This window comes from Lagenorhynchus albirostris, chromosome 10 (assembly GCF_949774975.1).
Source record: "Lagenorhynchus albirostris chromosome 10, mLagAlb1.1, whole genome shotgun sequence".
NCBI lineage: Eukaryota > Metazoa > Chordata > Mammalia > Artiodactyla > Delphinidae > Lagenorhynchus > Lagenorhynchus albirostris.
Genome location: NC_083104.1, coordinates 17,839,135 through 18,055,589, shown reverse-complemented (window position 1 = coordinate 18,055,589; position 216,455 = coordinate 17,839,135). Strand labels below are relative to the sequence as shown.

The 216,455-nt window shown below is 41.7% G+C and overlaps 1 protein-coding gene and 1 non-coding gene across 6 annotated transcripts; one reads left to right on the top strand and one right to left on the bottom strand.

Moving 5' to 3' along the window:
• Positions 1 to 21,016: 21,016 nt before the first annotated feature.
• On the top strand, positions 21,017 to 175,755 carry LOC132526842 (glucoside xylosyltransferase 2). 5 transcript variants are annotated; one of them, XM_060161345.1, is made up of 13 exons: positions 21,212 to 21,291; positions 42,112 to 42,304; positions 49,662 to 49,793; positions 95,409 to 95,581; positions 107,547 to 107,635; positions 122,602 to 122,683; positions 157,826 to 157,996; positions 167,058 to 167,151; positions 168,947 to 168,984; positions 169,834 to 169,908; positions 170,165 to 170,308; positions 171,327 to 171,613; positions 171,874 to 173,625. In XM_060161345.1, exons 2-13 carry the CDS (start codon positions 42,215 to 42,217, stop codon positions 172,176 to 172,178), a joined length of 1,680 nt encoding a protein of 559 aa, XP_060017328.1. In that variant the 5' UTR covers positions 21,212 to 21,291; positions 42,112 to 42,214; the 3' UTR covers positions 172,179 to 173,625. The 5 variants fall into 5 exon arrangements, 4 of the variants coding, with proteins under 4 accessions (XP_060017325.1, XP_060017328.1, XP_060017326.1 ...); XR_009542718.1 differs by lacking the exons at positions 21,212 to 21,291; positions 42,112 to 42,304; positions 49,662 to 49,793; positions 95,409 to 95,581; positions 107,547 to 107,635 and adding exons at positions 121,381 to 121,586; positions 173,677 to 175,755 and having other exon boundaries at positions 171,874 to 172,341; XM_060161343.1 differs by lacking the exons at positions 21,212 to 21,291; positions 42,112 to 42,304; positions 49,662 to 49,793; positions 95,409 to 95,581; positions 107,547 to 107,635 and adding an exon at positions 121,381 to 121,586.
• Positions 154,121 to 154,228, bottom strand: LOC132528347 (U6 spliceosomal RNA). Its single transcript, XR_009543218.1, has one exon. It is a non-coding gene; the product is annotated as a U6 spliceosomal RNA (small nuclear RNA).
• Positions 175,756 to 216,455: the final 40,700 nt, after the last annotated feature.

The window sequence follows — 216,455 nt, the reverse complement described above, 5'->3', positions numbered from 1 at the left end:
GCCCATGAGCCATGGCCGCTGAGCCTGCACGTCCGGAGCCTGTGCTCTGCAACAGGAGAGGCCACAACAGTGAGAGGCCCGTGTACCGCCAAAAAAAAAAAAAAAAAAAAAAGAGTTCTTCCTATGTTTTCCTCTAAAAGTTTTATAGTGTCCGGTCTTACATTTAGGTGTCTAATCCATTTTGAGTTTATTTTTGTGTATGGTGTTAGGGAGTGTACTAATTTCATTCTTTTACATGTAGCTGTCCAGTTTTCCCAGCACCACTTATTGAAGAGACTGTCTTTTCTCCATTGTATATCTCTGCCTCCTTTGTCATAGATTAGTGGACCATAGGTGCATGGGTTTATCTCTGGGCTTTCTATCCTGTTCCATTGATCTATATTTCTGTTTTTGTGCCAGTGCCATATTGTCTTGATTACTGTAGCTTTGTAGTATAGTCTGAAGTCAGGGAGTCTGATTCCTCCAGCTCTGTTTTTTTCCCTCAAGACTGCTTTGGCTATTCAGGGTCTTTTGTGTCTCCATACAAATTTTAACATGATTTGTTCTAGTTCCCTAAAAAATGCCATTGGTAATTTGATAGGGATTGCATTGAATCTGTAGATTGCTTTGGGTAGTATAGTCATTTTCACAATATTGATTCTTCCAATCCAAGAACATGGTATATCTCTCCATCTGTTGGTATCATCTTTAATTTCTTTCATCAGTGTCTTATAGTTTTCTGCATACAGGTCTTTTGTCTCCCTAGGTAGGTTTATTCCTAGGTATTTTATTCTTGTTGTTGCAGTGGTAAATGGGAGTGTTTCCATAACTTCTGTTTCAGATTTTTCATCATTAGTGTATAGGAATGCAAGAGATTTCTGTGTATTAATTTTGTATCCTGCAATTTTACCAAATTCATTGATTAGCTCTAGTAGTTTTCTGGTGGCATTTTTAGTTGTATACATTCTATGTATAGTAACATGTCATCTGCAAACAGTGACAGTTTTACTTCTTCTTTTCCAATTTGTATTCCTTTTATTTCTTTTTCTTCTCTGATTGTCGTGGCTAGGACTTCCAAAACTATGCTGAATAATAGTGGTGAGAGTGGACATCCTTGTCTCATTCCTGATCTTAGAGGAAATGCTTTCAGTTTTTCACCATTGAGAATGATGTTTGCTGTGGGTTTGTCGTATATGGCCTTTATTATGTTGAGGTAGGTTCCCTCTATGCCCACTTTCTGGAGAGTTTTTATCATAAATGGGTGTTGAATTTTGTCAAAAGCTTTTTCTGCATCTATTGAGATGATCTTATGGTTTTTATTCTTCAATTTGTTAATATGGTGTATCACATTGATTGATTTGTGTATATTGAAGAATCCTTGCATCCCTGGGATAAATCCCACTTGATCATGGTGTATGATCCTTTTAATGTGTTGTTGGATTCTGTTTGCTAGTATTTTGTTGAGGATTTTTGCATCTATATTCATCAGTGATATTAGTCTGTAATTTTCTTTTTTTTTTGTAGTATTTTTGTCTGGTTTTGGTATCAGGGTGATGGTGGCCTCATAGAATGAGTTTGGGAGTGTTCCTTCCTCTGCAATTTTTTGGAAGAGTTTGAGAAGGATAGGTGTTAGGTCTTCTCTAAATGTTTGATAAAATTCACCTGTGAAGCCATCTGGTCCTGGACTTTTGTTTGTTGGAAGATTTTTAATCACAGTTTCAATTTCACTACTTGTGATTGGTCTGTTCATATTTTCTGTTTCTTCCTGGTTCAGTCTTGGAAGGTTATACCTTTCTAAGAATTTGTCCATTTCTTCCAGGTTGTCCATTTTATTGGCATAGAGTTGCTTGTAGTAGTCTCTTAGGATGCTTTGTACTTCTGCGGTGTCTGTTGTACCTTCTCCTTTTTCATTTCTAATTCTATTGACTTGAGTCCTCTCCCTCTTTTCCTTGATGAGTCTGGCTAAAGGTTTATCAATTTTGTTTATCTTCTCAAAGAACCAGGTTTTAGTTTTATTGATCTTTGCTATTGTTTTCTTTGTTTCTCTTTCATTTATTTCTGCTCTGATTTTTATGATTTCTCTCCTTCTGCTAACTTTGGGTTTTGTTTGTTCTTCTTTCTCTAGTTCCTTTAGGTGTAAGGTTAGATGGTTTACTTGAGATTTTTCTTGTTTCTTGAGGTAGGCTTTTATAGCTATAAACGTCCTCTTAACACTACTTTTGCTGCATCCCATAGGTTTTGGATCATCGTGTTTTCATTGTCATTTATCTCTAGGAATTTTTTGATTTCCTCTTTGATTTCTTCAGGGATCTCTTGGTTATTTAGTGATGTATTGTTTAGCCTCCATGTGTTTGTGTTTTTTATGTTTTTTTCTGTGTAATTCATTTCTAATCTCATAGTGTTGTGGTCAGAAAAGATGCTTGATATGATTTCAGTTTTCTTAAATTTACTGAGGCTTGATTTGTGACCCAATATGTGATCTCTCCTGGAGAATGTTCTGTGCACACTTGAGAAGAAAGTGTAATCTGCTGTTTTTGGATGGAATGTCCTATAAATGTCAATTAAATCTATCTGGTCTATTGTGTCATTTAAAGCTTCGGTTTCCTTATTAATTTTCTGTCTGGATGATCTGTCCATTGGTGTAAGTGAGGTGTTAAAGTCCCCCACTATTACTGTGTTACTGTCAATTTCCTCTTTTATACCTCTTAGCAGTTGCCTTATGTATTGAGGTGCTCCTATGTTGGGGGCATATATATTTATAATTGTTTTATCTTCTTCTTGGATTGATCCCTTGATCATTATGCAGTGTCCTTCCTTGTCTCTTGTAACATTCTTTATTTTAAAGTCTATTTTATCTGGTATGAGTATAGCTACTCCAGCTTTCTTTTGATTTCCATTTGCATGGAATATCTTTTTTCATCCCCTCACTCTCAGTCTGTCACTAGGTCTGAAGTGGGTCTCTTGTAGACAGCATATATACGGGTCTTGTTTTTGTATCCATTCAGCAAGCCTGTGTCTTTTGGCTGGAGCATTTCATCCATTCACGTTTAAGGTAGTTATTGATATGTATGTTCCTATGACCATTTTCTTAATTGTTTTGGGTTTGTTTCTGTAGCTCCTTTTCTTCTCTTGTGTTTCTCACTTAGAGAAGTTCCTTTAGCAGTTGTTGTAGAGCTGGTTTGGTGGTGCTGAATTCTCTTAGCTTTTGCTTGTCTGTAAAGCTTTTGATTTCTCTATTGGATCTCAGTGAGATCCTTGCTGTGTAGAGTAATCTTGGTTGTAGGTTCTTCCCTTTCATCACTTTAAATATGTCATGCCACTCCCTTCTGGCTTGTAGAGTTTCTGCTGAGAAATCAGCTGTTAACTTTATGGGAGTTCCCTTGTATGTTATTTGTTGTTTTTCCCTTGCTGCTTTCAATAATTTTTCTTTGTCTTTAATTTTTGCCAAGTTGCTTACTATGTGTCTCGGCATGTTTCTCCTTGGGTTTATCCTGTATGGGACTCTCTGAGCTTCCTGGACTTGGGTGCCTCTTTCCTTTCCCATGTTAGGGAAGTTTTCAACTATAATCTCTTCAAATATTTCCTCTGGTCCTTTCTCTCTCTCTTCTCCTTCTGGGACCCCTATAATGCAGATGTTGTTGAGTTTAATGTTGTCCCAGAGGTCTCTTAGGCTGTCTTCATTTCTTTTTATTCTTTTTTCTTTATTCTGTTCTGCAGCAGTGAATTCCACCATTCTGACTTCCAGGTCACTTATCCGTTCTTCTGCCTCAGTTATTCTGCTATTGATTTCTTCTAGTGTAGTTTTCATTTCAGTTATCATATTGTTCATCTCTGTTTGTTTGTTCTTTAATTCTTCTAGGTCTTTGTTAAACAATTCTTGCATCTTCTTGATCTTTGCCTCCATTCTTTTTCCGAGGTCCTGGATCATCTTCACTATCATTATTCTGCAGTCTTTTTCTGGAAGGTTGGCTGTCTCCACTTCACTTAGTTGTTTTTCTGGGTTTCCTTCATCTGGTACATAGCCCTCTGCCTTTTCATCTTGTCTGTCTTTCTGTGAATGTGGTTTTTGTTCCCCAGGCTGCAGGATTGTAGTTATTCTTGCTTCTGCTGTCTGCCCTCTGGTGGATGAGGCTATCTAAGAGGCTTGATGGGAGGGACTGGTGGTGGGTAGAGCTGACTGTTGCTCTGGTGGGCAGAGCTCACCAGAGCTCTGATCTGCCTGACTGTTGATGGGTAGGGCTGGGTTCCCTCCCTGTTGGTTGTTTGGTCTGAGGCAACCCAACACTGGTGCCTACCTGGGCTCTTTGGTGGGGCTAATGACAGACTCTGGGAGGGCTTACACCAAGGAGTACTTCTCAGAACTTCTGCTGCCAGTGTCCTTTTCCCCATGGTGAAACAGAGCCAACCCCCGCCTCTGCAGGAGACCCTCCAACACTAGCAGGTAGGTCTGGTTCAGTCTCCCCTGGGGTCACTGCTCCTTCCCCTGGGTCCCGATTCGCACGCTACTTTGTGTGTGCCCTCCAAGAGTGGAGTCTCTGTTTCCCCCAGTCCTGTCAATCAATTCCCACTAGGCTTCAAAGTCTGATTCTCTAGGAATTCCTCCTCCTGTTGCCAGACCCTCAGGTTGGGAAGCCTGACGTGGGGCTCAGAACCTTCACTCCAGTGGGTGGACTTCTGTGATATAAGTGTTCGCCAGTCTGTGAGTCACCCACTCACCAGTTATGGGATTTGATTTTACTGTGATTGCACCCCCTCCTACCATCTCATTGTGGCTTCTCCTTTGTCTTTGGATGTGGGGTGTCCTTTTTGCTGAGTTCCAGTGTCTTCCTGTTGATGATTGTCCAGCAGCTTGTTGTGATTCTGGTGTTCTCACAAGAGGGAGCGAGAGCACGTCCTTCTACTCCGCCATCTTGTTTTCCTCCTCCTGTTATTATTTTAGAATACATCTTTTCAGACTCAGTCTATTCCTAAAATTCATAAAATTCATAAAATGTATCTTCTATTCATAAAAAGTACAGAATAATTTTAAACAAAAATGGTATCATACTCTTATTTTCACTTTTTCCACCTAACTTAGCATTATAATATTTCAATTTGACTACTTTTTTGTCAAGAATATTATAGCATAATTATACCCTTCTTATTTATCAATGTTAATATTGTTAATTCTTAAGAAGTTAACAAGGTGATGATTCATTTTGAGAGAGGAAAAAAATGAAACCAGTAGTAAAATCATAAGCATAGATCACAAAACTAGAATAAAAATACAAAAGTTGGAATACAAACTAGATAACACATTTTGAAGTTTGAAAAACAATTATCCTTTTATATACAATGGGACTAGATATCCTAAGTTTTGCAATTCTGAGTTATAAACTGATTCTAAGAGGGCTTGGATGAATTCATAGATAACTTACAGATAAATACTGGATTGTAAAAGAGGATTAAGGGATGGTCCCAACAGGATACAGACCATGAATCCAACACTGGTGATGTCTCCAAAGTTTTTTAAACCCCTTTATAAGCACAACTATTTTTGATCCTTGCACCAATCCGTCAGCCCATTCAAATTACAGTTGTTAAAAGAGCACAGTGTTGGCAATAATATAGCACAGTCATGGGTATTTCTGGTAGGATTTAGCCTGATTCCAATTGTATACATACAAGCTCAGTAAAGTTCTGAAGAAAATCTAAAACAGTTACAGCTGTTCCCAGGGTATTTTTGTTTTGTTTTGTTTCGGACATTTTTGTGCAGTGTGTAGCTAAGGGCTTAGCAACATATATTTCAAGATGCTAGTCCCATCCCATTAGATGAAATGCAGATCACAGGGGAATGCTAACCAAACTGCATTTTGAACTTCCTTCATTGTTTTTTTTTGGCCGCCCTGTGCAGCGTTGTGGGATTTTTCTTCCCCCACCAGTGATCGAACCCGCACCATCTGAAGTGGGAGCCTGGAGTCCCAACCACTGGACCTCCCGGGAAGTCCCATGAACTTCCTTCGTTGTTTAATGTTGTATATCTAAAAGACATCTACAGAAGGTACCATTTTGATGCCCTGCCCAGATGTTCTTTATGGAACTGGGAAGCCCGTCTGTCACTGGCTCAAACATTGGGGATGACCTCTTCTCCAAAGACTTTCTCTAGTCCAGCGTTTCTCCACCTCAGGTATCTGGAGCCAGATAATTCTTTGCTGTGGGGGGCCCACCTGTGCATTGTGAAATGTTCAGCATTATCCCTGGCCTCTTAGTTCTCAAAGCCAATAGCAGCTCTGCTATGGTGAGAACCACAAATACCTCCAGACTTTGCCAAACGTCTCTTAGGAGGCAAAATTGTCCACAATTGAGAATGACTGCCCTAGATTGATGGAAGGCTCCCGGAAGTAATTACCACCACAACCGTGAGGACTGGTACGGGGTACAGAAGACTGCCTCAAAGGGCAGATGAGTCCGGTGTGGCTTACGCTCCAGAGTTCCTTACAGGATCGGGCCAAGGGTAGATTTTCCCTGCCCGTATCTTTGCTCAGCACTTCCCCTTTCCCTGTCCTTCACTTCCTCCCTTACAGGTTTCCTCTGGGTAACACCCCACAATAAATCCCATGCATCCGAATCTTTGTCTCAGGTTCTGCTTCTAGGGAATAGGTTGAAGGTACCTGACCTATGTGCACATCTTGAGGAACACCTTAACATTCCTTACAGTCCCTCAAAACTACTGGAGAAAAGTATCTACAATATCTATAGAGAATACATGACACAAATTTTTATGTTACTTTTTTAAAAGCTCTTATAATCCTGTTATCCTCAGCATAACTAATCTTTTCCTTAATTCATAGTGAACATGATTTTAGTCCATCACGCACAAATGATTTCTACCCAGCTCTTTTGGCACCAAAGATTGTGGTGGGGCCTTCCCTGGTGGTGCGGTGGTTGAGAGTCCGCCTGCCGATGAAGGAGACACGGGTTTGTGCCCCGGTCTGGGAAGATCCCACATGCCGCGGAGCGCCTGGGCCCGTGAGCCATGGCCGCTGAGCCTGTGCATCCGGAGCCTGTGCTCCGCAGCGGGAGAGGCCACAACAGTGAGAGGCCTGCGTACCACCAAAAAAAAAAAAAAAAGAAAGAAAAGATGGTGGTGGGATTGTAAATCGGTACAACCACCTTAAAAAATTATTTGCCAGTATCTACTAAAGCTAAACGTATGTATGCCCTAGCATCCTACAATTCCTCTTTTTGATACATAACAGAAATGAGTGGTAATCGTGCATTAAGAGATATGTATAGGAATGCTCATAGATGCATTATTCATAACAGCCCAAACTGTATACAATTCAAATGCCCATCAAGAGTAGAATAGACAAATTGTGGTATATTCACTCAATATTGCTAAACGGAAGTAAGAAAGAATGGACTAAAGCTATATACAACATGCATGAATCGCATAGGCAAGTTAAGTCAAAAAGACCAGATCCAAAAGACAATGCGGTATATATACAATGGAATATGACTCAGCCATAAAAAAGAATGAAATAATGCCATTTGTAGAACATGAATGGACCTAGAGATTATCATACTAAGTGAAGCAAGTCAGACAAAGACACATACAAGACATCACTTATACATGGAATGTAAAAAACTGATACAAATGAACTTATTGACAAAACAGAAATAGACTCATATAGAAAACAAACTTAGGGTTACCAAAGAGGAAAGTGGGGGGGGGGATAAATTAGGAGTTTGGAATTAACAGATACACACTATTATGTATAAAATAGATAAAAAACAAGGACCTACTGTATAGCACAGGGAACTATATTCAGTATCTTGCAATAACCTATAATAGAAAAGAATCTGAAAAAAAGCATATATATATAAATATATCTATATGTTCAAATATATTATATATTTGAATCACTTTGCTATACACCTGAAACTAACACAACATTGTAAATCAACAATACTTCAATTTTTTAAAAATAGTGAAAAAAAATTTTAAATCCAAAAAACAGATACCCTCTGCCTTTCTAAGTAATAAAATCTCTCAGATAAGAGAGTTATTAAAGAACGTTTATATGTCAGGAAAAAAAAGACCAGATTCAAAAGAGTTCATACTAGACGTTTCCATTTACACAAAGTTCAGAAACAGGCAAAACAAGCTATGATTGTAGATGTGAGAATAATGATTACTTTTGTGGGGATGGTTATTGACCGGGAGAAGACATGAGGAAGCCTGCTGGGTGCGAAATATTTACTCTATATCTTGATTTGGGTGGGAATTATGTGGATATATACTATGTAAAATTCATAGAGCCACACACATATTTAAGATTGGGCACCTTACTGTATGTAATTAATCAATATATAATAAAAGAAATTCTGTGCATGACTACAAAACAATAAGAGCTGACTCACCCCTGGATGCTGGGAATATAGGCTGCTGATGGCTCACAGCCGTGTCCCTCACAGGGCATTGCCCTTGACTGCAGAAAACTGCCTTGTCCAAAGTTACCCACCTCCAAAAGGCTAATGCAGGATTCAAAGGTCTGGCTCGCTGCCTCAGACGGGACAACTCTGAAAGCCATCCCGGCTCCAAAGCTCCCTGCAGGATTGGCAGAGGCCTTGGTTGCAATGGCACTGTGGGCCTCTGTCCAGTGTCACTTTCTTTTTACAGGTATATCTCCCAAGGCATCCCTCCTAAAACCACCTTCACTCAATGGTCCTCCTCAGAGTCTGTTTCCAGGAGCTCCGATCTAAGATGCCATCTGTGCTACAGGTCTACTCTTCCAAATAGAGTGGAATGCCCACCTTGCTTTCAATATCGAAATTCCTAAAATTAACTCAACAGCCTACTTCTTGGTCTTTCTGCAGTGTCATTTCCTGGCATTTCTTCACCAAGGGGTCTTGAAGCCATGATTTTGCCTATATTTAAAAAAAACTGTTGCCAGGACTCTCTTTCTTCCTGAATGCCTTTTGATTATTGCAGCCACGCAGAAGAAAACCAGTATTTTGGAGAAAATACTAAGCAAAACTATGAGCTCTAAGGAGGAGAAAAATAGGTCCCCCTGCAATTTGAAACAATTTCTGTTGGTTATGTGTATTGTAAACTCACTGTAAGTACTTCTCTGTAAAAGTGAAACAGCGTAACTGGATGATTTTACGTTATTTTCCCAGAAGAGTTCACATTAGTCACTTTTTTCCTAAATAAGAATAAATTCTTTCAACTAGAGGCCATAGTATTTGAAATGCAGGTAGTAATTGTGTCATTGTCAATAGTACATAATGAAGACCTAGCCTTGAATCCTCTCCCAATCTTCTCCCTTGGCTTTGCTCCATTCTGCACTCTGGTTTTTGCATAGTTTCTAAGTGTTCATTCATCCGTCAATTTATTTACACTTCTTCTCCTACCTTGACATTTCCTTCATTTCAAATCAATATTTTTTCCTTATGGGTTTTGTTTATTTACACTTGTTTTTCTTGGTCATTTCAGCATTTAACAATCTTTTTATTGTGATTTTTTAGGTCATAATTTGTAGCCAATTAGATGTCTTCTTTCTTTATATGAGACATGAAGAAATAAGAAAATTTAAACTTACGTCTTCACGGCATCAGACGTCTCCAGCCAATGGGACAGAGCCTGCTGCCTTCATTATCATAGTTTATGGAATTTTTTTTCACCCTGGAAAATAATACTTGGGTTCTTTCCTTTTCCTCTGGGCAATACTGCCCCCAAGTTATCATAAATTTATGGTATAAATTTAATCAACAATAATAGCTGGTATTTATTGGTCACTTATTACATAGGAGCCATTTTTCCAAGTGATTTGCAAACAATGTCATTATTTCAGCTCTAGGAGGAAACAGCCGTTATATCACCAGCACCCTCATTTTATAGATGAGGAAACTTGGACTTAACAAGGTTGAATGACTGCCCAGGTCTCATGGCTTATAAGTAGCACAGCCAGGATTGGGACCCCTGAGCTTATCCCACCTCTAGTCCACCATCTATAAAACTCATGTTTCTGTTCTTGATGATCTGGGAAGAGGAGAGAGAGGAGATAATACAAGATGAAAGAAATCATCGCTAACTTCAAATAATTTAGACTTTAGCTATGAAAATAAAACACAGAAGGATTAGCAGTTGTGGTAGCCAATTTCCAAAACTGTGTCTTCCCACAATGAGCCACTCCTCCCGGTAATCATACCCTTGTGTGGTCCCTTTGCACAGTGAATCTGGGTTGGCCCTGTGGAGCCAACAGAATGCAGCAGAGGTGACACTGCATGACTTCTGAGAGCCAGGTCATAAAAAAACCTTGCCACTTCCAATTGCAGTATTGAAATGCATACTCTGAAGGAAGCCAGCCACAGTGCAAGAAATCCAGCTACTCCTGAGACCACCAGGCTGTGGGGAAGCCCAACCTGCCACGTGGAGAGGTTGTGTGGCTGGCCCTAGCTGCCTCCGCCATCCCAGCCCAGGCACCATTCCCAAGAGTGAAGAAGTCACCTTGGCCATTCAAGCCTCAGCAGATGTCACATGAAGAAGAACAGAGGAATCTCACTGTCAGCCAGAAACACAGCTTTAGGCTTATGGCTCCATCCCACCCACGTCTAGGATCTGAGTCACTCCAGCTGAGGCCCCAGTTACATCAGAAGAGAGACAAGCCATCCCCGCTGTGCTTGCCCTACTTTCTAACTCGCAAAATTGTCAGCCTAAGAAAATGATTGTTGTTTCACATTGGTAGGTCTGGGGGAGGTTTGCAATGCAGCAATGGTTACATGGAATAGCAATGAAAGACAATACAGTGTAGAAATTCAGTCAGAGAGATCCAGATATAGAGAAATGCATGGGGGTTGGAACAATTAGAAAACTCTCATTTCTGATAAGTGTGGGGCCTGAGCAAAGGCTCCCGGGAGAAAAATCACAGATAAATGGGGTGGAACCAGGTCACCTTATCTGATGTGGAGGATACAAAAACTGAAGCAACAAGCATTAGGATTGTAAAAGAGGTTGGGGCAAATTGGTAAGGGTGGTGAACGCCAAGGAAGGTAAGTCTGCAGCTGAACAGGACTATAAAAACCATCTAGGGCTTCCCTGGTGGCGCAGTGGTTGAGAGTCTGCCTGCTGCTGCAGGGGACACGGGTTCGTGCCCTGGTCTGGGAAGATCCCACATGCCGTGGAGCGGCTGGGCCCGTGAGCGATGGCCGCTAAGCCTGCGCGTCCGGAGCCTGTGCTCCGCAGTGGGAGAGGCCACAACAGTGAGAGGCCCGTGTACCAAAAAAAAAAAAAAAAAAAACCCATCTAGTACAATCCACTTTTTTTTTTAAGATAAAGAAATTGAAACTCAGAGAAATGAAGTGATTGCGGGAAGGTCACATAGCAAGTTGGTAGCAAAAGTTAATACTCAAGGCTAAGACTTAGTTTCTTTTCTCCAGGACCCCACAGTTGGCTTAGGAAATAGAATCATAATTCTGTGCCTAATCTAGATAAGCTTTCTCTCCTGGCATCAAAAAATACCACAGTGGATTTCCATGGTGGTGCAGTGGTTAAGAATCCACCTGCCAGTGCAGGGGATATGGGTTCGAGCCCTGGTCTGGGAAGATCCCACATGCCGCGGAGCAACTAAGCCCGTGTGCCACAACTACTGAAGCCCACGCGCCTAGAGCCCGTGCACCACAACAAAGAGTAGCCCGCGCTCACCGTGACTAGAGAAAGCCCGCACACAGCAACTAAGACCCAACGCAGACATAAATAAATAAATAAATAAATAAATAAATAAAACCACCATGGTATATCCATCCTAAATATCTGGTGAATATCTGGACAGATCCTGTAGTGTTTAATGCCAGATTCTTTCCTTTGTAGTTGTAAAGTCTCTAATCATTCTTTCCTCATCCTCTCTTTCCATGTTAAAACCAAACCAAAACAAAACCTCTAAACCTTTTAGGCTCTGAATTTTCACCAAATTCTCCATTAAGTTTTTAAAAAAACTTTATTGAGGCATAAATTACATTTCATAAAATTCACTCTCTTTTAAGTGTACTTGGTCAGCGATTTTTTCTACTGAGCTGTGCAATCATCACCTTAATCTAGTTCCAGAATATTCCCATCCCCCCCAACAAAATCTCTCTGCATTTACAATTAATCTTTCTTCCTGCCTTGAGTTGCAGGTCACAAATAACTGACATTTTTTCTCTATAGATTTGCCTTTCTGGACATTTCAGGTAAATTGAACCATACAATAAGTGGTCCTTTGTGCCTGGCTTCCTTCATATAGCATAATGTTTTTGAGGTTCATCCACGCTGTAACATGAATCAGTAGTTAATTCCCTTTTGTTGCTGAATAGTATTCCGTTGTGTGGATATGCCGTATCTGTTTATCCATTAACCCGTTAGTGGACGTTTGTCTTGTTCCACTTTTTGGCTATCATGAATAAAGCTGCTTCCACTAATTTTTAAAAGTAGTAAGGATTGCTTAGTATAGAGAAGTGTCACAGAAGTTTTGGGAGTTTTGTGGAGATTGTTTATTTAAATTAAAAAATACAGAAAAACATAAAGAAGAATACAAATTAACCATTCGGAGACAACCAGACAATGTTCTACACTTTTTTGCTAAATATATAGACTTTTCTTATAATAAGACTAAACTGTACTTACTTTTTTGATAGCTTATTTTTTTTAAGATTTTTTTTGATGTGGACCATTTTTAAAGTCTTTTATTGAATTTGTTACAACATTGCTTTATGTTTTGGTTTTTTGGGCTCAAGGCATGTGGGATCTTACCTCCCCAACCAGGGATCGAACCTGCATTAGAAGGTGAAGTCCTAACCACTGGACAGCCAGGGAAGTCCCTTGATAGCTTATTTTTAAATTAATGTTGTCATGAATAACCTTTCTATGTGAATTACATTGTATTGAATTGAGGTACCACAATTTATCTGATCTCAATGATTAGGTAATTCAGTTACATCCAATTTGCTGGCCGTTATAAACAACAATGACTTTGGCTATGTTCACTAAAGCTGTCTCCAAACTAAATTCATAAAACTATTTACTTCTGTGTTCTTTCAGCTCTTTTATGGTTTATTGTTTATATTCAACTTTTTATTTCTTCCTGATGGTATTTTGGCATTTGTTTACCCCGAAGTCATCCTTCCACGCTGACTTAAAAAGCATTCTTTAATGCACAGCACAGATGGATATTATCCAGAATCATTTCTTAGGTTTCTACTCTATTTCATCAAGTGACTTAAGTGCCAATAACATCCTGCTGTAATCAGAGCTGACTAGAGCATGATAATACATGGCAGCATTAGTCTTCCTTCAATGTTATCTGGTTTCCTTTTGTGCAGTTCCCCAACAAAAAATCCTCAGAAGTCTAATTTTAGCTAATATGTGTATCCTGGAAATTTAGATAAAATTCACACATTTTAATAGCAAAATTGTTTTCTGAGTTCACCAAGAGAACTCCTGGTTGAAGAGACCTTGGGGTGACTTATTTGGAATCCATATATCAATAGTCCCCTCTTGTCCGTCTTTGTCTATCATCTTCTACTCCCCCACATGACCACCACGTTCTCTTCAGATGGGAGTTCTGCACTCCTTCTCCTGTCCCTGTGATGAGATGGCCATGAACTGTGAGTCAGGTTGTTCTCAAAAGTAGATGGATCTTAAAACCCTAGTGTACCTACATAGCACCAATACAATCCGTGTTAGGTATGAACTTTCAACTCAGGTACCAAAAAATATAACTTTGATTTTTCCATATCTGAATTTAATTTCTCTCTCTAGCAGCAGTTTGCCTGTCAATTTATGGTAAACTCAGTCACTTCAGAGCTTTTCTTTAATCTCTCTGAGGTAAACTCAAGGGGTTAAGTTTTTCTCTTCCTCCCTAATTCACCCCAAGGTGTCATTTTATGTCTAGGAAGTTTTCCAAAAATCATGGAACTGAGTAGAGTGGGGTGGGTCTGAGAGGGCATCTGATGCTTGGAGTCATTTCTGTTACACAGACACGTGCAGGAATGTCCAGTCCTGTGTGATCCTCAGTCATGGTCGTCTCTCCATTCTACCATCTACGGAGACATCCGAAGTCCTATGTCATAGCTGTACAGTCCGTTCCATTTTCTGCTGAGAAATCGCCTCATCAGCGCAAGGACCTTTATTGTCCTCAAACCACAGGTAGAGTGGTTCCTGCTGGGCCCCGTGTTTCATTGACACCCACTCTGGCCCTTGTCAGGCAGTGCCCATCCAGAGCCCTGGACCCTCCTCCTTCTAGAACACACTCTGGATAGCCAAGACTCTGTGATTCCTTATCTAAATGCTCCTGAGCCCATCTCCAGGGTTGGTGCGGGCCTTTTTCCTGAGTGGTCCTTCTGACGGCAAACTGCCCCTAGTGTACACACCCTTGGACCTGAGCGTGGCCAGAGGGCAGCTGTTTGCAGGGGCGTGGACAAAGCTTAGACATACGGACAGGGGTGCCCACGCATGGGCCAGGGTGGAGGGAGGAGAGGGGGAGCTCAATGCTGGGGCTGAGTACTTGCTCTCTATCACCCCCAGGCATACATGTAGAAATCAGAAAGTTCCTCCTGGACTTCAAGGCTGTTATCAAAACATATTTGCCATGCAGGAGCATAGAACATATGTCATTTGACAGTGGTTAGTTTGACTTATAACTTGTAAATAGTTAAGCATATGGTAGGTGGGTCTCCATTTTTTTAAATTTTTATTTTATATTGGAGTATAGTCCATTAACAATGTTGTGTTAGCTTCAGCTGTACAGCAAAGTGATTCAGTTATACATATACATGTATCTATTCTTTTTCAAATTCTTTTCCCATTTAGGTTATTACAGAATATTGACCAGAGTTCTCTGTGCTATAATGGTGGGTCTCCATTTTTACTCTTGCCCCAGACTCTGAGAATTCTAGGGATGGGCCTGATAAGGTGCCATTGCTCAGCTGAGTGATGCTTTATACAGTCTGTGACTGTTATAGTCAGAGTGCCACTCTTTGGGGGACCCAGTTTATTCAGGTGTTCCCACTCCAACCTCATACCTTGCTTGGTTGGGCTCTAGGTTTTATTTCCTGTCCAAAGAAAAATTTGACTACAGGGCTGAACAATCTCTCAGGTTTCTTACTTTCTTGTGGTTTCTTGGCCTCAGAGATTTTCCTCACTTTCCCACCCACTCAGTTATGCTTCTCAAAAGTTTATGCATCCTCGAAGGATACCAAATAAGATTTGAACCAATAAGGGACGCTAAATCACTCTCGATTGGAAAAACAAGATTGTGCAGATGTTAATTTGTTGTAAGTTAATTTAAAAATTTGTCTTAATGCCAATAAAGTTGTGTTTTTAATTTTAAAATGAGACAAACTAGTTCTGAGTTCATATGGAAAAACAAATAAAAATAGCCTGGGAAGCTCTAAAACAATAGGAGTCATCCTGATTGACATATGAGCATGTTTTAATGCTAAGTACGTAAAATTGCACTCTCACACGGGAGACAGACAAGCAGAATGGAATAGAAAACCCAGAAATATCTCAAAATACACCTGGGACTGCAGCACATGACCAAGGCGACATCTCAGATTGATGGGGGAAAGATGGACTGTGCAGTATTGGTGTTGAGAAAACCATCTGAAAAAAAAAAAAAGGTTGGGCCCATACTCACCCAGGATAAATGCCAAGTTAATCAAAGACTTACATTTAAAAATGAAACTATATTTATTGATAAGGGTTCTTTATGCAGATTCTGGAGAATCCTACAAATCAATCAAATGCAACTCACCAGAAAAATGAGCAAAAGACTGGAGCAGATATTTCATAAAGGACATAAAATAAGAGTCTAGTTGGCCAATACATACATGAAAAGATGCTTAACTTCATTAGTCCTCAGGGAAATACAAATTAAAACCACAATACCACTACACACCCACCAGAGTGGCTAAAATGAAACAAACAAACAAAATGTTGGCAAAGATGTTTAGCAACCATGACTCTCATGCATTACTGGTAGGTGGGTCAGTTGATAAAATCATGTGGGAAAACTGTTGGGTAGCATCCACTAAAGGTAAGCTTATGCCTACTTTGTAGCACAGCAATTTCCATCCTAGTATATATCCAACACACACGCATTCTTATGCTCACCGAAAGACAAATACACAAATGTTCACAGTAGGTCTCCAAGTGGAAACATTTCCTTCCACCCCTGTCCTCCATCTCTTCTGGATTTCTTACTATGTAAGATGAATATATCAAGTCCTTGCTACTTAAAATATTGGATCACCACTAGCAGCGGGAGCAATGGTTTTGTTTGTATTTTTTTTTGCGGTACGCGGGCCTCTCACTGCTGTGGCCTCTCCCGTTGCGGAGCACAGGCTCCGGACGCACAGGCTCAGCCGCTCCACGGCATATGGGATCCTCCCGGGCCGGGGCACGAACCCGTGTCCCCTACATCGGCAGGCGGACTCTCAACCACTGCGCCACCAGGGAAGCCTCAGGGAGCGATGTTTAAGAGCTTATTAGAAATGCAGAACCTCAGGCCATGGCTCAGATATACCACCTTGATATCTACATTTTAATGAGGCCTCCAGACCATTTGTCCACCCATTAAAGTTGGAAAAGCCATAGATTAAGCCACAGTTAGTCAGCTATTCTCTTCCATTGCTTCTAACTGATACAGACATAACCCCAAACCTCCTGTCCTGCCCACTGGGGTATTTATTGGCTACCATCTTGTAGAGGTCATTTCACAGCCTTCTCTTTGCTCAAGCAACATATATACATTATACTCTGGGGGGCATGGTTAACAACACGGACAGTAGAGTCAGAGTACTTGAGTGAAAAATCCCATACCTGCTTTTTTAAAAGAATAGATTTTTCTTTAAGAGCAATTTTTTAGGTTCACTGCAAAATTTAAGGGAAACTACAGAGAATTCCAATACACATACTGTCTCCTCTTATACACAGCCTCCTCCACCATCAACACCTCAGCACCAGAGGGGTACCTTCGTTCAACTGAAGAATATGCATTGACACATGATTATCACCCAAAGTCCACATCCAACCGTGTGGACGCACTACAGTTTATTGATCCATCACCTGCTGAGGGACACCTTGGTTGCCTCCAAGTTTTCACAATTACTATTAAAGCTGCTATTACGAATTACTAATAACGAATTAGTAATAACCTGCACCGAAGTGCAGGCTATTGTATAGATATAAGTTTTCAGCTACTTTGAATAAATACCAAGGAGTGTGACTGCTGGTTGTATGGTTAAGGGTGTGTTTCATTGTGTAGGAAACCACCAAAGTGTCTGTACCATTTTGCATTCCCACCAGCAATGCACGAGAATCCCTGTTGGTCCCCGTCCTCGTCAGCATTTGGTGGTGTCAGGGTACCAGATTTTGGCCATTCTGATAGGTGTGTAGTGGTATCTCACTGTTTGTTTTTTGTTTTTTTGTATATTTATTTGGCTGTGCCAGGTCTTAGTTGTGCCACATGGGATCTTCACTGAGGCCTGCAGGGTCTTTAGCTGTGGCATGCAAGATCTTTTTTTAGTTGCAGCATGCAAACTCTTAGTTGTGGGATGTGGGATCTAGTTCCCTGACCAGGGATCGAACCCGGGGAGCGCAGAGCGTTAGCCACTGGACCACCCTGGTGACAGCACGTGGAGCATCTTTTCATTCACTTACTGGCCATCTGTATATCACCTGTGGTGAAGCATCTATTAAGGTCTTTGGACCATTTTTAAATCAGGTTGTTTGTTTTCTTATTGTTAAGTTTTAAGAGTTCTTTGCATGTTTTGCATAACAGTCTTTTGTCAGATGTGTCTTTTGCAAATATTTTCTTCCAGTCTGTAGCTTGTCTTCTGAATCTCTTGACTTTTGTCTTTCACAGAACAGAAGTTTTAAATTATAATAAAATCCAGCTTATCAATCATTTCTTTCATGGATTGTGCCTTGGGTATTAGATCTAAAAATTTGTTACCATCCCTGAAGAGTAGTAAGCAAAGGAGAAATAGTTTATGTTTTTAAAAGATTATTCTGGTTTAAGGATTGGAAGAAGCCATGGGAAAAAGCAAGGAGATCAATTAGAAGGTTTCTAGGCCATAGAAGAGCCACTTCATATAATTCAGAGTCGTGGGGGATGGAGTGGGAATAACTTATGTGAAATACTATGGGAACAAGGCCATTAGGAATTGGGCAAGGTTTGATCTTGTCAAGCAAACACTATTGACAATTCAGGAGAGAAGTGGAGAGATGCCGATTATGTCTTGGAGGCAGAGTCCACAGAACTTGCTGACTCTTTGGGTATGGGCGGTGAGGGAAGCAGCCTTCTAAAACAGCTCCCAGTAATCCTGGTATTCAGGCCCTTGTGTAATCCTCTCCACCTGAGTGCAGAATGAATTTAATGCCTTGCTTCCAACAAGGAGAAGATGGCATAGTGATGGGATGTCACTTCCAAAAATAGATAATAAAAAACTGTTACCTCTGTCTTGATGGCATTCTCTCTCTGGCTCTTCTGATGTACTTATTCTGATAGAGAGAGCCACCTGGCAAGGTACTGAGGGCAGCCTCTGACCAAGAGCCAGCAAGGACCAGAAACCCTCAGTCCAATGAACTGAAACCCTTCCGACGACCATGTGAGTGAGCTTGGGAGCAGCTCCTTCTCCAGCTGAACCTTCAGATGAGACCACCACCCCCAGGCCAACACTTTGATTACAGCCTTTTGAGAGCCTGTGAAGCAGAGGAACCAGCCAAACCGTGCTGGATTCTTGACCCACAGAAAGTATGAGGTTGTATGTGTATTATCTTAAGCCACCACACTTGGGGTAGTTTGTTATGCAACAACAGAGAACTAATACAGGAGGTGAGAGGAAACAGAGAAACCAAGGTTGGTTCCCACCTAATTTCTGGCTTGAGCAACTGAGTATCTAGACAAGGGGAGAAACAGATTTCTGGGGTAGGGGGACAAATACACAAGCATTTGGTATATTTGACATCCAAGTGACAAATGGGATGAGTCATAGATATGGTATCTGGAATCTTTTTTCCATGATGCTAGATATCAGAATGGTAACCCAAACATGAATTTGGATGCAGGGGAAGGAGATAAATCAGGCCTTTCCTTTGTTTCAGCAAGGTAAAAGAAAACAGAGTCCTCTGTTTGGTCAAACCCAGTTGTTCCAAGTTCTACTTTGGTGTTTGAGGCCAAAACCTTAGCTGTTAGCCAAGTGTTACTTTGCCTTATTTTATTCTTATTGCATGTGTCTCCTTGAGGAAGAGAGGAAGTGGCAAGACAGAGTTTGGGAATTCTTGCTTCACTGGGCCACATACTAACATAATAGTGGCCATTTCTAAACTTGGAAGGCCTGAACACCAGGCTTTAGCCTATCCCAGTGTTTCTCCACAGTGCCCCCCCCCCCGTGTTGGCAGTTGGCCCAGGACAATTCTTTGTGCTGCTGGAGTGTCCTGAGCATTGTGGGAGGTCCAGTATGTGCCAGTAGAACTTGCCAGTTATTGTGACAACCCAAAACATCCTTCCCCCAATTCCAAATGCATCCTAGCGGGACGATACCTCACCCTCAGTGGAAATCGATGGATTTTTTGGTGCTCATTCACCTGCAACATCTGCTGTGCACACCTTGAGCCTGCATCCTGCCATCTCTTAGGTGTCTACTTGGCCAGAGGTTCCAGGTGTTTAAATATTCTCATTCCTAGAACTTTAAATACAATGGGATCTCAAAGAATTAAAATGTAACGCTAATATGAGAACCATTCGGAATATAACTGAATTTTAGACGATTTATAAGGCAACATGGAATCTTGTAGAATCCCAGAGACGTCGTCATAACTGCTGTTCCTTGTCACGTGGCCAAGCAGAAAAGAGAGTTAATAGAAGGCTGGCTGTCAGTTCATGGTGAATAATAAGAGGAGGTGTCCTCATGCTTCACATAGATGCTTGGGGATGCCCTGGAAGAAGAGCTGGGAAACTCTGGAAACTTCATCGGGTGACTGCGGCTGTTGAAGTCTCAGAAACATTCATTTCTACACTGGCTTGTGAATATTACTCTATATCAAATCTACGTCAGAAAGAAAAAAAAGTGCATTTATGTATATATGACGAGCTCTGTTTTATTGTACTAATTATCACAGAGCTTTTATTGGGCACCAATTGTGAGCCAGGCACTGTGCGAGTTTCTTCGAATGCTTTGTTTAATGTAATGTCCACACAACGGCTCTGCGGAGAGCAGCAATACAATTCCAGTTTGCATGTAAGGAAATTAAGGCTCAAGAAAGTTGTGCCACTTGCTCATGATCACCTAGCCTAGATCACGAGCGGCAGAGTCAGATTTCAAACCCAGACTCTAGAATTCACTCTGTAACTTGTTTAGACAACGTGGATCTGGAGTGGTTATCCTACAGGTACCCACCAAGTGCCAGGCCCTGCATTGGGAAAACTGGACAGAGATGTCCCTGCCTGATTGGATGTATGGGTAGGTGCACGAGTGCGTGGATAGATGGGTAAAAATAAATGATGGGGCAAATGCATGGAATGAGAGAGAATCCGATGAAGAGAAGATGGAATGGGAGAGTAAGTGAATGAGTGACGGAACTGAGGAAGTAAACGAGGGAATGGAACGGAATGGGAGACAATGAATGAATGAACGAATGAATGAATGAGTGGATGAATGAGGAGGTGAGAGGTTTTTAGGCTGCCCTACCTGAAGACGGAGCGCCTGGCGGCTGGCGGGTGGGCGGACGAACGGGCGGCTACTCCACACAGTACGGTAGGCGCGGGCTGCCCCTCCTCGGGCCGGCTCACGCCTCCACCTCCCTCCCCTTCTTCCTCCTCCGTCGCGCGCCCGCTCGCCCGTCGGCCGCCCGGACCCCAGTCCCCGGCTGGCGGGCTGAGGAGGCGGCCGTCGCGCGCCGCTGCCCTCGCCCCGCCGCCGCTGCCGCCGCCGCCGCCGCCGCCCGGCGCGCCGCGATGCGCAGAGGGGCCGCGCCGCCCAGGGGCCGCCGCCGCCGCCGCCGCCGCGCCGCACCATGAAGCTCCGCAACAAGGCGGCGGCGCTGCTCCTGCTCGCGCTGGCCGCGCTCCTGCTCGCGGGGCTGTCCCTGCGCGCCCGCCGCGCCGCGCCCCCCGCGCCGCTCGCTCGCCCCGCGTCCGCCCCGCCGCGCCGCCCCGCGCCGGCCCCCGCGCGCCTCCCGGGCCCGGGTACCCTCCCGGGGGCGGTCCAGAGCGCTCGCCGGCGCCGGCCTCCGCGTCCGCGCCCCCGAGCCAGCCGTCGGGGCGCCGAGAGCCTGAAGAAGTTGGCGAGGTGAGTCGTGGCAGCCCCAGAATCCCATCCGCGGACCCGTGTCTCCCTCCTTCCACCCGTGTCCGGTCCATGGGAGGCTGTGGGCTGGGGGGACAAACTCCAAGTTCACCCACGGGCTGCCCACTTTTCTTTCTTTCCCCGCTAGAAATGAAAAACCGTCTTCGTGGAGTCCTGTGAACAGCGCAGTGCTGGTCATCACGTACCTTTTGAAAAGAGAAGTGTCAGGGAAAGTGGTCTGCATGGTACATTTTTAACTGTCAGGGCAAAGGCTTTTTTTTTTTTTTTTTTTTTTTGCGATCTTGCAAACATGCGCCCTTTGTCGAATTTCTCAATAGCCATCACGATTTAAGAATGCTTTATCTAACTCTCATGTTTCACTGGAGAATATCTACCAAAAACTTAGATCTGACTGAGTTGGAAAAGTTAGATGTTTACCAAGTACTGGCTGCCTCTCATTGAACCGCGAATCTCCCCCTGTGCTTAGAACAGAAGAGGCTCTCGATCAGAGTGTACTAAGAAGTGTTCTCCTTGGAAGCGTGGGGCTTTCCCTGTTCCTCCTTCTTTTTCAGAATCATGTGTGGTCAGAGCCCTGCAAGGAAAACATCTTAGCCTTCGACATTCTGTTTGATATCCTCTTTATCTGCACAGAGCTTAACCCGCCACCGCTTTTCATCTTTGGCCTTAGGGTTGCTGGAACACCCGCAGGTTAGGGATTTGCGTTCATTTCCTTTGTTGTGGAGAGCTTTTAAAAAATCCCCTTGTCTTGTAGCCCTCTGTTTCCTCTACCATTTGGAGACTGTTGATGGTTCTAACTGCCAGTTGCAACGTCCACATTTGCTGGGCTCCTTAATTACTTGAAACGAGTGGAAGACTTCCTTTTCACCGTAATGACTAAATTTGGTTTGGCGTTTTTACTGTAAGTGAGAGAAAACTCAGGAAACCTAGTAAGTAGCTGTGTCAGCTTTTGTTTCTCTTCTGCCTGGTAAGAAATGTACAGATGGGTATGGACAAGTTTTAGGGGAAGAAACCCCAGTGATGTATAGAATTGCTTTTAAGTCTATTTAGAACCATTTACAATCTCTTATGAATGTATTCACTCTTTAAAATAAGGATATTTCTGTTAGGAAGTTAATAGGGTTTTCCCTCTTATGTACTGAGGTTTCTTGTAATGGATTCTATTACGGTTTAACTACAAAGTTGCTATGATTTGTAAGTTGATGGGACAACTTGGAAGATAATTAGAATGGACACCATTTATCACAGCTAACTTTTTACAAGGCATAGTGTTCACCACAGTACATTAAAATAGTCATTATTAACACTTAGGTTACGTTCATTAACTACGCCATCAGCACCGTAACCCTAGATAGTGGTTCTCTTGGAGTTCTCTTTGAACCAGCAGCACCAGAGTTACCTGGGGCTTTGTTGGAAATGCTGAGTCTCACCCCTCCCCTCCTCCACCCAGGCTCACAAAATCAAAAATCAAGAGGTTGGGCTTCCCTGGTGGCGCAGTGGTTGAGAGTCCGCCTGCCGATGCAGGGGACATGGGTTCGTGCCCCGGTCCGGGAAGATCCCACATGCCACGGAGCGGCTGGGCCCGTGAGCCATGGCCGCTGAGCCTGCGTGTCCGGAGCCTGTGCTCCACACGGGAGAGGCCACAACAGTGAGAGGCCCGTGTACCACAAAAAAAAAAAAAAAAAAAAAAAAATCAAGAGGTTGAGTTCAGTAGTATGTGTTTTAACAAGCACTCCTCTTGTTTCTGATGCACACCAAACTTTGAGAGACAGCTCTGTGAAGTAAGCACTGATTAAGCACTAATATTATCTCCATTTTACAGATAAGGAAAATATTACACAAGGTTTAGCAATTTGTCCAAGGTTCCATGATGAGGATACTGATCCCAGCAGTCTTGGTACAGGTTGAACCCTTTCGTACTAATGCAGGTGTCATACAGTAGGCTTGCCTGCATTCATAATTTTCCTGAAATTTTTCTGAAGAAACATCATAGATTTTTGGAACTGTCTTCATCCTTCAAGGTGTTGGGAACATTGGGGCAGCATTTTCTTGTCTCTGTCTGAAAAAATTGGCTCTGACTCGGAAGAGATCATGAACAGAATTCAAATGGTTGTTTTCGGGAAGGACTATTTCCATGAGCAACAGTGTCTCCTGAAGCCATTTTTCTTCTAAACGTATCTCTTAGATTATCATGGAAATCATGGGCAACACCATAAGAATAAAGAACAAAATTTTCAAACTCAGGAAAGAGGAAAAAACAAAAAAAAGCCACAGGAAGTCTCAGGCTCGAATGCATAAACATGAAAGTCTAGCGTCCTCTGGCGATGTTGACATTTTCAGGGACTTATTAACGTTTCTTTTGCTACCTGGGCAGAAACAGCGACAGAGCACTAAGGGAGCAGGAGGAAAGATCTCTGCATGGACGCCTTTGTTGCTTTCCTAATCCTGCCTGGGTTAAATTTTTGTGGTTTAGGAGGAATTTCATTTTAGGGAGGGAAAAGAAAGCCTCATGTTTTCAGAAAATGAGCGCTTTAATCTCTTTACATGGCTAGAATCCAGAAGAGACGAAGGCTACGGTGATCTTGTATCTCGAGCCTGGGGAGTAGTCGGCAGCAAGCGTGGAGCTGGGTGGGACCCAGTCCACCACCTGCTGACCATCCTTAGGCCAGGCTGCACTGCTCCCCCCCCCGGGTCCTGGTGTAAGTGAAGTCCTGCCACGTCAGCACAGCAAGCATGGCACTCTCCTTCCACATCTTGTTTTCATTTCGGAGAAGTTTCCAGGGACTTGCCTAGTTAGCAGGCAGACCCTACAATTTTATAACTAGTCATTTGTATGCAGTCTGTCGTGTGGTGGGCTCTCCTTTCTATAAATATAAAGCCGGGAGGTAATGTCTGAGTTTTAGGTCAAGGGTGGGATCTGAAAACGTACACCACACTATAAGTAGCCGTTCCAGTGCGCAAGAGAAATGAAATCTTCCTTCTATTTTGTTTTTTTTGGTGATTTAGACCTGGCTGACTTCCAAAACAAATTTGAGACGTCTAACAGTAACACAGACATATACAATAAGGCCATTGAAATACTTATGAAACATGAAAAGTCATCAAGAGGAGTGGGAAAGAAGTACTTTTTGACAAAAACTAAGGCCACTGTTTTTGTTTTTAATTACTAATTTTTCCAAATCTGAATTCTATTTATCTTTAATTTTTGCTGCGTTGGGTCTTCGTTGCTGCACGCGGGCTTTCTCTACTTGCGGTGAGCAGGGGCTGCTCTTTGTTGAAGTGTGCGGGCTTCTTATTGCGGTGGCTTCTCTAGTTGCGGAGCACGGGCTCTAGGCACGCAGGCTTCAGTAGTTGTGGCTCGCGGGCTCTAGATCGCAGGCTCAGTAGTTGTGGCGCACGGGCTTAGTTGCTCTGGGGCGTGTGGGACCTTCCCGGCCCAGGGCTCGAACCCGTGTCCCCTGCATTGGCAGGCATATTCTTAACCACTGAGGCCACTGTTGTTATGAGGACTAAGTGTTCAATTTAGCTATAACGGGGCTTCCCTGGTGGCGCAGTGGTTAAGAATCCGCCTGCCAATGCAGGGGACACGGGTTCGAGCCCTGGGCCGGGAAGATCCCACACGCCGCGGAGCAACTAAGCCCGTCTGCCACAACTACTGAGCCTGCGCTCTAGAGCTCGCGAGCCACAACTACTGAAGCCCGCGTGCCTAGAGCCCGTGCTCTGCAACAAGAGAAGCCACCGCAATGAGAAGCCTGCGCCCCGCAACAAAGAGTAGCCCCCGCTCACCACAACTAGAGAGAGCCCACGTGCAGCAGCGAAGACCCAATGCAGCCAAAAATTAAATAAATAAATAAATTTATTAGAAAAAGAAAAATTTAGCTCTAACCTTCCTGGCAGCCGTGTCAAAAAGGGAACCATGATGGGCTGCCTTATTTTCTTTGAATGATAAGGGGAAAAGTTTATCAAGAGGGATCATTTATTCTTCATGGAACTGAATTCTAAAATGAGAATTTTATATTAGTATAGACTTCGGATTTCAGAAGACTATCTCTCCAGCTTGCTCTGAAAACTCCTCTTTGAGCCTACATACAGAAGAGGAAGTTCAATATAACTGCCCATCTGTGTGATAGGAAAAAGAATTTGGCATCTGGAGTCCAGAGGATTGGGTTCTAGTCCTGAGCCATTTCACCCTAATTTGCTTATCTGTAAACCTGTGGGTCGATCTACAAGTTTTCTAAGATCTCTTCCAGCTCTGACATTTGATGGTCCTGTGATGAGATCAACAAGTTCAGCTGCAAAGTCCCATCAATGACTGTTGCTTAGCCCTTTGTGCCATCTCTTGCAAAATCCCTGTTTCTCATTTACTGGCTGTAGCCTAGAGCTCCAACGGATTCGTCAGCCTCAACCCCCTCCTGAACTTTATTCTTTGTCTCTGTGTTAGCCTGGCTATTGCTGTTTTCCCTTAAAATATGACTTCTAAGGGAGACTTAGGCTACCTCTGTCATTTTATTCCACAGTCATTCAGCGAATGTTTATTGCACGTGTATCCTGGGGCAGGTACTCAGTGTGCAATGGTGAATGGAGTTGCTTCCCTCCCAGAATTTGGGGGAGGGGGGAGGGGAGACAATACAGAAACACATTACACACTTGGCAGCCTCTGGAGCTGCCCCGAGAGGAAGCCTGCGTATTTGCTCATCAAGAGACAGCACTTCCTGCAGTTCTCTTTGGTCTCTGAGATAAGTCTTCTTAGAGGGTTCAAGCCTGAATAAATGTCTCACTAAAGAGGGATGATGTTATAGAGCAGAATGCCAAGTCTGTGGCCATCCTATAATTAGCTGGTCGCCCCAGAACACATTACAGATCTCTAGATCTTGGGGACCATCTGTGATATTTTGTCACTGTGAGTCCTGATTCTTGTCCAATTCATTTTTGTTGATCGGTCCGTGAGACCCCTCTTTCACCCTCTCTGTGTATTCAGTTAATAAGCCCTCTTGGTTTTATCCCCCAATATAACCCCAATCCCACTATATCTACCACTTCCATGCTACCACTGAGCTAAACACAGTAGTTTGACACAGGGACTACAGTAGCTTCTCTCTGGCTTGGGGTTTCCACTCTAGCGCCCTCTACAGTCCATTTTCCATACAGCTGCTGGAATAATCTTAAATACGTAACTGGGTCACTTTGCCGGTTCCAGTGCCTAACTTCCCATCATACCGAGTAAAATTCAGTTTCTTAGTGTGGCCTTTGAACCGTTGTTTGATTTCAGCCCATTTAGCTCTCTGATCTCATGGCCTGCCCTTCTCCACTTCGCTCACTCTGCTTCAGCCACACTGGCCTCCAAACGCACTCATTCCTGCCCCAGCACTGTTTACTTTTTCCTGTGGTGGAATGTTCTTCGCTCACATCCTTGTGTGGCTAGCTCCCTCATTTCTTTCAGCTCTGCTTTCAGATTCTGTCCTCAGCGGGATCTTCCCAGCTGCCCTAGAAAAAAGGACCCTGCCCATCATCTTCGACCTCCTGACTCTTATTTCGTATTTTTTTTAAATAGCACTCATCATTGCATGAAAATCCTACTTCGTTTGCTCCTCCCCTCTTCATGCACACTTCATGTCGTATTAACCAATGTACCACTGGCAGCTAGAACAGAGATGATTTCACAGTAGGTACTCAATACATATTTGTCAAATGAACTAATGAATGAGTACGTGCAGCGAGCCCCCTTGTGCCAGCACTATCTTGATACTGAGACTTTACTTATATTATTAAGTTACATGTTACCTAATAGCTATTCAAAACAATCTTACACCCTTTAGGAAAATAGTAAGGATCTCTAATAGTAACATCCTTCCAAGAGAGGGAATGTTTTTCTTTTTAAGAGGTTTTCTTTTTTAGAACAAATTTGTGGAAAAATTGGGGAGTATGTAGTACAGAGCGTTACCATATAGCCTGTATCCAATTTCCTCTCTGATTAAAATCTTACACTGGTACAATACATTTGTTATCATTTATCAAGTAATAGTGATACATTATTACTAATGTTTAATGTATTTAGATTTCTTTAGTTTTTACTTAGTGCTCTTTTTCTGTTCCAGGATTCTATCCGTGACACCACAGTACATTTAGTTGTCATGTCTCTTTAAGCTCCCCTTGACTGTGACAGTTTCTCAGACTTCCCTTGTTTTTTTTTTTTTTTTTTGCGGTACGCGGGCCTCTCACTGTTGTGGCCTCTCCCGTTGCGGAGCACAGGCTCCGGACGCGCAGGCTCAGCGGCCACGGCTCACGGGCCCAGCCGCTCCGCGGCATGTGGGATCTTCCCGGACCGGGGCACGAACCCGTGGCCCCCGCATCGGCAGGCGGACTCTCAACCACTGCGCCACCAGGGAAGCCCTCCTTGTTTTTGATGACCTTGCGAGTTTTGGAGAGCACTGGTCAGATATTTTATAAGATACTCCGCTGTTGGAATGTGTCTGGTGTTTTACTCATGGTGATAACTGGGGTTATGGGTTATCTGGAGGAAGACCGTAGAGGTAAAGTGCCGTTTTCATCACGTCCTATCAAGTGCGTATACTATCGACATGATTTAACGTTGACCTTGGCCACTGGCTGAGCTAGTGTTTGTCAGCTTTCTCCACTCTAGACTTACTCTTTCCCCCCTCACTATACTCTACTCTGTAGAAGGAAGTCACTGTGCACAACTCGCACCTAAGGAGTGCGGAGTTGTGTTCCCCCTCCTTGAGGGCAGAGTATCTCTATATAAATAATTTGAAATTCTTTTGTGCGGGAGATGGTGTGTTTGTTCTCCCCCCTGTATTATTCAGTCATAAATCAGGATGGACTTGTAGATATTGATTTTGGGCTTTGAGTTACAGTCCAGTATGACTTTATTTTGTTGCTGAAATTGTTTCCGTCTGGTGATGAGTAGCTCTTTCACTTGGCTGCTCTGCTCCTCTGGTAGACCCCCATCACTGTGTTTCGGCTTTCTGTTTTCAGTTTTGCCTTTCTGAGCACTTTCTTACTCTCGGGCGCTACAAGATGCTCCAGGCTCATCTTGCTTCTCTGGATGAGGGAGTGTTTTTATTTCCTAGAAGCACCAGCGAAAGTTTTCTCCCATCTCATTGGCTTTGGTTGGTTTAAATGCCTACAGTGTGGATGAGGAAATGGGAAGGAGTAGAGGGGTGGGATGGGATTAGCTAATTGAAGTAAACCAAGCAAGGGCCACCCATAGAGTTAGGCATGAAGCCAAGACCACCTAAACCACTGGGGGGAGGGTGATGTAATAGACTTGTCTTTGGCTCCTGACCTCTATTCTCCCACCCCACCCCCAATTTGACAGTGAACTGTACCTCCAGGCAACGGTCTAAGCCTGCCATGACAGTCCCATCCCTGTCGTAGTGTAACCTTTATATATCCGGGGCTAAGACATAATTTCATTTCTCTGGCAATAGTTACTGGTGTACAGGTGTTACATGACCCAAGCTGGCCCAATCAGCTCCTGCTTAAGAAGGGAACGGGGGCTTCCCTGGTGGCGCAGTGGTTGAGAGTCCACCTGCCGATGCAGGGGATACAGGTTCGTGCCCCGGTCTGGGAAGATCCCACATGCCGCGGAGCGGCTGGGCCCGTGAGCCATGGCCGCTGAGCCTGCGCGTCCGGAGCCTGTGCTCCGCAACGGGAGAGGCCACAACAGTGAGAGGCCCGCGTACAGCAAAAAAAAAAAAAAAAGGGAACGGAATAAGAAGAGAAGGACTTATTTTACATTATTGGACAAAAGACTTTATCTTCTAGATATGAACAAGGAAATAAATAGTCCCAGTTGTCACCACGATCCTTAGAAAACCAGCTTTGGCTGAAGTCATCACTCTGGGCAGTAGAGTAGAGAAAGGAGACTATGGGTCCCTGAGGACAGTACTGAGCCCTGGGATCCACAGATCCAGAGGCCTGGCCTATCTAGGGCCCTTCTCTTCCACGCTGGAGTTGAGGTTTCCGTTATTTGCATCCAGAATCCTCTTAACAGAACCAGATGGTTCTTTAAATCAAAACCTCAGTGCTGTTGATGGAGAGAGAGGGGAATGGCTGTAGGGGGCACACAGGAAATGAAGGTCCGGCACACTCTGGAGTGGCCATTCTGTGCACCTGACCTTGTCCCAGGTGGCAGGTGATTCCGGGATAGGTTCCTAAGCCAAATTAGAGCCTTCTTTTTAGGGATTTAAAAAATTGGGGTCAGAGACAGCATAAGGGAAAAGTGTTTCTAGTGGCTGCAAGCTGTGTCTCTGCCAGGCGGAGGAAGCTGGTCTGCATGGAGGGTTCATGGACCCAAGGTGACCTGGAGGGGTGAGAAGCAACATCCAGCAGCCGGGGTGGGGGCGGGTTCTGACGTTGTTCCCAAGGCCAGCTTCTGCCCTTTGCCACTGTCCCGTCCCCGTCCTGGCTTCCATGCATTGAGTTTCTGTCACTCACCACCATAACGTCCTGACGGATGTGGATGTGTAGCACCTGCTTTTAGCACCTTTAGAAAATTCCGTCAATAGTGGCCCTATTGACACATCTCCCTAGAAACTCCATAGGTGAGAGTCCTTGGAAGAAAATTTGAGAACAGATTTGTTTCCTTTGGAAATACTTCTCCTCATGTTATAATTTACTGTAAGAAAACAAGAGGTAGAGTTTTATGTTATATCTATCTTGCCACCATTTAAAATATTTAAAAAAAAAAAAAAGAAAAGAAGAGGCTTCAGTTGAAGACGGAATTCATTGTATGTTCCCCTCCAGATCTTCCCCAGCGCTTGATTTATCTCCTACGATGAAATTTCGAAAACTGCCCCCTGGAAAGAGGAGTTTCTTGACTTGATGCCTTTATTGGGAGTCCGTGATTTTTTTGGCAGCCAAGAGCGGCTGTGGTGTATTTGAGGGTGATGTTTGGATGCCCCTCCCCCCGACCTCTTTTAGCAACACGGAAGACTGTCATCTTCTGGTAAAAATTCATCATGGTACAATTTAGAGTCCAAGCTTTCCATAAATAGGAGGCAATAGAGAACACATAATCTGAAGCGTGATTTCCTTTTATACAAGAGGAAACTGAGGTCCAAAGAGCTGAAATTGTAATAATGCACATAAAACACCAAGCACAGGGCCAGCTCATGGCGATCACTCAGCAAGTGACGTGCTGCTCTGAGTACCGTTAGTGTCCATGGTTGCTTTATTATTTAGAAACTGAATCCTAACTAGATCCAGCTGACTGGCTGTGTGGCTTTGAATGAGTCAGTGCTCCTCGGCCAATCTAGGCTTTCTTCTAAGTTCAACGAGGAAATGAAACGATGTGAGTCAAAGGCTGGCACGGTACCTGCAACACGAGAAGGTCTCAGCAAATGTTAGCCAGAGCTAAGGATTTAGGCAGGCTTTTCCCTGGGTTGTGTCTTGAGAAAATGAAGACAGCTTCCACATATAACGAATGCTACCCTAACCCCAGTGTCCCGGTCCTTAGTGAAAGCTCGGGGACTAGATGGGACAGGACCCTTTTCGCTGCCTCTGGTTGGGTTGGGCGATTGTTCTGGAGACTTTGAGACCTGGAAGTCAGGCTGTCTGTAGCTTTGATTTCCACTCAAGGGCAGAGAACTATTGTTTCCGAGCTTAGAAAAGCAGAGGGTAAGTGAAGAGTTTTCAGGAATTAGGAGGTGTCCTCAGAAACCAAAACGCAGAATTTTGTTCACAGACAGTGCTCTGCGGGGGCCTGTGTCTCTGCTTGGGCTTGAACCCTTGCTCTGCTCTTTCCTCATCCCAGTTTTGTGGGAATTAAAAGGAGCCGGGTTGTCTGACCACTGGTTCCAAAGTAACAAGCCTTAGTGTTCAAGTATCAAATTTCATCCCTCAGGAGGAATGGGTTAATGGATGTCGGTGTTAATGTCTGAGAACGTTTAAAAATGTACAAACACTTCAAATCTCGTTTGCAATAATTTAGGGTATTGACACTTAAAATAAATTTTTTGCTGCTCTGCCTCGCCCATTTTGGGCATGGACATAAAATATTTGGAGAAAAATGAAGGCTTCTGATGCATCTAAGTTAATATTTAATAATGATGATGATAACAAGTAATATTTAATGATGACTTAAAACATGTCAGGTACCGTATGAAGCACTTCACCACGTTATTTCATTTAATCTTCGTAACAACCTAAGGGGTGGGTACTATTACTGGATAGGTCAAATTCTTTTTCATTTGGAGTGATGGAATCCCAGCTCATCAGCTCATATCACTTAATCATAAAAGGGGATTTACTAGCTCATAAAACTGTGATGTGCAAAGGAGATAAAGCTTCAGTCATGGGTGTGTCCAGGATGTGTGACCATCTTGCCTCCATCTTTTAACTCTGTTTCCTTCTGTGTGGGCCACAGTCTCAGGCCAGATTTTTCCGTGTGATAGTTCCAACGGGTCTGGCTTAAGTCCTCCTCCTTTAGTAACCTTGAAGGGAAAGACTTCATCCAGCAAGAGTCCCAGGGCTGCCTCTAACCGCCCTGGCTTGGATCACATGCACACCAACCCCTGATGTCTGCATCTGGGGGAGGACGCTTCAGTGCGTCCAAACCTCATGAACTGAGAACAGTGGTTTCCCCCGAAGAAAACTGAGGTACTCTTACCAGAAACACCTGGAAATGGATGCTAGTAAGAAACACCAAAACCAAAAGCAAAGAGCCACTAGAATCAACAAGCCCTTTTTACAGATGGGGAAACTGAGGGTGAGAAGTAGTTAAAGTGTGTGCCCAAGATGGGACAGCCAAGTGGCAGACCTAGAGTTTGAAGCCAGCTCTGTGTGCATCTAGATCCGTATTGCTTACAACCATACTGTACTTGGGAACAGATCTTGAAATGTGAAGTATTTGATGGCTTTCCAGAATCCCTTTGAAGAAGATCCCTTTGATAAAATCTCTTTTCTTTTTTTAAATTTGAAAATTGTTCGTATTTGTAAGGGAAAAAAACAGATTATAAAAATTATCCCATTCTTTAAAGGTTTTTACATATTTATATACACACACCTACATATAGTGGTTATAACTCTGGAAGATGGTATACCAAAACGTTAACAGAGGTTATGAAGTTGGTTTGGTTACCCCTCGCCCGCCTTCGCTTGTCTGTATTTTACACTTTTTTCTGTGATAAGTATATGCATTACTTATATATTTATGAAACAATTTAAAGTATATTAATTATCATAAAAATTTAAAATCCCTATTGGCCTGAGGCATAAGAGTATGGAAATTAGCTGGGGAGACCACTTTTCCTTTGCTTAAATTGGTAAGTCCCGGGGCTTCCCTGGTGGCGCAGTGGTTGAGAGTCCGCCTGCCGATGCAGGGGATGCGGGTTCGTGCCCTGGTCCGGGAGGATCCCACATGCCGTGGAGCGGCTGGGCCCGTGAGCCATGGCCGCTGAGCCTGCGCGTCCGGAGCCTGTGCTCCGGCAATGGGAGAGGCCGCAACAGTGAGAGGTCCGCGTACCGAAAAAAAAAAAATTGGTAAGTCCCTTATGCTCTTTTTCAGGAAATGAGATAGAGGTGCCCATTCTCAGAATATGTAATCCTCATGCTTCTCCCTCGTATGTCACCAGACATTTATTTCAAACCAGCGCTGCTGGTTCATATTTTTTAAATCTCAATAACATCTTAATTTGAAAAGAAGAGGGAGATGGAGAAATAGAATCCCCTGTGTGTCAGGAACAATCACTGGGGGAAGAATGAAATGAGAATCAGTCCAGGCAGCATCCTAGAGTTTTGGAAGGAGAAGAATTATAAACCCAATTGTGCGTGACCTCAGCTAAGAGCGAGAGGATGGATTATGGAGGTAGAGATGGTGCAGGTGTGCTGTGCGAGTCACACCTGGCGGGACTGTGGGTGAGGACTGAAATCCAGTCCACCTTCGGATCATTGAGTCAGGAGCTCTGAGTAGAGATAAAGGCTTCATCTGCCTGGAGGGGCTCCTTTTCTGACTCGCTTGTGTGTGACCCCAAATACAGCATCATAACTAAAAGCAGGGCTTCTTAAGTCCAGCTGCCTGAGTTTGAATCGTTGCTCTGCTACTTCCTAATCATAAAGCATGTATATGTGTACAGTGATGGCTAAAAGCAGACACACACACCTAGAGACGCACAAAGCCACCAGCTTTGGACATTGAACACCTACTGTGCGTTAGACCTAGACTTTGTTTAGGAGCACAGCCATGTTTCAAATATCATGATCCAGACTAAATACAAGCTATTAGTAATTGGATGCCCTTATCGAACGGTTTTATCAAGCCTCCCCCTCATGGCAGATATTTTTGGCACTGTGTCAACACTGTTCATGTAATGCTGGGACTTCAGGCTTTTCTGTCTGTCTTGGAAGATTAAAGATAGTTGATTTAACTCCAAACCATGGGTCGTTAAAAGTGATTTAACTGTTAGCACAGTCCTGAGCGTCACGTCTGGGTTGCTAAGTGAAGGCTCTACTTACAGCTTCGGTGCGGAAATTTGTTGTCAAGGGTCTCCCGTGTTCCCAGACCTGTGGTTTGTGAGGAGCTTCACTAGTGCCTCTGGCTGCCAGCACTTAAGGCAGATATAACCACCCATCACCAGACGCTCCTACTAGGGGCTGAATCAAGATATTTCCACGTCTTCAACTGCCACTCTGACCCCATTTGCAAACTTCTACATTCAGATAGCCATGGCTTCGTCTTGTAAGAGATTCCACTAGGGGAGAGGGGAGTGGCATTCTGCTAGTCAAGTCTTCCCCTAGGGTGAGCATATTCAACCTCTTAAAATGTGTCTGCTTCCTTCCCCACCCTCATATTTCTGTGTTTCCTTCCCTGTTAAAACTAGCCACCAAATGTTTCAGGCTGTGTTTGAAAGAACTGTGATTTTTTTTCCATCCAGCTCACACTGCCGGCCCGTACCATAGCATCAGCTTTACCTGAGTTAATTTAGCCTGTCAGTTAAGGAGAAGCCCTGGAAACAGAGGTAGCGGCAGATGGCAGAAAAGAGGGTCTGAGTAGAAGCAATTACTCGCTTTAATAATTCAGTGTGTTTTGCGGTAATAGGCTCCAACGTAAATAGCAGACACACAAATGCCGTATTTCATTATTTATACACTCCAGAAATTGAAGTTTAATTAAGTCACACGCTTGAGACTTTTTAAGCAATTAAGGAGGCGCTTCGTCTTGGGCAGCGCGGAGGTGGTGAGGCTGCTTCTGCTCTGAGCCTTCTGTGTTATTATGAGCATCATTTCTCATTGGATCACAGGGCTGGCTTAAGCCAGGACAATGGGGGCGGCGTTTTACAAGCCTCAGTTGTCCCCACGTCAGTATCATGATTCTTTTAACATGACTACCCTACCATATGCTAACTTTAAAAGGAAAAAGTTTAAATCTATCCTTGTTATAAATGTGTGCCTTTATGTATTTAATAAACAGCTTTATTGCAATATAATCCAAATACCCTTAAAAGGTGTACACTGTGGAGGTTTTTAGTTTACTCACAGAGTTGTGCAGCCATCCCTGCTATCCAATTTCAGAACAGTTTCATCACCCAAAAAAGAAACCCTATACCCATAAAAACAGTCACTCCCCATTTGCCCCTTCTGTGAGTCCCTGGTAACCACTAACCTGCCTTATGTCTCTATGGATTTTTCTATCCTGGACTTTTCATACATATGGAGTCATAAAACATGCGGTCTTTTATATTTTCACGAGGTTCACAGTTCACAGTTTTAAAGGTTCATACATGTTGTCACAGGCATCAGTACTTCATTCCTTTTTATTGCCAAATAATATTCCATTGTATGGATATACCACATTTTGTTTATCCATTCATCAGTTGATGGACATTTGGGTTGGAATTTTTGGCTATTGTGAGTAATGCTCCTATGAACATTTATAAATGTACACGTTTTTGTGAGGACATATGCTTTCATTTCTCTTGGGTAGATACCGAGAAATAGGATTGCTGGGTCATATGGTAGTTCTATATTTAAAATTTTGAGGAACTGTAGAACTGCTTTCTGAAGTGGCGGCACCATTTTGCAATCCCACCAGCAATGTTTGAGGGTGCTAATTTCTCCACATTCTAAGTATATTTGTTTTTAAAGGAAATTTTATAACATCACCATGAATTGTCAGCAAAAACATAAACAGAAGGTAATTGTCAAATCAAACACTAAGAAAACCAAACAATGTTGTTCATTTCTAACTTGATACTCCTGCTGAAGGTTCTGTATCTAAAGTCTGCTGTCTTTTCAGTTGAAAGGGAGGATTAGGCAACATTAGAAAGGTGTTCAGGGGACTTCCCTGGTGGTCCAGTGGTTAAGACTCCATGCTCCCAATGCAGGGGGCCTGGGTTTGATCCCTGGTTGGGGAACTAGATACCACATGAATGCTGCAACTAGGAAGTCTGCATGCTACAACTAAGAAGTCCACATGCCACAGCTAAGAGGCTGCACACCACAACTAAAGATCCCGCGTGCTGCAACTAAGAGCCAGCACAGCCCAAAATAAATAAATATTAAAAAAGAGAAAAAGAAAGGTGTTCAAGACATATTAGCACCAACTGAGACTTTCTTATTGCCATTGTTGAAAAAGAACTGAAAATGGAATAAGTTCTCACTATGTGACTCAATGTTATTTGATGCAGTGTCTAAATGATAACTGCAACCTAAGCATCACCGCTTCAGAACACAAGGAATTTGGAGGCACTGATGCCATACGCAAGTGTGTTTCATCTTGTTTCAGCAGTCAGCTACACGGTTACCTCATACAAGGAGTTCAGAGGTGGCTGGGCTAATGTTTATTACATTTTTTTTGTTTTTGCTTCTTACGGTCTGGTGTTTTCCAAGAACTCGTGGGTAAATTCGAGAAACTGTCAAAATTACTACATTCTTGCTAGGATAATAGCTATTAAACCCAGTAAATCCATTCCAGGGAATGTAGTGAAAGGAAATAATGCAAAGAAAGAAAGAAATCTATTGGCCCACCCGTGCTTAGTGCAAGATTTTTTAATATATATAACTGAGAACAATTGGAAACAACAACACAAAGGAAATGATGATAAGCCATATGGTGTTTTAGCTGGATAGAATAAAATGATGGTCGTGAAGACTTAAAAAGTAGCAAGAAAAATAAAAGAAGCAGATGAAAAAAGTAGGATATAAAATTGTATGTACAGCATTACTGCAGCTGTAAAAATATGTATTCAGTAGAGTAAAGACCAGAATGTAACATGCAAAAAACACCCATTTTTTATGGGGCAAGAAGTTTTTTCATGTACCAACTTTACTATTTCAACATGTTTTACATTTTTTAAATTGAAAATGTGCATTGTGTTTTATTCCAGTCTTTTTTCTAAAGATATTTTTAATTTATTGATACACTGTCTTATATTGACTGTAAATAATATTGTGTACTTCCTATAAATTACAATGAAAGAATATATAATCACCAGCTGAGGTTCATTTTCGGAATGAAATAAACAAAGACCATGATGGAAAATAAAAGGGACGGTGCTCCTTCATTGAGGTGTCAGGGGAGGCCATCCTACTGTCCAAAAGAGAAGGAGGCAGCTTTGCAAAGAGCTAGGGAAGAACATTCCAGGTGGAACAGTTTGTGTGAAGGTCCAGGATATGAGCCCAGCACTAGGTGCTTCAGGTAGTAAGAAGGAAAATGTGCAGGGCGTTCAGCTCACAAAACTGAAGGATCGGGAACCATCTTCTAAAGAGCAGATGAAGCCCCGAAGAATATTGAGGAACGGGGGTGAGGAGAAACACTGTGGGCAAGAAGCTCAACTCAGCGAATGAAGAGAAGTAAACCGGCAGCTGAGAGATGACGGCAACACGGAAGGTGGAAATAGCCGCATCCACGGACTTCGCCATGGAGACATGGTCCGCGTCTGGGCTCGGCAGGGAGAAGCAAGGAGAAAAACAGCCCCTCCTCCTGCCCTGAGGCCCCTAGGGCAGGGCAGGAGGAACAGCTTCCACTCGAGGGGTCTGCCGGGGAGGTGGCGTCCTCACAAGGCAGCATGTTTTCATTAAGGCAAGAGGTGAAGAGGAGACCGTGAGAAAAGGCAGAGGATAGAATGGGCGTTCCTGAGGGCTCGGGGAAGAGTTTGGGAGACAGAGGAGAGGTGAGAGGTCAGCTCAGATGATGAGTTCCTGGCTGGAGATGAACTGCAAGTGGTTGTAGTTCAAGTGTGTTTATGTGCGAACTCTGGGGCCTCACCCCAGACCCACGGAATCAGAATCTCTGTGAGATGGGGTTTCAATACTAACAAACACCTCCCGTGATGATGATGTGCAGCCGGGTCGGGAATCCGCTGTGCGACATGGTATCTGGTGTCTCCTCCACCTATGAAACTGGTAGAGTGATGGAGATTTGATCGAGGTCCTAGTAGTGAGCTACAGAGAGGGAGTGGATTCATGGAGCATTTCAAGGATGACTCCCGGTGAGAATATGAGAGAGGCGGAATGAGTCCAAGGTGATTGGAAACCTATTTTTAAGACCTACGTTAAGACACCTTTTTTTTTTTTTTTTTTTTGCGCTACGCGGGCCTCTCACTGTTGTGGCCTCTCCTGTTGCGGAGCACAGGCTCCGGACGTGCAGGCTCAGCAGCCATGGCTCACGGGCCCAGCCGCTCCGCGGCATGTGGGATCTTCCCGGACCGGGGCACGAACCCGTGTCCCCTGCATCGGCAGGCGGACTCTCATCCACTGCGCCACCAGGGAAGCCCTTAAGACACTTTTGATTGCTAAGTTGTAAGTTTGTTTCAAACTGACTTAAGCAGAGAAGAATTTATTGGCTTGATCAATGAACTTGCAGGGTTAGGGTCAGTGCACCTGCATTCAGGTGCTCAAGTAATGTCACCCGAGATCTGACCCACCATCTTGTAGCTCTGCATTCTACTCTGCTGACTGCCTTCCAGGCTCTACCAGTGTGGTGGCCAAGGTGCCTGCCATCCGCTCCAGCCTCAGCAACAGGTCTTTAAAAATCCTGGACAGCAAATGTCCACTCCAGTCTTCTTTTATAGAGTGTAAATAAGAACATAGTTAACCACCAGTCAGAGCAGGGGAAGTACAGTTCCCCATCTCCCATTTGCCACCGACACCTGGTGACTTAAGGGGTTAAGAAGTCCTAGGTTCACAGACTGGACTTCCCTGGATCCTTGCAGAGCCTTCAGGTGACATTTGAGAGGGGCTGAGTGTGCTGTTGGTAAGATCTCGTGAAAGGCACACCATTTCAGCACCCTTAAACTTGATTATTCCGTGTGACCACACAGCACAGACGCTTATTACCTGAAGCCCAGGATTTTTAATGTAACGTGAGAGGTAACACAGTAGGGGCAGCAAAGGTCTCGTTAAACCCCAGCCGCTGATACTTGAACTGCCACCAGGAGAGGCTTTTATTTGTCTTTTTTAGTACCTGTCACCAGACACCAAAAAAGATTGCAGGCCCCAGCCCCTGCTCTGTGTACCGTGCAGTCCCGTATCACTGAAGCCTGCAAAGAAAAGAAGTGGCCTGCTGTGTTGCAGGGAGGTGCAAGCTTTTTTAATCAAAAAGAAAAACAAAGTATATGTCAACTAGTTTGGGCGTACGAATAAAACAGACAATTACATCATGAATTTCTGTGAACCCTGCACTCATCTTAAGAAATAAAAACTTAAGTCCCTGGAAATAACCACTGCCTTGCCTTTGATGTTTGTCATCCTCATGCATGATGACTTTTGCTCCATATGTCTGTGAACAGCACGCAGTGCTGTTTTGTTGGTTTTCAAGCTTCATCGAAACGGTCTCATTCTGTCACTATCCTGCTACAAATTGCTCTTTCTCCTCTTGATCCTTATGTTGACACGTGACTTTCTGAGTTGTTCGTTTTCTCTGCTGTGTAGTATTCCGCTTAAACTTGTCAAATATATTCATGATTCTCCGTGCGTAGACAGAAGAGTTTTTTCCAGCTTTTCACTATTATACACAGGGCTGCTGTGAGCATTCTTGTGTGGGTCCTGTGCAAACGTGCAAGAGTTTCTTCAGGTCACATATGTAAGGGTAGAACCAGAAGAGTGAGGGCGTGTATATATATATATATATCTTCACTCCTGATAGATGTTGCCAAAAGGCTTTCCAAAGTGTTTGGGTCAACTTACACTGCCGCTAGCGGCCTCTGAGCTGTCCCCCACCTCCATATCCACTCTGAGACGTGTATGGTCCAACTTTTATTTTTTATGTTTTGCCAGTGCGAAAATAACGTGGAATCTCTTTATTGTTTGAATTAGTATTTCCCTGATTACTGAGGTTAAAACTTTTAATTTATGTAAAAGCCCAAGGTGTAAAGCTAAACTAGGCCGAGTGGTTCTATTTGGGGGTGGGGTAATGGTTCGTATTTAAGACATCTAAGCTATTGTATTTATCATTTTAGTACCTTTGGATACCTGTGTTTTTAAATATTGAACATAACTTTAAGCAAGTGAGTTTGCATTTAATCTCTTTTGTAGCATACTTTGGCTGGTATTTTGACTGTCTTTTTTGTTAATTGACTGTGATTTTAGCATTATCTGTGACGCATCCTTCCCATCCCTTTACATACATTGGTTGGGAGTTGGCTTTAATAGCAGGTATGAAAACCCATCCATGAAGCTGAGGGAGAGAAGACGTCTGAATCCTGAAGGCAAGGGTTCTTGAGTTCACCCGGCATGCTCCTGATTTAGTGTCTTTGCTCTGACTGTCCCCTCTGCCTGGAATCTTCCTCACCCAGAAAAGCACGTGACTCCCTCCTGCCTTCCCCACCGTCAGGCAGTCGTCGGATCTCACTTGCTCAGTGAGGACGCCCCTAACTTTGCACTGTATAATATATTCCAGCCCATCAGCCACTCCTGTATCCCTCCTGGCTCTGTTATCTATTTCCTCCTAGCACTTACCACTGGATAACTTTCTATATAAGTTACTTAGTTATTGTTTGCTTTGACCATTATTCTTTCTTTGTCTTTTTCCTACCACCTGTAGAATGTAACTGCTGCAAGCGCAGGCATCTTGGTCTGGTTTGTTCGCTACTGTCTTCCTGGCACCTAGAACGGTGTCTGACACATAGTAGGCACTCAGTATAGATTTGTGGACTAATAAATGGGCTGCAGTTAGCAAGGTAGAGAGAGCAGAGCATTTCTGAGAGACAGTGTATGTGCCAAGGCCCGAAGGCAACCCAGCATGGTCTCATGACTAGGAGTGAGCTGGAGAGCTGCAATGTAAGTGTGACCGTGATTTTGCATGGCTGCCCATGCAGGCGGAGGGTGCTAGAGGCAGTTACAAGAGATATAAGTAGGAGCCGCAGTCAGCAGTTTGGACTTGACCTTGAAGGCAGTCGGGAGCCTTACATGATTTTTATCAAGGGAGTAACACGATCCTTTGTGCATTTTTAGAAGAACGTCACTCCGGCACCCACAAGAAGAAATCATAGGATAGGGGTTAAGGATCAGACTGGAGACAGGTGGACCATCTAGGGGGCTGTCACAGCGATCAGGTGAGGGAAGTTGGTGATCTCCTCAGGTAGCAGCAGGGGCATGGAGAGACGTGGACAATTTCAGGAGATACGTAGGACAGCTCTACTTGTCTTTTCCTCCGATCCCCGAAATAACTAGAATCTCAGTGACTCCCCGAATCTGAGCTTAACTAAGCCAGCAGGCTGTGCTTCTATTCAGCGTGCTCTTAAGTAATCAAACTGGAAAGCTATCAAAAGTCCTCCACCCACATCTTCAACTTTCCTCTTGGTGAAAGAAATCTGGAGCAAGGCTGCCTTTATTCGACCAAGCAGTGAATAATGGAGCAGCACGCTGATTGAACTCGAAGTTTTTGGAAGGAAGGTAGCATTCCACGTCCAAGTTCCCCTGGTCTCCAGATCTTTTGTGCAAGTAAATTAGTTTCATTTGTCTCAGGGCACCTTTTCCAGGCCAGCTTCTTCCAGCTTGCCTGCAAATGTTTCTCAGTGGTGTGTTTGAGGCTTGGCTGTGTCTCCTTGTCTGGAACAAATGTTTTATTACGAGGAAATAGCTGGATGATGATTCTGGACTTCTTGGACCCTATTCCCCTCTCAGCTGTTGACTGGATATTTGATACCTTGGTAATTTTCAGCTTAACCTGCCCCCTCTCCTGTCTGCTTCTCGTTAATATGCATTTCACACTGGAAGCTGAATTTCGTACCTACCAGCTCCGCAGTCTTGAGCGAGACATTTAGGATTAACACCTGTTTCTTTAAGACTCTCCCAAGATGGAGTGGAGGCCCATGCGTTGTTTTCTTTGCTCACTTCCCGGGTGTGCATGATTTTCCTATGGTCCGGTGGTCATGCATTCCACTGCAAGCTAAAACCATCCAGATCATGGGAGTATCATGTTGCTCGTTTCACATGGGAAAGCCACCGCCCACCTTCCTCTTGTCCAAGTTGCGTTCAAATCTAATTTCCATGGCCCATGTGAGTGGGAGCTCCACAGCCCTGTGTCAGCTGTCAGAGTTTAGCAATACCATTTCCAAACATGGGCCAGTAGGCAGCCAGCAGGCACTAGACAGCTGAATGCTGGCGGAAAAAGCCTCAGACACCTATAGCAGTCCAAACAGTGACTCATCCTGCTATTGCCAGGATAAATATGGGAATAAACGGTATTTTTCCCTAAGCAGGAAGAATTGTCAAAATGCTTATCATTTTATAAAATATAACAGATTGTGCCTGTTCATGTTTTGAAACGTTCCAACCCTTCACTAGCTGTTTTGTTTTTCTTTTATGAGTTTAATAACAGCGTTCACCTGTTTTTCTTCTTTCTAGGAGGCCTGGAGAACTCCGGAGTTTCCAAGCTGTGCTGCCCCCCGAGCTCTGGATCCACCTGGCCGTGGTGGCCTGTGGCAATCGGCTGGAGGAGACGCTGGTCATGCTCAAATCGGCCGTGCTCTTCAGCCACAGGAAGATGCGATTTCACATCTTCACCGAAGAATCTTTGAAGTCCGAGTTTGACAAGCAGGTGAATGTGCAGGAATTGTGGCACGCTGTTTACTGAGTGCAGACAGACTGCATTGCGGGAAAGGCATATCCTGTTTCCTAAATATTCTGCTGCATACTCAGCTGTGCGCCCATGAACCCTTGACTCCGAGCCTTACTGTTCTCATCTATAATATAGGGATAATTACACCCCCTGTAGAGAGACATGGTGAGGATTAAATGAGATGATGCACTTAAAGCACTTGACCCAGGGCTCCATCCCTCTTGGTGTTATTGACATTGTTCTTAGTGGGAGTCACGTAGCTAATTTTTATCTATGTATGTGTGTTTTTTGAATGACAAATAATATACGCTCATCAAAATAAATTCCAACAGTATAGATGTTATAAATTAAAAAGGCAGAAGTCCTTGCTACGGTTCTTTCCCACACAAGAAACTGTCAGAGTCAACACTTGTGAGTGATTCTCCCATATTTTTTTTCATATGCAGGTGTGTGTGTGTTTACACATCTGTGTGATTGTGTATGTTTGTGTGTATACACGTATATTTGTATAAGTATAAACACATATATGTATAACACATGCACATGCACGTATTCTTTTATTTTATATATATAAATATATAATATACTTATTTATTATATTTATTTATCAAAACATATTTCTTTTACAAAATCCAAATCACTCTCTGTGTATTATTCTGGAACTTGCGTTTCCTCACTTAAAGCCATAGCATCAACATCGTTCCAGGTGAGGACTCATAGATTCTCACCTCATCCCTTTTTGCTGACGACACAGTCTTTTATTATGTGGCTGGGTCATCATTGATTTGACTCTTCCTGTACTGAGGAATAAGTAACAGTTTCCTCCCGGTCCAGGAGAGCTTTGGAAATGCCTCTTCTCCCCGGGCTCGGTACGTGTGCGTCAGCACACTGAGCTTTGTTTTCCTGGAGAGGCTTCTCTTGCGGTGAGTTCTTGTGCGCTGGCAGAGAGAGAAGCTCTTTTGTTTTGTATCTACCGACTTGTGTCACCAGGCTGCATCCTGCTACTGGGGTAGCCATGCTGATGAGAAAGGCCAAAGCAGCCTGTTGGGCAGAGAAAGACTAATAACAGAAAGCTAGAAAACGTGTTATGTTTTCTCCAGAAAAAAAATCACCTCGACATCCTCACCAAGAGAAGTCAGGGCAGAACAGTCTTGGGGCTTTGAAATTGATTGGAAAATGGCTTGAGGAAGGTCTGAGTCAGTGAAAGGGGCAAAGAAAAACATTGAAACACACATAGGTAGCTTCTCTGTGGTGTAAGGGGAATTATAATTAATAATAATAACAATAATAGTAGTAATAATAATTTTAAAAATAAAATAGCCTTTATCAAGGGCTTATGACTTACGATTTACTTTTACTTAATCCTCACAAGAATCCTTTGAAGATGGTAATAACCATGTCCCTATTTTACTAGCTGACAGCATTGAGACTCAGAGAGTCTTAGTGAGTAGCTCATCAGGTGTCAGTTCAAGGTTACTGACTCAGACCTCCACGAACTTAACCACTATATCCTACTACCTCCCAAACTAGTAGATGGAAGTCTTGAATTCAAAATTTAGCTCCACTCTCGCTGTGTGATCTCCGGCAAGTCTTGTGGGCTTTTTGGACTTCGGTTTCCCCCTTTGTAGCTCGGGACCAGCAGAAGTGATACAAGAGATGCTTATCGATAGTCTTGATAGGCTACCTCAGGCTGCAGTGACAGCTTCCAGAAAGCTCAGAGACTTTCCACATGCCTGCTGCATGTCTCATGCAGGCACAGCGGGGTCCCTGTCCGCACGGCCCCCTCCGCCTGGGACCACAGTTGACAGAGACCATTCATGCACGTTGCTGCACCTGCTGGAACATTTGGCCTCTGCAGTTCTTGAGATGCCACTAAAGGAAAGATTGGGACTATCGGATCCCCACTGTGCTTCTCACTCCCTCAACTTGACAGTGACATTTCTGCTCCTGTTTAGCTGTCCAGAAGCAGTTGGTCACAAGGCCCACCCAACTCCAAGGGGGCTGAGAGGTAGCCTACATGAAGGAACGGAGGAAAAGTGGCTATGGGTCAACACTAGTCAGGTCATGTACAATATCCATTGGACAAGTATTTATTGAGTACCTACTGCATGCTAGAAGCTGGGGCATGAGGACAGAGCAGAACAGAATACAGGCTTGGACTTAAAAAAGACAAGAGAAGGAAGATGTGTATGTGTAACTCTAGATGTGTAACAGATTGTGTTTTCCAAAGGGCCTCCTGTTATTCACACCTTTGTATATTTCCCTCCTGCACTGTCCCAGGCCTGGCCTGTGTGACCAGTAGCATAGGGAAGAAGTGATGCTATGTCACTTTTGAGATTAGGTTTAATAAGGCACTGCACCTTCCATCTTGGTTGCACTCTTCTTCTCTTGGAGGTCAGCTTTTATGTCAGAGCAGCCCTTGCAGAGGCCCGTGTGTTAAGGAATGAAGGCCTCTTGCCGACACTTGTGTGCTTGAGCTTGGAGACAGGACCTCTAGCCCCATCCAGCCTTCACATGACTCACCCTCATGAGAGGTCCTGAGCTGGAACAACCCAATTCACAGATCCCTGACCCTAAAAAATGATATGAGTTAAAAAAAAAAAATGATATGAGTTAATGAACATTTGTGGTTTTAAGCTACTAGCTTTGGGGGTAATTTGTTATAAGGCAAGGGCTAACACAGATACGTCTACATACATAATACGTATGTGTATATAAAATAGAGTATGCCAAATGTCCTGAAGCTAGATCATTGAAAGCATACAGCTTGTGCCTGGCTCTGTCTGGGGATGCCTGGCCCTGGAACCTGGCCACCATGCAGTGAGGAAGTCCAAACTCGCCCACACAGAGAGGAGCTGAGGTCCCCAGTCGGTAATTGACCTCCACCACCGGACATGTGAGAACGAGCCTTCAGACGATTCAAGCCCCCAGCCTCCAAGCCTTCTAGCTGAGGCCCCAGACATTGTGGAGCGGACTCAAGCCGTCCCTTCTGTGCCTTGTCTGAATTCCTGATCCTTGGATATCTGAGCATAATAAATGGTCATTTTATACTACTAAGTTTTGGGGTAATTTGTTATGAGCCATAGTACCTGGGACATTATAAATTAGGAGCTAAAGTATGGGGAAATATTGCAGATACTTGTGGAGTGGAGCCACGTTTTACGTTGCCCTGCTGACTTTATCCCTCTGATGGCTTATTTCCTCGGTTCTTTGTTAGACCAGTGACGCTCCATTGGCAAAGGAGATTATAAGAGGGTGTTCACATCACCGCAGGGCATATGGAGTCACCCCTTTCTTTTCCATGCTGGGATCATGGTGCAAGTTTAGATGTTAAATATTGGCTCTTCCGTAAGTCACAGAACGTTTCTCAGTCTCAATTTCTTCATCTGTATCAAGCAAAAATCTATAACAGACATACAAAAGGGACCAACGATACTTGCTCTTCTTATTGCAGAGTGTAATTGTGAGGCTGAATCAGATAACCTATTTATTCTCTCATTCCACAAAGATGCCTTGGAACATCTCCCTGGGTTGGGCACTGTGTTAGCCCTGAAGCTATAGATCAGCAGCAGTTGGTTTCTGCTCAGCCACATGAGATGCTGGTGTGGAGGCGCAGGTTATACCATCCTTCTGAAGGTTGTCAGTTTCAACACTGAGGCATTGTGGGAATATCCAGAGTGTCTTGGGATAACTTCCAGAGATGCTCGGGGCCACATACCTCAGGGTCAAAACAAAACAAAACAAAATGCTAATTGCCATCATTATCCCTCTGGAAACGGCATTGTGGACGAGTTCTGTTATACTTAAGTAGAAATTTTTTTAAAGCTGCTTAAGTACACTGTCTGGTGGTATTTACTGTCTACGTTGTTGGTATTTAATATTTGAAAGTTTCATTTATTTTTGTCATCTCCCAGTATAAAAGCTGAAAATGCCAGCTGGTTGATTTCGTAGCTTCTCCAGACAGTTCAGGATCAAATATATGATTTAAGTTTGGTTAATTTGTGCTCCTGCCCCAGACTCAGAATCAGGAAATAGTGCGACACAGAAGCAGGGATGGCCACCAATCCGTTCTGGTGATAGGTGGGGCCCCATGGGGCATTGACATCGTGTGTGTGTGTGTGTGTGTGTGTGTGTGTGTGTGTAGCTCTGACATAGGAAGAGGTGTCAACAGGAATTTCTAGTGGCTGGAGTCAGTATACTATTCAAATATAGACATAGGAACAAATATAAATGGACTGAATATTCCACTTAAAAGACATGGATCGGCAAAGGGGGATAAACCCTTCTAGAAGATAGGATGCTAAAGATCAAAGAGTCAAGGAAATCAGTAGACTATGGGACCTTCCCGTTCTCCTTCCAGGGATGATTTTGGGCTGCTGTGCAGTGGCACAGTTGTCCTGAGTATTTGTGCCCAGTGTCTGTTCTGATCGGTTGGTACTGTTGCACTGAATGTTCATGCCCAGTGTCAGTTCTGATGTGTTCGTGCACTTGTGTTGGGTATTTATGCCTGAAGATTTCTCTCCCAAATATCCATCTCAAAATTGCAAATTTAAAGTGTTCCCAATGGTGTGGTTTTTCAAAAAATTTTATGCGACTATATAAGCAATACATGTACACTGTAAAAAAAAAAGTTATATTAGTGGACAGAGAGTAAAAATGTAAACTATCAAAAAAAGTTATAAAATCAGAAATGAAAAAAATCAACCATCATATTAATGCTGAGGAGAACAATTTTTGTGTATTTATTTACATTTCTTATCATATCAACATCAGAAATGGAATTATATTCTATATTTTCTATCACTGTTACTTATATTACTGAATTTCTTCTAAAATAGGGGTTGACCAACTTTTTCTGTGAAAGACCAGGTAGTAACTATTTTAGGTTTTCCAGGCTGTCTGGTCTCACAGCTACTCACCTCTATTCCTTCTTATAAAAGCAGCCATAGATATACCTAAACAAATGGGTATGGCTGTGTTCCAACAAAACTTGTATTTATGGACAGTGAAATTCAAATTTCATGTGATTTTCACATGTCACAAAGTGTTACTCTTGTTTTTATTTTTATTTTTTTTGCGGTACGCGGGCCTCTCACTGTCGCGGCCTCTCCCGTTGCGGAGCACAGGCTCCGGACACGTAGGCCCAGCGGCCATGGCTCATGGGCCCAGCCGCTCCGCGGCATGTGGGATCCTCCTGGACCGGGGCACAAACCCGTGTCCCTTGCATCGGCAGGCTGACTCTCAACCACTGCGCCACCAGGGAAGCCCTCTTGTTTTTATTTTTTTTCAACTATTTTAAAATGTTTAACCCATTCTTGGCTTGTGTGCTATTCGTAGCAGGCTGGGTTTGGCTCTTCCACTACCATGTTTTGTTGACCTTTTTCTGCAACATTGTCACTAGTAGCTGCATAGTATTCTGTTGTGTAAGCCTATCCCAGAGCTTATTTCACCAATTTCTTATTTACCTTGTTTCCTATTTTTCACGGTTACAAACAATGCTACAGTAAACAACCTCGTAATAAGTGTGTATGTACTTTTGGAATTTTTCCATAGGATAAATTCTCAGAAGTGGAGTTACTGTGGCACTGGGAAGGCATTAACTAAAAAGAATTAAGAAGATACACAGATACATATGCAAATAAGCATATGAAAAGGATGCTCAAGATCACATGTCATTAAGGAATTGCAAATTAAAATGATGAGATACAGCTACATACCATTAGAATTGCTAAAATCCGTAACACTGATAACACCAGATGCTGAAGCGGATGTGGAACGACAGGAGCTCTCACTCATTGCTGGTGGGAATGCAAAATGGTACAGCCACTTGGGAAGATGGTTTGGCAGCTCCTTAGAAAGTTAAATGTAGGCTGACCATACAATCTGGTAATCGCACTCCTTGGTATTTACCCAAATGAACTGATAAATTGTCCACACAGAAACCTGCACATGAATGTTTAGAGCAGCTTTATTCCTAGTCACCCCAAACTGGAAGGAGCCAAGATGTCCTTCAATAGATGAATAGGCAAGCAAACTGTGATATGTTTATACCATGGAATATTGGTCAGTGATAAAAAAAAATAAGCTGTGAGGCTACAGAAAGACATGGAGGAACTTTAAATGCATATTGCCAAGGAGAAAAGCCAATCTGAAAAGACTGTATGCTGTGTGATTCCAACCATATCACATTCTGGAAAAGACAAAACTGAGAGACAGTAAAAAGATCAGTGGTTGCCAGTAGTTCAGAGATGAAAAGGAGGGAGGAGGGATGAGTAGATGGAACAGAGGGGATTTTTAGGCAGTGGAACTATGCTGTATGATACTATAATGGTAGACACAGAACATCATGCATTTGTCAAAACCTGTAAAATTACACAACACAAAGAATGAACCCTAATGTAAACTATGTATTGATATTGGTTCTTAACAATGTATTGATATTGGTTCATCGGTTGTAACAAACGTACCACATTAATGCAAGATGTCAATGATGGGGAAACTGGGGGGTGGAAGGGGAAGGAGGGAGGGTATATGGGAACTGTCTCTGTACTTCCTGCTCAATTCTGTAACCATAAAACTGCTCTGAAAAATAAAGTCTATAAATTAAAATAATTTTATTATAAAATTAATTTATGCAAAGTAATATACACTGTCCATAAAAGTCTTAAAGAACACAGAAATATAAACTTAGAAAATGACACCACCACCACCTCCTCCACAGGTACCCACGTTTAACAATTAGGCGCATATCTGTTCAGATTTTTCTCTACGTGTAAGCGTATGCATATATTTTTCCCTGTAAGAGAGAACCATATTATACATTTCGTATTGTACTTTGCTTTTACTAAAACCTAACTATATATTGTAACCATTTTCTCATGACAGCACATATAGATCTACTTTAACTGTACATTAGTCCACCGCGTAGTTCCATCGTAATGCGTCTTCCCGATTCCTTATCGTTGAGCATTGAGTACTGAACAAGGTTTTTTTGCTTGTTTGTTTGTTTTTATTACCAACTATGTTTCGGTGAAAGTCCTTGTGCGTCTGTCTTGGGATTTGCTGTTACTAGTCTCTAAATTGCCCTCCTGGAAGTGTGTTTAAATTTACCCTTGCAGTTTAGGTGCCAGTTTCCCATCATCCTTGCCAACTCTGGGTGTTATTTTTTAAAATCTTAGCAATGGTCTTTTTATTCAGTGAGCATAAATTGTGGTGATAAAATTAGACTTTCTTCCTATGCTACCTGAATAATTTCCACCTGGCCATGCAGAAGACTTAGGTGTTTTTCATATTTCTGGGGTCTCATCACCCTCCCCTGACCTTCCATGTTTTTCAGCTACGACAGTGGCCAGACTCATATACAAAGAAGTTTGAGTACAGAATCTACCCCATCACATTTTCGGTTGGAAACCCTCAGGAATGGAAGAAATTATTCAAACCGTGTGCTGCCCAGAGACTCTTTCTTCCGGTAGGAACACCTGCTTTTAATAAGATGCTGCTTGGGAGAGAATTGCTCTTGGAAACATCATGGAATTAACTAGGGTGTGTTTAGAGACATTTTAATTACAGTGGAAAATATGTTCCTCTTGGTTTCTGTAGTTGATGCTCTGAGTCTTCCGGGTGTAGAGAGAGGGTCCCTGTGGTTGAGAAATTGTCTTTCCCAAAGATTGAGGGACTGAGAGCATCCCAAGCATGTCTTGGATTATGGGTCTTTGTGACTATGGAGGCACCAGTTACTAACTGTGTGGACCTCACTAAACCTCTTAACTTCTCTAAGCCTCACTTCCCTCCATAAGCTTGGCACCTAGTTGGTGCTCAATAAGTGTTATTCTAGATTATTATTATTTCTCTTATAATAATAACTATTTCTAGATGTAGCTATGCTAGGGGATAATTCAGAGAAGGTCCAGAGTTCTGGTTCACCTTTTCCATTTTGAATTTTCACATTGAATGTTTTTGTTTCCTCCTTTAAAATTCTAAATAGAAAAATCACCGAAGATATTCCAAAACTGAGAATATCACTGAACAAAGATGGCAGCTTTGAATTGTGAACTGTAACCTTGACATTTGTGAAGGTCATGCCTTCAGTAAACACTTATTGAGCGCCCATTAGGTGCGAAGCCCTGGCTTAGTGATGGCGATATGGTGGCGAGCAAGACAGTTGTGGTCTTTTTTTTTTTTATTGGAGTAGAGTTGATTTACAATGTTGTGTTACTTTCCGCTGTACAGCAAAGTGAGTCAGTTATACATATACATATATCCACTTTTTTTTTAGTTTCTTTTCCCATGTAGGTCATTATAGAATATTGAGTAGAGTTCCCTGTGGTACACAATAGGTCCTTATTAGTTATCTATTGGTCTTGCCTCCTTGGAGTTTGAGTCTAGCAAGGCATTGAACAGGTAATTAGAAATGTGATCCATGCTGAGGTGGAGAACAGAGTCTCATGGATGTATGTAACATGGGGTTCCACTCTGGTCTGGGGGATGTCTAGAAGGTTCTCTCGAGGAATGGCTTTTATGCTGAGACGGGAAAGAAGGAGTAGTAGGGGGTCACTGAGAGACTAGGGTGGGTAATGAGAGAAAAGAGTTCCAGGCAAATGGAATAGTAGGTACAAAGGGGCCCTACTGCAAAAGTGGACAGGAACACGTTTGAGAAGATAGAAGGTCCAGTAACCAGAAGATAGAGCACGGTACGATAGAAGAGGTCGGCAGGGGCTGGAGCTTACAGGCTCTGTAAGCCATGTTGGAGTGTCTGGTCTTTGCGTTAAGGGCAGTGAGACGCCATTGAACAATTCTTAGCACGAAAGTGAGATGATCTGACTTGGGTAATACAGAGGACTCACCGGTTCGTTGCAGTGTGGACAGCGGAATTGCTGAGGCCAATTAATACTGACTTCGGCTATGGCAGTTGCCTTAGAGATGGATGCAGACCGTGCCTGAGGAATAGAATTACCAGTCCCCATGACTGGCTGGCTGTGGGAGTTGAAGGGGAGAGGAGGTGATAAAGGTCTCACCCAGGTTTCTGACCTGAACAGCTATGAAGGTTGATCTGTTTGAAATTGCCAGTATCCAGCTACTTATGACCTTCAAAACAGGCAATTTCTTATAGTTCAGCCTACAGAATGGATGGCAGTGCTATTTAGAGATGGAAAAGGCTAAAGAAAGACCATTATTTGTAAGGCAGAAGATGAGTTTAATTTGGGTCATATTTTGATTTCGAGGTGCCTGGGAAACACCCACACAGGGAGGTCTTACCATCTGTTGGTCTGAAATCCCAAATGGCAAATGGCAGTTTTAGCATTTCCTGTGCAGAACCTGTGAAAAAAACAAGGCCTGGCTGTACTCTTGGTGCTGATTTGCTGCACAAGCCCACTCACTACTAAATGGCTTATTTTTCACATGCCACAGCCTTTTATACAGGTTATGAGGTGGGATTCATTGCATAAGAATGGGAGTAAGAAAAGGCTTCCCCATATCAGAACCAACATCTCCGGATTGGTGAAATGAAAACTAACTGCTATTTGAGAAGACGAGAGAAAATATCAGGCTTCTGCTTCTTATCTCTGTTTTAGGGGAAAAAATATTAGAAATTCCAAGTTATTTTTGGAAAATTGTCTCCCCAACGTATGCAAAAAAAATAGTAGCAACCCAGTAGAACACATTTGAATCTTCCCTGACCTTGAATTGTGACTTGATTGCCACTACTAAAAAAACAGACCCACCACATGATGGTTTTCATTCATTCCCAGCTAAACAAGTCTATTCCATTCTGAATGACAAATGAGTGCTGGCATTCCTTATCTGCTTTTGATAATGGAAATTAGCCCTCCTTAAAAATAATAAAGACAGATTGCAGTTGACAGGACATTTACCTTCCCTGAGTTGTATATCATAACAGAAGATTATAAACATAGAGTTTCTGGACATCAGTGAGATCTATTGATCCTCAGGGTAATTTGAAATAAAGTCTAGGTGATGTTTTCCTTGAAATTCGTCTCTGTAAAACCAGACCCGTGTGCTGCTGAGGCACTGCAGAGGAGATGGAGATTCTAAAATGCAGGGACTTCCCTGGGGGCACAGTGGTGAAGACTCCGTGCTCCCAACACAGGGGGCCCAGATTTGATCCCTGGTCAGGGAACTAGATCCCACATGCATGCCGCAACTAAGAGTTCACATGCCACAACTAAGGAGTCCGCGAGCTGCAACTAAGACCCGGTGCAACCAAATAAATAAAATAAAATAAAATGCAAACATTCTAGCCCTGGTCAGTCGGTTGACTGAGAATCACAGTCTTACCTCTTTTCTTTCTTTTTTAAAATTTTTTTTATTTTTAATTTTTATTTATTTTTGTTTTTGGCTGCGTTGAGTCTGCTGCTGCGCGGGCTTTCTCTAGCTGCAGGGAGCAGGGGCTACTCTTCGTTGCAGTATGCAGGCTTCTCATTGTGGTGGCTTTTCTTGCTGCGGAGCAGGGGCCCTAGGTGCATGGGCTTCAGTAGTTGTGGCTCGCGGGCTTTAGAGCGCAGGCTCAGTAGTTGTGGCGCACGGGCTTAGTTGCTCCACGGCATGTGGGATCTTCCCGGACTAGGGCTCGAACCCGCGTCCCCTGCATCGGCAGGCGGATTCTTAACCACTGCAGCACCAGGGAAACCCTTACCTCTTTTCTGAGGGAGTGTCATCTACCACAAACCTGTAGATGAAACCCTTTCTCAGGTAAGATTTTACTGATCAGAGCATGTGTCTTTGCAACTCAAGACTGTTAGATTCTCAAGTACAATTAGTGGAATTCAGATCCCACCAATTCAAGATTTATGAAGTCCTAAATCAGTGGATGCTTACTTTTCTATTTCTGTGAATGGTGGATCTAAGGACCATTATTAGTGCAAAGTAAACAGCAGATGACTTGATTAAGCTCCCTAGACTGCATTCTGCTTTCAGGTAATTCAGAAGCTCAAAGTATTTAAAACAATATGCCAATCACAAATAAATCAAACCTGTCAATTAAAACTGACCTTGGAGGACTTTTCCCTTTTTCCTTAGTGAAGGCCAGAAGACTTTATTCTATAAGAATAACTGAGTTTTGTGAATTCACATCACCTTTTCCTCATTTAATAGGAATTGGTGAGATTGCATAATGGATCTCTACATTTTGTTACACACTGTGCCTGTTTGATTATAAAGACCTGTCTTCTCAATAATGTGCTCTTCTGGAGATCCTAGAGATATTTAAAATATGACAAGAGATCACTGGATTGCAGAATCTACAGAGACTTTATTGGCAAGCGGTACCAAACATGGTAATATGAGGTAGGTTAAGGCACTTTCCAGTCATCCTCCAGAGGAAGACTTTTTTAACCAAGTTTAGTAAGTTCCAGGATTATAATAATGTCTGATGCCTTTGCTCATAAAACTTGTCATAAGTATCCACATTCAAGGAAGGAGTTAGGGAAGAATATTATCAAGAGAGATTGGATAAAATTGCTCACAGTCTTGAACTATAAATACATCCTGAGAATTTCTAACTCTTATGTTTCCAACAAACTTGTCCCATGCTTTAAAATGTCAAAGTAGTAATATCCCAAATCAGCAAAAATCTTAATTACCTAGATTTTCTATATCACATCAAGGGCAACAACATAAATCTTCCCTCTTTCGACTTCTAATTTGTTAAAGAGGTCTTTATCTGGTTCAAATATTTGGAAAACTGTATGCTTACCAGAAATGTTCTAATAAGTTTGCCATAGACCGATGGAAAAGAGAGGTTTACCTGACATATTAGACCTTTTTATAATTAAAGTTAGGCTTCTGTGTTATTATTAATATTATACCTCAGAATTAGCAATTAACATTGAGACTTCCTTGGAAACAACCCTTTGGGTAGCAACAAATATTGACAGGCGAATCGGAACGTATTAAAAATGCTTATTAAGAGGAACATCAGTTAGAATCATCATAAATGATGTCTATCTATTTCTTCAAGCACTCAGAGGCCATAAATTATCAGGATGAGATTAACTACCTAAATATCACATGAAAATGACCCTAGATACTAATTTTGTTGAACAAGCTTTCCACAGTACTTATCGTTTACTCACACATTATTAAAAGTTTGACATTCAGGGTATTAGTTACAACTCTTGGTTACATGTGAGAGGAACTCCATTGCAACTAGCTAAGCAAAGAAGGCAATTTATTCACTTATCTGACCGTGGAGTCCAGATCAGAGGGCTCATCTCAAGCACAGCTAGATCCCAAGGCTCCTATAATGTCACCAGGGCTGTGTCTGTCTCTCTCCCCGTCCCTTGCAGGGCTCACTCTGTGAGAATGATGACTGCTTGAAGCAGCCTGAGAGACAAATTCTAAAGCTTAGCTACTGCAGCAGAACAAGAGCCTGGCAGGGTGGTGACATCTGAAATGGTGGCATGAGAGCTCTGGAAACTGTTCCCCAGTGAAACAAGCATAACTGTGAACATTGTTTTTAAAACAACTATCTAGAGTCTTTGGAAATTGTCCTAAGGACCTAAGCACATTAAGAAACAGATTTCTTACTCAAGAAAATCTACTAAAACTTAATAAGGAAGAGCAAGAGTCTGTGACACTTGAATCATGACCCACTCCCTCCCTCTCCCCTTCTAGCTCTGCGTGGTGGAAACCCAACTCTAGACAATTCAGTCAAGAACACAGGGATCCTCCCAGCTCCCAGTTGAGGGCTATGGTATTTCCTTGGGAGGGGCAGGTCATCAGCATTTCTCCTCTCTACCAGCTATATCTTACAGAGCTTAAATTTCAGGTAAGTATGTCCAGGGGTTCAGAGGCTCTGTTCATTAAGAGAAAGCTTCATGAGAGCAACAAGCTAAACGATGGGCTAGCTAGTTTACAAGGGAGAACCAGGGAAAGAGACAAATAAAAAGTGCCCTCCTGGTGTCAGAACAAAGTTTAAATACCAACTTCAAAAACTATCCCTGCAAATGGGCCAGAATTTAATGGATCATACTGCAGGATCAACTTGTGCTCAGGCCGTTGTCAAAAACCGTAGAGGAGGGCTTCCCTCCCTGGTGGCGCAGCGGGTGAGAGTCCGCCTGCCGATGCAGGGGACGCGGGTTCGTGCCCTGGTCCGGGAAGATCCCACATGCCGCGGAGTGGCTGGGCCCGTGAGCCATGGCCGCTGAGCCTGTGCATCTGGAGCCTGTGCTCCGCAACGGGAGAGGCCACGGCAGTGAGAGGCCCGCGTACCGCAAAAAAAAAAACAAACAAAAAACAAAACTATCCCTGCAAATGGGCCAGAATTTAATGGATCATACTGCAGGATCAACTTGTGCTCAGGCCGTTGTCAAAAACAGTAGAGCAATCAGCTGGCAGTCAGTGAAGGCTAATAGCTGGGTGTAATACCAACACAGAGATGCACAGCCTAAGAGGATGATTAGAAGAAGAGTCCATCAGAGAGAGCCCTGATAAAACCACTGTCATCCTGGGTGACTGTGGACATGCAAAAGGCTGCACCCACTGAGGAAAAACATCATAGGTTTCACACAGTGGATAAAGTGGACTTCACTGAAATAGCCCAGTCAAGATACTAGACAAATAAACAAGCAAACAACATGAACAAGCCCTGTATGTTGAGTTGGGGCGTGAGGTGGGCAGGGGAGAGTTATCCAGAATTGCTAAAACATCCTAAAATGCATTATCATGCTAAAATATATTAACATGCTAAAAATATGCTCTAACTTTTTTTCAACAAAAAAATATGAGGCAGGCAAATAAACAGGAAAGTGTGATTCATTCACAGGGAAAAATGCAGGCAGCAGAAGCTGCCTGGTGAGAGGACCCAGCTGTCAGATTTAGTAGGAAAAGACTTCAAAACAGCCATTGTAAATATATTCAGGCACCAAAAGGAACCTGTGCTTAAAGAAGTAAAGTAAGATGTGATGACAATGTTTCATAAAATTGAGACTATCAATAAAGAAATTTAAATGATTTTTTTTTTAAAAAGAGCCACATGGAAGTTGTGGAGTTGAAAGGTGAAATAACTGAAGTGAAAAAAATCATTAGAGGGGCTCACTATTGATTTGAACTTAAAGGAGAAAGAATCAGTAAACTTGAAGATAACCAATAAAGATTATACAATCTGAAGAACAGAGGAAAATAACAAATAAAATTGAACAGAGACTCAGAGATGTGAAACACCATCAGATCCACCAGGACATGTATGAGCACCAGAAGGAGAGGAGAGAGAGAAAGGAATAGAGAAAAAAAATTTTTTTGAAGAAATAATGGTTGAAAACTTGCAAATTTGATGAAAAGCAATCTACACATCAGAAATCAACTAACTCCAAGTAAGTTAAACTCAAAGAGATCCACACACAGATAAATCATAGTAAAAGTCCTGAAAGGCAAAGACAAAATCTTATAAGCGGCAAGAGAAAGGTAACTTGTCACATGTAAGGGAACTCCAATGAGATTATTTGCTGACTTCTCATTAGAAACTATGGATGCCATAAGGCTATGAGATAACATTATCTGAAGTGCCAAAAAGTAGGGGGAACTGTCAACCAAAAACCTTATATCCAGCAAAATGATTTTTAAAATGAAGGTGAAATAAAGTCTCTCCCAGATAAACAAAATCTGAGATAATTCATTTACAGCAGAACCACAAGAATAAAGGAAGTTCTTCAGGCTGAAAGCAAGTGACTCCAGGCAGTGATTCAAAACTCACAATAAAAAAAAAAAAAAGAGCACCAATAAAGGCATTAATGCAAAAGACAATATAAGTGAGTATTTTTTACCCTTTATTCTCTGGATTGATTTTAAAAACAATTGTATAAAACATTATGTATATAATAATCATGTGTTGAGCCTGTACCATAGAAATGTAATATAAATATGAATATAAATAAATATATATATATATATATAATAGCACAAAGGAGGTTGGAATGGAGGAAAAATTGTATGGAATAAGAAAATGACACCAGATAGTAACTTGAATCCACAGGAACAAATGAAGAAAATTAAAAATGGCATATGAGAAAGTTAATATAACAAACTCCATAAATATATACTTGCTCTTCTTCCTCTCTCAGCTTCTTTAAACACATAAAATTGTAAGAAGTAGCAATTATACTGCTGAGTTTGTAACAGTATAGACGTAATATGTACAACAATGTCATAAAATGGAGAAGAGGGAATAGAATTATATATGACTAACATTTATTTGTATATCTCAGTGGAATGAAGTTAGTATAAATCTGAAGTGTATTCTGATAAGATATATATGTTAATCTCTAGGGCAACCGCCAAGGGAATATCTCAAAAAGTATGGTGAAAAAATGTATTAAAATGCTATGTTAGAAAATACTCAGTGCAGAAGAAAGCAGTTAAAAGAAGACTACAGGAATAAAAAAGACATGCGATATTGAAAACAAAAATTAAAATAGCAGACATAAGCTCAACTGTATCTATAATAACATTAAATAAGAATGGGTAAAATTCCAATCAAAAGAAAGAAATTGCCAGAGATAGATGGTAAAGAATACAATCCAACTGTGTGCTGTTTACAGGAGACACACCTTAGATTCAAAATACAAATAGGTTGGAAGCAAAAGGATGGAAAAAGATATGTCAATCAAACAGCAACCACAAGAAAGCTGTAGTGGCTATACTAGTATCAGATAAAATCGAATATAATATGTAACATTATTAGAGAAAAACAGAAACATTTTATAATGATGAATGTGTTAGTCCACAAAGAAAATATAACAGTTGTAAACATTCATGCACCTAACAACAGAGCCCCCAAAATACTTGAAGCAAAAGCTGACAGAATTAGAGGGAGAAATAGATAATCCACCAGTAAGAGTAGGAGATTTCAGTGCCTCACGTTCAATAATGGATTAAGCAGTAGTCAGGACATCGACAAGAGAATAGAAGACTTGAACAGCATTATAAACCAGCTGGACCAACAGACATCTGTAGAACAGTCCACCCAATACCAGCAGAACACACATCCATCTGAGTGCATATGGAGCGTTCTCCAGGATAGACCATATGTTAGGCCATATAAAAGCCTGAGTAAACTTGCAGAAACTGACAAGCTAATCCTAAAATTTATATGGAAATTCAAGGATCTTTGAAGTCAATAAGCCTCTAGCGAAGTTACAAATAAAAGAAATGACACAAATTACTCATATCAGAAATGAAAAAGGGGCATTACTACAGATTCTTTCTAATGGACATTAAAAGTACAATTAAAAAAATACTATGAACAACTCTTATGACCACAAATTTAATAACCTAAATGAAATGGACCAATTCCTTGAAAGACGCAATCTGTCAAAACTCACCCAAGAGGAAACAGATGTTCTTAATAGGCCTATATCTATTAAAGAAATTGAATCAATAATTAATAACCTTCCGAATAGAAAGCACCATGCCCAAATGGGTTTGCTGGTGAATTCTACCAAACATTTAAGAAAGATGTTATACCAGTTCATAGAAATAGAACCTTAAATAGATCAATGGAACAGGATAGAGAGTCCAGAAATAGACCCCCATAAATACAGTCAATTGATCTTTGACAAAGGCGCAAAGGCAATACAATAGAGCAAAGATAGTCCTTCAACAAATGGTGCTGGAACAACTGGACGACCACATACAAAATAATGAATGTAGACACACACCTTACACACTACAAAAATTAACTCAAAATGGATCATGTAAATGTAAAATGCAAAACTATAAAACTCTTACAAGATAGCATAGGAGAAAACCTAAATGACCTTGGGTATGGTGATGTCTTTTTGACAACAGTAAGGACACAATCCATGAAGGAAATAATTGATAAACTAGACTTCATTATAATTCAAAACTTCTGCTCTGTGAAAGACAATATCAAGAGAATGAGAAGACAAGCTACAGACTGGGTCAAAATATTTGCAAAAGACACACCTTATAAAGGACTGTTACCTAAAGTACACAAAGAAGTCTTAAAACTCAACAACAAGAGTATAAATAACCTGATTTTAAAATGGGTGAAAGACCTTAACAGACGCCTCATCAAAGAAGATATACAGGTGGCAAATAAGTATATGAAAATGTGCTCTGCATCATATGTCATCAGAGAAATACAAAGTAAAACAACAGTGAGATACCACTGCATACTTATCAGAATGACCCAAATCTGGAATACTGACAACACCAAATGCTATCAAGGATGTGGACCAACAGGCATTGTCATACATTGCTGGTGGGAATGCAAAATGGTACAGCCTTTTTGGAAGACAGTGTGGCAGTTTCTAACAAAACTAAATCTATGCTTACCATATGACCCAGCAGTAGTGCTCACTGGTATTTACCCAAAGGAGCTGAAAACTTATGTCTACCTGCACTTGGATCTTTATAGCAGCTTTATTTATAATTGTAAAAACTTGGAAGCAACCAAGATATCCCTCATGAGGTAAATGGATAAATAAACTGTGGTGCATGCAGACAGTGGAATATTATTCAGTGCTAAAATGAAATGAGCCAGCAAACCATAAAAAGTCATGGAGGAATCTTAAATGCATGTTACTAAGTGAAAGAAGCCAATTTGAAAAGGCCAAATACTATATGATTCCAACTATATGACATTGTGGAAAAGGCAAACCTATGGAGACAGTAAAAAGTGTTTGCCTGGGGTTTGGAGAGGGGGAATGGTTGAATATGTGGTGCTCAGAGGATTTTTAAGGCAGTGATAATATGCTGTATGATATTATAATGATGAATATATGTCATTATACCTTTGTCCAAACCCATAAAATGTATAACACCAAGAGTGAACCTTAATGTAAACTATGGACTTTGGGTGATTACGATGAGTCACTATAGGTTCATCCCTAGTAACAAATATACCACTCTGGTGAGTGACGTTGATAATAGGGGAGCCTATGCTTGTGTGGAGGCAGGGCATGTATGGGAAATCTCTGTACCTTCCTCTCAATTTTGTTGTGAACCTAAAACTGCTAAATATATATATATATAAAGTTTTTTTTTAAATTCAAGTTACCCAAAATATCCAAAACAATCTTGAAAAAGAAGAACAACCTTGGAAGACTCTCACTTCCTGATTTCAAAATTTACAACAAAAGTACAGTAACTATGCCAGTGTAGTACTGGCATAAAGGTAGAGGCATAGATCAGTGGAAGAGATTTGAGAGTCCAGAAATAAACCCTCATATTCACAGTCCATTTATTTTAGATGAAGGTTCCCAGGCAATTCAGTTGGGGAAAGAGTAATCTTTTCAACAGGTGGTGTTGGAAGAACTGGATATCCACATTCAAAAGAATGAAGTTATATTCTGTACCTTATACTATACGTAAAATTTAATTCAAATGGATCAAAGACCTAATATAAGAGCTGAAAATATAAAAGTCTTAGAAGAAAATATAGGAGTAAATCTTCAAGACCTTGGATTAGACAGTGGTTTCTTAGATGTGATACCAAAAGCACAAGCAACAAAAGAAAAACTAGATAACTTGGACTACATCAAAATTGAAAACTTTTGTGCTTCAGAGAGCACCATCAAGAAAGCAAAAAGATATCTACAAAATAGGAGAAAATATTCACATATCATATATCTGATAAAGTACTTTTCTCTAGACTATACAAAGAACTCTTACAACTCAGTAATCAAAGACAAATGACCCAACTAAAAATGGGCAAAGGATCTGAATAGACAGGTCTCCAAAGAAGATTCAAAAATGGGCAATACACGTGTGAAAAGATGCTCAATATCATTAGTCATCAGGGAAATGCAATCAAAACCACATTGAGGGGCTTCCCTGGTGGCGCAGTGGTTGAGAGTCCGCCTGCCAATGCAGGGGACACGGGTTCAAGCCCTGGTCCGGGAAGACCCCACATGCCACGGAGCAACTAAGCCCGCGAGCCACAACTACTGAGCCTGCTCTCTAAAGCCCATGAGCCAAAACTACTGAGCCCGCGTGCCACAACTACTGAAGCCCACACGCCTAGAACCCGTGCTCCGCAACAAGAGAAGCCACCGCAGTGAGAAGTCCGCGCACCGCAACAAAGAGTAGCCCTGCTCGCCGCAACTAGAGAAAACCCGTGCGCAGCAAAGAAGACCCAACGCAGCCAAAAATAAATAAAAAAATAAGTTAATTAATTTTTAAAAAATGCATTGAGATGCCACTTCACACTACTAGGATGGCTTTAAACAAAAAGACATAGTAACAAGTGTTAGCAAGGATGTGGAAAAATTGGAACCCTCATGCACTACTCGTAGGAATGTAAAATGGTGTGGCTGCTTTGGAAAACAGTCTGCCACTTCCCCAAAAGATTAAACATAGAGTTACCATATGACCCAGCAAGTCTACTCCTAGATAATGGAGAGAAATGAAAACACATGTACACAAATATTCATAGCAACATGATTCATAAGAGCCAAAAGATAAAAGATGGAAGCAACCCAAACATCCACCAACTGTTGACTGGATGAATAAAATGTAGTATATTCATACAATGGAGTAATATGTTGCTGTAAATAGGAATGAAGTACTGATACAAGCTACAACACTGGGTGTGCTTTGAAAACACTATGCAAAGTGAAAGGAGCCATTCAAAAAAGGACATATATTCTATGATCTTATTTATATGAAATCTCCTAAGTAGGCAAATCTATTTATAGAGATAGAAAGTAGATTAACAATGGAGAAAAGACAGCCTCTTCAATCAGTGGTGCTGGGAAAACTGGACAGCTACATGTAAAAGAATGAAATTAGAACACTCCCTAATACCATACACAAAAATAAACTCAAAATGGATTAATGACCTAAATGTAAGGCCAGACACTATCAAACTCTTAGAGGAAAACATAGGCAGAACACTATATGACATACATCACAGCAAGATCCTTTTTGACCCACCTCCTAGAGAAATGGAAATAAAAACAGAAATAAACAAATGGGACCTAATGAAACTTAAAAGCTTTTGCGTAGCAAAGGAAACCATAAACAAGACGAAAAGACAGCCCTCAGAATGGGAGAAAATATTTGCAAAAAAAGCAACTGACAAAGGATTAATCTCCAAAATTTACTAGCAGCTCATGCAGCTCAGTATCAAAAAAAACAAACAACTCAATCCAAAAATGGGTGGAAGACCTAAACAGACATTTCTCCAAAGAAGATGTACAGATAGCCAACAAACACAAGAAAGGATGCTCAACATCACTAATCATTAGAGAAATGCAAATCAAATATACAATGAGGTATCACCTCACACCGGTCAGAATGGCTATCATCAAAAAATCTACAAACAATAAATGCTGAAGAGGGTGTAGAGAAAAGGGAACTCTCTTGCACTGTTGGTGGGAATGTAAATTGGTACAGCCACTATGGAGAACAGTATGGAGGTTCCTTAAAAAACTAAAAAAAAAAAACTATCATACGGCCCAGCAATCCCACTACTGGGCGTATACCCTGAGAAAACCATAACTCAAAAAGAGTCATGTACCACAATGTTCATTGCAGTTCTATTTACAATAGCCAGGACATGGAAGCAACCTAAGTGTCCATCGACAGATGAATGGATAAAGAAGATGTGGCACATATATACAGTGGAATATTACCCAGCCATAAAAAGAAACGAAATTGAGTTATTTGTAGCGAGGTGGATGGACCTAGAGACTGTCATACAGAGTGAAGTAAGTCAGAAAGAGGAAAAATAAATATCGTATGCTAACACATATATATGGAATCTAAAAAAAAAACGTTCTGAAGAACCTAGGAGCAGGACAGGAATAAAGACGCAGATGTAGAGAATGGACCTGAGGACACAGGGAGGGGGAAGCGTAAGCTGGGACGAAGTGAGAGAGTGGCATGGACATATATACACTACCAAATGTAAAATAGATAGCTAGTGGGAAACAGCTGCATAGCACAGGGAGATCAGCTTCGTGCTTTGTGACCACCTAGAGGGGTGGGATAGGGAGGGTGGGAGGGAGACACAAGAGGGAGGAGATACGGGGATATATGAATACTATAGCTGATTCACTTTGTTATAAAGCAGAAACTAACACACCATTGTAAAGCAATTATACTCCAATAAAGATGTTAAAAAAAAGAAAAGAAAGTAGATTAGTACTTGCCTAGGGCTACAGGTTGGGCGAAATGGGGAGTGACTGCTAGTGGGTACAGAATTTCTGTTTGAGGTGCTGAAGATGCTCTAAATTTAGATTCTGATGGTGGTTGCACACCTCTGTGAATATACTAAAACCCACTGAATTGTTTACTGTGAATGGGTGAATTCTCTGATGTGTAAATTATGTTTCAATAAAGCTATTAAGAGAGGATAAAAGCATGGTCTCTAATAACTCTATCATAAAAATCGTGGTGTATATTTTGACTGGCCCCTCATGGTTCATGTTCTTGTCCCTGAACAATTACTGTGGCCAGGAAAATAGGATACTCTGATTAGCCCAACTTAAGTCACATTCTCTCCTTTGGACGACAGGGACCAATTGCATAGGAACCATATGGATTCAGTTTTTCCACAGGAGAGAGGGTAGATATAATGTTTATATATATATATATATATAGAGAGAGAGAGAGAGAGAGAGAGAAGTAACTTTTCTTTGCCTCAATTTACTTATCTGTAAAATGGGAATAAGAATATTACTAACTCATAGTGTGGTGAACACTTAAATTAGTTAATAAATGTAACACCCTTAGGAATAATGCACAGTACATAATAAGTGTTATCTGTAATTCTTATTATTATTGCTGTTATTATGAGTACTGATAAGTAGCATCAAACTACTGAGATCATTAACTGTTTTCCCCAAAGGAACTTATCTTGCTTAACAGCAGCAAAAGGTTTTTCCGTCTAGTTGGCCAAGTCATAACCAGCACAGAACAATTACAACATGCCCCAGCAGAGGATGCTCCTATTTTGATATCAGACACATCGTAGTCTTTTTGACCAACGTGATTACCATCTTAGTAATTCTGGAATTACCATGTTTGTTATGAAGCATAGTACAAGAATCGTGACTAATATTTGTTGATTACTTACTGTTACATAATTCTTTGATTGCAAGCAATTATAAATTGACTTAGGCTGAGTTAATCAGAAGAGGACTTGATTGGAAGGATGTTAGGGACTCTCAGAATGGAAAAGAAGTTTAGCACACTAGGCTTGTGTCTGATTAGAGACTGCAAGCAAAACATCTGATTTCTATTCATTCTTTCCCCAAACTATACTAAAATGGATAATTAATTTTTTAAGTAGCATAAACCTTCTATTCTAGGATAAAAAGCACAGAAGAGGAGGCAATTAAAGCTTGAAGTAGATTTTACCACTAAGTTGGTGGTAACCAACTTAGTCTGCTTGAGACATCTGTATCATTAACCAGCAATGGAGAAAGCCCAGGAGCAAATGACTCAAAATCCCAAAAGACCAGTGAACTGGTGGCATCAGCTGGACTTGGCAGTGAAAATATGCCTAAAATCAGTGGCTTCATTGCAAGATTCTTTGAGAAACACTTAGACCCCCAGATTGCCAATTTTATATCATGTAACTGGGATTCCGCCTCTCTCTTTCCCTTGGCAAAAGATTGGCGGTTCCGTTTCTAGAGAAGATAAAATAGATTATTTCTGGACTATAGGAATCCAGGCACAGTGGTGGGCATCATGTTGAAACATGAGGTTCAGTCTAAAATTTAAATATGAATGCTGAGACCACAGACCTTTCCTCCCATATAACTCTCAGAACCTTGCAAGGAAAATTATGTCTTCCAAACAGGGATTTGAAAGAAATATCTTTGGGGATTTAAGGACACTGACATCAGGAGTTTCCCCATTAAGGTGGCCCAGCCAGAGCTTCCTACACTGAAGCATACAGCTGACAAGTTCCCTCCACATACTTCCAAACTCCTCTTAAATCTCAATGGAAATCCAGAAATCACTAGATATTTGGAGAAACTCTCTACTAGGAAAGACAGAAGTCAAGACAAATAAAGAGAAAAACATCAATATAGAGAACATCATCTAAGAAGGATGAATGAAACTTCTAAAAAAATTATCATCAGTATTCTCAGAGAAATAAAAGAAGGTATTACATGAAGAAGCATAGGATTCTATTTTTAAAATGAAACATTTAGGGACTTCCCTGGTGGCGCAGTGGTTAAGAATCCGCCTGCCAATGCAGGGGGCACAGGTTCGAGCCCTGGTCCAGGAGGATCCCACATGCCGCGGAGCAGCTGAGCCCGTGTGCCACAACTGCTGAGCCTGTGCTCTAGAGCCCGCGAGCCACAAGTAGAGAAAGCCTGCACACAGCAACAAAGACCCAACACAGCCAAATATAAATAAAATAAATAAATTTATTAAAAAAAAACATATAGAGGATTTTAAAAACCTCATAAATTCAAACTGTGGTAGTAGAAATGAACAAATCAATAGAAGAATTGGGAGAAAAAGGTTCTTATTCAGAAAGTAGAATTAAAAAACCAATAAAAACCAATGATATGGAGGATAGCAATACAATGTTTAGAAAATTAGAGGATAGATCAAACATCTAAAGAACAGGAGCCCTGGAAAGAGAACATAGAACACAAAGGATAGGAAATCAACAGTGAAACTAATTCAAGAAAATTTCGGGACTTCCCTGGTGGTCCAGTGGGTAAGATGCCACGCTTCCAGTGCAGGACACCTGGGTTCGATCCCTAGTCAGGGAACTAGATCCTGCATGCATGCCACAACTAAGAAGCCTGCAGGCCGCAATGAAGATCCCGAGTACTGCAGCTAAATTCTCTTTCAGGGCAAGAAGTCAGTAGATGAGGCATATGTGACATAATGAGAAATATACATTTGGTCTCTGGTCCCAGTTCCTGACACAGAGTTCCTAAAACCCTTGTAATTTCTTGAATAATGGGTGTGATAGAGGCATCTTACATAGAGCTTCTTAGTCCCTTGGGATTTCCTGGTTAATAGGCATGTCTTTTTTTTCTAATGAGGTGACTCTTGGTGGGCTTCTGGATGGGGGCCGGTCACTAGAAAGACCAAGCCATGATTGGAACTTTCAGCCCTACTCCCCATCCTCTAGGAGGGGAGAGGGAGATTGGAGATTGAGTTAATGATTGATCATGCCTACGTGATGAAGCCTCCATTCAAATCTGTAAACGATGAGGTCCAGAGAGATTTTGGATTGGTGAACACATCCATGTGCTGGGAGGGTGGTGCAAACGTTATGGAGACAGAAGCTCCTGGGCTCAGGACCCTTCTGGACCTCACCCTACGTAGTCAGTGTCATAACTGAATTGTAGGACAGCCAGTTGGTGTCTGGAGTGTTGGCGAATTGGTTGGTGTGGGGGAAAACTCCACACATTTGGTGTCAGAAGTTGTGAGTTCAGAGAATTGTTTTTCTTTTAGCGTGTTATTTAGAGATGTGGAGGTACCTACCCAAAGAATCAGTTTTAAAGGATTGGAATTGGTTGTTTTTGGTGAGAGAGGGAAATGTGGTGGGAGATGTTGAGGACATTTTTTATGTATTTGTTCATATGTCTGTTTGTCTGTCTATCTACATTAAATTATTTACCAAGCCTTTGTTAACAGTTCGACCCTTGTGTTTCTCAAATACTAGAATATTACTGGTAACTCTTGAAATCAGTTTAGTGACTAATGATCAGCTCTTTAAAAAATTAAATAACTGAAGTAGTATCGAATAAGGGATATGCGTTACTATAGTAAGGACAAATATATTTTTGAAAATGTTTCTGTTTTATATATTTATGTGTGCACGTACTACTAGTATCATGATATAAATGCATGTCTTACTGTGGGGTGCAGTTGAAAACAGCGTGAGAAATGAGGCTTTAAGACAGGTCTTCAGGACATACAACTGAAAGGAGAGATCTGAATGGTTGGTGGTCAATGACCAGGCAGTGATTCTCACACTAGTACATTCTGGGATCCTCAGGTTCATGATTTCATCAACTCTTCACTTTTTGAGGAATGTACTGATTGGTATCATTTTTTTCTAACAAGGAAACTGAAGTTGAGGGAAGTTAATCATTTTCCTGGAGTAAATCTTAGAGCCTGGATTGGAGCCCAAGTTTCTCCCATAGTATAGTCTTTCTGCCCTGCTTCTTGTAGTTTCTAAATGCCGGAATTTTCTCCTGTATTTGTAGAAAAGATTCCCAAAATTTTCCAAAATACCTCCTTTGGAAGATTCCCTGGAACCTCCCATCCTTATCTGTTAAATGGGTATAAAAATAGTACACATGTCTTTGTTCACACTCACTTGTTCAGTGAAGCTATTGTATTTAAAATTGCTCCCCTCCCTCACTTTATTTTTTCCTCTATGCTACTATCTTTAAAGTTAGAATACTACATACTTTACTTATTCGTTTTATGTTTGGGTTTCTTTCACTAACATGTAAGCCCTATCATGGGAAAGGTTTTTGGTCTCCAACAAGTAGAGTAGTGCACTGCACATATTAGCGGAAGGCACTCAGTAAACTATTGGGATGTTTGGATGAGAAGGAAGGAAGGCAAGGAAGGATGGAAGGGTGGGAAAGAGGGAGGGAGGACGGACGTCGGATACATGAATGAATGGACTTACAATAAGGGCTTTACCAAGTTCATCAAAGGGTCGTAGAGAGGATTTGAAGATTTAACACTTATAAGTTGCTAGACTTGAACCCAGTATATATTCAGTACACGTTAGTTGGATTTGATTTCAAATACAAGGAAAATGAAAACATTTGTTGAAAACCAGTCCAATTCGAGGGAAGAGCTACAGTTCCTTGTGACCCGGTGATCCTGTTTCCAGCAACTCCCTAGCAGACAGCATATTCTCTGGGACGGCATCATCTGACTAAGAAACTGGTCTCTGCTTTAAATGACAGTTGCCAGGGCTAACAGGATGTCTACAGCCTGCAGGAGAAGATAGTGTGTACTTGCTGGCCGGGATTGCAACACCTGATAAGAGGAGGAAGCAAGCCAAAGGGATGGAAGCAGATGGAAGATCTGAGAGAGCCATTATCTCAGAGCATGCCAGAGAAACCAGACACCTTCAGTAACGCAAGGCCTGTGGAAAACGTCCTGCATGCAGTTAAAACAGCTGACCCAACAGCTGAGATGATGAAATCAAAGACCAAACACAAGCTTGACGAGCCAGACTTTTAGGAGAAGCGTCCTGAACAAAGCCATCATTGATTTGCTCAACTCAGAGGCAATCTGAATCTTGTTTGCATGGAGATCAGAGATTAAACTGATCAGAAGAGTCTACTGCGTTGATGGGAACATGTGTGAATGTAGTAGCCAGGACATGGGTACAATCTGCTCTTTGTTAAAACTTCACAAAAATGAGTATGTAAGTTATATATCATTCCACAAGAGGGCACAATAGAGGCAAAAATAAAAATGGATGTAATTTTTCTCCTGGGCCACTGCATTTTTTTAAAAATTATTTATTTAATTAATTTATTTTTGGCCGTGTTGGGTCTTCATTGCTGCGCACGGGCTTTCTCTAGCTGCGGTGAGCGGGGGGCTGCTCTTCGTTGCAGTGTGTGGGCTTCTCATTGCGGTGGCTTCCCTTGTTGCAGAGCACAGGCTCTAGGCGCGTGGGCTTCAGTAGTTGTGGCATGCGGGCTCAGTAGTTGTGGCGCACGGGCTTAGTTGCTCCGCGGCATGTGGGATCTTCCCGGACCAGGGATCGAACCCATGTCCCCTGCATTGGCAGGCGGATTCTCAACCACTGCACCACCAGGGAAGCCCCCACTGCATTTTAAGCTAGCCATTTAGTGACCCTGAAAAATCTCAAAACAGTTTAAGTGGTGCGTCACTATTTAATCAAGAGTGGATATTTATTTTTGTACAAGTTCCCAATGGAACAGGGAAGAAAACACTATATGGGAATGATACATTTCAAGTGTTCATAATTCTCTCCCCTGCCTTAAACTATTTTCACATTATAAAGGATGTTTGAGAATATGTAGAATCAAACAGAAAGTTCTTTGTTCTCTGCACATCCAAAACAAAAGGGAAATATCTCAAAAGAGAAAATTAGAAAGTATGTATAGAGTGAATCCATTGGTATTTTTAAAAATCCAAAAGTACGTGTTGGTGGGAACATAAATTGGTGCAGCCACTATGGAAAACAGTAGGGAGGTTCCTTAAAAACTAAAAATAGAGTTACCATATGATCCAGGAATCCCAGTCCTGGGCATATACTGGAGAAAAGTCTAATTCAAAAAGATACATGCACCCCAATGTTCATAGCAGCACTATTTATAATAGCCAAGACGTGGAAGCAACCTCAGTGTCCATTGCCAGATGAATGAATAAAGAAAATGTGATACATATATACAATGGAATATTACTCAGCCATAAAAAAAGAATGAAATAATGCCATTTGCAGCAACATGGATAGACCTAGAGATTATCATACTAAATGAAGTAAGTCAGAGAAAGACAAATATATGATAGCACTTATATGTGGAATCTAAAAAATGATACAGATGAACTTATTTACAAAACAGAGACAGACTCACAGACATAGAAAACAAACTTACGGTTACCAAAGGAGAAAAGGGTGGGGAGGGATAAATTAGGAGTTTGGGATTAGCAGATACAAACTACTATATGTAAAATAGGTAAACAACAACATCCTACTATATATAGCACTGGAAACTATATTCAATATTTTGTAATAAACTATAATGGAAAAGAATATGAAAAAGAATATATATATGTATATATTTGAATCACTGTGCTGTACACCAATAAAACACAACATTGTAAATCAACTGTACCTCAATTTAAAAAAATCCAAAAGTATGTGCATTTGTGTGTGTGTATATATACACACAAACATTCATATACACAAACATTCATTCAGTAATACTTATTCAGCCCCAACTATGTGACTGGCCCTAGAAATATGACTGTGAGCAAGTTATCCAAATGTCCTGCTTTCACGGAGCTTACATCCTAGTCAGGGAAGAATGACAAAAACAATTGAAGTTCATTTCAGGTAGTAATAAGAATAATGGGGGAAAATTAAAGTGTTTAGAGAGTGATGGGGAGTGGGGCTCTCTGAGGAGGTAACAGTTGAGTTGAGATCTGAATTCCTGGCCTTGCAAAGGTCACATATATAGATAAATGTGTAGAAACTGTCTGGGGTGATATGCACTGAACCGTTATGGTTAGTTAATGCAAGAAAGAGGAGAGAGTGTTGCAGGGGCATGGAGTGATGGTGTGGTGGGGATAGGCAGAAAAAGAAAAATTTGAATTTCTTATTCTGTGGATTGCTAAATTGTCCATACTTTTATAACACACAAGCATGAATTTGTATATTGTATAATTTAGACAATTTTTTAAAATGGCAAACCAGTCAGAAAAAAAAAAGAGCATCAAAGCTTTTCATAATGTATAGAAACTTTTTGTTCACATTTGCAAATACATACAGGCATGCCAGAATTACAGAAGGTGCTGGCCTCTTTCTGGCCAGGTGTTCTGGTTCTGGGTATATTTACATTAATACAAACAGTAAATGTGGCAATGATAACAGAGAAAATGATGATGGTACTGATCTATTTGTCTCCCTGCCATCTGAGTCCCTTCCCTCCTGCATGCCACTCCTGGATTTTTGGTTTCTGAATGATATTCTCATGTGGATTCTCAGCCCAGAGCCTTCCCAGAGTCTCTGTAGGATCAATTCGCACCCCCTCAGCCTGGTGTTCAGGGCCCTTTGAATTCTGACCGAGTGCACCTATTAACTTTTCAGCATTATTCCAAATCATGAATTCCCATTCCAGCCAGGCTGCTCTGCCATTGTCTTTCCGAGACGCTGTGTGTATTACCCCCCTCCATACTGTTGCTTGGGGACCACGCCTCTCCACTCTTCCACCTCCAGCCTCACTTATTAAAATCATGCCCAGTAATTCAAAACTCAGCCCAATACCCTGATAATCTAAGCTCAAAATTTTCTGTTTCTTTAACAGATTATTTTTCAAAGGCACATACAGGCTCGTGAGATCAGGTATCAATGTGAATTCATGTTTTTTTTAAATAGATAGATAGGTAGTTAACTAGATAGATAGAGATATGTATGTATACCTTGGGTAGTATACATACATGTACTTCCTAGAGATCCACTAAGAGAGGCTAGAAGCAGTGACACCCCAGTAGCAATGAGCACACCTTGCACCCAAATCTTGGTTTCTAAATTCCATCCTCCAATAATAGGAACCAGGGCTCCTTGTAGAACTTGTTGATTCTAGAACAGAGGGCAGGGAAAGTGCAAGACGAGCCTGGAGTGTCTTGTGGTGCTAGAAGGTAAGGATGTGGAAAAAAAGGAAGGGCATGCATATTGAAAGCGCACAGGAGCCAATCTGAAAGAGCTCCAAATGACCAAAGTTGAAACAGCTTGAGCAACAAAATAAATAATTATTTATTTAAGAATATATATCTGGGCTTCTCTAGTGGCGCAGTGGTTGAGAGTCCGCCTGCCGATGCATGGGACACGGATTCGTGCCCCGGTCCGGGAGGATCCCACATGCCGCGGAGTGGCTGGGCCCGTGAGCCAAGATCCGACTCCGCAACGGGAGAGGCCACAACAGTGAGAGGCCCGCGTACCGCAAAAAAAAAAAAAAAAAAAAAGAATATATATCAAATTTTAACCCCCAAATAAAATAATTTTCATAAGTCCATACTAATACAAATAAATAACTGAACAAATAACTGGATGGGGAGAAATGACAACTCTTTCTTACAGAAGAATTCAATTAATGTAGAAAGAAATGAGGGAAATAGAAAATCACCATTAGAATACTACAGTACTAATTACTGCAGGTAAGATCTGCCAGTGAATACTAAAATTAGGGGGTGTAAGTTTAACCAGAAACAGGATATTTTCATGGTTTCAAAGTGTCTCCTTTACAATATTTAGTAATTACCAAGGAGAAATAGTAAGTTTACTGTGAAGAATACTGTTAGACAGAACCTTAGCCAGCCAAGGGATCAAGGCTCACGTCACCAGTAACATATTGATATATCAACATCATGTACACCCAGAGACGGGCACACACAGAAAGGACACTTCACATCTGTAGTATTTTTCCTGACAGTGCATACTCTCAGTCTAATCCTGAGAAAACACCCTAATTGAGAGACTTTGTACAAAATAGCTGAGCAGTATTCTTCAAAGCTGTCAAGCTCATGAATAGACAAGGAAAGACTGAAGAACTGTCACAGAGTGGAGAAGAGAAAGTACTCCTAACAGCTCAAGGCACTGTGAGATACCAATTGGATTTTGGAACAGAAAGAAGACATTAGTGGAAAAACTGGTAAAATCAGAGTAACTCTGTGGTTAATAGAATTGTACCAAGGTTAATTTCTTAGTCTTAACAAATGTTGGGCGCTTATGTGAGATATTAACACAGGAGAAGCTCAGTGAAGAGTACATGGGAGCTCTCTGGAGTTTTTGCAACTCTTCTGTAAGTCTGAAATGATCTCAAAATTTAAAAAACACACACATACATACATACAGGCACATTCTAGGGGTCCAGATCAGACCTAATAATTCAGAATCTGGAGGTAGGGCCTAGGAATCTGCATTTCAACCCAGCTTCTTAAATGAATCTCATGTACGCTGAGGTTTAAGAACAATTGCTCTAGCACTAGTCACATCCATCATTCCCGTTGTGAACAAGCACAATTACTGCTTTGTGGTGGATGAAAAACAACATGGTAGAGCACAAGGAGTGAGAGCTTTGGTGTCAGAGAGCCCTGGTTTCATCCAGGTGCTGCCATTTACTAGTGCTAACCTTAGGTAAGTTAGTTAAGCTCATCTATTAAATGAGAGTAATAATACCACACTGGCAGGGTTGTTGAGGCACTGGGAACAATGTACTATGTATAGGAAATGGCTGGAATGATGCTTAGCACATAACACGTGCTAAAAAAAACAGAGGGATTATTATTCCTTTATGTTTGTAAGTTACTTTATTGACAAAAATATCTACCGATTGAATATTTTCTATAGCTGTGTGACCTTGGGAAAGGAACTTAACCTCTCTCTGTCTCAGTCTCCTCATCTATAAAATGGGGGTCATAATAGTACTACCCCATTAGGTTGTCGTGAGGATGAAATGAGGATGAAATTACCATGATTTTTGCGTCTTTCAGATTTCCACTCTGTTTACTAGAGGATCTCTGAGAGGTTACCCAGCCATCAGTGGACATGTCTGTTATTACCTGACTTTCTCCCTTTCGTCAATAATTATTTTCTCTGTAATAGCTTCAAGATAGGTCCAGTGTGCGTTTTTCGAAAAGGAATGTGACATGATGGTAGAGGAAAAGGGAATTTATTTTGATCAGTTTGCAAATATGTATTGAAACGTAGAATTTCCTTTTTGTTCTGATTTTGATTTGGAGACTTGGGAATTTTGGTCCCAGAGGAGAAAGTCCAAGAAGCTTGAGAAATTCTATCCCATTCAATTTATCTTTCTGTAGAATGAGAAGGGGCACGGGACCCAAAAAATTTTCCCCGGAATCTACCCCCTTAGGGGAAAGTTCTCTGTTAGAGAGAGGAGGCAGGTGGCAGGGGACGTTGCCCAGGCTCCTTCATTGGCAAAGGTGGGCTCTCGGTCAGCTTTGAAGGACATCTCACCTGGAGAGGTGTGTGCTCTAGGAACGAATTACTCTTCAAAACAGGAAAAGAAGAAAATATAAAGGACAGGAACCTGATAGAATTGTGGAAATTAAAGATCATCTTAGAATAACTTCTGGAGGGCTTCCCTGGTGGCGCAGTGGTTGAGAGTCCACCTGCCGATGCAGGGGATACGGGTTCGTGCCCCGGTCCGGGAAGATCCCACATGCCGCGGAGCGGCTGGGCCCGTGAGCCATGGCCACTGAGCCTGTGCGTCCGGAGCCTGTGCTCCGCAACGGGAGAGGCCGCAACAGTGAGAGGCCCACGTACCGTAAAAAAAAAAAAAAGAAAAAAAGAATAACTCCTAAAAAGAATAACTCCTAGAATACATTTTGTTTAGGGAAATTAGAATTCACAAAGGTAGAAATAGGTGAGTAAACACCATTGAGTACATTGTTTAAAGCCAACTTTATTTGAATTGAAAAAAGGTTAAGAGTGGTATCTGTATTTCGTTTTTTCCCATTTTTATTGTGGTAAGATATGCATAACATAAAATGTTTTAATTAATCATTTTTAAGTGTACAGGTCAGTGGCATTCAGTACATTGTTGGGCAAACCACTACCGCCATCCATCTCCAGAGCTTCTTCGTCTTCCCAGACTGAAACAGTGGCTGCATTTCTTGGGCCTTTCCGTGGAGACCTTCGTTTCTTTAGTCATGACCTGACTTAGTGTATATGGAGACTGTGGCTTTCAGACCGTACGGATAAATTGTTGCTATTTTAGTTATATTCAACTCTCTATTTTTCATAAATGTAGGAGATGTTTCCCCTTGGTAAGAAAACAAACAAAAAAATACGTGTTTCTTTGTTACTTCCTCTTGAAACTTGTCCTTTCCTCCTCTCTGTTTCCACTTCCTGCTTTAACCCTCTTTGAATATTTTTTCCTTCTCCTAATTATCACTAACATCATTTAACAAAGATTCCCTCCTCTGGAACTCAGTCCTACTTGAATCTAAATGGCGTTTTTGTCTTTGCTTCTGTTCTGTCCTTTGCCTCCTGCAGCTCCCTTTCCATTCCTTTAGCTTTTAGGGTCTTTTAAAAATGCTAGTGAGGAACCTAAGTGTTCATCGGCAGATGAAGGGATAAAGAAGATGTGGCACATATACACAATGGAATATTACTCAACCATAAAAAGAAACGTTATTGAGTTATTTGTAGTGAGGTGGATGGACCTAGAGACTGTCATACAGAGTGAAGTAAGAAAGAGAAAAACAAATACCGTATGCTAACACATATATATGGAATCTAAGAAAAAAAAAAAGGTCATGAAGAATCTAGGGGTAAGATGGGAATAAAGACACAGACCTACTAAAGCATGGACTTGAGGATACAGGGAGGGGGAAGGGTAAAGCCGTGACAAAGTGAGAGAGTGGCGTGAACATATATACACTACCAAACGTAAAAGAGATGGCTAGTGGGAAGCAGCCGCATAGCACAGGGAGATCAGCTCGGTGGTTTGTGACCACCTAAAGGGGTGGAATGAGACGCAAGAGGGAAGAGATATGGGAACATAGGTATAACTGATTCACTTTGTTATAAAGCAGAAATTAACACACCATTGTAAAGGAATTATACTCCAATAAAGATGTTAAAAAAAAATGCTAGCGAGGTAAGGAAATGGGATGATATACATACGAAGTGACTTAGCTGTACCATCAACAGGGGCCTGAAGGGTGACGCACTGGACCACACCTGCAAAAGAATGATATTCAGCATGGTAGGTGTTATGTTAGTTTTCTCTTCAGGAACTTAGGTCTTCTATTCTTCAACTCTTCACAGACCTTCTTATTTCTCAGGACCTGTCCTTTCTTCTGCAATCAGCCTTGAAACATACTTAAAGTTACAATGTTTCTGAGACAGTTCAGCAGTTGAATTCCTTACTTTGTGTAAATATTTATTGGATGCCTAATATAGCTATTAGGCATTGCGTTAGGCACATAAACTTTTAGGAGTTAACTAGACCCAGAAGGTCCCTGTCTTCATGGAACTTCTATTGTTATTGGAGGAGGCAAGCAACAGACGAGAAAATAATTTAACAAAAGGCCACTGGTTGCAGACAGAGGTACGTAGAGTGGTGTGATGGGGAGCCTGGAGGCAGAGAGGAAGGAGGCTCTTGGGTAAGCCTTTCTGAGGAGGTCACACCTGAGCTCAGACCTACAGCGTGAGTTAGAGCTGGCCATTCGAGAATGGTAACTGGAAAGCTCTGCCTCACATCCGGGAGGCAGAGGCTGGGGAAGATGCTTATCCTAAATCACAGGAGCTCCCTAGAGCTTAATCTCAGACCCAAGGAAAGGGGGAGAAATGTGAAGTTACTGCTAATTGATTTACATCAACAGATACAATTTGGGGACATCATTAATTTTCACCCTAATCACAGTTTTGATACTTTAGGCAATTATCTAAAAGGAGAACACACAAACAATGAAACTGAATAAAGCATCAGGGCTGCACAAGTATTTCATAATTGATAGTGTTTTTCAGCAAATTTGAGTACAGTATCTTCTTTACCTTGGGTGCATTGAATTTCCGGAATGAAGTGAGAAGGAACATTCCAAAAGATGATTCCATTGTTAAATGAGATAGTTTCTACTTTATGTTTTCTTTCCGAAAGGGGGAAACTAACTGTGTTACTTTCTATCTAAAGAAAGACTTAAGAGCATCTCCCACAGAGGAAACCCTGGCTGTAGGCAAGAAGAGAAGTAGGAGCTCGTTAACTTCCCATTAAGTCCATTTTCCTCCTCACCCTCTGTTGATTTTGACAGTAACTGAGCCAAATTGAAAAGTTGTGCTAGGAGGTGAAAGATCACCACTGATAGGAACTCGGTCCCCTGTAGGGACAGAGTGTGTCCATCCTGCAGAGCCTTTTAGGGACCATGGTTCATGTGTAATGAAAGCACAGTGAAAAGTCTTGAAGGGGTTTAAAGATGAAAGTGACATCCTCTAATGTAAGGTTTTTTAAGAAGCCCTCTGGATCTTTCATAACAATCAGGCTCAGTCCATCAGGAAGGTGTATCTACCCTAAATGAGTATGCACCTAACAACAGAGCTTCCAAATCTACAAAGCAAAACCTTGCTTAGAGAAATAGACAAATCCACAATCAGAGCGAGAGACTTCAACACTCCTCTTTTGATAATTGTCTGTTAGTGTGAAAATAAATGATGGCTCGCAAATCATATCTGTTTTTTGTGTGTTTGTTTGTTTTTGCCCGTGCCACGTGGCTTGTGGGATCTCAGTTCCCCACCCAGGGATTGAACCCAGGCCATGGCAGTGAAAGTCCGGAATCCTAAACACTAGGCCACCAGGGAACTCTCCCAAATCATATCTGTTGATGTTAATGAATTTGCAGTAACTTCCTATTTCTCCCCTCTTTCTTTGTGTCTGAAGATAAAACTCCATAGAGCTCCTGTGGTTATAATAAGCAAACAGAAAATCAGTTAGCACCTAGAAATGCTTGACAACACTATCAACCAACTGACCTAATTGGCAGCTACAGAATTTACAGAATGCTCCACCCAACAACTGCAGAATAATAAACCTTCAGCATTCACCAGGATACACCATATGTGGGCCATAAAACAAGTCTCAGTGAATTTGAGAGGATTGAAATCATGCAGAGTGTGCTCCCTGACTACAAGGAAATTAGATTAGAAATGAATAATAAAAAGATATCTGGAAAATCCCAAATATTTGGAAATTAAACAACCACCCTTGTAAATAACCCATGGGTCAAAGAAGAAATGACACTGGAGATTAAAAATCCCTCTGGCCGCTCTGTGAGGAAGAGATTGAAGGGGAAAGTGTGTACACAGGGAGGCCAGTGAATGGACCCTTCCGGAATTCTAGGGGAGCTGTAATGTTGCCTTGAACTCAGGGTAAGGCAGTGGAAAGGGAGAGAAATGGGCAGATTCAGATGTATTTTGGAGGAAGAGCATATGGGACTTGCTGAGGATTGGATGTGGGCAATGGGGATAGGAGAGGAAACATCAGACCTCAAGGTTTCTGGTTCATGTCATTTCACATCTCCCCATGGCTCTTAGGATCACGTCCAAATTTGTCAGCATAGCTCCTGATTGGGCCCCTGCCCACTTAGACAGCCTAATCTCTCCCCACTCCTGGCTCCTGGCTCTCCCACTGTAAGCTCCAGCCCCGCCAACCAATTTGCTATCCTCCCTGGTGTGTTGCTCCCTCCTGGTCTCTGGGCCTTTTCACATGCTGTTCTATTTATCTTCAGTACTGTGTTTTGGTTTTTTTTTTTAGCGGTACGCGGGCCTCTCACTGTTGTGGCCTCTCCCGTTGCGGAGCACAGGCTCCGGACGCGCAGGCTCAGCGGCCATGGCTCACGGGCCCAGCCGCTCCGCGGCATGTGGGATCTTCCCGGACTGGGGCACGAACCTGCGTCCCCCGCATCGGCAGGCGGACTCTCAACCACTGTGCCACCAGGGAAGCCCTATCTTCAGTACTCTTTGCCCTGCTCTTCACTTGCCTATCTCTCAGCTTAGTTGTCACTTCTGTCCTTTTTTTCAATCCAGAATGGTTTAGTAGCCCTGCCAAGTGCTTCTGTGCTACTCCTACCATTAGCCACATCTTATTTTGCTTTGCCTCTTATCTGTCTCCCCCACTAAAGCTCTTTGAGAACAGAGCACATGCCTCATTCTTCTACTACCACCACTACTGCAGCCAGTTACTGGGCTATGGATGAAGGAACTAGCCGTCCTGAGAGTGAGCCCATAAGAATGTCACATAGCATTTACTGAGTCCTTACTGTGTGTATGTCAGGGGCTTCACATGCATTACCTCTTTTAATCATCCCGGAAGCACTCTGAAGTGAGTGACCAATCCCATCTACAAGATGAGGAAACAGGGAGTTCCCTGGTGGTCCAGTGGTTAAGACGCCGTGCTTCCACTGCAGGTGGCACGCGTTCGATCCCTGGTCGGGGAACTAAGATTCTGCATGCCGCACAGCACGGCCAAAAAAAAGATAAGGAAACTAAGGCTTAGAAGGCTTAAAGCAGCTTGCCCAAGACCGCAGTTTGTAGTAGAAACAGAATCCAAACACAAATGCTTAGATTTCAAACCCCGAACTTTCAACCACAAAGTTGTACTGTCAAAGTCAGAACAAGGTTGCAGCAAAATGAACTTGAAGGAGAGCCAGGGGCCCCTGATAATCTCGTTGCTGGTGGCCAGAGGCGGCTGCCCAGGTTGGGGTGGTAAATGGAGCCAGAGCAGCATTGTATACAAATAGCTATTGTCTGTCCTCTAGTTGCTCTTCTCTAAGAAAACAGAGGCCTCATTTCTAGTGCTAATTTCCATAAGGGAATTAGAATGGCTAATTTTATATCCTTTCGGTAAATATTCCTCTGCCCATTATAAAGTGGCCACAGTGATCCTCTTCAAATTAATACCACCAATAATTGCTGCAGAATTAGCCTCCAGAGACGCAATGTTATAAGAAGAGTGGAGTTTTTCTCCTGGTCTTTTATTTTTTCAGATAAAGAGTAAAAAGCCCTGGTGCTCTTGTTTTCAGTCGAGGTAATATGTGGATTATGATATTAGAGATGTTCGAAAACTTCAACTTTTCTCAGCTTAACTTTGTTTATATAAAAGACACTTTGTGGTCGACACATGCTTTGAAGTGCTGTGAGCATTGATGTGCATGGTAACTAATTACACGTGAGATTTAAAAGAAAAAAACACGGAGACTTCTTATAGTAGCAACACCGCTATTTACTGAGTACTTACTACGTACCAGCCACTGTACCGAGTTCCCTGTGTGTGTTTTATTTCACTGGATGTTAGTGACAACCCAAAGACAGGGGACGTGGTGGAGGTCTTGCTTTCCACTTTTTATGCATGGGGAACTGAGGAACTTGTCCAGAGTCACAGGGCACATGATGCCAGGATTTGAACTCAGGAATGCCAGACTCAGTATTCCTAAGGACTATCTTCCATTCCGTCTCTGAGATGTACCATTAGGGCTACTTTTGTGTGTCAGTTTTGAAATATGATCTACCTACCACAAAGAGCCCACCAAAACACTTTATGCTTAATTTACCACACTCACACCTCTGTAACCACGACTGTGGTCAAGAACTAGAGAAACGACCATCACCCCAGAAATCCGCCATCAATGCATCCCTTCCTAGGACCACTACGATTTTCTTTATATTTCAGGAAGGGCAGATGCAGAGGAGGAGGGAGGGAGCGAGGCTTTAGCATCTGCCAACTCCAGTACATATGTGCCAGGGCCAGGCAGGTACTTCGGGAGTGACACACATCAGGTGCAATCTCAGTTAAAGGCGATTCCATCATACCTGTTGCTCAGGTTAAAATCCATGGAGTTGCCCTTGACTTTTCTCTTAGTCTCACATTCCACATCCAATCTGTTGCAGAAATCCTGTTGGCTCCATTTCAAACTGTGTTATGGATTCAGCCACTTCTCACTCCCTGGGTTGTTACCACCTGAGCCAAGCCGCCATCGCATCTCACTTGAATTATTAAAATAGCATCCTAACTGGTCTCCCCGCTTCCCCTGTGTGCCCTAATTGTCTTTTCTCCGTGTAGCATCCAAAGTGATCCTTAATCTAAGTCAGACCATGGCACTCCTCTGGTAAAAGCCCTTCAATGGCTTCCATCTCACTGACAGTGAAAGAACAAGTTCTTTCAAAGGCAAACAAAGCCCTAAGTGAAGTGACCGGCCCCCGCTCAGCCCCCGCTCTGCTCCATCCTCATCCCTGGCTCTTCGTTGCCCACTGTGGTCCAGCCGCGCTGGCTCTCTGCTGTTCTAAGAGTGGTCCAGCCTCCGCTATTTGTACTTGCCCTCTTTCTTCTCAGTGAGTCCTTCCCAATGTCCCTAATTAAAATTGCAAGCCCCTTCCTACGTGGGACCCCCGCCCCTCTCCCTGCTTTATTTTTAACCAGCTTCTAGACTGTATAATCAATATATTTATCTTGCTTATTATTTCACGATGGAATACCTCCATCCTGAAGGGTTTTTTAGTTTTCCTTTTCCAAACCTTTTTTCAAGTCTTTTTGTTTTCTTTTTTGTTTTGATGAAAGATGGTAACACTTTTATTTTATTGAAGAAAGTGATGATAACTTTAACAATAGTATTGATTTAAGACTGAGAAAAAAATGAATCAAGTCAGTGAGCTTGAATTTAGGGACTAGATGTCTGCATAACCCTTAATTGATTAAAACATTAATATTAATACAGTTTTATTTAGGCCTTATTAGATAATCAGCCATAAAGAGAAATCTGTTCTCTTTCACATGGGTTGAAATAGCTTTCTCGTCCTCTGATTCTCTAATTCTAAATTAGCTTTTTAGTGAAACACTGTGCAGTCTCTCATTTCCTTAAACACATTCTAGAAATTGACCTTACTGTGTTGCAACTTTATTAGCTCCAAATCCAGCAATTGTTAGCATTATTTGACACATTAACTTGGACAGAACACTTTTCTGTGCATTAGTTTTCCTTCCCAGTAAAATAGGATTGGCAGGATGTTGAGTTCTTTGGGTGGTCTTGAACATCAAAATTGTATTTACATGTGATAAGTAACTTGTATCATGATTGTATAATTTATTATTACTTTTGTAGAGAGTTTGCCCTTCTTCCACAGTACTCTGGAGTTGTGATTTAAAAAAAAAAACAACTCAGCAGGCTAGTGCTAATCTGTGGCAAAGTTTTTACCTGTCCATGGTTAAATAAGAAAAAATAAGTATAGTGTGGTAGATGTTTGTTTAAGTTTGTGTATTCATTTTAAAGAATTCATCCTAATTCTGGAATTAGGATCTTTAAACTGTTAAGACGGATGTCTTCTTTTATGACATGGTAGATGATCATTATTTTTTTTATTTCATTTTATTGATTTGTCAATTCTATTCCTCTAGTAGATGAGGAAGGAAAGATAAATCCTGCAGTTAATCATGTAAGTTTTGAAATTATTCAAGACTGAAATCTCCATGATGCCTGTACCATGCAGTGCCCGTGTTCATCAGTTTCAAATATTAGGATCTCAATGGAGTGGTGTCTTAACTTGCCATAACGAAATACCGTAACTGGATGGCTTAAACCACAGAAATTTATTTTCTTATAGTTCTGGAGGCTAGAAGTCTGAGATTGGTGCTGACATGGTTGGGTTCTGGTGAGGACACTCTCCCTGGCATGCAGACTGCTGCCTTCTCACTATGTTCTAATGTAGCAGAGAGAGAGAGAGAGAGAAAGAGAGCAAGCTGTCTGGTGTCTCTTTTAATGAGGACATGAATCCCATCTTGAGGGTTCCACCGTCAGGACCTCATCTAACCCTAATTACTTTCCAAAGACCCCATCTCCAAATACCCTCACATTGGGGAGTTAGGGCTTCAACATATGCATTTTGTAAAGACATATTCAGTCCATAACAAGTGTTGTTGTAGTTTTAGGAGGATGATCCTTCTTTGGTTAAGCTACCTCTAAATTGGGGGAACAATGGCAAAACAAGGCAAAGAACTCTATTACTAACTATGACTTTAAAGTCTCAAACCCCAGGGCAAAATTCTGGTAGACTAAGCATCTAGCATAGCAAAACTTATTTACTTAAGGTGGCTGACTTGAACGATCTACAACAGAGGTTGACAGACCACAGCCTTTGAGTCAAGAATGGCTTTTACATTTCAGATGGTTGAAAAAAAATCAAAAGAAGGCGGCTTTGTGACATCTGAAGATTAAACGAAGTTCCAGTTTTATTGTCTCTAAATAGTTCTATTGGAAACACCCATGCTCATTTGTTTATATATTGTCCTTGGCTGCTTTTATGCTAACAGCAGTTTAGTAGCTACAACAGAGCCTAAAATATTTACTCTCTGGCCCTTTAGAAAAAGACGTTCGCCAATCCTTGCAGACAAAGCTGGCCAATGACTTGTTTTGCCTGTTTCCAAGTCTAAATCTTAGCTGAAAATACTATTTCAAAAAGATGCAGAGCCATGTCCATCAACACTAAAAGAAATGGATCCAGAAACAGAGTATTTACCCTAAAGCTTGGCATGAGCCAATCTACGGATTGTCCACTTCAAGTAGTCTAATGCTAGCCCTAGCTTTTCCAAGAAAAAACTGAGAAAGACAGATGGCCTTATTGGAGGATGGAGGAGAAGAAAGCCACAGTCATTTGCTAATGTTTTCATTCCTTGCGACGTTCAGCCCTTACCAGATGTAATCCAGGATCCTGGAATTGGACCAATCTGGATCAAGATGGATCTTCCTTTGAGTCTCTACCCTTTGACTGACCCTTATCCCTGAAGTCTAAGGAGAAGGGAGGAATGGAAGCTAAGAGTGGGACCCTTTCTAGCATTAACATTAATCAACAAAATCATTGGCAGTGTTGACTTATCAGGCCGCTTCCTTTGTTTCTTGTTTTCTCCCTCCTCACCCAATACACACAAAGGTGATTTTAAAGGATGTGGACTCCCTTCTCTACGTGGACACCGATGTTCTCTTTCTGAGACCTGTTGATGACATCTGGAAGCTTCTGAGGCAATTTAATTCCACGCAGCTTGCGGCCATGGCCCCCGAGCATGAAATCCCCAAGATCGGCTGGTACAGCCGCTTTGCTCGGCACCCTTTCTATGGCTCTGCGGGGGTTAACTCAGGAGTCATGCTGATGAACTTAACTCGAATAAGAAGTGCTCAGTTCAAGGTAAGGAAGTATGTTATATTTCCTTGTTTAAATGTCGGGATTTTGTCTCCTCAACGGTGACGTTCCAGGAGTGTCAGTGTATTGATTTTGGAAGTAGCTGGCTTGCAGGTGAGAATGGAAGAAGCCAGGGAAGAGAAAAGTATTTGGAGAGTTATGGAATATTTGTTGGTTTAGGAGAATTCCAGGTGATTATGGAATTTAAACTGTTCAGCAGAGTTACTATTGGGGAATATTATGTTGCATTTCTGAATTCCATGTTTAAACACTCTGTGTATCCCAGGCTTCAAAAACCCTGGAAAACTTTTTGGAGTTACCCTAGGGATATATTTATGTAAATGTACAGAGATAAACTTACAAGGCTGTTCATGGCCTTGTCTTTTATCCTAGCAAAAAACTGGAAGAACCTAAGTGAACATCAGTAGAGAACAAGTCAAAAAAATTATCCTCCTATTGAAAAGAATTAGATCAAATCTATAAGTGAGATAAGAGCTGTAAAAAATATTAAGTGAAAAAATTAAAATGCAACAGAGCATGATGCCATAGAGGTGATCCCTTTTATGCCTTAGAAACTTCCAGAAGAATATCTAAGAGATGGTTCATTAATTGTGGATACATCTAGGGAAAGTGGGAATGGGAATTGCAGGAGGCAGGAGGAAAAATATTTTTACTTTTTACATCTTTGTGTGCTGGTTGAATATTTAGTCTGAATATGTTGCTTTTGTCTTAAAAGTAAATAATTTTTAAAAAAAAATTTTTTGGAGTGTAGCTGATTTACTATGTTGTGTTAGTTTCAGATGTACAGCAAAGTGAATCAGTTATACATATATGTATATCCACTCTTTTTCAGATTCTTTTCCCATACAGGCCATTAACAGAATACTGAGTAGAGTTCCCTGTGGTCTGCAGTAGGTCTTTGTGGGTTATCTATCTTATATACACTAGTGTGTGTATGTTCATCCCAAGCTCCTGATTTATGCCTCCGCCACATGGGGCGTGATTTTCTGAGCAGAAGCCATAGGCCCAACTGCCCGTTTCTGGTCCATCTACCATCCATGTGTACACCTGTAATCGTCAGCCCTAGTTCTGCTTTGTCCTATGCCTTGAGGCCAACAGGTCCCCTCCTCTGCTGATTTCATTTTCATTCTGGGGAGCGGGGCGGTGAAGGGGAGAACCCGTCCCTGTACATTGATTCTCAGCGGGTGAGATGTATTTGCCGTGCTTTAGCCACTCTGATGGTTTTCTCTTTTCCAGAACAGCATGATTCCAACAGGCTTGGCTTGGGAGGACATGCTATACCCTCTGTACCAGAAGTACAAGAATGCCATCACGTGGGGAGACCAGGACTTATTAAATATTATTTTTTATTTCAACCCAGGTAGGTTCTCTTTCAAGAATGCAGTTCTCGGAGGATTCCGCCCACCTCGCCCCACAGAGCACATTCCAGCCTGGGCTGTATTGGCGAAGCCTGAATTGTGCCTGTGTCCCCTGCAAAGGGTGCCTTTTCATCGCCCACCCCACCCCCTCCCCGGGGTCTCACGCGGGCGGTCCTTGCGCTGCTGACACAAAAGGCCAAATGTTGAAACCCCCAACACTGGGCTCCGTTCTTCAAGAATATCTTTTAGGTTTTGCCACGCCATTCTTCCAAGAAGTACAGGCAAAATCAGTGGGTGGCACAGAACTAAATGAAAACATTATAATCTAGGCACAAGGCCTGCCGTAGCCTGAACAATTGCTAGATTGAAGGGAATTGATTCTTGGGATCCTTACAATAAAGTGACTTGTTCAGGGTTAAAAGGGTCTGGAAGAAGGACTTGGATTCCCACATCCCTCTTTCTTTTCACCTAGGGCTAAAGAAATTCCTCTTATATTGTTAAGTCAGTGTTTGGGTAGTTGGGGAAGGAAAGGAGATGTAAATTTCTGGTCTGTGTTTTTGTATTGACACCTAAAGCTAAAAATTTTCCTCCTTTTCTTTCATCTTTGCAAATTTTCCTTCTTTTCCTTCCTTCTTTTCTTTCATCTTTGCTACAACCTTATTTAATGGTATTAAAACCAAAAGCATGTTTTCTCTTTGAGAAAGATCTCTAGGGAAAAAAAGCACTCTTCACCCCAACCTCCTCAGGCCTCTCCTGTGTCTTTAAAAATCCTGCACTAGAGAATCCTGTTTATACAGACTTCTGTGTATGTACCTTTTTTTTGTTTTTTAACAAAATTCTGAAATGGAACCTAACCTCACATGCCCTTGGATCAAAAAGTAGCAAATCCTGGAAAAGAAAGCGAGCAGATTGATATGGAACGGGGTGCATTTCTGGCAAAGGGTCCCAATACGAATTCATTTGATGAAGGGGATGTGTTGGCTGTTCGTTTGTGGCATGTTTTAATCCATTTCACTTTGATAGCAACAGGGATCAACGGGGATTTGAAAGTCTGCCCCTCCTTTTTCTTCTAAAGCGGATTTCATCTTTTTTTCTAGGTGTAGTTATACTGAGTAGGACTCTTGGCTACAAATAAAAGGTCCCTGGAGCTAGTCTAAGCACAAAGGGTACTTTTTTTTTAATAAGCAAACTGGTGTCCTGTAGAAACCTAGGGCAGAAAGGCCAGCAGGCTGGGCCCAGGACCTAAAGCAGGAGAGGCAAAAGGAAGAGGGACCCAGGTTGGACTTTCCTTCTCCTGGTGAGACTGTGTATTCCTCTCTTTGAAGGTTCTCATTCTGTGCTCAAAGCAAAGTACCAAGGTTTCATGCTCCACGTCCAGCCATATGGAAAGACTAACTTCATCCCAGTTCCAAATTCCTGGGGGAGAAATCACATGTTGGCAGTGTGGGTCCCCTAGGCCAGGAGCGTGGAGCTAAGGAATCATGGCTGACATTGATTATTTACTGAGTGTCAGGTGCTCTTCTGAGCATTTTCTTATTTAATCCTCGCAACAACCCTGAGAATAGAATCCCCGTATTATAGACAAAGGTACCAAGGGAAAGAGAGTTAAATAATTTGTGGTATAGCCAATGAGTGCCAGAGCAGGGGCGCAAACCCAGGCCACTCCAACTCTGGCCCCAGGTATTTGGGGGTGAGGGGAAGGTCCCAGAGGAGGGGGGATTCTAGAGAGCTGGGCACGTTTCCCCAAATGCGTCTCTCTCTCCTGCATTATTTCTGCCCTTTAAATATTGCATTTTTTCCTCTGTGTTGTGTGGCTTAAACTCTCTTCCATGAGCCTATCTGTCCATATTCCCAAACTGAGGAGTTCAAAACATTTGCATAGTTGCCTCCGCAGAAATCCTCTTAGCCTGTTGCAGATTATTTGAGGACGTGATCAGTGAGTAAATAACACTCAAAGACGGTCGCAAGCAGCTCTGCCCTTAGATGCGAGCCCCTTGTCTTTAATCAGGGCTGAAAACCAGCTGAGTTTAATGGCGTCACACTGCCCGTCTCAGGTCCACTGAGTACAAGGATATTATAAAATAATTAGGAAGTTGTTCTGAATCTTGGGTCTGAGCAGTAGCAAGTAAATAACGGAGCTTCCTAACTTTGGATCAGTGAGTATTAGGGAATTCCTGGATTGTTCTTTGTATGGTCTGCCCTTGATCTTGCATACTTTATCCAGGTACTTTATCAAACATGAGCTCTTTGACCTGAAATCCAGTGATATCCATCACATTGAAAGGTTTTTCTTTGTTTATATTCATTGGGATCATTTTCTATAAACCAGAACTAACTATATTTGAAAAAAAAAAAAAGTGTGTCACTTTTATCCCTGGAAAGGAGAGAGAGAGAATTGGCCATGACTCAGGAGATAAACATGCTTATTGTTATGATTCTTTGGGTTGCCATTGGCGAAGCAATACACACAGAACCCAAGCCCGTATCTAGAATGTTTTTACTATTAGAGCCTCTCGTAGCCAATCCCATCGATTTTAAAATGTGTTTAAAAGCCATTAGCTTAAAAATGTTTTAAAACTCATGCTATATAATTAGATAGTAAATGCCTGTGGGTGTGTAATTGCCGTGCTGGGTACTAGACTGACTCACAAGAAGACAGCTGAAGCCCATGGGGGACATGCAGGTAGCTCATCCCACAGGACATTTCCTGGCAGGTGAGCCAAGGCAGCTTCTTCAAGGGGTGAAAGACTGAACTCACATATTTACAGGTGAATTTGAGTCAAGAGCAGACTTCTGTAGAAAGGGTAGATTTGACAAGGGCTAAAAGAGAAGCCTATGTAGAAAGATATGCTTGGATTCATGCGCTTAGGTTGCAGGGAATACAACTTAACTCAGACCAGCTAAGTAAAGGGCCAGGTGCCAGTCCCATGAACACATGGGTCAGATCATGCCAGGCCTCATGAGAACCATCTCTGGGCGGCTGCTCAGGATCAAAGCTCATTTCTTCATCCCTCAGAGTCCTCACGGTGTATGTTGTGTTGCTTGTCTTCATGCCCATCTGATTCCATTCCATCTGTCCGGCAATAATGTCTGCTTGTACATGGCCCAACCCCAAGTCAGCACAACCTTACAAGCCCATGCCAGTGATGATGGGTTGTCTAGGTTTCTTAATTCGGATTCTTGAAGGTAAGAGAGAGAGGGGGGTGGGGGGTTGGCCTGTCCCAGCCTATTAACTGATTCCCAGCCCAGCTATGAACTGGTTCTCTTTCGATGGGGAGACCACCCTTGATCCGGTCATCAGGGGCCAGGAGAGCAAGAGCACATGGCATTTTCCTCTCTCAAACATGAACACCGAGGTCTGTCCCTTCTTTCAGAGCAATTTCTAGAAAAGTGGGGGTGGCCAGGGGAAGAAATGAAACCAGCCAAGTTTAGATGACAAGGCAGGGCATCCAGCCAGATGAGAAGCGCTAGGGCTCTGTCCACGAAGAGAGAGAAGAGCTGAAAGGCGCATGGAATGTACATAGATCGTCCATGAGTTGAATGTGATACTAGGGAGTCGGGAGGGTTTGCTAGGGCCACAGAGAGCAGGACACACAGTCCCATGGAACAGGCCTCTTCAGAGGCCCTGTCAGGCCTTGCTCTCATCCTGCCTGGGTGTGCAACCACACTATATACTCACCTCACCAAAAGCTTCCAGCAGCTGGTAGTTGTGAATGTGTTTTGGGGTGGACAGGCCCAATTATCTGGTTTTAGGACTGTCCTGGAAAACTGGAAACAGATCATTGTTTTGGGAGTCTGAGAAGTTCATGAGCTCTGATGCGAAGCTCAAGAATGAAGATCGTAGGGTCCTTGTGAGAAGGAGTTACGTCTACTTTGTCTTCATTGAGTGATTCCAGTGGGAGGGTTAGTGCCTTAACTGGAGTTGATCTTCAGAGGTGTTGGCTGGTTGGAGGAATGGGATTAAGAGACTGGAATGGAAGAAGGAAGGAAATGGAAGAGAAAGAGCACAGCCAGGAAAGTGAGAGGAAGGGATGTTGGGGAGAGAAAGGAGAGGGAGAAAGCAGAGAAAGGGGAAAGATACAGAGGGTAGAGGAACGTATACGCTTTGATTCTCCCATTCATTCAGTGGATATCTTTTGAGCACCTACCTGCTAGGTGCCAGCCACAGGGCTAGGCAGAGGGGATGCGGCGGCATGCAGAGGAGACAGAGTCTCTACTTTTACAAAACCTACCTTGTTTTGGGAGAGGTCAGCTTCCAAAGAGTAACAATGAGTCATTCAAAATCACAAATTGTGATCAGTGCTATGAAGGAAACAAACAAGAGGTTGAGAGAGCCACTGTCAAGGCTGGGGAGAGAGGGTTCCATCTTTAAATTGTGTGATCAGAGACATCTTCTTGGAGGAATGAATTGCCCTTTTCTGGAACAAGGTACATTCTGGAAGAAGGAAGAAGAGGAGTCTGGGAAAGCTCAGTTGCAGAATGAGACATTAAAAAACAAAGCAGAACAAACAAAACGCTCTGAGTCGTGCAAACAGCCTCCGTTCTGTTGATACAGTGTAGTAAGTAAGTAGCAAGCCTATTCCACCAGGAAGTTAAAATGATCAGACATAAACTATTCCATAATCTTAGAGACCCCAAGAGTAGGAAATGATCAGAAATGTAAGGAGCAATCAATTCACACAGTACTTTGCAAGTAGTTAGGAGGCTCTGGAAATAAACGTAGACTCTGGAAAAGGATCGCTAAGGGATTTCAGACTCATAAATAATCAATTACTGAGCTCCTTTATCTACATAAAATGGAGAGGAAAAATAGCAAAGACCCAGGGTTTGAAGAGAGGTTGGCTTGAAAAAAATGTTTTTAATAAATTGCAGTGTTTTGAGGCTTTGGAATTTAAAAACCGTTCACTGTATTATTTCCTCAGCAGCAGAAAAAAATAACCTGCACATTTCACCATGCTGTCATTTTTAAACATTAGATTTTGACAGCCATGATAATCTTGCTTAAACTCGATTCGTTTCGGTATAGTTATTCATCGTGTGCCAAATAACCATCATTAATCCACGCTCCGTGTTCATCAGCTGCTGTACAGAGGTTTTCCATCTTCAGCCCAGCCCAGGGTGCTGGTGTAGCCCCTCTCCTCCTCCTTGCCCCCATGGAGAAGGAGATTTTGCAGTGTAACCCACGCCAAATGTATCTGTGAATAAAAAGGCACATCTGTTATTTTTACCTATGCACTCTTTTTTTTTTTAATTGGAGTATAATTGCTTTACAATGTCGTGTTAGTTTCTGCTGTACAGTGAAGTGAATCAGCTATATGTATACAGACATCCCCCAGCCTTGGGCCTCCCTGCCCCGCCCATCCCACCCATCTAGGTCATTACAGAGCACGGAGCTGAGCTCCCTGTGCTACACAGCAGGTTCCCACTAGCTATCTGTTTTACACATGGTAGTGTATTTATGTCAAACTTTATCTCCCACTTCATCCCACCCTAACCCTTCCCCTCTGTGTCTACACGTCCATTGTCTACTTCTGCGGCTCTATTCCTGCCCTGCAAATAGGTTCATCTAAATGTCCACCTGTGCACTCTTGATTGCCCTTTCTTTTAGTAACAGCACGCAGTTCTCTCAGGGGAATTACTCTTCCCCCATTGCATGCAGTCTTAGAGCCCTGCCCGCCCCTGACTCGCAGACCATCACTAGTCAGACCATCTCCTGGGAACCTGAGTCTGGGAATCCAAGAGCAGAAAGTGGGCAAGGCTGGTCCATCCTGGCAGCAATGCCGAGAAGCTGACATTAATTAGTCCCCACACCCAGATCCCAGGAGCCACCCCACTTCCTGCCCCAATTCAGCTTTCCCTCTGATTTTTTGAGCTACCTCCTCTCTTTCCAAAGGAAAAAAAATATTTTTTGCCTCACATGCTAGAATCAAAGTTGATTACTTGCAACCTAATAAAGATTTATATATCTTGAATATTTTAGGACAAAGCAGTCTATTTATATAACAACTTTCCTACCATTATCTTACCTCTTTGAAGAAATCGAGTTTGCCCCCCCCCCAAAAAAATGAAATGCTTTATCTTTTCTAAAACACACTCTGATTTCCAAACTCTTCGCCATGATCAGGCCATTTTCTCCTCCTCAAATGCTCTTCCAGGCTTCTATTTCTAACTGTCAGAATCCTATCCTTACTATATAAGTCTAAGTTTAAGTAAAGCTTTACCAAAATGCCTTCCTTTTATAAACTCTGATAAAAAATGTTCATTTCTAAAAAAAAAAAAAGTTCATTTCTGTACTATCTCCCTTAGAAGAGTGTAAATTCCCGAAGGGCAGGGGCAGTGCCATATCACCCAGTGACACCAATGCCTTGCATTGTGGTGAACAAATACTTGTTTCAGTTCTATTCTCACGGAATTTCACGTTTCTTCCTCTGGAAAATTGTGAAGGGAAGGTAAACACGTGAATTGAATTCTGTCTGGGACCGAATTTCACATGTGATATTCAGTAGCTGTGGTTCCTAGCTGATCTTCGGGAAATCTACAAACCCCTAAATTTGTAAGCAGATATTCTTCATATATTTTTCCAAAGACAGAGTCTAAAGCTTTCATTAGATTCTCAGAGAGATCTGTGACTCATAAAAGGTTAAGAAAGTCTGGCCACCTGCATGTCTAGAGGCAATTGGTGTAAAACATTTACCACCAATGTGCTATGTGTCTAGAAGGATGCCAGGCTCATTCCATTTAAGTTACCTTGTTTTATCCTTCTAGTAGCCTAATGCAATAGTTCTTGTTATGGCAATAGCAATGATAATAGTAATGATCACAGCTTACATTTACGGGGTGTACCTTCTGTGTGCAGTGAGCACTGTTCCAAGTACTTCTATATATGAACTCATTTAATACTTCCCCAAATCCTACGAGTGATATTTACAATTCTTCCCCTTTTACAGATAATGAAACTGAGGCCCAGAAAAATCATGCCATTTGCTTGAGTTCATGCAACTAATGGCAGAGTTTTGTACTGAAACCCAACAGCTTGACTCTAAAGCTTGCTTCTTAGCCACTCTGCTGTTAGGTCACAGCTAACACGTGGTAGAGCTGGGATTCAAATCTGCATCATTTAACTTCTCTTCAGTGCTTCTAAACTGAGGCCAAGGGTTTCAGCAACTCACCCAAGTTTTTAGAACTAGGAGGTGGTAGAAGCCAACTTTGAACCTACCTGTCTTATTACAAAGCCTTTCGGAAGAATGTCAGTAAAGTAGGTGTTAACTCTTCACTAAATGTTTGACAGAATTCGCCCATGAAGGCATCTGGTCCTGGACTTCTGTTTGTTGGAAGATTTTTTAATCACAGTTTCAATTTCAGTACTTGTGATTGGTCTGTTCATAGTTTCTGTTTCTTCCTGGTTCAGTCTTGGAAGAATTTGTCCTTTCTAAGAATTTGTCCATTTCTTCCAGGTTATCCATTAATTGGCATGTAGTTGCTTGCAGTAGTCTCTTATGATCCTTTGTATTTCTGTGGTGTCCGTTGTACCTTCTCCTTTTTCATTTCTAATTTTATTGATTTGAGTCCTCTCCCTTTTTTTCTTGATGAGTCTGGCTCAGGGTTTATCGATTTTGTTTATTTTCTCAAAGAACCAGCTTTTAGTTTCAGTGATCTTTGCTCTTGTTTTCTTCATCTCTATTTCATTTATTTCTGCTCTGATCTTTATGACTTCTTTCCTTCTACTACCTTTGGGTTTTGTTTGTTCTTCTTTCTCTAGTTCCTTTAGGTGTAAGGTTAGGTCGTTTATTTGAGATTTTTCTTGTTTCTTGAGGTAAAATTGTATTGCTATAAACTTCCCTCTTAGAACTGCTTTTGCTGCATCCCATAGGTTTTGGATTGTCATATTTTCGTTGTTATTTGTCTCTAGGTATTTTTTGATTTCCTATTTGATTTCTTCAGTGATCCATCAGTTATTTAGTAACATATTGTTTAGACTCTATGTCTTTGTGTTTTGCCTTTGAGTGATGCCCTCATTGGGCTCGGTCCTCTAAGGAGGCTGCAAAGAGAGGAAAAGTTTTCTTTTTGTAATAGAGTCCTTAAACTACTTAGGAAGAGGCAAAAAACCTTCATCACCAATCTTAAACTCCATGAAGGCAGGACCTGTACACATAGCAGGCATTTGATAAATATTTGTTCATTCCATCAATCCATGCGTTTATAAAAACAGAGGTAGTGTCTAGGGCAATTCATTCAGGAGAGAATACTGGCAGGTGCTTAAGCGGGGACTGCAAATCCCAATGGCCGGGCAGGTATCAGAAAGGAGTGAGGTGACTCATGGGATTAAAAACAAGGCAGCTATTGGGCTGGGGTCAGGTCATAGTTCAGAAGCACAAAAGCATGTTTAGATATTTTCACTCCCACTATCCTCACATCCACCCTCTTCACGGAAGTGCAGCAAAGTCACACAACTAATAGAGGAGTTGGGATTCAGCTTGATAGTATAACTTCATGATGAGCACCGCTCTCTCCCAGCTGTGGATTATGTATGCGCAAGCGTGGAGGTGAATGCAGGTAAGGGAAACATCCTGGTGGAATGGAGTTCTCCCAAGAAAAGGAAAATCTCATAGTGTGTTGTGAACAGTTAGGAATTAGAGGGTGCTTGGATGTCACAGCAGTCTGTGAGTTTTATATTTTGTTTTGTTTTGTGGCCGCGCCACACGGCTTGCGGGATCTTAGTTCCACAACCAGGGATTGAACCTGCGCCCTCGGCAGTGAAAGCTCCAAGTCCTAACCCCTGGACTGCCGGGGAATTCCCCAGTGGCATGTGATTTCTGAATGGTAGAAATATTACACACCATCTGCCAGAGGGGATGTGTGATGACGTCTTCATTCTTTGCTTTCCATCTCGAAGGTTTCTGTAAATAACCTCTAAGCAGGGGTCCTTTCCATGAGAAGGGAATGACATCAACCCAACCAACAAGCACATCTTTATGACGCTCTTCTGACACTGGTAATTGATTTGCTCTAAGCCTTCTGTGCTGTCACTCGGGGCCTTTCTTATGGTCAGTGGCACACGTTTGCAGAGAACTTTGATCCATCCTCCTCTAGCCCCGGCCCTTAAAGGCACCAGGAAGGAGGAGCCAGGAAGCTCAGGGGTTATGAGCTTACTGCTGATTTTATAATCCCTCGTCACCAAGAAGAAATTTACTGAGTGCATCAGGATTAGAGCAGAGTTTCTCGACCTTGGCACGACTGCAGTGGTGGGGCTTGCTGTTCACTGAGGGTATTTATAGCATCCTGGCCTCTACCCACCAGATGCCAGTAGCAGCCTCGTCATGTATGACGAACAATGTCTCCCTCCAAACACTGCCAGGTGGTCCCGGGAGACTGCAGGGTAGCATCACCCCTGGCTAAGAACCACAGGCTTAGAGATGCAAACACGCACAAGGACACACGTGCACATGCTCACCCACAGTGTATATAGTCACCTGGACAGGGGGACTTCTTTTTGTGTTGCTTTTTGTTGTTGTTTTCCTATTGTATTTTGTTTGTTGTTTTTTTCCTTCACTTTGTTTCTGTTGGTTGGTTGCTTTTTTTTTTTTGCGGTACGTGGGCCTCTCACCATTGTGCCCTCTCCCGTTGCAGAGCACAGGCTCCGGATGCACAGGCCCAGCGGCCACAGCTCACGGGCCCAGCAGCTCTGCGGCATGTGGGATCCTCCCGGACCGGGGCACGAACCCGTGTCCCCTGCATCAGCAGGCAGACTCCCAACCACTGCGCCACCAGGGAAGCCCTGGTTGGTTGCTTTTGAATCTGAAGAAGAACATTTGCTTCAATCTTGACTCTAATTTTTCAAGTTGGTCCATTTCACAAAACCTTTTCAAAGAGTTGATTGTAACTGCTAATGCTATGGACCACTGCCGTGTGCTTGTCAGTCTGCTATGCATTTTACATGAGCTTTTTAAAAATTGAATCATCAGAATAACAGGGCAATCCTGTTACATCCATCTTGCGGATGAGGAAATTGAAACACAGGCCGGTTAAGTCACTGGACCCAGGTTGCACTGATTTTGAGTGACAGAGTTGGGATTCTGATCCAGGCTGTCTGCTGCCCTCATTTGCCTTCTTGTCTAAGATGCTATATTGCCCTCCTCTTTGGGGTGAAACCTCCAACATCACTAATGTGTGCTCCTTCAGTTCCTGATCTCAGAATATTGACAAACGTGGTAAACTCTGAGCTACAAGTCACAATCACAGTCACGCGCTTTGAAATCCCGTGTGGTGTGCAGTTTATGGAAACGTTGGTTTCGTCGCTGACACTGATTGTACACACATATCTTTCTCTTGTCACCACCAGAGTGTCTGTACGTGTTCCCCTGCCAGTGGAACTACCGTCCTGATCACTGCATGTACGGAAGCAATTGCAGAGCGGCCGAGCGGGAAGGCGTGTCTGTCCTGCATGGGAACCGAGGCGTCTACCATGATGAGAAGCAGCCAACTTTCAAAGCGCTCTATGAAGCAATCCGAGATGTAAGTGTGTTCTCACCCCCCATTCAGCAGACATGTACTTATCAGCATGAAGCAGTGCAGGTGCTGTGGTCACCCGTCCCTTTGAAGGCCAAATAATTCCCAGAAGCATTGAGTTCTACCGCTTTTCCCCAACCTCACTCACGCTACGTCACTCCATCCACTTGCCACCTGGTACTATACTTTGTCCACTCTTGACTTAATATTTCCAAGAAAGTCACTCATTTCTTTTTCTCTGAAATAAATTCGCTGAAGGAGGAAGTGTCCTATCAGACAGAGAAACCCTTGGTAACTGACTATACTGCTGAACTGAACGAATAAGCATTTTCAGAACTCTAATGGAAAACTCATGAATTCATAAAAGTGCTAACAAAAGATCAAGATGAAAACAAAAATTAATTACATGGGACTGAGTGAACTGATGAGGATGATTATAATTTTTGTGACTTTCTGTTTGAATTAAAAAAAAAATCCCCCCCCCCAAAAAGAAGAGAACAGTAAGCAAAAAAAAAAGAAAGAGAAACTCTGTGCTATTTGCCGTAATAAAGGGTCAGAGGTTAGGATATAGGTAATACAATAAAAATAAAATATTATTCAGCTCAAGCTAAGTGTGTTGCCTGGTTGCCAGCTCCACCCTATTGAACTAGCAGGTGTCGAGGTGGTCATTTAGGACAGCGGTCCCCAACCTTTTTGGCACCAGGGACGCATTACAAGGAAGACGATTTTTCCACGGATTGGGTGGGAGAGTGGGAGGGCGTGGGGGATGGTTCAGGCGGTAATGCCAGCGACGGGGAGCGGCACACGAAGCTTCGCTTGCTTGTCCACCGCTCACCTCCTGCTGTGCAGCCCGGCTCCTAACAGGCCGCGGACCGGTACCAGTCCAAGGACCAGGAGTTGGGGACTCCTGAGTTAGGACCAGGAGCCAAACCAAAGTGACAATCAAGTCTTTATTTATGGACTGCCACAGTGCAAGCAAGAGGCAAGAAGAGGCACCAGCTCTTGGTGGTCCATTTTTATCCACCAAAGGATGCTGGCTGAGGGTCAAGTGGCTGCAGGACCGAGGCAGGAATATCTCCTGAATAAAAGGCTTTTGCATCTTTACGGGCCCAGGAATCTTGGGGAAGAGGAGAGGGAAGGAAGAGGGGAGGAGGAGAAAGGTACCCCCCCCACACCTCCCAAAGGAGGCCTCCACATGGAGGTGCTTGGGGCAGGGATGCAAACGTGCGTATAAGCCAGGGTGGCTCATACACACAAAGAAAACTGCAGCTCGCTGCCATGCACCAAGTCTGGGAGGGCAGCTTTCCCCCGAGACATGCCAGACAGCCTTGTAATTGCCTCTGGCCGAGTGTGAAGATCACACCAACTATTCTGGCCTGGAGCTGAGGCCCCCTCTTACTCCCTTGAAGAGGTTGATTTTAGCAGGAGCAGTTAAGACCTATGTGAACTATCTTCTTGCAGTAACTGGGAAGGTCGAAAGGACCTTGCTTTGTGGTTCACCACCTAATATCACGTCAAGTACTGCCTGCTGGTACCTGCATCCCTCGCTTTGGGAAACACTGCTTTCCACATTGCCTTTCACCTTGAAGTTGGTGGGGCAGAACCAGCAACAACTGCTTTCAGAGATTTCCCTTTTGAAACTTTCATTCCAAAACGTAGAGTGTAGGGGTCGGCCAACTTGGGCCAAATAGTGGGCCAAATCTGGCCCGTTTTTGTAAGACATGTGGGGTAAGAATGGTTTCTTAAACAGTTGGGGAAAAAATGAACAGAAGAGTATTTCGTAACACAGGAAAGTTTTATGAAATTCAGATTTCTCTGTTCGTATAGTCTTATCGGGACACAGCAACAACTGTTCATGTTACGTATTGTCTGTGGTCACCGATATGCTACAAAGGCAAAGATGAGTAGCTGTGACAGACTGTACGGCCCACAGAGTCTGAAATATTTACTATCTAGCCCTTTACCGAAAAAATTTGCCAACCCCTGACAGAAGGCATGTAGATTTTATTAGAGGGTTTTTTCCTTGGGGATCTGGGAACCCTCATGATTCATGAAAAGGATTGGGCAGGAGTGAGGTGAGGGTGAATCCTGCAACACAGTAATGCATTTTTGCACGTATGAAAGTATGCCTTTTGCTAAGGAGAATCCCAGAGAATTCTAGTTCTGGAATCCCCAGAATTGTCTTCTGTGCAGGGAAAGAATTTCACGTGCCAATAAACTAACACCTCTTTTTTCTCCTGGGATTCCTGCTGTTGTTTCTCCAAAGCCAGGTGATTTAATTACACAGAAAATTTGTTCTGTACTTAGTGATATCACATTTAGATATTCAAACACTGACTACAGGTGCAAATCCATTCAGGAGTACAAATGGAAGGCAAATAAGAATGCAGCAGACGTGGACATCAGAGCCATGCCCCAGGTTGTTCTGTACTCTGTCAGCCCTGGCCTGCGATTGAGCAACTATGGTTCTAGAGTTACAATCGGTCTTGTTTGTTTTCTGGGTGGATCAGAAAGAGGGCCAAATAACTGTTTCATAAATGATTCTGCATAATACACTCACTGATTTTCCTCAGTTGGGACTAAAAAGACAATTTTCGTTCACGCATTTCAATCAGGACAGTCACTAACCCCATCCTGAAATTCAAGTAAATATAGACAGGCTTCATCATAAAAGACCTATTTCTCCACTTGCCACTGTGCACCCCAGTGCAGTGGAGTCAGGGCTTGGCTTTAGGCATCAACAGACCTGGCTTCAGGTCCCAATTTTGTCCCTTTCTGGTGATTAGTCATTAACTCTGTGCTCTTGACTTACTGAGCCTCAGTTTCCTCATCTGTGAAATGGGGATAATAATATTATCTACCTCATAAAACGTGTTGTGAGAATTCAACAAAATGATTGTTTTTACACTTTTAGTACAGCACCCAACATAGAGTTGTTCTCAATAATTAGAAGTTTCACACTCTTTTCTTTTCTTATCTTCTCCACATTTTCTCACTTGCTCTCTCCCTTCCCCTCTATAAATACTTTTCCTTTCTCTCTCTTTCGCTGTATGTCTCTTTCTTCCTTCATCTCTCTCTGAAAATATTCCTCCTGTCCCTCCCTCTTCCTTCTCTTCCCTCCCCTTCTCTCTCTCTCTCTCCCTCTCACATACACACACAAGCACACATACTCACATACCCTAACTCTGTGTGTATGTTTGTGTGAAGGGTAAGTGTGATCTCCCCCCATCATGACCCAAGGAAAATTATATACGAGGCAGACGTTCTGCCAGTAATTCTTTCAACAATCATCTCTGAAGAGCCTATTTTATGCAGGAACAATTCTAGGTTCTGGGAACTCAGAAGTCAACAAGACTGACAAAGCCCACTCCTCATGAAACGTATATTTTGGGTGAGGAAGCCAGACAGTACTCACATAAACGAAGAAATCAATAAAACTCTTACCAGATAGTGGAAGGTTAAGGCAGGGTGCTGGGCATCCAGGATGGGCAGCCAGGATGGAGAGGAAGGTTCACAAGCTCGGGTCCTCAGGGAGGCTTCTGCCAGCCTGAGCCTTGATCCCTGGGACAATCTGGGGAGAGATCCTGCCAAGTAGAAGAAATAACCTGGGAAAAGTCCCTGAGTCAGGAGTAAGTTTGTGTGCCCACCGACAGGGAAGAGGCCACAGTAACCAGAATGAACAGAAAAGGGAAGCGAGGAGGAGATGAGCAGGGAGAGTTCCGGGTCACATTGAACCTTTGGGGACAGGAGAGGGGTTGGAATCTTACTCTAATTGCAGCGGGAAGCCCCTGCAGGAAAACGACGTGCTCTGATTTATGCTTTAAAAATATCTCCGTGGTAACTTGGTGCAGGGGGTGCAAGAGTGAAAACAAAAAGGCTATCTATGAGACTTACTGCAGCCTTCCAGGTGAGAGATGGGGCTGGCGTGCACTTGGGTGGTGTCGGGAAGATGAGAGGCCGGACTCGGGATGTGCTGTAGAGGTAGAGTTTACGGTACTTGCTGTTGCACCAGGTGAAGGATGTGGGGGAAAGAGAGGAATCAAGCAGGGCTCCACAGTTTTGACCTATTCTGTTCCTGTCACTGGGGATACAGTGATGAAAAGGAGTTTATCAATGGTCTAAATTGTGCTGTGAAAGAAAAAGTGTTCCAAGCATGGTCTCGGACAGAACCCTCTTTTTTTGCATTACATAATGTGTAATCTCCTTCTGGGAAGAAATTCACATTTCTGATAAACATGCTTAAGCAATATTTCTGATGAACTTTAAGGGATTAAGACTTGTTCTAGGAAACTAGACACCCACCCACTCTGCTGTCAGGCAATAGTATCTGACTTTTCATCATTCTTATTTCCCTTTTGCTTTTTTCTCTAGTCTTTTTGTTTAGAATGTCCTTGCCAACAATGAATCTTTGACTTGACCTACTAGAGGCCTTTTCCCTTTCGACAAGACTGTAATAAAACTTCGACTCTTGTTCATAATTAGGTGGTCTGAAAGATTTATTTTGGGAAATACAGACACATTCCATAGGAAAACAAGATAATTTCTTTTTAAAGTCCAATATTAAGTGGAAAAAAACCGACAACCAATGTTTGGTACCTGAATTACTAAAATAAAGTTCACTGATGATACATTTCACTAGTAGTTGTTAAACTCTGAACTTCGTGAGATTACCATAGTTCCTTCGTTAAGATTGCTGCAAAGGCAAGATATATGAACAATTCAGTGTTGGTTTTTTTTTTTCTTTTTTGCGGTACGCGGCCCTCTCACCGCTGTGGCCTCTCCCGTTGTGGAGCACAGGCTCCGGACGCGCAGGCTCAGCGGCCATGGCTCACGGTCCCAGCCGCTCCGCGGCGTGTGGGATCTTCCCGGACCGGGGCACGAACCCGTGTCCCCTGCATCGGCAGGTGGACTCTCAACCACTGCGCCACCAGGGAAGCCCCAATTCAGTGTTTTATTGTAGTAGATTTCAAGTATCTACTTGAGTCTTTTTAAAAAATTTTATTGAAGTATATTGTTGATTTATAATGTTGTGTTAATTTCTTCTGTACACCAAAGTAACTCAGTTATACATATATGTATTCTTTTTCATATTCTTTTCCATTATGGGGTTTGTCACAGGATATTGAACATAGTTTCCCGCGCTATACAGTAGGACCTTTTTGTTTATACTTGAGTCTTGCTTCTACTCAGCAAGAGCATGCTATAGAATATCCTGTCCTGGGAAATATACTTCACTCAGATTTTAAGAGCTTTTAAAACCCAAATAAATCATCTTTTTTTTTTTAAGAGGTAAAGAAACAGGCCCCAAAAGGGTAAGTGATTGCCTGGGGTTGCACAGGACTGAATCAGGATTTGAACCTCGGTCCTCGGAGGTCCCTTCCTCTGTATCTAAAAACGTACCAAGCTGTGCCTGCATGTTTATATCAGTTCCCTGTGTCATTTCTCAGTAAGTTATTTGCGTTTTAAATGGCATTTCAGTAACTAAAATACACTTTTCTTTTTTTTTATTTTTAACTCATCTTTCAGTTTCCCTTTCAAGACAATCTCTTTCAATCCATGTATTACCCTCTTCAGCTGAAGTTTTTGGAGACTGTGCACACTTTATGTGGACGAATCCCACAAGTTTTTCTGAAGCAAATTGAGAAAACCATGAAAAGGGCTTATGAGAAACATGTCATCATCCATGTTGGCCCGAACCAGAGGCGCTGAGTATTTCCCATTGTCTCGAGTCAATTAGGCATCTCATGAACGAGGAAATACTCATCTGCAAGCTGCCTGGATCTCTTTTATGTGAATATTTCATGGTGCTCTATGACAACTAAGTTTAAAAAGACTTGTTAAATGTTGCTAAATCAGTTGCCCCTAAATGGAAATATGCTTTAATTTTTTTCTAAAGTGCTATTTATCTCTCTGTTTTTTTAAAAAAATGATATTTTTGCTCACTTAACACTGTTGAAGTAGGTCGAGCTAGCTGTGAAAAGGAACTCTTGTGAGCCTTCTGATTCCCAAGTGTCTGAGGCAATGTCAGTGGCATCTGATGTGGCACATTTTATCCACTTCTCTTGAGACTCTCTCTATGCAATGGGTTCGCCCCACCCCTTGTTATAAAAGTAATACATGCTTGTTGTAAAACAAATTTTTAAAACTTATAGAGAATATATAGGTCATTGGACCAAAATCAAGATGAGATTAGCCATAATCCTATTAACCAGGGAAAAAGATTTTTATTTTAGTGTAGTCCCTTCTAGCCTTTTTTTCCCTAGTTTTATATTTACTTGCGGTTGTCTTTTCCATCGTATAAACATGTATCTAAAACAGGTAGTCTAAGTGAAAGTGGGACCCTATGCTGAGATTTTTATGTAGGAAACTAAAAATTTAGACAAAAGGATGATGCCTGCAACCCTTTATTTAAAACACGTCTGGGACAGAGATCAGGGTTAGGAGACCGACCACCTGAGATGAGATTAAGGGAGCACAAGCCCTGCTCACACCCTAATCTTGTCAGAGGTCCCACCTCACCATTGTTATAAAACCCCTCATCAAATCCTCTGGGGTGGGGACACATAGTTTTTCAAGGCAGGAGTCTGCTGTATCCCCCCTTTGCCTGGCAAAGCAATAAAGCTATCCTTTTCTACTTCAAAAAAATACATCGGGGAGAAGCATTCGGATTTTAGCTAATTGGGCAGTGATAAAGGATGAAGCATATCTGGGGCTGTTTTTTAAGAAAAATTGTTCAGATTTTTCCAAATCGTAAGACATGTCTATGCAGCCACAGCTTCTGAAAGGAAATTCAGTAATTGTGTTAAACCTAAACGGTCTATTTAGCAGAGATGTGGTTTTGTGCTGACCCAGAGACAAAAGCATTTTATCTCTTACTTTGGTGGGTGTGGCCTTCTCTCTTTAAACTCTTGGGCAATAGGTGGAAATTAAAGGCCGACTTGGAATGTAATGTGTACAAATAAATAGTTCAGTGGATTCCACTGACCAGAAAATTCATCTTCCCACCAGCCTTAGAAAGGTCTCTCAAATTTTTTTTTTCTTCTCGAGGGTATTCTGGCTGTTAGCCAAGGTGTGTCTTATCACCTAGCTACAGTAGAGGAAGTTCGGTATTCTTTCCCCAAAGGAATCAAAGTTAATCCCTAGTTGCTCCTGTAGCTGCTATTAGCGTAAGGGCATTTTGCATAATGCTTTATTTATCTCAAAAAACGTGTGCTTAAATGATCTCCTTGATGTTTGCAACAACTTAGTGAACTTAGTAGGGGCCTGTATCATCTCCACTGGGCAAATAAGGAAATTGTAATACAAAGAAACAAATATATTCCATATAATTACTGTTCTGTAAGGCACACAGATGTGTATAGGATACATCCCGTTTCACAGAGAAATTTTTGAAAACAAAAATATTAAATATTTTTCATCACATATAGACAATGATCTGAAAGTATAAAATGAAAATTTTTGTTTTGGTAATGCAAATATGGTATCCGATAGATTGGAATCCAGTAGGATATCATAGGTTCTGTAACAGCAGAAAAGGTCTTACCCTGAAAAAAATATATGCAAGTCTCAGCACTACCGAAGAATATATAGGTATCAGTCAATATTAGTATGCAGCACCATTATGGTAGTAACAAATTTAAATCTAAAATGGTTGAGTAATAACCCATACTTTCCTTTTGATAAGTTGGGTGACCTGTGGTTTGTTATTTTTGTTAAGGGAAATTACCATTATGATGTGAAACTCTTATCTGTGCTGTTGTATTTTATGCTTCCTCATTTTACCACTGAAGGTGACATCATTCATTGTTTGATTTCTAAAGCATGTGGGGGGAATTTCGGGATTGTGTTTTGGACGGGGAAAATGCATTCTGTATCCCACAAATAGGATTTTGGTGAAAGAGCCAGGATGTGGAGATGATTCCCTGACTTCCATTCCAGTTTTCTTTCTCCTTGTTCAGCACAGCCAGCAAACCCCACAGATGTCACTCAGATTTGCTGGTGGCTCACAGACCTAAAGAAGTTCCTTTCCTCCTTTGGCAAGTCCCACAAAAAATCTGCAGATAAAGACATGGCATACAGCAATTCCTTTTCTTTTATGAGAGTCAGGTTTACCCACAACTCTCAATTGTGGGTTCTAGTCTGAAGATGCACAATAGGATTTCCAGCAAAGGTCAGTGATAGAACTCTAGAACATTCTAGAATGATGCATTATGAGACTGTGAAGCCTTAGAATTTGGTGTGGTTTTCTGCCTGGGAATTCCTTTGCTGTATCCTGAAATGTTAGGTGAGTTCGGTGGAGAATTTAGAAAAACTCTGATCTTCTAATCCCCATGCCAAAAAGTGCTAATTATTTCTTATAGTTAGGACGTTGCCATGAGGCAGTATTTTCTCTGCCTGTGATAATTTCCAGAAGGCTACGACATTAGCGCCTTTGAAATATGATAACCACAATTTGAATTCAGTGGACTCCTGAAACATGCAGTCTGTGGTCTGAAGTTTGCCAAAGGTTACATTGGCCCCTTTGGCACATCGAATCTGTGGGATGACCATGAGACGGGGCCTCTTCTGTCCTCCTATCTTCTCCTGTCCTCTCCTTGTTTCCTTTAAAATTCTGTTTAAGGCATGACTACAGAGTTCCACTGGAGAATGAAAGAACACTTTCTAATAGCAAAGTGTAGTTTTTTGGGTTTTTTTTTTTTTTTTTTTTGCGGTACGCGAGCCTCTCACTGTTGTGGCCTCTCCCGCTGCGGAGCACAGGCTCCGGAAGCGCAGGCTCAGCGGCCATGGCTCACGGGCCCAGCCACTCCACGGCATGTGGGATCTTCCCGGACCGGGGCACGAACCCGTGTCCCCTGCATCGGCAGGCGGACTCCCAACCACTGCGCCACCAGGGAAGCCCAAAGTGTAGTATTTTTGTGTGCATGGATATTAGAACTTTCAATAGCAGGGTCACTAGAAATGCTGACCATGTTTTTCTTGCTGAGTTTTTCTTTTCCCAATATAAATCTCTGAAATTGTGACTTACATCAGAAATTCCAGTATTTGAAATATTAACTGGCTAGAAAATCTAAGTTTTCTTTCAACTTCCAAGACAATTTAGCATTTAGGATATATTGCTCCAAGCTTAACTATTTATTTGAAACGTTTATTCCATATTCAGTGTTTCCACTGCAAATTGTTGTGACTTTTACTGAATTTATTATTGAAATGGATATTTATACAGACTTATAGAAGTTTGTGAGTATTTATTTCATTGCAGTTATGGTGTTTATAAAACAAGCAAACTGTACAAAACCTTACTCACAGTCACAAAATAGTGATCCAATAATGGAATAATCACTCCAACCCACCCTGAAGATGCCGCAACATACGTACAGATTTAGGGTTATGTATAAATATTGCCTGATACTTATACAAAAAAGATAAATCGCATGTATTGGATAAACCAAAATGAATATGATTTCATGACTGAATTCAGAAATATGTTGAATTCAGAAATATGTTGAATGCCATGAGAGTACAAATCATTATATCCTCATTTATTAGTATGGTAAGCAAGCTTTTTTATGTCTTTCTGTTTCTCTCCTACTTTTTCGTCTTCCTCTTTTTCATTTTTTCCTTTCCCTTCCTGTCTTTGATGTTAGCTTCTCAGTGGTACCAAGATGCTTGGCATTAGTGGCAGAGCCAGAGCACTTGGGGATCCCTGTGCAGGCAGAACTAACTTCTAATCCTGAAATCAGATCTTTATGATGAGAATTTTCCAAAAATTAAAAAAAAATGTACACAATACGTACAGACAGACAGACACACACACACACACACACACACACACACCCTCAAATGTTTTTAAAGAAAGACCCAGCATCTATTGTGCTCTGTGAACTGAAGAATCATAGATGGTGACACCTTAGGTGATATCATTTCACAATTGCCATGTTGGCGTTTAAAAAGCTGATGAGATTTCTCTGGCAAACAGAGAACTTTTCACAGGTCAGAACTGGAAATATTCTCTTGTGTCTTCAAGATAAAGCACTTTGTTTGTTTCACCATATGCATGAACATATAAGAATCAGGTGCAATTTCTGCTTCATCAGTTTTACATGTTTGTGTTGTAACTGAAAAGTGCACCAATTGTTTATAGCTCCCAAGGAGAACCTGAATGCATTTTTTATGTTGGAAAACTTATTTTTTAGTGATTTTTCTTTGGGACGAAATGAGCGTATGAAAGAACACTCCAAAGAAAAGGAATTATTACAGCAAATTAAAAGGAACATAAGTATTATGATTTAATTACTATCTTGTCTTTATAAATGCCATCTCCTGTTTTACTTTTTTTTAATTAAAAGCTTTTTAAAAAGTCTTGTCTTTTGGTGTTATTTTGGAAGTGTGTTACTTTTCTTTTGGAAGATTTCAAGTTTAACATTTTATAATATGAAATAGTAATATTTAAGGCCTTCCAGCTATTAAAAGAGATATTTGGTTTAGCAAGTAGTTTAGCCTGTTTTAAAAAAATCATTAAAAATCTTCTTTGTTTATAAAATACCACACTATAAATTATGTTATTTGGTTGTAAAGGTGTCTGGTGTTTGAGATACAGTGAAGAAAATTTGGAAAATGTGAAATTAGTTCTTGCGTTCTTATATTTTATTTAGCAAAATTGAACCTGACTTGTTAGCTACTAACATAATCAAAAATAACATACCAAGGGTTTTGAGTCTACGTAAAGGTTTTCTCCCCCCAATACCTAGACTCTTAAAAATCACCACAAGGTATTCTGTTCATCTACTGAGTTTCCTCCTCATATTTTAAAACTTTTTAAAATGCTAAGGTATTTGGATATGGTTTTCTGGAATAACTGGGAGCCCACATCAAATTATTTTGTGAGATATGAGTCAGGTACTATATTTAGACAACATTAACTTTAAATCCTAGTTCCACCATTTTCTGCCTACATGTGACCTAGGCAACTGTTTTGACCATCTTTGTGCTTCAGACTTCCCACTTACTAGAACAGGACAAGGATTCCTCATAGATTGTTGTGAGGAATAAACACAAAAACATGGAATTCCAAGATTCTAAAAATTCCTTGTTTGTGGCCCCCTTACCTCCAGTAAATAAATGCCTGATGGATTTCTTAAAGAGTATCATATTGAAAAATTGCCATTTTTATTTATTAGTCTGCCATGGGGTCAGATGTTTACTTACCAGAGGGTCCACATGCTGAAGTTCTGCCTTCCTTGTCTTTTTAGAGGAACATAGGTGGAAAAGTTTGAAAATCTCTGGCTTCAGTAGTTTTACGATTCCCAAAGCTATCCTGTTTCTGTTTGGTTCCTATCACACCCTTTAGCTCTTCATAGCTTATAAGTAGCCCTCCTGTCCTTGATCATGATCTCATAATGTTCCCCCTTCATCCCTAAGTCAGTCAGTGTCACCAGTCCACCCCCTGCCTTATCCTAGAAACCTGCTCATTACTTGTTTCGCCCTCTGTCACATTTCACATCACCCTCATCACTAAATCATCACATCCCCATTGACGCACCCCACTCCTGATACCGATTTCAGTACATCTCTTCAAATTGCAAGTGACAGCACAAACAACTCAAACTAGTACCAAAAAAAAAAAGAAAAAAGTGTATTGCTTCTACCTCCAGAATATTCACTGAGTCAGTCAGAAATTCCTCTATTTTCATTGTTGTCTCCACTCAAACCATTACTCCCTGGATTCCTCTCCTCTCTGACCTGGATTGTTGTTCTAATGCCTTTCTTATTTCTCTGCATTCAGTCTGGTCCCCTCCAAACCCTAACCCATCCCCACCCTGTGTAAAGCTCCTCAGTGTTTCCCCTTTGCTCCTAGAATAGCGTCCAAAGTTCTCAGGAAGTCCCTCCTACCCATCTCCCTGGCTTCATTTGAGTTCTTCTTCCTCACTCCGCTAATGTTCACTTATGCTAGTTTGTTTTTCTGTTCCTTTAGGAAGCCGAGCTCTTTCCCATCAGGGGCTTTGCACATGCTTGGAATCAGTTACCCTAGAAATTCACCTGGCAAATTCTACTATCCTTCAGGTATCGATTTAAATATCCTTTCCTTGTGGAAGGCTCCTTGGATCCCCTACATAAAGGCAGTTCTGCCTCTTATATTCCCTCATATAATCCTGGACTTTTTCTTTGCGGTATGTATTATCACAGCAACAATACTTATTTGCGTGAAACTCTGAGTTAATTGACTGCCTTTCCCCCTAGATACAAAGTTCTTTGAGGGTACAGTTCCTGTTCTTTTCCCCTGCTCAATGTGCATCACCTAACTCAATGGCTAATACATTTCTGGTGCTCCAAAAGTATTTACTGAAAAGAAGTAAAGTGATTCTGCTGCACCATGAACCGGGACCAGTTCCTGTCAGTGAAGCTTCGTAACACGCTATACTTACTTTGCGTGTTGTTTCCAAAACCTATTTCTCCTACAAATGTTCAGGGTGCTGGGTTATGATAACCCATTCTCTAAAGTATCATTAACTAAAAGTGTATTGATTTATTTAATTTCTTGGAGATTTATTTACTTGCCCATAAAATGACGGTTGGATCAGACGGTGCTCAAGTTCCTTTCTACCTGAATGCTCTGTGTTCACGTAATCTGTCTTTTATGTCTCTGTTGTGGACATTTGTGGGATTTTGGCTGCCTGGAAACAACCCCACACCTGGTGCCAATTTCTGTATTAGTTAAAAATTTTTTAAATTGCAAGTGACAGCAAATACAACTCAAATTGATATAGAGGGAGAGAGGGAGAGAGAATGTATTGGCTCATGTAAGTGAAAAATTCAGAAATAGCTCTGGATTCAGAAGCTTAATTGATGTCAAGGGAAATGTGTTACTCTAAGAATGCTTTTTTTCATTAATATTTTACTGAAAACCACACATCCTTCTAGGATTCCAGCCATAAAATTTTCATGTCATTTCAATAGAATCATTCCATCTTTGGAAAAAGACATTGTCTCTGAGTGCAGCCAAAAAATGGCATCGTCAACTTGGGTCAAAACATCAAGGGGACTTTCCTGGTGGTCCAGTGGGTAAGACTCCAGTCCCAGTGCAGAGCCCCAGGTTATACACCTGGTCGGGAACTAAATCCCGCATGTGTGCTTCAACTAAGAGTTTGCATGTTGCAGCTAAGAAGTCTGCATATCACCAGCATGCCACATCTAAAAAGATCCCACATGCTGCAACGAAGATCTTGAGTGCTGCAACTAAGACCCGGTGCAGCCAAAATAAATAAAATAAATACATAAATAAATATTTTTAAAAATCAAGTTTAAAACTTGATAGCTATTTATCATGGTTCCCCTGATATTCTGCTGTTCTTTGCATGTGCATGGTGATTTAGGAGAAAGTCAACATAAAATTAAGAGGTTGTGTTCAGTTGAGATGAAATTTAGATAAAGTGAAGAACTAATTAGGAAAATAGTTGGTGTATTACATGTTGAAATGTAAGCTTCTTAAGGTTGCTGTGTATTTAAATACCACTGTCTATTTAAATGTGGCGTGTAATGGTTGACCAGCACAGCATGCCCTGCCTTATTTCCTTAACACGCATTATTTCCATGCATGCCAGCTTAGAATCTCATTTCCAGCCCCTGTGACTCTCTGCCTGAAGACTCCCCTTTTCCACTGCAGCCTGCTCTACTTGCCTATGGGCAGGCTGGAAGTGTTGGAAAATTAACACATCTGGAAGTAGCTCTCAACCATTGACTGGTGGGAATTGGTGGATAAATACCCCAGCTCCTTTGCCTCTCAACTCTTAGCTGTCTGTTCTGGAGTTCCATCCCAGAATTCTACACTGGGAGCAAGCTCAGACTGCCTGCACTAGTAACTTCCTTGATAATATATTCTTTACTGGCTTCCTTCTCTTCTCTGTCTCACTTCCCCACTCTTCTACCAGCCTTTCCTTGGATTTGGGCCCCACTGTACTGAAATCTGTGTTTCATCATCTGCAACTGATAATTATTTTATATGAGTAAAGTAACTGAATTTCAATACTTATGATCTTATTTTACTTATTATGAGAATTCTTCTTCTTCCTTGTCCTCCTCCCTCTCCCCCAGCTTAGATCCCCAAATGCTTTGAATTCTATTATCCATTATTTTCCTTTTTAAGCTATGCATTTTAAATGCATCGTATTTTAGACTAGAATTTTTGTTTTGTTTTTGCATTTATGACTTGTGTTTAGCTAGTCATTAATATTTTTGTACAACTTTGTTAGGGTATAATTGAAATGCAATAAACTACTTATATTTAAAAGGTACAACTTGATTGATTGTAACTTATGTATGCTCCCTTGAAACCATCTTCACAATCAAGATAACAAATAGTTCCATCACCCCTAATAGTCTTTTCATACCCCTTTCAATCCATCCGTTCCTCCACCCCTGTTCCCAGCTAACTGTTGATCTAATTCTTGTTACTATACGTGAGTTTGCATGTTCTAGGATTTTACATAAAAGGAATCATACATCATGTACTCTTTTTGCTTGGCTTTTTTCACTCAACATCATTGAGATTCATCCATATTATTGCACGTATCCATAGTTCATTCCTTTTTATTTCATCCTCCTATTGATGGATTTGCTTGTCTCCAGTTTTTGGCTATTACAAGTAAAGCTGTTATGGACATTCTTGAACATGTCTTTCGACATATTTTTCCATTTCTGTTCGGTAAAATATAGGCTTGAAATGTCTGAGCTCTATGGTAAATGTATGTTTAACTTTTCAAGAAACTGCTAAACTCTTTTCCAAGTTAGTTGTACCACTTACATTTTCACTAGCCGTTCCTGTTTCTCCACGTGCTTGCCAAGATTATGTGGACAATCTTTTTAATTTTCACCAGTCTAGTGAGTATGAAGTGGTATCTCGTTGTGGTTTTCAGTTTCATTTTCCTAGTGACTAATGATGTTTAGCATCCTTTCATGTGTTTATTTGACATTCATATGTTTTCACTGGTAAAAAGTCTGTTCAAACCTTTTGTCCATTTTACATTTTTATTATTTATTTATTTATGTATGGCTGCGTTGGGTCTTTGTTGCTGTGCGTGGGCTTTCTCCAGTTGCCTTGAGCAGGGGCTACTCTTTGTTGCGGTGCGCGGGCTTCTCATTGCAGTGGCTTCTCTTGTTGTGGAGCACGGGCTCTAGGCACGTGGGCTTCAGTAGTTGTGGCACACGGGCTTAGTTGCTCTGTGGCATGTGGGATCTTCCCGGACCAAGGATCGAACCCGTGTCCCCTGCATTGGCAGGCGGATTCTTAACCACTGAGCCAGGGAAGCCCCCAAAGCTGTGTGTTTCATACCACAATCAATTTAAAAAGTTACAGCCAGCTTAAAAAAAAAGTAGAATAGCAGCGTGCATGTTAAGGTAAGTATTATTTTATAAAATCGTATGTTAATTTTATGTAATATATCAGTATATGTTTATTAGGTTGCAATATAAAATGAATTTTTTCTACTGGTTTTGGTCAAAAAAGTTTTCATGCTCTTATGTTAGAGATATGTGCAAACTGTCAGGCAATCCAATGAAAGGAGCAACAAATGTCTAGCAGAGAGATGAGGAACACTCCACACAGAAGGGATAACATTTGAGCAGGGTCTAAAGGGAATGCTTGGGGGAAGGGCATTACAAGGAGAAGGAACAGCATGTGCAAAGGCCAGCAAGTGCACAGTCATGACGAGTTCTAGCAATGGTGAGAACTTTCCTGTGCCAAGAGCAAAGAATGCTAGGGGTTGGCCTAGTGCAGAGAGTGGGTGGGCCAAGATGAGGCCAGAGAGTCTGGGAGATATTAGGAAGAACACTTATGGAATACTAGCAAGATTAGCTTTAGTCCCTGGGCCTGTGTTTCTCAAAGTGTGGTCCCAGGGATCACCTTTATTAGACTCACCCTGGACCGTGGTTCTTAAAACATAGTCCCTGGACCAGTAGCATCAATATTACTTGGGAACTTGTTAGAAATGAAGATTCTGGGGGGGGCTTCCTTGGTGCGCAGTGGTTAAGAATTCACCTGCCAATGCAGGGGACATGGGTTTGATCCCTGGTCCAGGAAGAGCCCGCGTGCCACGGTGCAACGAAGCCCACGTGCCACAACTACTGAGCCTGCGCTCTAGGGCCCACATGCTGCAACTACTGAAGCCTGCGTGCCTAGAGCCCATGCTCTGCAACAAGAGAAGCCACCGCAATGAGAAGCCCGCGCACCGCAATGAAGAGTAGCCCGCGCTCGCCGCAGCTAGAGAAAGCCCACACGCAGCACCGAAGACCAATGCAGACAAAAATAAAACTTAAACAAACAGGGCTTCCCTGGTGGTGCAGTGGTTGAGAATCTGCCTGCCAGTGCAGGGGAGACGGGTTCGAGCCCTGGTCTGAGAAGATCCCACATGCCGCGGAGCAACTGGGCCCGTGAGCCACAGCTACTGAGCCTGCGTGTCTGGAGCCTGTGCTCCGCAATGGGAGAGGCCCGTGCACCGCGATGAAGAGTGGTCCCTGCTTGCCGCAACTAGAGAAAGCCCTCGCACAGAAACGAAGACCCCACACAGCCAAAAATAAATAAATAAATTTATATTAAAAAAAATTAAACAAACAAAGAAGAGTCAAAGATTCTGGGGCTCCACCCCAGGTCTACTGAATCAGAAACTTTAGAAGTGGGGCCCAGTAATCTGTGTTTTCATAAGCCCTCCAGGTAGTTTTGATGCAGACTGATTTGAGAACCACTGACCTAGGAGTTTGATGAAATGGATATTTCTGGCTCCTACCTCCAGCCTACTAAGTCAGGATCTCTGGGGTAAAGGCCTAGAATGCCCATTTTTATCAAGCTCCCCGAGTAATGCTAACTCACTCCAAACCATGAGAATGACAGTCTAGGTGGTGTGTCATCAGTAATAGATTTTAGGATGCTAGAGGAAATGACAGGAACTGGAAATCCCTGAAAGAAGAGAAGGCACTAGGCACTCCTAGAAAGGAAGATGAGACAAGAAACTATGGTGATTTTGACAAACACACATTGGAGCATGCCATTTCCTTGCTTAAAACATCCTACTTTTTATCACACTAAAGATGAGAACCAGTCTCGTTAACATGGCTCAGAAGGAATCACAGTTTCCAGCTTCCGGCTTCCTTATCCTTGCTCTGCTCTCCCTCACCCACCATCCTCCAACCCTCCTCCAGTTTCCCTGAACACATCTTTCCCCCTGCTGTCTGAAAGTCTCTGCATCTTTAATTTCCTCAGCTCTTTCCCAACATGGCTCATTTTCAAGTCTCAACCCAAACATCACCTTTTCAGAGAGATCTCCCCTGACCACCCCACCCGAAGCGGCTTCCCCCACATGGCTTTCATACCATATTATCCTGTATATTTCCTTCTTTTTTTTTTTTTTTTTTGCGGTACGTGGGCCTCTCACTGTTGCAGCCTATCCCGTTGCAGAGCACAGGCTCCAGACGTGCAGGCTCAGTGGCCATGGCTCACGGGCCCAGCCGCTCCGCAGCATGCGGGATCCTCCCGGACCGGGGCACGAACCCGTGTCCCCTGCATCGGCAGGCGGACTCCCAACAACTGCGCCACCAGGGAAGCCCTATTTCCTTCTTAGAACTTACTACAATCTATAAATCCTGGGCCTTTACTTAGTTGTCTACTTCCTTTACGTTTCTCTGTCCCACTAGACTGTAAGATCCAGGAGACTGTGCCTTGCTCACCACAGTCTCCACAGACCAGTGTCTGGCATAAAATACACACTCTCAGAATTTCCTGGGCCCTGGGCTCAGCTTTATGTTCTAAGTCTGCGACTTTGCTGATCGAGGCTGACTCCTTCCCCGCTTTCCTACTCCACACTTCTGGGTGGTGACACTAACAAAATCTACATATAGTTAGGCTATTGCAGAAGTGGCATAGCTTGTGACAACCCAGAAGATAGATCCCATCAATGTGATTTGTGGTTGTCTGGAAAGTCTTTAGGGACTGAGTTGGAATAAAAGATGAAATTACACTCTTGGCAGAAAAAAAAAAAAAAAGGAAAAAATATTCCAACTAACAGGTACATCTTGGAAACAAAAAACAACACAGAGGTATTATTTTTCGTACTCATCAGATTGACAAAAATTACTGAGTCCACAAGTGGGTGTACAGTGACATACTTTCGGAAGGTGACAGCTCTGTTTGAGGAAGGTCATAGGCACTGCTGATTAAAAACGTGCCTCTCCAAAAAAAAAAAAACGTGCCTCTCCAACAATTAGTGTCCTGGAGAAATGGTCATGAGGAGGCTTGCAGTAGCACAGGTAATAATAACAGCATAAAAATGCAATAAAAGATTTGCCAAGTCCTGTGCTTCCCTGGTGGTGCAGTGGTGAAGAATCCGCCTGCCAATGCGGGGGACACAGGTTCGAGCCCTGGTCCGGGAAGATCCCACCTGCCGCGGAGCAACTAAGCTCGTGTGCCACAACTACAGAGGCTGCGCTCTAGAGCCCGTGAGCCAGAACTACTGAGCCTGCATGCCACAACTACTGAAGCCCACGTGCCTAGAGCCCGTGCTCCGCAACAAGAGAAGCCACTGCCACGAGAAGCTTGTGCACCACAACAGAGTAGCCCCCGCTCGCTGGAACTAGAGAAAAACTGGCGCGCAGCAATGAAGACCCAACGCAGTCAAAAAAAAAAAAAAATTTGCCAAGTCCTACCCCAGGATCTCTTTTAATCCTCAGTCTTTTATGAGGTGAATACTGTCTATTTTATAAAGGAGGACACTGAGATTTGAATTATACAAGGCCTGGTTTTTAATAGAGAAAAACTGGAGTAGTTGTATGTGTGATTCATAGACGACTGGTTGAATAACAATACTCCATCTATACTTCAAAGTACTACACAAAATAAGATTTTAATTAGTATATCTAAAATAAAACAGAAAGATCCCAAGACATATTGTTAAGTAAAAAACCAAAACTCAAACTGCAGAAGAATGCGTTACCTTTTGAGATAAATTTAAGCCAAGAAGAACTACTTCAATAAATGTTTATGCACCAAATATTTATTTATTTATTTATTTTTTATTTTATTTTTTTTTGTGGTACGGGGGCCTCTCACTGTTGTGGCCTCTCCTGTTGCGGAGCACAGGCTCCGGACACACAGGCTCAGCGGCCATGGCTCACGGGCCCAGCCACTCCGCGGCATGTGGGATCTTCCCGGACCGGGGCACGAACCCGTGTCCCCTGCATTGGCAGGCGGACTCTCAACCACTGCGCCACCAGGGAAGCTCTGCACCAAATATTTACTGAGCCCCTGTGGTGTTACAGACACTGCACAAAGCTTCGAGACACTTGGGACAAACCAGGGAACAAAAGAGTTTTCTGTCCTCAGGGTGTTTATGTTCTAGTGATGCAGAGACATGCAATAAACAAAATTTTAAAAGGAAATTACATAATATGAGATGAGAAGGGCTAGGAGCAAAAGAAATAGGGGCTGGGGAGAGAGGAGCTGGTTGAAGGGTGCAGGGGAAGATGGAGGGCGCCATGGCACTTAGTGTGGCCTGAGTAGGCCTCTGTTGAGAAGGTGGTACTCAAGGGGATGAGAGGGTCACGTGGATATCCCAGGGACGAGGGATCCAGGCAGAAGGAAGAGCTAGGGCACCATCCTAAGTGGGGAGTGTACTCGCAGGTGAAAAGTACATCATGGAGGTCACAGAGGCCCGAGTGCTTGAAGAAGGGCTGGGGGCAGGAGACAAGGTTGGGGGAGGGAGGGGCAGACTGTGCATAGAGGCCCCAGGGCAAGGACTGTGGCTTTTCCTCTGAGTGGAATGAGGGGATTGGCACATGATCGGATCCTCTTATTAAGAACCCTGGCTGCTGTGTTGAAACTAAATTGTAGGAAGGCGAGGACAGAAGGCAGGAGAACATTTGGAGGCTGTTGTAATACTACAGGTGAGACATGTAAACACCTAAGAAACATCTGGAAAGATTTACCGCAAACTCATAAAGCTGCATCTAGCTGTGGTGGGTATTGGGTGAGGGAGAGCATCTTAAGGGATGTTTGCTTGCCCTGTAGTCTTTGAATTGCTTTATAAAACATTCTTTATCAGTTATTTGAAAAGTTTAAAATGACTATTATTATCATTATAAATACTAATAATATTTACCCTTCCTCCTGGAATAATTCAGTCTCAAACCAGTTAAGTGTGGCCAAGAAAAGTAGGAATTTGCAAGGGGGTGGGGGGAAGTAGCCTGGTGCAGGGTGTCAGAGCCCAAGACAGGTGAGAAAGGCCACTGTTAAAGGGACTGGTGATAGGTCACTTGCATAACAGGGAGATTGATAGAATAAAAGAATAAATTGAGGAGAATGGCAACACACACAAGGTTCAATGTTGGAGAGTTATGTATATGGAAAGGGAGAAAACTAGAATGAATCCTCCTGTGTTGGATTGGAATTGGAAGCTGAGAACTCATAGTTTTCACTATCTATCTGTGTATAGATAGACAGACAGATAGATAGATAGATGGATATAGCTAGATATAGAAATAAATATATATGTGGAGGGCCTAGAAGCAATGACATCCCAATGGTCATGGACACCCTAGCAGCCTCATCTAGGTTTCTAAATAGCATTCTCCACGAAAAGGAATTGGGGCTTCTTGGAGAAATGGCTAATTCCAGGGCCGGGGAAGGAAGATGCAAGATGAGCCTGGAATACCTTTTTGTACCCGACAATAAAGAAGTGTTCCAAGACTGATGGGGACTTGTCAAAAGGATGCAGAAGCCAGCTTGAAGAAGGTCCCACTGGCCAAGTATAGGACAATTTAGGTATCAAAATAAATAATGATAGCAATGAATCATAACCCATTGAATAAAATAGGAATCAGTGAGTCTAAATTATTATAAATAAAACATGAAACAATGACAGGAGATGACACTTTCCTTTTGGTAGGATGCCAACTAATAAATGTAAAAGGAACGATGGAATTAGAAAACCACCATTTGGCAACCATCATAGTCATAATTAATTCAGCCAAGAAACGTCAAGGGAGGCGAGAACCCAGGAGTGAAAATTTGATGAGAAATGGGACATTTACAAAGTTTCAAAGGACCTTCCCACAAAAATCGTTTAATCACTATAGTGGGCTGAATGGTAGCCCCAAAATGATTATGTCTGCATCCTAATCTCTGGAACCTGTGACTGTTATCTTCCTGGGAAAAAGAGTGTTTGTACATGTAATTTAAGAATCTTGAGCTGAGGAGATCAGCCTGGATAACCAGACGGGCTCTTAATCCAATAACTAGTGTCCTTTTAAGAGTAAGGTCAAGGGAGAAGTGATAGACAGAAGAGGCAATGTGATCACAGGGGCAGAGATGGGAGGGATGCATGCAGCCACACGTCAAGGAATGCCGACAGTCAGCAGGACCTGGGAGAGGGAAAGAACAGACTCTTCCCTAGACCCTCCAGAGGGAATGTGGGCTGCCTTACATCCTGATCTCAGACTCCTGGCCTCCAGAACGGAGAGTCCCTGATCCTATGGCGCGCCCTTCCCTCCTCATAAATTCCCATTTCGTTCACACAGTTTGAAGTGCACCCCCATTACTGCAGTGAGACTTCACGCAGGCATCCACCCAGGCAGTACTAACTACTGTCTGCCAGCCTCCTCTCTTAACACTGGTCTTCAGCCCAGAGTGGCTGCCAGTGGCCACCACACTGTCATGGTACCACAGAACACAACGCTGGGTCTTTCGGAGCACACCCTTTGTTGCCCTTATTTCCAATAAAGAAACAGTTAGCTTTTGAAAGTCTCTGGAAAAAAGTGAACCTTGTGGATAGGTGAAGCTATTCTCTTATTTGTTTAGAAACCTGGATTCACTCTAATTTGTCCACCTTCCAACCTCAGCTTCATCCTGGCACTCGTTGCGATATACAAATAAGGACTAGAAAGCACGGATAAAAGGCCATGAGAATCAAAGAGCCTCCAAGTCTTTCTATTCGTATTTTAACACAGCCTGTTCTGTGCCCTTCAGCCCTTGTAGACGGTGTGTGGATTTTTCTAGACCTTTCCTCAATCTCCCATTCTTGTCCCTCCCCACAGGCTCATCTCAGAGGGATGGCCCAACTCCAGTCTTTCTCCCTGGGGTTATTTGAAGATCCTTGCACATTTTTTTCGGACACAGTCCCAGCTCTTTTCTCTTTCCCGTTCTCCTGTCTCTACCTTCTACCTTCTCCTCTGTGTCATCAGGCTTTTCCCCTCTTGTGTACCCTCAGAGGAACGGGCCAGTCTTCTTGCATGTTTGCATTTAAGGGACATCTCTTCTATTACACCCTGACTCTGTGGGGGAACAGATTTCAAGCACGCGTTCTCTGCGGTACCTAGGAGGCCCTCACGGACAGCTTGCCTGGTTAATACCGTTCCCTCTGCCTTGGAAGCCTCTTCTCTTTTGGTGCAAATCCTTTCCAGTCTTTAAGTGAGGCCCTTCCAAATAGTAAAACTTCTATCTCTGCCTGAAAGAGATGTCGCAGGCCTCTGACCACCTGATTTGCATACTTGCCTTCTACTTTGCATCAGAGTCTATAATTATGTTTTTTTCTTTCCTGGTCATTTGCAAACTTCTTGAGGACCAGAAAGAGTCTGGGCCTCTGAAACCAGTCTGGCTTTGAATCATGGGTCAGTCCCTTGCCTGTGTAGTTGTGTGACCTTGGACACGTTAGTTCACTTCTTTATACCTTAGTTTGCTCTTATGTTAAGTGGCGATAATAATATCACTTATAGGGGGACTTCCCTGGTGGCGCAGTGGTTAAGAATCCGCCTGCCAATGCAGGGGACATGGGTTTGAGCCCTGGTGCCACAACTACTGAAGCCCACACGCCTAGAGCCCGTGCTCCGCAAGAAGAGAAGCCACCGCCCTGAGAAGCCCGTGCTCCACAACGAAGAGTAGCCCCCGCTCTCGCCACAACTAGAGAAAGGAGAAATCCTGCGTGCAGCAAGGAAGATCCAATGTAGCCAAAAATAAATAAATATTTTAAAAAATATATCACTTATAGGATTTTTGCAAGAATTAAATTAAATACTTTTATACAGTGCTTAGAAGAATGCTAGACACATAGAGAATACTTAATATTAGCTGTTACTATTAATATTCTCCTTTGTGCATTGTTTATCTAGTGCTGTGTAACAAATTACCTCAGAATTTAGAAGCTGAGAACAATTATAAACATTTGTCATCTTTCATAGTTTCTGTGGGTCAGGACTTGAGGTGCAGCTTAAATGGGTGGTTCTGACTTGGGATCCCTTATAAGGTTGCGGTCCAGATGCCAGCTGGGGCTGCAGTCATCGGAAGGATTTCCTGGGGCTGGAGGACTCACGTTAAAGCCATCAATCCTTTCCATTTGGGCGTTTCCACAGGGCTGCTCTGATGTTCTTGTGACATGGCAGCTGGCTTCCTCTAGAAAGAGCAATCCAAGTGCCCAGAGCAGAAGCCTCAGCACCTTTTATGACCTAGCCTCAGAAGTCAAGTACCACCCCTTCCGCCACGCTATTGTTCACACGAACCCGCTCTCCCTGATTCACCTGGGAGAAGACTACACTGGGGCATGAACCCCAGGAGGCTAGGATCTTCAGGGTCATTCGTGGAGGCTGGACGTCACATTTTATTCTGTTTTGCTCTAAGGGAGTTAGTACCAATAGGAGGCTCTAGCAATCGCAGACATTGGGAAGCATGCTGGCTAGAGAAGAATTCCAAGGAAGAAGGAAGAAATGAACCAAAGAAAATATTTCTTCAGCGTCATCCCTTGCTTCTTCTGCCCTTGCACTCTCAGCTTAAGCCAGACTGAACCTACCTGGCTCTTCTGTCTCATTTCAGCGCCCGTGCACCTAGTTTTTCTCTTTGAAAGCGTCTCCTCTCCACTTCCCTTGGCTTCCTTCCTCTCAGAATTCAGCTCTCAAGCTTAAACGCTTCTACTTCCTCTAGGGAAACTTTCCCTGATTCCCTTCGGCTGACACTGCTGTGTGTGCTTTGTCTCCTTCCATGGACCTTATCCAGTTTTTGGAAGTTGAGGCATCTCCAAGTGAGGAGAACAGCTGATGAAAAGGGACAGAGCAAGGTGGGAGAAATTAGCATGGTACGGTCTCTAACAGAAAGTTCCAGAAGAACTTTTGGCGATCATGGAATCTTCTCTCAGTGCAAAAGTCACTAGCCACACGGGCCTATTGAACACATGTAATGCGGCTAGTGTGACTGAGGAACTGAATTTCATTGACAAACTCAGGAACTGAATTTTAAATTTTATTTAATTTTAATTAATTTAAATTTAAACACCCATACGTGGCTAGTGGCAACTGTATTGTCCTGCACAGGCCATACAGGAAGACACCTGCTTAAACAGAGTACTGGGTGGCAGAGAGAGTGGCGGCTAAGCTTTGCTGTGTAGAGGGTAGGCTCCTTCAGACTGGAAGGGACCATAATAAACTAAATCCAGGGCATTGAAAGTGTTGGCCCACTGTGATGATGCCACCCCAATACATCCCCTGCAAGGCTATTTGTATCTGAGCTGGATGCTTAGAACAGTGAAAGGGTCTCAAGATACTAGGGACTGGTTCTCTGATGGCAAAATCCAGAAAAGTATTTTTTTGCGGGGGGGGGGTTTGCCTACATCTGCCACCCAGGTTCAGGGTCAGAGCCACTATCTTTTAAGAGGGTCAACACTTGTGATGGCTGTGTCCAAATTTGCACCTTCTAACACCAGTCAAGAAATAGCTTTCTGTCCTCCCTTCCTCCCTCTCTCCCTTCCTTCCTTTCACAGATTTGTGTTAGGCTTTGAGAAGAGAAGGTGGAACAGTGCAGTATCTTTTTCTTGAAAAGCTCACAGACATGAGAGGATAATAAAAATGTCCACACACTAGCTAGTTGCCAGATGTTCTGGGTTCTGCTGCCAGACTAGCTCTCCGTGCCTCAGCTATCCCATTTGTAAAATGTCAGGGCGGGAGAGTACTTCTGAGGTCTCTGCCCTCTGTAACTTCCTGGGTGCTTATGTAATGTAATCAAAATCATAATGATAATAAAAACAGCAGCCACATTAAGTGCTTAAGTTCCAGGCACCCTGTGCGCTCAGTGCTTCATCATCGCCGTTTCACTCAAGTCTTAGGGCTGTTTTACAAACTTCCATTTTGCGGATGAGGTAACTGAGGCTACCGGAGTTTAAGTACGTCGGACAGGGAGTAAACAGTTGAGTTGGGCTTTAAATCCAGCTGGTTCCATTGCCTAAGCTTTTCATCCCTTTGCTGTGTGCCTTGCTTCTCTTCAAGGGTGGGTCATCGACGAGCTTTGGATTGAGGCAAGGAGGTATTTTTGCTACGATTACTAGTAACACTGAGTGCTTTTAAAATGCGTACTCTGACCACTAAGTGTACACACTCTCACCTGATTTTCGCAGCCACCTTATAGGGTGGTCCATACTAGTGCTTTCACCGTACAGATGGGGAAAGTGAGGCTCAGAGAGGCTCAGTAAATTGCTCAAGGTCACACAGCTAGCAAATGGCAGGGACTCACATCCAGGGGGTCTGCGTCCCACCCCCCTGCCTAGACCACTCCGTCTTCAGGTCGGCGCAGGTAGCTAGGGCCATCCCGGGGGAGAGGCGGGGCTCCCGCCCCTGCCGGGTCTGCGGGGGACTGCCAGGGGCCACACGCCTCACCGCGCACGCGCTCTCGGGTTCCGGGTCTGGGCGCGCCGCGGGCGCGAGGACGGCGGCGGGGAGCGTGCGCGCGATGACGTGCCGGGCGCCATGTTGGAGGGCTGGTGGTAGCGGCTCGGGGAGGTGCTCGCTCTCTCGGTCTCGCTCTCTCGCTCGCTTCCCCCGGCTCCCTTCGGTGCCCCCCCCGGTCGCCTGCGTGCCGGAGTGTGTGCAAGGGAGGGGGAGGGCGTCGGGGGGGTGGGGGGAGGCCTTCCAGTCCCCGGGAGATCCGCGGAAGGAGGCGGAGGCTGCGAGGGGCTCCGTGAAGCCATGGACGTCGAGAGGCTGCAGGAGGCGCTGAAAGGTGGGGTAGCTGCCCCCTCTCCCTTCCTTCTCACCCTCCGTGGTCCTATCTCCCTTCGGGGCAAGTGGTTCCGCGGGGCCGGGCCGGGCTAGGGGGGGAGGGCGCGCTTCCCCGGCTCCCATCCCCCTCCCGCTTCCCCGGGGGCGGGGAGCCCCGTGGGCAGCTCCCTCCCGCCCTGCTCTGGGCTTTGTGTCGGCCGCCGGCGTCTGGGCTGGGGGAGGGGAGCCGGGAAGCTCTCGCGGGGGCCCCGGCCCCTCTCCCACTCCCGGGGCACGGGTCTTGGGCCCGCAGCGCCTTCCCAGGCTGGCTTCGTTCTCCATCAGGCCCCCGCACGCCGGGCCACGGCGGGGAGAAGAAAAGTGAAAGGTTTGGAGGTGGGGGAGAGGGGGCGGCAAAGCAACTTTCAAGTGTCTCGAGGAGCCTTTTTCAGGGCTTCTGAAGTCATCTTTCCACGCGCCCTCATTCTCAGGTGGTCGCCTTCCCGGCTCTGAATTGCTCGCCTTCCAAGCAACAGGCTTGAGAACAGTGGTTCTCAAACTTGGGAGAGCATGATTTCAGCGTTCTGAGAATTAGGCTTTGATACCCAGGATCATTGGGGGACGGCTACGAGAGGGAGCTGGTGTTTTCTTAAAACGCAGATTTATGAACTTCACGTAAATAAACAGTCTGTGGGGTCGGGATCTGGGGTTTTTGTATTTTAGCCGGTCTCTGAGATGAATGTGGTCCTGGTGTTCCCCCGGACCACAGTTTGAGAAGCACTGCGTTAGGGCTGGTTTGTGGCGAAGTTGAGTGCCCCCTTTAGGAGGGCTCTCGTTACCTGTGAAGAGTGACATTTGAAATTGGAGAGTAAAAGGTGGATATTTCGTTGAGAGGCTTTTTTAAATTAAAAAAAAATTTTTTTAATTGCTGCTTAATATGAGGAAGGAGTGAGAGGAAAGTTTGTTGTTAGAAGGCATTGGAAATGGTTGGTGGACTTTTAGAAATACTAATAACTTTTCTTTCTTCCCTTATCTAGATTTTGAGAAGAGGGGGAAAAAGGAAGTTTGTCCGGTCCTGGATCAGTTTCTTTGTCATGTAGCCAAGACTGGAGAAACAATGTGAGTTGAAAACATGTAATCGTTGTTATAGATCTGTGTATCCTTCAGAATTGCTCAGGAAAGGGACAGAAGTGTATTTCAGAAGCAGTGAATACTCCATCTGTCTAAACTGCACAAGCTCCAGTAATTTAAAGCATTTACTAAGTGTATATGCTTTATTTACTTCATATGTGCTCTGTAACGAATTTTAGAGCTTTGTTAAGATTTTCTTTATGCTTTTGCGCATTTAGAATGTGTTAGTCTAGAAGAACCAGAGAAAAAGAAGAATGCATATTCCATTATGGCTGTTTTTGGCCATAACAAACAGGCTTATTTCCCAAATTCTGTGGCTTTGATTCTGTTTCAGATTCTTTTATTGGTGGTATTTTCTCCTATTGTCCTGTAGCCAACCTTTTGTTGTCATATTTATATATGTGGGTGCTTGAAGTGTCACTTATATTTATTCTCTTGAGCACTCTGGGTGATTATCTGACAAATTCCAGATGCTAATCTTGACTGTCCTGTAAACTTTCTAGGATAGCTAACTTGTTAACATACGCTCAGCATTTTATTAGGCTTGTTTGCAAATACTGTGAATCTGAAACTTATACTATGAAGTTAGCACTGTTTTCAGAGGAACATTTCAGTTCATTGTTGTGTGTGTAGTTGTTTAGGAGTTGTTTTCACACTCAGGCTAACTTTATTTGTAGAGAGCAGTGCAGATTTGGTGCCTTGTAGCCTTTGTGTAGGAGGCAGTGAACAGGAAGGGGAGAGGTTTTTTTGGGGGGTAGTTTTAAAAAGTGGGCTTTCTTTTGGCTCCTCTACTTCATGTCTAGTTTTAAAATTCTTTTTGAGGCCTAATAAAAGAGTGTAAGCTTCAGCAAATGATGTATACTTTCTTTGGCTTTATTAGCAAATGTTCATTTCTCACAAGATTTGCTTATGGTTGCAGCGTAGCCTTCTAATAACTGGCCTGATTTTAGAAAGGGGAAAAAAAAACCCTCTTTAATGGTCTTGCAGACGAGCTGAAACTCCCTGGTGCTTATTAAAATTACCAGTCACCTTAGGAATGTGACTGTGATGTGTTCAATCTTAAATTTCTATTTAGTGCTTTTAAAAAATAGAACCCTTCAGGAAAGAAAGGTAATTTTTGCCTTTGAATTATAGTCTCCTAGAACATTCTTGATTTTAAAAACTTGATGCAGAATAATTTGTATTTATATTGATTGGTAGTTGGTCCGAACTAATACCTCTCTACAGTATCAAGAGGAAAAGCATTTTACTTCATAGTTTTGATAAACAAGATTATTTGGAGTTAAATACTTAACGCCTCTTACCAGGTGTGTACAGACTGCCGTCCCTTTTTTTTGGTGTGTGCGGTACGCGGGCCTCTCACTGCTGTGGCCTCTCCCATCGCGGAGCACAGGCTCCGGACGCGCAGGCTCAGTGGCCATGGCTCACGGGCCCAGCCGCTCCGCGGCATGTGGGATCTTCCCGGACCGGGGCACAAACCCGCGTCCCCTGCATCGGCAGGCGGACTCTCAACCACTGCGCCACCAGGGAAGCCCCTGCCGTCCCGTTTTGATAAAATACTTTGGCTGTAAATGTATAAACAGTTGAAAGTTTCTACAAGAAAGCTCTTTAATATCCTGTTTGACTGGATCACTAAGTGGCTAGGGAAATTCAACCTGATTTTTCTGGACAATTATTTGTCCTGAGAGAGGACTTAAAAAGGTCATCAGTTGTCCCATCCCTGTCCACCCCTCCAACCCCCCCAAATCTTTATGTCTTTGTACATTTACTGAGAGTATTTTGTATTAAAGTGATTGGTGGTGTTAGATTCTTTATGGAGTTTGGAAAATATTTTTTAATTTATGATTCAAACAGCTGGTGTTTTTACATTTAGCTTTATTTAGTCTTTTTTGTTTTTTTAAATCAATATGGGCATTCCGTAACTTTTTTTTTTTTTTTTGCGGTACGCGGGCCTCTCACGGTTGTGGCCTCCCCTTGCGGAGCACAGGCTCCGGACGCGCAGGCTCAGCGGCCATGGCTCACGGGCCCAGCTGCTCCGCGGCATGAACCCGTGTCCCCTGCATTGGCAGGCAGACTCTCAACCACTGCGCCACCAGGGAAGCCCATGCCTTAACTTTTGATACTGAAATTTGCAGTTTCTGTCATCATTTATGGCTAAACTGAGCTTTGTCTAACTTCTAAGACTGTAAATACGAGAATGAAAATCTAAAAGGTAGCAGTTCAGATCTCTTTGATGTTTTAGGATGGATGAGTTTCTTAAGGTAAGAATTCCTGGATTTTTTTCCTCATTTCTGTTTTTAGAAAATAGCTTTACTTAATAATGCTTATTTTAAAAAACTTCAATTATTGAAAACAGTTTAGTTTACTAAAAATATATAGTTTGGTAAATTTTGACATCTACACTCATGAAACTAACACCACACCCCAGATGGAGAATATATCCATTACTCACAGAAGTTTCCTCGTTCCCTTTGTAATCTCCCCTCCCTGTGTGTGCTCTCCTCCCCTCAGGCAACTAAAGATCTGCTTTTTGTCACTGTAGATTAGTTAGCATGTTCTGGAATTTTATGTAAATGGAATCATACAGTATATTCTTTGTCTGCCTTTTTTTACTCCGCATAATTTGAGATTGATCCACGTTGTTCAGAAATCAACAATTCATTCCTTTTTATTTCTGAGTTGTATTCATTACATGGATATCCTACAGTTCTTGCTTCGTTCACTGGTTGATGGGCATTTGGGTTATTTCCAGTTTTTTTAAAAATATTTATTTATTTACTTTTGGCTGCATTGGGTCTTCATTGCTGCGCACAGGCATTCTCTAGTTGCGGCGAGTGGGGGTGACTTCATTGAGGTGCACAGACTTCTCATCACAGCGGCTTCTCTTGTTGCGGGGCATGGTCTCTAGGCGTGGGCTTCAGTAGTTGTGGCTCGTGGGCTCTAGAGCGCAGGCTCAGTAGTTGTGGCGCATGGGCTTAGTTGCTCCACAGCATGTGGCATCTTCCTGGACCAGGGCTCCAACCTGTGTCCCGTGCATTGGCAGGTGGATTCTTAACCACTGTGCCATCCTGGAAGCCCCAGTTTTTTCTTTATTAAATAAAGCTACCGTGAACGTTTGTGTATGTGTCTTTGTATGCATTCTTTTTTTCTTGGGTAAAAATACATCCAGGAGTGGAATGGTTGGATCATATGGTACATGTATGTTTAACTTTAGAAACTACTGAACAGTTTTCTTGAGTGATTGTGCCAATTTGCTTTTCCACCAGTATCATGGGAGTTGAGATCAGTTTCTCCATATCCTTTCCAACACAGTACGGTCGATCTTTCTCACATTAGATATTCTAATAGGTGCCTATTGTATAGTGGTTTTAATTCATATTTGCCTAATGACTAATGATGTTGAGCATCTTTTCATCTATTTATTTGCTGTTTGTATATCTCCTTTAGTAAATTGATTCTTCGCATTTTTGCCCATGTTAAAATGGGGTTTGTTTGATTTGTTATTGGGTTTTGAGAGTTCCTTATATGTTATGGATACAAATTTTTTATTAATGTGGTTTACAAATACTTGCTACCACTGTGTGGCTTGTCGTTTTATTCTCTTAACGGTGTCTTTTAAAGTGAAATTTTAAATTTAATTCCATTTTGATTTTTCAAAATTTCCTCTTTTGAAGGATTCTTACTGCATTGTGTGTTGTGATCATTTGTTCTTGTGTGCTTTTTAGTTTAGTCTTTATTTCCTGAAGTAATTCTTTTCTCATTCTTTGCTGTATTCTATTGCTTCATTTTCTGAGTTTCTCTAATTCTGACTTGTATCATTTTTCTCAATATGTTTAGCTCATTTTGAAAATAGTATAAGGTTGTGATCTGTTTCTGAGCAAGTCTTTCTAGCTTCCCTTTGCTGTCTTGAGGGATGTTATTTTGCTCCTTATTCTCCTTTTTTCTTACAACAATTTCATATTAGATTTGACCTTGATATTTTTCTGTTTTGCATTTTTATGTGAAAATAGTTTTTCTGCACTTTGAGGAGGAGGCATGGTTCAGAGTAGCTGTCCTTAACTTCACAGAGTTTGCTCATTATTTTTGTGAAGTATTAGAATATGGAGTGTTCTTTCTGAAATTTCTAGGCTCTGTTCTATCAATACTTTTATTTGGACCTTGTCTTTCCTTCATCTCTCTTGTCTCTTTCTCTTGTCTTTGGGGTCTCCTCTGGATGGGAGGTCTGGTGGGTCACTTTCAAGAGCTCATGAAGCAAGACTTTGTCCCTTTCAGCCCTTACTGGGTCCTTTCTCTTCACTTATTACTGTGAGTGGGCAAAACCTATCTCAGTTTCAGCTACTGTTCTCACATTGACCTGCCATGATTTCTTGTGAACACCTGTTGGCAATTTTGTGGTTCTCCTGTTTGTAGGCCCTTCCGGTTCACTACGACTTCTGTTTTCTCTTGTACAGATTCTGATAATGATACTGGTCATGTGACCATAAGTTTTTCCTCATTAACTTACATTTTGGGGTTTGTGAGGTAACCTTGTCAGGGAGTTTTGTTGTAAATGTTTTTGCTTATTGGTTTTGGGTTTGCTGTTAGTTACGTTTGACATAAGAGGTTTTGGAGAGATGAAAAATTGTAGCACCTCTGCCATCCTCTCAGAGTTACACTATTTAGGAGAACTTTTTCTTTTTTTTTTTTTAATTTATTTTTGGCTGCATTGGGTCTTCATTGCTGCATGCAGGCTTTCTCTAGTTGTGGCGAGCAGGGCTACTCTTTGTTGTGGTGCGCAGGCTTCTCATTGCAGTGGCTTCTCTTGCTGTGGAGCACAGGCTCTAGGCGCGCGGGCTTCAGTAGTTGTGGCGCACGGGCTTAGTTGCTCTGTGACATGTGGGATCTTCCCGGACCAGGGCTCGAATCCGTGTCCCGTGCATTGGCAGGCAGACTGTTAACCACTGCGCCACCAGGGAAGTCCCTAAGAGAACTTTTTAAGTCAGTCCCTGTTAAGTTAGTTTCCTCATCTATAAAAGGGAATAGTAATAGTACCTCATAGCATGAGTACATAATACACGGAAATACACTGCTTCATAAACAGTGTTAACATTATTTATTTACTCAATAAATAGTAGTTGTTATCGTGTTGATAATGCTTATATTGAGTCTACTTTTTTTCCCTCCCTGCAGTTTCAAACTCTTTGTGTTCAGCAATTTTGAAATACTACTAAGAAAATAAAAGTTACTTAAAAAGTAGTAGTAATCAACAACTGAGATCTGCATTATTATAAATAAAATCTCCTTAAGTCCATGTGACTGTTAGATCCTTCTTCTGTGGCTTTCTTTAGGGAGGGAATTTTGTTTTGTCTAACATAGTATCAAACGCTTGAACATTATTTCTAAAATGTCAGTTTCACATACTACCTTTGGGATTTTTTGCCACATCCTTGTAGCATCTGTACAATTATTTACTTAATGTTCTTTTTGAGGTCAGCTTACTTTTCTTCAGATTTTTTTAAGATGGAAGAATACTACAGATAGAGATTAAGCCCTCATTTGACCCCTCCCCAGAAGTATAATCAACATGTTAATTTCTTCCTCTTAGTCTTGTGAGAAGTAAGGAGGTCTGAAACCAGTGGTTTGTTGCATTAGTTATGTTTTTCTGTCATTTTAAAATCTGTAAATACTAAAATATTAATTAATATGAATTACCCATGTGCCACCTAAATTCCTATCATGTACCATTATCACAGTGGTACACAGAGGAAGCACAGTAGATTTTCAGTAGGTATTAGTTAAATGTTGCCCTTTTGCATCTAAATATTTTAGTAACTGCCGTGATTAAATAGGAACATGAAGAAAATTGTAGTTTTCATTTGTTTCATCACATCAAACCTGTAAATCTGATGTGTCATATACGCGGTACAAAATCTACTGCGTGATGCACTGGAAGCTAGATGTGTCAACACAGTTTTCTGACTGGAATTAACTTCAAATCGTCAGTCTTTTTGGTGTGCAGGTGAGTTCATATTTTCCATGTTCAGTCCAGTTTTTACTAGTAGTTGGCTAGTCCTCTAATTTCATGAGAATTAGCGTGTGGTAACGTCATTCTGGGAAGGAGCATGGCTTGATTCTGAAATTAGCTTGTCAGAATTAGCTGTGTGAATTAGGGCAAATAATTTGTGAGCTTGTTTCCTCACTTCAGAGATGGGGTTTATACCATGAGGTTGCCTCAGCTTGTGTGAGGACTTGAATAAATGAAAATATGTAGCTATAGATACTAAAATTTGGGAGAGGGTAAAAGTTAGAATTGTCTGTGCGTTGGGCATAAATAGAGTGCATTTGGCTCATGAAACAAGTGTGAGGTACTTAATCTTGTGGAAAGAGCTCTGGTTGGAGAGTCACGAGAGCACAAGACAGACCTGGGTTTGAATTCCCAGCTCTACCACTTAGTTACTCTGTCACCAAGGCCAACTTCTCTGTGCCTTAATTTCCTTATCGTAAGATATGGGAAATAAAGTAAATCCATCTCAAGGGATGTTATGGGAATTCACTGAGTTCTTACTTTATGAGTGCTTGATGCTGTGACTCGTGCATAGTGACAACTCCCTCCTCCCCATAGCTACTATTTTAGTCTCCAGTAAGTCACTTAAATTACTGTGGGCCACACTTCCCTCAGGTACTGAATGAGGAGCTTATAAAAGATGATTTCCAAGTTTCCTTCCATTTCAGAAGCCTGTGGGAGTCTGTGTTGTGGCAGTAGTTACCAGGGGTGGTATTGCAGTAACAGTGGTAAAGGGTGGGGCACAGGCACAGTGGTTGTCATTAAATGTCTGCTGAAGGTGGAGATGTTATCTCTTGGGAGTATGTTACATAGGTTAGTGGTTTGGAGACAGTAAAAAAATTGAGAATCACTTGGATGAGAGAGACCAGTCAGTGTTACCACTAACTCATGAGAGCCACAGAGCGGTTCCCAGAGTGTCTGTTTTAGTGTTACCTACATGTGTGCCTTTTTATCTATATCCAGAGATCCTCTTTGTGCCTGCCAATAAATTGGAGTTCATAATGCTTATGGACTATTACTGGAAGCCTGTCACCAACTTCATGTGGCTTCAGAACATCTTATTAGTAAGAAGATGAGGAATTTATGGTCCAGATTTACAGTCGTTTCCCTCTGTTCTGTGGACTGTAGGTCTTTTACCTTTCTGATATGGGAGTTTATTATTGGGGGGCTGGGGGGTGAGTGAGTGTGTGTGTATGTTTGTGTCTGTCTACCTAAATCAGTATGATAGCAAAAAAACTTAAATCACTTACTAAAACAGAGTATAGACAGTTGAAGGGGAGAACGTTGACTGTTATTTCATTTAATACATATGCCTGTGAAAGCATTGTACTTTAAAATACCTGATGAATGTGAGAAATGTGTTTTAGATCTTCATTTTTGCTAGGCCTTCATATGTGTTCAGTTGCTCATCTTTGTTCTCTCTGGTTTCACCCACAGCGATCCTTTTCGTGTATCAGGCTGCCTGGGTTTGGCACTCCTTGTAACCACCCTCCAAACTCCATTCCTACCAAAATAGATTGAATATTATTGAGAACGTACACCATTGACTGTAAAGTGTATAAGAGCTAATTTAAGTCTCAATAAAAATGTAAAATAATAGTAATAGTGACCCATTGCTTTTAAAAAATGTGCCATATATGTGGTAGTTCAAGTAGAGCTTTTTTGTTACCACTTACCAGTTTGACTTTGTTGGGGGGGGGCGAGGGAGATAGCTTTATTGTAGTGAAGACACACTTGGAGCTGTGTATGTCAAGGTATCTCTTGTCTCTCTGCTTATAATCTGCTTGACTCTAGGTTAGCAGGCTGTCCTGGTTAAAATTCTTGTTTCATTGTAACCTACTTGAATGACCATGATGGAACAAGTTAGTCACCTACGCCCTCTTTTCCTCTGTTCCCCAGCTGAAAATATGAATAACAACACTTAGGTTGCAGAGTTTTTGTGAAATAGCAGGCATTCAACAAATCTTAGATGCCTTGTTTATATACTGTGATATAAAACATAAAAATTCATAGTAAAAATAACACGTATTTGATACCAGTGTTGATACTTAAAAGTTTTTGCAGCTTACTGAAATGAAATCCTAAGAATGAAAACATACTGACGAGTAACAGTGATCTGTTTTCAGGTCCAAGACTTCCCTAATCTCATCAAGTTTCTTTATACTTGTGACTGAGCTAGCTGTTCATTTTACTTGCCAAAACTTTACTTCAGCTATTATCGTTTCCTTCTTTCCTGTAGCCAGGTCTGACTTAGATGTGCATACCTGTACTTGTACTATCTCCCTATGATTTGTCTGGGCTCCCTTCAGGGGGTGGAGCCTCTTGAGTATTTTGACTCTTTAAATCTTGTTCTCCTAATGTTATTTTTTGTAGTATGTGGTGCTTGTGAGTACTCCTACCTAGTTAGAGTCTTTGATTGATTTTAAAGTGGTGAATCAGAAATCTTTAAGGGACTAGGATTTTCACATAAGAACTTCTGTTTTGGGTTATCAGGTTTTTTTCTTCCTAAAAGGCAAACTTTTAATGAACATTTCTTTTGTGCCAGAAACTATCAGATGTTTCATATGCCTACCCTAATTTAATCTTCACTAGTACTCTTTGAAGTAGGTGTCTCCTTTTTAAAAATAAGGATACTGAGGCTTGCAGAACTTAAATAATTTTGATTGTGCAGCTGGTGAGTGACAGAATTGGGATTTAAACTCAGCCATTCTGACTTCAGATTCTCCCGTAACCAGTACTTTATACCACTTCTCACTTGTTCATTTGTCTTCTCACATCTTTCCTGTTTACTGTAGCTATCTTAGAATCCTTACGAAACTACTTAGAATTTGAAGCTATGCATTTGGTAGGAATCTACTACCACTGTTATTTTTGTAAATTCTAAGACTTTCATGCTGCTTACCTAAGCCAGATCCCACATACCTGGCCACCCCTCCTTTCCTTGTGCTACGGTATAATGTGACCTTCTAGGCACTGACACCACAGGTGGTTTCCTGGGGGAGGGATTGTGGCAAGTATGGGGAGGTGGGGTGTGGTGGTTTGTGGTTTAAGAAAAACTATGTTAGGGGATATTTATTGAAAGGGTCAGTAGGGTAGGTGAGTTGATGTACCCTAACATTTGTGATTTTGATCATTTTCTGGTGACCCCCAATGCTGAAACCTTTCAATAATTGTAATTTTGCAGTATACATATGAAGCATATAGGTGATGAACTGATGTATGTATTTTAGGTAGAATGTGTAAGCCTCTTTAATACATGCATCTTGGATTTGTTATTCTGTCACCCCCAAATCTTACCTTTGCAGTATTGGGAGATAGGTTGATAATATTTACAGGTGATGAAACAAGAAACTACATATTATAGAAGGATTTGAAATTTGAGATACGTAAGAGGTCTTACAGGTGTATTGGTAATTTTTGCACTGTTGTGTACTGCTGGGAAGGCGGGTGAGGTAGCTTTTTTATTAACAACAAAATATTTCTATTCAGAATTGTTTGTGCTAAAGTGAATTTAGTATTTCTGGAGATAGTTTTATTCTGGTCTTATTTTAGGGATATTATTCATGAGGACTCCAGGGTAACTTTTGAGATTGTGGGTATTTTTTTTCTCAAAGTGGTTCTTTAAGTGGAGACTAGTCTGCCTTTTCTAGGGCCTTTGCACATTAAGAGTATTTCTGCAAGGAGTAATCTTAAATGTGGATAGAATGTGGCCTGGTTTTCTTTTTTCCCCAGTGAAGACTGTTGGTGAACCATGGGTTTTCCTGTTAATCTGTTGTAAGACAAGTTGTCTTTCTCTTGCTCCTGTATAGCTATTAATACCTCTCTAATCTTGTCCTAACTGTTCATACTAGAGGGTTCATGGGGATAATACCTTGTTACCTTGTCATCCACTTTTCTTGTAAATATTGTCTGTGGCATTTGATTTTGCTATCTTAGTTGCTGTAGCATATGGCAGAAGTGAATGCCACAGCTAGGATTTGGCCACTTTAAAAAATTCCAAAATATTGATATTAGGTGAGTATATGGACAGGTGGTAAATATAAATGCAGAACTTTCAGTGTTTCTGAAAGTATCTTAAATATGGAGAATATCATATATATGCTTTTAAAATTCACATCTCCATATTGGTTAACAAGAAGTTTGGTGAGAATAATTGCATTTTGAGTTTAATGGATCACATAAATTAAATAATTATTATTGTGCCCATAATATGAAAAAACTCATGTACAAAGATTATGGAAATTAATACTCCTTTAGATAAGCCTGTCTAGTTTTAAAAGTTTTTTATTACAAAGTACTCACAGGAAAAAAGAAAAATCAAACTAGACTGTTGTTAACCTGTTTCGTGTGTATTCTTAATAGAATTTTTCTATGCATATATGTGTATATATGTTAATTCTTTAAAAAAATATTATATCATACTTCTGCAATTTGTGTATGTCTTATTGAAGCACATCATTTTTTGGGTTGCATAGTATTCCATCATTTTGTCTGTATTATAATTCATTTAACCTGTCCACTTTGATGGTCTTAAAGATTGTTTACAGTTAAAACAATGCTTAAGTGAGCATAATTATGTTGGCACAGATGCACGAATGGGATTTATCGGTTGGACTTTATTGCATTATTATCTGGCCTTCAGAAATCTTTTTGTTTCAACATATGCCTATAGAAACAGTGTATCAAAGTTACCTGTCCAGTATCAGTACTGAACATTATTAGGCTTTTAAGTCTGAAAATCAGATAGATGAAAAATGGTATCTCATTTTAATTTGCTTTTTTAAATTTTATGCCAGCATCTTTCCATTTGTTTATTGCTATTTGTAGTTTTCTGTCTCCCTCATTTATTAAGCTATGATTTGTTTCTTAATTTTTTTGGCTAGATTTTTATTGATAAAATGATAGAGTACCTTGATAAAGTTAACTTCTAAATAAGTTATACTTTTGTTGTGTTAGGAATAATTTGAGTTTAAGACAGTCTCAAGGACTTCACTGGTGGCACAGTGGTTAAGAATTCACCTGCCAGTGCAGGGAACACGGGTTCGATCCCTGGTCCGGGAAGATCCCACATACTGCGGAGCAAGTAAGCCCACAAGCCGAAACTACTGAGCCCGCGTGCCTAGAGCCCGTGCTCCGCAACAAGAGAAGCCACCACAATGAGAAGCCTGCGCACCGCAAGGAAGAGTAGCCCCCGCTCGCCGCTACTAGAGGAAGCCCGCGCACAGCAACAAAGACCCAACACAGCCAAAAATAAAATTAAATTAAAAAAAAATTCTCATTCTAAAAAGAAAAAGACAGTCTCAAGCAGCAAGTTGTTTAAAAAGGATGGTCTGGACATTATAGCAAAGGATAGTCTTTGTTATCATGGGTGGGTTGAATTGTTATTTCTGGCATGTATCTGTCTTTTTATTCACATTCCAAAGACAGGTAGGCATATTTATCAGTAAAGGAAACTTCAAATACAAAGTATGAGCAATGTCTTTCATTTTTATGACTGTATTTGAAATTTTGTCCTGGTAAATCCCCCCCCACACACACTTGTGGTCCTGGTCTATTTATTTGTAAATAGGCCAAAACAACCAGTTAGTTTGAGAGAAAAAAAAACAAAACAAAACTACATTCTGTCCTTAGGTTGGCTGAATACTGAGAACACGCTGAGATCTCAAAAGTGTCATAAAGTCCTAGTCAAGCAGAAGAAATGAAAATACTACCCCAAAAAAGGGACGTATCTTAAGATTGTTTCCTACTATCTTAAAATTAGTTTTGAATAAATACACACTTTTATTTAAATGTACGTAAAATACTAATGGTGTCTAAGTAAAAGTAATTGAAGATGTGTGAGATTTTTGAGATGTGGGATTTTTCTTCAAATTTGCATTTAATTCTGTAATATTTATTTCACTTTCTGTTTCAATAATTCTTAACAGTGGTTCTCAACCAGGGGTGACAACGTCTGGAGACGTTTTTGGTTGTTACAAGTGGGGGACGCAACTGGCATATAGTGTGAAGCCAAGAATGCTACATTGCACAGGGTAACACCCAACAACAAAGTGTTATCAGACCCAGAATCTCAGTGCTGAGGTTGAAAGATTCTGCTTCATAGGAAAAAGCATACGTTGATCTTTAAAAAGTGTCTAATAGTTTTGTTCTGTGACCTGTGAAATAAAAATAGTGATGGGTATTATAAGACCATCAAGGTCTTTAACCAAGGCTTCTAGTTTTATTGATACCTTTCAGGCTTCTATTTGACAAACTTAGAAAAGTCTGATTTTGGGAAATAAATACTACTTATTGAAGATTTGATAGTTTAATTAAAGTGTTGTCTTTCCTGACTTTCAGTTAAGATGAAAGTCCCAAATGTTTTGCCTTTTATCTGATCAGATATTGTCTAGAACTCTTTCTGCTTGCTGGTCATACTGACAACGCTTTTGACGTTAGATATGTGGCAATTCTGTGATACCACCTGAGTCTCCGACAATTCAGTAGTGCCATTTTCTACTTGGAGTTAGCATCAGATCTCACATGTTAAGGGCTTAGTCCCACAATACTGCCACCTACCTATCCCCTTCAGACACCAGTCAGAAGTCCAGGCTGTTATACCTGTGTTTCTGACCAGCAGGCTAAAAATTAGAGGGTTCTATGACCCCTTCCTCAGGTTCTGTTAATTTGCTAGAGTGGCTCGCAAAACTCAGGAAGTTTACTATCTAGATTATTCGTTTATTAATATTGCACAGGATGTTAAAGGTTATGAAGGAGTAGCCAGATGAAGAGATACATAGGGGGAGGTCCAGAAGGGTCCTGAGCACAGATGCCTGTGGAGTTTGCGTGCACCACCCTCCCGGCAGGTGGATACATTCTTGCTCACCAACCCAGAACCTCTCTGATCCCCATAGTTGATAGATGTCTATGGAGGCTTCATCAGGTGGGCATAATCGATGATTAATTCCACTTTTAGCCCCTCTCCAAAGAATGACAGTGGGAAGTGCGGTTGAAAGTACCAAGCTTCTAATCATGACTCCATCTTTCTGGTGACCAGCCCCCATCTAGGAGCCTACCAAGAGTCAGAGTTGCCTCGTTAGAATAAAAGACATTTCTATCACCCAGGAAATTCCAAGGGATTTAGTAGCTCTGTGCCAGGAACTGGGGCCAGAGACTAAATTTTACAACAGAAGATTCTCTTAGCACCTTTATTTTCAAGGGTTTTAGGAACTCTGTTAGGATCTGGGAGCAGACAGCAGTATGCATAGTTCCTTTTTTTTTTAAACATCTTTATTGGAGTATAATTGCTTTTCAATGGTGTGTTAGTTTCTGCTGTATAACAAAGTGAATCAGTTATACATATGTTCCCATATCTCTTCCCTCTTGTGTCTCCCTCCCTCCCACCCTCCCTATCCCACCCCTCTAGGTGGTCACAGAGCACCAAGCTGATCTCCCTGTGCTATGCGGCTGCTTCCCACTAGCTAGCTCTTTTACGTTTGGTAGTGTATATATGTCCACGCCACTCTCTCTCTTTGTCACAGCTTACCCTTCCCCCTCCCCATATCCTCAAGTCCATTCTCTAGTAGGTCTGTGTCTTTATTCCCATCTTGCCCCTAGGTTCTTCATGACTTTTTTTTCTCTTAGATTCCATATATATGTGTTAGCATACAGTATTTGTTTTTCTCTTTCTGACTTACTTCACTCTGTATGACAGACTCTAGGTCCATCCACCTCACTACAAATATAGCTCAATAACGTTTCTTTTTATGGCTGAGTAATATTCCATTGTATATATGTGCCACATCTTCTTATCCATTCATCTGTCGATGGACAATTAGGTTGCTTCCATGTCCTGGCTATTGTAAACAGTGCTGCATTGAACATTTTGGTACATGACTCTTTTTGAATTATGGTTTCCTCAGGGTATATGCCCAGTAGTGGGATTGCTGGGTCACGTGGTAGTTCTATTTTTAGTTTTTTTAAGGAACCTCCATACTGTTCTCCATAGTGGCTGTATCAATTTACATTCCCACCAACAGTGCAAGAGTGTTCCCTTTTCTCCACACCCTCTCCAGCATTTATTGTTTCTAGATTTTTTGATGATGGCCACTCTGACCGGTGTGAGATGATGTCTCATTGTAGTTTTGATTTGCACATAGTTCTTATTACTGCACAAATATGTCCATTAGCTTCATTGGACCATTCTTATATGTGTAGGGGAGAGAGAGAACCTTGAATTTCTCACCTCGTTGGTGGATTGCTAGCTTTGTGTCTTAATTAACTGCTCTGCATATACCTAATCTGTAATTACCCATGAACTCTGCTGACTGATAGCCTGGCAGCTATGTGTATCTCACAAAGTCACAGATTACTACACACCTGGTCAGTACACCAATGGGACATTAGTGGCAGCAGTGTTGACCACTTCTCCCAGCTGCAAAGGAGTTAGCAGCCATAGCCACCCGCTGCATACTGTCTTTGAAAGGGAAGGGTTAAGTTGAGCCTGGAACAGGTGAGAAAGATTTCTGTCATTTTTCAGATTTAACTGTGTTAAAGTGAGGAGACTCTTCATTACTCATGCATTTCAAAAACAGTCTGACAAGGTGAGAGAAATTGGAGGTACAAAGTAGAGAGGTCTACCAAACCTGCATATTTTAATGTAATTATTATTATTTTAAAATTTATTTATTTATTTTGGCTGGATTGGGTCTTCATTGCTGCACACGGGCCCTCTCTAGTTGCGGGGAGCGGGGGCCACTCTTAGCTGTGTTGTGGGGGCCTCTCATTGCAGTGGCCTCTCTTGCTGTGGAGCACGGGTTCTAGGCACGTGGGCTCAGTAGTTGTGGCACACTGGCTTAGGTGCTCCGCGGCATGTGGGATCTTCCCAGAAGAGGGCTCGAACCCGTGTCCCCTGCATCGGCAGGCAGATTCTTAGCCACTGCGCCACCAGGCAAGTCCCTAGTGTAATTATTAATAATACTTCATTAAATATGATACACATGGTAAACTGGGCAGAACACCAGGTGTAGACTAGGACTGTTCTAACTAGGATGTATTGTCTCTCTGTTTCCTTTGAATTCTCCCTTATATAGCATTACTAGTTTGTATCATTCATTCTTATACTTTTATCCTATTAGTTAGGCAAATACTGTTTTATTCTTTATACTGGTTTCTTGATCTGGGCTTTTTTTACCTCTCCAATTTGTCTCTTGCCACTGTATGTAACTTTGCCAAGTGACTTGCAGTTCACTGAGTATGCAGTGCTCTGTTTTGCTAGTATTAAATTCTAATAGCATCTGTTTTTTAAAAATATTTATTTATTTATTTTTGGCTGCGTTGGGTCCTCGTTGCTGCACGCGGGCCCTTTCTAGCTGCGGCAAGGAGGGGCCACCCCTCGCTGCGGTGCGCGGACCTCTCACCGCAGTGGCCTGTCCCTGTTGTGGAGCAGGGGCTCTAGGCTCCCGGACTTCAGTAGTTGTGGCGAAAGGGCTCAGCTGCTCCCCGGCACGTGGGATCCTCCCGGACCAGGGCCCTAACCCATGTCCCCTGCATTAGCAGGCGGACTCCCAACCACTGCGCCACCAGGGAAGTCCCTCTAATAGCATCTTTCTGTTTGTTGCCTCTGACGTTCTTCCTCATGGGATAACTTCAACTTGTCTTTTAAGACTGTTCAGACAGCTCCATTCAAATACATACAGATTGCCTGAGAAGCTCTCTTGGATTTCCTTTTCTCCATAGAAACTACCATATTTATGACATGCATTGATCATATTTTCTGTTAGTCTGTTTCCACTTGTGGTTCTGTAGGCTTTGAGCGCGCTGAAATTGCCTCGCTTAAAACGTGTCGCAGAGTTAGGAGCTGGATTAAATATCTAAATGGGAGAAAAATAAGAATCTTGTCTTCATCTATTAAAGAAATATTCTTTTCTTTAGAAAAAAATAGAAAATATTATTGGTATCAGAATTTTGAGCTTTGTGTATGTGTGAAAATTCTGAGTTTGCTTGCTTTCTCTCTTCCCTTTTTTTCCTGTGTGCAGATTCTATTTATCCTTTGTCAGTTTTGCTTGTTTTTACGCCTCCCTAGATTTTAAAACAAGATAGTAATCTTGCCTTTCTAAAGTCTGCATTTTACCATTTTCTACTCTGTATGGGGACTTTTTTTTTAATGGTTTCATCAATTGGCTTTTTTTAAAGTAAATTTATTTATTTATTTTTGGCCACGTTGGGTCTTCGTTGCTGTGCGTGGGCTTTAGTTGCGGCAAGTGGGGGTACTCTTCGTTGCGGTGCGTGGGCTTCTTGTTGTGGTGGCTTCTCTTGTTGTGGAGCACGGGCTCTAGGCACATGGGCTTCAGTAGTTGCAGCATGCGGGCTCCATAGTTGTGGGTCGCTAGCTCTAGAGCGCAGACTCAGTAGTTGTGGCGCACGGGATTAGTTGCTCTGTGCATGTGGGATCTGCCCGGACCGGGGATTAAACTCGTGTCCCCTGCATTGGCAGGCGGATTTTTTTTTTTTTTGTGGTACGCGGGCCTCTCACTGCTGGGGCCCCTCCCGCCGCGGAGCACAGGCTCCGGATGCCCAGGCTCAGCGGCCATGGCTCACGGGCCCAGCCGCTCCGTGGCATGTGGGATCTTCCCGGACCGAGGCACAAACTCGTGTCCCCTGCATCGACAGGCGGACTCTCAACCACTGCGCCACCAGGGAAGCCCCCGCTGGCGGATTCTTAACCGCTGCGCCACCAGGGAAGTCCCTGTATGGGTACTTTAATATAAGTATTATTTCTTCTACCAAGCTAGGCCCTTAGAGGCCATAATTTGTTTTTTGATCATTATATGCTTCTGTATCATATGTCACTGTTCCTTCAAAGTAGTAGACTTGCTCTCTTAGCTTGGGCTACTGTAGGAAAATACCGTAGACTGGGTGGCTCAAACAACAGAAATTATCTTCTTACAGTTATGGAGGCTGGAAGTCTGAGCTCACAGTGCTGGCATGGTTGGGTTCTGGTGAGAACTCTTCCTGGCTTGCCCAAGGTCACCTTCTTTTTGTGGCCACACATGGAGGGGATGGGGCCTGGGGGACTGCTCTCCTGCCTGCCCTCCACACCCCCCATTTTTTCTACTAAAAGTAGTAGTCCCGTCAGGAGGGTGTTACTCTCAGGACCTCACTCATACCTAATTGTCTCCCAAAGGCCTTATCCTCAAATGCTATCACACTGGGCTAGGGCCTTCAACAAAAGAAATTTGGGTGGATACAAACACAGTCTGTAACATTCGTCAATGATTTGTATGTCTTTTTATTTTTACTGATTACATTCAGATATGGATTGTTTTATGCAGATGTATTCTTAAAGGTTTTGATGTTAATTGAGTTTTATGAAGTAAACATTTTAGGTGTACGCTGTTAAAAAGAAAGTGGAAGGAAAAGGGGCTGGGATTTATTGAATGCATAGTGTGTGATAGTAAATGCATATTATGTGACATTTTATGTAAAAAATGCTGGTGTGAAGTTTTCTGGCTTTGTTATATACTGTTCTTCAAGTTAGTTTTTGTGTAATTTCTGTGTATCAAGTTTGCTTAAATTCCTTCAAATCTTTATTGAGATGTCAACAAATGATTATTGAGCATATATTCTATCTGGGTACTGTGCTAGGTACCTTGGGATGCACTGGTGAGCACACAAACCACAGTCCGTTATAGTGTTTATTATTTTAAAAGTGTTATATTTCATTTAATATTTTGCTCAACTGCTTTTATCAGTATTTGCCAGTATCAACTATGTGTTAAGTTTATCTTTAAAATTAGGACTTGGGAAACTTAAATGTGTAGTTCCTTAAGAGTAATTTTTTTCAGTTGCTCCTTAAGTCAGCATATGCTGTAAGAGTAATCTGATTCAGTAATTATAATTTTTGATATACATTTCTATTTTTAAGTTTTGGGTGGGGAGGTGAAAGCTTTAGTGTCAATACTAGCTTAATAATGTGTGAAGTACAGTAGAGCTTGGTCAGATTAGATGGGAATAAAATTGAAATTGCTTTAAGATTTTGCTTTTTGAATTTTTTTATGCTATGTATATAAATTCCAGATATACCTCAAAATTTTGACATAATTACAAATTTTATTAAATTAACAGTTTAATCCTAGAATCTCTTTGCTACCCAGAAAGACGTTTTAAAATTAATTTTTTGTAAATATTCCTCATCAGCGTGTGTTTTTTCCACATTTTTATATCTTTGAAACTGAATGTCTTTCAAACGTCAATAGTGTCCCAGTTTTCTTAAAATAATGGAGAGTCTTACAGTTTCTCCTGATTTAGATTTGATTAATACAGTGTTGTTAGCTCTTTGAAGGTTTAGGAAAAGTACATATTTAAGTGTTTTGGATGGGTAGTACAGACAGTTTGGAAGAATTATTTTAAAAGAAAGGCTTCTGAGTTTACAGTGTAAGTAGATTGATTTAAGTGTTGGTATGTTTCAAATAAGAAAAGGTTTTAAACATTTTAAAAGTATATTCCTTTTATATTTAGTTGGTAGTCTTTAAAAGTTGTTGGTATGAGGATTTGTGGATAAAATCATATTCTTGTTTGTGATTGTTTGAAGGTTTTGCTTTTTGAAACATTTGTAGTTGAACTGTACAAAAACTTCAAATTATAGAATCGCATTAATGGAATGAAGTTTTCTAAATGTGGTAATTTTTAAAATTATTGAATTTGGTGTTGGTGTGAGGCGTAGTGTTGAGAAATGTGGCCGAGTATTTAAAATGTTTTTTTTTTTTTAATTATAAGATCAGGATAGGGTACCTTATTTAAAACAATTTGAACAGTGCAGTATTTCATAAAAGAAGTGAAAGTCACTCCCATTTCTGTGCCCCCAAATATGCTTAATATTTATATACTTCAGTAAAATAAAAAAGAAGGAGAATTTAATAGTAGCTTTAAAAAAAGTCATCAGAAAAAACTATAGCATACTTGAGCAAACCTTTGTGTTCTGAGGAATTAAATTCAGGCATATGTGAAAAAGAAATGCCAGTAGCCCTTTACAAATGTAATTGGATCAACTTTGCTTTTTAGTTTCCAGTTTGAATGGTTTTATTAGAAAGTTTCTTTTTTTTTTTTTTTTTTTTTGCTGTATGCAAGCCTCTCACTGTTGTGGCCTCTCCCGTTGCGGAGCACAGGCTCCGGATGCGCAGGCTCAGCGGCCATGGCTCACGGGCCCAGCCGCTCCGCGGCATGTGGAATCTTCCCGGACCGGGGCACGAACCCGTGTCCCCTGCATCGGCAGGCAGACTCTCAACCACTGCGCCACCAGGGAAGCCCGAAGAGGTAGTTGTACTTTTAAATAAGGTGGTCAGAGTAAGCCTCATTTTGAAGGTGACAGTTGAGCGAGACAAGAAGTTGGCCATGCATATATTTAGTAGAAGAGCATTCCAGGCAGAGGACTTCCAGTGCAAAGGCCCTTAAGAAGGAGTGTGTCTCACTTTTTTGCAGACTAACAAAGGTGGCCACTGTGGCTGGAGTAGACTGACCAAGCAGAGGAAATCAGAGAGGTTAAAGGAGATTGGGGTCAAATCATGTAGGCAATGTGGACCATGGTAAGGACTTTTTAGACTTTACTCTGAGTGAAATCAGCAGCCAGTGTGGGGTTTTGCGTTGAGAAGTGACATCGTCAGACTTAAGTGTTAAGAGAGTTGTATGAACGGCCGTGCTGATAATAGACTTTAGGTAAAGTAAACTAGAAGCAGCAGTTATTGAAAATAATAGTGTTTTTGAAGAGGTGGATTAAGTGGTAGGAGGTGGTGAGAACTAGTCAACATTTTTAATACATTTTGAAGGTGCAGCTGGCAGGATTTCCTGAAGATAGGGTGTGGTGTGTGAGAGAAAAAATGGAGTCAGGAATGACTCCGGTTTGCCATAGCAGCTAGAAGGATGGAATTTCTTCACACCTGAAATGGGAAAAGGTGTGTGAGGAGCAATTTGTGGGAAAGACCAGCAGTTCACTGTTGGACATGCTGAATGCTATTTTGATGTGGAGCAGGTGGTTGAATGGGTGAATGTGGAGATCAGGAGATTTCATGGGCAAATAGTATTTAAAACTTCCAGACTTGACAGTATCACCAGGTGTAGACAGAGAATTGATTGGTTGAGCTTTGGATTACTCCAGCATGGAGCATTTTGTGAAACCAGAAAAGGACAATGAGTAGGAAAGATCAGCAAGTTAAAAGACAGTATCAGAAAGTAATTGAGGAAAAAGGATCAACTAACTGTGTGAAGTACTCTTTATATGCTGTTAAGATGAGGTGTGAGAAATGATCATTGTATTTAGCAATATGGAGGTAATTGATGACCTTGATAAGAGCAGATTAATTTTAGTGGTGGGAGTGAAAACTTGTTTGGAGTGGGTTTGAGGGATAATGGGAGGGAGACAACTATTTCAAGGAGTTTTCCTTCAAAGGAGAGCAAATAAATGATGGGGGAGCTAGGAGGGTAAGTGGAGGGAAGAACAAAATTTTGAGATGGGAGAAATATAGATGTATTTGTAAGGTAGTGGAAATGATCCATTAGAGATTTAAAAAGTTGATATGGTTGATAGAAGAAAGGGGAGAATTACACAAGTGATGCTCTTGAGCAGGTGTGCAAATGGAGAATCTGGCATGTAAGTAGATGAGAACATGGGTAGTTTATAACAGGTGGGAATTCGGTGTGTGCATGAGCCTACTAGTAGGTGGATAAATGTGGTGGGACTCTGGAAATTCAAGGTCATTAATTGTGAGAGTGAGGGAGAACTCAGTAGGGGTTTGAGGAGAAAGAAGATATGAAATAGTTACCTAGAATAGTCTGGAAGTGGATAAACTAGGGAAATAAAATATTAATCTGGTAGTGTACTTGAAACAAGCCAGCATGGTGATTCATTTTTCTTTAATTTTGTGTTTGTGCCCATGTGTGCTGCTGTATAGGCACAGATTTGGTGGGGATTGCATTTTAACCTACTAGTAAAGTTGACTTTGTGAGTACAGTGAAGCCGGAGAGGGCAGCTGTATGCAAGGGGATGACTAATGGTTAATGATTAATTATAATTTAATTTTGATAATGAAGGTGGTGAGGGACAGTAAAAAGGTGGTAGGATCAATGGATTGGAGGTACTGGTAGAGTCAAAGAACTTTTGCAGTAAGTGCAATATATTTAAATATCTTCTAGTTTAGAACTATTAAAAATATGACTAGCTAAGGTTTGACAAAGCTGGGTGAAGTGTAGGTTTTTTTCCCTGTTCTAAATTCTTACATTAGCTAAAGTATTATGTTTACTTTATAAAAGGAAATAATTTTGTGAATGGGTGAAGAAGGAATATTGGGTAAATTTTCTCCTTTCTCTAATAGAAGGGAATAATTAAAGAGGCTCTAGAAGTGCTCTTAGGCTGGAGAGATGGCCTCAATTTGTTATATATCTGTTATGTGAGAGTATATAAGATAAGCTCAACCATCTTATGCCCTAAAAGAGGTCTTTCTCACTGTTCCAATCCATTTTTACACCTGGAAAGCCGTCTGGAAAACTCTGCATATTTCTGCAGTATTACTCAGATGTTCTCCACATCCTGAGTTTCTTGAGGACAAACAGCCATTGATTGAGTACTTACTAGGTGTCAGCCACTTTGCTAAGCAGTCTGCTTACACTAATGTAATCCTCACAGCAGTTCTGTGAAGTAGATACTGTTACCTCCATTTTAGAGAAGGGAAACAAAGGGAGTCTGGAGTTATCTCTCTTAGGTCATACAAATGAAAAAGTGGCTGAACTAAAATTTGAACCCAACCAAACTTTCAGACTCTAGCACCAATGCTTTTTAATTTTTTTTTTTTTACCATGTGATTTTTACTTTCATCCAAGTTTTACATGCACAGGATTTAGTGAGTTTATTAATATGACAAAGGGAACAGAAAAAAGTCTTCTGTGTTCTTTCCTTTTTTTCCCCTATTCCCTAGAGATAACCACTTTAAAATCATTGTTTTCTTGGGGGAATGGGTGTTAATCTGCCTATTTCTAAGTTACAGTCTTAGAAAATCCCTTTTTTCTTTAAATGTTTAGAATTAATTATTGATTTCATAATAATCACAGTGAGGATTTAGTTTTTTTTACTTCCTCTCCTTCACTCCATACATACATACTTCTCACTTCCATTGCCCAATGTCTTCAGTATAATTATATTGAAAATTTGGTCAGTTCAGCATGTGTTACACACATTGTCTTAGTGAATGCTATGTTTTCCATTTAATTTTCTGTATACTTATGGCTAATTCCACCCCAAACTTTAGTTGTTTAGATCTCATTGCAAAATATGACATATTAGGTCTTCTACCAATTTTATATTTTTTTAAAAATCTCTTGTGGAGCCTTCTTAACTGCTCCATTCTGGAGTGGTTGCTCTTAGACCTGCCCTATTCCTCCGCTCTTGGAATCTGCCTTTATCATTATTCTGAAATTCACTTTCTCCTCTTGGGTCTTTAGTTTCCTTGATAGCATGTCACATTCTCTTTCTTGGTTTACTTCATTGTTTTGGTGGACTGAGAGAAAGCATGATAGGAAATACATCTTTTTTTGTACTTTCAACGAAAATGTTTTTTTTTTTCCTACCCATTTACTTAAATGGATAGTTGGAGTACAAAATTCTAGGTTGAAAAGAGTTTTTTTTTTGAATTTTGAAGGCATTTTCCTGTTGCTTTCTTCCTGCCCTGTTGTTAAGTCTGAAGCCCTGTATGTAATCTGTTTTGTATCGCTGGAGTTTTGCAGAGTCTTTTTTTTGTTTCCAGAATTATGCAATTTTACTATGATGTCTGACCCCCTAATCTATTTGTCAGCCTTTATGAGGCTCTCTCAGTTTGAAAAGTAGTATCTTTTAAATATGGCAATTTAAATTTATATTCTGTTTTACTACGGTGAAACATACATAATATAAAATTTACCTGGCTTCCCTGGTGGCGCAGTGGTTGAGAGTCCGCCTGCCGATGCAGGGGACATGGGTTCGTGCCCCGGTCCGGGAAGATCCCACATGCCGCAGAGCGGCTGGGCCCGTGAGCCATGGCTGCTGAGCCTGCGTGTCCGGAGCCTGTGCTCCGCAACGGGAGAGGCCGCAAGAGTGAGAGGCCCGCGTACCGCAAAAAAAGAAAAAAGAAAAATTACCATTTTAATCATTTTCCACTAGCTTTATTGAGATATAATTGACATATAGTCATTTTTAAGTGTACAGTTCAGCATTAGTGATGTTGAGCACTTTTTCCTGTACCTCTTGGCCATTTGAATGTCTTGTTTGCAGAAATCTCTGTTCATATCCTCTGCCCATTTAAAAATAAGGTTTTTGGTTTTTTTTTTTTTGCTATTGAGTTGTATGAATTCCTTGTATATCTTGGATGTTAACCTTATCAGCTATCTGCTTTGCAAATATTTTCTGCCATTTCATAGGTTGCCTTTTAATTTTATTGATGGTTTCCTCCACTGTGCAGAAGCTTTTTAGTTTGATGTGGTCCCATTTCTTTATTTTTGCATTTTTCGCCTTTGCTTTTAGAGTCAGGTCCAAAAAATCATGTTTAAGAGTTTTACGGTTTTGGGTCTTACGATTAAGTCTTTAATCCATTTTGAGTTGATTTTTGTGTAGGTGTAAGATAGGGATCCAGTTTCATTCTTCTGCATGTGGCTATTCAGTTTTCCCAGCACCACTAATTGAAGAGACTATCCGTTCCCCGTTGTATAGTCTTTGTTCCTTTTCCAAAAATTAATTGACTGTATTTATACATGCATGGGTTTATTTTTGGACCCTCTGTTCTGTTCCACTGATCTGTTTGTTTTTACGCCACTACCATACTGTTTTGATTACTATAGCTTTGTTATATAGTTGAAATCAGATTGTGTGAGGCCTCCACCTTTATTCTTGTTTCTCAAGATTGCTTTGGCAGTCCAGAGTCTTTTGTGGTTCCATACGAATTTAGGATTTTTTTTTTCCTGTTTCTCTGAAAGATGCCATTGGCATTTTGGTAGGGATTGCATTGAATCTGTAGATTGCTTTGGGTAGTATTTGGCCATTTTAACAATATTATTCCATTCCATGAGCATGGAATATCTTTGCATTTGAAAGTGTCTTCACTTTCTTTCATCAGTGTCTTAAAATCTTCAGTGTACTGATCTTTCACCTCCTTGCTTAAATTCATTCCTAAGTATATCATTGTTTTTGATGCTGTTGTAAATGGGATAGTTCTGTTTCCAATAGTGAATTATTAGTGTGTAGAAACACACTTGAGTTTTCTATCTTGAGTTTGTATTCTGCAACTTTACTGAATTCATTTGTTTTAACAGTCTTTTGGTTGTGTCTTTGGACTTTTCTATACATAATATAATGTTACCTGCAAATAGAGATAGTTTTACTCTTCCTTTTGGACTTGGTTGCCTTTTATTTATTTTTCTTGCCTAATTGCTGTGGCTAGGACTACCAGTACTATGTTGAGTAAAACTGGTGAGAGTGCACATTCTTGTCTTGTTCTTGATCTTAGAGGAGAAGCTTTCAGCTAATTACCACTGAGCATGATGTTAGCTTTGGGCTTGTCAGTTACTTGTTTTAAAAACATTTCCCTGAAAAAAAAATTTCCAGTTAATCTTCTTAGTTTCGTCTTACGTAGATGGAGATTCTCAGGAAGGGTTATCCATTTCAGTGTTGTTGTGTTCATTTTTCACATGTTCAGACAGTTCTTAGACTAGAGTACAAATTGTTTTCTCAGTAGATACTATGCTTTTAGTGGTTATTATTTTTTCTTTGTTTTGAGAGTATGTAGATAGAGAAAAATGCTTTCTAAATAATTATATTTTATTAGTAATTGTAAGGTAGCATAACTCTGGGTCATACTTCAAAACACTAATAAAAATAATCTGTAAATGGAATAGCACAAAATAGATACATACCACACTATAAAAAGCCAATATTGCAAACACTATAAAGACACTTTGAGCTTCACCTTCAGACTCTAAAAGGATTCTTCAGGATGAAACCGGTGTACTAAAGTGTACAGTAATCTGCCACCACTGCTGTGTTAACTCATTTTATATTTCGTTAACAAATTATAAAACCATTTATGTATGTTCATTCAATCTCCTTTAAAAACTTGAGTATTTAAAACTTCCTTTGCTTTGCACCACATGAATTGATATCTGGGTCCAGGTGGAAGGACTTTTTGCTGTTGTTTGTTGTGTTTTTTCCTTCACCTTTCTCAATGAACAGAAGACTACACCCTAGGAAAAATAAATTCTAGATCATATCTCCACAGCTCATTGTCCTGTACGACTAGAAGTGATTCATGAGATAGATTTTAATGCTAATGAGCATTTTTTGAATGACTCATGTACATTTTAGAATTTCTCCTCTGTCTCTTAAAATATATATATTCGTGCTGTTTTATTCTTCAGATTTTTTGAGAGTTTGGTGTTGCACCTCTGATTTTGCCAGCCTTACTGTTTTTCAGGAACCAGTGTAATTCTCAACAAAAGAGATTGTGTATTGCAGTGCTTTTCAACTGGGAGCAAGCCTCCCTTCCCCCCAACCCCAGGGTTCATTTGTCAGGTTCTAGAGACAGTTTTGATTGTCACCATTTGTGATGGGGATTACTGGCATCACAGTGTAGGGGTCGCAGATGTTGCTGAACATCCTACAATGCACAGGACAGCCTACCACAATACAGAGCTCTGCAGCCTAACTGTCAATAGTGCTGAGTTTGAAAAAGTCATTTGTCCATATTAAACTCCTTCTATGTTTAAGTCCTATACTTTCCCACTTCCTTTTTCATACTCTACTCATGCTTTTCAGGTTCACCTTTTAAAGTCCCACTTTGTCCTGAGGCTTTTCTTGATGGCTCTAAACCTACATTTCATCTCCGTTTTCTTTGTTCTATTATACCATCACTGAAATCTTTGCATCTGATAGTCTATGCTGTTTTATTTCTATTTGTTTATTGTTTATGTATCTTGTTTTTCAAACTAATTTTGTGAAGGATCAATGTCTTACATTGTTTCTGGGCTTTCTAACTGCTGTTGACACTGACATTACATTGTGAGTTTGTAGAATGAAAAAAGGGCCCATGGCCTACCTAGGCTCTGGCAGATGTGGTGGTAAAAGAATGGACTCATCTCTGTTGATGGCAGTTTGGCATTAGTATCAAATGGATTATGGAAGAAGTGATAGCATCGGTGGTGAATGGAATGAAAAGAGTGACTCTCCAGTAGCAGGGAGGAGGGTAGATCCACTGCAGCCATTAAACTAGTGCTATTTAAAAAAAACTAGTACCCTCTGAATTCTAAATTGACTGTCTTCAGCCTGAGTCATACTGTTAGAGGAGATCTATCTTTGGTTCATACTTGTTTGGTTCAGCTGTCTGTGTGGAAGGGAAGGATCCGTGTTGATCTGTTAATAAATTTGAGAAAGATTTTCAAAAAAGGGTCAAAGGTTAGCTAAGAGTTAAGCATAAATCAAGCTAACCAGAACACACTGTTTCTTGAACTTTTTGTTTTAATTGGTAGAGAGAGATGGGTGAGTAGAGGAGTGTAACTTGAATCTTTAGACATGTTAGAGTCCTTATCATGAATATACAAGTTGCCAAAGAAGAAACCCAAGTTTGCACTAAGGTATTACCTGAACGTTAGCGTTACCTGCTGAAGCTTTCTTTTCCATCTGATTAGATCCTTTTTGTGTACAATTATCATTAGATATTTTAGCACTCTTAATTTGAAAACTTCACTTCTAGTGCCAAATACTTTCCCTTCAGAATTTGTGTCATAATTCTATTGCTTTGGAGCAGGTACCATTCCATCTTCAGGTGTGAGTTTCTGAGCAAAGAAATGTATGGCATTTCAAAGATAATTTCAACATAGGAACAATTAGATAAATATTTTAGTGTCACTTCAACATTTATATGAAAACAACAATTTTTATTTTTGCAGCAGTTGGTACAAAATGAGAACGCAAAAGTTTTGTTCATACTTGTGTTACATAGTAATTTTACTTTTTCTGTAATAACATGAGAGTAAGAAAAAGACAATTTTAAAGGGGTGGAGTAGGCAGTAGGCACTTTTTGTCTCCCAGGAAACACTTGGCAATATTTATAGACATTTATTATTGTCAAAATTTGGGGGGCAGTTGAAGGTTGGGTGCTAATGACTTCTAGTGGGTAGAGATCAAGGATTGCTGCTCACCATTCTACAGTTCACAGGACATCCCCCTTTGACAAAGAATTATCAGGCTTACAGTGTCAGTGGTGCCAAAATTGAGGGACTGCAGGATGAGGAATTGCAAAGGACCTACTCAGACCCAAAAGAAATGTTTTGTGGGTAGTAAACATAGGTAAAAATACTCAGTTTCACTTGCAGTGAATGAAAGGCAAATTAAAGTGTTTTTCTACTATTAAATATACAGAGTTTTGAAAGCGTGTAATACTGGAATAAAATAGGTGTTTCTATACTGATGGCACTATAAAGTGGTACAGCATTTCTGAGGGGCTTTTGAATATATGTATCAAAAGTTCTTGCATTTCATACTTTTGACTCAGTAATTCCACTTACAGGAATTTATCCTAAGGTAATAAACAGATGCCTACAAAGTTTATTCTTGGGATATTAAATGCAGTTATTTTTAATTGTAATGAGCTGGAAGCAAACCTAAATTCTTTGTTTAAAATGGTGGTTATTAAATAATGGTACTACCATATGTGATATATATTAAAAATCTTACTTTTCAGACTACTGGTCCCGTGACAATACCCACAGTGAATGAGGTAGGGAAACAAAGGGATATTAATCAAGGATACCCAATTTAAATAAATAAATATTAGTGAAAAAATACACTAAACATGTACTTTAGTAATAATTACGGGGCACATTACGGACAATTTTCATTGCTTCTATGTTTTGTAATTTTTTCCAATGACTGTCCTATTTATATAATCAGAAAGAGGGGGAAACATATCTTTTAAATTTTTAAACTCTAGTAAAATTTTGTAGTAGCTCTGTCATTTCTCAGACTATTTGCTGAAAAATCTGTCCTTTCCCATATACTGAGTTTCCATTTATGTATGGGTCTGTTTCTGATCTCTCTGTTCCACTGATATTTTAATGCTTGCTCAATTAATTGATAAAGTATAATATATTTTAAAGGTATAATTATGCAAAAGAAATTATGCAAGGAATGTTCTCTTGGTTTGGACCCCACTTGTAGGTTTTCTGAGCTTGTGATTTGTATTTTAAAGGAAGTTCTTAAAAACGTTGTCAAGATTTTGTGTGAGCAGTTGTGTTCTGATTTTTGCCCATCTTTATCACTCATGTAATTCAGTATTCAGATTAAATTTACTTGTCTTTGTTTGCTCCAGTCAGATAGTTACGACTAAATTCTGTGGCACTTTTAAGTCTCCTGATTCAAAGCCTGTCACCTTGTGTCAGTGATCAGCCCTATTAATTTTCTTTTTGTTTTCATTCATTCATTTTTTTCCATATTCCCCTTTGTTTACAAATGGTACAGTATCTGCTCTCCCTTGGAGATAGTGTAGGGCTCTCCTGTGCTCTCTTCTCTTAGCTTCCCACACAGATTTTGTGTGGAAAGCAATTAGTCTGAGTAGGAAGTAATCTTAATAGAATTTGGAACTGTAAGGGGCAACAAATTAAGATGTTGCTGCTGGCCACTAAAATGTTCTAGAACTAGCTGGGAAATAAGAGATGGATTTTCGGCTCTTGAGTCTCTGAAAGATACCTTTAACCTGAGAATTGTGAGGGAAACACGTTTGTTTTAGTACTTGAGAGTTCCTGTGGAAGAAAAAGGTCAGTGTGGTGTTTGGAAGGAGGCTGCATTTAGTGATATGAGTTGTTTTGCCTTCGTAGAGGAGAAACTGCATAAAGGGGAAAATGGAAGGGAAAGAGAAGAAAAGGAAGTGAAGGGAGGTGAAGTTACTTTAAAAAATTAATGAGTAATGAAATTCAGTAAATTCTCGAGTTAATTTTAGCAAAGTAGATTTAAATTCTGAGTATGTATTTTATTTTTGGAGGAAATTTTTATGTGGAGGAGTTGATTTTAAAGTTGAAAGCATGTTTATGTTTCATGAGCATCTGTTTAGAATAATTTTATTTTCATGTGAAAAATAAGGTGTTTTTTTGTTTGTTTTGTAGTTTCTTGTCCTGTGAGTACATTCCTAAGAAAATTATTTCTGTTGCCAAATTTTTAGTTGATTTATTCTTGGCCTATTTTTGTGCTCAAATTACATAATTTTCAGGGAAGCATTTTTTGCTTTTGTTTTTATCAGTTGTGTTACATCAAAAAGCGTTATCTTTCACATTTTTTAGAAGCATTTTTTCAATTATATATGGCATAGGAATTTGACTTGCATCTATTGGATCTGATTTAGAGTAACTGTGCTTGATACATTTGGAACTTAAAACACAAATTGTACATAATTCATTTCAGTTTATGGGATTTAATTACCGTCTGACCTAGAATTGGTGACCTAGAGTCTTTGAAGCTCCTCATAGTTTGCTTTACTTGGTCTCTATCACTCCTTGTCTCCCTATTGCCATTAATGTGTTGCTGCTGTTGTTTGGATGTCATGGGTGGATTCTCAAGCAGTTCGTGGAAAGGTAGGTTAAAAAACCCATGTGATATGGAAATTCTAATTCATGAAACACGTTATGACTTAGTGGGTGATTATTAAAACTACAAAAAGATTCTTAATTTAAGAAATGAAAAGTGTAAGACTCCTATTTCAGTACCCTCCCCTGGTGTGTTTAAGTATTAGTTAAATGACTGTAGGGAGTCTAGTGAAATTTAAAGATAAATTTTAGTAACCATTGACAATTGTATACTACTCAGAAATTAATATTAGGCATGTTAGAGATTATAATATGCTGCCTCTGCTTGTTAAACCTCTAATTCCCCTTCCCAAAGAAGACTAGGGAAAGGAGGGAAAACGTAGTCATGCAGATAGCTTTAGATAATCACCCTCACCATATTTTAAAAATAATAGTAGTAAAATTTACCTACCGTATAATTCATTTAACAGAGTAAGTTGTCAGGTCACACATCAACTCTCTTTTTTGAGGAACTGCCAAGCCAAACTGTTTTCCAAAAAGGCTACACCATTTTGCATTCCCATTAACAATTGCCCTGCATCCATCAACAATGTGTAGGTTGCATTCCCATCAACACCATTTTGCGTTTCCCGTCAACAGTTGCCCTGCATCCTTCCCAACACTTGTTTGTTTTTTAATTTATTATTTATTTACTTATTTTTGGCTGCGTTGGGTCTTCATTGCTGTGCGTGGGCTTTCTCCAGTTTTGGCGAGCGGGGGCTACTATTTGTTGCGGTGCGCGGGCTTCTCATTGCGGTGGCTTCGCTTGTTGCGGAGCTTGGGCTCTAGGCATGTGGGCTTCGGTAGTTGTAGTGCTTGGGCTCAGTAGTTGTGGCTCACGTGCTCTAGAGCGCAGACTCAGTAGTTGTGGTTCACGTGCTCTAGAGCGCAGACTCAGTAGTTGTGGTTCACGGGCTTAGTTGCTCCGCGGCATGTGGGATCTTCCCGGACCAGGGATCGAACCCGTGTCCCCTGCATTGGCAGGCGGATTCTTAACCACTGCGCCACCAGGGAAGTCCCCCAACACTTGTTTATTGTCCATCATTTTCTTTTTAGAAGTATTTGCATATACCTTTATTGGTAATATAAATTGGTATGCACAAGAACGTTTACCAGAATATAGGTTTTAGTTCATTAATTGTGAAAGATAAACGAAATACACGCCCACACACATATATATATGTCAGTAAGAGATTGTCATACATCTATTCAGTGGACTGAGCCATTAGAATAACGAAAGTTAGTATATTTCGAAAATGGAAATGTGAACGACACATTGTTGAGTGGAAAAAAGTACATAATTCAAACTTCATTTACATAAAATGAAAGAAGTAGTGCATATGAAAATTCATAAATACTCTCTGGAGGATCTTAATAATATTATTGATGGTCATGTTGAGGTGAGATTGCAGATGATTTTATATTTTTCCTGTTTTGCTTGACGTATCTACAATGAGCTTTATTACTTTTATAATCAGAAAAAAACGCTGTAGTTTTGTATTTCATTTTTTAATACACCAGGTTCTTATTAGTTATCTATTTTGTGCATGTTGGTGTATATATGTCAATCCCAATCTCCCAGTTCATCCCCCCCCCCGCCCCACTTCCCCCCCTTGGTGTCAATACATTTGTTCTCTACATCTGTGTCTCTGTTTCTGCTTTGCAAACTGGTTTATCTGTACCATTTTTCTAGATTCCACATACATGCGTTAATATACGATATTTGTTTTTCTCTTTCTGACTTACTTCACTCTGTATGGCAGTCTCTAGGTCCATCCACGAAAAATATGGAACGCTTCACGAATTTGCATGTCATCCTTGCACAGGGGCCATGCTAATCCTGTTCTGTATCGCTCCAGTTTTAGTATATGTGCTGCTGAAGCGAGCACTGTCTGTCATTTTTATTATAACAACTTTAGTGGGTGTGAAATGGTGTCGTGTGGTTTTGATGTGCATTTCCTTAATGACTAATAATGTCAAGCATCTTTTCATGTGCTTATTGGCCATTTATTGATCTTCTGTAATTATGTACCCCTTTAAACAGTAACATCCCTTCTTCAAGACCCTGGCATATGCCTTTCTGCTGTCTCTTTGAATTTGACTATTCTGGATACCTTTGAAAAGTAGAATCAGAATACTTGTTCTTTTGTGTCTGGCTTATCTCACTTAGCATAATGTGTTCAAGATTAATCATTGTTTTAGTATGTGTCAGAATTTTCTTCTTCTTTAAGGCTATATCCTATTGTATATACCACATTTTGGTTATCTCTTCATTTGTTGAGGGACACTTGGGTAGTTTCTGCCATTGTGTATAAGTGAGTTTCATTTGATTGAGTTTCTGTTTTCACCTCTTTTGGATGTCCAGAAATGGAATTGTTGGATAATATGGTAATTCTTTGATTTTTTTGAGGAACCGGCATGCTATTTTCCGCAAGCAATGCACATGGGTTCCCACAAGCAATGCACATGGGTTTCAGTTTCTCTACATACTTGCCAGGCAGTCGTTGTTATTTTTTTTGTGTGGGGTTGGTTGGTTTGTTTTTTTGGATAACGATCAATCTGATGGATGTGGAGTTCTGTCTTACTGTGATTTTTGATATTCATTTCCCTGAATAGTTACGTTGAGCATCTTTCTATTTGCTTTTTGGCCATTTCTGTATCTTTAAAGAAATGCTTATTCATGCACATTTACTTTTTATTTATTTATTTTTGGTTGCGTTGGTTCTTCGTTGCAGCGCGCGGGCTTTCTCTAGTTGCGGCGACCGGGGGCTACTCTTCATTGCGGTGCGTGGGCTTCTCATTGCGGTCGCTTCTCTTGTTGCAGAGCACAGGCTCTAGGTGTGCAGATGTGTCAGTTGTGGCAAATGGGTTCAGTAGTTGCGGCGCACGGCTTTAGTTGCTCCGTGGCATGTGGGATCTTACCAGACCAGGGCTCGAACCAGTGTCCCCTGCATTGGCAGACGGATCCTTAACCACTGTGCCACCAGGCAAGCCCTGCCCGTTTTTTTTTGTTTGCTTGTTTTTGTTTTTTTGTGTTTTTTTTTTGCGGTACGAGGGCCTCGCACTGGTGTGGCCTCTCCCGTTACGGAGCAACAGGCTCCGGACGCGCAGGCTCAGCGGCCATGGCTCACGGGCACAGCCGCTCCGCGGCATGTGGGATCTTCCTGGACCGGGGCCACGAACCCGTGTCCCCTGCATCGGCAGGCGGACTCTCAACCACTGTGCCACCAGGGAAGCCCCCTGCCCGTTTTTAAAATAGAGTTGTCTGTTTATTTGGTGCTGAGTTGTGGGAGTTCTTTATATGTCCTGGATATTAAAACCTTATCAGATAGATGATTTGCAAATAGTTGCTCCCATTCTGTGGGTTGCCTTTTCACTCTTTGCTGATAGTGTCCTTTGATACACAGCTTTTTTTTTTTTAACATCTTTATTGGAGTATAATTGCTTTACAATGGTATGTTAGTTTCAGCTTCACAACAAAATGAATCAGTTATATATATACATATATTCCCATATCTCTTCCCGCTTGCGTCTCCCTCCCTCCCACCCTCCCTATTCCCACCCCTCCAGGCGGTCACAAAGCACCGAGCTGATCTCCCTGTGCTTTGCGGCTGCTTCCCACTAGCTATCTACTTTACGTTTGGTAGTGTATATATGTCCATGCCTCTTCATCGCTTTGTCACCGTTTACCCTTCCCCCTCCCCATAGCCTCAAGTCCATTCTCTAGTAAGTCTGTGTCTTTATTCCTGTTTCACCCCTAGGTTTTTCATAACATTTTTTTTTAAATTCCATATATATGATACGCAGCTTTTTGACTTTGATACAGCTCAATTTATTTCTCTTGTTGCTTGTACTTTGGGGCGGGGCGTGTCACAATATTTTTTATATCAACAGTGGTAGGTTTTGAAATGTCTTGGGAATGTATCAGGAACCTTTGAAGCTCACAGTGAAGAAGAAACATTTTCTAGATTTTACATTTTTTATTTTGAAGTTGAAATTTTATCAGTGGCCACCAGTATTGCAGTTGATTTTCTTCAAGTGATAGACTCACATGTTCATTTTTGAGGTGATGTCTAGCAATTTCTCTTGGTCTGAATAAGCATTGTTTGTTTGACATTCCTTTCAAGTAAAGATGGCTTTCATTCAACCGGCAGCAGTATTTAACTTTTTGTGACTTGAGATGTCCATAATGTTTTGTTATGCAACAGAAGTGCTTTATGTATACTTCTTATCTTGTTACATGGGATATTAAAAAGGTGTGTGTGTTTTCAAAGGTTCAGATTTAATTAAGTTAGTAAATTTGTTTTATTAAACTTTCCAGTGAAACAGGTTTTTTTGTTTTGTTTTAAACTGTGAGTCTGGTGATAAAGAAGGTAACGACTACTTCTAGTATGGTTGGGTACTGCTGCCTTGATTTGTGCTGAAGTGTTGTCCATTTTACCCACTGCTGCTTTTGCACCTACTGTCATTGAAAATGTCAACTCAGTGAAAAAGTCAACTCTATTCTTATGAAAATAGCTTTGACCTCTTGGGCCTCGCTTTGAGAACTGCTGCCTTAATTTGTAGGGTTGCTGGATGGGATGGAAGAGTGGTTGCAGACTAGCAGTCTTGTCTCGCTTAAGTCATCTCCTGTGTAAGAGATCTATCTGCTGCCAGTAATGGTTATAGTGTTTGGAGGAATGGTTGGCATTCCTGACTCTTGCATCTCCTAGACTTTAGGCTATTTAGGCAGGTATCACAAAATACCCTTATATTAGTGGTAAAATGTGAGGGAGCAGGGGTAAAAGGATGTTTATATTAAAAGTTCATGAACAGATGTGAAGATTACACAAGGATATTATGTATTTTTTTATATTGCAGGCTACATCTTGGATAGAACCTATGATATATACCTTTTAAATGACAAAATACTAAAAAGTTTTGTTGAAAGCAAAAGAAAAAGGAGAAATTGAAGTTTATTTTGCTATTTAAGAGATAAAAAACAAGAAACATTTACTAGTCTATATAAGCATTATACCTTGGATGTTAAGAGCTTAGGGTATGGAGTCATTTGTCCACTTAAATTTATAAATGTAAGGTTGGGCCAATTTCCAATAGCCGCTTTTAAATGGGGGCAGTAACACCTCCTGGGTTAGGTTTGTTATGAGGGATAGATAGAGTCAGAACAAGATAATGTTTTAAAAATGTGGAGAGGGGGACTTAGACAATAAGCTTTCAGCCAGAAGTAGTTAATTTTAAAGATTTTAATCTGATTTAGGTTTTGTTTGGGTCAGGAGTTTGGGAGAATTGGATGGAACCCAGTTGGACCTTGTGAGTCAGATTGATCAGGCTTGGTGCAGACTACTGAACGAAGACATTTTCACGACTACTTTTCCAGATCTTAATTTTGTTAGCATTAGTGTCATGGTAAATTTTGTATTTGTGCTTTTTTTCAAGAATTGTGACCCTACATGGTATTATATATTTTTTTAATTTTTTGCTTATAGGATTCAGTGGTCCCAGTTTAAAGGCTATTTTATTTTCAAACTGGAGAAAGTGATGGATGATTTCAGAACTTCAGCTCCTGAACCAAGAGGTCCTCCCAACCCTAATGTCGAATATATTCCCTTTGATGAAATGAAGGAAAGGATACTGAAAATTGTCACTGGATTTAATGGGTATGCATTTAATTCTACTTAATTTAGGTTTAATTTTTAGGAGAACATCAGATTTTTTCTCTTAAGTTTTGATGTGTCTGGTTGATAACTGATTATCCATTAGAACAAGTTCTGTGTCTTGTGATCTATATAGTAGTTATTGATTTCCAGCTTACAAGTATTTAAAATATTGACAGCTTTTTTTTAAAAAAACTTGAACCACGTTTATATGGGTCAGTGGCGTTTAGACTTTAAATGTGTAAGACAGTGGAAACATTAATCAAATATTTTAAAATTTTTTCTTTCTGTTTTATATTTGATATTATAAATCCTTATACTTTGTCTAGAACCTATCACTGAAATAAGTAACATTTCTTTTAAAATGAAAAGCAACGGTTTATGAAAAGATTCTACTTAGTGATTTTTGATTTTAAAACATTTTTTTAGAGTCCCTCTTTTCCCTCCAGTAAGTAACCATTTTCAGCCCTTTGTAAAACATTGTACTGAAAAGTTACTCTCCACTAAAATGAAGTTGACTTTTAAATTGTGTGTCATACTCTGTGTTATTTTAAATACTTCCTTTTCAGGACTTTGTATTTTTAGGGTTCCCTTTATTGAAGGGAAGAAGTATTTGTTAAGTTGAATTGTTCAGTATTTAATTAATTTATTTTTATTTTTGGCTGCGTTGGATCCCTGCTGCTGTGCTTCCCCCCCCCCCACCAGCTGCAGCGAGCAGGGGCCACTCACCTGCCGTGGAGCGTAGGGGGGCGCCCCGTGGTGGCCTCTCCCGCCGCGGAGCACAGGCTCCAGGCACGCAGGCCCGGCAGCTGTGGCTTGCAGGCTCAGTTGTAGCGCACAGGCTCAGCTGTTCCGTGGCATGCGGGATCCTCCCCGACCAGGGATCCAACCCGTGTTCCCCCCCCCCCCCCCCCCCCCCGCACTGGCAGGTGGATTCTTAGCCACCGCACCACCAGGGAAGCACGAATTGTTCCGTATTTAAATTGGCATTAACAATTTGGAGTGTGGAATGACAATACCTAATTTAATGAATTGTGGGTATGTTAACCATGAATTCATATTTAGGGGCAGTTTTTATTTGATCACATTTCATTTGTGAGTAGTTTTAGGTAGCATAAATGGTCTCATTTTTTTCTTCAGTTACTTAATCACATGGGATTTGCAACAAGATAGTGTAATCACCTAACCCTTTATTATATGCTATGTTCTCCTGCTTAGCAGTTTGGCTTAAAATATCAAATTCTTAAGCTTTGGTTTTAAGTATGTTGCCAAAATACTTCTCTTTTGGGAGAAATTAAAGCTTTATCATTGAGCTGCTCTTGGGGGTTTGGGATTGGAGGGAGACTTTATTTTCACTGTGTACCCTATTGTACTGTTGACAATTATTTTAACTGTATGTATATATTTACTTACCAATACTGATTTTTTTTTAAAGCACATGCCAAGATGAAGACATGCAATGTATTAGAAGTATACGTAAGATTTACTGTTGAATTGAATGTGGTTAAGAATACTTCTTGGGGGTGTTTATAAATAGTGCAGAGGTAGTTAGATAGTACTTAGACATTATGGTAACTCATCTTTTACTTCAATAAGTTATGGCTCTCATTTAAAATTACGAGTTATGGTCAAACAGGTTAAGTTATACCACTGCTTTGTGAATGTGAAGCTACTTGTGATTCTGAATTTAGTAATACCATTTTCAATTCTTTCAAATTAAATTGGATGAAATACATATATGTAGGTATTAAATTAATCTAAATATTTGTAATGTCTTAATTTGCTAAATAGGTAGTCGACCTACCTCAGAAAATGACTTGAACAGTCATTAAATGCCTAAGCATACATAAATATAATTACTTTTAAAATATTTTTCATCTTTGAACCATAAACACTTTGAATTTATGTTTTTTTCTCTGATTTTTCAGAAAGGTGGTTTACGAATTATTTTTCTTAATCAGGCAGAATCCAAGTCTTTTTTTTTCTTTAATTTTATTTTTTGGCCACACCATGTGGCATGTGGAACTTCCCTGACTAGGGATTGAACCTGTGCCCCCTGCAGTGAAAGTATTGAGTCTTAACCACTGGACCACCAGGGAAGTTCAGAGTTCAAGTGTTAATCAGTGATACATGAATATTTTTCATTTCAGCCATTTTTGTCTGTATCATACTATATTGGTACATGGTACATAAAAACATGTCTGTAATATTTTTCAATTTTACTTTTGTGTTTGAATAGACATAGACAAGCTGTTGCTTTTAAAAAATTTTTTGCTAAGAGTGGTGGGTAGAAGTAGCATTTTGTTGTTTTTTAGCTAGTTTGAGAGTATGTCCTTGCCGGTATGCCTCTCCTGCTATTTGTAATAGATCATCTTTTAAATTATAAAAGTGACATAAGTATGTTCATAGTTATAAAAAGATCCCCAGTCGCCCTAGGAATATATAAAGAAAATAGGAACATGTTATATGCCAGTTTTATTTTACTTTTAGAAGAGCTTTGAAATCTTCTTTATATCAGTACATTTACAGCTGTGTCTTCTATTTGTCTGTTTATTTGAAATAGCAGCATTGTTTTCTGTTACATGAACAGATTATATAGTTCATTTTCTCTGTTCCCACTGGTGATGGGCATTTATTTTTTTGGCTGTTACAAGTAGTGCTTGTAGTGAGCCTCCTTGTAAATACGTTTTTGTGTTGATGAATGTCATATGTTGAATATATGTATAGATTTATTGTTGCTTTTTTTTTAATTTGTAGAAAAGGAGTTGCTAGGTCATGGTGTATGCACACTTAAAATTTTTATTAATATTGCCAAATTCACCTCACAAAATGTTTTCATCTATGCTTCTATGTTTATATAAATGCAGATAGTTTATTTCTTCAGTATTTTTGTGGGTATGTACGTGAATTTGTGTCTCTGACTGCAAGTGAAATTGAACATCCATGTCCTTAATGACTCTTATGAATTGTGGTTTCATATGTCTTTTTTTGGTTTTTTTAATCTTTTGGTGATTTTCTTATTGGTAACTTCATTTTGTTGTTTTTGTTTTTTGCTTTTAATTAGTTAAAGCTCTGTGTTAAATGCTTCAATATATTTTGGCATGGGGACTTCCCTCGCGGTCCAGTGGTTAAGACTCCATGCTCCCACTGCAGGGTGCACAGGTTCAATCCCTGGTCAGGGAACTAAGATCCCATGTGCCGCAGGGTGCGTATATCTTAAAATATATATATTGGCATGAAAAGATTAACTGTTTTCTAAAATTAGTATTGTCAGTATATAAATTTTCCCTCTTTGAAGCGGAAATTGTCCATTCACTTGTTTGCTTGACTTCCTGAACTGTAAGATTCTGGACACCAGGGAGGACTATCTTTTCCATATAAGGCCTAGCACAGTGAATGCCTGAACATAGTAGGTTTTCAAACAAACAGGTATGGAATGAGTGAGTGAAAGGAATAAAAGCATGTTTCTGTATCTGTATTTTGTTTAATGGGGCAGGGTAGATAGAATTACATAGTTGAATGCTTAAAGTTCTTTAAAAAATTTTTTTAGTCATATTTTCTTGTCCTTTTAAAATTACTTTTGAACTTTAAAATTTTATAGGGGAAGATGGATTATAGCTACTCTCCAGAACTGAAGTTACAGTTTCTTAGGTGAGAAACACCAAAAATTAAAAATTAACGAAATTAGAAACTTCAATGAATGGTCGGTTAAAAGACAGTTGCCTTTTTTTTTTTTTTTTTTTTTCCCCCTGTGGTACGCGGGCCTCTCACTGTTGTGGCCTCTCCCGTTGCGGAGCACAGGCTCCTGACGCGCAGGCTCAGTGGCCATGGCTCACGGGCCCAGCCGCTCCGCGGCATGTGGGATCCTCCTGGACTGCGGCACGAACACGTGTCCCCTGCATCGGGAGGGGGACTCTCAACCACTGCGCCACCAGGGAAGCCCGACAGTTGCCATTTTATGCCCTCTATGTGGGTTTATAATCAACAAAAGTATATGTAGGCTTACTCAAACTGAGGCCATTTATGAAAATTCTCTTCCTATCTTAGATGCCATGAATATAATTTAGAAATTGCTTGTAGCTAGTAGTTCATTCCTATAATGGTACCCAGAGAGATTTCGAGAGGTAGAGAATAACTTACATTCCTAGTAGTTTTTAAAAGATTATTTTAAATCCTAATTATTGAAATGGAAGAATAATGAATGTAAATTAATTACTTAAGTCTTCCTCCACCTTTGACAGTCTGTTAGAGCTAAGACCCTCTCTAAAATAAGCAGTAAATTTCACTTACTATGGGTAGTTGACTAAAACAGCATGGCTATGTATTTATGAGGGGTTCTAGGCACACTGCACAACTGCTTGATACCTAAAAATCTTTGTTACATCATCTCTAAGGCGTCCAATGCATATCTTTTGGCATGATTATAGTCTGACTATAGAATTTCTTCTCTAAAGTTATTTTATTAAAAAATTTTTTTAACATCTTTATTGAAGTACAGTTGCTTTACAATGGTGCGTTAGTTTCTGCTTTATAGCAAAGTAAATCAGCTATACATATACATATATCCCCATATCTCCTCCCTCTTGTGTCTCCCTCCCACCCTCCCTATCCCACCCCTCTAGGTGGTCACAAAGCACTGAGCTGATCTCCCTGTGCTATGTGGCTGCTTCCCACGAGCTGTTTTACATTTGGTAGTGTATATGTGTCCATGCCACTCTCTCATTTAGTCCCAGCTTATCCTTCCCCCTCCCCGTGTCCTCAAGTCCATTCTCTACGTGTGGGTCTTCTAAAGTTATTTTAATGTACATAATTAACTAGATTTTGCTTAGTCCTGAAAACTTTCACGTGATTGTTTTATATGCTTGTGCACACAAACGGAGATATCTTGTAAGTTTCTGCACCTGAGAGTTTGCCTGTTCATACTTTTTTTTCTTAAAGGTTCATATACAAGGTTTTTAATACTTCAAAATCTAGATTGTAGATATAAAACATTTACTCCTTTTTTGATTTTGTATTGTTTGCTTTACAGTTAGCTCAGATTATTCAGGGATGAAAGAATGGGTTCCAGCCTTTTGTTACTTTGTTCTTTTACTCCTTTTACCTATTTTATTGCTTGCTGGAATTTCTGCTCCTCTGTTGAGAAAAATAGAATTATTGCATTTTTTATTAGTTATTTGTGCCAGTATTTGTTGAGCATATTGAATCCTTTAGCTGAAATTTGTTTATTTCTTTTTCTTTACTCCCTTTCTTAGCATAACTAGTTGAGAATCAGAATTATTTAGTAACCTTCCCTCCTTATTCTCCTTCCTGCCTTACCTTGTCTGGTGGTAATAGGGTTTGATATGATGCTCTCTCTAATAAAATTTTATAATTGAAAGGAAATAAACCTGCTGTATTAAAAAAGAGAGAGGAAATAGCAGAAACCTAATTAATTTTTCTTAACATTTTTATTTGAGGCAAGTAAAGTAATTCAGGCACTGTAGAAGATGGTAAACTTGATTAAAAGTGTTGACAATTGCTATAGATTTGTTTTTTAATGGGGAATGGTATAGATACTAGTTTATGGTTATTTACCATTATTGTAAGAGGCTAATTCTTCATTTTCTTAATTTTCTATACTTGCCATTTTACAGTGCTGTTTTCAATAAATCTCAATTACTAACATTTGATTTGAGTTGTAAAATATATGCAAATGAATATTTATGTTGTGTTATTTATACAGATGTTAAATAAATCCTGATCCAGAAAAAGCATATTGTTTCAGGTCAGATAATATCACAAGATTCCAGTGGTGATTTCTGACTTCTGTAGGACTTAAGAGTAAACAAAACTTAACCCATTTAACCTTTGATATCTAAGAGATAATATAAGTTAATTTCTACTTAAATAGTTGAGGTCAAACGAGTAATTCGGTTAACTAAGACACAGTATAAATGTGGTCATTAATAGAAAATAAAGATGTGGTAAAAATCACCTTTATGCATAAAACAGAAGTGATTGGTTGTTTTAGCAGTTTTTAAATAGGATGTCTGGTTTTGTGGTTATCTCTTTAGCCTTTTACTTTAATGGCCTCTGTGTTTTATACTCCTTTATCTTTTTTTATGAGGAACGTTGCTTATATAATGACATAGAGGCAAGATATAGGTTATCTGATTTTTAAAATCTTAGACTCTGACTGAAATGTGCATTTCTTCTTTTTGGATGCCTTCTTAATACCTTGGTATATATCCAGAATATTGGCACATCTTGATGATCAAACCTTTAAACAGACTAAGATAAATTAAAAACAAAACATAAATTTTAGTTACTTAGAGTCTTTCTCAAGTTAAAATACAGGATAGGAAATTCTATCTTCTAGGGCTTAGTGTTAGTGTTTAAAATTTCTAATTTGAGCTTAGATGTCTTTCTCTGATGTTCAGCAGCTTTCTTGGTATATTTTCCAAAGTTAGAATAAACTATCTTGTGTGCTTATGTGTAATGGAAGAGTAACAGAAAGCAGAACTTTCATATGGTTGTACCAGGTGTTCATTGGGGATTTATCTGGTTTATTCTTATACCTCCTTTTAAAGACGCACCTTAAATTAAGTGTTCCCACGTTTATCCTCGATTCCCTGGCAGTTTATTCTGTCTCCGTAGCACTGTATACGCGATTTTATTAGCATTTCTTGTTGTAATTGGGTTGTTTTTAATTGTAATTGTTTACATTACGTGTCTGTCGGGTCTGCTATTGAGTATATGTTAATATTTCTGCTTCGTAGTTGGCTCTCATGTTTACTTAAAAGGTTAAAAAGTACAAACTTTATGAAGAGACCTTCAGTGCAGTTGTCAGAATTATAATATTGTTTCCAGTGGATACTTGGATTTACAAGAAATGTTTGTATTTTAAGCCTGTTCACTTGAGGGAGAGTTGTGTAACATTTTAGTGCCATCTATTGGACAGTTGGTAAAATGACTTCAAAAGCTTCTGAAAGTGTCTAAGAATGTAAACTCATTTTGTCATAGGCTGACATCGTTATGCAAACATAATACATTTTTCCTCATAAAGCAGTATTAATATTCACCCACGCATACAGTGTTAATAATTGACTAACATTTTACCTACCTTTCTAGAGAAAATTAGCCCAAACATTTAGTGTAAAAACATTGTTAAGCAGGGAGTTGGAAGATGCTCATCTTTTAAAGTTAATTTTAAAAGAAAGTACTAGTATCAGTGTGTGAAAGAAATTTAGTTGGAGGAATAGACCTAACTAGACAATGTCTGTTTAAGTATTTGCTGGTTAAATAGTATTCGAATGTTCTTAACACTGGGTGCTATTTTGCTAGTTTTTGAAAAATGGGTTAAAAACTCCTTTTTAGTATCACTCTGACGTCATTAGTGAGGGAATAGCATTTGGAAGTGTGTGTGTGTTTAGGATTTGGAAGGTAGTGAACTCAAAGAGGGGCTAAGGTACAGGTATACCAGTAATATTCTGAAATCCATGATGGTACTGCATTTCAGATATATATGTATATAAATAAATTATATATTGACTATCTTGTATGTGAAGATATCCTGCCCTTAAGAAGCTTTCAGTCAAATATGAAGAAAGACAGTTTGGAAAAACAAAGATAATTAGTTTTGACAGTGTACTCTACTATGAATTTTAAGAAGAAAAAAACATTACTTTTTCTCAGAAACCAAAGAACTTTCCTATAGCAGTCTTGATGAATATCAGAAGTTGTCCTGTATTTCTGTCTGCCTCTGAATATTTGTGATAATGAGACAAATGTTTCGCCTCTTAGTGCCCAATCTTTTGGCAGAATGATAGTTTTCTGACTTTTAGGCTTTGATATACGACTTGAGAGAAGATTGATACTTGGTCTCTCGCATAACTAAAATACTTGTTTTCATATGAATAATATTTATTTTAAACGTTTTCAAAATTTGTCATAGGTCATATATTGAATTTTGTTTTTGAATTTTTAAAAGAACATAAGAATAGTGTTGATGCTAAGAATACGAGAACTAAACATTGTTTGTCCAACTAGAAAATAAACATTTACGATTTTACGTATGTGCAGTGTAGTGGAAGGGACAACATGGGATTTGAAGTTAGACTGGGTTTTTGAGTCCTGCGGTATTAATCACTAGTGGCCTTACTTTGTGGGTGGGAGGGAATTTTGTGTTGATCTGCCTGTCAACAAGAAATAACTTTGTGGGTAATAACTGTTAATCTGAGGCTTTGTAATCGTCTTTATAAGGAGAATAAATAGATTTGTGTGGCATATAACTGAAGTCTAAAGTTTACGTTTACACTTTTTAGCTGCATTTGTCATCTCTCTGCTCACATGTTTGCTGTTCATATTGTAACACTCAGGAATGCTAATAGTGTGTGAGATAAACACTGCTGTTTATAACATGATTTTAGGTCCAATTTATGTTTCAGTTTTGTATTTTCTGTGGTCAAGTGAAAATTTGATTGTGGTTGAAGTATTTGTCAAACAGTAAGGTACCTACCAAAATATTGAGTGTATTTGTATGTATTTTAAGTTTGATGAAACATGTAGGTTGTACATAAAATTTTAATTATGGAGCATAACTATGTTTATAATACTTTTTCATTGGAATCACTTGTCTTATTCTGTCTGATAACAAAACATTTGTAGTTTTATTTGAACACTAAAAAAATCTTTGTGTGCAAAAGAATACTTGAGAAAGTTTCTGTATTTAAATAAACTCTGACTTGATTATTATTTGTGTTGCCTCTCTTGTAAACTTAAAACTGAATTGTCAGAGTTAAGAATGTTAAAATTTTTTCTCAGTTTTGAAGCTTTCCGTTAATTTTGAATGTTCTTTATTGCTTTTTAAGGCAAGGGAGGGAACATTGTTTTCTTTTTAAATAAGAGGACAGGTGTGCTTATTGCCCTGCCTGTTTTTAAGTGACTCATCCATTCATTTGTAGCATTTTCTTTTGTAGCTTAACACAGGGGTGACTAGATAAAGCTTGAAATAGCGGGAGTAATAATGTTCCTAATTTTCTTAATAATTAATGACCCCAAACTATAAAACTATATTCTTTTGCAGTATACCTTTTACTATTCAGCGACTATGTGAATTGCTCACAGATCCAAGGAGAAACTATACAGGAACAGACAAATTTCTCAGAGGAGTAGAAAAGGTATTTATTTTATTATTGGAATTATATTAAACTGTAGCATAATAGATTTCAGAAAAGAACTTTGAGTAGGCCCTGTTTCAGGCACCTTTTCTTGAAATAGGTTTCTCAGTCTATCTGAAGTTTTTCCCAATTTGTTTTCCAAATTATGTCCTAAGTTTCAGAGGAAGATTTAATAGGAGGGAGGTGGAGGAATGCTTGAGGTCAGTTAAGCTTGGGAAAAGCAGTTTATTATTGTCTCGTGGGAATTCTTAGTATACCTTAACATATTAATAGCTCCAAGAAGTTCTATAATTGATATTTTAATAATAGAGCGTTTTGCAAACTTGTTTATCTACAGAATTCATTTCTTTAGTTCTAGAGTTCAGAGGTACACAACTTGGAAAATCTCTGATACAAAGCATTTAAGTTAGATATTGAGAAGGATATATATCATGTGTAAGAATGAGAGAAGCATTAGGTTTTTAGTGGGTGAGGGGATGTTAAAGGAGCAGGGCATTCTGGACAAAGGAAACAGTCTGAGAGAATGAAAAGCAAGACACATAGACTTGTCTGGAAAGAATGAATGAAGGAGCCCCATGGGAACCAAGATTGTGGACCAGTGGTTTTGTTAAAACCATTGGTTTTTAGTGATTGATCCTAAAACATAGTCTAGTGTTATTTTAAGGTTCTAATTGAAGTTCAATTTATTTTACCCTTGGAGCAGGAATCCAAAATCATTACCTAGTGATTTATAATAGATCTTAGGGCCTTACTGGATTAATGTGTTTTGTTGAGCTTCTACACCTTCGATTTAGTAAGATTCCTGAAGGGCAGGAAACTGAGATGGTTCTTCAGTATTATTTTCAGTTCAGAGACTTTCAGTAATTCCACTTGGGCAATCTTTGGATAACGAGGCAGTGTCACAGTAATCATAGTTGTGTGACCATGGACCAGGTACATAACCTAAGTCTCACTTTCCTCATCTGTATAGTGTGGATCATAATGCGGCTGTGAGGAGGATTAAATGTAAAAGCTCTTACTTTGGCTCAGCAAACTTGCAATGAGTATTGACTATTAATAAAGTTATTGTTACCAGAAAGATTATATTATAAAAAAGGTTTGAGTCTCTTTCCTTGAGGTATATTGTGCTACAGATCAAGCTTTTGATTGGGTACTGCTTTAAAAGGAAGTTCGTTATAGTAGGCCTAAATACTTCAAACTCTAAATATCTTGGTGAGATTCTGTCTCAAATAAGAGACGGTGGTTCTGTTCTATTATCTGTAATACATAATGTCAGGGCTCTAAAGTAACTAGAGTAGAGTAAAAAAAAAAAAATGAGGCTGGCAAAAAAAATAGTTTAGTGGGATATTAGATTTTGGGCTTTTGCTATTGTTTTAGTTTTCGTTGCTTGATTAGAGATTTTTCTTTATCCTTTATCTTTTTTTTTTTTTTTTTTTTTTTTTTTTTTGCGGTACGCAGGCCTCTCACTGTTGTGGTCTCTCCCGTTGCGGAGCACAGGCTCCGGACGCGCAGGCTCAGCGGCCATGGCTCACGGGCCCAGCCGTTCCGCGGCATGTGGGATTTTCCCGGACCGGGGCACGAACCCGGGTCCCCTGCATCGGCAGGCGGACTCTCAACCACTGCACCACCACAGAAGCCCCTAGAGATTTTTATTTTTAGCCATTTCTTTTATTAGTAAAAATGTAATAAAATGGAAACTTAATACCAGGGGAGATTCTGAGAAATTAAAAACAAATAATTAAACTTTATTTTGTGGTACTTTTCCTCGTATTAATCACCAATTTTGTTATTGCAGAATGTGATGGTGGTTAGCTGTGTTTATCCTTCTTCAGAGTAAGTATAGATATTTTTCTTTTTCTAGTATATTCTAATTATTAAATCATTTCTAATGTATTAGTCTTAAAAATAGGTTGCATTTATTTTATATGTAATTAAGCATGATAATATTTGTAAATGCTTATGAAACTACCATCCAGTACTCAAAGTAGAATATTACCAGTAACATTACCTATATGTTTTTCCAGTGAACAGAGTTGTATTAAAGAGATTCATGATTTACTGCAGTCTTAACACTGTTGGATTTATGTACTGTCTGGACCCTGGGATCCCATCCGAGACAGGCCATTTCTAGGAAATAATTCTTAGGTTTGTAATAGCTACTTGATGACATCGCTCTTCATGATGGAAAATTATTTCCAGTTGCTAAGATTTATATAGTAAATTAAGGTTGCAATTTAGGGCACACTCCTTGGCACCACTGGTATTTTATTATGAGTGGATGTCCTGGGATTGCAGGAGATTTAGCACTGCCCATGGCTTCCACTGAATGCCAGTAGTGTCCACCACTTCCCGTGAAAAATTTCTTTAGACGTTGCTAAATGTCCCCTGGGGATGCAGAGTGAGGGAAGGGGGATTGTTGGAAGATGTTGCCCCCTGTTGAGAAACACTGGTTTAATGGTTAAAATAACTGATTTCATACAGTGAATTTGTTAGAACTCTTGAAGAATGTACCTGTATGTTGTTAAATAACATACTAAGATAATCCCATAGCTGTTTTTCTTAGAAGTCTTTCATTTGGTTCTGTGACAGTGAGATCTTACAAAAGATCTTTTAGACCCGTGATTCTCATCAAAATTAAAGAATTAAACTATCCATAAAAGCGTTTTTTTTCTTTTCTTGTAGGAAGAACAGTTCCAATAGTTTAAATCGAATGAATGGTGTTATGTTTCCTGGAAATTCACCAAGTTACACTGAAAGGTCAGATTATTGATTTTTATTATTCAAAGAGTTACAGTTTCTTAATTTTGGTTAGGAAATTCAATATACTTATTAAGAATTGGGAATTTTACGGCAGGTTAGGATATACCAAACAGAATTAGTTAATTTGGTAATCCATGGTTCTGAAAGTCAAAATTAAAGAAAATGTTTCTGTGATATATTCATATAAACAAACCTTGGGAGGGATGACTTTTTAACAAAAATGGGAAAATGATGTTCATTTATTTTACTGTAGGTCTAATATAAATGGACCTGGAACACCCAGGCCACTTAATCGACCAAAGGTTTCTTTGTCAGTCCCCATGACAACAAATGGCTTACCTGAGAGCACAGACAGCAAAGAGTCAAACTTAAAGCAAAATGAGGATAAAAATCACAGGTTTGTATGTGATTTATATTTAAAAGAAAAAATGTTTTCCAAAAGAGTTAACATTTATTGATGGTTTTTCAGCCCTCATTATTTACTATTTAGAATTTACTGTTGTTTTGAGGGGTAGAAAAGGTTTTAATGCAGTTAAAAGGGGCTACAGCTTTTTGCAGCATTATCACATGCTGACGATGGGCAGAGAAAAGACTTAAACTGCTAATTTGGGGAGATTTTATTTATAATAGGGTGTTAAGAAAGTGGTCATGGTACATTTTTTACTTCTTTTTGAAAGTTACTTGAAAAGAGAAGATATTTATAAATGAGTTGAAATTTTGTGAATTATTTCTCATTGTAGATCATAAAAGGAAACCTTTTTATTTATATCCCATCTCAAATTTTCTACATCACATTAAGGGAAGGAAGACTGAATGAGTGAGAGGAATTAAAGAGTGTTGGCCTGCCTGGACAGAAGGGTCTTATCAGAACTGATTTCTTAAATTGGTGATGACGCAGAAAGGTGTCTTTGTTCTGACTTACTCAGGAATAATGAGCATCTTATCTACAGCTTACTCTCAGATGGTTCAGAAAATTACTAGTGACAATAAGAATAAACAGAGATGGAGACAGGGTAATGGAGCAAATGCAGTGAGTTGCTAATTAAGGGGATCTGCTTTAGGGGGATATGATAGTTCTTTTTCTGTGAGTTTAAAAATATTTCACAATAACTTACTTAAGGAAAAGAAAAGAGTATGTCTCTGTGGAAGACTCGTAGTTTTATTATAGGAGGACATTTAACTTACTGGAGAATTGAACAGAAAGGTCATGTAACTTATTGACAAGTTGCTAGTGGGAAATATTTATTAAACAGTTTAGGTGTCCTCGAAATTATACTCTTGTGTTTTTCTTTGCCCGGATGTTATAATTTAACTTTGACACTGAAATACAGTTAAACATTATTAGACCTTAAAAATGAGAATGTAAACGATGAAGAAACAGTCTTACTAATGACACTTTAAAACAATATTTACAGTGACTCTTCGACATCTGAATCAGAAGGTTCCTCAGTGAGCCCTATAAAAAATAAACATCCAGATGAAGATGCTGTGGAAGCTGAGGGACGTGAGGTAAAAAGACTCAGGTTTGACAAAGAAAGCGACGTCAGAGAGATGGCCAGTCAGACATCTTCCAGTGAAATTTCTTCAGTTATGGTAGAAGAAACAGAAGCTCCATCTTCATCTCAGAATAACGACAAAGAAATTAGTTGTACCAGGCAGCACTGTACAGAAGAGGATGAAGAAGAGGATGAAGAGGAAGAAGGTATTTAGAGACCATCTGTAAAAGGGTGGAGTAAGGAGATCCTCAAATTCTTGTACTTCATTTTTGCGTGAAAGAATGTCACATAATGGAACTCCTTATAATGCTGATGTTGGGCTTTTCTCCCACCTTTATGTGTTCTGTAGTTGCTGCTGAGTTTCAGGGATATGATTTGAACTGTAGAGTATCAGAATTCATGAAACTTAACTGTGGAGGTATTTTGAAAATGAAATTTAACTACAACAACATTTGCTTATTTTTAGAGTCTTTTATGACATCAAGAGAAATGATCCCAGAAAGGAAAAATCAAGAAAAAGAATCTGATGATGCCTTAACTGTGAATGAAGAGACTTCTGAGGAAAATAATCAAATGGAGGAATCTGATCTGACTCAAGTTGAGAGAGGTTTACATTCTGAAGGTAGTGAAAATACCGGCCCTGTAAGTAGTTCCAGTTGCCATGAAACGGAAGAATTAATAGGATCCAATTCCAGTAAAACTGGAGAGATTCTCTCAGAATCTTCCATGGAAGCCACAGAAGTCACAGATGAACCAATGGAACAAGACTAACTATTTAGAAATATTTAGATGCAGTATTTTCCATACAGTTCTGGTTTCACACTGTATAAAACTTTTATGTAATAAAGTGGACCTTTAGTTTTACAAGAGAAGCAGGTTGTAAAATAAAGTACTGTATGGGATCAATCCTGAAAGAGTCGCACATGTAAGAACTGTGAGTACCAGCTCCTCGGGGTCCTGCTTACCGCTGACTTCTTTTGCTCTGGTCAGATCAGTGGTTTGTGTATAGATTGTTTTTTTTTTTAATTTAGAGTTAAAAATTTTAAACTGGAAGATAATAATTATAATTTTGAAAACTTTTGGAGATTATCACATTTAGTTTATACATATGCAAGAAAGCTTTTTGTCTTGTCTCTTTCTGACAGCTCTAGCAGTTTTCATATTTTGGTCATAGTTTCAACATTTTAACATGAATTATAGGGTTTCATGTTGGTTTCCAGATTTTATTGTTTGACTATGTACTATGGAACTTTAAGTCATATATACATATATATATATATATAATTCTAAGGGGGGAAATGTTATATTTTTCTTTTTCTATAAGAGATGAATACAGTGGATACTTTTTCTATTGGTAATGATTGAGTTCACCTCTTTCAGAAGACAGTTTCTTTCTCTTCTGAGTAATTCACATAAAATCTGGCCCTTGTGGAACCCTGGAAATCTTAAGTCTGTTGAAATGCCAGGTTAAACACATTCCAAGAGATCTGTTCAAACTAAAATTCTTTTGTATACTTCTGAGGTGCCTGAGAAAAAGACTTCATTATTTATGAGAAAATGTGCTTTATCTTGGAAATTGTGTTCAAACATTAGCTTACTGTTTTGTAGAATGAGTGCTTATAAAGCTGACATGAAACCATCTCAGAAGAACCAGGCAGGTTTCTTTACCTTTTGCTTGCTTTTCTGAACAGTGTGAATACTACACATTTCTTTCTAAATTATTCTAGAGTATACAGATGTCAATGGTATGAAACACCACTGTACTGGAAGAATTAATATATTACTTTAGTAATGTACCAGAGCTAAATGACTGAAGCTTTAGGGGTACATAAAAACCACCGTAATTTGTATGACATTTTGAAGTGAATTAAATATTTTTGAACATGCTTCTTCGACAGCCAGTGTTATATTTTTCAGATCAACACAAAGCACAATGGTTACTCTAAACTCAGTATTTTCAAATTCACATAACTTAAAGTCATGCAAGCTGCAATTTCCCTGTCTAAATTACTGGCTGCCAAATTTATACCTGTTTCTTCAGCTGTACCTTTTGATATTTAGAATTTTTAAATTTCTGTAAAGTAGATTTTGTAGAATGTAATGTGTTCACTGCCTTTGTGAAGCGGTATATAATTGTATAATTTCTGTGTGTAAACTGAATGCTTGGGCTTTCAATACAGTATTCATATAAAGCAATAAATATTAATGTTATGAAATATTTGAGTACATTTTTATCAAAATATATAAGAATCCCTTTTTTTAATTTCAGATACCTGAAGTACACAGATGAACTTATAAAACTGATGCAAACATTTTCTGACACTGTATCATATGCTCTGGGGTGATTTGGGCGGCAACCACAAGTTTTGCATTTTGCCTACTTCAGTTGCTATGACTAAAAATACCAAAATGAGTTGGCTCCGTTTATGTCTGTAGGATATTATACTACTGACTGACTTGACTGTCAGGTTTACAGCAGCTAGATGATATATTTGTGAATATGTCTCATAGTTGAAATAAAAACTGAGTATTGATTTATTTACTGTTATTCAAGAGGGGAGGAAAAAAATCACACGTTGTAAATTTTAAAAAAAATTTTGCAAAAATGTTAATGAAGCAGATTTTAAATGTGACATTGATTTGTAGTGACCTAGTCTTTATTTTCTTGAGGGATATTTTGCCAATGAGAGCAGATTTTAAACATTTTAAGTTTAGAAATTTTGAAATTTTCTTTAGAATATTTATGAAATTATTGTCAATAAACCTATTCTTTAAGATTCTGTGACCTTTTGATATTTTTTATTTTAATTGTGCCATGGACCACTTGTAAACTGATTTACTTTTGTTAAATATAAGTTGAAGATTTAGCGTCATGACTTTGAGGTCTGTGGTTTTATTTGTAAACTTGCAGTTGCTGTTTTGGCAAGGGCAAATGTATTTCTTTATTAAATAAAGTACAATAATGGTGAATGTACCAAAATGCCATCACTCAACTCTATGAGAGATCTGCATTTTAATCTATAGTTTAATAGTTTTAATATTTATTAGATATTCTTATGTTGATCATAGATCAAACTTGTTGCTGTTTATACAGATAGTTGTAGAATGCTCATGGAATATTTTCTTTAGGATAGATGGAATACTTAGGTAGTTAAACTGGGAAACCTTGTTCAGCTGGTTGGAGATACAATGTCCATTGGGAAGTAAATTTCCTCGAGTATATGCATAGGTGCACTTACACAGACTTTGCTTCATGGAAATGTCAGTTCTAATAGTAACTGATTCAGATGTGTATTTTTAGAAGGCTAATTTTAGGCACATTTTCTTAACACACATCAGCAAAGTCATATTAAAAGATCTAAATGAAGAATTAGGACTTTGGTGATTAAAATATTATTTTCTGTTTTGGCCTTGAGCAGATCGTTTACCTTTAAGACTCTAGACTCTGAACCCAACATGTAAAAAGAATTTAAAATGTTGATGAGGAGAGCGAGAATATACATGGAATACACTTTCAGCACTTTTCCCTTTTAAGAAAGTGAAAACATTATCCCAGTACATTTTTTAAAATATATCTTCAGTTCTGAAAATGTTGGCAGACAGAAATGAGTAGTGGAAAATGTCATATTTTATATGTTTGATTATCAGATACATTTAATCCACTTAGGGTTTATTGTAACTACACCTTTCAGAAGTGTGGATGGAGCAATGAAATTGCCTGTCAGAGCTATAAAACCCTCTGGCTTGGAAAGGCATCCCCAGAAACCCTGGGTAAGAAGGCGTGGCCTGTTAAAGCATGGAGGTTCAGAGTGTTTTATTTTGCTGGTGTAGATAGGCATGTACTTATGCATTTTTGCATTTGTAAAGTCAGCAATTTTTCAAATAATGTAATTGTAATATACTAGTTTACTTATAAAGATACTTGGGGCAGAATCTAAAGCTACGATGTTTGAGTATGAGAAATGTAACGTGTGGTAAGGACAAAAATGCAATTTGTAGAACCAAAGGAAATAAAAATTTTGGATAGTGTTTCACAATGTCTTCTGAACAGGAGTTTCTTAAATACATTGGTTTTGATCAGATGAAGCTTAGTTCTCTCGAGATCTGTGCTAATCATAAAATGGATGAATGCAAAAACACCTTGTAATTTCATATGGAATTATTATAATTAGGTTTATTGGACTATTGGCCTAGCAAGAATGCTAGTATGTATTGGTTAGAATACATCTAATATTTCACATTTTAAAAATAATTAGTACACTTTCTTCAGAATTTTATTTCATCAACTTGGAGCCTAGATTACTTTGCCAAATAAATGTATTATTTTCATAATGCAATAAAATATAAACTAGAAGAATATCTTCATGTGTGGAATTACTTTATTTGCCATTAATAGTTTACACTCCCTCCCTCCAGTGCCCCCTTTTCTCTCACCTTAGGTACGTTAAGATGCACAAGCATTTCCTGATCCATAGGGAGAGGAGCCGCATGACTTCATTACAGCTCTGTTGCTTAAGTGATAACAGGGTGTTTCCACAGAGATGGTGCATCTGAGTTGAATGGACGATTGTTCTCTGCTAGGCAACTCGTACCTGGGATCAGTAAAATCAAGATTTACCATGTAAAAATTTCTCTTGGCATAATTTGGCACTAGTTGTCATGCACAGATCTACGCTATTTGTATTAGAATCATTTTAGAAATGGCAGTTTCAGACAACTACATGGTTAAAAGTGTAGAGTTGCCCTCAATGGAGAGGGTGGATTACATTTTCAGTTCTGGGTTCTCATTTCTTCATATGTATTACTGCACAGTAGGTGATAGTAAGTGGTGACATCTGTGGCTCTCGACTCAGAAGATAGGAGTATTAATCAGCATGTTTCTGAATTTAAATATTGAGTTTCAGCTTCTCATCTTTGATTTCTAACTTCTCCCCACTTTATCATTTACTAAATGCTATAGCTAGTATAGAGTTTTGGGTTAACTGATACGAAGACTGATTCATCTATTGATTAGGAATAAGAAGCATGATCTCTGACCACTTGCCCATCTAGAATGAAGAGTACACTACTGTTGTATTTTAACAGATTTTTTTTTTCCAGTGTAAAATTCAGTTGAGTCTGGGGTCTTTGGATTTATTTGTACGCTTTCAGAGTTTTTCTTCCCAAAGGCAATGCATTTTTTTTAACTAAAAATTATGACAAATACACAAAAATGCCAGTAATTCCCAGTGTCCTAGTCAGAAGACTCCACTGGTTTACTGATTTTTATAATCTTGCGAGCTAGTCCTATGCTTGGCAAGTGGTAACAGTTGAAATTAAGTGGGCTTTGTGGATACTGGCTACACAAACACTTGATTCCTGGGACTACTTTCTCCCTGCTTTAAAAGGGTTCCAAGTTCATCCCTGAAGCCTTTCATTGTTGCAAAGTTTGTGGATTTGGGAGCAGTATATGCCATTGGATGTTCCTAAATCCAGGGGCAGAAATGTGCATCCAAATAACAAACTTCTGTGACTGTGTGACCAGCTCCCCTGACCTATAGAAAGTCACCACACTACACCCTTGCCTGATTGGGGACAGGTGTTTCTGGAAGTGGTAAGTTGTGTCATTAAACTCGCAAAGTCCTGCTTTAATGTGCTATTAACGGGACTTGCTATTTGGCCGAAAATGCTTTGCTTCAAGAAATCTTGGCGGTTGAATACGTTTGCAAGGCCTTGAATGGTGCCTATGTTTGCTGAGACTTTGAGGGGTAAATCCATGGTTAGTGTTTGGCCGTCTTCATTTTGGATCATTGTTTTTCTTTCCATTGCTTGCACTGCTGCAGAATGGGAGGTTAAGCTTAATTGTCACCACCAGAATTCACATGCATTTAGGAATGCACATAATCTCCCACTTTCAATCTGGGAACCTAAAATTTTTAGGTGGCAACTTGTATGAATTGTGTATTTGGGGGGCTAGAGGAGTAAACTCAGTCCATTCAGTCATGCTTGGAGAACAATAACTAGGCAAGTTTTTAGCAAAAGGCAGCTTGCGACTTGCACAGGACAGACATTAGTGCTGTTGTGGCAGTCTGGGAAGGTGTCTCAGATGAGGTGGGGTGCAGGTTGGCCTTGAGAGGTGAGCAGGACAGCCAAGGAGGTAGCACGGTATCAATGGGCAGAGTACAGAGACGTGGGTTAAGTCACAGCTTCAGAGTCCCCACCTGAGGTTCCTTGGGAAAGTTACAGTTTCATCATTCGTAAAGTGGGGGAAATAACTATTTTCCTGGTAGGATTGTTGGGAGTGTTCAAGGTAAGTATGGGCATAAAGCTAGATCTAGTCCAGGACCTGGTATTTCTTTTAAGGAGGAGAGTCATGGAGGGGGGAGATAGGGTTTGTCCCTGGGGAATACAACAATTTTGCTGGAATCAAAGTCGAGGTTTCAGTCCTGGTCAGTACCTGGTAATAATGGCAAGCACCAGCTGAGCGCTGACGTTATGCTCTATGTATCCTTAGCAAGTGTAATGCATTATCTCATTTAACCTTCCCATCAACCCTATGAGATGTTTAATATTATCTCATTTTACAGACGGGGTTCTTGATGTAAAGAAAGGCAACTTGCCCTGGGACCCTTCGAAAGTGGAAGGTGAGAACTCCAAAGCCCAATGATTTTTAGCTATTATGCTTAGGTGCTGTCTAGTCGTAGGAGACCTGTAGACTTAGTAGGGCAGCAGAGAGGAAGCCATTCCGGTATCTGAAGGTTCTCAGAGACACTCAGACCTGCCCAAGTTCAGGTACATCAAAAGGCTTCGTCAGTCAGAAACCCAAGCACTTGGTTTCACACTGCATGAACTTCACAATCTAGCTTCACATCTTTTTTTTATCACCCGTGTTTTTCCAGCTAGACATTTTGAGTATATCATCTATTTTTAAAAATTTATTTAAAAAATTAGATAATGCATACCTGGCAAAAATTCAAATAGAGCAGAGCAATATATACCAGACTGTTGTTGTCTCACTAGTGTTCCTTCAAATCCCTCAGTTTCACCCTCCTCCTGAACCCCAAGGGAAGTGCCCTTTCCAGCCGGGCTTAGTGCCTGACAGTCAAGATCCTGGGGCAGGTTCCCTGGGTTTCAGTCCCAACTCTGCCACTTGCTGGCTGTGTGACCTGTGACTGGAAGATGTGGAGGAGGTCCCAACCTCACGGGGCTGTTACGAGGATTAACCATTAGAAAAGAGTCGGGCATGTAGTAAGCGCTGCTTGCATATGAGTTCAAAAAAACAGCATTTTGAAGAAATCGTATCTTTCCAAAGATAACCTAATTCCATTGCAAACCACCGTGGTGGTCCCTACCTCTCCCCTGGCTTTCCTTTCCGTAGTGAATGTACATTACACACATTGAGATACCCTTGGCCTTTTCTCTTCCCTATATATTTTTGTGATACTTCTTTGACATCAGTACCTGGAAAGCTACCCCAGTCGTTTTAACGGCTGCATAGTATTTCAGTGGTAGATGAACCATAATTTATTTAACAACAGGCCTCCTTTAAGGGACCTCATGATATTTTGACTTGTGGCCATTGTTTGCTCGGTGTGAGCAGTTTGACACTGAGACATGTAAAACCAGCCCCTCCAACCCCCCTCTCCGGAAAACAACAACAACTAAACAAGCCTCTGGATTTTAAGGAATCCTTAAAGAATTATTGTGTGTGAAATAGATGTCCTTGCCCCTGGGGAAGTGGTGGAGGAAAGGATGAATTATCTGTCAGGCAAACCACATACTGTATTTCAAGCCATCTCAATTGTAAGATACACCGCTCCTTTATGTGAAGTAAGAAAACAAGCCGCCCATGGAAGCATGAGACGGGCTGAGTGCTCTTCCTGCACAGACCTTTCACGGGTCACAGCAGCCTCACTGTCTCCTGGCAAATTTTGCAGTTCGTCTGCCCTGCTGTGGCCTGTGATGGTGCTGCAATGAAACAAAACACAGCTTCACTTCTTTGTGGGTATTTTTTTCTTTCTTAGACTCTGCAAAACTCTTGGTTGTTGCTTGGCAAGAAAATATGTAATTTCAGTCGTTTTCCCAATAACGAATACTTGCTTTTCTAATGTCAAAGATTTACTCCTTGCTGTTCTGTTTCTGTGACTTTCAGGACATGGTCACACACACACACACACACACACAACACACACACACACACACACACACACACATTTTGGTTGGGGGACATGCTAACTTGTGGTCTCAATGCGGGATCACAGCATAAGCCTTTTAAAGACGTTTCCAGGGCTTCCCTGGTGGCGCAGTGGTTGAGAGTCCGCCTGCTGATGCAGGGGATACAGGTTCGTGCCCCGGTCCGGGAGGATCCCACATGCCGCGGAGCGGCTGGGCCCGTGAGCCATGGCCACTGAGCCTGCACGTCCGGAGCCTGTGCTCCGCAACGGGAGAGGCCACAACAGTGAGAGGCCCGCGTACAGCAAAAAATAAAAATAAAGACGTTTCCAGTGGCGATTAATTTCGACACACATGGTGCGCATCACTCGATTGGAGGGACAAGAGTATGAAAAGGGACGGCCACTTTGCACATGCCCTCACTGTGGCCACTGCCACGACTCCCGCTGGCCCTCCGTGATTGAGATGCCTCCAGATTTCTGAGAAGATAAAACCAGGATGCTAGAATCCAGCGTCTCAGAGGCATCAGTCAATCCAGGCAGTGATTTGCTACTTTGTTCATCCAGACGTATTTATTAAGGGGTTACTTGTGAACCTGGGCCTGGAGACACAGCAATTAATGAAGACAGACAAGGTAAGTAGAAATGTATGTAAGACAGTTATTACCTCTAAGGACCCAGGTGAAACAAGGGAGGAAGATGGGCAGTGGGGGGATGGGAGGAGCAGTAGCTCTATCTTAAATCGGGTGTCAAAAACTGACATTTTGGGCTCCCCTGGCGGCGCAGTGGTTGAGAGCCCACCTGCTGATGCAGGGGACACAGGTTCATGCCCCAGTCCGGGATGATCCCACATGCCGCGGAGCGGCTGGGCCCGTGAGCCATGGCCGCTGAGCCTGCGCGTCCGGAGCCTGTGCTCCGCAACGGGAGAGGCCACAACAGTGAGAGGCCCGTGTAACGGAAAAAAAAAAAAAAAAAGACATTTTGTGTTGAGTGTGTTGGTTGTGCCCCACAGAGGGGCTCAGCTCCCTGGAGGGCAGCCACTGTCTGTCTCTGAGAATTCAGGGGGGGTCTCTCTGATTCTTTGTTCTTTCTTATACTCATGCCCTTCCAATTAATAACCAGATTTGGCTTCTTAATAATGGGATTAATTGTTTTCCATGTGCACCAAAGAAGATATTCAGATTACTTTTTGAATATGTGAAAATAGACGTATTTATGACCATGCATCACATACTCCACCTACGCCCGCACTCTTCACCCCCACCCACATACTCATAGGAGCCTGAGACATTGTTCAATCAAAGTTTTAAAAAATGAACAAGTGAAGTCCTTATTTATTTATTTAATTTATTTTTGGCTGTATTGGGTCTTCGTTGCTGCGTGCAGGCTTTTTCTCTAGTTGCGGCGAGCGGGGGCTACTCTTCCTTGCGGTGCACAGGCTTCTCATTGCGGTGGCTTCTCTTGTTGCGGAGCACGGGCTCTAGGCGTGCGGGCTTCAGTAGCTGTGGCACACGGGCTCAGTAGTTGTGGCGCACAGGCTTAGTTGCTCCGCAGCATGTGGGATCTTCCCAAACCGGGGCTCGAACCCGTGTCCCCTGCATTGGCAGGCAGATTCTCAACCACTGTGCCACCAGGGAAGGAAGTCGTTTTTTAAATTAGATTTTTCGAATACCTAAAATGTCAAGATGACATAAAGCTCTCTCCCACCCTTGTCTCCATCTACCTTTCCCCCAACTCTCTATAGGTAACCATTTTTTATTAATATCTTGCTTTTTCTTTCAGTGTTTCCTGATGTAAATACAAGCGAATTAAATATATATAGTCTTATGTCTCTGTCCTTCCCGAAGGTATCTTGCTGAGTACAGTTGTGCTCCTTGCTTTTTTCAGTTAATAGGTCCTGGTGCTCACCCACACCCAACCTAGAGACCGTCCTCATTCTCTCTGCTGTATCCCATAGGGCGATAGACACTTGTTTCCAATCTTCGCTGCTACGATAGTGCCTCCATGAATAACCTTGCCAATATATCATCTGATTCATGCACAGCACTGTCGGGTGGATTCCCAGAAGTGGGATCTTGAGTCGAAAGGTAACTTTGCAATCATTTGGGTGGTTCCCAGAAATTACCCTCCACAGGGTGATGCCATTCCGTCCTCTTACCAGCTGTGAGGGTGGGTGCCTGCTTCCAAGGCCTCATCACCAACCCTGTGGGGCTCTCATGTGTTTAAGGGCTGTTGCTATTTCCCTCCCACACCCACTTGCCCATTTTCCTACTGGGTTGTTGGTTTTTCTCTTTAGAATTTCCAGGAGCTCTTTATATATTATGGGAATTAACCCTTACTCTATGACATGGGTTACAATCATCTTTTTTCCCCAAGTTGGTCTTTTTCCTATGGTTTTTGCTTAAAAAAAAAAATCATAAGCCAAACATTACTTTTATGTAGCTGAATTTGAGTTTTTTCTTTTAATCTTCTCTGGATTTAATTTTTTTTAGAATTTATTTTTATTTTTTATTTATTTTGTGGTACGCGGGCCTCTCACTGCTGTGGCCTCTCCCATTGCGGAGCACAGGCCCCGGACGCGCAGGCTCAGTGGCCATGGCTCATGCGCCCAGCTGCTCCGTGGCATGTGGGATCCTCCCGGACCGGGGCACAAACCCGTGTCCCCTGCATCAGCAGGCGGACTCTGAACCACTGCACCACCAGGGAAGCCCTTTAGAATTTATTTTTAGAAAGCCTTCCCCTGTTTAAAGTTCCATAGTTTCATTTCTCACATGGAATATTTGGTCCATCAGGAGTTTATCCTGATGTGTAGTGTGTCTTTATGGCCCAACATCATTTATTTAAAAGCTCATCTTTATCACAATGATTTGATAGGCCACTTTTAACACATCGTAAATTCCTGGGTGCATTTGGGTATACTTCTGTATTTTTTAATATATATATATAATTTTAATTTTTTTTAATTTTTTTTAATTTTAATTTTTTTTTATTGGAGCATAATTACTTCACAATGCTGTGTTAGTTTCTGTTGCACAAGAAAGCGAATCAGCCCTATGCATACACATGTCCCCATATCCCCTCCCTCTTGAGCCTCCCTCCCACCCTCCCTATCCCACCCCTCTAGGTCATCGCAAAGCACCAAGACGATTTCCCTGTGCTATGCTGCTGCTTGTGGGTGTATTTCTGGATTTTCACTTTGTTCTGTTGCTCTGTCCATATGCGGGCTGATTCCACGTTGGTTTCAGTGCTGATGTTCGTAGTGTATTTTACTTTCTAGTACAGCTGGTTCCTCCTCACTGCTCTTTTTTTTCTGGGTTTTCCAGACCTAATCTTGCTTGTTTGTTTTTTCATGTGAACTTAATTTTTTTCCACTTTTATTGAGATATCATTAACGTATAACCTTGTGTACGTTTAAGGGGTACAGCGTGTTGATTTGATACATTTACGTATTGCAAAATGATTATAACCAATAGTGTTAGCCAAGACCTCATTACCATGTGTTTTTTTGTGGTAAGAACATTCAAGATCTACTCTCTTACCAACTTTACAATATATAACACTGTATTTTTAGCTATATCATATGAACTTTAGAATCAGCTTGTATGATTCCAGAAAAATCATCTGTTGGTACTTTAATTTGATCATAATACATCTTTTAAAAAATTTATTCAAGTATAGCTAATTTACAATGTGTTAATTTCTGCTATACAGCAAAGTGATTTGGGTATACATATATATATTCTTTTTCATATTCTTTTCTATTTTGGTTTATCATAGGATATTAAATATAGTTCCCTGTGCTATCAGACGCCTTGTTGTTTATCAATCATAAACATTTTAAAGGTCCACAATTTAAAATTAACTGGAAAAATGGGCATCTTTATGATGTTGAGTCTTTCTAACCAAGTATGTGATATCTTTCTGTTTAAGTTTACTTTTAAAAAATTTCATTAATTAATTTTAGTTTTGGCTGCGTTGGGTCTTTGTTGCCGCACGTGGGCTTTCTCTAGTTGCAGCGAGTGAGGGCTGCTCTTCATTGCGGTGCACAGGCTTCTCACTGCGGTGGCTTCTCTAGTTGCGGAGCACGGGCTCTAGGCATGCGGGCTTCAGTAGTTGTAGCGCACGGGCTCTAGAGCGCAGGCTCAGTAGTTGTGGCGCACAGGCTTAGTTGCTCCGCTACATGTGGGGTCTTCCCAGACCAGGGCTCAAGCCCGTGTCCCCTGCATTGGCAGGTGGATTCTTGACCACTGTGCCACCAGGGAAGTCCCAAGTTTACTTTTTTTGACTTCAAAATTTTTTTTAATTTCCTCATGTAGGTTTTGCATGTTTTTCTTGTTAAGTTTGCTCCTGAATGCATTATCTGTTTTATTTCTCTAACTCAGGGGTGGGCAAACAGCAGGGCCACTGCCTGTTTTTGTATGGCCCTTGAGGTAAAAAATAGTTTTTTACTTTTAAATGGTTGGGAAAAAAAATGGGAAGAAAAGAAAAATTTGTGATGCATGAAAATTATTTGAAATACAATAAAGGGCCATAAAGACACACTTAGTGTTTTTATTCGGTGTCTGTAATAAAGTTTTATTGGCATGCACCACACCTGTTCTCTGATGTACTGGCTACAGATCTTTTCTTGCTATGAGGGCGGAGTTGAGTAGTTGCTACTAAGGTCATAGGGTGCACTGAGCCTAAAATATTTACTCTTTGACCCTTTACAGAAGAAGTCTGCTAACCTCTGTTCTAAGGGGTTGTTGTTCTAATGTGTACTGCTGTCCTCCTGGTGTGTAATCACTCATGGCTAGCTATGTCCTACATTTAAGACAATTTAGAAACTAACCAAGGTTGAGGAAAAATTAGCAGAAAAACAGGCTTGAAGGGTTACTACCAATAATTGAAACACCTGTAAGTTATCCAGTGGAGAAATAATTTATAAAACCATTGACAAAAGGTTGAAAGTTTTTTTTTTTTCTCTTCCAGGTGAAATTTGCTTTCCTCCTTTACATGGGATGGTTTCTTGTGAGAGGTGCAGTCTTCTTTGGGGAAAGGAGGGAAAGTGTCAAACTATGTCTTCACAGAAGAGAAATGACAACTCACCCCCTTGGAGCTACTGTCCCACCGTGGTTGTCATTGCCAGTTGTGGTCCCAGCGGTGGTGGAGCCATTGAGTTGGCATCAGATGCCTCGAGTCAGGGGTCCCCAGCCTGGGAGGACTGGCTCCCTAGGTCCACTTGGTCAAGACTTGGCCCAGACCGCTCTCCCCTTCACGAAGTTCTTTGCATTTGACTGTTGGACGCCTGGCTGCTCCCTTGTCATTCTTCTCATTCAGAAGCTGGAACCACAGGTCCCAGCCTGGTTTCTAATAATAGAATATTAGTCATGCTCTGGAACAGAAACAGACAGATGTGCGAGTTTGGCCCAGTATGGTACATCTTCATTTACGACAGCTCATAGAAGTTTGTGCCCAGACTTAATTCCACTAGGATTTGTTCCATGGTCATGAGGCTGAACACATCCGGGGAAAAAAAAAAAAGGGATTTTTCTGTGTTGTGTCTCCAAAAACCATAGGCCCCTTGGTGTCGTGTCTTACAGGGTCTCCCTGCCGATGAGAAGGGCAGCCCGTCCTCACACCGTTTCCAGAGTGGGTTTTGAAGAAATGCAGAAACCAAGGACGATGTGGAGAATTTCTCACTTAACTAAATGGATGTGAGGTATAGAACACATCATTATTCTGAGATTGTCTTTGCTCTTTGAAGCGTTAAAATCTCTTTTTTATGAAATGATGGAGGTAGCAGGGGAGATGGTGCTGTGTTAGTGTCTTTAGTTGGTAAAATAAAACAGTGAGAACCCTCGGCCCCGCGGCAGACTATTGACAGATACACTCAAAGCCATGATCGTCCCCTTTCCCTTTGCCTGCCTTTACTGTAGAGGCTGCAGAGGTGACTAGTGGCCCTTAGGTCCCAGGAGCAGCCATGTCGTACAGCTCTGGCCGGTGATGTGAAGGCAGAGTTGCACAGGGAGTGCTTCTTCACTGGGAGAAAGGGCTTTGTTCTTTGCCTCTGTATCCTTTGCCCTTTGCCTTTTGCCCTTTCTCTTCCCTCCCCTGAGCTCCTCTTCTTACATGTAACTCAGACCCAAGTCTTGAAGGGAACAGCCGTCTTCTCCTTTGAGGAGACCCAGATGAGGATAAAAACCAATACGTGATGCTTTGCTGAGCAGAAATCAGAAGTGTCCTAGTTAATAAAACCCCAAAGTTTGGGAACCACATCTTGGTGTATCAAGAGATGAATTTGCCAAGTAGCATCTCACCAGCCTTGGTTACAAACTCTTGTGATCGCTAGACACCTGAAATTACATTTTGCTGACGTGATCTTCCAGTGAATGCTTGAGGTAACTCTTGTTGTTGAAACTCCTGTCATTTTTATGGAGAGAGACTCCTTTACAGCAGAGTGTGGGCTTTCTGAGTCCCCCTCTTCCCAGCTCCTCTCCTCTCCTCCCTGAAATTTGAGCTAAGCAGGCTTTGGATGCTCTGTGAAACCCGTGTCATTCAAATGCTTCCTAAAGTATTTTGAAGATGTTCTTATTTCAGCCATTGACCGGATGTTGATGTCAACATCTAAAAGTAGGTCCTTAAATATCTCTCTGCCTGCTGTGGTAGGAAGGTCTGAAGCAAATGGCATTTATCAAGCAGTGATAATTTTCATGAATTTATTTGAATTTAAAACTCCTGAAATCTTTCCTGGCATCTCTTGTGGAATTTCAAAAGGGGACCTAAGTCATACTCCACAGCAACACAGAGACATTTCTTTTATGGACACCCAGAGGTATCATTTTTCCAGTCATGTGACCTGTCCAGCCTGAGCATGTGAGATAAATGATAATTTAGCTTAGCCCTTTCAAAGCATCCGTCATGCATCAGATGATTTAGATTTGCTTTTCCTGATACTCCGAACCTGGAAATAGGTACTCTTATTATCCTAGTGTAGAAATGTTTTTAAAAATTGACTCAGAGAGGCTAACTAATCTCTCTAATGACACACAGCTAGTTAAACATCAAAAGGGGTTCTCTGATGTCAGTTTTCCCTTTGGCCTCAACCTTATGTCAGGGCAACTGATAACATGTACTTGCATGTTTAAAACCTTTTCCTATCCCACCCACCCCCATTCTTTCAAATGCATCCATCAAACCATCCTGTTTACAGTATTACTGAAGGTCAAAAGTTCCCTCTGAGGGTGTTACTATCTAAGAAGTTGATGGAGTAGCAATGGCCCTTTTTGTGACAAGAGTGCCTAAGTCCGCTTTATCCCTTTCAACTTCTCCGTCAGTCTTGTCTGGAGATTCTATCATGGAGGAAGTTTTCCCAAAGGCTGTAATTTACAGGATCTTCAGATTTCTTTGGTTTATGCTTCTAGCTGTTGATCTATACACTGTCACTCAACCCTGATAAAAGAACGTAGAAAGAAGCATATTTGAATAAATACGGTACTTTTGTTAAATTCCCACTAACCGGACAAAGTTCTGCAGCTTGTTATTTAGTGCTGTTGTTGTTATTATTATTAATGTTCTCTTCCAAGCCTGCTCCCCGAAGGGTGTACTAACCCCTGAGAGATGCAGATCTTGGAATGAAGAATGATTAAGGGTCCCAGGGCTTTGCACCATCCCCAGCATCTCTAAATTTTCCATCCATTTTACACGGAGGAAAGCACGGCCTCAGGGTGCCCTCTTGTGGTCATGTTTTTAGTTGCAAGACGGTGATGGAGTTCTTAAAAATTAAAAGAAAGAAAAAAGAGAAGGAAAAAAAGTCGTGCATATGTTTTTAGTCAGCAATAAGTTTCGAGATGTGACAGTCCTGTCAAAACAAAACAGTTCAACAAACTTCAAAGTAACCACAACAGAAGATATGCAGACACATATGGAGGCTTGGCGACAGAGCCTTGCCGTTAAATGTGCCAAAAACATTTTGAAGGACAAACCATAGGATCTGAAAGGGGATCGGGGTGAAACACACTCAGGTGTGTGCACAGTAGGACGGGGACCCACAAGAACACTCACTGAGAAACAGAGGCAGAGTGTTAGTGTAAAGGCAGAACAGCACTCCCCTTGCCAATTTTCTGGTGCTAGAAGCCAAGCTTTCTGCCCATTTCTTAAGAACACAGGTTCTCTGGTTCCTTTATTTCTTCATCTGTCCATGTGAGAACAAGACAATGTCCTTGTGTTCTTTGAGCTTACATTCATGGGGGGGGGGGGAGACAAAATAAACACACAAGGAAACAAATAAACAAGATAATTTCAGAAAGTGCGAAGTCCTTTGGAGGAGATAAAACCGCATGATGAGATGGAGATAGAAATTGACAGCGATGAAAAGAAATGGGAGAGAGGGAGAGAAAAGGTCTCAGTGAAAGAAGGGGTGCATTTCTGGGTACGTTCTGAAGGTGGACCTGACAAGGTTTGTTGACAGATGGGCTATGGACGGTGAGAAAAAGTGAGGCAGCGTGATGTCGAGATTTTTGACTCGGGCAACTTCCATCCACTGAGATGGGGAGAGTCCAGACAGGGCCACCTGGGGAGTCAGGTCCTGAAGACGCCGAGTTTGCCTGGAGCTGTTGAGCAGAGCACGGGATACAGTGATGACCTGGGCCGCTCCCCGCCCTCTGGCTCACCTGTGCACACTGAGTGGCAAAATCAAAACTTCACGGAGCTAAATCCTTCCTGTCCAAGGAGAGACTTGAGAAGGCCTGGTCTCCAGGGCAGGCGGGGGTGACAGACAATAGCCCATTAAAGAGCTTCATGGAAAACATCACGTGGGTTTAGACCGAGTCCCTTCATGGGACTGAGCTTCGACCTTGGAGCCAGAGACCAATTGGCAGAAGGGGCTGAGGGAGGTCCCCAGGGTCAGTGGGCAGCGCGGGAGTAGCGGGAGGTGATGGGGCAGCGGGGGAGGGACACAGGGGGGGTTCTGCACGGCCACCTCGGCCTTTTCAGGGCAAGGCTCCTGCTCTCTGCTCTGCCTTCTCCAAAGGGCCACACACCTGCTGGGGGGATTGCTGTGTAGCTGACACAGAGTCCGCTCTGCAGACCCTCTCCAAGGACACACAGGGGGAAAGAGCACCTCCTTCTGGAAGCCATGGTCACTGGCACCTACTGGGTGCCAGGCCCTGTGCTGGGCCCTGGGAGGCGAGGTGTGCATGGCAGGTTCTACTGGTTTCCCAGAGAGGCTTAACACTTCAGTCTGTTGTATCGAGTTGGATTTTTAATTGCACCGAATTGGATTAATTAAAGATCTACTCTGCGCCCGCCGCTGTGCGTGGTCCCGAGGGAAAATGGGGTGCAAAGCCAGAGCGCTGCCCTCAGGGCGCCCACGTTCTCAAGACGAAGAGCACCAGAGCGGAGTCTGCTGTGCCGTTCAGCAGCTGTGTGCACTTGGGCAGGTCTCTCACGTCTCCAAGCCTCAGTTTCCCAGTCTCTAAGATGGGTAGAGAAACTGGACCTACTGTTGAAAGGATTAAGTGACAAGAGACATGGAAATAGCATCTGGCAAGGCACCTGCTACACCGTAAGCCTCACTACACGTTCTTGTCAGTGAGTCATCAGTTAAACGGGAATAATAATAGTTCCTACCTCCCAGGGCTGATCTGATGCTGAAGTGCTTTAGTCTCGGTAAAGGGCTAAACCCAGCATCGCACAGGCGGGCTAAGTATTAGGGACCTGGGGGCAGCGGCAACGTGCAGCCTTAGTTCTGCCCGAGCCCAGCCAAATCAGCTGTCCGCTCAAGGTCGCTGTTTCCCAGTCTGCGAAATGGGCACAGTCGTAATCTTGCCTCTTGGCCCGGTTGTGAGGATTAAAAGAGGCAACATTGGAACAGCCTGGCCTGCCCCAAGCTCTGGTGACCTTTATCATTCCAGCCTCAACGTGTGCTGTTGCTGTTCATTTATTTGAAAGCACTCAGTCGGATAAACCGACAGCCTCAGAGAACACAATGGTTACAGAGAGAAAGTTGCTTTAAGGGATTCCTGGGGAGGCTGCTGGCTTCTGCGTTGGGGTTCCCACCCTTGAGTTCCTGCCGTAACCCTGCCATTAACCTGCCGGGTGACTCCCTCCCTTGGTCTTGGGTTCCCAGTAGTAACGATACAGGGGTGGAATGAGAGCAGCGGTTTTTACCTTGGGGTGGGTTTCAGAGTCACCTGGAGAGCCCACGCCCCACCCTAGGGGTTCTGAGGCTCCAGTGGGGGTATCCTGGGGGCCTGAGGTTTAAATAAGGGTCCAGGGGATTCCGATGCCCACAACAGCCAGAGAAGCTCTGGACCAGGGCGTCTCCAGGGTCTCTTCCACCTGCTCTCTCCAGCCGCGGAGGCAACTCTTGGCAATGAGCCTCACACGGGCTCTGGGAGGGGCTGGGTCACGGGACCTCCCTGTGCTTGGCGTGTCCCTGCCACGTGGGGACGGGGAGGGTTAGTGTTTGTGCTCCTCAGAGGCTGGTGAGGATGAGGGGGAAGGGAAGGAGAAAGGCGGGCGCACCTGGCCTCTCTGCGATCTGAATCCATCACTTCCACCTGAAGAGCAGGAATAATAACCCCGCCGCTGGGACTGGAGTGGAGGGAACGAGGCAGAGAGCGGACAGAGCAAAGCTCTCTCAGGCCCACGCAGTTGTTAGACATTAATAAATCAAATAACAAGCAAAACTGCCCTCCCACGTTTGGAAATGTGAAACTAGTTCTAAGTAACTTAACGGTCAGTGAAGAAATAATGATGAAAATTTCAGTGCTTAGCGCGTAGCTTAAGTGCTGGGCCTGACCCAGAGCAGATCTGTTTAGAAACCGGATGGGGGTCTGCTTTCGGAGGCTGTTAAGGGGGCCTCCAGCCAGTCCCATACCAGCCAGAGTTCTACGCCCTGGAGGCTTGGGGAGGCAGGCAAACAGGGCTGCCAGGTAACACACAGGACGGCCAGTCCAAGTTGAATTTCAGAGACACGATCAATTTTTAGTATAAGTGTGTCCCGTGCACTATTTGGGAGATACTTATGCTTAAAAGATGTCATTGTGTCTCTGAAATTCAAATTGAGCTGGACATCCTGTACATGTGTGTATGCACGTGTGTGTGTATGTGCACTTTTAGCCTGGTCACCCTAGCAGGGCACTGCGAGGGTGGGAGGGAAGGGCCTGAGCCCCATCCCCCCAGGGCAGCTCCCAGCGTCCTCGGAGCAGGGGCTGATCCTCCCAGGCCTTCCTTCCCCCTGCTTCCACTCAGCCTCGCCCTGTTTCACGGCCCTCAGGAGGTACACCTGGGCTGCAGAGGAAGCTCGCCTTCCCAGAAGTCTGAGGGCCAACGTGCCCCACGTGTTCCACGCCAGGAGCTGGCGCCGCCCACCCAGCTCCTGCTCGGGCCTCCGGATCTGCGTCTCCTCTTTGCGGCTCCCACCCGGTGCTGGCCCTGGAGCCCGGACTGTGGGGACAGTTCAGGACTTTGCTTCCTTGTGGTGGAGCAGGAAAGACTCTGATCTGGGACTGGATTCACTTGGCCTGAAGCCACATCTTTTATTGTGGAAAACCAGCAAAAGAAAACACAGCTGGGACTCTTCAAACAAACAAAAACCCATCCAGTGGACCTCAGGTAAATCGCCTCATTTTTCTGACGTTGGCTTCCTTGTCTGTGAAATGGGGATAACTGCACAATCTCACGGATTTGTTATGAGGTCATGCGAGGGGCCCATGCCTAGGCCCAAGAAATGGTATCTGTTGTTGGTTTTATTTAGTGCTGACTTGGACGGTCTTAAGGGGCTCTCTGGGGGTGGGTCTTGAAGCTGCACTTACACTGGACTTCACATAAACTAGAAAATGTCATTTTTAAAGATGGGCGGTGCGCTGAGATGCTCATGAAGATTTTCAGAGCCCCAAATTTCCTTTTGTCTCTGCCACTGATAAGATTTAAACACTTCTGAGCCTGAGTTTCCTCGTGTAAAATAACCCAGGAGTTAAATGAGAACGTCCCCAAGCTTTTGGTGCTATCCTGACCCAGAGCAGGAACTTGCTGTGACTGATGCCCTCAGGACTGCTGTTGCCATGGCCACGTCTGCTGGGGTGGCCCCGGGGCCCTGCAGTGCTTCTGGAGACAGACAGCCAGGGGGATGGGAGGAGTCTGGTGAAAGCTCCCTTTGCTCTAAAACCTTCTCTCTGGATGCATGTGGGTCCATAGGAGAGAAGCATTGGGAATTGTTTGATCAGAGAAGTCACCCGCAAGGAGTTCTAGAGAGTTCCAGAGGGGGCTGATGGCTACGAATCGGATCGTCTTGTCAGGTCTTTTTCTGTTGAACTACTGGGGGCTTCGAAGTTTTCCTTAAACATTTGAACAAGCTCTCTATATAGCCGAGTCACTTACCTTTCTACCGTATTCCATGAAGAATCCTACCTTTCTGGTTTTTTTCTTTTATATTCTAGTGTTATTTTTCAGCCCATGAGGTTTTACATTAGGTAAATCAGCAGTTCCCAAATCTGGCTATGCCTGAGACTTACCTGGGGGAATTTGTTTCCAAAAAATGCAGACGCTTGGGCTCTGCCCTCAGCTTCAGGTGGTAACGGCCTGGGACTCTGTATTTCAAAAAGCTGAAGCCAGAGGTCTAATTCTGATGGGTAACCATGCCTGGGAAGCCTGGGTCCAATCTCACTTTTCTGTTTGTCTTTTCTTCCTTTGCTTAAAAGGGAGTAACTTACCCTGAGATCACAGAGCAGCTGTTCTCAATGTGGGGCCGTGTGGTCCCTGGGAACTTGTTAGATATGCAGATGCGCAGGTCTCGCTGCAGCCCTGTGGAATCAGAAGCTCTGGGGTGGGGCTCAGAGCCCGTGTTGTAACAAGCCCTCCACGTGGTGCTGGCGCCCCTGAAGTTTGGGAACCATGGCAATGGACTGAATATTTGTTTCTTTAAATTGACTTGTTTAATTCTCCTGGAGTTTAATTGTTTTTAATTTATTTTAAATTTTAAAAATTATTTTTATTTTTTGGGCCATGCTGTGCAGCTTGCGGGATCTTAGTTCCCCGACCAGGGATTGAACCCGTGCCCTCGGCCGTGAAAGCACGGAGGCCTAACCACTGGACCACCAGGGAAGTCCCTGGAGTTGAATTTGTGTGCATTTCTCAACGAGTCATTTCCCCCAGTTGTTAGGAATTTATCCCCCAAATGATTGATTAAATGATTCTTCCCATTCCCGAGCTTTGGAAAGCATTTATTGAGCCCCCATTGCATGCCGGGCTGGCCTAGGTAGAGGGGTTCAAATGCTCAGAATCATATAGGGGTAAATGAGACCCCTGTATGAGTGCTAAAATAGGCCAAAGAAGACCGGCAGCAGCTCCATGGGGGAAATAAAGGCAGGAGAGAGAAGGCATCTGATGATGGGGAGACAGGGAACTGCTTCACAGAGGGGCCTCTGGCATTCACCTGACATGGGAAAAATGTCCATGCAAGGACTGGATTATCTTCTTTTTTTTAAAAATTAATTTATTTATTTTGGGCTGTGTTAGGTCTTCATTTCTGTGCGAGGGCTTTCTCTAGTTGTGGCAAGTGGGGGCCACTCTTCATCGCAGTGCGCGAGCCTCTCACTATCGCGGCCTCTTTTGTTGCAGAGCACAGGCTCCAGATGCACAGCGTCAGCGGCCATGGCTCACGGGCCCAGCTGCTCCGCGGCATGGGAGATCTTCCCGGACCGGTGCACGAACCCGTGTCCCCTGCATTGGCAGGCGGACTCTCAACCACTGCGCCACCAGGGAAGCCCTGGATTATCTTCTTAACTAGTGGTATCTGGAGTAGAAAGAAAGTGCTTCTCGCACTCCCCCCATTCCCCGCCCCCTTGAAGTCCTGGTTCAGTTATGTGCATCCTACTCTTGTTCATGCAAATACATTACAAACATAGATGCCAGTTCTGGGGTCTGCTGCCCTGGCTCCACGGCTTTCCTCCTTCAGCAATATACACGGCCACCCCTGCAGGTCAGTGGACAGAGTTTACACTCATTTCTTCTCATAGTGCAGAGTTCTCTGTAGTGTGGAATACCTGCTTGATTTAACTGTTCTCACATTGATAGCGTTTAGCCTGCTGTCTAGTTTTTCGCCACTTGAGATGAACAAGGGGGAATTTCAGTAGGTAGGGGTGATGGGTAGCTGGAAGGAGTTTGACTCTTGTTCAGAACAGGGTAAGAAAATTGGGCATTTTTCAACTTTACCAACAGAAAACACTTATCAAGAAAGAGGGGGGCTTCACTGGTGGCGCAGTGGTTAAGAATCCGCCTGCCAATGCAGGGGACACGGGTTTGAGCCCTGGTCCGGGAAGATCCCACATGCCGCGGAGCGACTAAGCCCGTGCTCCACAACTAACTGAGCCTGCATGCCTAGAGCCCGTGCTCCGCAACGAGAGGAGCCCGTGCAGCAATGAAGACCCAACACAGCCAAAAATAATAAATAAATAAAATAAATTAAAAAAAAAAAAGAAAGGGGATAATACTGATTTCTGGTTGGGAAATATCTACACATTAAAAAAGTTGAGAGGGATGAACTGGGTGGGGTTTTTCCAGCAGCGCTGGCACCCCTCAGCACTGCATCCCCAGATTCAAATGATCTGGGATCTGCCTTCGAGTGGATGGTCCAGGCGACCAGCACACAGCTGCCTTCTGTCTCCGGCTTGGCAGGACCCAGCTGCAGCTTTCTGCCCCAAGCCTCGATTTCCTTTCATGCTCCGCCCGGGTGGATTTCCAGGGAAATCACCTCCACGTATTTTCAGAAATTTACACCAGTCATCAAAGGGGGTTGCGTAAGAAACGTTGGCGGCCCCCGAGGAGGCTCTGAGCGCTTCAGATCCGGTCTTTTTAGCAACAGGAAGCCCTTTCTTGCTCAGCATAAACAAAGCCGAGCACTTCCCCCACCTCTTTCCCCTCCATGTTCAAGTTTGCTTTGAAATTCACAGCAGAACATTTGATTCGAGGTGTGGCCTCATTCTGGCATCAGCCTTAATTCCCATTAACTTACGACGAGTCTGTACCCACTACCTTCCCCCCTCTCACATATAATTTAATAAAAGTCACTTGTGAGAGGGGATTATCATTCAGTTAGCTGGAGTAAAAGGCCGTCTCTGTGTCCCCAAGGCCAATTCCCATTGCTTTCGGGGAGCAGGCACTGGGGGATGGGGGTGGTGTGGGTACCGGTGTTGCAGTTTGAATAATGACCACCAGAGGGAGCACTATGCTTTGAAAACCACACAATTGTTCCTTTCCATCCTGGAAAAAGGGAGGCCTATTTGCTACCAACCCCGTGTAACAGAGGAGTTGTCATATCCCTTCCACACGTGGAGCAGCTAATGAGATAAGGCGAGAGGTTTCTTGCTGGGAATTTGAGAATTCAAGGAGAGACACGTCCCACAATGCAAATATTAAGCTCTGTAAATAATTCATACCACTGGGCAGTTCGTGGGTGTGGACCTGGTTGGCTGTAGTCAAGTGGCATTTACAACTCTAAGTGAATGTGGATAGAAGTTTGTTTCCTGCCTTAATGAGTATGTCAGAACCTGCCCCGGAGGCCCTGTTAGCTTTTAAAAACTCATCTATGGGTAAAGTTGTAAACAAGTGACAATTAATAACACTTTGGTCCCCAGACCTGTTTGATAATTATCTTCAACTGTCTATAGCAGCTCTAAAGAGACCTGTGCTGTGCTTGTTCCGGGTAAAATTATGGATTTGGAAGCCCAGGGAAGAACTGAAGGTAGCAACACAGCCTGATGTACCTGAGTTTGCTCTAGGAAGACTTCCGTTCTCCACTTCTCCTGCCCTGGACGCTAGCTGTATCTGGCACTGGGCTTCATGGGCAACATCTCACTTAATCTTCACGACACTCTAGCAAGATGGGAGCTTTCATCATACCCAGGAAAAAAGATAAGGAACTGGTTTAGCATAGTTAACTATTTACCTCAGGTCATATGTTTGTGGAGCTGGGATTTGAACCCAGGGCTGAGTGACTTTGCACATTCATTCATTCATCAAACATGTACTGTGTGCCTTTTGTTCTAGGCAGTGTGCTGAGTGATGATGGGGTTGCAAATAAGGAATAAGGAAGAGGAGATTTCTTTCCTTGTAGAGTTTACATTCTAGGAGGCAATGGCAGACTGTAAACAAGTAAAGTAAAAAACAAGATGCTTTTGATGGGTGCTCTGGAGAAAACAGAGAGGACGATTTGATAGACAGTCATGGGAGTGGTGCAGGGAAGAAGGACCATTTTAAGTAGGATGTTTGGTGGAGGCTTCATGGAGAGAGGACAGTAGAGTGAAATCTGAGTGGTGAGAAGTTTCCATCCCGGGCCAGATACAAGGAGGAGCATTCCAGAGGGAGGCCCAGCCAGAGCAGAGCCCTTGGATGGGGACAGGCTCAGTGGGCTGGGGTAAGAGCCAGGAGGCCAGAGCACATGAGTGGGGGTGACAGAGATGGGGACAAGGTGGGCAGGCTGGGCTGTAGATGCTGTGTGTCACCACTGCACTGAGACGCCCCTGAAATTCTCCCCCTTAGAATCCAGCTTCTGGACATATGTGCCGCTGTCAGATGCAAGACGAGCCTGTGGCTGGATTCCAGCTCATGTCACCTTTTTTTTTTTTTTTTTTGGTTTAACATTTAATTCATCCTTACTGCATACCCCACCGCCCCCCCCACCGCCCCCCAATTCCCAAAGGAAGACCCAGCTGCCAGTTCCCTCTTTATTCTAATCTGTCTCTGGGTCCCACCATCTGCTTCTGATCAGGGTAGAAACTGGCATCTTCTCCTCTGCCAGAATCAGCCCTACGTCTTTTTTAACCTAACTGGCACTCAGACACCAAACCTCCAGATCAAGGGCAAGCCAGGCCTCTGGGATGACCAGAGACGTGAGGAGAAGCGAATTCAGCCACATTGAGTTGGAAGGAAAAATCCGGGCTGACGCACGTGCCAGGATGGTCACTGCGCTTTGTCTACAAAAGGAGGAAAATGGGAACAACGTAGCTGGCGATCAGCGGGCGCTGTCTGTCAACAACATTTTGGTCCCTTAATAAAACGGTGTACCGAGCCATCATCAAAATAATGTCATACCGCCTGCCGATGCAGGGGACACGGGTTCGTGCCCCGGTGCGGGAAGATCCCACATGCCGCGGAGCGGCTGGGCCCGTGAGCCATGGCCGCTGAGCCTGCGCGTCCGGAGCCTGTGCTCCGCAACGGGAGGGGCCCCAGCAGTGAGAGGCCCGCATAACGCAAATAATAATAATAATGCCATCGAGCCATATTCGTGGACCTAAAATGAGGACCACCACATAGTGTGAAGAGGAAGAAGCAGACTAGAAAAGAGACTTGTCTGGTTCTGCGTTTGAACAGGTTAGAAGTCTGTGCTTGTGAACATAGGTGCCTAGAAAAAATTTCTCAAGGATCCACAGCAAAATATTAACATATGAACAAAATATTAGCATATTAACATGTCATGTCTGGATGGTGGGATTCGGGTGATTTTATTTGTGCCTTCTCTTGTTTAAAACACTTCAGTGGTGCTCACTTTTCTTAGGCTGAAGCTTTCCAGTCCTCACAGGACCTGCTCACAGAGCCTTGTGTTGTCTGACCGCATCATGGGCTGTCTCTCCTTTCCGCCAACAAGCTTTGTCCCTTCCTGTCTCAGGACCTTTGCACAGACTCTTTGCTTTGCGGGAATCTTCTTTCCTGGTAGTCCACCCCACCCACTTGCTCCCTCTTCTTCCTTTACCAGCTTATCTTCACTTTCTTAGAGATCCTGCCCTGCACTGACTGCCCCCGACCAGGCTGCCTCCGTCCCTCCTCCCCCCATTGAAGCACCTTTCATCCTTTGCTCCTGCCAGGATATCAATTCCAGGAAGGCGGGGGAGTTTTCAGTCTCAGTCCTGTCTGCTGTGTGTCCCTCACAGCAGCTGCTCAGAGCTTTGCTGAATGAACGACACAAAAACCCTTCTGCCTGTGTAAACACGTTTCTATAACTAGCATTTATCCTTCATTTGGGAAAAAAAATAATGACAAATAAAAATATTTTTTCTGACAGTTCATAATCATTGCAGGAGTGTAAAATAATTCAGAGAATGTTAAATTACCTCTATTATAGCATTCCGTGGATCTGAACACTAAAACGATTCTCATTTGTGGGAAAAAAGGAAAGAAGGGAACGTCAGACCTTTCCATATTCTCTTTCTTTCTTGAAAAGTGTGGTGTGGTGGAATGTGGTCTCTGGAATCAGGCTGCCTAAAATCAGTACCTGTCCAGCACCGGTCTTGACCAGCTGTGTGACTTTGAGCAAGTGGCTATACCTCTCTGAGTCTCAGTTCAGATGTATTAAAGGGAGAAAGTAGAAATGCCTGCCTAGGGTTGTTGTGAAAACTAAGTAAGATAATGGATGTAAAGTGCTCAGTAAGGGAATTCACCAGTGAGTATTCACCCAGACACCCACCTATCTCTTCTTGGCTAACCCGGAGCCCCAAGTTGGCCATTTGGTAACTCCAGAAATATAGGGACATGGTCTGTTTTGCTACCTGCCATAATCCCAGTCCTAGGATGGAACCTAAGACGTATTATTAAGAGTTCAATAAATATTTCTTGAATAAGAAGAAGTTCCTGAGCCTCATGAGATGCTTGTCAGCATTACTCCGTTTTCTTAGGCTGAGAAGTGGTAAAAATCACAACTGTTTCTTTTTCTCTGCTTATTTTAGACGCAGCCGTCCTCAGAGGTCAAACACTGTGAAAATAGAAAGTGAACTTTGGGACTTGAGGTCTGAGGAGCAGTAGCCCTCAGTGATAAGAGAGGATGAACTGCCCCAGGTTGGTTGCCTGAGATGATGTTCCCTGTGGCCCCTTGAGTTGGAGCCTCATTTGACAGGTGTTTGGGTGTTGCTAAGGCCTGTTCTTCTGGTGCTCAAGGCCAAGGGATGGCCCTTTGCTGCCATGTCGTAACCAGATCTTTGGGAGTTCATCCAGTCACATTGGCTGTGGGCAAACCTCCAAGATGTACCTTGTCTCACCCTCTTTGGCCTAATGACTTAGATTCAAAATCTTCATTGAAAGTTTTCTTCCTTACTTCCTTCTCTTTTGCTTCTCTCTGGGCATCGAGAGATCATTCCAAAGGGAATCTATACAGAGAGGAATCTTTTATGAAAAACAGGAAGAACGGCACACAGGTGAAGGGCTCCAACCAGAATTACGAATACACACTCACCAGCCGGTATCCCGTTTGTCTCTTTTTTTTTTTTTTTTTTTTGCGGTACGCGGGCCTCTCACTGTTGTGGCCTCTCCCGTTGCGGAGCAACAGGCTCCGGATGCGCAGGCTCAGCGGCCATGGCTCACGGGCCCAGCCGCTCCGCGGCATGTGGGATCCTCCCGGACCGGGGCACGAACCCGTGTCCCCTGCATCGGCAGGCGGACTCTCAACCACTGCGCCACCAGGGAAGCCCCCGTTTGTCTCTTAAAGTGACAGTTGGTTCTAAGCTTTTTCCTGTTCATCCAGAAAAGCTCGCAGACCTTTGTTTTGCTTTCTAGGCAAAGGTAAGATCATATCTCTTGAATTTCCTAAACTGTGTCTAGGGGAACTAGGGTCCTGCAATAATGTTGTATTAAATCAGTTAAGTAATTAAAAAATGTGTGTGTTTACACGTTGAACATTTATTGAATCTGTAGTGGGTGACATCAGGTACTGTTGTATTTGCTTTATCTCCATTAACTCAGCTGATCCCCGTAACACCTCTGTGAACTTCGTCAACTTTCATCAGTGAAGAAACTGAAACACAGAGAGGGTGAGTGACTTTCCTGAGGTCACACAGTCAGGGGCCGAGTCAGGTTGTGTATCCAGACACTGGTTCCAGAACTTGCACTAAACCCCTGTGCTCTGCCACCTCTTAAGTAGGCCTGGGGTTTGTGACAGCCCGAGTTACACTGCAGGATTTTGTGCCGTAGGACTTCTCAGAGCCTTTAATATGCTGATGTGCGTTGTGAGTCTCCAGGTCAGAGGAGGGAGCACCTTTTCTCAAATTCACTTGACCACACACCCTTTGTCAGACATTCCTATTAACACCTTCAGGATCTGACGTTCCATGAAAACACTGGGCAGGGAACCCTACGAGTTAGGTTTGGGCATGTTGGCTGTTGCGTTAGGAATTCATTTTTAGAGTGAACTATTGCTTTCAAGCGGTTTGTCGCTGGAATGGAACTAAAGCTGTAACCCTACTATAAAGACGAACATACTTTTGATTCTGTACCTAATTCCTTCTGTTTAGTAAATTCACCAAGTTTGCTTGCCTGGTCCTGAAAAAGGGGCAGGTCTGGAACTCGGTGGTGCCTGGGGCTATGCACAAGCCTTAGTGCTGCTACTGCCCTTGAATCACCTCCTGTTTCATCTTGAGGAAACATTTGTGATTTGGTCTCAGCTGGTCTGGTGAGCACACGGCCCAGCCCACTGGGCCTCCAGACAGTCAGATGAAGGTAGATGTACCAGACCTGCCCAGGCCACCCCCTGCCAGGGCAGTGATGCCCAGCTCTGGCTTGTGCTTGGGGAGAGTCCACACACCTGGGAGGTAGGACACGCTGAATCCCACCTGGCTGGCAACGGGTGTGCGTGATGACTTGAACCCACACAAACCCACACCCACACCAGCCTTGAAGTCCCCATTTCAGTAAATCCAGCAAATAGTTGATTTTCACGAGAGGTGTTTGGGTGGACATTGGCTGAGAGCTGCTGAGAATCAGACTTGTTTTGATTTCTGGGCACAAGGCAGTGGGCCTCAGTCTTCAGTACATCTGAATCCCTTGGAATGCTTGTGAAAACGCAGATTGCTGGGCCCGGCCCCAGAGCTGCTGATTCAGGAGGGCTGGGGTGGGGCCTCAGAATGTGCATTTTTAAGACGCTCACAGGTCCTGCTGCTGCTGCCGGTCCAGGAACCACACTTGGCCAGAGCCACTGTTTTATTTTTATTTTATTTTATTTTAATTTAATTAATTTAATTTTTCTTTTTATTTCAGTCGCTAGACTCCCAGCTCTGCCATTAAAAAAAAAAAATTGAGAAATTCACCTGTAGTAAAATTAACATTCTTTTTTTAAAGAGGGGGAATATTTCTTTCCTTTTTTTTTTTTTGCGGTACGCGGGCCTCTCACTGTTGTGGCCTCTCCCGTTGCGGAGCACAGGCTCCGGACGCGCAGACTCAGCGGCCATGGCTCACGGGCCCAGCTGCTCTGCAGCATGTGAGATCTTCCCGGACCGGGGAACGAACCCGTGTCCCCTGCATCGGCAGGCAGACTCCCAGCCACTGCGCCACCAGGGAAGCCCTTTCTTTCCTTTTTTTTAAAAAATATATATTTATTTGGCTGCGCCAGGTCTTAGTTGCGGCATGTGGGATATAATTCCCTGGCCAGGAATTGAACCTGTGCTCCCTGCTTCGGGAATGTGGAGTCTTAACCGCTGGACCACCAAGGAAGTCCCTAAAATTAACATTAAAAAAATTTTTTTTTTGCATTCTATTTTATTTTTTATACAGCAGGTTCCTATTAGTTATCTATGTTATACATGTTAGTATATATATGTCAATCCCAGTCTCCCAATTCATCCCAATTCTGTGTCTCTATTTCTGCCCTGCAAACTAGTTCATCTGTATCATTTTTCTAGGTTTCACATATATGCGTTAATGTACAATATTTGTTTTTCTCTTTCTGACTTCACTCTGTATGACAGTCTCATTGAGTGGAAGCTGCTATTAATACTCTTTTCCTTAATTTGTTACTTCTCAGATCCTGTGATGAGGATTTGGGTACCAGTAGCTTATTTGGGAGGTAATCCCAAGAAACATCTTTAGGGGAGTTAAGAAGTAAGATAGGGCAGGGAAACAGTCAATCTAGATGGTCTGTCTTATCAAGCCAGCAACCACTGCAGGCACCTGGAGCTTAATCCTGTTGGAATCACACCTCCCAGCATTATCCCACCACAGGGCAAGGGGCCTGGAGTATTTATACAACAGCTCCTGCCAGCCATCTGGGAATTCTCCAGTGTTTTGGGCCAGAGAAAGGTGTGGTACTCAGAGAAATCTCCAGGTAAAGAGACTCATGTGCTGGTCATTGGAGGTCTGACCTATGTGTGCTGAAGTGGCCAAGAGGATGTGGGCTGGTACTGGCAGCATCCTTTGTCTCTTCTACCTGGATGGTTCTGTTCTTGTGCCAGGACCTTCCTTATCTTTCAAGCCCATCTATGTTTGCTCCATCTTCCTTGTGAGATAGACGGATAGTGCTGTTAGAAGCATCTAAATGGCGCGTCTATCTATATTTCTCACAGAGCGTAGCATGGTGCTTGCTCAGTAGAAGCTCTTACAAGCAACCCCACTTAACGTCTGATCAGCTGGTGGTGTTCATGCCTCAGGAAAGGTTCTAAGTGAGGCCCTCGGCTTGCCCACCAGGCAATTCTCAGCTGACTGAGCTGAATGTCTCTGCACCCATGCCCCAACACCCCTTGGACTGAGTTTGCTCCCAAACCTGTTTATGTCAATTGTGTTTTAATTTAGAATAACTCAATTCAATTAAATGGATTAATAAATAAATGAATTACATTGAATATCATGTAATCCAATTAGATAAAAGTGCAAAATTTTTCATTTCTATGAAAAGTAAGATGAATGCATTAGAAAGATAATTTGCTAAAAAAATGCTGTTGAATTAGATGTGGGCAAGAAAACTGAAATACTGAAAAAGTTTGTTAAAATGTAGACATAGTCTGCATTCTGATGGCTTTGAAATGCTTGTAGGTTTTCTCTCTTTTGGCAGACCCTGTTGACTGGGTAACTCAACATCTGTTTCAACCTTCTTTCCTCCTGGTCTGACACTTCCATAGAAGCTAAGTACATAAATTCTGAGCTTTCTTTGGAACTGGGTATGTCTGTGATTCCGTTCTGACTGAAGAATAGGTGAAAGTGTCCTGGGGAGGGGGTGATTCTGAGAAAATAGGCTTTTCTGATATAAGGAACAAATGTGATAGGCTCTACTGTTTCATCTTCTTCCTGCCTTGAATGCAGATGTAATGTCTGGAAGTGCAGCAACAATTTTGTGATCATGAGGCTATAAGCCAACACCTAAGGCTAGTAGAGTGGAAAGAGAAAAGAAGCATGGGTCCCTCACAGCATCAATGCCAAAATGCCAACTTTCAAACTCTTTTATATATTAAATAATTAAATGTCTGCATTGCTTCAGCCATTGTTAGTTACAACCCAAAGCATTCCTAATTGACAGAGCCTCTTCGAAGAGCTTGAAATCAAACTTTACAAATGGTACATTATCGGTACGGTTCATGCAAGAAAGGTGGTGTACATCTCCAGTCAGGAAACCTATCCTTGGAAGTATTGAGCATTCATCAAAATATTGGCTAGTGAGGGTATATATATGTGTTTTAAGTTAAAATAAAAATTTATATATATAACCTCAATCTAATCTGGAGAAAAACATCAGTCAAGCCCACAGTGAAGAACATTCTCCAGGATACCTGCCCAGGACTCCTCAAGACTGTCACAGTCTTGAAAACAAGGAAGGACTGGGAAACTCTCACAGACCAGAGGAGGCTGGGGAAGCCTGACTGCTAAATGCAGTGTGGAGCCAGGAGAGGATTATGGAACAGAAAGAGAACATTAATGAAGAGAACTGGTGAAATCCACCTCAAGTCTGTAATTATTAGTAAGGTATCACTGTTAGCTTAGTTTTGACAAATGTGTCATAAAATTAGAATATGTTAGTAATGGGGGAAGCTGGCCAAGGGCTATATGGGATTCTCCATTCTATTGTTGCATCTTTGTTCTGTAAACCTAAAATCATTCCAAAATAAAATGTTTACTTAGGGACTTCCCTGGTGGCCCAGTGGTTGAGAATCTGCCTGCCAATGCAGGGGACACGAGTTCGATCCCTGGTCCGGGAAGACTCCACATGCCGTGGAGCAGCTAAGCCCGTGTGCCACAACTACTAAACCCGCGAGCGACAACTGCTGAGTCCGTGTGCCACAACTACTGAAGCCTGCGCACATAGAGCCCGTGCTCTGCAACCAGAAAAGCCACTGCGATGAGAAGCCCGCGCACTGCAACGAAGAGTAGCCCACGCTTGCCATAACTAGAGAAAGCTCGCGCAGCAGTGAAGACCCAACGCAACAACAACAACAAATAAATAAATAAATAAAATGTTTACTTAAAGAATACTATGGGGGCTTCCCTGGTGGCGCAGTGGTTGAGGGTCCGCCTGCCAATGCAGGGGACACGGGTTCGTGCCCCGGTCCGGGAGGATCCCACGTGCTGTGGAGCGGCTGGGCCCTTGGGCCATGGCCGCTGAGCCTGCGCGTCTGGAGCCTGTGCTCTGCAACGGGAGAGGCCACAACAGTGAGAGGCATGCGTACCGATAAAAAAAAAAAAAAGAATACTATGTATGCATTATCTATTGTTTTTCATATCGTCACTTGGACAGACTCTTGATTAACTCACCAAGTACCAGCCTTTCAAAGTGAGACATGAGGGCTTCTAGTGCACTTGGGGGAACTTAGTAATGCTTCCCACCTTGGTCACATGGAAGAAGAAAGATTTTACAGGGGACTTTCTCTCCCTTTCCAGTCCACATCTCACAGCTTCCCTATCATAGGGCTGCTCATGATTTTAAAGTTTATTTTTAAAAAAATTTATTTAAAATTTGTATTACTTAAATTGAAATTATTCTCAGTAATTTGTGATATAATTATTTTTACTAATCTAATTTTATGTTTAGTTTAGTTTTGATATACTTTTTTTTTTAATTTTTATTTTATATTGGAGTATAGCCGATTAACAGTGTTGTGATTGTTTCAGGTGTGCAGCAAAGGGACTCAGCCATACATATACAGGTATCCATTCTCCCCCAGACTCCCCTCCCGTCCAGGCTGCCACATAACATTGAGCAGAGTTTCCTGTGCTATACAGTAGGTCCTTGTTGGTTATCTGTTTTAAATATGGTGGGGTGTATATACACACTGATATACTTTTGTTGTGCTCAGAGAGCAGATAAACGTTGTGGTCAGAGTTGATGTCTTCTGACATGCAGTGATTGGTTTAGGGATACGTGTAGGGCTCAGGACATCGCTGGCATCCCTGGGAATGGTGCCCTGACTTTTGGCTGGGGATGCTAAGCTGATGGATGTCTGCCTGGAGCGGGTGACATCTGTGCCATTGTCAGTGCAGAGGCCTGCATGGCAATGAACCCAGAGGTAAGCAGAGCCCACGCTTACAGACGAGCCTTCCTGACATTGTTTGAGCCACTGGAATCCAGCCACTGTCAAATTCCTGGGCTTTTCCATTTAATGAGCCAATGAGTTTCCCTGTTCTCTTTTTAAAGCCACGTGGAGTTGGATTTCTATTTCTGTCACTTGCAACTGCAGGAGTTCTGTTGAAACAGTCACTTGTCCCTGTTCCTCTAGGTTACAGTTTGGTTCTCTTCCTCTGCCCTCCCACGGTCATTAGCATGGAGCCATCCACTGCCTTTTCTTGCCCAATATTCCTAACTAGCTCCACTGGGTTGGCGTCCTTGCTCTGCCCCTTCCTAACTATGAGCAAGTTAAAACCAGAGTGAATTCCTTACCTTCTCAGAGTCTCAGTGCTTTGTTTGTAAGATGGGAATAAAAACCCTACCTGAGGGACTTCCCTGGTGGCGCAGTGGTTAGGAATCCACCTGCCAATGCAGGGCACACAGGTTCAAGCCCTGGTCCGGGAAGATCCCACATGCCGCGGAGCAAGTAAGCCCGTGTGCCACAACTACTGAGCCCGCGCTTTCGAGCCCGTGAGCCACAACAACTGAGCCCGCCTGCCACAACTACTGAAGCTCACGTGCCTAGAGCCCGTGCTCTGCAACAAGCGAAGCCACTGCAATGAGAAGCCTGCGCACTGCAACAAAGAGTAGCCCCCACTCGCCGCAACTAGAGAAAGCCTGCACGCAGGAATGAAGACCCAACAGCCAAAAATAAATAAATAAAATAAATAAATTTATAAAAAAAACAAGCAAAAAAACCCAAAACCATACCTGAAGGCTTGTTGGGAGAGTGAAATAATGCAACACCTGTAAGGCATTCACAGGGTTCCATATTAAATATTCAAATGTCAGTTATTTTTATCTTATTGTCAGCAAATGGCACGGTTATCGCAGGCAGTAATCCTATCTTACTTTTCTTTGTATCTTCCACCATACCTGGCACATAGTTGGTGGCTCAACAAATTTAAAAAGTGTTAAGGGCCTCTGTGCTGGTTTCTAGGAATAAAATGATGAGTAAGACAGAGTCTGTTGCCTTTAGTTCTTCAAGGCTAGTGAGAGCCACCACCCAAGGGAACGCCAATCAAGAGCAAAGAGGGAACATACTTAAAATAACACGGGGTCCGTTCATGAAAGCAACACGTATGTACCATGCCAGGCCCTGTGCTAGCAGAGCAGCAGTGAATGGAGACAGGGAAGCCCCTGCCCTCACAGAGAGGTGATGAGACGGATACAGAGCTTGCCTGTACACTTTTAGGCGCAGGTGGAGCGGTGGAGCGTAAATGCAATCAACCCTGAGTTTGAGGGCCCCTCGTCCAGGAAGGATCGAAACTTTATGGCATGTTGGGTGGATGGCCCCAAAGAAAAGCTTTCCCGCCAAACAGGATGGGTCAGATGGCCTCTCGCAGACAGGTAGCTGCTACTTTTAAGTTCAAGCAAAAGAATCTGGCACCAAACTTGTCACAATTTAAATATAATTATTTTCATGATGTTATTACAGAGCAATGAGATATATATCTATATATACATATGTGTGTGTGTGTGTGTATATATATATATATGCATATATATTTTGGCCACGTTGTGCGGCATCTGGGATCTTTGTTCTCCAACCAGGGATCGAACCCACATCCCCTGCAGTGGAAGTGCAGTCTTAATCTCCTGGACCACCAGGGAAGTCCTGAGAGTGATCATATTAATTCAGAGAAAAATAATGTCTCTTGCCACTCCTAGCCCTCGTCGAAGAAAAAAGTAAATTTCCTCTTGCCTCCCTTCTTTATGAAACAAAAGCACTTGAGAAGCCAAATCTAAGCCGTTTCAGGATTGCAGACGTGCAAAAAAACTTTATGAAAAACATTTGACCTGATTTGTTTTACTAATCAACAAAGAACCCTCCCCTGAATGGCATGTTTCACCCGACAGCACACTTTTAATCAAGGCATAAATTGTAGCAAACCGAGGTTTTGAAAAAAACCACAAAGGCCACCTTGCACCAGAAGGATGGGAGCATGTCACAACAATAACACAGTGGGAACCTGCATGAAAGGAGCGGGGAGTTACTTGGTGAAGGGAATGAACTGTCCGCATGGAATCACAGATTCCTGCCCTGTCTGGATGTGCTGCAAACGGCCACTAGGAAGTGGCTGGAGGAAGTCTCCTGTAGAAGTTCACGGTGACACCTGGTTGTCATCAAGGGGCTGATGGCATCCGTTGGCATCCAGAACAATTAAAGGAGAAAAAAGATGTCAAGAAGTGCATTTCCATGTGAGCCGTAATCTTGGGGCCACAGAGCCGAATTCAGGACTGAGCAGCTGAAACGCCAGGGTCGTTGGGAGAGAATTCCCTGTGGTTCCCTCGGGAGTTGAAGTGCTGACGAGGTCTGTGCTCTTCTTAGGGTGTGCCGGAACCCTGGTGCCTGAGAGTGGATTGTGACAGCCTGTAGGTGAACTTGGCGAAGACGAGAGAAGCTGATCCAGGAACACAATACCCCAGGCTTTTAGGGAGAGAGGCTGCGTCTAGTTTCAGGGCTGTTTACATTCCGGGGCGTTGCTGTGCTTCATTTCCAACTATAAAAAGTTAGCCTTTGAGTTTTCCTGTTTATGCAATAGTTGACAGTAATCTTCTAGGGATTAGAGTGGTTCGGATCCTGCGTTAAAGGGGGAGCTGAGTTTCTCCTTCTCTCAATCCCCCTCACCCTCTTTTTCCTCCTTCCTCCCTTCCTTTCTAAGAGAAGTCCTCCGTGGAACTCTTAAACCTAAATGACAGTTCAAACGTTGTGAAGTAGATTTAAAAAACCTTAATACACCCTGCTAGTTAAAATTCAATCATTATAGAAATAATCTCAGAAATAAATGTCTCTCATGATCCCCTTTCCCAAGGATAATGACTTAGCATGGTTTGGTGTATATCTTTCCAAATTTATTTTTGATGTAAGAACGAACCTGATTGTCTTAACGGAAAGGCGCCGTCCATACGTCTTTACTTCGTTCACCGTTGGTGGTTATTTGTACTTGTGGCTGCCCTGTATCTCTGAATGCCTCGTGACCTCTTGACAGTTTTGTCACACGCTGATCTGCTTTGCTTGCTTAATAATCTGTCATGGAGATTTTTCCATATTGGGACTTACTTATGCACTGCTTCATTGATGTATTTGTTTAATGTCTGTGGCTGCATGGTGTCCCATTCCAGTGTCTTTTCGTCTGTTCCTCCCTGATGGACAGGAGCAGAACGTATAAATTTGGAAACTCAGTCTCTACACATACACACATATAGACAGTTGGAGTTTGTAGCTTTTCTCTGTAGGGCTAAGGAAGAGAGAAATGAGGCTGAGCTTTGTGCGTGCACGTTTATACGTACATGCAGGATAGGTATACCTGCGTGTGAATTCAGAGGTGATGGAATCTCTTCGTGTACGAATTGCTTTTGTGTGGTTATATATATTGCATGGATTATGAGAAAGTTACACTGCTGAAGGTGGTGAAGATCCTGTTCTTCCTAGAAAGGCTTGATAAATAAGAAAGAGACGGTAGGCTGCAGAGTCATGCTTTGAGCTATGCAGGTGGTGGGTCAGACCCTTGCTTGGAAAAGAGAAACAGAGGGGCCACAAGATCCAGATACCAAAGACCAATGCATAGTAACGGAATGTTAATAAATAATGTTTCAACCAAGGCAACGTCCCAGGAACTTGGGGGCTGTAGGAAGAACGATGCTAGGAAAGAATGCTGTGTTATTCCAAAGTGGTTTTTTTGTTTGTTTTTGTTTTTGTTTCTTGCGGTACGTGGGCCTCTCACTGTTGTGGCCTCTCCCGTTGCGGAGCACAGGCTCCGGACGCGCAGGCTCAGCGGCCATGGCTCACGGGCCTAGCTGCTCCACTGCATGTGGGATCTTCCCGGACCGGGGCACGAACCCGTGTCCCCTGCATCGGCAGGCGGACTCTCAACCACTGCGCCACCAGGGAAGCCCCTCCAAAGTGTTTTGAAAGGCAAGTTGGATAGAGATGGAAAATGAAAAGTAGGCTGGAAGTCTAAAGAATCAGGGTCAATGCTCCTTTGCCTAGGGATTGTGGGGTAAAGTTAACAAGCACATAGCACTCTTATGGTGAGTTTTATGTCCTTTGCCCATGCAGACGTTGCGAATTGATGACAGCATCTTTCTCCCTTTGAACTCAAGGCAGCTTCCAAAGTCTCTCTGTATGGTTTGAGAGCAGCCTTTGTCAGAGTTAGCCAGCAAGATGAGATCTGTTTGGTAACCCAAAGCTGTAGGGACCTTGTCTTGTGAGGGGCGGGGTGTCAGGGTGGTGGGACTTAGCATTGCCCTTGATGGGTTCTCCTCTCTTTCCAAACCTTTGTCATCCCAGAAGGAAAACAACAACAGAGAAACGCAGTATGGAATATAGTGATACAAGGAAGGACTTTGGGCTTATCCAGAGTAGAAGAAAAGCCACTTGTTAATTTGGGAACTTTAGATAAGTTAACTAATTTATCTTTGACTTAATTTCCGCATTTGTAAAGTAAAGAAGAAAATAACGGCCCCACAAGACCACAAGAGACATTAAAAAGTGAACGGCATGCTCTTTGAAACAATGTAAGTGCTAGATGGATGATTTAGATTTCAATAATGTAAGAGCATTATTTTCTTCTTTACCATCATCTTGATTTTATTGTTTCTTAGAAAATAGGCTCATTTGCATCTGGGTGGGGCTGCAGAGCTCACAGTGGCCGGTTCAGGATGCTTTCCTCCTCCGTCCCTCGGCAGCCATTGGATCCGAAGGACAGAACCGTGTCTCTCTGACCGGAGTCCTTGGTTGAAGAGTGGGTCCTGACCCAGGTGGGCCCATCACAGTATCCATTCCCTGGCACAGTGGTTTGGGAACGTGAGCCAAAACGATCCACCCTTTTGCCTGAGCTGTTTGGGTCAAGTTTTCTATCGTGTGTAACTAAGAGAGTGCTAAGAACGGCTAAGGTGCCAGGCTCTGTCTTGTTGTTGTTGTTGTTTTAATATGACTCCTTAATTGAACATCATTGTTGAGGCGGGGCTGACCAGGGATTTGGTCCTGAACCCACTGCCCCTGCCTGCTGCTTCTGTCCACTGCTGGAGGCCACACATGCACCAGCCCAGGGCAGGAAAGAGTGGAGACACTGCCCCTTCCAGAAGGGGCCTGAGTGAGGAGGGATAGGACTCAGACCTCGGAGGTTTTGTCTCTTCTTGGGTTATGTTCTCCATAAGGGTCTACCTACCAAGATATCCTCCATGAGTTTTTTTTTTTTAATTAATTAAGTATTCATTTGTTGGCTGCGTTGGGTCTTTGTTGCTGCACACAGTCTTTCTCTAGTTGCAGCAAGCGGGGGCTACTCTTCGTTGAGGCGCGCGGGCTTCTCACTGTGGTGGCTTCTCTTGTTGCAGAGGCTTCTCTTGTTGCGGAGCACAGGCTCTAGGCACGTGGGCTTCAGTAGTTGTGCCATGCAGGCTCAGTAGTTGTGGCTTGTGGGCTCTAGAGCGCAGGCTCAGTAGTTGTGGTGCACGGACTTAGTTGCTCTGCGGCAAATGGGATCTCCCCGGATCAGGGATTGAACCTGTGTCCCCTGCATTGGGTCCATGAGTTTTATTGGGAGTGTGTAGGCTATAAGCAACAAATTCAATTGACAACAAAGAGAGGATTTATTGTAACGATAAAGGCACAGTGCCCAGCACTTTACATGGATTATGTAATTTAATCCTCACAACTGCAATTACCCCCATTTAACAGATGAAGAAACTGAGGCCCAAAGAGGGTGAGGAACTTTCCCAGGAGTATGCAGCTTGTCGGAGGAACCCTTTTTTAAGGGGTTACTCTCCATCTTGCTTGTAGGTGCCAGGGGCTTGCTCATGGAATCTTTGCCCATTTGTGTCTTTGCTCCGTTCCTTTTCTATATAAGTCAGGGTTTGGTGACCTTCTTAGTTTGCCAGGGCTGCTGTAACAAATTACCACAGGTGGGGTGGCTTAAACAGAAATTTATTTCTCATAGTTCTGAAGGCTGGAAGTCCAAGCTCAAGGTGCTGGCAGAGAGCAAGTCCTCTCTCCTTGGCTCATAGATGGCCATCTTCTCCCTATGTCTTTTTATGGTCTTTCCTCTGTGTGTATCTGTGCTCTAGCCTCCTCTTCTTATAAGGACACCAGTCATATTGGATTAGGGCCCACCCTAATGGCCTCACTTTAACGTAGGTACCTCTTTAAAGACCTTCATCTTCAAATATGGTCACATTCTAATGTACTGGGGATTAAGACTTCAACATATGAATTTTTTGGGGGGTGGAGGGAGTGGGGGCACAACTTAGCCCATAACTGTGGCAGAAAACAGAGATCACTAGGTATCTTAAGCAGACAGGGATTTAATAAAGGGGACTAGGTAACAGTCCCAGGAGTATGGGTGAAGGAGCAGGCACCCAGAATGTTGAGGAACACTGCAGAACTCAGCCACCAGAGGAGCTGCTGCCTCCTCCACAATCAGGAAGAGGTGACTGGGGATGCTGTTGCTGAACTGTTGTCTCTGGAAACACCACCATGCATGGCAGCTGCTCTCTGGAGATCCTGAAGGTGCTGCCCTATGTGTTGGCTGCAGAGCCACACTGAGCCAGGAAAAGCAGATGCCCACAAGACTTCAGCCTGCTGGGACTGGCTGTGGAAGAATTCAACCCCATCTTCACTATCATGCTTGCTTGCTATGTAGCAGAAACCTCTGTGTCATTTCTCACAGGGGTCTGACTGGTGGAACCTAGTTTATATGACAAGCCCCAGCTGCAAGGTGCTCTGGGAAGTGTAGTACCTTCAAGAGGAAGGCATGCCTGGAAAAGGGCACAAGGGGTGCTGAGCACAGGTCTATCCACCCATCCTTTATATGCCCATTGGAGCAGCTCCCTGTGCTTACTCAGTTTCTCCCCTTTATAACCTCAACTTATAAATGGCCTTGGCTTGTCATTCTTTCATGCAGCTTTCACAGCTCACTGCTGCTGTTTCTGTGTTTCTCAGACCAAGTATGTGCACAGAAGAATCTGATTAGCTCTGCTCAGTCTTACGAGCTAGGCCACATCACTGGTCACTGCACGGCTCTTGAGTTGATTGGCTGCCCTTAGATCTTGCACCCCTTCTTCATCCAGTCAGCTTTGTCCAAGGAAGGTGGGCGTGCGGTGCAGGTGGTAGGGGATACAGTGTGGCTGCCTCGGCTCCAGTGGCTGAGGGTGGAAGGTTTCAATTGGGAAAGTGTGTGAACGTGATAGACAATCACTGATGATTCTAGCATGTTTTACATTCACGATTCAGCTCTGGTCCAGCCTCTACTGTGACTTGAGCGCTATAGCTTCTTTCACTGACTCCTGAGCATCATGTTCTAGTTTCTATGGCACTGAGTTTGTCTTTTACACCTCTGTTTTATTTTACTCCCTAACCCTCTTATCCAAAGTATCACTCCCATTCCTCTCTGTCCCCTCGCCAAGGTTTTGTTTTCATCATATTGTTATATATCTTGTAGGTTTTCACCTGTCTTTATATCCCTCCCTACCTCCCACTAGAAGGTCATCTCCACAAGAGGAGGGACTGGTTTTATTTTCTGATGCATCCTCAGGACATAGAATTGTGCTCAGTGTATATTTGTGACTGTATTGACTATCTGCTGTTGTTGAGGGTGGAAGGGGTGAGTAGCAGACTATGAGTGGTTGACACACAAGCAGAAGGACATGGTGGTCAAAAACGTGTGATTGAAATGAAGCAGAACTGGGCTTAAATCACGTTTCAACCAAATTCTAGCTATGCAACTTGGGGCTACTTATTTCTTCTCTGAGCCTCGGTGGTCTCATCTGTAAAATGGGGCTAATGGTGACTTGAGATGTCTTTAACACAGCCAGGACTAAGCCTTAAATATGTAGAGGGTCCCCATGGAGGCGGTGACAGATGAGCATGATGAACAGGACAGTACATGCCCAGCTAAAGCAGCAGCCTCTGCTTCGTTCCTGCAGGGCATGGAAAATAAATAACCTTGTATGGCCAGCCCTTCAAATACTTTTAGAATTGCTGGGAATCCAGATTCTTAAATGTTGAATCTATGAAAACAGTACCACTCTGTGAGCCAACTAAAAGATATGCACACCCCACACTGTTGGTCTCTTGGGTTGGAGAGTTTGTGACTTTTGATAAAAGCAAATAAGCACAGTCCATCAGGAAGTCTAAGCTCTGCTCAGAGTCTGACATGGCTGACTGCAGGGAGCTTTGTGACCCATCCGTAACGAACCATGCCCCTCGAACATCCGTGTGGCTGACAGGGTCTTGGTGCTCCGGCCAGGTGTCAGGCCTGAGCCTCTGAGGTGGGAGAGCTGAGTTCAGGACATTTGTCCACCAGAGACCTCCCGGCCCCACATAATATCAAATGGTGAAAGCTCTCTCAGAGATCTCCACCTCAATGCTAAGACCCAGCTCCACTCAACGACCAGCAAGCTACAGTGCTGGGCACCCTATGCCAAACAACTAGCAAGACAGGAACACAACACCACCCATCAGCACAGAGGCTGCCTAAAATCATAATAAGTTCACAGACACCCCAAAACACACCACTGGACGTGGTCCTGCCCACCAGAAAGGCAAGATCCAGGCTCATCCACCAGAACACAGGCACCAGTCCCCTCCACCAGGAAGCCTACTCAACCCACTGAACCAACCTTACCCACTGGAAGCAGATGCCAAAAACAATGGGAACTATGAACCTGCAGTCTGCGAAAAGGAGACCCCAAATGCAGTAAGTTATGCAAAATGAGAAGACAGAGAAATACACAGCAGATGAAAGAGCAAGGTAAAATCCCACCAGACTAAGCAAATGAAGAGGAAATAGGCAGTCTACCTGAAAAATAATTCAGAATAATGATAGTAAAGATGATCCATTTTTGGAAATAGAATGGAGAAAATACAAGAAACGTTTAACAAGGAACTAGAAGAACTAAAGACAAAAAAAAATGATGAAAAATACAATAAATTAAATTAAAAATTCCCTAGAAGGAATCAATAGCAGAATAACTGAAGCAGAAGAATGGATAAGTGACCTGGAGGATAAAATGTTGGAAATAACTACCGCAGAGCAGAATACAGAAAAAAGAATGAAAAGAATTGAGGACAGTCTCAGAGACCTCTGGGGCAACATTAAACGCACCAACATTTGAACTATAGGGGTCCCAGAAGAAGAAGAGGAAAAAAAAAAGGGACTGAGAAAATATTTGAAGAGATTATAGTTGAAAACTTCCCTAATATGGGAAAGGAAATAGTCAATCAAGTCCAGGAAGCACCGAGAGTCCCATACAGGATAAATCCAAGGAGAAACACACCAAGACACATATTAATCAAACTATCAAAAATAAAATACAAAGAAAAATATTAAAAGCAGCAAGGGGAAAGCAAAATATAACATACAAGGGAATCCCCATAAGGTTAACAGCTGATCTTTCAGCAGAAACTCTGCAAGTCAGAAGGAAGTAGCAGGACATATTTAAAGTGATGAAAGGGAAAAACCGGAAACCAAGATTACTCTACCCAGCAAGGATCTCATTCAGATTCGACGGAGAAATTAAAAGCTTTACAGACAAGCAGAAGCTAAGAGAATTCAGCACCACAAAACCAGCTTTACAACAAATCCTAAGGGAACTTCTGTAGGTAGGAAACACAAGAGAAGGAAAAGACCTACAATAACAAACACAAAACAATTAAGAAAATGGTTATAGGAACACACATGTCGATAACTACCTTAAATGTAAATGGATTAAATGCTCTAAACAAAAGGCACAGACTGGCTGAGTGGATACGAAAACAAGACCCATATATATGCTGTCTACATGAGACCCACTTCAGACCTAGGGACACATACAGACTGAAAGTGAGGGGATGTAAAAAGATATTCCATGCAAATGGAAATCAAAAGAAAGCTGGGGTAGCAATTCTCATATCAGACAAAACAGACTTTAAAATAAAGACTATTACAAGAGACAAAGAAGGGCACTACATAATGATCAAGTGATCAATCCAAGAAGAAGATATAACAATTATAAATATTTATGCACCCAACATAGGAGCACCTCAATACATAAGGCAAATGCTAACAGCCATAAAAGGGGAAATTGACAGTAACACAATCATAGTAGGGGACTTTAACAGCCCACTTTCACCAATGGACAGATCATCCAAAATGAAAATAAAAAAAGGAAACACAAGCTTTAAATGATACATTAAACAAGATGGACTTAATTGATATTTATAGGCCATTCCATCTAAAAACAACAATACACTTTCTTCTCAAGTGCTCATGGAACATTTTCCAGGATAGATCACATCTTGGGTCACAAATCAAACCTTGGTAAATTTAAGAAAATTGAAATTGTATCAAGTCTCTTTTTTGACCACAATGCTATGAGACTAGATATCAATTACAGGAAAAAAAATCTGTAAAAAATACAAACATATGGAGGCTAAACAATACACTACTAAATAACCAAGAGATCACTGAAGAAATCAAAGAGGAAATCAAAAAATACCTAGAAACAAATGATAGTAAAAACATGATGACCCCAAACCTATGGGATGCAGCAAAAGCAGTTGTAAGAGGGAAGTTTATAGCAGTACAATCCTACCTTAAGAAACAAGAAACATCTCAAATAAACAACCTAACCTTACACCTAAAGCAATTAGAGAAAGAAAAACAAAGAAAACCCCAAAGTTAGCGGAAGGAAAGAAATCATAAAGATCAGATCAGAAATAAATGAAAAAGAAATGAAGAAAACAGTAGCAAAGATCAATAAAACTAAAAGCTGGTTCTTTGAGAAGATAAACAAAATTGATAAACCACTAGCCAGATTCATTAAGAAAAAAAGGGAGAAGACTCAACTCAATAGAATTAGAAATGAAAAAGGAGAAGTAACAACTGACAGTGCAGAAATACAAAAGATCATGAGAGATTACTACAAGCAACTCTATGCCAATAAAATGGACAACCTGGAAGAAATGGACAAATTCTTAGAAAAACAAAGCCTTCTGAGACTGAACCAGGAAGAAATAGAAAATATAAACAGACCAATCACAAGCCCTGAAATTGAAACTCTGATTAAAAGTCTTTCAACAAAGAAAAGCCTAGGACCAAATGGCTTCACAGGCGAATTCTATCAAACATTTAGAGAAGAGCTAATACCTATCCTTTTTAAACTCTTCCAAAATATAGCAGAGAGAGGAACACTCCCAAACCCATTCTATGAGGCCACCATCACCCTGATACCAAAACCAGGCAAAGATGTCACAAAAAAAGAAAACTACAGGCCAATATCACTGATGAACATAGATGCAAAAACCTTCAACAAAGTGCTAGCAAACAGAATCCAACAGCACATTAAAAGGGTCATACATCACAATCAAGTGGGGATTATCCCAGACGGCAAGCATTCTTCAATATACTCAAGTCAATGTGATACACAATATTAACAAACTGAAGGAGAAAAGTCATATGATCATCGCAATAGATGCAGAGAAAGCTTTTGACAAAATTCAACACCCATTTATGATAAAAACCCTCCAGAAAATAAGCATAGAGGGAACTTACCACAACATAATCAAGACCATATATGACAAACCCACAG

Excerpts from the sequence above, each read along its gene's own strand:
- LOC132526842 (XM_060161345.1), top strand. The coding sequence starts at position 42,215 with ATGCTCAAATCGGCCGTGCTCTTCAGCCACAGGAAGATGCGATTTCAC. Across the intron at positions 42,305-49,661 it reads AGTCCGAGTTTGACAAGCAG|CTACGACAGTGGCCAGACTC; the intron begins GTGAATGTGCAG and ends CATGTTTTTCAG. Across the intron at positions 170,309-171,326 it reads AATGAGGATAAAAATCACAG|TGACTCTTCGACATCTGAAT; the intron begins GTTTGTATGTGA and ends CAATATTTACAG.